We start from the raw sequence: 248,197 nt of genomic DNA on the forward strand, positions 1-248,197 counted from the left end.
CTGTCACTGGTCAATACATTGGCTAAGACTGGAGTGTGTGTGGACATACCCGGCTCACCCCTGTCTAATCTGCTGAGACATGTTAGACTCTGATTGTAAAGATGTAGCCCACCGGGCTCGGCGAGTGCTGGATGGATCCAGGCTTCAACTGTCTCCAGCTTTCAAAAGGAAACTAAATCAGCCTGACACACACGCACACACTGTCCTGCGTGCCTGCCAGGCATCCCCAGCCCAGCCCCAGTCAGTAAGATCTGGGTGGTGTTATTGAGTGCCATGCCTGGTCCTGTGACTATTGATCTGTTGCCACAGCTGCAAACTAGTGTCAGTAATGTCCGTCCTAGTCTATGTTGCTGCACACTAAACACAGGGAGTGAAAATGGTGCTTTTCTGGTTGGCTGAGTACGAGGTGTGAGATGTTACTGCAATCACTGTACTGGCAGTCTAAACAAAACCTGTTAACACAATTGAAAGATGTTTTTGCGCTATTAAAAGTGGGGTAATCTGATATGGCTAAGTGTTATTATGTTGTTTAATAATATCCTGGTTAGGTAATAGCATACAGGGAATTACATAGAATTGATGGTATTGTGGTGTGAACAGTATATGGTTCTTGTAGCCTGCCTTTTAATCACACTTCTGTACTGCAGCCCCTGGCCTTAGTACTCTGTACTGCAGTAGGGCCTTAGTGCTCTGTACTGCAGCCCCTGGCCTTAGTGCTCTGTACTGCAGCCCCTGGCCTTAGTGCTCTGTACTGCAGTAGGGCCTTAGTGCTCTGTACTGCAGCCCCTGGCCTTAGTACTCTGTACTGCAGTAGGGCCTTAGTACTCTGTACTGCAGTAGGGCCTTAGTGCTCTGTACTGCAGCCCCTGGCCTTAGTGCTCTGTACTGCAGTAGGGCCTTAGTACTCTGTACTGCAGTAGGGCCTTAGTGCTCTGTACTGCAGTAGGGCCTTAGTGCTCTGTACTGCAGTAGGGCCTTAGTGCTCTGTACTGCAGTAGGGCCTTAGTGCTCTGTACTGCAGTAGGGCCTTAGTGCTCTGTACTGCAGCCCCTGGCCTTAGTACTCTGTACTGCAGTAGGGCCTTAGTGCTCTGTACTGCAGTAGGGCCTTAGTACTCTGTACTGCAGTAGGGCCTTAGTGCTCTGTACTGCAGTAGGGCCTTAGTGCTCTGTACTGCAGTAGGGCCTTAGTACTCTGTACTGCAGTAGGGCCTTAGTGCTCTGTACTGCAGTAGGGCCTTAGTGCTCTGTACTGCAGCCTCTGGCCTTAGTACTCTGTACTGCAGTAGGGCCTTAGTGCTCTGTACTGTAGCCCCTGGCCTTAGTGCTCTGTACTGCAGTAGGGCCTTAGTGTTCTGTACTGCAGCCTCTGGCCTTAGTGCTCTGTACTGCAATAGGGCCTTAGTGCTCTGTACTGCAGCCTCTGGCCTTAGTACTCTGTACTGAAGTAGGGCCTTAGTGCTCTGTACTGCAGCCCCTGGACTTAGTGCTCTGTACTGCAGTAGGGCCTTAGTGCTCTGTACTGCAGTAGTGCCTTAGTGCTCTGTACTGTAGCCCCTGGCCTTAGTGCTCTGTACTGCAGCCCCTGGCCTTAGTGCTCTGTACTACAGATCTGACCTTAGTGCTCTGTACTGCAGCCCCTGGCCTTAGTGCTCTGTACTGCAGCCCCTGGCCTTCGTGCTCTGTACTGCAGTAGGGCCTTAGTGCTCTGTACTGCAGCCCCTGGCCTTAGTGTTCTGTACTGCAGTAGGGCCTTAGTGCTCTGTACTGCAGCCCCTGTCCTTGTGCTCTGTACTGCAGTAGGGCCTTAGTGCTCTGTACTGCAGACCCTGTCCTTAGTGCTCTGTACTGCAGTAGGGCCTTAGTGCTCTGTACTGCAGCCCCTGTCCCTGTGCTCTGTACTGCAGTAGGGCCTTAGTGCTCTGTACTGCAGCCCCTGACCGTAGTGCTCTGTACTGCAGTAGGGCCTTAGTGCTCTGTACTGCAGCCCCTGGCCGTAGTGCTCTGTACTGCAGTAGGGCCTTAGTGCTCTGTACTGCAGCCCCTGGCCTTAGTGCTCTGTACTGCAGCCCCTGGCCTTAGTGCTCTGTACTGCAGTAGGGCCTTAGTGCTCTGTACTGCAGCCCCTGGCCTTAGTGCTCTGTACTGCAGTAGGGCCTAGGTGCTCTGTACTGCAGTAGGGCCTAGGTGCTCTGTACTGCAGTAGGGCCTAGGTGCTCTGTACTGCAGTAGGGCCTTTACAGACTGGCGTTAAGCTGAATTCCTACTTTTAGAAGGCCAGACCTCCCACTGGGCCCATACTGCAGTCACAGACCCTGTGTGGATAGCTGGACAACACATCCTTCCCTCCCTTCCTCTACTCCTTGGAGTTGGCTCTGATCTGGTAGCTCTGCATTAGTGTTGGCTATGTAAGGGACACCTCATCTCCACCATGTTCCAGATGAGAGGTCGTCAATTACTTCAAGGAAGGGAAAGAAGCACTTCCACTTAGTGTACAGCTGGGTTGGTGACTGTTTAGGGGTTGGAAACTCACTGAGGGCTTTAGGTTTCAACCGCAGGGCTGCCATCTAGGGGAACGACAGAGGAACTGCACCGTCACCCCAGTCACCCCTCCTCATCCCTCATCTCTCATTCGCCCTCCCTCTAATCCGGCCAATGAGCAGTAAGCATGGGTGCATTCCTGACACCTGTCACACACTGGCCCCTGAGGGCCCAATCCCTTCTGAAAGGTCGGGTTCGGACAAAGTTACCCGGGACACTGATCTAAAGTCAGTTTGGTGTTTTCCTCCCAGATAGTGAAGATAAGGTTTGGTGGAGGGGAAGCTGATCCTAGATCTGTGCCTATGGGCAACAGCCAGAGCTGAAAGGTCAGTGAGTCAGTGGGATGTCTCACTGGGCTGAGAGCCCTGTAGGGTCTGTCTGGTGTCTCAACCACTTTGCTTGTCTGTCTGTCTGTCCTCCCTCCTCACATCAACACAACGCTCTAGGAGATAACAACAGCCCACACAGACTAGCACACACACACACACACACATGACTCATCTCTTTGGTTTCCTTTGAACTTTAGATATGTGTGTGTTGTGTGCCGTCAACAGTTTTGAAGAGTGGAGGGGGAATGTTCTTTAAAACAGGGCTGTTCAACCGTCTCTTGTTCAGGGACAAGGGGAAAGGCTGGTTGACGACTGATGCCTGTGAATGGTGATATACATGTTAGGACCACGTTGTTATAATGTACCACTTCTCCATTGCTGGCTTTCCATTTCTCGCTCTCTTTCTCCATTGGGCAGTGCTGTGTGTCAACCCTCCCACCGTGAAGAACGCCTTTCTGATTGGCCGTAAGCGGTCCCACTATGACATCCACTCTGTGGTGCGTTACCAGTGTGCCGACGGGTTTCTCCAACGCCACGTCCCCACGGCCAAGTGTCGTGCCAACGGCAAATGGGAGCGGCCGAAAATCATCTGCACTATGAGTGAGTGACCAAGACTGTCAAAGGGCTTGACGTTTGACCTCTATGGGATAAATGATCACATTACAGTGGAGGAATGGAACCTTCAAATGACACTGAACTCAGTAGGAATACAAGAATCTCCATAGAAGTTGTAGCATGTTCTGGAATTTGACAAACCTTTCGCTCAGATAGAGGTTGTGTGACGACGGTAATGTAATTTGAGTGTAGATTTTAAAAAACTCAGTTCTAGCCCTTGTTCTGTTGAGATAGTGTATCGCTCCAAAGTGTGATTGACAGCCAGGGGTTTTGGAGGAATGCCAGCAACGCCGAGAAGAAACATTTCATTTTACTATCCTCCCATGAGGAGTAAAACTCGCTCTGCCGAACGACGGAAACATCCATCTTTCTTCATGACAGCAGAATCATTCATATTGTAGGATTGTATCAATGTTTGCCCTTTTTAAGAAGTTATGAGCAAACAAGTATTTCCCATTTCCCCTTTCGGCTCGTACTGACAAATAATGAATTGCTGCTGTTTGAACTGGAGAGAAAATATGGAGCCTTATTTCGTATTTGGTGCATTTCGAGTGTAATGTTGTTTTCCTGCTAGAGTCGTTTGTTAGTCATTATTATCATGGCAAGGTAGACCTTCTGTTGGCAAACCTAACCCAGGACCAATGGATCCAATTTGGCAGCACAACACAGGAAGGAAGTGGCTTACTCAGGACGTGGGTGGGAGGACAGTCCTATGCTAATACATGTAGAGAGCTAGTAATATGAAGTTGAGTGGCGAAGACACGTTAGGCAGAGGGGCTGATGTTGAGAGCTGTATGTCTGTGGTGTTGACCTCTCACCCCCCTCCTCTCACATCTCATATCCCTCTCTCACTCTGTCACTCCACTTTACCTGTCACACCCACCTCTACTCCCTCCCACCCGGTCTCTTTCTCCTGACTCATCTCCCCTCACACCCTTTCACTCCCTTCTGTCTCTCTCCAGCCCGGGGAGCACAGCGCTACAGGCGGCACCATGACCATCACAACGGCCGACGGGAGCGCAGAAAGCACAAGAAGCACGGCCATGGACACGGAGAGGGGGGGCACCACGGAGGGGATCAGGGCCACAGGCATGGGCACGGGCAGGGGAACGCTCATGCCCACATCTGAACCAAAAACGGCCACTGCCCGAACCTCGCCTCGCTGCCCAGTCTCCCTCCTCTACCCCTCTCTACCCCCTCTCCTGCCCTGTTCCTGACCCCACAACCTGGCTCCCAGAGCCAGCCTGTATCATACTCAACTCTGAGGCCTGACAGCCGACTGCTTGGCCTCACTGAGACAATAACAATCGCTTTGTACTCTTCTTTACTTTCACTGCTTTTCTTTTCTGTCTCCCTCCCTCCCTCCTCCCCCTCCCTCCCCCCTTTCTTTTCTGTCTCCCTCCCCCCCCTTTCTTTTCTGTCTCCCCCCTCCCTCCTCCCTCCTCCCCCTCCCCCCCTTTCTTTTCTGTCTCCCTCCCTCCCTCCTCCCTCCTCCCTCCTCCCCCCCTTTCTTTTCTGTCTCCCTCCCTCCCTCCTCCCCCTCCCTCCTCCCCCTCCCTCTCTCCCCCCCTTTCTTTTCTGTCTCCCTCCCTCCTCCCCCTCCCTCCTCCCCCTCCCTCCCCCCTTTCTTTTCTGTCTCCCTCCCTCCCTCCTCCCTCCTCCCCTCTCCCCCCCTTTCTTTTCTGTCTCCCTCCCTCCCTCCCCCTCCTCCCCCCCTCCCCCCCTTTGTTTTCTGTCTCCCTCCCTCCCTCCCTCCTCCCCCTCCCCCCCCCTTTTCCCCCTCCCTCCCCCCTCCTCCCCCTCCCCCCTTTGTTTTCTGTCTCCCTCCCTCCCTCCCCCCCTCCTCCCCCCTCCCCCTTTCTTTTCTGTCTGTCCCTCCCCCTCCTCCCCCTCCCCCCCCCTTTCTTTTCTCCCCTCCCTCCCTCCTCCCCCTCCCTCCCCCCCCTCCCCCCCCCTTTCTTTTCTCCCTCCCTCCCTCCCCCCTCCCTCCCGGCCTACTTTTATCAAGTCAACGAGGACCCAGGATATGGGGCTTTGCTCACCAGTTCAAATCTTAAGAGGTTTCTTTTGTTTCCTTCTATTTTTACATTAACGATCATGGAGGATGTTTAGTACAAACTGTAAATAGTGACAACAACATGAAAATCCTGTATCGAACCAGAAGAGTCGGGGAATACATTAACATGCAATCCATGTTTTTCAATTGTTCGTTCGAACCTTGTTTTTAACAGATGTGTTGTCCGACTGTATTTCTTGACTTTGCTGTTTTTGGTTAGCTCTTTGGAAGACCTTTTGCTCAATGACCTACAACAGTTATTCTGAACAGATTTAGCTACGTGGTTTCGATCGACTGGATCTCATCATTGTTAACGACGGTCACTTTTAACTGGGTATTCGAGGAAAACCGAGAAAGCGCAGTTAGCCTCGATCCAAATCGACCTCACGCCACTGAGGTCGATCCAGAAGCTCAAACTTCTCCCCGTGGTGGCAGTCCATGTTTCTCCTAACGATTATCATCCTACTGTATGTGTTTCCTTTCTGTGTCATTCTGTGTTCCTGCTTCACTACTAGAGGAGATAGCTAGTCAGGAGTCGAGAACCCCAACCCAGAATAGGCCAGATTATGACTAGCCTCTCTAAGTCTGGTTTCCCAGCTAGCTATTAGGCAATGATCCTTCATCAGAATTCTCTCATACCCATCACCACGCTCTCATATTCCGTCTGTGTCCCGGTGTCAATGGTCTGTTCGTCTTCCAGTTTGGAGTTCTACTACTCTGGCCCGCTGAGGAGAAATTGTTCTGTCAGACTGTCAGAGAGAGAAAAGGAGAGGGGGAGGAATAGAGAGAGAAGAGCAGGGAATTCGGACTCTTAATTGCAGTCGCCCCGTTCTCCAGCACATCAAACAGAGAGATGACAGGGCCCTCTCTGCAGCCGGCGGGTACAGAGCTGGGCCCATAATTATCTTTTTAAAGTAGTGCAGATGGGGGCATAATGCCGGGATGAACACACACTCTGCCCCACCCGAGGAGGAGTAAGCTGAGCTAATGTCCTAGTGTATGGATCTGGCTTTAAATACAGAGAACCAGAGTTGTGTTGGCTGGGTTCAGAGGCCAGTCTCAGTGAGGTTTGTGTGTGGGCGACAGTGACAGCAACAGGGCCCACAGAAATTCTAGAAACATTTGAGACGGTGAAAAGAGATAAAACACCCTTGTATTTCTGGACCAGTGGTTCAGAATGGTACCAGGAAACGCATGGTTTTAAACAGAGCTGTCCTGTCTGCTGCAGCCCGGAGCCGGCTGGGATAAGACCCACGCCACCTCTTCTCTCTGCAGCGGGTAGAAAAAGGAGACATGTTTTACTGCACGATCCGACTGATTCTCGCAAGCTCCTTTATCGCCTTTACGCAATTCCTCTGAGCGTACGCCCCCCCCCCTCTTCCTTTCTCTCTCTCTCTGTCTCTCCCTCCTCTCTCCCTTGTCTTTCATCCTCATCCCTTTATCCACCTTGTCAATGACACAGACAGGGCCTGAAAGAGAGAAAAGAGAGCAAGCTCCATATCAGTACAATTAATCTCCCTTAAAGCATGCTTAATTAATGAAGAGGTTATCATCGTGACCTTTGTCCCTGGCTGTGATGACAGGGGCTTTGCTCTGACAGACGGGGAGCCACAGGCCTGTCACAGCTCCTCACGTCTTTTAGATGTCAGTCTACTATCGGCTTTTCTTTCCCGTCTCCCATTCCAGACAATGGATTGACCGTGGGTGGGTGGGTGGGGGCTCCTTATGCATTTAAATCAGCTGAGATTCTCCTAAAGATACCGGATGACTATAACTACTATGGGGTTAAGCAGGACAGTATGTGTCTGTCTCTTACAGTAGTACGAGGGACGGAGTGCGTGTGTGACAGGAAGAACACATATGAAGAGGTGATTGGATCTCTCTCACACAAGGTGGACAGAAGTGTAAAACGAACAAACCGAGACTCTGCTGAGATCGAGCCTGGGCTGGACAGATGTTGGCTATGATTAAGGAGTAGAGATGGAGTGTAGGTGTAGGCCGACCTATGTGTCTGGCTGGCTGTCAGTCATCCTCTAGTCTAGGAGGCTGCTGTTATCACTGCACCAGACCAGCTGCTTATTGGTGGATCTCCTGGAGCAATGGGTCAACTCAGCTCACTGTGCTCTGTGGATGGTGTCAGCTTGCTCCGATGCACACAGACTCTCCAGACACATACTGTCTCTCCATCACAGAAACAAATGTTCTCTCTTTCCCTATCTGACACTCTCTCGCCCTCTCTTTCCCTATCTGACACTCTCTCGCCCTCTCTTTCCCTATCTGACACTCTCTCGCCCTCTCTTTCCCTATCTGACACTCTCTCGCCCTCTCTTTCCCTATCTGACACTCTCTCGCCCTCTCTTTCCCTATCTGACACTCTCTCCCCTCTTTTCCCTATCTGACACTCTCGCCATCTTTTCCTATCCGACACTCTCTCGACATCTCTTTTCCCTATCTGACACTCTCTCGCCCTCTCTTTCCCTATCCGTCACTCTCTCTCCCTCTCTTTCCCTATCTGACACTCTCGCCCTCTCTTTCCCTATCCGTCACTCTCTCTCCCTCTCTCTCCCTATCTGACACTCTCTCGCCCTCTCTTTCCCTATCCGTCACTCTCTCGCCCTCTCTTTCCCTATCTGACACTCTCTCGCCCTCTCTTTCCCTATCTGACACTCTCTCGCCCTCTCTTTCCCTATCTGACACTCTCTCGCCCTCTCTTTCCCTATCTGACACTCTCTCGCCCTCTCTTTCCCTATCTGACACTCTCTCACCCTCTCTTTCCCTATCTGACACTCTCTCGCCCTCTCTTTCCCTATCTGACACTCTCTCGCCCTCTCTTTCCCTATCTGACACTCTCTCGCCCTCTCTTTCCCTATCTGACACTCTCGCCCTCTCTTTCCCTATCTGACACTCTCTCGCCCTCTCTTTCCTTATCTGACACTCTCTCGCCCTCTCTTTCCCTATCTGACACTCTCGGCCACTCTTTCCCTATCCGTCACTCTCTCGCCCTCTCTTTCCATATCTGACACTCTCTCGCCCTCTCTTTCCCTATCTGACACTCTCTCGCCCTCTCTTTCCTTATCTGACACTCTCTCGCCCTCTCTTTCCCTATCTGACACTCTCTCGCCCTCTCTTTCCCCATCTGACACTCTCTCGCCCTCTCTTTCCCTATCTGACACTCTCTCGCCCTCTCTTTCCCCATCTGACACTCTCTCGCCCTCTCTTTCCCTATCTGACACTCTCTCGCCCTCTCTTTCCTTATCTGACACTCTCTCGCCCTCTCTTTCCTTATCTGACACTCTCTCGCCCTCTCTTTCCCTATCCGTCACTCTCTCGCCCTCTCTTTCCCTATCTGACACTCTCGCCCACTCTTTCCCTATCCGTCACTCTCTCTCCCTCTCTCTCCCTATCTGACACTCTCTCGCCCTCTCTTTCCCTATCCGTCACTCTCTCGCCCTCTCTTTCCCTATCTGACACTCTCTCGCCCTCTCTTTCCCTATCTGACACTCTCTCGCCCTCTCTTTCCCTATCTGACACTCTCTCGCCCTCTCTTTCCCTATCTGACACTCTCTCGCCCTCTCTTTCCTTATCTGACACTCTCTCGCCCTCTCTTTCCCTATCTGACACTCTCGGCCACTCTTTCCCTATCTGACACTCTCTCGCCCTCTCTTTCCCTATCTGACACTCTCTCGCCCTCTCTTTCCTTATCTGACACTCTCTCGCCCTCTCTTTCCCTATCTGACACTCTCTCGCCCTCTCTTTCCCTATCTGACACTCTCTCGCCCTCTCTTTCCCTATCTGACACTCTCTCGCCCTCTCTTTCCCTATCTGACACTCTCTCGCCCTCTCTTTCCCTATCTGACACTCTCTCGCCCTCTCTTTCCTTATCTGACACTCTCTCGCCCTCTCTTTCCCTATCTGACACTCTCGCCCTCTCTTTCCTTATCTGACACTCTCTCGCCCTCTCTTTCCCTATCTGACACTCTCTCGCCCTCTCTTTCCCTATCTGACACTCTCTCGCCCTCTCTTTCCCTATCTGACACTCTCTCGCCCTCTCTTTCCCTATCTGACACTCTCTCGCCCTCTCTTTCCCTATCTGACACTCTCTCGTCCTCTCTTTCCCTATCTGACACTCTCTCGCCCTCTCTTTCCCTATCCATCACTCTCTCGACATCTCTTTCGCTATCTGACACTCTCTCGCCCTCTCTTTCCCTATCCGTCACTCTCTCGCCCTCTCTTTCCCTATCTGACACTCTCGCCCACTCTTTCCCTATCCGTCACTCTCTCGCCCTCTCTCTCCCTATCTGACACTCTCTCGCCCTCTCTTTCCCTATCCGTCACTCTCTCGCCCTCTCTTTCCCTATCTGACACTCTCTCGCCCTCTCTTTCCACTATCTGACACTCTCTTTCCCTATCTGACACTCTCTTCCCTATCTGTCACTCTCTCGCCCTCTCTTTCCCTATCTGACACTCTCTCGCCCTCTCTTTCCTTATCTGACACTCTCTCGCCCTCTCTTTCCCTATCTGACACTCTCTCGCCCTCTCTTTCCCTATCTGACACTCTCTCACCCTCTCTTTCCCTATCTGACACTCTCTCGCCCTCTCTTTCCCTATCTGACACTCTCTCGCCCTCTCTTTCCCTATCTGACACTCTCTCGCCCTCTCTTTCCCTATCTGACACTCTCTCGCCCTCTTTTCCCTATCTGACACTCTCTCGCCCTCTCTTTCCCTATCTGACACTCTCTCGCCCTCTCTTTCCCTATCTGACACTCTCTCTCTTTCCCTATCTGACACTCTCTCTTTTCCCTATCTGACACTCTCTCGCCCTCTCTTTCCCTATCTGACACTCTCTCGCCCTCTCTTTCCCTATCTGACACTCTCTCGCCCTCTCTTTCCCTATCTGACACTCTCGCCCTCTTTTCCCTATCTGACACTCTCTCGCCATCTCTTTCCCTATCTGACACTCTCTCGCCCTCTCTTTCCCTATCTGACACTCTCTCGCCCTCTCTTTCCCTATCTGACACTCTCGGCCACTCTTTCCCTATCTCTTTCCCTATCTGACACTCTCTCGCCCTCTCTTTCCCTATCTGACACTCTCTCGCCCTCTCTTTCCCTATCTGACACTCTCTCGCCCTCTCTTTCCCCATCTGACACTCTCTCGCCCTCTCTTTCCCTATCTGACACTCTCTCGCCCTCTCTTTCCCCATCTGACACTCTCTCGCCCTCTCTTTCCCTATCTGACACTGCCCACTCTTTTCCTATCCGCCACTCTCTTTCCCTATCTGACACTCTCTCGCCCTCTCTTTCCCTATCTGACACTCTCTCGCCCTCTCTTTCCCTATCTGACACTCTCGCCCACTCTTTCCCTATCCGTCACTCTCTCGCCCTCTCTCTCCCTATCTGACACTCTCTCGCCCTCTCTTTCCCTATCCGTCACTCTCTCGCCCTCTCTTTCCCTATCTGACACTCTCTCGCCCTCTCTTTCCCTATCTGACACTCTCTCGCCCTCTCTTTCCCTATCTGACACTCTCTCGCCCTCTCTTTCCCTATCTGACACTCTCTCGCCCTCTCTTTCCCTATCTGACACTCTCTCGCCCTCTCTTTCCCTATCTGACACTCTCTCGCCCTCTCTTTCCCTATCTGACACTCTCTGATCTGACACTCTCTCGCCCTCTCTTTCCCTATCTGACACTCTCTCGCCCTCTCTTTCCCTATCTGACACTCTCTCGCCCTCTCTTTCCCTATCTGACACTCTCTCGCCCTCTCTTTCCCTATCTGACACTCTCTCGCCCTCTCTTTCCCTATCCGTCACTCTCTCGCCCTCTCTTTCCCTATCTGACACTCTCTCGCCCTCTCTTTCCCTATCTGACACTCTCTCGCCCTCTCTTTCCCTATCTGACACTCTCTCGCCCTCTCTTTCCCTATCTCACTCTCTCGCCCTCTCTTTCCCTATCTGACACTCTCTCGCCCTCTCTTTCCCTATCTGACACTCTCTCGCCCTCTCTTTCCCTATCTGACACTCTCTCGCCCTCTCTTTCCCTATCTGACACTCTCTCGCCCTCTCTTTCCCTATCTGACACTCTCTCGCCCTCTCTTTCCTTATCTGACACTCTCTCGCCCTCTCTTTCCCTATCTGACACTCTCTCGCCCTCTCTTTCCCTATCTGACACTCTCTCGCCCACTCTTTCCCTATCCGTCACTCTCTCTCCCTCTCTTCCCTATCTGACACTCTCTCGCCCTCTCTTTCCCTATCTGACACTCTCTCGCCCTCTCTTTCCCTATCTGACACTCTCTCGCCCTCTCTTTCCCTATCTGACACTCTCTCGCCCTCTCTTTCCCTATCTGACACTCTCTCGCCCTCTCTTTCCCTATCTGACACTCTCTCGCCCTCTCTTTCCTTATCTGACACTCTCTCGCCCTCTCTTTCCCTATCTGACACTCTCGGCCACTCTTTTCCCTATCTGACACTCTCTCGCCCTCTCTTTCCCTATCTGACACTCTCTCGCCCTCTCTTTCCTTATCTGACACTCTCTCGCCCTCTCTTTCCCTATCTGACACTCTCTCGCCCTCTCTTTCCCTATCTGACACTCTCTCGCCCTCTCTTTCCCTATCTGACACTCTCTCGCCCTCTCTTTCCCTATCTGACACTCTCTCGCCCTCTCTTTCCCTATCTGACACTCTCTCGCCCTCTCTTTCCTTATCTGACACTCTCTCGCCCTCTCTTTCCCTATCTGACACTCTCTCGCCCTCTCTTTCCTTATCTGACACTCTCTCGCCCTCTCTTTCCCTATCTGACACTCTCTCGCCCTCTCTTTCCCTATCTGACACTCTCTCGCCCTCTCTTTCCCTATCTGACACTCTCTCGCCCTCTCTTTCCCTATCTGACACTCTCTCGCCCTCTCTTTCCCTATCTGACACTCTCTCGCCCTCTCTTTCCCTATCTGACACTCTCTCGTCCTCTCTTTCCCTATCTGACACTCTCTCGCCCTCTCTTTCCCCATCCATCACTCTCTCGCATCTCTTTCCCTATCTGACACTCTCTCGCCCTCTCTTTCCCTATCCGTCACTCTCTCGCCCTCTCTTTCCCTATCTGACACTCTCTCGCCCTCTCTTTCCCTATCCGTCACTCTCTCGCCCTCTCTTTCCCTATCTGACACTCTCTCGCCCTCTCTTTCCCTATCTGACACTCTCTCGCCCTCTCTTTCCCTATCTGACACTCTCTCGCCCTCTCTTTCCCTATCTGACACTCTCTCGCCCTCTCTTTCCCTATCTGACACTCTCTCGCCCTCTCTTTCCCTATCTGACACTCTCTCGCCCTCTCTTTCCTTATCTGACACTCTCTCGCCCTCTCTTTCCCTATCTGACACTCTCTCGCCCTCTCTTTCCCTATCTGACACTCTCTCGCCCTCTCTTTCCCTATCTGACACTCTCTCGCCCTCTCTTTCCCTATCTGACACTCTCTCGCCCTCTCTTTCCCTATCTGACACTCTCTCGCCCTCTCTTTCCCTATCTGACACTCTCTCGCCCTCTCTTTCCCTATCTGACACTCTCTCGCCCTCTCTTTCCCTATCTGACACTCTCTCGCCCTCTCTTTCCCTATCTGACACTCTCTCGCCCTCTCTTTCCCTATCTGACACTCTCTCGCCCTCTCTTTCCCTATCTGACACTCTCTCGCCCTCTCTTTCCCTATCTGACACTCTCTCGCCCTCTCTTTCCCTATCTGACACTCTCGCCCTCTCTTTCCCTATCTGACACTCTCGCCCTCTCTTTCCCTATCTGACACTCTCTCGCCCTCTCTTTCCTTATCTGACACTCTCTCGCCCTCTCTTTCCCTATCTGACACTCTCGGCCACTCTTTCCCTATCCGTCACTCTCTCGCCCTCTCTTTCCATATCTGACACTCTCTCGCCCTCTCTTTCCCTATCTGACACTCTCTCGCCCTCTCTTTCCCTATCTGACACTCTCTCGCCCTCTCTTTCCCCATCTGACACTCTCTCGCCCTCTCTTTCCCTATCTGACACTCTCTCGCCCTCTCTTTCCCCATCTGACACTCTCTCGCCCTCTCTTTCCCTATCTGACACTCTCTCGCCCTCTCTTTCCTTATCTGACACTCTCTCGCCCTCTCTTTCCTTATCTGACACTCTCTCGCCCTCTCTTTCCCTATCTGACACTCTCTCGCCCTCTCTTTCCCTATCTGACACTCTCTCGCCCTCTCTTTCCCTATCTGACACTCTCTCTCACCCTCTCTTTCCCTATCTGACACTCTCGCCCTCTCTTTCCCTATCTGACACTCTCTCGCCCTCTCTTTCCTTATCTGACACTCTCTCGCCCTCTCTTTCTCTATCTGACACTCTCGGCCACTCTTTCCCTATCCGTCACTCTCTCGCCCTCTCTTTCCATATCTGACACTCTCTCGCCCTCTCTTTCCCTATCTGACACTCTCTCGCCCTCTCTTCTCCCTATCTGACACTCTCTCTCCCTCTCTTTCCCCATCTGACACTCTCTCGCCCTCTCTTTCCCTATCTGACACTCTCTCGCCCTCTCTTTCCCCATCTGACACTCTCTCGCCCTCTCTTTCCCTATCTGACACTCTCTCCACTCCCTCTCTTTCCTTATCTGACACTCTCTCGCCCTCTCTTTCCTTATCTGACACTCTCTCGCCCTCTCTTTCCCTATCTGACACTCTCTCGCCCTCTCTTTCCCTATCTGACACTCTCTCGCCTCTCTCTTTCCCTATCTGACACTCTCTCTCGCCCTCTCTTTCCCTATCTGACACTCTCCCTCCCTCTCTTTCCCTATCTGACACTCTCTCGCCCTCTCTTTCCCTATCTGACACTCTCTCGCCCTCTCTTTCCCTATCCGACACTCTCTCACCCTCTCTTTCCCTATCTGACACTCTCTCGCCCTCTCTTTCCCTATCTGACACTCTCTCGCCCTCTCTTTCCCTATCTGACACTCTCTCACCCTCTCTTTCCCTATCCCCTCATAAACATATACGTCCTCATTTCAGATTCGCTTCAGATTCGAACACACACACACACAGAGCCGTCCTTTCTCCAGCTCCAGACAGCACCCTCTCTCTCACCCACTCTCTCTCTCACCCACTCTCCCTCTCTACCACTCTCCCTCTCACCCACTCTCCCTCTCTACCACTCTCTCTCTCACCCACTCTCTCTCTCACCCACTCTCCCTCACTACCACTCTCTCTCTCACCCACTCTCTCTCTCACCCTCTCTCCCTCTCACCCTCTCTACCACTCTCCCTCTCACCCACTCTCCCTCTCACCCACTCTCCCTCTCTCCCTCTCACCCACTCTCCCTCTCACCCACTCTCCCTCTCACCCACTCTCCCTCTCTCCCTCTCTACCACTCTCCCTATCTACCACTCTCTACCACTCTCCCTCTCACCCACTCTCCCTCTCTACCACTCTCCCTCTCTACCACTCTCCCTCTCACCCTCTCTCCCTCTCACCCACTCTCCCTCTCACCCACTCTCCCTCTCACCCACACTCCCCTCACCCACTCTCCCTCTCCCTCTCTACCACTCTCCCTCTCTCTACCCACTCTCCCTCTCTACCACTCTCCCTCTCTACCACTCTCCCTCTCACCCACTCTCCCTCTCTACCACTCTCCCTCTCTACCACTCTCCCTCTCACCCACTCCCCCTCTCACCCACTCTCCCTCTCCCTCTCTACCACTCTCCCTCTCTACCACTCTCCCTCTCTACCACTCTCCCTCTCTACCACTCTCCCTCTCTACCACTCTCCCTCTCACCCACTCTCCCTCTCTACCACTCTCCCTCTCACCCACTCTCCCTCTCTACCACTCTCCCTCTCCCTCTCTACCACTCTCCCTCTCACCCACTCTCCCTCTCTACCACTCTCCCTCTCACCCACTCTCCCTCTCTACCACACTCCCTCTCTACCACTCTCCCTCTCCCTCTCTACCACTCTCCCTCTCTACCACTCTCCCTCTCTACCACTCTCCCTCTCCCTCTCTACCACTCTCCCTCTCTACCACTCTCCCTCTCTACCACTCTCCCTCTCTACCACTCTCCCTCTCCCTCTCTACCACTCTCCCTCTCCCTCTCTACCACTCTCCCTCTCTACCACTCTCCCTCTCCCTCTCTACCACTCTCCCTCTCTACCACTCTCCCTCTCTACCACTCTCACTCTCTACCACTCTCCCTCTCTACCACTCTCCCTCTCTACCACTCTCCCTCTCCCTCTCTACCACTCTCCCTCTCTACCACTCTCCCTCTCTACCACTCTCCCTCTCTACCACTCTCCCTCTCTACCACTCTCCCTCTCTACCACTCTCCCTCTCCCTCTCTACCACTCTCTACCACTCTCCTCTCTACCACTCTCCCTCTCTACCACTCTCCCTCTCTACCACTCTCCCTCTCTACCACTCTCCCTCTCCCTCTCTACCACTCTCCCTCTCTACCACTCTCCCTCTCTACCACTCTCCCTCTCTACCACTCTCCCTCTCCCTCTCTACCACTCTCCCTCTCTACCACTCTCCCTCTCTACCACTCTCCCTCTCTACCACTCTCCCTCTCCCTCTCTACCACTCTCCCTCTCCCTCTCCCTCTCTACCACTCTCCCTCTCTACCACTCTCCCACTCTCCCTCTCTACCACTCTCCCTCTCTACCACTCTCCCTCTCTACCACTCTCCCTCTCTACCACTCTCCCTCTCCCTCTCACCCACTCTCCCTCTCACCCACTCTCCCTCTCTACCCACTCTCCCTCTCACCCACACTCCCTCTCTACCACTCTCCCTCTCTCCCTCTCCCTCTCTACCACTCTCCCTCTCTACCACTCTCCCTCTCTACCACTCTCCCTCTCCCTACCACTCTCCCTCTCTACCACTCTCCCTCCCTCTCTACCACTCTCCCTCTCTACCACTCTCCTCTCTCACCACTCTCCCTCTCTACCCTCTCCCTCCACCACTCTCCCTCTCTACCACTCTCCCTCTCTCTCTCCCTCTCTACCACTCTCCCTCTCTACCACTCTCCCTCTCTACCACTCTCCCTCTCTACCACTCTCCCTCTCTACCACTCTCCCTCTCACCCACTCTCCCTCTCTACCACTCTCCCTCTCTCTACCACTCTCCCTCTCTACCACTCTCCCTCTCCTCTCTACCACTCTCCCTCTCACCCACTCTCTCCTCTCTACCACTCTCCCTCTCACCCACTCTCCCTCTCTACCACTCTCCCTCTCTACCACTCTCCCTCCTCTCTCCCTCTCCCTACCACTCTCCCTCTCTACCACTCTCCCTCTCTCCCTCTCTACCACTCTCCCTCTCCCCTACTCTCTACCACTCTCCCTCTCTACCACTCTCCCTCTCTACCACTCTCCCTCTCCCTCTCTACCACTCTCCCTCTCCCTCTCTACCACTCTCCCTCTCCCTCTCTCTACCACTCTCCCTCTCTACCACTCTCCCTCTCCCACTCTCCCTCTCTACCACTCTCCCTCTCTACCACTCTCCCTCTCTACCACTCTCCTCTCTACCACTCTCCCTCTCTACCACTCTCCCTCTCTACCACTCTCCCTCTCCCTCTCCCTCTCTACCACTCTCCCTCTCTACCACTCTCCCTCTCTACCACTCTCCCTCTCTACCACTCTCCTCTACCACTCTCCCTCTCTACCACTCTCCCTCTCCCACTCTCTACCACTCTCCCTCTCCCTCTCTACCACTCTCCCTCTCTACCACTCTCCCTCTCTACCACTCTCCCTCTCTACCACTCTCCCTCTCCCTCTCTACCACTCTCTCTCTCTACCACTCCCTCTCTACCACTCTCCTCTCTACCACTCTCCCTCTCTACCACCACTCTCCCTCTCCCTCTCTACCACTCTCCCTCTCTACCACTCTCCCTCTCTACCACTCTCCCTCTCTACCACTCTCCCTCTCTACCACTCTCCCTCTCCCTCTCTACCACTCTCCCTCTCCACTCTCCTCTCACCACTCTCCCTCTCTACCACTCTCCCTCTCACCCACTCTCCCTCTCTACCACTCTCCCTCTCTACCACTCTCCCTCTCTACCACTCTCCCTCTCTACCACTCTCCCTCTCTACCACTCTCCCTCTCTACCACTCTCCCTCTCCCTCTCTACCACTCTCCCTCTCTACCACTCTCCCTCTCTACCACTCTCCCTCTCTACCACTCTCCCTCTCCCTCTCTACCACTCTCCCTCTCTACCACTCTCCACTCACCCACTCTCCCTCTCTACCACTCTCCCTCTCTACCACTCTCCCTCTCCCTCTCTACCACTCTCCCTCTCCCTCTCTCTACCACTCTCCCTCTCTACCACTCTCCTCTCTACCACTCTCCCTCTCTACCACTCTCCCTCTCTACCACTCTCCCTCTCTACCACTCTCCCTCTCCCTCTCTACCACTCTCCTCCCTCTCTACCACTCTCCCTCTCTACCACTCTCCCTCTCTACCACTCTCCCTCTCTACCACTCTCCCTCTCTACCACTCTCCCTCTCCCTCTCTACCACTCTCCCTCTCTACCACTCTCCCTCTCCCTCTACCACTCTCCCTCTCTACCACTCTCCCTCTCTACCACTCTCCCTCTCTACCACTCTCCCTCTCTACCACTCTCCCTCTCTACCACTCTCCCTCTCTACCACTCTCTACCACTCTCTCCTCTCTACCACTCTCCCTCTCCCACTCTACCACTCTACCTCTCTCTACCACTCTCCCTCTCCCTCTCTACCACTCTCCCTCTCTACCACTCTCCCTCTCCCTCTCTACCACTCTCCCTCTCTACCTCTCCCTCTCCCTCCCTCTACCACTCTCCCTCTCTCTCTCCACTCTCTCCCTCTCTACCACTCTCCCTCTCTACCACTCTCCCTCTATACCACTCTCCCTCTCTACCACTCTCCCTCCTCCCTCTCTACCACTCTCCCTCTCTACCACTCTCCCTCTCCCTCTCTACCACTCTCCCTCTCTACCACTCTCCCTCTCCCACTCTCCCCCTCTCCACTCTCCCACTCTACCACTCTCCCTCTCCCTCTCTACCACTCTCCTCTCTCTCTACCACTCTCCCTCTCTACCACTCTCCCCTCTCTACCACTCTCCCTCTCCCTCTCTACCACTCTCCCTCTCTACCACTCTCCCTCTCTACCACTCTCCCTCTCACCCACTCTCCCTCTCACCCACTCTCCCTCTCCTACCCACTCTCCCTCTCACCCACTCTCCCTCTCCCTCTCTACCACTCTCCCTCTCCTCTCACCCACTCTCCCTCTCACCCACTCTCCCTCTCCTCTCTCTGCCACTCTCCCTCTCACCCACTCTCCCTCTCTACCACTCTCCCTCTCTACCACTCTCCTCTCTACCACTCTCCCTCTCTCTACCACTCTCCCTCTCACCCACTCTCCCACTCTCCCTCTCACCCACTCTCCCTCTCACCCACCACTCCCTCTCACCCACTCTCCCTCTCACCCACTCCCTCTCCTCTCACCACTCTCCCTCTCTCCCACTCTCCTCTCTACCACTCTCCCTCTCACCCACTCTCCCTCTCACCCACTCTCCCTCTCACCCACTCTCCCTCTCCCTCTCTACCACTCTCCCTCTCACCCACTCTCCCTCTCACCCACTCTCCCTCTCACCCACTCTCCCCACTCTCCCTCACCCACTCTCCCTCTCCCTCTCTACCACTCTCCCTCTCACCCACTCTCCCTCTCTACCACTCTCCCTCTCTACCACTCTCCCTCTCTACCACTCTCCCTCTCACCCACTCTCCCTCTCACCCACTCTCCCTCTCACCCACTCTCCCTCTCCCTCTCTACCACTCTCCCTCTCACCCACTCTCCCTCTCCCTCTCTACCACTCTCCCTCTCACCCACTCTCCCTCTCACCCACTCTCCCTCTCCCTCTCTACCACTCTCCCTCTCACCCACTCTCCCTCTCTACCACTCTCCCTCTCTACCACTCTCCCTCTCACCCACTCTCCCTCTCTACCACTCTCCCTCTCTACCACTCTCCCTCTCTACCACTCTCCCTCTCTCTCTCTACCACTCTCCCTCTCTACCACTCTCCCTCTCTACCACTCTCCCTCTCTACCACTCTCCCTCTCTACCACTCTCCCTCTCCCTCTCTACCACTCTCCCTCTCTACCACTCTCCCTCTCTACCACTCTCCCTCTCTACCACTCTCCTCTCTACCACTCTCCATCTCTGCCCCGTCTGATGCCCTGAAGGCAGGCAGACGGCTGGGATGATGGGATCACTACTTCATTGCGATGAGCCTTAATTATGAAGATGAGTCACTAAACAACAGAGGTCGCCCACAGCTGTCTGCTGCATGGCATGGTCGGCACGCCTGCAGGAGGAATGGCTTCACAACCATCTGGGCTTCTTCTTTAGGCTATAGCCAGCACTTCACGTTAATTGCTACGGAGCCATTCTGATCACACAGGCTCTGGGTTCCCTGTTGGGAGGGAGGGAGGGGGAGAGGGAGGGGGAGAGAGAGAGGGGGGTTAGTCTACAGAAACACACAGATGCATACTCATATAGAGAGAGAGATCTTCTTAGAACTACGTCAGAGCAGTATCTATATCTCTGCACGGTCGGCAAACCGTGAGTGTGTGGATGAGTGGATGTGCAGTCAGGTAGCATGTGATTGGATCAGAGGGTTAGAGCAATGGAGAAGTTCACTTTCTGTCGTCTCGTCTGTCTCGGGTAGCAACAGACGAGCAGCCAGAGTGGAAGGAAACTGTTAGTTTTCTGAAGCACAAGCTGTAATGATGCGGAACTTTGCCCTTTTGTATTTGCACTGTTGTGTAGGAGTGTGAGAAGGAGGACAGGAGTGTGAGAAGGAGGACAGGAGTGTGAGAAGGAGGACAGGAGTGTGAGAAGGAGGACAGGAGTGTGAGAAGGAGGACAGGAGTGTGAGAAGGAGGACAGGAGTGTGGCAGGAGCGGAGAGGAGCAGGGAGTGAGAACCTCTAGATAATCTGAGCCCTGTGTTAGCAGCAAGCATCCATCAATGACTACATATACTGCTTTAGTATAAACAGAGAGGGTGTGTGTGTGTGTGTGTGTGTGTGTGTGTGTGTGTGTGTGTGTGTGTGTGTGTGTGTGTGTGTGTGTGTGTGTGTGTGTGTGTGTGTGTGTGTGTGTGTGTGTGTGTGTGTGTGTGTGTGTGTGTGTGTGTGTGTGTGTGTGTGTGTGTGTGTGTGTGTGTGTGTGTGTGTGTGTGTGTGTATTACTAGTATTACTAGTATTAGGAAAGCATGCATGGCAAACAAATATGAGATGAGCATAGGTGGATGAGGGGGGATTGTTCTTAGAACAGCTAAACAGAAAACGAGCCAGTGTCAGCGGAACAGCCAGGAACCACCACTCATCTCCTCTCCTCTCTCCTTCCTTGCCTAGACCTCTCTCGCCTCCTCTCCTGTCCTAATTTCACGCCTCCTGTCCCCTCTCTCCTCTCGCCTCCTCTCCTGTCCTCATTTCACGCCTCCTGTCCCCTCTCTCCTCTCGCCTCCTCTCCTATCCTCATTTCACGCCTCCTGTCCTCTCTCTCCTCTCCTGTCCTCTCTCCTCTCCTGTCCTCTCTCCTCTCCTCTCTCTCCTCTCTCCTCCTCTCCTGTCCTCATTTAACGCCTCCTGTCCTCTCTCCTCTCCTGTCCTCTCTCTCCTCTTGCCTCCTCTCCTGTCCTCATTTCATGCCTCCTGTCCTCTCCTCTCCTCTCTCTCTCTCGCCATCCCTCTCCTGTCCTCATTTAACGCCTCCTGTCCTCTCTCCTCTCCTGTCCCCTCTCTCCTCTCGCCTCCTCTCCTGTCCTCATTTAACGCCTCCTGTCCTCTCTCCTCTCCTGTCCTCTCTCTCATCTCGCCTCCTCTCCTGTCCTCATTTCATGCCTGTCCTCTCCTCTCCTCTCTCTCCTCTCGCCTCCTCTCCTGTCCTCATTTAACGCCTCCTGTCCTCTCTCCTCTCCTGTCCTCTCTCTCCTCTCGCCTCCTCTCCTGTCCTCATTTCATGCCTCCTGTCCTGTCCTCTCTCCTCTCCTGTCCTCTCTCTCCTCTCCTGTCCTCTCTCTCCTCTCACCTCCTCTCCTGTCCTCTCTCTCCTCTCCTGTCCTCTCTCTCCTCTCCTGTCCTCTCTCTCCTCTCGTCTCCTCTCCTGTCCTCATTTCATGCCTCCTGTCCTCTCTCTCCTCTCGCCTCCTCTCCTGTCCTCTCTCTCCTCTCCTGTCCTCTCTCTCCTCTCGCCTCCTCTCCTGTCCTCTCTCTCCTCTCCTCTCCTCTCTCTTCTCTCACCTCCTCTCCTGTCCTCATTTCACACCTCCTGTCCTCTCTCTCCTCTCGCCTCCTCTCCTGTCCTCATTTCATGCCTCCTGTCCTCTCCTCTCCTCTCTCTCCTCTCGCCTCCTCTCCTGTCCTCATTTAACGCCTCCTGTCCTCTCTCCTCTCCTGTCCTCTCTCTTCTCTCGCCCCCTCTCCTGTCCTCATTTCATGCCTCCTGTCCTCTCCTCTCCTCTCTCTTCTCTCACCTCCTCTCCTGTCCTCATTTCATGCCTCCTGTCCTCTCTCTCCTCTCCTGTCCTCTCTCTCCTCTCGCCTCCTCTCCTGTCCTCTCTCTCCTCTCGCCTCCTCTCCTGTCCTCATTTCATGCCTCCTGTCCTCTCCTCTCCTCTCTCCTCTCACCTCCTCTCCTGTCCTCATTTCACGCCTCCTGTCCTCTCTCTCCTCTCCTGTCCTCATTTCACGCCTACTGTCCTCTCTCTCCTCTCCCCTCCTCTCGGTGCTGGTCGCCAGTAGCCCAGTGAGGGCAGGTAATCCCGACACTAAACCGCAACACGGCTCTCGACTGTAGGTCACTGTCATCTCATTACAAGCTGCTTTCTACCGCAGTGTGCTGGTGAATGAGATGGCAGCTCTGTAGCAGCAGAGGCATCAGAAACACCACTGTGTCAGGACTGGCTCAAGGCCATCAACCAATGGGATTCTCAGCATAGCCGCGGTCCTGTGGTGAGGAAACCTGCTTTCTGACTGCTAGAGGGTAATGTGTCACCTGTTATGATATTAACCCTGGGAGAGGTCTCAAGTCAAGGGTAATGATATTTACTCTATAAAGCCAGACCAGCTATCGTACATATGATAATGTGGTTGTTTTTATGAGAGAATGTATTCTACGTACAACTGTATACTACCCATATCAGCTGTTAACCTTCTGACAATGACAAACTGATCAGACTGGGGAATGACTACTGCATCTGCTGTCACTGAGACGGCCCGTTGATTTCACGGTTAGTCTGTCTGAGGTACTAGTTAGGTTGTCTGTGAGACTGGCAGCATGACTTGATAGGCCTACTGCAGATTTGCTTATCGTTAGCTATCCTCATCAGTGTCTTTGTAGGCTGGTGTCTTTGAGCTCTTTCCTTTCATGGTTCATTTTCATTTTGGTTTGTTCTCTCCCTCCCCGTGTGTTTTGACTCTAGGGCGCCCGTTTGACATTGTGTGTGTTGGTGTGGTTGTTTTGACCCCAAGATCAATTCCTTTTGTTTAACATGATATCCCCATAGCATAGAAAATGTTACCCATATCTACCAACACTAGGTATTCTTCGCGCATAGATATGGGAACCACGTTGACATGTTAGTTTATAAATCTGTCCTAATTGATGTACAATCCCCTTGATAGCCCAGAATTAGTTTTATCTGGGATGTTAAAATGATTTCTAAGCATTAGCTGTGTATGGTTACATACAGTACATACAGTACAGTACTGTAGAGCGTTGCATACTGTAAACTGAGTTCACATTTTGTCACTGTCAAGAAACCAGCACTCTTATAGGAAGGAAGCTACAAGCGGAGAGAATGGAAAACAAGGGGCCCAGACGCGTAGTAGCCGAGACCACAAAGCACCCCTCTCCACTCCTCCTCTTCTCCTCTCTGTGATGTAAATACTCTGTGGGACTTTTTTTCCAAAATCCTTTAAACTCTTGGCGTGTTTGTTGCTTGGACTCCAATGGACCTTATTCATACAGTCTCAGCTCCCAATGCTCCCGTTCACCAGACAGACGGGAGAGACACGATCGCTGCTGACGCATCATCAAAAGGAGACGTTCCTTTGGGAAGCCTGAAGTGTCACATTACAGTTCTGACAGCACATCGCCTCCCCCGGGAGGCAGCAGCGCTACAGGGACCGACGGCACAAGCACAGATACGCTGTGTGACGATGACGGTGACGTGACGGGCTGAGTGAATCTGGTCCTCAAGTATTAATCCGTATTTATTGATGTTCTTATGAATTCCAGTCCTGTCACATTGTAAGATATTCTTTACGAGACAAATGATCATTAAAAAACTTTGGTTGGACCCGTTTATAGTCGGTGTGTTGGTTGTTTCGATTCTTGGATGTTCATCTAGTACTGTACACCACAGACAATGACATGCTGTGTGGCCTTGGTGATCAAGTGCATGGATATGGTTAGTTACGGACGTGGTTGTTTCATCAAATGTTGACCTGCACGACTTTTCAAGGACACACAGTCTGAAATTCTGTCAGAGAAGTGACTTTTCATGATACTGTATTGTGACAGTAAACACAAGCGATTATTCATTGGAACATGATGTTACACTATAAGAACAAAATATCTTTCATTTGGGTTTAGAAAAAGATCAGGACAGCTTTGCAGATTCAGTTCCTATTGGGCAAAACATACAGTGCCTTTGGAAAGTATTCAGACCCCTTAACTTTTTCCACATGTTGGTACATTACAGTCTTATTCTAAAATGGATTTAATCTACATACGATAGCCATAATGACAAAGCAAAAACAGGCTTTTAGAAATGTTTGCTAATTTATTAAAAATAAAAACATTTACCTAAGTATTCAGACCCTTTACTCAGTACTTTGTTGAAGCATGTCGTCTGGGCCTGCAGCCTTGCGAGGGTTAACACGTTTAAATGTACTTACTTATGTACTGTGTGCTAGGAATATGGGACCAAAGACTAAACTTTTGACCTCTTTTGTACACTATAAGTGAAATTTGTCCAAACAGTTGACATCTTCAAATGGAGGGACGACATCTTTAACGTGCTTTCATTTCTGAACGATGAAACATGTATGTACCCTCAAGTAAAAGGTGATCTCAAATCACAAATGCTGGAGTATGTCGACAAATGTACCATTTTAGCATCACTGTCCAGATACATACTGACGTGGGTGTACATGCAAAGTAAGTCATTTGTTTCATTAAAGCCTCGAGCAAACTGTAGCTTTGCAAAGAATACAGATATGTTTTTTTCTCTCTCAAAGGAATACATTTCTCCAATGCAGAGAAATCAATACTACTGACAAAACTAGCACAAGTTATTGAGCAGGTCTCTCCAGACATCTGCTGAAAGTAGAGAAAAGAAGGGATGGAGTGAGAGAAAGACATGGCTGCACGTGTTTGTGTGTGTGAATCATTCAGGAAACACCACGTTGTCTTGTTCTCGGTTTGCTGCAACATCCTCAAAATGGCAAACAGAACATACTGAAAAACAAGGACATCCAACCATGCTGACCAGAATAATAATTAGGATTAGCTGATATGTTTCAAGACAATTGCCTCTCCTGTCTTTGTACTGCTAGACACTTCTCTCTCTCCCCCGATAGTTTTGACCTTTCCCCCTATAGTTTTTTACCTCAGTGCTGCATCAAGCCTTACCATTGGTGCCTTAGCAATGTGTCTATCTGTACAACCCGTTCTGTGTTTTGAATGAGTAATTACTGAAAAAGTGGTTTTCAGAGATTTTTGAGACACTATAACGCGTGTGTGATGTTTGGTAGGCTGTGCGAGTTCCAAGGACATACAGGACTCATCAGGAAGGCTGCTGAGGAGTTCACTTAATGCAGTATCGAACATGACCTTCAGTTCCCCTTCCACACAGTAACAGCTCTGGGTTTGGAGCAGCCACTTCCAGCATTTATCCATCACATGAATCATATACTGTAGCTGTCGAGGCCTGTGTAACATTTGACCTCTGTAATCCAGACGGTATGTTTGCATTCCAGAAGCATTAAAACCAGGGGCGCAACATTGTTTTTAGAAGTGGGGGGGACATCATTATTATTATTGTAATGAACATTTTTATCCAGTGATGATAAACACTTCAAACAGCCTACCCAACCGTTGCCTCGTTTTGTATCACATTGACAATGACAACTGGGGGGGACAAAAATGCAATTTCAGAATGTGGGGGGGGGGGGGGGGGCATGTGACAGTTGCGCCCCTGGTTGATACTAAGGCAGCTTGTTTCGTGGTTGAGGCCTTTGTTCTCTTCTCTGTATGTTTTACTGAAGACAGGTTTGAACAGTATTTTCTGCGTACACCATCCATAACCTCTGACCTTGCTTGTGTTCATCGAAATATCAGTGACAGTGGATAAACAACAAGTATTCTTCCCTAATCACACTAATCTTGTTTCTGTGTCTGTACATTGGCCATTTGGCTGGCATAGCCAATCAACGATAACCTTTCACATCATAACTTAGAATCTCACTAATAACCCAACGTTTAGCAACATAAACAAAGACATTTACTCTTTCTCCGCGAAGGAGTCAGCCCCAATAGCTTCTCCCAACAATTGGTGAGCCCTACAGCTTAGCCGAATAAAAAGGTTAATATCCATCTTAAGTCTGTTTATCTTTCCCACAGCTACTTTGATCAATAGGCCAGTCCTCTAAGCTTCACCAGTGCAACTGCATTTACAACGATAATGATGTCTGCACAGATGGCGAAGCATCAGCCGCTAATAGCTTTTCGAGACGCAAAGCAAGCGAAGCGTCATCCTGAGCCAGCCGGGCTGGCTCTCTCAGGCGGCTGCTCCCCCAGTTGTATCGTTGTGTTTCTACGAGTGATGATCCGGAAATCTGACTGTATTAAGCAGTTTACCGCATCACTTTACAACAGGATGTTCACACTTTCGGTGTGTACTTTACTTTTGTGAATTTTCTTTTGCTCTTCGGCCTACTTCTTGACTTGTATCCCGTTGTTCCATAGATGGTGGATAGATGTACTTTGTTAATTGCAGACCTCTTGTTCTGGCAAGGCATAACATGATATGTGGGATTGAGTAGGAGAAGTGTAGTATTAGGCTTCACACCGTGAATCACTGGACAGGATTTATGGCTGTAGTGGGCTAGATCAGGACAATGATATGCCCAGATCAGAGCTAGGGTCATGATCCCAGTTCAATATCATCTCAGTAACTCTGTATATTCATGTTTTGATGAGCTCCAAAATACACTACATGACCAAAGTATGTGGACACCTGCTTGTTGAACATCTCATTTGTATAATAGGCTCCACTCTTCTGGGAAGGCTTTCCACGAGATGTTGGCACATTGCTGCAGGTCGGTTGCTGATGTTGTGGCGATTATGCCTGGCTTGCAGTCACCTTTCCAATTCATCCCAAAGGTGTTCGATGGGGTTGAGGTCAGGGCTCTGTGCAGGCCAGTCAAGTTCTCCCACACCAATCTTGACAAACAATTTCTGTATGGACCTCGCTTTGTGCATGGGGGCATTGTCATGCTGAAACAGGAAAAAAAAACTTTTGCCACAATGTTGGAAGCACAGAATCGTCTCGAATGTCACTGTTTGCTGTAGCGTTGAGATTTCCCTTCACTGGAACTAAGGGGCCTAGACCCAACAATGAAAAACAACCCAGACCATTAGTCCTCCACCAAACTTTACAGTTGGCACTATGCATTCGGGCAGGTAGCGTTCTCCTGGCATCAACCCAGATGTGTCCTTCGGACTGCCAGATGGTGAAGAGTGATTCATCACTCCAGAGGATGCGTTTCCACTGCTCCAGAGTCCAATGGCAGCAAGCTTCACACCACTCCAGCTGACACTTGGCATTTCGCATTGTGATCTTAGGTTTGTGTGCGGCTGCTCGGCCATGGAAACCCATTTCATGAAGCTCCCGGCGAACAGTTCTTCTGCTAATGTTGCTTCCAGAGGCAGTTTGGAACTCTGTAGTGAGTGTTGCAACCGAGGACAGACAATTTCTACGGGTTTACGCGCTTCAGCACTCGGCAGTCCCATTCTGTGAGCTTGAGTGGCCTTCCACTTCGCGGCTGAGCCGTTGTTGCTCCTAGACGTTTCCACTTCACAATAACAGCACTGGTGCAGCTCTAGCAGGGCAGAAATTTGACTAAATGACTTGTTGGTAAGGTGGCATCCTATGACGGTGCCACGTTGAAAGTCACTGAGCTCTTCAGTAAGGTCATTCTACTGCCAAAGTTTGTCTATGAAGATTGCATGGCTGTGTGCTCGATTTTATACACCTGTCAGCAAGGGGATTGGCTGAAATAGCTGAATCCACTAATTTGAAGGGGTGTCCACATAACTTTTGTATTATGTACAGTTGAAGTCGGAAGTTTACATACACCTTGGCCAAATACATTTAAACTCAGTTTTTCACAATTCCTGATATTTAGTCCTAGTAAACATTCCCTGTCTTAGGTCAGTTAGGATCACCACTTTATTTTAAGAATGTGAAATGTCAGAATAATAGTAGAGAAAATTATTTATTTCAGCTTTAATTTCTTTCATCACATTCCTAGTGGGTCAGAAGTTTACATACACTCAATTAGTATATGTAACTGCGTCAGGTGTGTAGGCCTCCTTGCTCGCACACGCTTTTTCAGTTCTGCCCACACATTTTCTATGGGATTGAGGTCAGGGCTTTGCGATGGCCTCTCCAATACCTTTACTTTATTGTCCTTAAACCATTTTGCCACAACTTTGGAAGTATGCTTGGGGTCATTGTCCATTTGGAAGACCCATTTGCGACTAAGCTTCAACTTCCTGACTGATGTCTTGAGATGTAGCTTCAATATATCCACAAAACTTTCCTTCCTCATGAAGCCATCTATTTTGTGAAGTGCACCAGTCCCTCCTGCAGCAAAGCACCCTCACAACATGATGCTGCCACTTGCAAGCATCCTCCTTTTTCCTCCAAACATAACGATGGTCATTATGGCCAAACAGTTGTATTTTTGTTTTATCAGACAAGAAGACATTTCTCCAAAAAGTATGATCTTTGTCCCCATGTGCAGTTGCAAACCATAATCTGGCTTTTTTATGGTGGTTTTGGAGCAGTGGCTTCTTCCTTGCTGAGAAGCATTTCAGGTTATGTCGATATAGGACTCATTTTAATGTGGATATAGATACTTTTGTACCTGTTTCCTCCAGCATCTTCACAAGGTAATTTGTTATTGTACTGGGATTGATTGCACTTTTCGCACCAAAGTACATTCATCTCTAGAAGACAGAATGTGTCTCCTTCCTGAGCGGTATGACAGCTGCGTGGTCCCATGGTGTTTATACTTGCGTACTATTGTTTGTAGAGATTAACGTGGTACCTTCAGGCATTTGGAAATTGCTTCCAAGGATGAACCAGCCTTGTGGAGGTCTACAATTTTTTTCTGAGGTCTTGGCTGATTTCTTTGATTTTCCCATGTCAAGCAAAGGGACACTGAGTTTGATGGTAGGCCTTGAAATACATCAAGAGATATACCTCCGATTGACTCAAATTATGTCAATTAGCCCATCAGAAGCTTCTAAAGCCATGACATCATTTTCTGGACTTTTCCAAGCTGTTTAAAGGCACAGTCAACATAATGTATGTAAACTTCTAACCCACTGGAATTGTGATACAGTGAATTATAAGTGAAATAATCTGTATGTAAACAATTGATGGAAAAATCACTTGTGTCATGCACAAGGTAGATGTCCTAACCGACTTGCCAAAACTATAGTTTGTTAACATGAAATTTGTGGATTGGTTGAAAAACAAGTTTTAATAACTCCAACCTAAGTGTATTTAAACTTCCAACTTCAACTGCATATATATATATAGTTAGATACTCTTTGTGAGGCTGTAGCTGTGGTGAGGATGGAGATATATGGGGTCAGTGGTACACACCTATGGAGCTACTCAATTCCCTGTTTTCCAATAGGAACACACTAGCTTTCACTGCATCTTCCCTACCTATTCCTGCACAAGACCTGCTAGCCTCCAGTGAGTCTGAGTTCCACCTCGTTCTACATCCCCCTCTCTCACCCCCCTCCCTCTCTCTCTCTCCCTCTCTCTCCCTCTCTCTCTCACCCTCTTGTGTTTCTGCTGAGGCTGTCTCTTCCTCCTCTTCTCGCCATGTGCTCCCCCAAACACACAAACACAAACACATACAGCGCCTCCTTCCTGCAGAAAAAAGGTTTTGAATTGTTTCATTAACCTCCTGCTACTCTCTGCCGACCCAATCTGGGATTCTCGAAACAGTCTAGCAAGCAAAAGCAGCGTGATCACTCTTGATCTGTGCGTGTGACAGCTTCCAATCACAACCAACAGCAGGACTCACACGGCCGACTCAGGGCGGGGAGCTAAAAGCAAACAGACGCAGCATTCTTTCATCTGGAGACCTAAATGACGAGCCCAATGTGAATTCACATTCATTTTCCCCACAACGCCCCATTAGATGGTTAACTACTTCAATTACCTCAGCATAGCTGCATATTTAAATACCGACGCTTCAGGAGAACGTTTGTTTTTAGCAATTTAACCAATTATTCATCTCCACTAACCAAATAGTTATAATGTGTAATATTTCCCAGCATCTAGCAGCAGGGAAGTTCGTGGGGAAAATAGGGTACAATTTGATGCCATTTTCCATGAGTCATTGTTATCCATGTCTGTCTCTGTGTTTGTGGTGTCAATCATAACAAGTCACGGGCCTGAAACGTAAAAGGACTTGCCATACTCAGTGCTTCATTTGTAAATTGGAAGGTGCCGGTACAAAAAGTGAGCGTGAGAGGGGGGTGACCTCGGGAGCTCTGAGGTACCGGAAAATCTCCTTTTATAATAAAGCAGTGCATGTATATCGTTGCATTTTGGGTAGTGGTCTTGACAAGAGCAGTAGAGTAGATTTGCATTTGTAGCCTAGGGACCAGGAAAATGTGGGCCTTTTATAAACGCATTTCATGCAATTCCATGTAATTTTACATGACTGAAGACTAGCAGAATGTTTTTAATACCGCACAAATTATTGAAATGTCAGGCTAATTTTACACTGGAAAACTGAGAATGTGAGATCATTAAAAACGACCTCGTCTTGATTCCATCAATAGCCTATGCCTAAGTGTGTGGAGGAGACACAAATATTATACAATATAAGGGGGAAATTATAGCCCTAAAAAAAAGATTTCCAGTTTCACTGACTCGCCCAATTGTGCGCAGCTCAGTCACCGGTGATGGCCAATGTAAAAAAAAAAGCCTATGGTTTATACTGAACAAATTTATAAACGCAACATGCGACAATTTCAACGATTTTACTGAGTTGACATATAAGGAAATCCATCAATTGAAATACATTCATTAGGCCCTAGTCTATGGATTTCACTGGACAGGGGTGCAGCCATGGGTGGGCCTGGCTCTCAAGTGGGTGGGCCCACTGGGGAGCCTGGCCCAGCCAATCAGAATGAGTTTTCCCACACAAAAGTGCCTTACTACAGACAGAAATTACTCCTCAGTTTCATCAGCTGTCCGGATGGCTGGTCTCAGATGATCCTGCAGGTGAAGAAGCCAGGTGTGGAGGTGCTGGGCTGGCGTGTTACATGCGGTCTGCGGTTGTGAGGCCGGTTGGACGTACTGCCAAAAAAATTATATACATTGGTAGAGAAATGAACATTCAATTCTCTGGCAACAGCTCTGGTGGACATTCCAGCATGCCAATTGCACACTCCCTCAAAACTTGAGACCTCTGTGGCATTGTGTTGTGTGACAAAACTGCACATTTTAGAGTGGCCTATTTTGTCCCCAGCATGAGGTGCACCTGTGTAATGATCATGCTGTTTAATCAGCTTCTTGATATGCCACGCCTGTCAGGTGGAGTATCTTGGCAAAGGAGAAATGCTCACTAACATGGAGGTAAACACATTTGTGCTCCAAATTTGAGAGAAATAAGCTTTTTGTGCATTTGGAACATTTCGGGGATCTTTTATTTCAGCTCATGAAACATGGGACCAACACTTTACGTGTTGCTTTATATTTTTGTTCAGTATATAAGGAAATAAATGATTAAGTACAACTCTGGAGAGATGGTAGTTGCAGGCTCATGTCTATCAGAACAGAGAGAGGGGAAGAGATCATAGAAAGTGAACCTCATTCTAGTTCTGTGAGAGAAAGGATACAGGGACACTTCTCTCTCGCACCACAGCAGCTGCCACGAGTTGGTGTTGCGCAAATCATAAACCCGGGCTGGACCAACCTGAATCAATTATTAGAAAATCTACGTTTTCACACTAGGATTTGTTTTTTTTAGGGGACAGGAGAATTACAGAGGAGACAACTTGAATGAACTCTAATTCAAATTCAGATTTTGCGAACAGTGAAAAGTATGTTTCATGCCACAAAAGGTACAGGATCCTGGCAAAAAGGTTCCAGTAATGAAACAATCCAAAACTGAGAGGTGCTAGATCCTGTTCCGGCAGGATCCGGTTAAAACTGAGCACTCTACATACTTCTCCCTTGTTATAATGCACAACGCGAACAATTTTATAGGAAAGAATTCTGAGCACTCACCATACTTCTCCCTTGTTATAATGCACAACGCGTACAATTTTATAGGGAAGAGTTCTGTAATAACTACTGAAAGGTGGAGTTCGATACAAGAGTGCCGATGGGTAAAGTCTGTGTATTACAGTGCAAAAGCACAACAACAAGGAAGTGCGTCATGTGATCACGTCACACTGAAAGCCAAGGTAAGGTTCTATACAAGGCGCTGATGAAGGTGATTCATGACAAAACGTAACCCTATTGTTTGTTTGTCCCGCTAATAAATCAGATTTACGCAGCAACTGAGTGCTCATTTCTCTTCATTCTCCCAGATAGTCACCAGTTCAAGTATCCTGGTGTAAGGGATGTTTTTGGATGGTTCCATACAAGTTTGCCAGTGAGTGCAGTACTGTAGATGATGCCCACCAGTATACTTACCCTAACCCTAGGAGAGGTGTTGTGCTGGAATCTCCCCTAGGCTCATACCATAACTAAGTGGGGGGACCCAGGTCTCCCTCACTCCTTCACCACGGCTCCTCTCTCATCTGAGTCTAGCTTTATGAAGGCCTGACCCCTGTCACACGCTGATAAATGAGGCACAAATGGAAGCCTGCACTGTCTGATTCCCCTGTATTTTCTCTGGGGGGTCACCTCATTTCATTTTAAACCAGGGGAAAAAAGGAGGTTGATGAAATGAAAATAGCACTTTTCATTCATTCGAGAGCAAAAGGGTCATGGTTTGCTCTCTCGTGCTCCTCCATCCCTGTGCTCTCTCCACAGTTCCCATTCTGAGAGTAAATGAGAACCTGGCCCACCCCACAACAATGCTTTTATTGATATTTGGCAGAGGCTGGAATATCCCTGGTTTAGATAGAATCTTCAAACTAGTGTTATTATTGAGCTCTCACTCCAAACCTAGCATCCTGAATCCCCACGATAGTGTTCCTACTTAACTTACAGTAGGTAGATGCTGGAATCTTTCTGGTTAACCTTGACATATTGATCACTCCCGTGACAGAAGCCTACCAGATGAGCTAAATAACTTCTATACTTGCTTCGAGGCAAGTAACACTGAAACATGCACAAATGCATCAGCTGTTCCGGACGAATGTCTGATCACGCTATCTGCAGCCGATGTGAGTAAGACCTTTAAAACTTCTTAAGGCTAGGGGGCACTATTTTCACGTCTATATGAAAAGTGTGCCCAAAGTAAACTGCCTGCTACTCAGGCCCAGAAGCTGGGATATGCATATAATTGGTAGATTTGGATAGAAACACTCTAAAGTTTCTAAAACTGTTAAAATTATGTCTGTGAGTATAACATAACTTATTTGGCAGGCGAAACCCAGAGGACAAACCATCCAGGAAATCTTTTTTTTTGAGGTCACTCTCTTTTCAATGAGGTTCCTATGGGAATCAATCATTCTAAGGCACTTGCTTGCAGTTCCTATCGCTTCCACTAGATGTAAACTTCTTTGATGTTTTTCCTTTGAGAAATGAAGAAGTATCCCTGTTCAGAACGAGGGTCGAGTGAAGTGTACTGTTCATTAGAGGCGCGTGACCTGAAAGCACGCTCCACTTTGTTTTTGCTCCGGTGTTGAACACAGTTTATTCTGTCTTAAATTTTTGCGATTATTTACGTTTAAAAATACCTAAAGCTGGATTAGGAAAGTTGTTTGAAATGTTTGGATCAAGTTTACAGGTAATTAATTATATAATGTATAGTCATGTTGCGCGAGTTGGAACCGGTGTATAGTCTGAATCATACGCTCCAAATAAATTGATATTTTGGATATATAACAACAGAATTTATCGAACAAAAGGACCATTTGTGATGTTTAATGGACATATTGGAGTGCCAACAGAAGATCTTCAAAGGTAAGTCATGAATTATATGTTATTTCTGACTTTTGTGTTGTGCCTGGCGGGTTGAATTATGATTTTCATGTGTATGTTTGCTGGGGTGCTGTCCTCAGATAATAGCATGGTTTGCTTTCTCCGTAAAGCCTTTTTGAAATCTGACACTGTGGCCGGATTAACAAGAAATTAATCTTTAAACCGATGTATAACACTTGTATGATTGATAAAATTATTATTATGAGTATTTCTGTTTTTGAATTTGGTACGCTGCTATTTCACTGGGTGTTGTCAAATCAATCCCACGCACGAAGGGGTCACTTTAAACAGGTCAACATTCACAAGGGCCAGACGGATTTCCAGGACATCTACTCCGAGCATGAGCTGACCAACTGGCAAGTATCTTCCCTGACATTTCAACCTCTCTCTGTCAGAGTCTGTAATAACAACATGTTTCAAGCAGACCACCATAGTCCCTGTGCCCAAGAACACTAAGGTAACCTGCCTAAATTACTATTGACCCGTAGCACTCACGTCTGTAGCTATGAAGTGCTTTGAAAGGCTGGTCTTGGCTCACATCAACACCATTATCCCAGAAACCCTGGATCCATTCCAATTTGCATACCGCCCCAACAGATCCACAGATGATGCAATCTCTATTGCACTCTACACTGCCCTTTCCCACCTGGACAAAAGGAACACCTATGTGAGAATGCTATTCATTGACTACAGCTCAGCGTTCAACACCATAGTGCCCTCAAAGCTCACATCACTAAGCTAAGGACCCTGGGACTAAACAGTTCCCTCTGCAACTGGGTCCAAGTCTTCCTGACGGGCCACCCCCAGGTGGTAAGGGTAGGCAACAACACATCTGCCCCGCTGATCCTCATCACGGGGGCCCCTCAGGGGTGCATGCTCAGTCCCCTCCTGTAATCTCTGTTCACTCATGACTGCACGGCCAGGCACCACCCCCACACCATCATTAAGTTAACCGATGACACAACAGTGGTAGGCCTGATCACCAACAATAACGAGACAGTCTATAGGAGGTCAGAGACCTGGCAGTGTGGCGCAAGGACAACAACCTCTCCCTCATTGTGATCAAGACAAAGGGAATGATTGTGGACTACAGGAAAAGGAGGACCGCGCATTGCCCCCAGTCTCATCGATGGGGCCGTAGTGGAGCAGGTTGAGAGCTTCAAATTCCTTGGCATCACCAAGTTCTAAACAGCTTCTAACCCCCAAGTCATAAGACTCCTGAACATCTAATCAAATGGCTACCCAAGATGATTTGCACTGCCCCCACTCTTTTACGCTGCTGCTACTCTGTTATTATCTATGCATAGTCACTTTAATAACTCTACCTACATGTGCATAGTACTTCAATTACCTCGACTAACCGGTGCACCCCGCACATTGACTCTGTACCGGTACCCCCTGTATATAGCCTCGCCAATGTTATTTTATTTCTGCTCTTTAATTAATTTAACACTCTCTTCTATTTCTTACTTTAAAAAAAATGCATTGTTGGTTAAAACATTTCACTGTAAGTTCTACAGCTGTTGTATTCGGCACATGTGACAAATACAATTTGATTTGATTTGATATGAAACTTCAAGTTTGCATAGCACCCTTAAAATGTCATAATAATTCAGGAGTAAAATAAAGCAGACGGTCTCATTTGCCTTCCATAAAATGAGTTGTAACATTGTGTAGTTAAATATGAATAACTTAATCACCTCTGAGTTTAAGCATTTCAAGAACCAACACAGGATCAGCCAAGCATACTTCAATATTGAAATGTGGAATAGATAATGAATACCCCTAAAATATAAATGTCAATATGACTCAGGGCTTCTCCTCTGTTAATTCCTTTTGTTTCTATGCCGGTAGACTTATAATTCATAGCAGAGATTGATATGGCTGATAAACACTGTTCTAATGGTTATTTTTAAAAACACTCACAATATGTCTTCATGGCATTTGAATGTGTCTTCAACAAATGTTTCAACAAACATGGTTATGCTGTCGTGGATGTAGTTACAGCTCACTCAATCATTCCAATTTGCTTTATTCAAATGTATCACTTAGCAGAATTATTATTTCATGTTATTAGTTTGCCTTGAACTTGATTTGGGTTCGTTAAGAATGCTGCTATGGAAATTACATTGTCACTTTTGTTGTGTTGGCAGTGCACAAAGTGTTGCTCTCGAGTGCTACTCAGAAACAAACACTTCAAGATGACTCATTTCGTTTTGTTTATTAGGATATCACAGTAGAGATGATGAAAATGCAAAGACAGAATATCAGAATTTCTTAACAAAAACGTCAAGATCTCATTTGTTACTTTTGTATCACAGCGTCAGCGTATAGCCCTAACGATACATTCATGCATCAAGATAATTTATTTATTTTTATTTAACCTTTATTTAACTGGGCAAGTCAGTTAAGAACAAATTCTAATTTTCAATGACAGCCTAGGAACAGTGGGTTAACTGCCTGTTCAGGGGCAGAACGACAGATTTGTACCTTGTCAGCTCAGGGGTTTGAACTTGCAACCTTCCAGTTACTAGTCCAACGCTCTAACCACTAGGCTACCCTGCCGCCCCGATGACCAATACAGTTAAAATCGCGCTATTTCACAATTGAACAAAGAGTGTAATCGATAATTATGGCTGCATAGAAATATGATTTAATTAAGCAGCTATAACATAGTTCTGTTAGTTCAGCTTCAGCCCCAGCTACTAAAATCACATCCAGGTATAACATGCTTACTATAGACTAACCATTTCGTCATAAATATATCTAAGTGCAATATTCACTACTATGTTTATTGAGCTCTGGTATGGCATGCCAGTACTTTGTTAGTTACTGAGGTAAATAATGTTTAGTAATTGGCTCTACTCAAACATGGCAACTGCTCACTCGCCACAGACTCCATTTCAATGTCTAGTTTTGATTTACATTTGGTTGAGTTGTCAACTAACGTGAAATAAACACAAAATCACACGTCATTGGATTTAAGTTCAAAATTGGGTGAAAAAAAGACGGAATTCCCTTACGTTGATGACGTTTGCAAATCTAATCAGTTTTCACGTTGATTCAACGTCATCGCATTACATATTTTTGTTGAAATGACATTGAAACATAATTGATTAAACCAGTTTGTGCCCAGAGGCAGGCGACTGGGGGCGCAGTAAACTCAAAGGGCACCTCTGAGCAGTGCCCTGCCATGACAGGCAAAGCTTGGGCATCATGCTGGCAACTGGCAACATTCACAGATGGACTGGCCACCCCTCATAGCCTGGTTCCTCTCTAGGTTTCTTCCTAGGTTTTGCTCTTTCTAGGGAGTTTTTCCTAGCCAATGTGCTTCAACACCTGCATTGCTTGCTGTTTGGGGTTTTAGGCTGGGTTTCTGTACAGCACTTTGAGATATCAGCTGATGTACGAAGGGCTATATAAATACATTTGATTTGATTTGATTGATCAGGCATTAGTAGTCTGCTTTAAAGCTCATCACAAGTCTCTGCTAATCAGGCCTCTGAGAGAGAGGATCTCTTAATGTGCTACATTCATTACACTCAGACAGACATAGTAAATTATCTCTGTCTTTCTGTCTCTGTCTGTACTGCACACTAATTAATATGACTCTCTCCGGCTGGCACTGCTTGAAGTCGAGTGCCTCTCGCAAAGGGCCTTTTTCTCTGGAAATTAAGCCACATTGAGACCAGAACACACTATGGAGTCTGAGACCCCATCATGCTTGTGGCTTCTCTCCATGCCTCCAATAGACACATAGTCAACTATGGAGTTATTTAATGAAAGGCTTTCCAATCTTGATGTGCCTGAGAAATGATGATCAGCTGCAGTTACTAGCTAAGCCTCTCTGAGACAGTGAAAGGCGCACGGAACGCTCTCAACAAACTGGCACCTCGTTTAACACCAGACAGGAGAAATCCCAGAGATAAAGATACCGCCCCTTATTGAACAAAGCAGTTGCTTTCCCTCGCTGATGAATCCTGCAAATTAGCATGTGTTGTCAGTGATGTTTATCCATGTTGTTAAGCTAAAGCAATGGATGGAGCTATGTTGTACGGGCAGTGATCTTAACCCTCCTCTCAGTCTCTCTCTCTCTAGATGGATCTGGTGGAGGTGGTGTTCATGGGGATGTCCTTGCTGCTCTTCCTTGGGCCCTGGGTCGACTTCACCACATCACCATTAACACTCTCTTCATTCTTGCGGAAGCAGTAGACCCCGTAGAGGCGGAACTTCAAGTCAGGGAAGCCCAGGTGGCGGACCCCCGGTTGGGGCCCGCCGCAGCGGGTACGTGGGTTGACAATGGGGTAACGGATGCTTGCATCCTCCAGCCAGCCAGCTTCACAGCGGTCCAGCAGCTGGATCTTCCAGGCAGCGTAGAGCTGGCCCGTCTTGGCCACCACGGAGCCATCACGAACGCACGCCTTCACTGCTTCAGAATAATTCACCTTCTTAAAGCGCTTCAGGAAATACACCTTACCTGGAGGAGAGAGGGGGTAGAGGAGTTTGTGTGTGTGTGTGTGTGTGTGTGTGTGTGTGTGTGTGTGTGTGTGTGTGTGTGTGTGTGTGTGTGTGTGTGTGTGTGTGTGTGTGTGTGTGTGTGTGTGTGTGTGTGTGTGTGTGTGTGTGTGTGTGTGTGTGTGTGTGTGTGTGTGTGTGTGTGTGTGTGTGTGTGTGTGTGTGTGTGTGAGGGAGGGAGGGAGGGAGGGAGGGGGTGAAAAAGATACATTTTCAGGGGTGTGAGGGAAAGAAAGAGAGAAGGAGATAGAGAGAGAACCACATGAGATAACAGCAGCAGATACCCTTAGGGGAGAGATTATGAGTTCTCATAGACCAGACCAGAACAGTTTGATCCCTTGCCTGCAGAACGGGTTCCGAATCTCAAAAACCAAACATCCGTCTGGGCAGCCGCTCAAAATCGAGCAGCATGCAGCGGCGGTGGACAGTGCTCAAATTACTGTAAAATACTTACATTCTCATTTCATCTGGGAAGACTTCTCGCCAGAAGCATTTACAGTTATTGTAGAAAGTGTTAACTCTGTGTTAACTCTGAAATGAAGCCGAGTTAAGTTTTTACAGAAAGGAATGAACAGGGTAACCTAGAAAACATAGGGTCATTTTCTACCACAGAACGGCTGATAGCAGCCTTGTTTCCGTTTATTTATGTGGCTGCTGCCTGTTAGGGAGTAATATTGTATTATAATTCCCCAAGGGATACTGGGTAAATATCTTCCAGCTGGTCAGTGCAACAGTATCACCCACCATCGCTCCTGAAGATAGCCCACATTTCAGGCCAGAATGTCTGTTGACTGTAATTAAATCACTGGGGAGGCAATGAAGAGACTGTTAGGTCTCCACTATGAAGTACCAGGTTAAAGTTCAACTATGGCTAGTGTGTTGTTCTCTTCTCTAGCTCAGATAGTCCTTTTTGCCAAGAGCTGAACTATTTTGCTTTAATGTTCAAGAAAGACTATCATTAGACGCTGTGGCGCTTTTAAGAGGGCAGAATCAAAACAGGGACTGACCCAAATCTGATGTCCTCGGGCTTAGGGGATCACAGTGTAGAAATCAGAGACATGCCCCTCTTCCCCCTGAGGACTCTCTGGCTATATCGCAATGCACCTCGCCTAGTCTCCTTACCAGTGGCGACCCATCATTCAGGGGAGGTGGGGCAGAGACCCATATTTTTAGCTAATTTAAAAAATATATATAATAATTCCCAAAAATTGGGGGGAATTAATACGTGTCACATATTAGTTTGCAAACAATATTTAAAAAAAACTTGGGTCTCTTTCTAGAGCTACGATCAACAAGATCATGATTCGACCTGTTTTTTTCCCGAGTTCCCAGTTGTCTTGAAAGCACCATAAATCCAGAGAATGCCAGACTTTGATGACACATTTTGCCCACGAAGGACCGCCGTGCCACCTTCCTGTTCAAGTGAGCACAGGGGTACAGGGCTCGCTCATTAATGTTTTCATCAAAATTACGAATTGCCTCTTATCTGCTTGTCGTCCCCTTATGCCATAATTTGTACATCTCAATTATCATTAGAAACCACATTTGTTTAAGCAAGTCAGCCAGCTATGTTATTTTTCAAGGCAGTAAATAAGGCTGAAAGAACTGTTTCGTTGCCAGACAAGGCTCCGCTGATAGCCAGGTGTAGCAGTGGTAAGATGTTGGGTTAGCTTTATGTATTGTTTAGTTTTATGTTGTGTAGTGGCTGTGCTGCATCCCACTTTGTTTTTTTTTTGCCACCAAGATTTACATGCTTCATCCACACAGACCTGAAAACACTGTATAGTCAGAGCAAAGGCAATATGGTAGAAAGATATCTGGGGAATCTACACGTCACCTATCAATGTTCACATATCTCATCTGTTCAAGGAAAGAAAGCCCACACATCCCCACACTCACCATTGAGGTTGGAGGTGAAACAGAAGGCATCATAGCGCTCATCCTCTTTGTGTCTGTAGCCGTAGTTGCGTACCCCTGCGGCGGTGTCCTTGCGGCCACACTGGTCCCGGGGGGTGGGAGATGGGGTACTGGACGGAGCCGTCCTCCAGCCAGCCAGCGTTGCACCAGTCCAGTCCTTCCAGCCAGGCCTTGTGGAGCTGGGCATGGGAGGCCAGGATGGCATCCTGCTCCTTACACACGTCCTCAGCCTGGTGGTAGTTGAGCTTGTAGCGCCCCACCCGGGGATAGTAGGGGAACACCACACCTGGAGGAAAGAGAGAGACAGGTACTGAACTGGTAGTACAAGCTAACATTTGGATTTTATTAAAGATGGATTATTTATTTATTTTATTTTGAATTTCTGGACCCCTTTAGGTATAAAAATATATATTATTTGATAGAATATTGAATTTCCCCTTTACTACTATAGCCCATAGAAACACATTGAATAACACATTCATAAATGCAAAAAAAGGCATAGGGAATATTAGGTTTTGAAGTGTCTGTCCTATATCTAGGAGATATATTTTAGTTTATTTTGACACATATTTAACCCCTTATTTTTGCCTGGCACAAAACTGCCTACATACTTTCATTCATTTGTTTGGCTTACCTTCACACGAGTACCGTGACCTTCAAACGAGAGTATGACTGCCACAGAGTGGTCATATTAGTTTGTAGGCCAAACGATTTGGATGCTACAGACTTTTTGTGAGAGAACCCAATTTCGAGATGTCTCGTGGTCTGAAAAACACAGGTGTAGCTCGGCCACCTTCCACCGTAGATGAAGAAAGCCGACATACACTACCGTTCAAATGTTTGGGGTCACTTAGAAATGTCCTTGTTTTTGAAAGAAAACGACAGAAAGAAAAGGCAGATTTTATAGAATATCTACGTAGGCGTACAGAGGCCCATTATCAGCAACCATCGCTCCTGTGTTTCAATGGCACTTTGTGTTAGCTAATCCAAATATATCATTTTCAAAGGCTAATTGATCATTAGAAAACCCTCTTGCAATTATGTTAGCATAGCTGAAAACTGTTTTTCAGTTGTCAAGAAGCAATAAATCTGGCCATCTTTAGACCAGTTGAGTATCTGCAGCATCAGCATTTGTGGGTTCGATTACAGCCTCAAAATGGCCAGAAACAAAGAACTTTCTTATGAAACTCGTCAGTCTATTCTTCTTCTGAGAAATTAGTTATTCCATGCGAGAAATTGCTAAAAAAAAACTGAAGATCTCGTGTAACACTTTTTACTACTCCCTTCACAGAACTGCGCAAACTGGCTCGAACCAGAATAGAGGGGTGGGAGGCCCTGGTGCACAACTGAGCAAGAGGACAAGTACATTAGAGTGTCTAGTTTGGGAAACAGATGACTCACAAGTCCTCAACTGGCAGCTTCATTAAATAGTACCCACAAAACACCAGTCTCAACGTCAACAGTGAAGAGGCGACTCCGTGATGCTGGCCTTCTAGGCAGAGTTGCAAAGAAAAAGCCATATTTCAGACTGCCCAATAAAAATAAAAGATTAAGATGGGCAAAAGAACACAGACACTGGACAGAGGAAGATTTGGAAAAGGTGTTATGGACAGACAAATCTAAGTTTGAGGTGTTCGGATCACAAAGAAGAAAATGTGTGAGACTCCACACCATCTGTCAAGCACGGTGGAGGCAATGTGATGGTCTGGGGGTGCTTTGTGGTGGTAAAGTGGGAGATTTATACAGGGTAAAAGGGATCTCGAAGAAGGAAGGCTATTGTCACGCCCTGTGATTTGGGTGAGCATTCTAGTTTGTCTATTTCTTTGTTGGCCGGATATGGTTCCCAATCAGAGGCAGCTGTCTATCGCCTAAGCCTATGACGTTGCACCTTGGTCTCCTTCTAACAACGGACGTAACAGCTCTCACTCCATTTTGCAACGCCATGTCATACCCTGTGGACTGCGTTTAATTGCAGCCAATTTCCTCCTACAACAGGACAATGACCCAAAGCACAGCTCCAAACTATGCAATAACTATTTAGGGAAAAAGCAGTCAGCTGGTATTCTGTCTATAATGGAGTGGCCAGCACAGTCACCGGATCTCAACTCTATTGAGCTGTTGTGAGAGCAGCTTGACCGTATGGTACGTAGTGCCCATCAAGCCAATCCAACTTGCATGGGGTGAAATCTCTTCAGATTAGCTCAACAACAGATTACCTCAACTAGAATGCCAAAGGTCTGCAAGGCTGTAATTGCTGCAAATGGAGGATTCTTTGACGAAAGCAAAGTTTGAAGGACACAATTATTATTTCAATTAGAAATCATTATTTATAACCTTGCCAACGTCTTGACTATATATTCTATTCATTTTGCTTCTCTTTTCGTGTATGTTTTCATGGAAAACAAGGACATTTCTAAGTGACCCCAAACTTTTGAACGGTAGTGTAGGTGGATTCGGTGGATTGAGACGCATGTCTCTAGCTTAAACTGATGGATTTTGATTTTGATTATATTACTTAGATTGACGGATGGGTGCATCAATAGTAGAGGTCGACCGATTTATCGGAATGGCTGATTAATTAGGGCCGATTTCAAGTTTTCATAAAAATCGGTAATCTGCATTTTTGGATACCGATTATGGCCGATTACATTGCACTCCACGAGGAGACTGCGTGGCAGGCTGACTACCTGTTATGCGAGTGCAGCAAGGAACCAATGTAAGTTGCTAGCTAGCATAAAACTTATCTTGTAAAAAACAATCAATCCTAACATAATCACTAGTTAACTACACATGGTTGATGATATTACTAGTTTATCTAGCTTGTCCTGCGTTGCATATAATCGATGCGGTGCTTGCTAGTTTATCATTGAATCACAGCCTACTTTGCCAATCAGGTGATGATTTAACAAGCGCATTCGTGAAAAAAGCACTGTCGTTGCACCAATGTGTACCTAACCATAAACATCAATGCCTTTCTTAAAATCAATACACAATTATATATTTTTAAACCTGCATATTTAGTTAATATTGCTTGCTAACATGAATTTCTTTTAACTAGGGAAATTGTCACTTCTCTTGCGTTCTGTGCAACAGAGTCAGGGTATATGCAGCAGTTTGGGCCACCTGGCTCGTTGCGAACTGTGTGAAGATAATTTCTTCATAACAAAGACAGTAAATAATTTGACAGAATTGTACATAATTATGACATAACATTGAAGGTTGTGCAATGTAACAGCAATATTTACTCTTAGGGATGCCACCTGTTCGATAAAATAAGTAGCGGTTCCATATTTCACTGAAAGAATAAATGTTAATTTATAGCTTCCAGATTTGACCATATTAATGACCTAAGGCTCGTCTTTCTGTGTGTTATTATATTATAATTAAGTCTATGATTTGATATTTGATAGAGCAGTCTGACTGGGCGGTGGTAGGCAGCAGCAGGCTCGTAAGCGTTCATTCAAACAGCACTTTCCTGCATTTTCCAGCAGCTCTTCGCTGTGCTTCAAGCATTGAGCTGTTTATGACTTCAAACCTATCAACTCCCGAGATTAGGCTGGCAATAGTACACTGCCTATAAGAACATCCAATAGTCAAAGGTATATGAAATACAAATGGTATGGAGATAAATAGTCCTATAATTCCTATAATAACTACAACCTAAAACTTCTTACCTGGGAATATTGAAAACTCATGTTAAAAGAAACCACCAGCTTTCATATGTTCTCAGGTTCTGAGCAAGGAACTTAAACGTTAGCTTTTTTACATGACAAATATTGCACTTTTACTTTCTTTTCCAACACTTTGTTTTTGCATTATTTAAACCAAATTGAACGTGTTTCATTATTTATTTGAGACTAAATTGATTTTATTGATGTATTATATGTAGTTAAAATAAAAGTGTTAATTCAGTATTGTTGTAATTGTCATTACTACAAATATATATATATTTGTATAATTAATTATATAATTATATATATATAATTAATCGGTATCTGCTTTTTTTTGGTCCTCCAATAATCAGTATCGGTATCGGGGTTCAAAAATCATAATCGGTCGACCCCTAATCAATAGACTCTTAAGGATTAACATTACATGGGAATATATAATGTTTAGAATGAGTATGTGTGTGTGTGTGCTAAGGTGTGGAGAATCAGAGCAGGTGGTCAGTCCAGTGTAGATAGAAACTGTCTCTGAGCCTGTTGGTAAGGAAGTGAGCAGCTCATGGCTGGGGTGTTCGGAAACCTGGTAAATAATGCTATGTAACTGTATGTCTAGAATTAGACCAATATTTAACATTCTAAAAGTTGGCCCAACTCTCTAAATACATGGATCTGAACCCGTCTAACCCTTCAACCTTAACCTCTGACCTTCAAGATCGAGGTTGACGAATCCCGTATCGTCCTCCATGTCGTTGGTAACCTCACACTCGTAGCGTCCGTAGTCCTCCAAGGTGACGTTGTGGATGATGACCGAGGCGTCCCCCGGTCCGTTTTTCTCCAGGGACACACGACCCCGATACGACCCGAACAACCTCTGCTGGAGGCCCAGTGCAACGAACACATCCTCAAACACCAGCGCGTCCGTCACCTTGGTCCACTTGATGCGGATGCGGTTGGGGTCGGAGCTCTCGGGTTCGTGGTGGTAGCGGCAGGGCAGGGTGATGGAGCCTCCCCGGTGGGTGATCACTTTACCGGGGGCGGTCTGAACGATCACTGCCCCGGTGTCATCCTCTGGATGCAGAGAGGGAGTAGAGGAACAGGAATGGTCAGGACAAGCAAGGTTGTGGGGGACTTACAGTATGTTTATCAATGATCTGTTGCATCAGTACTTTACTTGTAAAAGGAGGATTTCCTCATAGTGTGATGATCTACAGTATATAGGGAGATTATTACTGTTAAAGTTATGGGAACCAACCAAACTTTAGTTAGAAGGTCATGATGGTGAAAGTGTATATAATTAGATAGCTTGTTGTTTCCCCAGTGGGGGCCAATGGGCTGAGGAGACATGTGTCACCTGAGAGACGTGTGTTTCATCATCAGCACCAGGTCCCAGCATGCCGTGTTCTGTGTCACTGGCACTGCCTATTACTTCATAGTTCTTTTGAGGCCAGCTGAATCCCCAAGGCCTAAGCTGTGTTTCATTCCAGAAAGTGTTTGACTCCTCACATCTACACCCGTGTTCACTCCACTTCGCAAATCTAATAGGACTGGAAATCAATATGACGAGTATGGGAAGCTATAACTTACACCTACCCAGTTGTCTCAGATTTGTGAGGGGTGGTGAATGAGAGCAGTGGGTAGGAGACAACTTTATTTGAAATGGAATGTACAAGCAGCTCTGGTTTGCGTCATTGGCAGCCAGGCCGTCTCCTAGGCTTTGTGACAGTGCTCTTCTCTGAGGGTTTCTGAGCAACACAGCTGACTGATTCTCATTCTAAGAGTCTGCTTATTGTGAACAGATCACAAAGCCTACAATTAGCCATGACAGCTGGTTATAATGACTGTGAGCTGGGAACTCTGCACTCTGAAATTTTTGTAACCGACCGCTGAGCTTTGAGACCTGTTTACAGAATACATTCAAACATAAATCTAGGTTGGGATATCAGGCATGAATAGAGATGTATCCAGGTGGAGGCATACTGTTTAGAACATAATAATAACATTATAATTAAGGACAGGTGATGATAAAAAGGTGATATTGTAGCTGGTTGCCAGTACAGCATCAGCAAGTTTCCAATCAGGCTGAACACAGCTTCTTCGCAGCGTTGATAGAGACTGTTCTAAGAGTCCAAATCAACAACATCTGCTTGACTATGAAGTGGATGGAATTTAGCAACATTTGACTGATAATATGACTCCTACCTCATTCTACATGCAACAGAAACTCAAGTTTCTACAGTTGACTGCCAATAATCCTGGAGGAGAGATAAAGTTTGGCGACTCACTTATTTTGAAACCCAGACAGCTGCTCTTTTATTCTCCCCTTAGAATGTAAAACAAAACAAACATTCTCATTACAATGATGCAACATGTGTGAGATGAGGATAGAGAGAAGGAGAGATCTTACCGAGTACATGAACAACTTTCCTCCTTCCCTTCTCGGCATCGGTAGAGAGGGAGGTCGCATAGAGGCCAAAGATTAGGACCAAGCAGGTCACTGTCCCCAAGGACAGGGGCTGTGAGCAGAGCTGCAAGGGAGGCAGAGAAGGACCAATCAGTGAAGGTCCAGTTATTGAGTATCCAATGGTGCTGCTAGCCATTACTATGCTCTAATATGGCTAGCCTATAAAGAAATCAAATGACAGTTTACCAATGTTAGAGCAGGTGCAGTGAAATGCTAACAATGGAGTATAATGTCAATGAAGAAATGTCGGAACGAAACTAATTATCAACCCAAATAGCAGTGTAACAGTAATCCAAATGAAATCTATACATACATCGGATGAATTTACACAAGATACGGTGCCTTCGGAAACTATTCAGACCCCTTGACTTTTTCCACGTTTTGTTACGTTACAACCTTATTCTAAAATGGATTCAACAAATTCCTGAGCAATTTACACACAATACCCCATAATGACAAAGTGAAAACAGACCCTTTGCTGTGAGACTCGAAATTGATCTCAGGTGCATCCTGTTTCCATAGATTATCCTTGAGATGTTTCACCAACTGTGGTAAATTCAATTGATTGGACATGATTTGGAAAGGCACACACATGTCTATATAAGGTCCCACAGTTGACAGTACATGCCAGAGCTAAAAAACCAAGCCATGAGGTCGAAGGAATTGTCTGTAGAGGTCCAAGACAGGATTGTGTCCAGGCTGAGATCTGGAGAAGGGTACTAACAAATGTGCTGCTGCATTGGAGATCCCCAAGAACACAATGGCCTCCAGGCGGTATCAGAGGAAGGGCCTAAAAATTGTCAAAGACCCCAGTCACCCCAGTCATAGACTGTTCTCTCTACTAATGCATGGCAAGTGGTACCGGAGTGCCAAGTCTAGGACAAAAGGGCTTCTCAACAGTTTTCACCCCCAAGCCATAAGACTCCTGAACAGATAATCAAATGGCTACCCAGACTATTTGCATTTTGTGCCCCCTCCAACCCCCCAACCGCTCTTTTACATTGATGCTACTCTCTGTTTATCATTTATGCATAGTCACTTTAACTATACATTCATGTACATAGTACCTCAATTGGCCCGACCAAGCAGTGCTCCCGCACATTGGCTAACCGGGCTATCTGCATTGTGTCCCGCCAACCACCACCCGCCAACCCCTCTTTTACGCTACTGCTACTCTCTGTTCATCATATATGCATAGTCACTTTAACCATATCTACATACTACCTCAATCAGCCTGACTAACCGGTGTCTGTATGTAGCCTCGCTACTTTTATAGCCTTGCTACTGTATATAGCCTGTCTTTTAACTGTTGTTTTATTTTGTCACATCTATATACAGGAAACTATTTATTACAATTTTGAATACGGCTGTAACGTAACAAAATGTGGAAAAAGTCAAGGGGTCTGAATACTTTCCAAAGGCACTGTATACTATAAATGATATGTACAGCAGTATATTAGAGTGAATTATGTCATTATGTCAGTATATTAATAATCGCTGTATAAAAAGTGTATGTAAGATAAATGCAATGTACATTAGTAGAAATATTAGAATACAGTATTTAAATACACAATAAAAAAAACATGACTGAGTCTAAAATATTTACAGCTATGGATGACAGCATTCAAATATTTAAGAGCAGTGGTTGCTGCATTCGAATAAACGGTATCACCATAGTCAAGAACTGGTAGGGAAATTGACCGTACAATCGGCATCCTACTGTTTAGGGAGAGGCATGATCTATTTCTACCCTGAACAAAAATATAAATGGAACAAGATTCTACTGAGTTACAGTTCATAATCAGTCAATTGAAGTAAATGCATTAGGCCCTAATCTATGGATTTCACATGACTGGTAATGCAGATATACATCTTTTGGTCACAGATACTTTTTTTAAAAGTAGGGGCGTGGATCAGAAAACCAGTCGGTATTTGGTGTGGCCACAATTTGCCTCATGCAGCATGACACATCTCCTTTGCATAGAGTTGATCAGGCTGTTGATTGTGGAATGTTGGCCCAGTCCTCTTCAATGGCTGTGCGAAGTTGCTGAATATTGGTGGGAACTGGAACATGTTGTCGTACACGTCAATCCAGTGCATCCCAAACATGCTCAATTTGTGGTGACATGTCTGGTGAGTATGCAGGCCATGGAAGAACTGGGACATTTTCAGCTTCCAGGAATTGTGTACAGATCCATGCAACATGGAGCCATGCATTATCATGCTGAAACATGAGGTGATGGCGGCAGATGAATGACACAACAATGGGCATAAGGATCTCATCACGGTGTCTCTGTGCATTCAAATTTCCATCAATAAAATGCAATTGTGTTCATTGTCCGTATCTTATGCCTGCCCATTGAATAGACCCACCACCACGGGACACTCTGTTCACATCATTGACATCAGCAAACCGCCAGTTGGACTTATTGCTGATGTACATTCTTTAACATTAAATTCTCTGGCAACAGCTCAGATGGACAATCCTGCAGTCAGCATGTCAATTGCACGCTCCCTCAAAACTTGAGACATCTGTAGAGTTGTGTTGTGTGACAAAACTGCCCCTTTTAGAGTGGCCTTTATTGTCCCCAGTACAAGGTGCACCTGTGTAATGATCATGCTGTTTAATCAGCTTCTTGATATGCCACACTTGTCCACTAGGTAGCCTAGCGTTTAGTGTTGGACAAGTAACCGAAAGGTTGCAAGATCGAATCCCTGAGCTGACAAGGTAAAAATCTGTCATTCTACTGTTCCTAGGCCATAATTGAAAATAAGAATTTGTTCTTAACTGACTTGCCTAGTTAAATAAAGGTCAAATAAAAAAGTATTTGGCAAAGCAGAATGTGCACAACATTTTACAGAAATAATATTTTTGTGCATATGGAACATTTCTGAGATCGTTTATTTCAGCTCATGAAACATGTTGCTTTTATATTTTTGTTCAGTGTAAATATATGTGTATATGAATAGTGTGTATAGACAGTATGTGAATAGAAAAGGTGTGTACAGCAGTAGTTATATAGGATGAGTCATGACTAGAATACAGTTGAAGTCGGAAGTTTACATAAACCTTAGCCAAATACATTTAAACTCAGTTTTTCAAAATTCCTGACAATTAATCCTTGGTACAATTCCGTATTTTAGCTCAGTTAGCTCAGTCACCACTTTATTTTAAGAATGTGAAATGTCAGTATAATAGTAAAGAGAATGATTTATTTCAGTTTTGATTTCTTTCATCACATTCCCAGTGGGTCAGAAGTTTATATACACTCAATTAATTTTATCAGACAAGAAGACATTTCTCCACCAAGTACAATATTTGTCTCTAGTCTCTAGTCTTAGGGTTAGGCCAGCGGGACCCCTGTCGACAACATCCGGTAAAATTGGAGGGCCGCAATTCAAATAAATAATCATACATTATGGATACTAATTAAACAATTAGGTACATACAAGTGTCTTATATCGGTTAAAAGCTTACATTCTTGTTAATCTAACTGCATTGTCCGATTTACAATAGGCTTCACAGCGAATGTCATGTGATTGTATGAGGAAGGCGCCTCACATCAAAATATTTTTCAAACAGCACGTTTCAGAAATTCACAAATAGCGATTAAATATTAACTAACTTTTTGAAAATCTTCCTCTGATTCGCAATCCAAAGGCTCCCAGTTACAACATTTAGTGTCGTTTTGTTAGGTACAATCGTTCTTTATATCCCAAAAAGTACATTTAGTTTGCACCAACGATTTGAGTAATCCTAAAAACTACACCTAAACTTTGTTTCAACAAGTCAAAATACATTTCTATTTATTCCTCAGGTACCCTAAAATGTAATTAAACTATAATATTTCTTAAGGAAAAAAGTATGTTCAATAGGAAAGCAAATTTAGCAGAGTCGTACACTCAAACATGGATTTCCAAACTGGTGTCATCATACTAAAACTCATATTTCTTCTTCATTATTCAAGTAACAAGCCTGAAACCTTGAACAAATGCTGTTGACATCTAGTGGAAGCCATAGGAATTGCAATCTGGGAGCTGGAATTGCATATGCCCCTGTGCTTTCCATTGTAAGAGCATAGGCTCTCAAAAAAACTATTCTGTTTGTTTTTTCTTTGGATTATCTCCTACCATATCAATTGTCTTATAGTCTCATACATTATTTTAACATTTCTACAAACTTCAACGTGTTTTCTATCCAATGGTACCAATTGTATGCATATCCTAGCTTCTGGGCCTACGTAACAGGCAGTTGACTGGGCACGTCAGTCAGGCGGATATTGAGAAAAAAGGACCCTAGCCAGAAGAAGGTGCAGGGTAGAGTACCGGGTGGTAGCCGGCTAGTGACAGTGTCTAAGGTTCAGGGCAGATGTCTGCTAGTGATGACTGTTTAGCAGTCTGATGACCTGGATATAGAAGCTGTTTATCAGTCTCCTGACCTGGGCGCGAACCAGGGACGCTCTGCACACTTCAACAGTCACACTCGAAGCATCGTTACCCATCGCTCCACAAAAGCTGCGGCCCCTGCAGAGCAAGGGGAACCACTACTTCAAGGTCTCAGAGCAAGTGACGTCACCGACTGAAACGCCACTAGCGCGCACCACAGCTTACTACACTTACACCACTCTGCATGTTGCATGTTGTTTAACGATGTGTGGCTCAGTTGTGTGTGGCTCAGTTGGTCGTGCATTGTGCTTGTAACACCAGGATTGTGGGATTGATTCCCATGGGGGACCAGTACAAAATGTATACACTCACTACTGCAGGTCACTCTGGATAAGAGTGTATTGTAAATGTCATTACTATGACATCAGCTGCTACATCATGCAGTGGCAGGAGAGTGCAGTTTGTCATGTGATAGCAACGAGGGAAAGTTTGCTCCCTTGGCATCAGCCTATGTTAGAATTCCATGGGAAAGGGTGAGGCGCTGTAGCTGCTCAATAAAGTTCTTCAGAAATGGTATCACACAGGAGGGGTGTATGTTGGATTCAAGTGCAACTGTAGTTTACACCTGTATGGAGACAACCCACTAAGCACAGATGTCAGTTTAACATTTAGTTTTGATTTACGTTTGGTTGCGTTGTTAACTAACGCGAGTGAATTCAACCAATATGTCACCCTGTAATTGGATTTAGGTTAAAAATTGATTGAAAAAAAAAAATCTTATATGACTTTAATGAAATCCAATCCGTTTTCCATGTTGATTCAAAATATTAAAAAATATATTTTGAATCAACATGGAAAACGGATTGGATTTCATTAAAGTCATATAAGAATATTTTTTTTCAATCAATTTTTAACCTAAATCCAATTACAGGGTGACATATTGGTTGAATTCAATCGCGTTAGTTAACAACGCAACCAAACGTAAATCAAAACTAAATGTTAAACTGACATCTGTGCTTAGTGGGTTGTCTCCATACAGGTGTAAACTACAGTTGCACTTGACGGGTTCAAATGACGTGGAAAATAAAAATAAGGTTTTGTCCAGAGGGAACGTCAGAGCCCCGCCCCCATATGTTTATATATATATATATATATATATATATATATATATATATATATATATATATATATATATATATATATTTACAAGTTAACACTAATAGCATTCATGTAATAAAGGGTTGTTATTGCAGCAAGTTCCTTTACAGACACCCCTGCAATATTATACATTTTAATTGCCTATAATAGGAACATGGACATTTGCTGCTGACCACATTGTAAACAAATAACCACAATCCTTGATCCTCTCATAATCTGCAATGTACTGCACTAGGCTAATGTAGCACATCTTTAAGGTTGTGCTACAGAAATCCCCCATGCAGTAAGAAAAAAGACTGCATGATGCCCAGACACAGAGCCAACCCATCCCGCCACATTAGAGGACTTACCATTATATCTTCAAGAATACTGTCTGTCTGAAGTTAGATAGACCGAATGTCGTTTGTTCCAGTTGGGCTGTTATTGATATGGTGCAGTACTTGACTCATAGCCCTCTATCCTGCAGTTAGCCTGCCGTGTCCTGTCGTATTGCTGTTTGATTTTGGCAGTGCAAGGGAACTGCTTACTCTGTGCAGGACTGGGCTAGAGGGGCTGTTCCGCAGTTCACACATTTTCAGCACAATGTGAATCACTATAAGAGCGCACCAGAATGTGTAAATCAGCGAAAGTAACAGGGAACAACTGAACTGCTATATTGTTGCATTTGCTGTTTGTGCATGATGATACGTTGTGCCAGTAGGAAGGCTAAAATGTTTCAGTAGAAGCAGTAACGTTAAACCTCATTAAACTAATAACGTTATCAATGCTTGCTGTCCACGACAGAAAACATTGTGCATGTTGTAATGTAGCTATGCTAAATGTAGTCTAATGTTAATAGCATATTCAACCATACACTAAACACAAGACACACTCATTTCAGAGTGTGGATTTGTGTGCACGTAGTTATTATAGCCTATAATTTACAGCCATACGCATAGGCTACCAAACACTGAATGCTATATATATTTAACCGGAGCTATTTAAGCGCACTGGGGAATTAGCTCAAATGGTAGAGCGCTCGCTTAGCATGCGAGAGGTAGCGGGATCGATGCCCGCATTCTCCAATACTTTTTTTATTGGCCTATATGTTTTAAGAGAGCATTTTGGAAAGGAGGACATAAATTATACTGTTACGATGGTGCTCCTTTTAACTATAAAATCATTTTTTCGAATGAGAACGACATTTCTGGAGTCAGGATCATCCCAAATTACATTATAGGAATGGCTTTTGATTGTCATGTAACATTTTATTTCTGGCAGGTGTCTGTTGGAGACAATAGAGTCCAGTTTAAATAATCTGACCAGCATGGCCTCTGTCCTCTTCACACCTACTAATATTGATACAGACCCAGCAAAGTGTGAATTGCTATGTTGCAGTGTTCAGTCTCTCTCTCTCTCTCTCTCTCTCTACCATCAAGGTAAAGGCAAGTCTCCTGGGGTCTCAGGCTGCACTGCTGAGCAGACATCTGCACATATTCCCAGTAGCTCCTCTGAATAGATGGAGCTGTTGTGATAGGGGCCGGATTTGATTTAGGTCTGTCACACAGAGTGCAAGCAGGCCGTTTGTTTTTCATTGCCATACATCAGCATGTAAAAGCTGCTGAGGGAGAATTCATTGGATTATCCTGTGTGTGTGGGTGTATGTGTGTGTGCGTCACTCAGATAAGAGGCCACTTAGTTACTGAAGAGACAGTGGTGAAGAGTGTGTTTCCAGACCTTTTCTTATAACACATTATCACTGTGTTGAATATTAATGCTGCACACCCTCTCTGTAGCAAGGGAACATCCATCTAATGTAACAGAGAAGGTATCCATTCTTTTTCATTATGCTCTCAAAAAAGGAGTTTGTGTTTTGAGAGAACATGGCTTTTTCTATATGGTTTCATGTTATCATCCACTATGAATGCATACAGTATGTAAATATAATTACATTCATGTTTGGGATAGCCCTCCCCTTCTTTCTCACTCCCTGGTGCTTGAATTTGATCTTGTCCGACTGAAATGAAATGCATCTAAAGATGTCTTGACTGGAGTGAGTTATTTTGGAGGGATTTCTCAGTACCAGTACCTGGCTGCCGCATTCGTTTCTAATGAAAAGTGGAAAAAATGATTTGGTTGTCAACACCTCCGTGTTTGTATAAACTAAAGCAGGGCTCACCAACCCTGTTCATGGACAATTACCCTCCTGTAGGTTTTTGCTCCAACCCCAGTTGTAAAATAACCTGATTTGGCTTATCAACCAGCTAATTGCTGTGCTTGATTAGGGTCCAAGCTCTCCAGGAAGAGTGTTGGGGAGCCCTGAGCTAAAGGCTGTGGGGAAAGTGGATTCGGTGTCTCACTCTGACTCTGCAGTGTAGTTCAATGGAGGGTCCCGGTCTAAGAGAACATGATGTCTTGTGTGATACACTTACTTGCTCCTCTGCATCCCTATGGGACTTGTTACAGAAACTAATACAGAAACAAATTCATAGATTAGAAGTCAATTCTGTACACCTATTTGCATATCTTTATTGGTAACTTTATCAGTATGTAAACTTTAATTGTGTTTCTTCTCGACTAGGGTGTCAGCATCAGGAACCCAGGGCATCCCCTCCATGCCAGGAAGTTTAGTGACGGTCAAGAAGAAGTTGGTGTTACTGGTGCAGCGCATGGCGATGAGTGAGGGGATCACAGCGTACAGCAGGTTGGCTGCCAGGACAGCCAGGAAAGCCTCGTCTGGGATCCGGAATGGGGCCACTGTACGAGGGTGGAGGGATGCCCCAATGTGGGCCCACTGACACTGTGGAGGAGAGAGGAAAGAGTAGGTAACGTTTAGGGTTATTCCAAACAGGAGGGCAACTTGTACAGTATATTCACAGCTGACCAGTAATTCGATTTTCACGTTTTTGGGGTTACCGGTAGTTTTTCTTCCCCCCCCACAAAGACCTTGACTGAATAGTTTTAAACCTAATATGTTGCTTCACTTTGGGCCTCTGCAACAGTCATTAGTATCTACAGCCAGCGATGTGCAGTATAACAACCGACCTCAGAGAGAAGACTCTGGTGCACTGCTCTGAGCAGAAGATGCAGCTAGCCAAGCTCCGTTTCACAGGATTATTTTGATGAGAATAGCTGAATCTCTGAGGCAGGCCTTCCCCTGTGTTGGAAGGGATACTAGGGGCTGCAGACAAGTCTATACAGGACTGGCCTTTGATCACTGTCTCTTGTTTGATGTTTGCCTCCATTAGTCCCGTATGGGAAGGAACTAGATTACAGGAAGCAGGCCTCTGCAGGATGGAGCTGATTGGTTATTATTGTGAACACGGACTCCATGAAGAGGTCTTATTAAGGTTGTCTATAATCAAATATTTCAATGAGAAGTAGTACTGGGAGCTATACTGTCACTAACTCCAAGTGTAATGTTTACATTTTGAACTTTCAGGGCCCCAGTCACTGCAATGTGATTCAACCTCTTCATCTGTTCAAGTTATCACTAGTATGACTAGTAATAGCTGTATGTAGAAGCTCTGTACATAGAGCACATTACATTCTGGGAGCTGTAGTCTATGCTATTAACAAATAATAACAGAAATATATCCCCCCATATCTACCTGGGCGACGCCTCCAGCAACAAATACAGTCCAGTCGGGCATCCAGGTGCAGCCAGGCACTACGAGTCCGTAGATGAAGGCACCCAGCATAGGCAGCATGTAGAACAGGAAGTGCAACATCTAAAAAATGTAGAGGTACAACATCAAAGGATTACATCACAGTGGTGACTTCAGCCGACCCGCCCTAACACACAACGCTGACACTCCAATGGTCAATTAATACAGTACATCTTCATCCTCTCTGGGGCTCTAACACATTACAGCAGTCCAAGTACTCGCACAGAATACAGAGACCGCTGCTGCATGCTGGATGCATAGACAACACACTCTCACGCATGCACGTACACAAACACACACATTTGAAGTGCTTTCACACCGCACACTCAGGTCCAAATTGTATTGTCCAGATACAGAGGTCGTTACATCGACACTCACAAGCACTTGCAGAATATTTGGAGCATGAAAGTCAGGTAGCTGTTAAAGTAATGGCATCAAATTATGTCCTTTGAACAGTGGCTTTTGTTCTGGAGCTGTGGTGCTGATGAATCCTAATGAATTGAGCCCAGAGGCTGAGAACCAATCACACGTTGCCCTTCAGTCCTTGGAGGAGTGTCTTTGTTTTCCTCGCCCCGGTCATCTGTATGCCGTGGTTTATCAACATCAATGATTAAAAAGGTCAGTGTAAGATCAGCGCAACACCCCAACTCCACACACTCAACACACACACCCGTATTGACACACACATGCTTTAACACACACAGGGATTTAAACACACATGCTAGCTTGAGCACGCCAACATGTAAGCACATGCGCACACACACACTCGCACACACACACACGCACACACACACACACACACACACTCGCACACACACACACACGCACACACACACACACACACACGCACACACACACACACACACACACACACACACACACACACACACACACACACACACACACACACACACACACACACACACACACACACACACACACACACACACACACACACACACACACACACACACACACCCCTCCCACCCGGTGTGTTGCTGATGTGGGGGCTCAGGGGAAGGAGGATTATCTTATCAAGTTCTCAGCATGCAGTTCCCTGCCTGATCGATACTTCGCCATTGTGCCTGGACTGGAGCCACAACAAGGTCTTTGGATAACCTATTGACTCGGCTAAGAACCCTAACAAAACCAAATAAACATCCCCCAGCAGACGGAGAAAGCCCAGGCGTTGAGACCGGACCAGACACAACCACGTTCTCTTGCCTAACAAATGAGAGAGAATGAACCAGCCTGGCCTCTCACCCCTCTCATTGTGGCATAATGATGAAAAATGGCTCTGTGATCTCTTCTGTGAGACACACAGCTAGAGAGGAGAGAGGTAGGGCAGGCTTCAAGGCAGCTCCAACTGATTTCTGAATGGAGTTGTTATTTCTGAATGGAGTTGTTATTTCTGAATGGAGTTGTTATTTAAAACAAGAGACTATTAAGGAATGCCACTGGCACTGCAGAGAGGCATGCTCTGTCTCTTAAAGTACCCACCATAACCTTGGGGTAGCCCACCGGGTCCTTCAGATAGGGCTCGTACTGGCGGAGGTAGATGGTACAGGCCTCTAGAGGGGAGTCAAGAGCTACCTGAATGCACACATAGGAGGAAGGTTACAACATGATCATCTTCTTGACAAGAGCACTGTATAAACTACTTGTCTGTAGGATCAGTTATTGTAATTTATAAACTGGGTGGTTCGAGCCCTGAATGCTGATTGGCTGACAGCCGTGTTATATCAGACCGTATACCCCGGGTAATACAAAACATGTATTTTTACTCTTATTTTCATGAATTACCTACTTGTTCCCTTTCACATTCCCCATGGACCAGACATGGTTTATTTAAGCAATAAGGCACAATGAGGTCTGGTATATGGCCAATATACCACGGCTAAGGGCAGTTCTTAGGTACAACGCATCGCGGAGGTACTGGATGAAAATCACAGTAAAAAACTATGCAAGTTAAATAAGTATGTGCATATTTCCACAAATCAGACCATCTTGAATGTTCTATTTGCCAGGGAAGTGTCAGATGAGACCACCAATATCACATATATGGAATCAGCGCAGCAGGTGTTGCACATAATCTATGCATCATAAACAAATCCTTGACTGCTGTACAAAGACAGCTAGCATGAGGGAATCAACTCAATATGCATTGACTCTTTTGGCTGTGCTAGCATTGGTGGGCTGGACCAATCCTAATATAATAAGGTCTTTTTTATTTTATTTTCAATATTTTTGAGTGTTTATTTCTAAGTGTGTATTCAGGCCCTGCTGGCTCACCAAGCCCCTGAAGAGAGTGAAGGCCATGGCCCCCAGTAGCAGCAGCACCAGGAGAAGGTCTGTAGGGCGCCAGATGAGATTAAAACTCTGATCATAGTGGGCCTAAGAGACACCAACACCAGGGGAGGAGAAGCTTCTTTAGACAGTTCAGATGCACTATAACATAGTAATAAATACACACTTCAGCTAGGATCTTGTAGTAATATATCATAACTAAGGTTCTATTTCTGTGTCCTAGTATGTTTGGTCAAGTCACACGGTCAGGGAAAACTCCTGGCCCTACGCATTCCACCAGGCCAATCAGGTGTGCCCTGCTCCATCATACCCTGTATCCACCGAGGGTTGGCCCATTCTTGGGCTGGTTGAACAGCTTGATCGCACCCCATATTGGAAGCATTAAGAAGGGCATGTTGAGCCAGAAGGCGGGACGGATATCTGATCCAAATTTACCTGCCAGAGAGGGAAACAGAGAGCATTTCATCCCCTAGAACTATGAGGGGGAACTGGGTACATCTGATGGAGAGTAGAGCAGTCTACTTTTAACTGTGTTAAAGTTGACACATTTCCATGAGGTGTACATGAAAGATAGGCGAGACCACATTACCATAATGTTCAGCCTCTTTCTATTTATACACACCTTGTAATTAACTCCAATGATTTTCTAAACAAAATCCTCATTAGGACATCATTGAACGAACACACAACTAAAATACAAAATGATGTGAACACAGCCACAGTTTAGTTTGATCCTCTAATACCTCCCTATGCTGTTTGAAACTCAAAGAGCAGATGCTTCGAGCCTAGTTTAGCTTTGTTCTGTAAATTCTAAAGGGAAGCACATGTGTTACGTTGGCAACCTGCACTATGACACTGATTCTACAAGGCTGTACAGATGTATCGTTGATTAACTCTGCCATTGTGGGTTACAGGAGTGGGGGAAGGAGAGACTCACCTACAACAATCCCTGTCACAAAGACACTCATGTTGGCAAACAATGACCCAGCCCAGAAGAGACCCAGGGTGCGGTAAGACTTGCTGAGAGACGGAAAGAAAATGGTCAGTAGATGTTGCTCCCATCACTGAAAAAAAAGTGACACCGTGTCGTACAAAGCTTCAAATGAATGACCCAGCAGTGAGACGATGAGAAGATGTGTGGACGTAAATGTGGTCACACTAGGATCCTGCTTGGGGCCGATTCTGAGGTACGAAGTCTCGGCTCTCCTGGTGAAGGGGACTATAAGGTACAATACAATACAATTATTGTTTCCTTAGTCCAGTTATTGGTCCAGGTATGAATGGAGTGGTTCAGAATCCTAGTGTATGTGTGTAGATCATCATTACAAGACCAAGTTGACACAGTGAACAACACACACCTGTTCCATAAGCGCTGTATCATCATGAGGTACATGATGAAATGCACTATTCCATCCCAGTAGCACATCATGATGGCATAGGCAGTACCCAGATAGGGCTCTCCCTGCAACACACAAATACAACCGTTAACCTAAAACTGTTGAAACAACAGACCGATTCTAAAGTTTCAAAAATATATATTATTAGCCAATCAAATTTTATTGGTCACATACACATGGTTAGCAGATGCTATTGCGAGTGTAGCGAAATGCTTTGTGCTTCTAGATCTGACAGTGCAGCAGTATCTAACAGGTAATATCTAACAATTCCACAACAAAATCTAATAAACACAATCTAGTAAAAGAATGGGATGAGAATATATAAATATAAAATATATGGATGAGCAGTGACAGAGCAGCTAAGATGCAATAGATAGTATAGAATAGATAGTGTAGTATACAGTACACAGTATATACATGTGAGATATGTAAACATTCTTATTGTGGCATTTTTAAAGTGACTAGTGTTCCATTTGACCTAGCATGATGTTAAGTCATGAGATGGAGAATGTAGAGACTAACCGTTTTCTGGTAGAATTCCATGAACCCGGAAATAAAACCATCATGTTCCATAGCACTCACAAGGTCAATGACACAAGTGAAGGAAAACTCAGCAAACACTGTAAAGACAATGCAAACATTCAGTACTGTGGCAGATGGATATTGTGAAAGTGGACAATTGTCAGCAGGAGGCAAATACAGTATTATAGAATACACGTCACAGGGGTTATTTCACGTAAGTGCCCCAATTACACAACAGAAAATGACTTGGATTAATGTGTGGCTGTTGTTCTGTTCAACTCTCTTTGGTGCGATTAGCATACACCGATTGTATTTTTGAGCGTTTTTTCAGCTCTGTAAGAAAGGCCCTCATTCAATTCGTGCAGAATTCAGCTCAGTAGAAACCTGTCGCAGCTAGATTTCAAGCAGCTCTGCTGTAAGAACAATTCTCATTATTCTCATTACGATAAAGAGAGATCTCTTTCCTCCGATCTTTATTACCCAATCTGCTTTGTCTCTTAATAAAACGGTCAGAACCCTATTACTGCCTATAAAGATGCATTGAACAAGACTGGACTTTTCTGTGTTTCAAATATTTCCCTCCAACCAACCAGTTATTGATTTCCTGGGCTATAGAGGGTGATACTGCTATAGCTGTAGGCTGGGTGAGGGGAGATTTATATTGGGAGCTGTGGGTTGAGTTTTCCTCGGGTTCAGAGCAGAGTGGCGCTGAGAGGGCACTTCTCATCTCTCCAAGTCAGAGCCTGGCTGGAACCCCATATGGGTCTGGGAAACACATAATGAGCGGCAGGGGATCAAGGGGACTGGAGATGGGCAAGGACAGAAGCCCAGTTCAAGTGGTTGGTAATGTGAAGCCAATAGACATATTGGTTCTCCACCTCAATATCCACACTCTTTAGGAACTGCCCAGTCAGCCAGTAGTACTACCATTTTTTTACATTTTTTATTTCACATTGAATTCACGTCATATGACAACCAAACGTAAACCAAAAATAGACGTTGAAATGACGAAGCATGTTGGTGGCTGCATCATGGTATGAGTATTTTGTTTAACATTTATTTCATCAGGAAGTCATACTGACACCAAGGTCTCTTTTCCAAATAAGCCCTGATTTACAGAAATGACAGAAAATACACACATCAAAATAAAAATATGAAAACCACGGTCACAAAAAACAAACACATTCATCAGTAATAATGTCCTCAAGGTATGCTTGCCATCAGGAAAGACTGGGGAGCTTTTCCAGGACAAAAAGAAAGAGGATAGAGCTAAGCTCAGGCAAAATCCTAAAGGAAAACCTGCTTCAGTCGGCTTTACACCAGACACTGGGAGAGGAATTCACCTTTCAGCAGGACAATAACCTTCAACGCAATGCCAAATCTACAGTGGAGTTGCTTTTTGAAAGGAATAATGGACAAATACTGCACTTAGAGACTTACCCAGAAAGACTCACAGCTGTAATCGCTGCCAAAGGTGATTCTAACATGTATTGACTCAGGGAGATTAATACTTATCTAATCAAAGTATATTAGGGTTTTATTTTTCATTAATCTTGACATTAAAAAATCGAACATTTTAAAAAATCAGAAGAAATCCAAGGTGGTAAATATTTGATACCCAGTGTGTATAGAGTTCTGTGAACTCATGTTTCCTTGAAATGGAATAGGGTGCCCAATCCATGTATTAGCTTTAATACAAGGCTTGGCTGTCCCGTACATCATCCAATGTCCTTGTAACGGCACCTGTGTGTAACGGCTCAGGCAGCCGTCCTGCATCCCTCACTATCTCCCTGACGTTGCTGCTGCTGTCTCCTGATAAACACACCGATAGAGACACACACTCTGTCTCTCTCCAGGTACCTGTGGCCTTCTAATCCTCTGAAGGGTCTGGTTTATCTAAGCTGTCTAACAGGTAAGATAGGAGGATTATCCTTCTCTATCGCAGCAGGAAACCATTCTCAGCTCTGGGCTGTTTCTCCTTCCTCAGAATCACCTGATGAGGCGCAACGTCATGGCATGGCCACAGGGCATCTGGGAGATAGGCTCATTCCTAACCACCTGTGTGTAAGCCTATGGCAGGATATAGGGGACTATTAACTATCAAAAATAAAGAGAGTCGCAGACTCCATATATATTGTCTCCCAGTCATTTATTGGGTATTTACCAATGTTTCGGTATCACTGTGCCTTCTGCAGGGTAATGTCATGAACACTTGAACCAGATTACGTAGACAAACAGTGCAATTAGTGCAACCAATGACAATAGTGAGGTGTGTGTCATGATGATTAAGTTCATTAGAATGAATTTGTTTAAATGTTTAAAAAAATAATAATAATTAAAAAGAACAATAGTGTATGGCATATTGAACATATTAGGCTATTGTTATCATATGGAAACATAATTGAATATTGTACATAATATTAGCATCAACATATATTATTGTTTAATTGAATTTCACATATTTAATTCTTTTGTATTTAATTTCATATTTGTTAGATGTAATCTTTTGGTTCAACCATAATGCATAGTAAGCATCATCAACAGGGGGAACATATTAGGTGTACACTAATAAGCTGTAGAAAGAATATATACATTTATAAGACTTGTTCATAAAACAAAGGATTGTTCATAAGAAGGGCCTGAGATCAAAGTCAATATTCAGACCACTAGGAGTCAACGTTCTTAGAAGGATATTGAGTAAGCCTCCCTTTGTAGAAGCAGGATCTCCATGTTACCTCCTCTCCTTGGTAGAGCAACATGCTCAATGCCTGTGTATTTTAGGGAGGAGATTGAATGGTTAGCTTCAACAAAGTAAGCTGCTACTGGATAGTTAATGTTCTTACACCTGATTGAGCTGCGGTGTTCAGCTATGCTTTGTTTTAATTGTCTTTTGTTTGTCCTACGTAGGCTTTTCCACATGAACAGGTGGTGAGATAGATTACTCCCTTGGTCTTGCATGAGATGATACCCCTAACAGGGATTTTTCGATCTGTATGTGGTTGTCTGAAGAAGGATGTTTTTATAGTGCTATTGCACTGTGCGCATGAGCCACATTTGTAGTTTCCATTTGGTATAGGTGTCAGGAGTGTCTGAGTGGGCTCAGGGGGCAGGTCAGATCTCACCAAGCTATCTCCAATATTGCGACCACACTTATAGACCACCAGTGGGGGTTCCTTGAAGAGGTGTGCAATTTTTTTGTCTGACTGCAGAATATGCCAGTGCATTTTCAGGATTGCTTTCATTTTCTCTCCGAACCCTTGGTGTACTTAGTGCAAAAGATGGTTGCGTTGTTTTTCTTCTTTGGTTGAGTTTTTAGTAATTCCTCTCTTGGTTTTTTGAGATATTTTCATCATTGCAGCATCAAGAGATTTGTCCTTGTAGCCTCTCATTTTGAATTGATCTGTCATTCTTTTAGCATTGCTGTCAAAATCTGTCTGGTGGCCACAGATTCGTTTAACCCTGCTTAGCTGGCTATATGGCAGACCATTCTTGTGGGATAGCAAGGTATTGCGATCTGTGGGCGGCTTGTGTATACGTCTGTGTGTAATGCATCATTCTATTTGATGATCCATAAGTCCAGGTAGTTTATTCTTCTCTCATCAGTCTGCATGGTGAATTTGAGGTATTCAGAGCTCTCGTTTATCAGAGTTTGGAATTAATTTAGTTCCAAATGACTTCCTTCCCAGAGCACAAAGACATCATCTATGTATGTCTTCCATAGGAGGATTTTAGAACGTAAGGGGTGTGTCTCTGTTTTGTAAAGGAGTGCTTCCTCAAATTGTCCCACATACAGGTTTGCATAGTTGGGGGGAAAGGGGGAGTCTGTGGCTACACCCCCCGAATTTGAAGGAAAAAGTCTGACTCAAAGACGAAATAGTTATTGGATAATACCAGTTCAGTAAGTTGTAAGATGCAATCATTGGATGGAGCAAGGGTAGAGTCTCTCTGCTGAAGGAAGAGTTGTAGCGCCTGCATGCCTCCAGTGTGTGGGATGTTAGTGTACAAGCTCTCCACATCAAACATGGCCAGCAGGGTGCCCTCTGGTAACAGGTGGTTAGGAATGAACCTATTGCAGGATATAGGTGACTGACATGACATCCCTTATGATGCCAGCCTGGAAGCCAATGTATCAATCGCAAGTCAAATCAAATTTGATTTGTCACATGCGCCGAATACAACAGGTGTAGACCTTACAGTGAAATGCTTACTTGCAAGCCCTTAACCAATGATGCAGTTAAGAAAATCCCCCCAAAATTAAGAAGTTAAAAAAGTAAGAGATAAGAAAAACAAACAATTGAAGAGCAGGAGTAAATAACAATAGCAGGGCTTTATACAGGAGGTACCGGTACAGAGTCAATGTGTGGGGGCACCGGTGTCGAGGTATTGAGACAATTGTGTACACGCAGGTAGGGTTGTCAAAGTGGCTATGCATAGATAATAACAGAGAGTTGCAGCAGTACAAATAGTAGAAGCTGTTTAGAAGCCTTTTGGACCTAGACATGGCGCTCCGGTACCTCTTGCCGTGCGGTAGCAAAGAAAACAGTCTATGACTAGAGTGGCTGGAATCTTTGATGATTTTTAGGGCCTTCCTCTGACACCGCCTGGTATAGAGGTCCTGGATGGCAGGAAGCTTGGCCCAGTGATGTACTGGACCGTACGCACTACCCTCTGTAGTGCCTTGCGGTCAGAGGCCGAGCAGTTGCCATACCAGGCAGTGATGCAACCCGTCAGGATGCTCTGAGGGGGAATAGGTTTTGTCGTGCCCTCTTTATGACTGTCTTTGTGTGCTTGGGCCATGTTAGGTTGTTGTTGATATGGATGCCAAGGAACTTGAAGCTCTCAACCTGCTCCACTACAGCCCTGTCAATGAGAATGGGGGCGTGCTCGGTCCTCTTTTTCCTGTAGTCCACAATCATCTCCTTTGTCTTGATCACGTTGAGGGAGAGGTTGTTGTCCTTGCACCACATGGTCAGGTCTCTGACCTCCTCCCTACCACTGTGGTGTCATCAGCAAACTTAAAGAGGGTGTTGGAGTCGTGCCTGGCCGTGCAGTCATGAGTGAACAGGGAGTTCAGGAGGGGACTGAGCATGCACCCCTGAGGGGCCCCCTGTGTTGAGGATCAGCCTTACCACCTGGGAGCGGCCCGTCAGGAAGTCTAGGATCCAGTTGCAGAGGGAACTGTATAGTCCCAGGGTCCTTAGCTTTGTGATGAGCTTTGAGGGCTCTATGGTGTTGAACGCTGCGCTGTTGTCAATTAATAACATTCTCACATAGGTGTTCCTTTTGTCCAGGTGGGAAAGGGCAGTGAGGTGTGCAATAGAGACTGCATCATCTGTGGATCTGTTGGTGCAGAATGCAAATTGGAGTGGGTCTAGGGCAGTGGTCACCCACCGATCGGTCGCAATCGACTTGTCGATCTCCAAGGCATTTCTAGTTGATCACCAAACATTTCTGTAAAAAAACACAACGATAATACCTTGTGTTTCTATTTTTTTTATTAGTCTGGGGCTGTTGGTGGTCGGTGCAGCCAATTCAGCTGCCCAGGCAATCTGTTGCCATTTCATGTGTCTGAAGGTAAAAACTCTGCCTTCCCGGTGGGCCTGGAGAGGAAATCAAGTGCACTATGCTACTGCTGGCCAATCAGATTGCTCAGATTACGGAGTCTGCAGTAATGTAGCAGGCATGAAAGAAAGCTGCAGCAAAATGTATATTGAGATTTCAAAACGTTTAAAACCATGAGTAGAGAGAGACTGTCAACAAATATAGCAAAGAGCTGCTGTTTTTGTGAGTGAGTTCATGTTTAAGTTCTTACTCAGCACTGTCAACACTTTTATAAGCCATAAAATGCGCGTTCTTCCCATTTCCACTCAGCGCTACAACAAGCAGCGCAGCAGTAATGAATGAATGGAAAATGCATCTATAGGCTTGCGTTGTTGTTATTGTTAGCGGCTCGGGTCATTTTTAATATCAAGGAATATTTCACATTCTCTGTTCATAGGAGTAACATGAATTTGTGCATGAGGCAGACATAAATGCGGTGCGACTCGAGTTTCGCCATCAGCTGGAAAATGGTGTCCCTTTTTGGTCAGAGTCAGTGGAGGAATGTTGAGAGACGGACCCTCAGTCTGCCGCTCTCCCTCCGCTGAGACTGACCATCAGATGCAGGCACCATCAGCCAAGTAAAATAAATAGCTAATGATTTAAATGTAGTCTCACTCATCTGTGATCATACAGTGTGTTGTGAAATCTGTGAATGTATTGTAATGTTTTCAAATGGTATGAACGGCCTTAATTTTGCCAGACCCCAGGAAGTTAATGGGGAACCATAATAAATACAAATATAATATACCTCAAAATGGTCTGAACAACAATGCAGGTAAATTCACGCAAAGCCAGTATGCGGTGATAATGTATTGGTCCTATAGCTTACTACACAAACTTCATTGCTACAGTACTGTTTTTAATTGGTTAATGTTGCATGACATTTTTAAAGTCATGTTAATAAAAGACAATCAGAGTGGTAGATCTCGGCATACATTTTGACTCAGAAAGTGATCTTGACTCAGAAAAGGTTGTTGACCACTGGTCTAGGGTTTCTTGGATAATGGTGTTAACGTGAGCCATGACCAGCCTTTCGTGGCTACAGACGTGAGTGCTACAGGTCGGTAGTTATTTAGGCAGGTTACCTTAGTGTTATTGGGTACAGAGACTATGGTGGTCTACTTGAAACATGTTGGTATTACAGACTCCGACAGGGAGAGGTTGAAAATGTCAGTGAAGGCCCTTGCCAGTTGGTCAGCGCATGCTCAGAGTACACGTCCTGGTAATCCGTCAGGCCCAGCGGCCTTGTGAATGTTGACCTGTTTAAAGGTCTTACTTACATCGTCTGCAGAGAGCATAATCACACAGTCATCCGGAACAGTTGGTGCTCTCATGCATGTTTCAGTGTGACTTGCCTCGAAGCGAGCATAGAAGTGATTTAGCTCGTCTGGTAGGCTCGTGTCACTGGGCAGCTCTCGGCTGTGCTTCCCTTTGTAGTCTGGAATAGCTTACAAGCCCTGCCACATCCGACGAGCGTCTGTGCCGGTGTAGTACGATTTGATCTTAGTCCTGTATTGACGATTTGCCTGTTTGATGGTTTGTCGGAGGGCATAGCAGGATTTCTTATAAGCTTATGGGTTAGAGTCCCGCACCTTGAAAGCGGCAGCTCTACTCTTAAGCTCAGTGCGAATGTTGGCTGTAATCCATGGCTTCTGGTTGGGGTATGTACGTACAGTCACTAAGGGGACAATGTCCTCGATGCACTTATTGATAAAGCCAGTGACTGATGTGGTTTATTCCTCAATGTCATCGGAGGAATCCCAGAACATATTCCAGTCTGTGCTAGCAAAACAGTCCTGTAGTTTAGCATCTGCTTCAACTGACCACTTTTTATAGAGACCGAGTCACTGGTGTTTTCTGCTATGTATGTATTTTATTTTACCTTTATTTAACTAGGCAAGTCAGTTAAGAACAAATTCTTATTTTCAATGACGGCCTAATGTTAACCCTAATGTTAACTGCCTGTTCAGGGGCAGAATGACAGATTTGTATCTTGTCAGCTCGGGGGTTTGAACTTGAAACCTTCCGGTTACTAGTCCAAAGGCTACCGTGTGTGTGTGTGTGTGTGTGTGTTGTTTTTTTGTCTTCTTATTTGGTAATGATGCTTCAACATTACTGCCCTGCGTCCCACATGGGACAGTCATCCACGATCAGTCAGTTCGGTAAGTAGTAAGTTATATACTGTGTGTGTGCACGGCATGTGACTTCACATGCCCTTAGGCTCATGTTCCAGGTCTTTCCAGCTCTCCTACTACTGTGGTGTTGTAAGAACAAGCCTAACAAGTCTGTCAGTCTGGGTTTCAGCATTACACTGATCCTGATCAGTATAAGCAGCTTTGTGTATAAATGAATGAAACAATGAAAACAATTCATGACGATAAGAAGGTTCTGGAAGTCTGTTCACTGGGGTTGGCCTTATGTATGTAGTGGTCATTCATGCTCTTTCTTAACTATGTAACACAGAGGGGATCTGTTTAAAAGTATTGGTTCTTTGTTAAGGAAATAAAATCATCAATGTTAAACTAGTTTTCACCCAAATAAAACAGCTAATTTCTCTTTGATCTGCCATCATCATCATCTTGAAAGAATGATTAATACCATACCATAGAAAAGGGTGTCTTTGGGCGGGTTGCGTCGGGTGATAAGGAAGTAGAAGAACCACACCACCACCAACACTGCAATACCAATCTGCAGTATCACAACAGGCCTGCAGGTAAGAGATAACAACACACTGTTAGCTAGCGGACAAATCATGATATTTTTCAAATTCATAGTGCAAAGTCTTAACTTACCTGCACTATACTTTTTAAAGAGCAATCTCCCTCCGCTGTTCTGCCTCATTCTCTTCTCTAATTAGTTGGTGAGTCTGCTCTGCAGTGCTAAATTAGTGAGCAGTGATGAATGGGCAGACAGAGGGAGCGATAATTATGCCAACACCCAGAGCACCAGGAGAAATGATGCAGAGATGGGAGACCACATGATAGATAGAGGATACAGACAGACAGACATATGGGGATCACGGGGGGAAGGTGGGCTAGGCAGACGGGACTGCTGCTGCTCCTGCGGGGGCCTGGAGACTGGGGGAATTGCTGCACGCTCTGTTTGGGTTCTAATCACGCTAAAGCCTTGGAGATAGGAGAACAGCAGGAGGATCGCTGCCTGTGAGAATTAGAGAATATGTGCTAATGTCAACGGCTACATGGGGCCGCATTGGACTGATAGTGTCAAAGTTTGCAGCATTCAGTGAGGACAAACGGCTGGCTTGCTGGTTTGATCTCCATCCATTAGTAGCCCACATCACCAGGTCTATTTCTACTGTTGTGTTGACCCAAGCTGTGAGGTCAACTGCTAAAGCCTGCTTTGATGCTTCAGCCTCTGGGTCTTGTTTCAACAGAGCTACTTTGACTTGCTGATCCATAACGCCATGGGATGGCAGATCACTAGTACAAGAAGCATGTTTCATGTAGATCTCCAATGGTTTCCCGGCAACAACAGAGGTCATCACCACAATGACTCAATCAATCATGGTCTTTAGCTGTAGGCGGCCAAAACGATGGGGCATGTGAGATCACCACTCATCACCATGATTGGCAGTCAGAGTTAACAGGTACTGTGTTCAGAAAAGATTCATGTGCTACGGGGCATCTCCATGTAAACAAAATGACTTCCATCTCAAATGTACAATGTGTACACAGAAGCCAAACAAATGCTGTGAAGCCAAAGGGAAGCTTCCTGGCTGCATCTGAATGCACCAGCCCCGGAAGATTTATGCACACAATACTGTTTGTTTGCAAAGTGGAAGAACACATGTCAGCAGCAATTTATCAAACTCCTCTCGCGGCATGTAGGCCTATTGATTGCCAAAGTCCACATTGAACGAGTTCTAGGGATATCCGCAACGGAGGAGTATGGCAGTCTGCTTGAAATGAGAAATGTCCGCTGAGGAATGGAAGAATTGCTCGGGAGGAGTGGTGCAGACAGTCACCCCTATCCTACTGGAACTTTAATGTAATTAGGCCTGCTGTGGCAGCCTGCTTAACTAAACACTGGAGAGAGCATATCTTAACCCAATTGTCTGACAACACAGGTAGACTGGGGATTGACAAAATGTAGAAAATAGAAAAATAGATGTTTTATCATCCAGAGAGGTTAGAGACAGTCATTGTTTCAGATGTCAAAGACATGTTCTATCTGAATTCACAAGCCCTTTTTGACTTCCCCTTTAACTAATTATTTTTCACCCATCACCATATAATGTGAATGTGAATGTGACTAATGATTTGTCAAGGATTTATGGGTCAGAAATCTATGCGTAAAACTCAACAATGTCAGTGGGGCCTATTCATATGAGTTGCTAGTGCCCTCAAGCGGTAACAAAGAGTATTGAGCATACTTGCACCACTCAACTGGATCTTTGAATATGTAGCCTAAATTCGAATGCATTGCTTCTCAATCATCTAAAGACTCTACTGGCCTAGACGGCAAAATATTCTGTCATAGTTCCACATACACTACAACTTGCAAAATATTATTGACTTAATATAACATTTTTATTTTAGGTTCCAGAACACATTTGGCAAGACTGACCTTTGATTCAAATCTCATTTGTTCATAAATGAACCAAAACAATGTTTAAAGCTATTGATTAATTGAAGTCTAACAGCCTAACAAAACAAATATTTGTATAACTGTATGAACACATTTAAAGGAACCCAATTCTATAGTTAGACAAAAGGACATGACATCATTGACTTACTCTTGGAACTCTGGAGTGGTGTTCATGCAGTGAAGGACAACAAGGGCAGTCAGAGAAAACAAGAAAACTAATCTCTCCATCTCTTCAACTGCAGATGAAACAGCCAAAGGGTCCCTGGGGAATCACTAGCACCGACCACTGTAAAGAAAAACAAAAGTGGAATACAACTACCATTTGACCAATTATCTGCTATGATCTAATAACTACCTGTGTCTTGAGAACAATCACATGAATAATTAAACCATTTGCCAAAAACATATCCACGCAATACTTTTAAACGTTTTCACAAAATAGACAAAATCTCAATACAAATGTTATCAATCAATTCTTACCGTCTGGCCACTGTTTTGGCCTGTGGATTGTTGAAATTATGGTTGGCCTCGGGCAGACACAGCATATTTACAGGGAAATAATGAACTAGGAGCTTTTGGGGCAAGTTATGCAATTCGGGTTCGTCAGAGATTTATATAAATCGCATTAGATGGGGTAATTCACGTGCCTCTTAACTCACATTCATGTGTGTTAAGCAATGAGTGGTTAAGTCACATTCGTGTGTGTTAAGCAAATGTGTGGGTTTATGGGTTGTACATTGTACTAGGTCTACTACATTAGGCCTACTCTCTATTTAGTTTGAACTCATTTGAGATGAACACATTCAAATCCCTTCCTGCAGTCGAATGACCAAATCGCCATCTATTTTTCATAAATAATCCCCCCCCCCCAAAAAAAAAATGTACTCAGAAAAGCAGGTTTCTATGTAATAATATGTCAAACTGTTTTGTTATATTTCAGTCTTCTGTGGTGTATATAAAGTTTCATGTTGAGATCCAAACTCAAAATGTTATACATTTCAACTCGATTTCTGACATGGTACAGTTTTGTTTTATTAAGACCATAACCATGTGTGTGAAGGTGTATACTTTTGTTTCAAAGTAAATTTGTTTATGACTACCAAGAAACACTCTGTGTGACCCTGATTTAGCCACTGCAGTAAAGAATTAAACCACATCCAAATGATGTGTTTTTTTGTAACAAGAATGTGCATATGTTAAATAAATGATTGACTGTGCCATTGCCAATTGCTTGCCTAACATACCTAACTGGGCATTGTATGTCATTTTGCTTTTCTTCCAGCAGAGGGCGCCAAATTCAGAATTATAGTATATATACATCAAGCTGGAATTTTCAGAGAAGTTTATGGGCAATGCTAAAATAACGCAAGGCAGGTAATGTGTGGGCACGACGAAAAACAAGCTAATCCAATATGGTAATAACGAAATCACAGCAGCAAGGGAACTTTGGCAGCTGTGAAGAAGAAGAGGCAAATAAACACATACAATAAATTTACACGGAAATGAGGAGAGCTCATAGAGATAGATAAGGGACTCATCTTTGTATCTTTGCCATAATAGCATCTGTGACGACATGGACAGAGCCATTGAGGCAATCTCCATTTTGAAGTATTTCATTTTTTTATTCACAATTGTGGAGGAATCAGGAGGGATCAGCCAATAAAATTGGAAGTCCCAACCAGTTGACTACGTTAAAATGGTGGAAGCCCTCAATGGTGCTGCACATGCTAATAAGGCCTTTTGGCCAGTAGAGGCCTCTATAATTCTCTATGGCAGAGCAGTCAAAAGCATAACAATGAAATTTGGATTGTGATCTTCAGGAAATATCATTGAACGTGGAAAAAGGTTTCTATAACTACTCAATAACTATTCACTCTTGAGATGGAGACATGCATTGCTAATCTCTAAAAACACTATTCCAACACCATTCCCAGAAGTGAGACAGATCAAATTTGATTCACAAAATGCAACTGTTCCATTCTGTTGTTATCAGTTCGGGATGATAATTTGTTTTGTTTGTAAAATACTTACTGGCACCTCCTTTATGTCCCACTCCAGGGCCACATTATTAGAATTGCTGAATTGCTGAGGCAAATACAAACCTAAGAGGTGATGCACTTCTGTGCAGACAAAGCAAAGCACCACCTTGTCTTTCCCTTTTTGTCCGAATGAACCTCACCCTGTGCTTCATAATGCCCTGTTTGTTGGAAAAGGGGACTGTTGTACCAGGAAGTCAGTGGCTGTGTTTACTGGAAACAATTTAACCTCTTCTAGTTGCATCATTTAATAACTCAGCTGCGAAGGATGGATGCCAAAATGACAGCAATCAAGAAACTATACACACCGAAATAAGCTTATGAGATGACCTCAATGGTTATTATTACTGTGGGATAATTATGGTTTCCAATTCTGTATTCATGATGCATTAAAGGTCCAATGCAACTGTTTTTACCTCAATAACAAATCATTTCTGGGTAGCAATTAAGTACCTTACTTTGATCATTTTCAATGAAAATGGTCAAAAATAAACAAGAATAGCTTCTTAGCAAAGAGCAATTTCATAAGCAAGGATTTTGCTCGGACTCTCTGGGATCTGGGGAGGGGAAAAATGAAAATGATCTGTTATTGGCAAGGAGGTTTGGAACTTTTCTTAGTACTCAATTCCAACACTTTCCTACTTCATATTCATTATATCCAGCACCATACCAGTGTCTACATATGTGAAAATAGAGCTATCTACAAAAACGTATGTAGCGTCTGAATGGTTTGAGCTACAAACTAGCTAACTGGAGCCTCTGAAGGTAAACTGGTACCAGTTTTTAAAAATTAATGGAAGTATGGATGTAGTTTTATACAGTACCCGACAAAAGTTTGGACACACCTACTCATTCAAGGGTTTTTCTTTATTTTGACTATCTTCTACATTTTTTACATTGTTAAAAAATAGTGAAGACATCAAAATTATGAAATAACACAAAAGGAATCATATAGTAACCAAAAAAGTGTTAAACAAATATTTAAACATTATATTTGAGTAGCTAGCCTTTGCATTGATGACAGCTTTGCACACTCATGGCATTCTCTCAACCAACTTCCCCTGGAATGCTTTTCCAACAGTATTGTTCCCACAAATGTAATAATGCCGCCGGAGAAGAAGGCAGATGCTTTACGTGTCCCCAAAACAGATTGTTTTTTTGTTAGTTTATTTGCGTTTTTTGTAACTTATTTTCTTATTTTGTACATAATGTTGCCGCTACCGTCTCTTATGACCGAAAATAACTTTTGGACATCAGGACTGCGATTACTCCCCACGGACTGGCAGAATCTTTTTTTCCCTTTAACTAGTCGGACGAGCCCGACGAGAATGATATACTGCTTTCTCTGGAACAGTCCCAGGTGAGGAGGCGGAGAAAAAGGGGCCAAAGGGCGGGCTGCCTTCTGAGAATTCATAGGCGATCGAATAAACCTCCACTTCCTTCCATTCTGCTAGCAAATGTGCAATCTTTGGAGAATAAAATAGATGACCTATGCACAAGATTAAACTACCAACATAACATTCAAAACTGTAATATCTTATGCTTCACGGAGTGGTGGCTAAACGACGACACTATCAACATAGAGCTGGCTGGTTATACGCTGTACTTGTAGTATAGAACAGTGGCGTCTGGTAAGACAAGGGATGGCGGGCTATGTATTTTTGTAAATAACACAAATCTCTCCCTCGCCCTCCATTCGGCAATTCTGACCATAATTCTATCCTCCTGATTCCTGCTTACAAGCAAAAATTAAAGCAGGAAGCACCATTGACTAGATCAATCAAAAAGTGGTCAGATGAAGCAGAGGCTAAGCTACAGGATTGTTATGCTAGCACAGACTGGAATATGTTCCAGGATTCCTCTGATGGCATTGAGGAGTACCCCACATCACTCTAAACACACCTCTTTATTGCATTAGCATCGAATAGACCCCGCAATATGCAACTTTTCAGGGAAGTTAGGAACCAATATACACAGGCAGTTTGGAAAGCAAAGGCTAGCTTTTTCAAACAGAAATTTGTATCCTGTAGCACAAACTCCAAAAGTTTTTGGACACTGTAAAGTCCATGGAGAATAATAGCACCTCCTCCCAGCTGTCCACTGCACTGAGGCTAGGAAACACTGTCACCACAGATAAATCTACGCTAATCAAGAATTTCAATAAGCATTTTTCTACGACTGGCCATCCTTTCCAACTGGCTACCCCTACCCCGATCAACAATTCTGCACCCCCCACAGCAACTTGCCCAATCCTCACCCATTTCTCCTTCACCCAAATACAGATAGCTGATATTCTGAAAGAGCAAAATCTGGACCCCTACAAATCATGCTGCCAAACATACTCTCGTAAAACTGACTATCCTACCGATACTTGACTTCGGCGATATCATTTACAAAATAGCCTCCAACACTCTACACAGCAAATTGGATGCAGTCTACCACAGTGCCATCCGTTTTGTCACCAAAGCCCCATAAACTACCCATCACTGTGACCTGTATGCTCTCATTGGCTGGCCCTCACTTCATATTCGTTGCCAAATCCACTGGCTCCAGGTCATCTATAAGTCTTTGCTACGTAAAGCCCCGCCTTATCTCAGCTCACTGGTCACCATAGCAGCACCCACCTGTAGCACGCGCTCCAGCAGGTATATTTCATGGGTCACCCCCAAAGCCAACTCCTCTTTTGTCCCCCTTTCCTTCCAGTTCTCTGCTGCCAATAACTAACAAAAATTGCAAAATTCACTGAAGCTGGAGTCTTATATCTCCCTCACTAACTTTAAGCATCAGCTGTCAGAACAGCTTACCGATCATTGCACCTGTACACAACCCATCTGTAAATAGCCCACCCAACTACCTCATCCCCATATTGTTATTTATTTTTTTGCTACTTTATACCCCAGTATCTCTACTTGCACATTCATCATCTGCACATCTATTACTCCCGTGTTTAATTGCTAAATTGTCATTATTTCACCTCTATGGCCTATTTATTGCCTAACCTCCCTAATCTTACTACAATTGCACACACTGTATACAGATTTTTCTATTGTGTTATTGATTGAATGTTTGTTTATCCCACATGTAACTCAATGTTGTAGTTTTTGTTGCACTGCTTTGCTTTATCTTGGCCAGGTTGCAGTTGTAAATGAGAACTTGTTCTCAAATAAAGGTGAAAAAAAATATATATACATCTTTTTTAAGTCATTGGCTTCATCAATAAGATAATCGAGGACGTCTTCCCCACAGGGAACGTATGTACATACCACAACCAGAAGCCATGGATTACAGGCAACATCCCCACTGAGCTAAAGGCTAGAGCTGCCGCTTTCAAGGAGCGGGACTCTAACCCAGAAGCTTATAAGAAATCCCGCTATGCCCTCCGACGAACCATCAAACAGGCACAGCGTCAACACAGGACTAAGATTGAATTGTACTACACCTGCTCTGATGCTTGTCGGATGTGGCATGGCTTGCAAACCATTACAGATTACAAAGGGAAGCACAGCCGAGAGCTGCCCAGTGACCCGAGCCTACCAGACGAGCTAAACTACTTCTATGCTCGCTTCGAGGCAAATGGCACTGAAACATGCATTAGAGCACCAGCTGTTCCAGAAGACTGTGTGATCACGGTCTCTGCAGCTGATGTGAGTAAGACCATTAAACAGGTCACAAGGCCGCAGGGCCAGATGGATTACCACATGTTTTATTATTATTATTTAAAAAAATAGTTTTTTACCCCTTTTTCTCCCCAATTATCGTGGTAGCCTAGGCCAATTGTGCGTCGCCCCACGGACCCCCCGGTCGCGGCCAGTTACGACAGAGCCTGGGCGCAAACCCAGAGTCTCTGGTGGCACAGCTAACGCTGCAGTACAGCACCCTTAACCACTGAGCCACCCGAGAGGCCCTATACCAACATGTTTTAAGCAGACCACCATAGTGCCTGTGCCCAAGAACACTAAGTTAACCTGCCTAAATGACTACAGACCTGTAGCGCTCACCTCTGTAGCCATGAAATGGTTTGAAAGGCTGGTCATGGCTCACATCAACATAATTATCCCAGAAACCCTAGACCCACTCCAACATGCATACCGCCCCAACAACTCCACAGATGATGCAATCTCTATTGCACTCCACACTGCCCTGTCTCACCTGGACTAAAGGGACACCTATGTGAGAATGCTATTCATTGACTACAGCTCAGCGTTCAACACCATAGAGCCCTCAAAGCTCATCACTAAGCTGAGGACCCTTGGACTAAACACCTCCCTTTGGAACTGGATCCTGGACTTCCTGATGGGCCACCCCCAGGTGGTAAGGATAGGTGACAACACATTCGCCACACTGATCCTCAACACAGGGACCCCATCAGGGGTGCATGCTCAGTCCCCTCCTGTACTCCCTGTTCACTCATGACTGCACGGCCAGGCTCAACTCCAACACCATCATTAATTTTGCCGATGACACAACAGTGGTAGGCCTGATCACCGACAACAACGAGACAGCCTATAGGGAGGAGGTCAGAGACCTGGCCGTGTAGTGCAAGGACAACAACCTCTCCCTCAGTGTGATCAAGACAAAGGAGATGAGTTACCTTGGTGTCCACATCACCAACAAACATGGTTCAAGCACACCAAGACTGTCGTGAAGAGAGCACAACAAAACCTATTCCCCCTCAGGAGACTGAAAAGATTTGGCATGGGTCCTCAGATCCTCAAATGGTTCTACAGCTGCACCATCAAGTGCATCCTGACTGGTTGTATCACTGCCTGGTATATCAACTGCTCGGCCTCCGACCGCAAGGCACTACAGAGGGTAGTGCGATTGGCCAAGCTTCCTGCCATCCAGGACCTCTATACCAGGCGGTGTCAGAGGAAGGCCCTAAATTTTTTTAAAGAATCTAGCCACCCTAGTCATAGATTGTTCTCTCTGCTACCGCAAGGCAAGCGGTACCGGAGTGCCAAGTCTTGGTCCAAGAGGCTTCAAAAAAGCTTCTACCCCCAAGCCATAAGACCACTGAACTGAAATGGCTACCCGGACTATTTGCATTGCCCCCCTTCCTTCTTTTACACCACTGCTACTCTCTTTTGTTATCATCAATGAACAGTCACTTTAATAACTCTACCCACATGTACATATTACCTCAACTAACTCGCTATTGTTATTTTACTGCTGCTACTTGTTACTTGTATTTCTTATTCTTATCAGTTTTTTATTTGTATTTCTTTATGTATATCTCTCTAAACATTTTTTTCGCATTGTTGGTTAGGGGCTCGTAAGTAAGCATTTCACTGTTGAATTCGGCGCATGATCCTTATAAAATTTGATTTGATTAAAAGTAATAAACTGTTATTTTCAAAACCTGCAACGAGTTTCTAACCAGAGGGAGGGTATTTTCTTACTCTCCACATCACCGCGAATCTAATAGGGTGTGTATGAAGATGATTTTCGAATTGCTCAATATAACCAGCAGCAGGCGTTGTAAACACTGTTGTTGGTGATCTTTGATTTTAGGGCCTTTTCAAAACAGCTGAGAATAGGCAATGTATGCAATAGACTGTAGTGTTTGAATTGGCTAAATTGTGTTACGAATATTTATTGTAGTGTTTTCTGAACTTAATTATTTTTCTTTTCCTTTTTAATTGTCAAAGTTACTTCGGCAGATAAAGTATGCTGTTTTGTTATCCACGAACCTCAAGCCACAATCAGAGTAGCCTACAGTGTGACGACAGCAGCGGAACTATCTGCTTTCAATTCAAAATGGCAGCGTCTATCAGGAAGTGAAGAAACAACTGAAAATAATAAGTTGGATCAAATTCCTTGTTTCGGTTAATTTAACTCAGGAATTCGATTGAAAACATACGTGCGATCTGAGCTGGGATTTAGAATAAGTAACCCATTCGTGGTAAGTTTAATTTAAGCGTTTCATTAAGATAAAACACGGTGCGAGCGACACATCGGCAGCTAATGTTAGCTAGCTAGCTACTGTTAGCTATCAATTCCAAACTCCAGCGGCTCGAGCCTTCTTGTCAAGCAGCTTGATTTTAGTTAACTTGGTAGTCAGGCTAGTTTAAGTCGTCGCACTTTGATAGCACCAATTTGTTTAGTTAATTAACATTGGTGCATGTATACGTTAAATTGTTTCATGGTTAACGCTGCTGAAATGTCAAATGTCCATATTTTTGTTTGTTCAGGTTGAGGTTCTCAAAGTTCTACATTTTCGTTTTGCTATCGTTATCTCTTACCCAGCGAGTTTTGCTATAGCTTTGTGGTACTAACTAGCTCAGCTAACACCTTGGCCTGGCTAGTGGTAGCTAGCAAGCTATCTCTGCATTTGCACTTCTTAGTTAGCTAACCTAGAGAGTGGAGTAGGTGGAATAGCTGGAGGGGATATGTGTCACTAGCTTGCCTGGATTGTAGATCACGGACAGCTGTGAGGAGGCATTGACCCCCTAAGAGTTAGTCTTACTTATCTGAGTATGTGTAAAACTAGTGGAACTTTATAGCCCTAGCCGTAGAAATGTTAGCTATTGAGTCTGCCTGCCATTGATACCACTTCTTTACATTTTTTTTAATATATCAAATTGTATCTGTCGGCTTGTGTAGCGTGAAATGCTCGCTTGCTTATGAGACCTTCGCAACAATGCAGAGTTTAAAAATAGCAACACGAGGAATAAAATACATAAGAATGGAACTAGTTAACAGTTATACAGGGAGTGCCAGTACCAGATCAGTGTTAAGAGGTATTTGAGGTAGATATTGTATCTTCTTGTAGGAAGGGTAAAGTGACTAGGCATCAGGATAGATAGTAATAAGAGTAAAATAAAGAACAGTATATCAGCAGCAAATTGTGTGGTCTGTTGGCCTGTGTGATGTTTGTTGTCGGTATGTGTGTGCGAGTTTTATTTAACCTTTATTTAACTGGGCAAGTCGGTTAAGAACAAATTTTGACCAAACCCTATCCCCGAAGATTCCAATTGTGCGCCGCCCTATGGGACTCCCAATCACTGCCGGTTATGATACAGCCTGGAAGCGAACCAGTGTCTGTAGTGAAGCTTCAAGCACCGAGATGCTGCACCACTCGGGAGGCCCCCCCCCCCTAAAAAAAATGTTGGGTTCTCCGTAGATCACCAATGAATTTTAAAAGTACATACATTTTTATCATGTGTTCCATCGCATACTGTCATAAACATAAAGCTCCCAGCTACTATCCAATCAAAGCTACATTGACATTATCCTACTCCTGGTTAGCCACTATTGGCTTAAAAAGCCAAAAGTAACACAATTTGCCAGTTAATTTCTAGCAATATTGCCTGTGTATGTTTGGTGCGCACAGTTGTTTCACTCCCGAGTGTAGCCAGTTAGCGATGCTAATGATTAACTGTCTTGTGGTAAGACAGAAAGACTTTACCCCAAAACATTCTCAATTAAATGTTAAGTGCAAAGTAGGCTTAAAGACAAAGATATCATGATTATTTGTATCGATTGGGTGGCCATTGTTTTCCAAATTCTGCAATGATGTGCTGCAGCAGTAGGCCCGACAGCAGAAACTGACTGAGACATTAATCTCTTGCTTAATGCGCAATTAAAAGAGAATTACAATTGGTCTTCTGATGTGATTTAAGCATTGACATGTGCCAAGAAGGTCCATTTTCATTGTTTCTCTACTGAGAGTAGGCTTGTCAAGATAACATTTTCTAGCGTGTCCTGCGTTGCATATAATCGATGCGGTGCGTATCGTTGCTCCAATGTGTACCTAACCATAAACATCAATGCCTTTCTTAAAATCAATACACAGAAGTATATATTTTTAAGCCTGCATATTTAGCTAAAATAAATCCAGGTTAGCAGGTGAAATTGTCACTTCTCTTCAATGTATATGCAACCGTTTGGGCCGCCTAATTTGCCAGAATGTTACGTAATTATGACATAACATTGAAGGTTGTGCAATGTAACAGGAATATTTAGACTTATGGATGCCACCCGTTAGATAAAATACGTAACGGTTCCGTATTTCACTGAAAGAATAAACGTCTTGTTTCCGAGATGATAGTTTACGGATTCGACCATATTAATGACGAGCCATCCCGGATCCGGGATCGTGAATACAGCCTCAAGCTCATTACCATAACGCAACGTTAACTATTCATGAAAATCGCAAATGAAATGAAATCAATATGCTACCTCTCAAGCTTAGATTTTTGTTAACACTCATCTCAGATTTTCAAAATATGCTTCTCAACCATTGCAAAACAAGCAATTGTGTAACACTATGGATAGCTAGTGTAGCATTTAGCGTAGCATTTAGCGTTAGCATTCAGCAGGCGACATTTTCACAAAAACCATAAACATTCAAATAAAATAATTTACCTTTGAAGAACAGATGTTTTCAATGAGGAGACTCAGTTAGATAGCAAATGTTCAGTTTTTACAAAAATATTATTTGTTTAGGACAAATCGCTCCGTTTTCTGCGTCACGTTTAGCTACGAAAGAAACATGTATCTAGGATTGTGTAAATCTATCCGCAAGCTCATTAGCATGAAATAAATCTATTTGCTCTCAAGCTTAGCCTTTTGTTAACAACACTGTCATCTCAGATTTTCAAAAATATGCTTCTCAACCATTGCAAAACAAGCATTTGTGTAACACTATTGATAGCCTAGCATAGTATTATGCCTGACATGCCTGACATTCAGCAAGCAACATTTTCACAAAAACCAGAAAAACATTCAAATAAAATCATTTACCTTTGAAGAACTTCAGATGTTTTCAATGAGGAGATTGCAAATGTTCAGTTTTTACAAAAATATTATTTGTGTTGACAAATCGCTCCGTTTTCTCCATCACGTTTGGGTAAGAAAAAAAAGAAAAAATTAAGTCATTAAAATGAACTTTTTTCCAAATTAACTCCATAATATCGATAGAAACATGGCAAACCGATGTTTAGAATCAACCCTCAAGGTGTTTTTCACACATCTATCGACGATAAATCCATCGTGGCAGTTGTGTGTTCCATTTCTTCAGAAGAGAAAGTCATGGGCCTAGAGATTACGCAATAATTTCGACACAGGACACCGGGCGGACCCCTGGTAAATGTAGTCTCTTATGGTCAATCTTCCAATGATATGCCTACAAATACGTCACAATGCTGCAGACATCTTGGATGAACGGCAGAGAGCATAAGCTCGTTCACGGCACATTCACAGCCATATAAGGAGACGATAGAAGAACAGAGCTTCAAAAATTCTGCTCATTTTCTGTTTGAGTTTCCTCTTGGTTTCGCCTGTAGCATGAGTTCCATGGCACTCACAGATAATATCTTTGCAGTTTTGAAAACGTCAGTGTTTTCTTTCCAAAGCTGCCAATTATATGCATAGTCAAGCATCTTTTCGTGACAAAATATTGCGCTTAAAACGGGCACGTTTTTTTATCCAATAATGACATAGCGCCCCCATAGGTTGAAGAGGTTAATGGCCTAAGGCTCGTATTTCTGTGTGTTATGTTGTTATGTTATAACTAAGTTTTGATAGAGCAGTCTGACTAAGCGATGGTAGGCAGCAGCAGGCTTGTAAGCATTCATTCAAACAGCACTTTCATGCGTTTGCCAAGCAGCTGTTTAAGACTTCAAGCCTATCAACTCTCAAGATTAGGCACGTGTAACCGATGTGAAATGGCTAGCTAGTTAGTGGGGTGTGCGCTAATAGCGCTTCAAATGTCACTCGCTCTGAGACTTGGAGTGGTTGTTCCCCTTGTGTTCCTGGTTCGACCCCAGGCAGGAGCAAGGAGAGGGACGGAAGCTATATACTGTTACACTGGCAATAAAGTGTCTATAAGAACATCCAATAGTCAAAGGTTAATGAAATACACATGTTATAGAGAGAAATAGTCCTATAATAACTACAACTTAACTTCTTACCTGGGAATATTGAGACTCATGTTAAAAGGAACCACCAGCTTTCATATGTTCTGAGCAGGGAACTTTTACTTTCTTCTCCAACACTTTGTTTTTGCATTATTTCAATCAAGTTGAACATGTTTCATTATTTATTTAAGGGCAAAATTGATTTTTATTGATGTATAATTTTAAGTTAAAATAAGTGTTAATTCAGTATTGTTGTAATTGTCATTATTACAAATAAATAAATAAAAATCGTTCTATCAGTATCGCGGTTGAAAAATCCTAATCGGTCGACCTCTAATCGAGATACCACAGTGGGTAAAAAGATGTGGCCTAGCATCCTGTTTGCCCTGTCCCCCAGGTGCTTGTTCACATTTTCTAAATGTTCTACAAAAACCTGTCACTGAAATTCACACTTAAATTCAATATGTTGTATTGAGTAGAACTTCACACTTTACAGTGTATAATAGAATAATGCATAGAATGGCTGGTTTGCTAAGTCCTACCTGTGATTTGGCTGGAGGAATGGGAGGAAGGAATATACACCAGCGCTCCAGCTATTACCACGAGTCTGTCCTCCCTAGTTAAGGTGCCACCAACCTCATGTGATATTCAGTACCAGTCAAAAGTTTGGACACCTACTCATTCAAGGGTTTCTTTATTTGGACTATTTTCTACATTGTAGAATAATAGTGAAGACATTAAAACTATGAAATGGCACATGGAATCATGTAGTAACCAAAAAAAGATTAAACAAATCAAAATGTATTTTATATTTGAGATTCTTCAAAGTAACCACCATTTTCCTTGACAGTTTTGCACTCAACGAATAGGTCTGTCTGAACTTTTTAGTATTTTTAAAATATATTATTTCACCCTCTTTTCTCCCCAATTTTGTGGTATCCAATTGGTAGTCCACGCTGGAACTTTCGTGTGGACTCGAGAGGCGAAGGTCGAGAGTTGGGTGTCCTCCGAAACACAACACAACCCAGCCAAGCCGCACTGCTTCTTGACACACAGCCCGCTTAACCCGGAAGCCAGCCGCACCAATGTGTCGGCGGAAACACTGTACATCTGGCGACTGTCAGTGTGCATTGCGCTAGTGCCCAATGGGGCAAGAACATCCCTGCCGGCCTAACCCTCCCCTAACCAGGACGACGCTGGGCCAATTGTGCACAGCCTCATTGGTCTCCCGGTCATACCAGGATCTCTAGTGGCACAGCTTAGACCACTGTACCACTCAGGAGGCCCTATGTGTCCAAACTTTTGACTGGTACTGTACATACAAAAGCATCTGCATGTCGTGTCAAAGGAAAAACACTGCATGAAACCTTAATTACTCTTCAGTTAACACATTCTCTCCATCCCTTCACACACACTCTGTCTCCCTCACTCTCATCAACATGCGCACACCTCTCTCCACCACAAACACACACTGCTCCCAACTTTTAAAATGTTAGTCACCAAACAGAATTTAAGAAGCACCAGATATGGTGCTTTAAAAAACATATAGTTTCGGCTTACATTAGGCCTATATGAATCCTACTGTATACTGTGCAACACTAATTGAGTAAAAAAAAAACTAAAACAGGGAGAACAGAATTCTGGAAAATACAAAAAATATTTTGGTTATTTAACTAGGGATGCATGATATATCGGTAACATATCGGAATCGGCAGATATTAGCTAAAAATGCCAACCTCGCCATCGGCCGACGTTAAAAACCGATGTCAACGCTACCGTGCATATCTATATAACGTAGGTACATGGCGTAATGACGCCACGTAAAATGTTGCGCTGCACGTGCAACACAGCATTCCTAACCTAGCTCACTATTTTTCAGATGTTGCCCTACCAGAGTTTCACGACATGCATACTATGGAATGTTTAGGTCTTTGTGTGTCAAAAAGATACAGTAGCACTGTCAAATCTGTACAAAAAAAGTCTGCAAACAAGCAAACCCTGGACACAAACAATGTGTTTACGATAATGCATTGGTAATAAAGCATAATTTGTTTGACTGCAACTTCTGGGGGTAGCTAGCTCTAGTTTGCTACCTAGCTTGCACCAATACAACCAGCCTGAACAATAACCAGTAGAAACTGCAGTCATTTTCACTATTCTTAGCAATGATTTAGGAATCCTTGTAAGTATTAGCAAGGTTGCCACTTGTTGTTCGCCTATTGAACTTCAGTTCATGAAAATAAATAGCAAGCCTGCAGCTTAATTAACCCTGTTGCCCAAAGCTAATGTTGTAAGCAGCCAGCTAGCTTCATCTGACCAGTGAGGCTCGACTGGACCGGGATATGTGTTGTGAAGCTAGCCACAATAAGGGCTAGGCACAATAGTGGCATTTGCCTTTAAAATACAAGTGTAATTTTATTTTATTTCACCTTTATTTAACCAGGTAGGCTAGTTGAGAACAAGTTCTCATTTGCAACTGCGACCTGGCCAAGATAAAGCATAGCAGTGTGAACAGACAACAGAGTTACACATGGAGTAAACAATTAACAAGTCAATAACACAGTAGAAAAAAGGGGTAGTCTATATACAATGTGTGCAAAAGGCATGAGGTAGGCGAATAATTACAATTTTGCAGATTAGCACTGAGTGATAAATGATCAGATGGTCATGTACAGGTAGAGATATTGGTGTGCAGAAAAGTAAATAAATAAAAACACTATAAAAACAGTATGGGAATGAGGTAGGTGAAAATGGATGGGCTATTTACCAATAGACTATGTACAGCAGCAGTGATCGGTTAGCTGCTCAGATAGCTGATGTTTGAAGTTGGTGAGAGAGATAAGTCTCCAACTTCAGCGATTTTTGCAATTCGTTCCAGTCACAGGCAGCAGAGTACTGGCAATTGACAGTGATGCAAATGAATACAAATAATATAATTATGCTGTACTTTTATTTTGAAGGCTAACCGTGAAGTCCACTTGTGGCTAATCCTTTTTTTTTTTAATTGACACTCAAAGGCCCCAACGCCGTTCCATAGAAATCCAGTTTGAGAATGAAATGACTCAACAACGAAACGGCACAGCAAGTAAGTGAAAGATATAGGTTTTGATTGTTTTACTGGTATTGGGGACATACGTAAATGCCAACAAAATAACTTGTTTGTGTGTGTGTAACCTTTATTTAACTAGGCAAGTCAGTTAATAAAGAACAAAATCTTATTTACAATGATGGCGCTGGGCCAATTGTGCGCCACCCTATGGGTCTCCCAATCACGGCCGGATGTGATACAGCCTGGGTTCGAACCAGGGACTGTTGGTACGCCTCTTGCACTGAGATGCAGTGCCTTAGACCGCGTGTGTGTTAACTATTTAACTGTCTAGAATGCTTAAAAGGCAGCTAAAATTAAATATCTGTTATCGTGTTTTTTGGCATCGGACAAAAATGTAATATTGGTGCATCACTATTATTAACCATTAGTTTGCCGGGAATATTGACAAATGCGTCTGTTGAATACCTAAATCCAGGTTAGCTAAACTTGAAGTATAAATATTAGCTGGCTACTCACTAGCACGTGGGCTTGTGATTGAGAGATCTATAATGCCTCCTACATTATTAGTGAATGTGCATTATGCATTGTTCTGTTTACATTTGTAACAAAAAAGGCGTTTTTATAGACAGCGCTGAAAGCCATATCAGTGATTATTGCAACAACAAAAAAAGCAAGTACAGAACAAATTTTTATTAAAATAATTACATTATTAGTGACTCATAGTTGTGGAAGGCATATATTCATTCTAGGTATAATTCCACAAGCTCTGTATTCATATGTATTGCCGACTGTTTTAAATGCAGTGTATTTGACCTTTAATTGTACAACAAAGCTTATTTGGAGTGACCATTAATAAATCAAGATATGTATCGTAAATCACCCAGAAGTTTGAAAAAAAATGGACATGAGTTTTATGACATATAGCCCAGCCCTAATGTGTGCCATGCTAAGTCCTTATTGATGTGGACTCAAGGAACTTGAAGCTCTCGATCCACTCTGTGGATAGGGGCGTGCTCTCCCCTCTTTCTCTTATAGTCCACGATCAGCTCCTTGGTCTTACGGACATTGGTCTTACTAACATTGAGGGAGAAATTGTTGTCCTGGCACCACACTGCTAAGTCTCTGACCTCCTCCCAGTAGGCTGACACATCGCCGTCGGTGATCAGGCGTACAACTGTTGTCGTCAGATGGTGTTGGAGTTGTTCGTGGCCACCCAGGTGTTGATGTGTGTCATGACCAGCGTTTCAAAGCACTTCATACTTACAAATGTGAGTACTACAGGGCGATAGTCATTTTGGCAGGGTACCTTGGAGTTCTTGGGAACAGTGATAATGGTGGCCAGTTTGAAACATGTTGGGATTACAGACGGGGACAAGGAGAGATTGAAAAGGTCTGTGAAGTCACTTGCCAGCTGGTTTGTTAATGCTTTGAGAACGCACCCTAGTATTCCCGCTGGCACGGAGACCTTGTTGATTGTTAACCTGTTTAAATGTTTTGCTTACATTGGCCATGGAGAGTGAGATCATCCAGTCCAAAACAGGGTCTTTCACGCAAGCCACACTGTTATATTCCTTGAGACAAGCATAAAGGGCTTTTAGCTTGTTTGGTAGTTCTGGCTGGCAGTTGAGATAGGGTAAGAGGGTCTTTCTCTGGATTCCTTGGAGGTACAAGTAAGGGTAATTGCCCATGAAGTACTCAAATGACCATTCTCTCACAAATCTGTAGCCACTTAACACAGTTTTATTCCCCCAGCAGAGTACAATTGCCACAGTTACTTTTCTGCTTGCAGGATAGTCAGGGAAAATGCTAACCTTGACACAGGTTGCCATGGCTACTTTTCCAATTAATTTGTTTCCCCTTGTGAGGGATGCTATTTACTGATTGTGAAGTGAATGATATGCTGTGTTGCTGAACTTCCTGACTATCCAGTGACATGGTCACTGGCTTTGCTGTTGTGAATGTCTAGCCACCTCGCTCTCTTTCCCCACGGCCACTGGATCTTAATGGCAGCAGACAAGCTGTTTAACTATTGGAGTGTAATGCAGGAATAGGCCTACTGAGTGAAAACCACAAGCTTCCGCCCTCTCTTCTCTAGGGCGGCAGTGTACCCCAGAGCTCGATCAATAGGCACCGGTTCTCTTCATGATGGCGCATTGACATGTCATTTAAAAAAAATTATACTCCATTGTTCCTCTTTTGGCATGTCCTGTGAAACAGCGGTGTTGATGAAATGGATCATGCATGAAGAATAAATGCAAAATGTTGACTTTGTATTGAAGATGCAAACAAACTAACATTTAGGCTGTCTTCCAGAGGATGTTTATAAATGTGCTATAACCGAAATCTTAATGGTTGTTGATGCCTTGTTGCTAGGCTGAGTGAGTTGAGCCACAGTCTTGCTCCCGGTCACTGCCCCAGAGTGCGCTCCGAAGGGCACAAGGCTCTGTTGTTGTCGAGCGCAGGCAGGAGTAGCAGAAGGGAAGGAGAGCAGGGTGAGCTTTGCTGTGATTTAATGCACCCAAACAGCCCGACATGGACTTTTTGTGCTTCTCCACTCCAGCCGGAGCTAGTGATCAATTTCATTTATGACCTCTGGGCTGATTCGAGCAAGAGGGAAAAATGTAGAGTTGAGGAGGGAGGAGTCGGGGTTGTGTAATGGGTTTGACTGTTCCAGCCGTTCCTGGAATCTGGCCTTCATTAGGTAATGGTCCATGTATTAAACATGAACTTGATCTGGCAAAGCCATGGCTTTTGGAGCTAAAAGGGGTATACTGTTCCTACTACAGAGTCAAGACACCAAGCCTTTTCTGGTTGGCTATGTCCTATGTGTGTGTCGGCCACATGAGCCATTCTGAAGATGATTAAAATGCTGGAGAGCGTGCTCAATGTGGTGCCTTGCAGTAGGTTGTGGAAAGCTGAGGAGTATGTCAACATCCTTCTCTGAAAAGCAAACATTATAATTTCACCACGGGACTGATTCAGGAAGGAAATATGAGGGAAGTATTAACCACATTGATGGATGAAGATGAATAACATATGTGTCATTGTCCAAGCTAGCCTAGATTGTGGGCAGTGACATTTTAAGATGTCTATTTTAACACATACCCAACAACAAATAAGGTATTTATGAAGTACCTGGAAATGTAGCCATAGCATGAGGAGTATTTGCATTCATAAATAACAAAACATGCCTTGTAGTTTTGCATCTACGCAGGGCATTCCCATGAGTGCCTACAGAAATAGATGATTGCAAATTAGCTGCCATTTCTCATTCTCTCTCATCAATGATGTGTGTAAAAACTGCAGAGCGAAGGGGCTGTTTTCATTAGTAGTTAATTTATGGAGAACGATTAGTGTAGTACTGCTGGTGCAGAGGATTGTAATTATTGTGTGGATGGTTTGTCAACTCGCTCAGATCTGCATATGTACTTTAGCATACTTGTCTGCGTGATGACAGACACTGGGGGAATTGTCTTAATCACATACAGATCTGAAACCAGGCTAATGTAATGCTACTGTATGTGACATAAGCACTCTTCTGTGACCTGGTGAAAAAGGAGCTTAACTCTTTTACTCCTCTCCCAGGCGATGGATTCCTTGTGGCAGTGGTGGAAAAAGTACTTAATTGTCATACTTGAGTAAAAGTAAAGATGCCTTAATAGAAAATGACTTAAGTAAAAGTCACCCAGTAAAATACTACTAAAGTAAAAGTATTTGGTTTTAAGTATATTTAAATATCAAAAGTAAATGGAATTGCTAAAATGTACTTAAGTATCAAAAGTAGAAGTATAAATCATTTAACTTCCGTATATTAAGCAACTCAGACGGCACACTCCCAATACTCAGACATAATTTACAACCAAAGCATTTATGTTTAGTGTTTTGTCAAAAATATAAATATTAAAGTACAGATGTAAAGTACAAATATTTAACTTTACACCACTGCCTGGAGTGAACATTCTCAGGAGATTCTTGTTTGACTTGAAGATTATCTCCAACTCACTTTTAACCACACCTCGGGTTTAGCTCACCTATGTAGGAGAAAATGTAATACACTACATGACCAAAAGTATGCTCGTCGGACATCTCATTCCAAAATCATGAGCATTAATATGGAGTTGGTCCACCTTTGCTGCTTTATCAGCCACCACTCTTCTGGGAGGCTTTCCACTAGTTGTTGGAACATTGCTGCAGGGACCTTCTTCCATTCAGTCACAACAGCATTCGTGAGGTCAGGCCCTGATGTTGGCGGGTTAGACCTGGCTCGGAGTCGGTGTTCCAATTAATCCCAAAGGTGTTCGATGGGGTTGAGGTCAGGGCTCTGTGCAGGCAAGTCAAGTTCTTCCTCACCGATCTTGACAAACAATTTCTGTATGGACCTCACTTTGCACGGGGGTATTGTCCTGCTGAAATAGGAAAGGGCCTTCCCCAAACTGTTGCCACATAGTTGGAAGCACATAATCGTCTAGAATATCATTGTATGCTGTAGAGTAAATTTTTCCCTTCACTTGAACTAAGGGGCTGAGCCTGAACCATGAAAAACAGCCCCAAACAGCTGTTATTCCTCCACCAAACTTTACAGTTGCACTATGCATTTGGGCAGGTAGCGTTTACCGCCAAACCTACATTCGTCTGTCGGACTGCCAGATGGTGAAGCGCGATTCATAACTCCAGAGAACGTGTTTCCGCTGCTCCAGAATCCTATGGCGTCGAGCTTTACACCACTCCACCCGATGCTTTGCATTGCGAATTGTGAACTTGTGTGTGGCTGCTCAGCCATAGAAACCCATTTCATGATGCACCCGGCGAACAGTATTTGTGCTGACTTTGCTTCCAGAGGCAGTTTGGAACTCTGTAGTGAGTGTTGCAACCAAGGACAGACCATTTTTACGTGCTTCAGCACTCTGTGGTCCCGTTCTGTGAGCTTGTGTGGCCTACCACTTTGCTTCTGAGCCGTTGTTGCTCCTCTGTGTCTCCACTTCACAATAACAGCACTTACAGTGGGCTGGGGCAACTCTAACAGGGCAGAAATTTGAGTAACTAACTTGTTGGAAAGGTGGTGTTCTACTGCCTAAGTTTGTCAATGTAGATTGCATGGCTGTTTGCTTGATTTTATACACCTGTCAGCAACGTGTGTGGCTGAAATAGCAGAATCCACTCCATTAGAAGGGGTGTCCACATTCTTTTGTATAGTGTATTTAGTTTTGTGGTGACCGCTTCAACAATCCCTTTTAAGAGGATGAATTCCATTAGCAGAGGAAAACATTTTAGGGTGGACCTCTTGGAAGATAATACAGCAAGAAATCTTGAAATGCTGTCATGTCTGTAGATGCTTTTCTGTGTGTCCGGAAGGGATTGCTCTGTGCAATGTTGTCATAGATCAAGCTCTGGCTGAGGCTTCATTCAACAGGAGCGGAACAGAAACCAGATGAGTCCCCTTAACACCTGTCCACTGTAGGAAGCGGCTATCTTGAAAGCAAAAATACCCAGTCAGACTGGCACCGGATGTGCTGAGCTTAACATTGTGATAGTTGTGTGTTTTGGAATTGGGTGTAGAATGTGATGGATAGAGACTTGTAGGTGTTGCTGCTTGCAAAATCCACACATGCTAGCTAGTCTAAACCAAACAAAATAATTTACAATGGAGTACAGATACAGAATGCAGGGAGTGGTCTGGGGGCTTGAAGATTGGCCTTGCAGCCAGGATGAATAACATATTGTGTAGCTTTTAGTCCACCCCCAGCTTTCCCATCTCTTTCAGTAGTTAGTCGTTCCAGCCACTCTTCCTCAGCCTCTGTCTACAGCCAAGCCATGTCCCCAGAGCACTCCAAATGTCATAGGTGGTGACCAATTCTCTTGCCTTGCCCTGTCAAGCGTCAATACAAAGCAGTAGCTGTATTAGATATTTGCCTTTCACATAAATATTTGTATCTGTCTTTATTCCACAGATAAGGCACAAATATTAGAATGAACTGATCCGTCATTTGCAGTCATCTATTTATATTTTTCAATGGTTGCCTGAAGAGGGCGGTCTACAAGCTGCTCATCATTGTCTAAAGTCAAGACTTGAGAGAGAGAGAGTAGGCATCATGGCCTAAAATTAACACCCGTCAAATGCGACCTTATTCTAAAATGGATTAAGTAACCCCAAAAAATCCTCAGCTATCTACACACAATAGCCCATAATGACAAAGCGGCCAACTCTAGGAAGAGTCTTGGTAGTTCTAAACTTCTTCATTTTAAGAATGATGGAGGCCACTGTGTTCTTGGGAACCCCCAATGCTGCAGAAATGTTTTGCTACCCTTCCCCAGATCTGTGCCTGGACACAATCCTGTCTCAGAGCTCCATGCACTTTCAACTGTGGGACGTTATATACAGTTGAAGCCAGAAGGTTACATACCGTAGCCATTTACATTTAAATTCCTGACATTTAATCCTAGTAAAAATTCCCTGTTTTAGGTCTGTTAGGATCACCACTGCATTTTAAGAATGTGAAATGTCAATAGTATTACAGAGTGATTTATTTCAGCTTTTATTTCTTTCATCACATTCCCAGTGGGTCTGAAGTTTACATACACACAAGTAGTATTATCATTTGGTAGCATTGCCTTTAAATTGTTTAACTTAGGTAAAATGTTTCAGGTAGCCTTCCACAAGCTTCCCACAATAAGTTGGGTGAATTTTTGCCCATTCCTCCTGACAGAGCTGGTGTAATTGAGTCAGGTTTGTAGGCCTCTTTGCTCGCACACGGTTTTTCAGTTCTGCCCACAAATTTTCGATAGGATTCAGGTCATGGCCACTCCAATACCTTGACTTTGTTGTCCTTAAGCCATTTTGCCACAACTTTGGAAATATGCTTGGGTCATTGTCCATTTGGAAGACCCATTTCCTTCCTGACTGATGTTGCTTCAATATATCCACATAATTTTCCTTACTCATGATGCCATCTATTTTGTGAAATGCACCACTCCCTCTTGCAGCAAAACACCCCCACAACATGATGCTGCCACCCCCGTGCTTCACAGTTGGGATGGTGTTCTTTGGCTTGCAAGCATCCCCCTTTTTCCTCCAAACATAACGATGGTCATTATGGCCAAACAGTTCTATTTTTGTTTCGTCAGACCAGAGGACATTTCTCCAAAAAGTATGGTCTTTGTCCCCATGTACAGTTGCAAACCGTAGTCTAGTTTTTTTATGGTGGTTTTGGAGCAGTGGCTTCTTCCTTGCCGAGTGGCCTTTCAGGTTATGACGATATAGGACTCATTTTACTGTGGATATAGATGCCTGTGTATCTGTTTCCTCCAGTCCTTTGCTGTTGTTCTAGGATTGATTGCACTTTTCGCACCAAAGTACGTTCATCTCTAGGAGACAGAACACGTCTCCTTCCTGAGCAGTATGACGGCTGCGTAGTCGAATGGTGTTTATACTTGCATACTATTGTTTGTACAGATGAACGTGGTATCTTCAGACATTTGGAAATTGCTCCCAAGGATGAACCAGACTTGTGGAGGTCTACCCATTTTTTTTTTATCTGAAGTCTTGGCTGATTTATTTAGATTTCCCATGATGTCAAGCAGAGGCACTGGGTTTGAAGGTATGCTATGAAATACATCCACAGGTACACCTCCAATTGACTCAAATTATGTCAATTAGGAAATCAGAAGCTTCTAAAGCCATGACACCATTTTCTGGAATTTTCCAAGCTGTTTAAAGGCACAATCAACTTAGTGTATGTAAACTTCTGACCCACTGGAATTGTGATACAGTGAAATAATCTGTCTGTAAACAATTGTTGGAAAAATCACTTGTGTCATGCACAAAGTAGATGTGCTAACAAACTTGCCAAAACTATAGTTTGTTAACAAGACATTTGTGGAGTGGTTGAAAAACGAGTTTTAAATGACACCAGTCTATGTGTATGTAAACTTCCGCCTTCAACTGTAGAAAGGTGTGCCTTTCCAAATCATATCCAATCAATTTAATTTACCTCAGGTGGACTCGAAGTTGTAGAATCATTAACGAGGATCAATGGAAACAGGATGCACCTTATGCTCAATTTAAGGTATCAGAGCAAGAGGTCTGAATACTTATGTAAATAGGGTATTTCTGTTAAGGTTTTTATACATTTGGAAAATATTTCTATAAACCTGATCACTTTGTCCTTATGGGGTATTGTGAGTAGATTGAGGATTAAAAAAAAGTATTATATTTTATAATAAGGCTGTAATAACAATGTGGATAATCTCAAGGTGTCTGAATACTTTCTGATTGCACTGTATTTGTTCTCTTGTTTTGACAGTGTCAAATGTATTTTCTCCCAATTAGATTAGACACCAACTTTTTATATGGAAAAAATAAACCTCACAAAGTGAGAAAAATCTTAGTGTGTGATGGCAGTCATGTTGGACTTCACAACTTTGAACCTATTCTTAAAGATTTGTTTGATACTTTAAGGACCGAAACAGCTTTTCGTTTACAATGCCAAAATCTTATTTTCAATACATTTGGTGGCTTAAGTTTCCTTTAGCGGGGCCCTTATGACGCTGAAAAACGTACTGTTAAGATGGTGATTTCCACAAACAAATGCTTAGTTTTTGGCTCCTTCTATACAAACATAATTGGTATAGTTGCAGTTGAAACATATAGCCAATCCATTTTGTATTGAATAACAGTGTAATTTACATGATTGTTTCAGTAAGAAAACATTGTCGTAATGAACAGCTAGCGCGTGCTTGTTATAACAAGCTCTCATTGGTGGGTGTAAAGTGTTTGTTTACATGGCCTTTGACTGTTGTAATTAGAGGTTGATTATGATTTTTCAACGCCGATAACAAGAACGATTTTTATTGGAGGGCCAAAAAAAAGCAGATACCAATTAATCTGCCGATTTTAAATAAAATAAAATTTAATGTGTTTTTGTAATGAAAATTACAACAATACTGAATGAACACTTATTTTAACTTAATATAATACATCAATTTAGTCTCAAATAAATAATAAAACATGTTCAATTTGATTGAAATAATGCAAAAACAAAGTGTTGGAGAAGAAAGTAAAAGTGCAATATGTGCCATGTAAGAAAGCTAACGTTTAAGTTCCTTGCTCAGAACATGAGAACATATGAAAGCTGGTGGTTCCTTTTAACATGAGTCTTCAATATTCCCAGGAAAGAAGTTTTAGGTTGTAGTTATTATAGGACTATTTCTCTCTATATGATTTGTATTTCCTATACCTTTGACTATTGGATGTTCTTATAGGCACTTCAGTATTGCCAGTGTAACAGCATAGCTTCCATCCCTCTCCTCGCTCCTACTTGGGCTCAAACCAGGAACACATCGACAACAGCCACCCTCAAAGCAGCGTTACCCATGCAGAGTAAGGGGAACAACCACTCCAAGTCCCAGAGCGAGTGATGTTTGAAACGCTATTAACTAGCTAGCAATTTCACATCAGTTACACCAGCCTAATCTCGGAAGTTGATAGGCTTGAAATCATAAACTGCGCAATGCTTGAAGCCCAGGGAAGAGCTGCTGGCTAAACACACTAAAGTGCTGTTTGAATGAATGCTTACGAGCCTGCTGGTGCCTACCATCGCTCAATCAGACTGCTCTATGAAATCATAGACTTAATTATAACATAATAAAACACAGAAATACGAGCCTTGGGTCATTAATATGGTCGAATCCGGAAACTATCATCTCGGAACCGTTACGTATTTTATCTAACGGGTGGCATCAATAAGTCTAAATATTCCTGTTATATTGCACAACCTTCAATGTTATGTCATAATTACGTAAAATTCTGGCAAATTAGTTCGCAAAGAGCCAGACTGCCCAAACTGTTGCATATACTCTACGTGCAATGAACACAAGTGACATAATTTCACCTGGTTAATATTGCCTGCTAACCTGGATTTCTTTTTAGCTAAATATGCAGGTTTAAAAATGTATACTTCTGTGTATTGATTTTAAGAAAGGCATTAATGATTGTTTATAGTTAGGTACACGTTGGAGCAACTCCGGTCCTTTTTCGCGAATGCGCACCGCATCGATTGTATGCAACGCAGGATACACTAGATGAACTAGTAATCTCATCAACCATGTGTAGTTATAACTAGTGATTGTTTTTTCTAAGATGAGGTTAATGCTAGCTAGCAACTTACCTTGGCTTCTATCTGCATTCGCGTAACAGGTAGGCTCCTTGTGATGCAGGTGGTTAGAGCGTTGGACTAGTTAACTGTAAGGTTGCAAGATTGAATCCCTGAGCTGACCAGGTAAAAATCTGTCGTTCTGCCCCTGAACCCACCGTTCCTAGGCAGTCATTGAAAATAAGAATGTGTTCTTAACTTCTCTAGGGTAGTCGACAGCATTTGGAATTTGGATGAAAACTCAGGCCCAGAAGATAGGATGTGCATATAATTAGCAGATTTGGATAGAAATAAATGAATATATGAATATAAACATCGTTTGACATGATTCTATGAACTTTACGGATACAATTTGGATTTTTCATCTGCCTGTTGTGACTGCGTTTGAGCCTGTGGATTACTGAAGAAAATGCGCAAACAAAACAGGTTTTTGGATATAAAGAGATACTTTATCGAACAAAAGGAACATTCATTGAATAAATGTCTTAGTGCAACCATATGAAGATCATCAAAGGTGTTAGTGATTCATTTTATCTCCATTTCTGACTTGTGTGACTCTTCCACTTGGCTGTTAACTGTTTAATGATTTATCTGCTGGGCGATGTTCTCAAATAATTGTAAGGTATGCTTTCACCGTAAAGCATTTTTGAAATCTAATGTGATTGTGAGAGAACTGTTATATGATGATCGTTAATGAAAAACACCAGTTATAATCCGAGGTAGGGGGTGTGGAGGGAGGAGTTGTAGCCTGGAAGGAGGCTGGATTCTCTGGGTTAGCTGAGAGACAATGCTTTCCTTTTCTAATGAGGTGGTGTTCCAGCCCTGGGAGATGGGCTCTGTAGAGTCCACAAGCCTGTTTACCCAGCCATTACACACACTCCCTCTGCAGTCTTAACGAGTGCTGTTAACCTCTTAGGTCGACCCGACATGCAGGCGTCCCATCTAGACATCTGGAAATGCAAATGCGCTACGCTAAATGCTAATAGCACTCGTTAAAACTCAAACGTTCATTAAAACACACATGCAGGGTACTGAATTAAAGCTACACTCGTTGTGAATCCAGCCAACAAGTCAGATTTATAAAATGCTTTTCGGCGAAAGCATGAGAAGCTATTATCTGATAGCATGCAACACCCCTAAAGACCCGCAGGGGACGTAAACAAAATAATTAGCAAGGTCGGCGCTAAACAAAATGCAGAAATAAAATATAAAACATTCATTACCTTTGACGATCTTCTTTGTTGGCACTCCTAGATGTCCCATAAACATCACTAGTGGGTCTTTTTTTCCGATTAAATCGGTCCATATATAGCCTAGATATCGATCTATGAAGACTGTGTGATCAAGAAAAAAAACAGCGTTTTATAACGCAACGTCATTTTTTTAAATGAAAAAAGTCGACGATAAACTTTTACCAAAACACTTCGAAATACTTTTGTAATGCAACTTTAGGTATTAGTAAACGTTAATAATCGATCAAATTGATCACGAGGCGATGTATATTCTATAGCTCTAAGTCTTGAAATAATGTCCGGATAAATACTCAACCAAAATATCCGGTCGGAGACCGGAAGAAATGGGCTGTCTCTTCTTCGTTTGACCAAGAAACAAAGCCTAGGCAATTGACAAGACTGGTGACATCGTGTGGAAGCTGTAGGAATTGCAATCTCGGGCTCCAGGTAATGTGGTTTCCATTCAACAATACATTCAAGTGGCGCATTAATATATTTTCCAATTTTCAGTGATAAGATTTTCCTGCGCTGTTTGATGAAATGCACGTTCTGTTATAGTCACAGCCGTGATTTAACCAGTTTTAGAAACGTCTGAGTGTTTTCTATCCACACACGAATCATATGCATGTACTATATTCCTGGCATGAGTAGCAGGGCGCTGAAATGTTGCGCGATTTTTAACAGAATGTTCGAAAAAGTAGGAGGTAGGATCAACAGGTTAAGGTGACTGTATTACCACCACACGGGCAGTCAAGAGGCATGACCACAGTCAAATTCCGTGTGAGTGCTGAGTCACGGAAACTAGACTTCTCCTAAACTGTGCTCTGATGCCGCTGGTGGTCATAAGTAGCCTACCAAACTTTAACTCATGGCTAGCTGCTAATGGCGGGGTACTCAAAGCTCTATTGTCCCTCTAATCCAAGGCTCTCCAACCCTGTTCCCGAAGAGCTACCATCCTTCAGGTTTTTCACTCAAACCATAATCCAGTGCACCAGACTTTAATAATTAGTTGGTTGATAAGTTGAATCCGTTTAGTTACAACTGGGGTTGGAGTGAACCTACAGGAGGGTAGCTCTCCAGGAACAGGGTTGGAGAGCCCTGCTCTAATCAGTCTGACATCAATGCATGTGCAACTTTAAAAAAACTAAGTATAGCCTATAGACCTGGAACAGGGTTGGAGAGCCCATAGCGTACAGTTCTTAAAGCTCAGACACACCGGTAGCACTTTTAAAGTTTGCCTGCCGACAGTACTTTGAATGCTGACACTGTTCAGAGGTGCTATCTTGTTTGTGTTCAAAAAGCTTGGAAGTCGTCAGCCACCCAGCCTTGTTAAAATACTCCAAACCAGAAGGTGGCAGTAGTGTTTGGCAATGCATAGCCGTGAGTGTTGCGTATGATCTGGATTTCTATCTGCGTTAATATGGCTTTTTTTCTAGAAAGCCCTTGTTGATAGTAGCAAGATGGCCACAACTTGATGACTACCTAGCAAGATGACGAAAAACAATTAAACTTACTCCATCGTCCTGTATTGCCAGCCCATTGCCCAATATTTAGCGAGCTAGCTAACATTAGCACATAGTGCCATGTCCTTAGCTAGCTAACTCAGGCAGCTGTTTCATGGAAACTAGATAATACAAATATATGTCAATAGTAGCTACAGTGGTTAGCTAGCTTGGAGGAAGTATTTAGTGTTGTGTGCATTGTCTGTGGACTTAGCTAACTACCATCCCATAGCCTACCATCCCATAGCCTACATTGCATATAAAATGTGACTGGTTCCCTGCTTAAAATCTTGAATAAAAATGTGGCTCTCCATGGGGGGGGTCGTGCTCTGACTGGCTCAAAGTAAGCCTGTTGGCCACTGAAGAGCTCAAATTCTAGACTCTAGACGAAATGATAAAAACATAATGTACCCATCCTATCTTGAGTCAGGGTAATTGTAATGGTGTTTCTAATTATGTTAAATTCTACAGGAATGATGGAACATCTGACTGTGTAGCATGATTAATATTTGAATGGCTGCAGAAACTCTTAACAATACAGGCTCATAAAACACCATTTGTTTCTATATCCCTCCGCTTTGATAGCGCTGCAGATTTGGTTACTCAGTCAGTTGATTAATTTTTCTTTGTCTTTTTCTCCCGTACCGAGCCACCCGCAGATCCTCTCTGTGCGTCCGTGCCGCTCCATGGAAATGGCGTGAGTTGAAAAGAGCCTGATAAATAATTCACACTGTTTTGAATGACTGCTGAGTTTCCCAGGGAAGTAACTTGTTCCTTTTATGAATTTTTCATCACTTGGATAATTAATCCAGCATAGCAAGCCAGGCCATCATAACCACCAACATACATACTTGTTTAATATAATGTAGCGTTGCTTTGTAATTAGATTAAAATGGGAGGACATTTAATGGGCAGAAATTTGCAGTGAGTGACTTTGATGTAGGTTGGAAGAAGTTTCATCAATGGCGAGGTCTGAGATGGTAACTCGGCGCAACAGGAACTGATGTAAAAGGTTTGGTCTGTTCAGTCTTGCAAGTGTGTGTGTGTGTGTGTGTGTGTGTGTGTGTGTCACCGTGTCTGTCATGATTCCCTGATGTTTAGAGCGTTGTTAATGAAGATGAAGCGGGCCGTTCATTAAAGGATTTACTCGGTGTGCCTTAAGCAGGATTAATGCCAGGCCTGTGAGCGAGGGAAGACTAAACAAGTGTTTTTAAAGATTGAGGGATCACATGGGAGGGGTGGAGGCCTGTCAACAGGCTGGCAGAGATGGCAGGCTTATACTGAGGCATGTTCACATGTTTAGCTTCTATCCGGGGTCCTTGGGATGTCCCTCCCCTAAACCCTAACCTTAATCCTTAACCGTTATCTAACTGCTTTCAATTTAAACGTTAACCTCTTAAAGCTAGAGGGCAGAATTTTCACTTTTGGATAAATAGCGTGCCCGATTTCAACTTCCTGCTACTCATGCCAAGAATATAAGATATGCATATTATTCATAGATTTGGATAGAAAACACTGAAGTTTCTAAAACTGTTTGAATCATGTCTGTGAGTATAACAGAACTTATGTAGCAGGCAAAACCCCGAGGACTAACTGTTCAGATTTTTTATATTTTTTCCCCATCTCTGTTCACTACATTGTCTTTGCCATTGGATATTTAATAGGAACCAATTTTCAGTTCCTACCACTTCCACACAATGTCGCCAGTCTTTGGAATATGGTTGAGGTTATTCCTTTGTGCATTGAAGAAGTAGGCCAACTCGGAACTGGGGACACGTTTGTGAGTTGCGCAAGACATGAAAAGCAGAGCTGGTTTCTTTTCATTCATGTATTGAATACAGATTGCCCAGTCTACAATTTGATTGATTAACGTTTAAAAATACCTCGCGTTGTATTACAAAAGTAGTTTGAAATATTTTGGCAAAGTTTATAGGCAACTTTTGAAATATTTTGTAGTGACGTTGTGTTTTTGTAAGCTGTTTTTTTCTGGATCAAACGCACTTTAGAAATTGACATTTTCGATATATATGGACGGAATTAATCGAACAAAAGAACCAATTGTGATGTTTATGGGACATATTGGAAGAAAAAAGAAGCTCGTCAAAGGTAATGCATATTTTATATTTTATTTCAGCGTTTCGTGTAGCGCCTGCTACGCTAGCTCCTTTGTTTACTGCTGCTGCAGATGGGTGCAGGCTATCAGATAATAGCTTTTTATGCTTTCACCGAAAGCATTAAAAAAATCTGACATGTTGGCTGGATTCACAACAAGTGTAGCCTTAATTGAGTATTTTACATGTGTGAATTAATGAAAATTTGAATTTTATAGCATTTTATTTGAATCTGGTGCTCTGCATTTCCCCTGGCAACTGGCCAGTTGAGATGCTAGTGTCTCCCCTATCCATAAGAGGTTTTAATGGGGTGATGTCAGAGTTGGGACGTCCCAAGGACCGTTTTTTTCCCATTGTTCCCTTACCACAGATGGAATAGGGAGCCAAGCGCTAAAATGGTGGCGAAAGAAATGGCAGCAGTTTTATGGACGCCTAACCAATTGTGCTATTATGTGGGGTTTTTCCCCACTTCATTTGTGACTTATTTTGTACGTAATGTTTCTGCCACTATCTTACGGCAACAAAAGAGCTTCTGGATATCAGGACAGTGATCACTCACCTCAGATTTTTTCTTCAACAAGCAGGAAGCACAGGACATACTGCGAACACTCGACAAGGCCGACATACCCATTTATTAGCAAGAGAAAGAGAAGCAGGTACAGAGGACACAGAGCTGGGTGCCTCATAAGAATCCGGAGAAGGCAAGTGGGAAAACTGCCGTTATGTCAATATTACTCGCCAACGTATAATCATTGGACAATAAATTGGACGTGGTATGATCAAGAATATCCTACCAACGGGACCAAAAACCGTAACATCTTATGTTTCACGGAATCGTGTCCGAATGATGACATGGATATTCAGCTGGCAGGACCGGCTAGATAGAACCACAAACTCCGTTAAGATTTGGGGGGGTCTGCATGTTTGTAAACAACTGCTGGTGCACGAAATCTAAGGAAGTCTAGATTTTGCTCTCCTGAAGTAGAGCATCTTATGAGAAATTGCAGACCACACTATTTGCCAATAGTTTATCTATACTTATCGTGGCTGTTTATTTACCACCACAGTGACTACGTACATAGATTACAGGCAACATTCGCACTGAGCTAAAGGGTAGAGCTGCCGCTTTCAATGAGTGGTACTCTAACCCGGAGGCTTGTAAAAAAATCCTGCTATGCCCTCCGAACCATCAAACAGGCAACGCGTCAACACAGGGCTAAATTCGAATCGTACTACACCGGCTCCGACGCTCGTCTTATGTGGCAGGGCTCGCAAACTATTACAGACAACAAAGGGAAGCACAGCCTCGAGCTTGCCCAGTGACACGAGCCTACCAGATGCGCTAAATCACTTCCGCGCTCGCTTTCGAGGCAAGCAACACTGAGGCATGCATGAGAGCTGTCCCGGATGTCTGTGTGATCACGCTCTCCGTAGCCGATGTGAGTAAGATCTTTAAACGGGTCAATGTTCACAAGGCCGCGGGGCCAGACGGATTACCAGGATGTGTACTCCGGGCATGTGCTGACCAACTGAAAAGTGTCTTCTCTGACATCTTCAACATGTCCCTGATTAAGTCTGTAATACCAACATGTTTCAAGCAGATCACCATAGTCCCTGTGCCCAAGAACACGAAGGAAACCTGCCTAAATGACTACAGACCCGTAGTACTCACGTCCGTAGCCATGAAGTGTTTTGAAAGGTTGGTAATGGCTCACAGCACCATTATCCCAGAAACCCTAGACCCACTCCAGTTTGCATGCCGCCCTAACAGTTCCACAGATGATGCTGCAATCTCTATTGCTCTCCACACTGCCCTTTCCCACCTGGACAAAAGGAACACCAGTCTTTCTCTTCTGGTTAGAGCCAGTTTGCGCTGTTCTGTGACTGGAGTAGTACACAGCGTTGTACGAGATCTTCAGTTTATTGGCAATTTCTCGCATGGAATAGCCTTCATTTCTCAGAACAAGAATCGCCTGACGAGTTTCAGAAGAAAGTTCTTTGTTTCTGGAATCGAACCCACAAATACTGATGCTCCAGATTCTCAACTAGTGTAAAGGCGGACAGTTTTATTGCTTCTTTAATCAGTACAACAGTTTTCAGCTATGCTAACATAATTGCAAAAGGGTTTTCTAATGATCAATTAGTCTTTAAAATTATACTTTTGGATTTGCTAACACAACGTGCCATTGGAACACAGGAGTGATGGTTGCTGTTATTTGTCACATACACATGGTTAGCAGATGTTAATGCGAGTGTAGCGAAATGCAGTAATAACCAACGAGTAATCTAACCTAACAATTCCACAACTACTACCTTATACACACAAGGGATAAATAATATGTACATAAAGATATATGAATGAGTGATGGTACAGAACGGCATAGGCAAGATACAGTAGATGGTATAGAGTACAGTATATACATATGATATGAGTAATGTAGGGTATGTAATCAAAGTGGCATAGTTTAAAGTGGCTAGTGATACATGTATTACATTAAGATGCAGTAGATGATAGAGTACAGTATATACATATGAGATGAGTAATGTAGGGTATGTAAACATAAGTGGCATTGTTTAAAGTGGCTAGTGATTAATTTGACATTTATTTCCATCAATTTCCATTATTAAAGTGGCTGGAGTTGAGTCAGTGTGTTGGCAGCAGTCACTCAATGTTAGTGGTGGCTGTTTAACAGTCTGATTGCCTTGAGATAGACGCTGTTTTTCAGTCTCTCGGCCCCTGCTTTGATGCACCTGTACTGACCTCGCCTTCTGGATGATAGCAGAGGGAAAAGCATGTGACTCGGGTGGTTGTTGTCCTTGATGATCTTTATGGGCTTCCTACGACCAAAAAAAAGCTTTTCTTTCAAAAACAAGGACATTTTTAAGTGACCCCAAACCTTTGAACGGTAGTCTGTGTTTATATTATACTTTTACCCCATTTTTATGTTTCATGGATATTTTAAAAAAAGCCTTTAACACTAAAATAGGCCTATACTTTGGTTTTTGTCTGAAATGTATACTCACACAAGTATTCAAATACTAATGTCGCTTTTGAATATTTGAATAAATGTGCACATCCCTAACCCATTTGAGATGGGAAAAGGCCCAGATGGTAACCCTCTATACCCATCCTAGACCTGGCTGTGGACTCAGCCCTGCCCTGACCTAGGCTTGGGGGTAGCACCCCCACAGAGGGAAGAGGCTCTTGTTCCCCTTCTGTCTAGAAGGATGGTGGTCCTCATGAGCCCTTAGCTGTGATTTAGCAGATTAAGGGAGTCACACTTTCCTGGATGACTTCCATGTCCTGCAGCTGGCAGGCCCTGAGTGACTTGTCAGAATGAGAGACGGCCTGGCCTTAACCCCTGCCTGCCTGGCTGGCTGGCGCTCACAGCAGCATGGGGAAACTGGGATGTTAACAGGTTGTTCATATTCACTATTTGAAATATGACGTAATATAGGCCTAACTTGTAATTCCTCTTGATAGCTCCGGTCCTCTTAAAGGGCTTGTGAGGTCTTTTCATCGAGGCTTGATTTTTAAGATGATGGGACATTAAATAATCCGCACCTCACCTCCTTGTTTTATAACATGCCAGGCCACCCAAGAGAAAGGCTGAGGGGGGAGGGACGCTGGCCCAACCAGTCACCAACCTCTGAAGCAATTAAGAGATTACTCACTCCTGTGACTGTGTTTTGAAATATACCCCCCCCCCTTTCTCTACCAAAAAACAACTCTACACTAGGCTTTAAATCACTTAATACAAAGGTTAGCATTACTGTGTAACTGATAATAGGGCTGGCACAATTACCGTATAACAGACAGTTATGGATGAAGACCGTCATTTGTTGTGTGTGGAAGAAAAAGCAGACTGAAGATGGGACAGCCGGTCATTCGTGTGGTTGAGTCCGATTCTGCTGTAACATGCCTTGTTTCCACAGTGCGCTTAGGATCATATTGATTAGATCACTATCACTACCTGATCAAAATTTGTTGTCTCCACATGATTTCCTGGTCCAATATGAACACATTTTTTTTAAAGGTCCAATCCACCTTTTTTATTATTATTTTTTCTCTATATCAAAGCAATTCTGGGTAACATTAAGTACCTTACTGTTATTTGTTTTCAAATAAAATGGCCAAAAATACATTTTACAAGCAAGAATTTTCACTAGGACTGTCTGCAAGGGGTTTGAGTGGGGAGGGGAAAACTTACATTTTTCTGTTATTGGCAGAGTGGTTTGGAACTTTCTTATTGGCCTATTAACTAATTCACTGCATGGTGATGTCACTATGGAAGGCCCAAACGTCCTTCCACCAAAACAGGCTGAAATTTCAGGCGGTGTATTCACAGCCAACCAGAATTTGTTTTTCCCCACAAAAGGGATTTTATTACAGAAATACTCATCAGTTTCATCAGCTGTCTGTGTGGCTGGTCTCAGATGATTGTGCAGGTGAAGAAGCCGGATGTGGAGGTCCTGTGTTGGCGTGGTTGTGAGGTTGGACATACTGCCAAATTCTCTAAAAATGACTTTGGAGGCGGCTTATGGTAAAGAAATTAAGATTAATTTATCTGGCAACAGCTCTGGTGAACATTCTTTCAGTCAGCATGCCAATTGCATGCACCCTCAACTGGAGACATCTGTGACATTGTGTTGTGTGATACAACTGCACATTTTAGTGGCCTTTTATTGTCCCCAGCACAAGGCGTACCTGTGTTTTGATCATGCTGTTTAATCAGCTTCTTGATATGCCACACCTGTCAGGTGGATGAATTATCTTGCAAAAGGAGAAATGCTCACCAACAGGATGTTATCAATTTTGTGAACAAAAGTTTTGTGCAACAATTTGCGTGTTGCGTTTATATTTTTGTTCAGTGTAGAACGCTTGTGGATTTATATTAAGAAGCAAAGTGGAAATCGTTGTCACGAACATCGTATTACATCTGACCATACAGAAGAAGTGAATGGCACAACAAATGCTTGTGACTCTGCGGTCAAGCAACAACGACTGCTCTCCTTGAGTGACGTGGCAAGACTCTCTCTCTCCCTCAGTGGCAGGGAGTTTTTTCCCCCCCTTTTTTGCAGTAATGACAATGGGGCTTGCAGGAAAAGGATCACTATCTACTGTCCTGGAACACAGTGGGCTGCTAAAGATGGAAACCTTTCGGTTGCTAGGAGACATGAACTGCCATCATTGGCATGGTGATATGGTTGGATCCACTGGAGAAAATGCGGGAGGAGCGAAAAGGGCCCAGGGATGTTGGGATTGGTTCCCAGTGCTTCAGAGATGGGGAGTGTGAGAATAAAGGAGGGAGCTGAAGAGAGTGATTGGCTGAGTTTTAATAATGAAGTACTTTTTGTTGTTTCTTACACTGATGAAGTTAGCGCCTGCCTGTGTTTTGGGCTAATTTTCATTCTCCTTCACACCACTCTCATACAAACGCATGCATGTTCCTCTTAGGTTTGTGTGACTATACACCTACACCAAATATGATTTCCAAAGGGTTTTGATTGGAAATAAGACGGTGAGTAGGCGTCGCAGTCACTGGGCATTCCAGGTTGCCTATTACAACGCTGCATCACTTACACAGAACCCAAACCGGCTGCGGTCGTGCTCCATCGTGCAGAAATGTATTTTGTCCCCCTACACCAAACTCGATACGCAGGTTAAAATATCAAAACAAACTGAACCAATGACATTAATTTGGGGACAGGTCAAAAAGCATTAAACATGTATGGCAATTTGGCTAGTTAACGTGCACTTGCTGGCTAATATGTCATATTTAGCTAGCTTGCTGTTGCTAGCTAATTTGTCCTGGGATATACTTTCATAATATTACCAGGACAACCGGCAAAACAGTTAGTCTTTCAATCACCCACGTGGGTATAACCAATGAGGGGATGGCACGTGGGTACCTGCTTCTATAAATCAATGAGATGGGAGAGGCAGGACTTGCAGCGCGATCTGCGTCAGAAATAGGAATGACTTCTCTTTTAGCCCTTGGCAACGCAGACGCCCGTTGGCGCACGTGAGCAGTGTGGGTGCAATAATTTAATAACATGGATGGATTTCTACATTTATTTTTGCAACACTCGCACGCGATGTGTCCTGTCTGGTCAGCATGTTAGGCCGTGGCTACAGATAGAGATTCCGCCAACGACCAGCATCCACCTCCGGAAACCTCTCCTTCTCAAAGTTAAGGATACAGATCACGCTCTGCACCTGTGTTATTTTACACACACATTCATTGTAACGTAGCTGCTGTTCACACTCACCATCCATTCATGTTTCGTTCTTTACTCACCCTCTTCTGAATCATGACGTAGCCTGTCTATACCTCGTATTTCTGAACAGCTGAAATAAACATTGCGGCTGTTTGAACGAACATTCCAAAACATAAATATTATGAAGGCTACAACCCTCTGTCTGTTGTATCGGATATTGCAGTTGCACAAGCTGGACGCAGTCCCTACACAAGACAATCAGCGTTTTGTGTGGTGATGTAGGTTAATATTCATAGTTGCTGCCATATTGTAGTTCCTGAAAAATGAACAGACTGCGTGTTTGTCTTGCTGTGTTCCACCCCTGGGCAGCTGAAAGCTATAGGCAGCCATGCGTGTATCTGGACCGATTAAAAAGTCTGACAATGGGAGAGTTCATCCACACTTCTCTGCCAATAACATTAAATTGTGCTTATGCTCAGTTTTAGAACTGAGTTTTTGCTCAGTTTTAGAAACTTCAGAGTGTTTTCTACTAATAATATGCATATCTTATCTTCTGGGGATGAGTAGCAGGCAGTTGAATTTGGGCATGCATTTCATCCAGACGTGAAAATACTGCCCCCCGTCACCAAGAAAATAGAGCCATGGCTACATAGAATACTCTGCCACCCCAGGTAACTCAAGCCAACAATAAAAACAGATTAAAATAAAATAACACTATGGCACAACTGGGACTGTGAAGAGGCAGCCATTATTTCTATATATTTTTGTATTGTAATTTGCGCTGTATTGTGCTATGTAAGTGGGTGGCCATTCACACGCATTGGAACTGCTCATATTGCAGGAGCCATTACCTATTTCTGAAGCGTGAGGCAGGATATTATGTAGTTTTATTTATTTTATTTGTTTTGTTACCAGTTTAGACCCCAGGAAGAGTGGTCACTGCCTTGGCAACAGCTAATTGGGGATCCCAATAAAATACTAAATAATACTATCTAAATTTGTCATGGTCGAATTACCGACTGGTGGGTCCCCATGGATTTTCGATAGTCTGTCAGATATCGTATTAAAAACTTAAACATTTATCTCCGTCCCATTCCAAATGTGTGGTATTGCAGGAAAATACAAACTAGAGCTTGGAATTTCACTTAGGGCCCCCAAAAGTCTAGAGCCAGTCTCTTACTGCATGTGTGGGTATGCATGTGGGTACGCAGGCCCTCGAGCCACTGTGACACCTGTGATGAGTTCAGATCTTTTGTGGCCTCCACCCTTTCAAAGTTGCAAAAACCTGGTGTATGCTGTTGATTCAAAACTGCAAGAGAGGTTTTAGGCAATTATACAGTTTCTGACCATACTACTGTGAGAAAAACACATGGACATGCTTCTGTGTAAAAACTGCCATTAGAATATGACTAATTTGACTTGAACCCCATGTCTCTCCAGGTGATGGAATGTGCTGGGCATTAGTAGGAGCGCTGTAGGACACAGCCAGCATACGTAAGTGAAGGTCAGGGGTCATGTGTCAGCCTGCAGCCTGATGCCCACACTCCCGTCACCCTCACTGGCCATGGACGGGGAGAACTACCTGCACCCAGAGGGGCCGCAGCTGGACAGCAGCATGTTCGAAGTGGCCTCTTCCAATATGGAGGTACGTCATGTGCACGCACCCACACACACACACAACACGTATACACATCCACCTATTTGGTAATCTCAAAAGTTCCAGGAAAATGTGGCAACATAATATGCTAATAATAAATGGCTGCACAGTGTGCCAATATTATTCCAGCAAATGTGGCCCCATAATATAGGCTTAATATAGGAGGGCTTAATATACAATATCAGAGGGCTTAATATACAATGTATTCAGACCTCACCCCCTTTTCCACATTTTGTTATGTTACAGCTTTATTCTAACATTGATTAAAATAAAATAAAAACACACAATAATACCCCACGATGACAAAGTGAAAACAGATTTTCAGATTTTTTCCCCCCAATTTATATTAAAGAAACAAACACATTTACTTAAGTATTCAGACCCTTTGCTATGAGACTCGGAATTGGGCTCAGGTGCATCCTGTTTCCATTGATCATCCTTGATGTTTCTACAACTTGATTGGAGTCCACCTGTGGTAAATTCAATTGATTTGGATATGATTTGGAAAGGCATACATCTGTCTATAAAAGGTCACACAGTTGACAGAGCAAAAACCAAGCCATGGAATTGTCTGTAGAGCTCCGAGACAGGGCTGTATCGAGTCACCGGTCTGGGGAATGGTACAATATTAATTCTGCAGCATTGAAGGTCCCCATGACCACAGTGGCCTCCATCTTTCTTAAATTGAAGAAGTTTAGAACCACCAAGACTTATCCTAGAGCTGGCCAAACTGAGCAATCGGGTGAGAAGGTCTTTGGTCAGTGAGGTGACCAAGAACCCGATGGTCACTCTGACAGCTACAGAGTTCCACTGTGGAAATGGGACAACCTTCCAGAAGGACAACCATCTGTGCAGCACTCCACCAATCAGGCCTTTTATGGTAGAGTGCCTAGAGGGTAGCCACTTTTCAGCGGCAGGGACTGGGAGACTAGTCAGGATCGAGGGGAAAGATGAATGGAGTAGAGATCCTTGGTGAAAACCTGCTCCGGACCTCAGACTGGGGCAAAGGTTCACCTTCCAACAGGACAATGACCCTAAGCACATAGCCAAGAAAATGCAGGAGTGACTTCGGGACAAGTCTCAATGTCCTTGAGTGGCCCAGCCAGAGCCCGGACGTTCTAAAAACCTGTTTTTGCTTTGTCATTATGGGGTATTGTGTGTAGGTTTAATCCATTTCAAAATAAGGCTGAAACGTAACAAAATGTTTAAATAGTCTAGTGATCTGAATACTTTCAAAATGCACTGTAAATACTATGCACGTCAGTCTCTCTTGGCTACGAGTTGGAGAGACTTGACTGCATCACTTATTTTTTACAAGTAACATTAATGTGTTAAATTCCAATTTGTTTGCATAGTCAACTTACACACAGCTCTGACACACACCAGACATGCCACCAGGGGACTTTTCACAGTCCCCAAATCCAGAACAAATTCAAGAAAGGCTACAGAACTCCCATCTGATATTGCTCAAATGAACAAAAACCTGGTTTCAAGAAACCGATAAAGCAGCACCTCACAATGCTCCTCCCCTATTTGGCCTAGATATTGATATGTAGGTTATTTGTGCTGTTTTTACAATTCTGTTCCGTCCTTGTGCTTTTCTTGTCAATGAATGTATTATGTAATGTTTCATGTTTTGTGGGGACCCCAGGACGAGTAGCTGCTGCTTTCGCAACAGCTAATGGGGATACTAACAAAATACAAAATATTGTCATGGTGGTTTAGGACACGTTAAAAACCAGAACCTGGAACACAAGAAAGGCTGTCATGTGTTAGACCGTTAGCCATTTTGGTTGGTACAGTGCCGTCTTTGTGGTGACAGTTATCTCGACTGATGCAGGGCCTGATACAGGTTCAGGTATTAACTAGTGCAAGGCATCATCTGTCCCTCTTCAGGAGATGCTGGCATGATCTATTTTCTCAGACCCAGAGGAACAAAGACATGGTAAATGGTTTGCCCAATAGCACTCTGGTTGTTTTCCCGATGGCACTCTGTGAAATGCACTGGTGAAAATAAAAGCGCTATATTCAGTAATGTAATTTGTGGGAAAATGGTACACCATGTCACAGAGGTTTAAACTTAATGAATGCAGAGGACTTTCATATGATTCCTGACAAAGTAATTTGACAATATATATGCAAAGCGTTTATGACCCTATGATATCTAGTCACATATAGTGTTTGAGTCTTCTTAGGCATAGTTAACTAATGAACCTTTCATCTTCTCTGTTTCAGAGTTCTATGTATCCTTCTGCTTCCTGGGGATCATTCTCACAGCAGTCTGGAGGCTACAGCGCACACTGCCCTATGCAATCTGAAAACCAGTAAGTAACCAATCACCTCTCGTACCTTACCCTCCCCTCTGCTGTTTTACATGTGATGTGTGTAACCCTTTCTCTCACACTCTGACACATGTGAGATCACATGAGTGTCTCAATGCATGTAATCTCTTAGCAAAGGTTAATAATACCTCTACTTGGCCATGACTGTGTCTGACGTAGAACTCCATATGTGCACTTTGTTTTTGTAGTAGTAAGGGATGTCGTTTACACTGTTACACAGGATTTATTAAACCCAAATTAACAAGGCAGCTGTCAAATACATTTTTCAAAAGTGTCCCTAACAATAAAGTCCCAGTCAAAGTACCTATTGTACTGTAGCGTATTGAGTGTAATATTTAGCAGCTTGTCCTGTTTTGCATTTGACTGTCTTAAAATCTGGGGGTGGCCTTTAGTTCCTTTTATTAAATCTCCTTAATTTCCTGTGGAGGGCTGGCTGGCGTCGCCCTCGCTGCGGAGGATGGAGGTTCTCTACATCTGGCAGCGGGCCCTTCCAAGGCCTCACACTGCTACCTAACCCCCACCTCTCAGACAAACACACACACGAGCACCTAACCCCAAACCTCCATTGTTTGCACACTGGCAATTGTGTCCCCTAAAAGGCCTTGGCTTGACCAGTTCTGTACACAGAGATGATTCCCCTGGTTAAACAGGGTAAGGTTAATGAGTTCAGTGCTTCTACAGCATTTTCTCCATTCAGTTTGCCCCCATTGCACATGGCGAAGAGACTCTAGTCTGTATGTAATCAATTGCTTTCACTCCCACTTGCTCTTTGGGTGATTTTTTTTCCTTGAAAGCATTCCACAAATGATGTTTGCAGTTTAGTCAGCATTCAGTTCACTGGTAGTGTTCTCAAGCTTCTTCAATCTAATCTTTGCCGCATTTTTCCCCCACAGGTTCTTTATTCAAGTAAGCTACTATAGGGCTGGGTGATATATTGAAATAATTGGATTAATTAGAATGTATGTTTTAGAGCAAAATTCCACATGCCTCTATCTCGTCGACTTCGCTGCTTCTGTGCTGTTTTCACCTTCCCAATCATATACTAAGCCCCTGCCACTCACAACAAAGATGAAAGATCACTTCTTCCTCTGACAACAAGCAGTTTCAACTCGTTATTTGCATTTGAGGGGTGGTCCAACAGAAAGGTCATATGGACACAAACACATTGAGACATTATTTCTCAGATATGAATCACTGTGCTGCCTCGACTTCTTGGCACTGACAGAAACATGGATCACCACAGATAACACTGCTACTCCTACTGCTCTCTCTTCGTCCGCCCACGTGTTCTCGCACACCCCGAGAGCTTCTGGTCAGCGGGGTGGTGGCATAGGGATCCTTATCTCTCCCATGTGGTCATTCTCTCTTTCTCCCCTTACCCATCTGTCTATCGCCTCCTTTGAATTTCATGCTGTCACAGTTACCAGCCCTTTCAAGCTTAACATCCTTATCATTTATCGCCCTCCAGGTCCCCTCGGAGAGTTCATCAATGAGCTTGATGCCTTGATAAGCTCCTTTCCTGAGGACGGCTCACCTCTCACAGTTCTGGGCGACTTTAACCTCCCCACGTCTACCTTTGACTCATTCCTCTCTGCCTCCTTCTTTCCACTCCTCTCCTCTTTTGACCTCACCCTCTCACCTTCCCCCCTACTCACAAGGCAGGCAATACGCTCGACCTCATCTTTACTAGATGCTGTTCTTCCACTAACCTCATTGCAACTCCCCTCCAAGTCTCCGACCACTACCTTGTATCCTTTTCCCTCTCGCTCTCATCCAACACTTCCCACACTGCCCCTACTCGGATGGTATCGCGCCGTCCCAACCTTCGCTCTCTCTCCCCCGCTACTCTCTCCTCTTCCATCCTATCATCTCTTCCCTCTGCTCAAACCTTCTCCAACCTATCTCCTGATTCTGCCTCCTCAACCCTCCTCTCCTCCCTTTCTGCATCCTTTGACTCTCTATGTCCCCTATCTTCCAGGCCGGCTCGGTCCTCCCCTCCCGCTCAGTGGCTTGACGACTCAATGCGAGCTCACAGAACAGGGCTCCGGAAGGCCGAGCGGAAATGGAGGAAAACTCGCCTCCTGCGGACCTGGCATCCTTTCACTCCCTCCTCTCTACATTTTCCTCCTCTGTCTCTGCTGCTAAAGCCACTTTCTACCACTCTAAATTCCAAGCATCTGCCTCTAACCCTAGGAAGCTCTTTGCCACATTCTCCTCCCTCCTGAATCCTCCTCCCCCTCCCCCCCTCCTCCCTCTCTGCAGATGACTTTGTCAACCATTTTGAAAAGAAGATCGACGACATCCGATCCTCGTTTGCTAAGTCAAACAACACCGCTGGTTCTGCTCACACTGCCCTACCCTGTGCTCTGACCTCTTTCTCCCCTCTCTCTCCAGATGAAATCTCGCGTCTTGTGACGGCCGGCCGCCCAACAACCTGCCTGCTCGACCCTATCCCCTCCTCTCTTCTCCAGACCATTTCCGGAGACCTTCTCCCTTACCTCACCTCGCTCATCAACTTATCCCTGACCGCTGGCTACGTCCTTCCGTCTTCAAGAGAGCGAGAGTTGCACCCCTTCTGAAAAAACCTACACTCGATCCCTCCGATGTCAACAACTACAGACCAGTATCCCTTCTTTCTTTTCTCTCCAAAACTCTTGAACGTGCCGTCCTTGGTCAGCTCTCCCGCTATCTCTCTCAGAATGACCTTCTTGATCCAAATCAGTCAGGTTTCAAGACTAGTCATTCAACTGAGACTGCTCTTCTCTGTATCACGGAGGCGCTCCGCACCGCTAAAGCTAACTCTCTCTCCTCTGCTCTCATCCTTCTAGACCTATCGGCTGCCTTCGATACTGTGAACCATCAGATCCTCCTCTCCACCCTCTCCGAGTTGGGCATCTCCGGCGCGGCCCACGCTTGGATTGCGTCCTACCTGACAGGTCGCTCCTACCAGGTGGCGTGGCGAGAATCTGTCTCCTCACCACGCGCTCTCACCACTGGTGTCCCCCAGGGCTCTGTTCTAGGCCCTCTCCTATTCTCACTATACACCAAGTCACTTGGCTCTGTCATAACCTCACATGGTCTCTCCTATCATTGCTATGCAGACGACACACAATTAATCTTCTCCTTTCCCCCTTCTGATGACCAGGTGGCGAATCGCATCTCTGCATGTCTGGCAGACATATCAGTGTGGATGACGGATCACCACCTCAAGCTGAACTTCGGCAAGACGGAGCTGCTCTTCCTCCCGGGGAAGGACTGCCCGTTCCATGATCTCGCCATCACGGTTGACAACTCCATTGTGTCCTCCTCCCAGAGCGCTAAGAACCTTGGCGTGATCCTGGACAACAAAACTGTCGTTCTCAACTAACATCAAGGCGGTGGCCCGTTCCTGTAGGTTCATGCTCTACAACATCCGCAGAGTACGACCCTGCCTCACACAGGAAGCGGCGCAGGTCCTAATCCAGGCACTTGTCATCTCCCGTCTGGATTACTGCAACTCGCTGTTGGCTGGGCTCCCTGCCTGTGCCATTAAACCCCTACAACTCATCCAGAACGCCGCAGCCCGTCTAGTGTTCAACCTTCCCAAGTTCTCTCACGTCACCCCGCTCCTCCGCTCTCTCCACTGGCTTCCAGTTGAAGCTCGCATCCGCTACAAGACCATGGTGCTTGCCTACGGAGCTGTGAGGGGAACGGCACCTCAGTACCTCCAGGCTCTGATCAGGCCCTACACCCAAATAAGGGCACTGCGTTCATCCACCTCTGGCCTGCTCGCCTCCCTACCACTGAGGAAGTACAGTTCCCGCTCAGCTCAGTCAAAACTGTTCGCTGCTCTGGCTCCCCAATGGTGGAACAAACTCCCTCACGACGCCAGGACAGCGGAGTCAATCACCACCTTCCGGAGACACCTGAAACCCCACCTCTTTAAGGAATACCTAGGATAGGATAAAGTAATCCTTCTCACCCCCCCCCCCCTTAAAATATTTAGATGCACTATTGTAAAGTGGTTGTTCCACTGGATGTCATAAGGTGAATGCACCAATTTGTAAGTCGCTCTGGATAAGAGCGTCTGCTAAATGACTTAAATGTAAATGTAAATATTTATAGACCTATGTTTTAAGCAATTGAATGTATAATTTAAGCCAAGTGTAGCTGCTGAAACGGTGCTATGTTAAGGTCTACAATCAGGCTGGTACAAATTAAGAATATAATTTGAAGTAAAAAACATTATTAGCAGAGAGTTTGCCGGTGATTCTAACATTTTTGCCAGCAAGATAGTTCAGAAATTGGGTGCTAATTAACATTTGTGAGGGTAAGGAGGGTGAGGACATATGCGCCACCTTCCAGATCTTAGGATAGCACCAGAAGCAATCGTTTAATAAAGCATGTGGATCAAAGGTTCTACAATGATGCGGGCAGAAAGCTGCAGTAGAAAGGCTCCTGTTTTTTTACAAGGCAATTAATACCTAATTTACATACATTTGTTCAAATTAAAAAAATAAGAATTGAGTGCCTGGTATCTCTGCTATCTGTTTAGAGGTGAATCAAGAACTCTAGTGGAACTTTATGTATTTTCAGAAATCATTGTCTGTTAAGGAACCGGAGGCTGTCAAACCTGCTGGGGCAGTGAAGTGGCTGCGTTTTTTTTCTTCTTCTAAAGAATTTACAATTTTCTGAAATTTGTCTGGATAGCTACCACTCTCAGATACACAATTCAATAAGTATTTGGACTTTGCTTTTCTATCCAGGGTAAGACATATTTCTCAAATGTCTGAAGGACTGCCAGCCAGAGGTAGAAAGACCATTCATATGCGAACCATGGGCTAGATCTTTCCTTAAGCCTTAATCTCTTTATATGGGGCATTCTTATCTGCAACAGTGTGAAAGAGAGGTAAAATATATTTAAAGGTCTAATCTGAATCATCGTTAGAAAGGTTTCTCATTGAAAGTTCTAAAATGTATCATAGTAATAATGCGTGGACACAATTTAGGTGGCTTATTATCTCTAATATAGGCAATGAGATAATGGTCACTGAGCTCGTTAGCAAAGATTCCATATGCTTTATACTTATGGGGGGCGTTTGTCAGGATATCCAAAAGAGTAGGTTTTTAATGGTGTTTTAACTTGGGGTGGGTTGGTTTGAGTTAAATTTGGATCAGACAAATATATTTGTACTATCTGATACGGGCATCAACCAATCCAAGATAAGATCACCCAATATTAATAATTCAGATTTTGCATATTTAGACAGCAAGTCAGACAATTTGTTAAGAGCAATTGGGAGGGCTGAGGGACGGTGATAAACTCCCACTAACGTCAATTTTGCATTGGGGACAGAGGTGGTAATACACACAGCAACATTCAAGTTGTTCTTTATGAATATGGCAACACCCTCACCTTTGTCAGACCTATAAACATTATATCCATTCAGAGACACATCAGTCTAGCACATTTAACCAAGTCTCAGTAATGATCTAAATGTCCATGTTAGTTTGAGAAGCCTGACTTAAAGTAAGATCCATTTTCAAAAAATCTAGCTTCTGACATTTACATGAATAAGTCCAAGGTCCGCGGGATTTCAGATCAAAGGGAGTCTCTAACACAAATGTGCTATGATCAGTAGGTAACCCTCTATGTGAAATAGCCGCGGGGTTTGCTTGAAATGGTATACATACAAAATTGCTAAGAACTGTGCCATTTGGTCTATGTCTCGAAGGAGGATGTTCATTAGTACATGACTCAAGACCTGTTTCGGGGCAAGGACTGATATCCCATTACTTTTTTAACTACCGTTTCAATGTTAGCACTCAGTTTTAGCTGCCAGCTGAAGGTGGGCTAGATGAGTGGACATGAGTAAAGGGACTGTTGTTTAATGTTGGATATCACTTGCATGGCATCGGGGTCTCTAGGACCAGAGCGGATTCCTGGGGGCGGACAGTCAACTTCTAGCAGTGCAAAGTTGTTTGCCAGGCAGAGTGGATCCTCCAAGGCAGTAATGAACTGCCCGGTTGCAGCACCTTTGGGCCCTTTCACCTAACCACCTCTGCCCAGTCTCTAGTTGAACAAGCCACCTGCTTCAAGAAGTGAGGGAGAGCGACATCGCACAACTCTCTACCACTCTGGGCGAGAGATGTTCAGCTTCTAAATATCTTTAGCTTGGGCTTTAGCTACATTGATGAACTCATTGAGGCTCTGCTTCAGCTCACTGGCGAACGTCCTGCAGCCGCCCGATATCTTAAATCAGCCAGTCAGACCAAAGGCACTTTTTACAGACATAACACTGTTCTGACTTCTACTCTGTCCCTCTGCTGATTAGTGAACATTTCAGTGGTAGCATTGGACAGTCAATGGTTGCTGTTGATATCCATTGGATAGCCGACGGTTGGCGTATTGCCAAAAACAAAGCAGGCTAGCCACAGATAGCAGCGCTAGCTTAACGTTTAAAAACTCAAATCAAATCAAATCAAATTTTATTTGTCACATACACATGGTTAGCAGATGTTAATGCGAGTGTAGCGAAATGCTTGTGCTTCTAGTTCCGACAATGCAGTGATAACCAACAAGTAATCTAACTAACAATTCCAAAACTACTGTCTTATACACAGTGTAAGGGGATAAGGAACATGTACATAAGGATATATGAATGAGTGATGGTACAGAGCAGCATACAGTAGATGGTATCGAGTACAGTATATACATATGAGATGAGTGTGTAGACAAAGTAAACAAAGTGGCATAGTTAAAGTGGCTAGTGATACATGTGTTACATAAGGATGCAGTCGATGTTGTAGAGTACAGTATATACATATGCATATGAGATGAATAATGTAGGGTAAGTAACATTATATAAGGTAGCATTGTTTAAAGTGGCTAGTGATATATTTACATCATTTCCATCAATTCCCATTATTAAAATGGCTGGAGTTGGGTCAGTGTCAATGACAGTGTGTTGGCAGCAGCCACTCAATGTTAGTGGTGGCTATTTAACAGTCTGATGGCCTTGAGATAGAAGCTGTAACTCCAGTAAGGCGGTGTGTTCTGTGAAGAGCTAAAAAAAAAGTGTAAAAAAGTATACAAAAAGATGAGTGCATCAGTCCGGACCTGTACAGGCCAGCGGTCAATACACTCAAATAAAATATATAATAGTCTATAATAGAGAATAGACTCGAGCTATACTAACTACTCGCTCCACTGTTCACTCCAAACACAATTTGCTATACATCATCCCAGATTGCTCTGCGGCCAAGATGTGGATGGGGGCGTGCTCAGCCCAGTTTCCTGTAGTCCACGATCAGATCCTTTGTCTTGCTGACGTTGAGGGAGAGGTGGTTGTCCGGGCACCTCCCTGCCAGGTCACTGACCTTCTCCCTATAGTCACAGTCGTGGATGAACCGGGAGTACAGGGGGGGGGGACTAAGCAAGTCCAGGATCGTTCAGTGCCAGGGTCCTGAACTTAGTACCATCCAAGCTCATCACTATGGTGTTGAAAGCTGAGCTGTAGTCGATGAATAGCGTTCTCACATAGGCGTTCCTCTTGTCCAGGTGGGAGAGTACAGCGTGGAGTGCAATAGAGATTGCGTCATCTATGAAATAAAATGTACTTATGATGACCTTTTTACATCAGCAGATGTCACAAAGTGGTTATACACAGCCTAAAAGCTCAAACAGCAAGCAATGCAGATGTAGAAGCACGGTGGCTAGGAAAAACTCCTAGAAAGGCAGGAACCTAGGACGGAACCCGGCTCTTGAGGGGGTGGCCAGTCCTCTTCTGGCTGTGCCAGGTGGAGATTATGAGTACATGGCCTTAATGGCAAGATTGTGGATCTGTTGGGGCAGTATGTGACAGTGTGCCTGGGATGATGGTGTTTATGTGAGCCATGGCCAGCCTTTCTCTATGGGGCGACAGGTTAGACGGGTTACCTTTGCGTTCCTGTGCACAGGTATTATGGTGGTCTGTTTGAAACATGTAGGCTTTACAGACTGTCAGGTAGAGGTTGAAAATGTCAGTAAAGTTTTAGAATGATCAGCGACAGGCAACTATAATTTTCCTAAACAGAAAACCCATTTAGTGCGACACGTTCGGCAGAAAATGGCTTCATTTTCATCAGATGACAACAGAAGTACAACACTATTTGGCTGGCAGCCACACATGAAAAACCAAGGTCTTTTTTGCAAAAACTATGCATGGCCATCATATTTATGTTTAATATAGAATGTAGCCAGCTACATTTCCTAATGTTTTTCTTAAGGTTAATCTGGCATTTATTGGAGAAAAGTAGGCTGGCTACACCAAGAAAAGTACAGAAGAAAAGTAGCTACACTCGTTGTCAAAACGCTTTCTGATAGAATGCCCACCTGTGAATTCTCATCTGAGTGATGTGCAACTGAAGCACAAAATGAGTCTGATGCCGAGAAGAAAATACAGTAAGAAGCATTTTAGATCTACTTTTACGAGAAGCATCAAGATGTTTCTTATGCGTTTTTCCTGCGTGAAAAATTAAGAATTGTGCGTTAAAGGGTAGGGATAGGCAGTTGTAAATCATGCAGTACCTTGTGTAACGATCGCAGATTTTAGAGAAACAACAAATGTCGGTACATATAAGTGTCTTATATTGGCTGAAAGCTTAAATTCTTAATGTAACTGCACTGTCCAATTTACAGTAGCTATTACTTCAAAAAAATGCCATGCTATTGTTTGAGGAGAGCTAACAACAAAACATTTTTTTCACCGTGACAGGTTTGGTAAATTCACCTCTGAAGGGGAAATGTGTACTTAAATCAGAGCAGGATTTCAGAATGTATCATCCAAAAGGGTCCCAGAGATGACATGAAGTGTCTTTTTGTTAGATAAAATCCTTTTTCATATCCTAAAAAATGTACATATAGCATGCACAATACATTTTTCGTTCAATTTGCAAAGAAAGGAATCCATGAAAATCTTACCCTAAACGTTGTTTCAACCAGTCAAATCACATTTGTATTTAATCCTCAGAGATCTTAGAACGTAACCATACTTCACTATATCATTAGGGGTGTAGAATATCCTATAGGACACCAAATGTGGTCTTCACTTGATCGAACGTAACTTTGTCAAATAAGCACCAATCGGGGTCAAACAAAGCTAGCTAGATGGTCAATGAGCTGGGCTTTACGGGAGTATATGTAAATCGGGGCTTTACGGGAAACCCTGTATCTGTCGCAAAATGCACCTGCTAACATTGTGCGACAAGTATTTTTCTTTTGGACAAAAATTATACAAATATGGGGAGTTATGAAGTTATGAAAACTGTTTTTTTTTGTGCAAATGTTGAACTTTACAATATGGCCACTAATACTGGAAAAGCGAAATCAAAGTCCAAGTATACAGGTTTGACGGTATTTTTGCAGAAAAATGTAATGTGAAACTCTTTCACGATTTACCCAAATGTACCTGGGTGACTTCACACAATGTCATGTAGTTTGCTGAAACTTTGCACATACACTGCTGCCATCTTGTGGACACCATCGGAATTTCAACCAGAGTGATGTGGGACCTTTCTGTTGCATTTCAAAGATGGTGGTAGAAAAGGAGCCCCCCCCTTGTATTTTCTTCTACCAGATCTATTGTGTTATTCTCCTACATTCAATTCACATTTCCACATACTTCAAAGTGTTTCCTTTTCAAGTGGTACCAATAATATGGAGATCCTTGCTTCAGGGCTTGAGCTACAGCAGGTAGATTTGGGTATGTCATTTCAGGCGAAAATTGAAAAGAGGGCTATCCCTAAGAAGTTTTAAAGGGGGACATTTTTTAAATATTTTTTTTATAGGAATCAATTGTTTGGTCACCACATGGATAAAAAAAAGGTGTGCATGTGGCGAGTTAACAGAATGCTAAGACCGACTCATTCACATACGTGAATTGCTCTGAACAGAAATGTGAGGGAGAGGCTGAGGCTAATTCAACCAAGACTCTCCCGCTGTCCCAAAGGACACAAATAAACTGTGTGGAAGCAACTCCATTTTAGTTACTGTAAACAAAAAAGATCTAACCATATGTCAATCAGATCAACTCTTTGGACTCCCCAAGGCACTCCCCTCTGGCAACGTACGTACCCCTACTAGCTAAAAATGCCAACATCGGCCCGAAGTCTAGCTTAACGTCAATGTGCAAAACCGATGTCAAAGCTGACGTGTATACCTAAATAACGTAGGTAGATGACACCACAAAAAATAGTGCTACACGTGCAACACAGCATTCCTAACCTAGCCCACAATGTATTCTGTGTGGATCTAGCAGTCAAGGAGTCGAGCAGTCATTTGAAAGAGTAAGAAAATTTCAGCGAGACAACACAAAGGGGAAATCCATTAACACCAAGATAATGGAATTCATTGCCTTTGACAATCAACCGTGCTCTGTTGTGGATGATGTTGGCTTTCGCAGACTGGTCGAGCGCCGATACACACTACCAAGTAGGCGCTATTTTTCAGATGTTGCCCTTCAGAGTGACACTACTGTTGAAACGGACATCCCTGAGCTACTTGCTATGGGCGTCACCGCTATTAGCTTCACGGCTGACATTTGAACCAGCCATGTCAGCCCCATGAGCATTATGAGTCTGACAGCACAATGGGTCGACGAGGATTTCGTACTGAGGAAGGCTGTATTGCATGCTCAAGAATGTGCTGGTTCTCATACCGCTGGCATTTGAGAATACATTTGAAAGAAACGGGAACACACCCCTAGCTCCATTCGAATAACTGACTCGAGAAATAAGTTCATCAACTGTGTCTGCAGCAGACGTGATACCCTCTGTCATGGTATTGAAATGCCTGCTCAACAAAAATGCCAACAGACCGTCCGTCGGGTTAACTTGGAAAAGTACTCTACTATAGGCTGTGAACAAGCGATGCGGTGACAGCGAAATAGTAATGTTTCTAGCTCCAACAGCACACTAACAATGCAAAATAGGGTTGAGCAGCATCAATTTTCATACTGTCCTCCTCTCAGCCAATAATACCGTAAATCCCAGGATAAGTACACAAGTGGGTGCCAAAAAAAACACAAAAAAGCCCATTGTGTCTATTACCAGAGTGCTAACAAAATTATTACAAGTAATAGCGAATTTCCATAGAGGTTGCTAGCTAAATATACTATAAGTAGGGCAATGGGCCTGCCTGCTTTAACAATCCTAAATTTGACCCCTAAACCTAACCCCTAAGCCTAAAATAATATTTCCTTGTGGTGACCAGTGAAATGTCCCACTTGTCCTAATTATCATTGTTTTGCTATCCTTGTGAGGACTAATGGTTCCCACATGGGTTGTAGAACCAAAAACTCAGACTCAGTAGTCTTGGATGGAGGAAATTCTTTGTGAATATTTATGGACGTTATTGAGATGCTGAGTGGATAGATTTAGATTGTCACGGCCTGGTAATCTGACATAGCCACACAGTGTCCTGATCCTATCTGGTAGTTTGGTGGTAAATGAAGGGCAGGTTTGTCTGGATGTCTAAATTAAAGGTCCTGATGTAGCATAAAACACACAAACACACACACACACGTGTTTTATAGTGCCTAGTGTTGCAAAGGGTCGGAAACTTTCCGGTGAATTTTGCTTAAATTCATTTAAAAAAGTTACCTTATAACAGTGAACCTTTTTTGTGGGATACACTAGGCGTTTTGGTTAAACTATCCCCAATTCAATGGAATTGCAACCCTCTGCATGCACAGTGCATTCTTCCATCACATGTACAGCTGATTCTCAAGATCTTGCACACAAATGAGATGCTTTTGAGCCCACACTACTACACTGTCTGAGCCAAGGACTACATGCTTTCTGGTAACTTTTGATTACAATACTGGGTGGGGTGAATGTATTTTATATGACACATGATTTTTTGTTAACTAGTAAATAGTAGCCTACAGCAAAGTGTGTTTAAATAATTTCTAACTTATTAACAATTTCTGCTAGTTAGTTTTTGCTACCATGTGAGGTTAGCTTGCTTGAGCCTGCTGAGTGTTGATTCACCTGTTTCCAGACCTGTTTCATTTTAAAACATGTGTCTTACAAAGGAGTTGTTTTTAATCTAACTGCTTAACTATTTATCTGTACATGGAATCATATTTTTTTTAAACTAATTTTAGTTTGAATCTTTACAGGAAAATGCCACTGGCACTATCTGATGTGTGGAGACATTTCACTGCAGCTACTGTAGAAGGAAAAGCTGTGTACCTTTGCAAATACTGTGCCAAATCATATGTGAAGAATGCAACAAAGATGCAGAATCATCTGGCCAAGTGCATAAAGTTTCCTTAGCGCCAACACCAAGCAACCTCTGATAAAAGTCCCTCTACTTCTATTCGAGGTGAAAATTATGAATCGGACACCTTATCGATAGCAACAGCTCACGGCCCTCCTGGAATCAGTTTTATTTTATTCAATGGAGGAATGTTGTCAGAGACATGCTGATGAATGTCTTGCTCGAGGTGTGTATGCAACTTGTTCACGTCTGATGCTCACAGGCAATGTGTATTGGAAGAGATTTCTGAATGTTCTTCGCCCAACATACACCCCTCCAACCAGACATGCTTTATCTACTAATTTGCTGGATGCAGAGTTCAACATTCAAGTGAAGGTCAAGCAAATCATAGAGAAAGCAGGCTGTATTGCAATCATCTCTGATGGGTGGTTGAATGTTTGTGGGCATGGAATAATTAAATACATCACTTAACCAGTATTCTTCAAGAGCACAAACGCACCGTTCTCTACATTGCAGATGAGCTGAAGGCCGTCATCAATGACCTTGAACCACAGAAGGTATTTGCACTGGTGACAGACAATGCTGCGAACATGAAGACTGCGTGGTCTAAAGTGGAGGAGTCCTACCCTCACAACACACCCATTGGCTGTGCTGCTCATGCATTGAATCTGCTCCTCAAGGACATCATGGCACTGAAAACAATGGATATACTCTACAAAAGAGCCAAGGAAATTGTTAAGTATGTGAAGGGTCATCAAGTTATAGCCACAATCTACCTCACCAAACAAAGATAGAAGCATAAGAGCACCACATTGAAGCTGCCCAGAAACACCTGTTGGGGTGGTGTTGTCATGTTTGACAGTCTCCCGGAGGAGATGGAGTCTCTCCATGAAATGGCATATCACAGTCTGCCGATATAGATAGCCCCATCGAAAGGATCCTCCTGGATGATGTATTTTGGGAGTGGTAATCAACCTGAAACTCCTGAAACCAATAGCAGTAGCCATTGCACGGATTGAGGGAGACAATGCCATCCTGTCTAATGTTCAGACTCTGCTTGCAGATGTAAGGGAAGAAATACATACTGCCCTGACCACATCACTGTTGCTCCAAGCAGTTCCACCTTGGCCTGAATGACGGAAAGGTTCTTGGCAGTCTGGGAAAGTACACTTCCAAGCAAGCAAGGGCTTTGGGATGGACATGCAATATGGCTGTCGTTCCAAACATATCTCATCAGCCACCTGGTGGAAGGGACTTTGTGGATCCAAGGCTTTTTCCCCTGTTGCCTCCGTCATCCTCCAACTCCCACCAACATCAGCCGCCTCAGAGCGCAACCGATCCTTGTTTGGGAACACACACCAAAGCACTCAACAGGCTGGCCAATACAAGAGGTGAAAAATTGGTGGCCATCCAGGCAAATTTGAGGCTTTTTGAGCCTGATAACGAGCCATCCTCAAGGTTAGAAAGTGACAGCGAAGATAAGGTCTCACACTGATGTTCAAGAGGTGGACATTGAGGAGGTCTAGGGAGAAGAATGGACGCCTGAGAGGAGACAACCAAAGCTTTAGTTTCTAGACTATCACTTTACAGATGTATGTTGAAAACATTTTTTGGGAGATGCGATAGTAATATAATAATATATAATAATATATTATAATAATAATATATGCCATTTAGCAGACGCTTTTATCCAAAGCGACTTACAGTCATGTGTGCATACATTCTACGTATGGGTGGTCCCGGGGATCGAACCCACTACCCTGGCGTTACAAGCGCAATGCTCTACCAACTGAGCTACAGAAGGACCAATAGAGCATTCAATTTTCCCTTTTGTTGGTCAGTGAAATCATCCCATGTGAAGAGTCAACTAATTTAATGTTCAATTCGTAACTAAATTGTTTTTTGTATTGGAAGGATTTAATCATTTCAATTGTCTGCTTATAAGGTTTCTGTTTGTCTCCATATATGGTAAATATATCAATGCAAAAATATCTACATTTAAATTGTATTAATATTAATTTGCATATTTTCCCATTAATTCCCACAGAATTCCCACCTCTGAATATTCCCCCAAATGTGCAACCCTAATAGTGCCCTTCCTTTGTGCTTGTATTCTTTATAAGTTCTTGGGAATGCGAATTTGCCTAGAGCTGATTTCCCTGCTGTTTGATGATCAAACACACGCTCCATCCGGTTCTTTTTATTCAATAGTTGTCTGAACTAGCCTGTTATTCTAGACTAGCAATACAGGTTTGATCTCTCTCTGAATGTTATTGCATTACACTTTAGTTTATCATGTCCTACTGTCCTGACCAAAGTTATAAGCTCGGTGGTCACCTTAACTGGCTTTATCTCCCCAGACTGCAATAACAGTTATGCATTAAGTGAGAGGTGATTAGTGACAGGTTACTTTCTGTTTGGCCTGCCTGACCTACATACACTAGATTGTGTAACACCAGCTTTAACCAGTCCAATAGATTTAATAAAATAGCCTTTTAGTTACAGAAATATAAGAGATTAGAAATGGATTTTTGATGCTGCATAACTTGGTTGCAAATATTCCGGGAAAGGCTTGCAGTCAGTGAGGCACTGTTGCACGGGGCCGACTGGCTTTGTGTTATTGGAATGCTGCTAGTACTGACACATTCTGCCAAGGCAGCAATATCACTGTCATATCAGGAGAGGCTACAGGGTTAGGCTCAGGATTTCCACTTTTTATTTGAAGCTTTAGGATGCTGCACTGTTACCCTTGCTAGGTGGCTGGTGGTGACCCTTCAAAATAGATAAACACGTTAATAAACACTTTCTGTACAGTTGTTTTTTTTATCCACACTGATCGGGAAACCCTTCATTCTGATCCTAGGAAATCTGCAATACTTTTTAGGGATTTACCACACTGACTATTTATTGTGTGCAGATCAAATCCCCGAATCTCCTTGTTAAAACACCCTCACACCAAACTTTTCTCAAGCTATACAAAACCACCAGCAGCTCTCCCCCCGTGGCTTATCTCCGTTCCTATGTGAGCCTGTTCTTTAAATAACAACCTCAATTATCCTCCAGCTGATCTGTGTCCTGTGTTGGAGGACAGTTTCATCCCTCATGTAGAGATCAGCTCTCATAGGATTTGAGCCTGGGAGCTGTGCGGTCAATACTTTTACTTTCTTTCTGTGCATTTGTACACCGTCTTGCCCTGCCTGCTGTGACTCAGTGAGAAAGTGAAAATATCGCAGGCAGCAGAGGTTCCTGAGAAAGCAGTCAGTGGGTGTTTTTCCACTGAACTAGGTTGTGATTCCCGGAAGAGCAAGTGAAAGAGTGGAGTGCCTCTCCGTTCCCTGAAGTGCAGAGGGGAGTCACATGAAGCCCTGAGCTCAGAGAGCTGTGACTCGACACAGCTGTGTCTGTTGTGTGTGTGTGTGTTGCAAGTCGACGCGGTACAGCTCCAGTGTGTTTGTGTTGATGCCTGTGGGTTTCTGTGCGAGTCTTACTCTGGAGGAAGGCAGTATGGTCAGTGTACAGTCAGCGTGGCCTCCGTGGATCATGGAACCCGATGACTGGTAGGTTCTTTCTCTCTATCCCTCTCGCACTCCCCTCTGATTTTTTTTACCTTCATAGTTGGTTGTTATTAGGGTCTTGATGATACCACTATTGTGATACTTGTTTGTATTGTGGCAAGGAAACTAATTGATTTATCTTCTTTAGGAAAACAGCCCTAATGTTGAAGCAAACATGTTGTCATTCAGAGTTGCATTTAGTTATTTTCCAAGCTATATCGCAAAATATTTTACATACTGCAGGTTTTTAAAGGACCAAAGAGTTTAGCCTGCTTTTTGTTTTAATTTTTGCCATGGAAAAAATATTGCGATACTGGTATTGTCACAGTCCTTGTTGTGCTCTGTGGCAGCGTCAGGCGGGACTCACTCTCCGTTCAAGTGGTTCAGCTGTGAGGCAGGCCAAAGGCTTTAGTGTTCACTTGAAGTAATACAATTTAGGTGTTATGGTGTGTAAACTGCTGATAGAACATCACAAGATCAGTTATTAATGCGTATTAAGATGATTATCTCTTGTGTTATGACTCCACAGTTTGCGGGGTTCATGTGTTCTTTGTTGACTTTAGTTCCTTATTCTCCAACCATCATTGCTCTTAGTTATGTCTTTGTTGGGCTAGTTTGAGACCATTGTTTTCCAACCACCCTGTGTCCTCGTTTCCTTTGTATAAATAAAAACCAAACCCCTTTGGCCATACAGAGAAAAGCACAAGTTCCCACCCATTTGGAGATGCGATAGATAGAGCATTCAATTTTCCCTTTTGTTGGTCAGTGAAATCATCCCATGTGAAGAGTCAACTAATTTAATGTTCAATTCGCAACTAAATTGTTTTTTTTGTATTGGAAGGATTTAATCATTTGCAATTGTCTGCTTATAAGGTTTCTGTTTGTCTCCATATATGGTAAATATATCAATGCAAAAATATCTACATTTAAATTGTATTACTATTCATTTGCATATTTTCCCATTAATTCCCACAGAATTCCAACCTCTGAATATTCCCCCAAATGTGCAACCCTAATAGTGCCCTTCCTTTGTGCTTGTATTCTTTAGTTAGTTCCCTCTGCTCTCCCCTTCCCAGTACATCTGATTAAGCTGCCTTACCTCTGACCCTTTTCAGGCAATACCACTTGAATGACACCATGCCGGATATGCACATCGACATGTTCAGCCATTCTGGGTTCCATGACGATTTCCCCTGCCTCAACCTCCCCAGAAACGGAGGCTTCCCTCAGGTAAGACCTCTCTATATCACACTCTCTCTGTCTATCCTTCTCTCTATCTTGTTTGAGCAGTCTTATCTTTCACCTCTGTGTCTCTCTCTCTCTCTCTCTCTCTTGCTGCCTCGCTGTCACTCTCTGAAAGGGAGGAGCTGCGGCTTCCACTTACTCCTTTCATCCTACCTTAAATGTTGCACGGTCGGTTATTCCTGCCTGCAGAAACTGTGATTAAACATTGCGTCTGACACTGTCTAGACAGTGTTAAGACGCTACCTGCTCCTTTTCCTGTGAAGGCTTGTTATTAATACGCTTCTGTAATTTAACAGGGCGTTGGTAGTTGGCCATCGGGTTCTATTCTGTCACTCTGAGGAATATGGCTGTTCTCATTGCACTTTTGAGGAACACTTAAAAGCGTGGTGTTTTTCGGTAGAGTTTTTGCATGGAGGAATTTAATCTCTTGCTTTCCTCATATTTTCTTGCGGAGGTTATGCACCATCAATCACCCCGGAGACATTCGGGACAGGCTTATTCTGACTTGGAAATGTGTAAATGACAGAGCAAGAGATTCCCCCCCTCCGTTTTATATTTAGCATCCTTACTAGGCTGTAACCTCTTCATTTGCATTTTCCAATTATGCACACTTTGTCAGGCCAGGCAGTTTTTAATTCCCATACGGAAAAGTAATCTCTCCCATCCGTTGACTGAGAAGCCGTAACAACACAGGCGAGTGACTTCACGTCTCATCTTGGCTTATTTGTATGGGGTTGAATGTTGGGGAATCTCCTCGTAGACCGCCAGTAGCTGTGTGGTATAGGAGAGCAGTGATGTGTTAAAGAGCCAGTCACTATGCTGCTTACGTCTGTCCTGTCCTGTATCAGAGTAATGACGGTTTAACAGAGGCTGGGCTGGGCCTATGTACTTAATCAAGAGCCTCTGACCCCAGTGTGCCACCTGCCAAGAGCTCACAATGGCCTCGGAGTGAAGGCCATGCAGCTCCCTGGTACTGCCCAGCTGTGTGGAGTAGACTGTTGCTGCACACGCTGTACCAAACTCCTTACTCCTATACCCTTCAGAAAGTATTCATATCCTTTGACTTATTACACATTTGGTTACAGCCTGAATTCAAAATGTATTTTATAGATTTTTTTTCTCACCCATATACGCACAATACCCCATAATGACAAACACAAAACACGTTAGCAAATGTATTGAAAATTAAGTACAGAAATATCTGATATACTTAAGTATTCACACTCCTGTGTCTATACTTTGTAGACGCCTTTCTGGGTAAGTTAAAAGCTTTCTGAAATGTGCCTATTCTTTTCAAAATTCTTCAAGCTCTGTCAAATTGGTTGTTGATCATTGCTATACAACCATTTTCAGGTCTTGCCATAGCTTTAAGTCAAAACTGGAATGTTCACTGTTCACTATTCTTGGTAAGCAACTCCAGTGTAGATTTGGCCTTTTGTTTTAGATTATTGTCCTGCTACAAGACAAATTAATCTCCCAGTGTCTGGTGGAAAGCAGACTGAACCAGGTTTTCCTCTAGTATTTTGCCTGTGCTTACCTCCATGCCATTTCTTTTTTATCTTTTTTATCATCAATCACCCCGAAGACATTCGGGACAGGCTTATTCTGACTTGGAAATGTGTAAATGACAGAGCAAGAGATTCCCCCCCCCCTCCGTTTTGACCAACTCCCCAGTCCGATTACAAGCACTATGCTTGAAAATATGGAGAATGATACTTGTGATGTATTGGATTTGCCCCAAACGTAACACTTTGTATTCAGGGGAAAAAGTTAATTGCTTTGCCAATTTTTTAGGAGTGTTACTTTAGTGCCTTGTTGCGAACAGGATGCATGTTTTGGAATATTTTTATTCTGTAAAGGTGTCCTTTTCACTCTCAATTAGGTTAGTATCGTTGAGAAACTACAACGTTCTTGATCCATCCTCAGTTTTATCCTATCACAGCCATTAAACTGTTTTTTTAAAGTCTCCATTGACCTCGTGGTGAAATCCCTGAGCGGTGTTCTTCCTTTCTGGCAATTGAGTTAGGAAGGCGTCTGTATTGTTGTAGTAACTGGGTGCATTGATAGGGCATCCGAAGTGTAATTGATAATTTCACCGTGCTCAAAGGGATATTCAATGTCTGCTTTTATTTATTTTTTACCAATCTGCCAAAAGGTACCCTTCTTTGCAATGCAATAGAAAAGGGTACTATTTAATGAGGGTACTATTTAATGAAGCTGCCAGTTGAGGATTTTAATTTAATGAAGCTGCCATTTCTCAAACTAGACACTAATGTAATTGTCCTCTTGCTTACTTGTGCTCCAGGCCCTCTCACTTCTCTTTCTATTCTGGTTAGAGCCAGTTCGCGCTCTTCTGTGAAGGGAGTAGTACACCGCCTTGTAAGAGATCTTCAGGTTCTTGGCAATATCTCACATGGAGTAGCCTAATGAGTTCCAGAAGTAAGTGCCTTGTTTCTGGCCATTTTGAGCCTGTAATCGAACCCACAAATGTTGATGCTCCAGAACCTCAACTAGTTTAAAGATGGCCAGATTTATTGCTTCTTTAATCAGTAAAACAGTTTTCAACTCTGCTAACATAATTGCAAAAGGGTTTTCTAATGATCAATTAGCCCTTTTTTAAATAATACATTTGGATTAGCTAACACAATGTGCTATTGGAACACAGGGGTGATGGTTGCTGATAATGGTCCTCTGTACGCCTATGTAGATATTCCATTATAAATCAGCTGTTTCCAGCTACAATAGTCATTTGCAACATTAACAACGTCTACACTGTAATTCTGATCAATTTGATGTTACTTTAATGGACAAAAAAATAGCTTTTCGTTCCAAAACAAGGACATTTCTATGTGACTCCAAAATTGTGAACAGTAGTGTACGTAGATGCATGCATGCATACAGTTGAAGTCGGATGTTTACATCTTATCCAAATACATTTAAACTCAGTTTTTCACAATTCCTGACATTTAATCCTAGCAAATATTTCCTGTTTTAGGGCAGTTAGGATCACCATTTTATTTTAAGAATGTGAAATGTCAGAATAATATTAGTGATTTTATTTCTTTCATAACATTCCCGTGGGTCAGAAGTTTACAAACACTCAATTCGTATTTGGTAGCATTGCCTTAAAATTGTTTAACTTGGCTTTGTGATGGCCACTCCAATACTTTGACTTTGTCCTTAAACTATTTTGCCACAACTTTGGAAGTATGCTTTGGGTCATTGTCCAATTGGAAGACCCGTTTGCGACCAAGCTTTAACTTCCTGACTGATGTCTTGAAATGTTGCTTCAATATATCCACATAATTTTTCTGCCTCATGATGCAATCTATTTTGGGAAGTGCACCAGTCCCTCCTGCAGCAAAACACCCCCACAAGATGATGCTGCCACCCCGTGCTTCACGGTTGGGATGGTGTTCTTCGGCTTGCAAGCTTCCCCCTTTATCCTCCAAACATACAACGGTCATTATGGCCAAACAGTTCTGTTTTTGTTTCATCAGAACAGAGGACATTTCTCCAAAAAATACCATCTTTGTCCCCTTCTCAACAGTTTTTACCCCCAAGCCACAAGACTCTTGAACAGGTAACCTAATGGTTACCCAGACTATTTGCATTGTGTGCCCCCCAATCCCTCTTTTATGCTGCTGCTACTCTGTTCATCATATATGCATAGTCACTTTAACGATACCTACATGTACATACTACCTCAATAAGCCTGACTAACTGGTATCTGTATATAGCCTTGCTATTCTTTTTTTTCTCAAATGTTTTTTACTGTTTTATTTCTTACCTACACACACACACACACTTTCTCGCACTATTGGTTAGAGCCTGTAAGTAAGCATTTCACTGTAAGGTGAATGTACCTGTTGTATTCGGTGCACGTGACAAATGCACTTTCATTTGATGTGCAGTTGTAAACCATAGTCAGGCTTTTTTATGGCGGTTTTTGAGCAGTGGCTTCTTCCTTGCTGAGTGGCGTTTCAGGTTATGTCGATATAGGACTCACTTTACTGTGGATATACCCGTTTTTGTACCCGTTAACTCCAGCATCTTCAAGGTCCTTTGCTGCTGTTCTGGGATTGATTTGCACTTTTCGCACCAAAGTACGTTCATCTCTGAGACAGAACGCGTCTCCTTCCTGAGCGGTATGACGGCTGCGTGGTCCCATGGTGTTTATACTTGCGTATTATTATTTGTACAGATGAACGTGGTACCTTCAGGCATTTGGAAATTGCTCCCAAGGATGAACCAGACTTGTGGGGGTCTACAATTGTATTTTCTAAGGTCTTGGCTGATTTCTTTTGATTTTCCCATGATATCAAGCATTGAGGCACTGAGTTTGAAGGTAGGCCTTGAAATACATCCACAGGTACATCTGTGTTGTTGGAAAAATGACTTGTGTCATGCACAAAGTAGATGTTCTAACCGACTTGCCAAAACTATTGTTTGTTAACAAGAAATTAGTGGAGTGGTTGAAAAACGAGTTTAATTACTCTAACCTAAGTGTATGTAAACTTCCGACTTCAACTGTACATGCATAAACAAACAAACGTATGTGGATACCCCTTCAAATTAGTGGTTTCAGCTATTTCAGCCACACCTGTTGCTGACCGGTGTATAAAATTGAGCACACAGCCATGCAATCTCCATAGAAACGTTGGCAGTAGAATGGCCTTACTGAAGAGCTCAGTGACTTTCAACGTGCACCTTCACAAGATGCCACCATTCCCACACGTCAGTTTGTCTTTTTTTGCCCCTGCTAGAACTGCCCCGGGCAGCTGTAAGTGCTATTATTGTGAAGTGGGAACGTCTAAGATCAGCAACGGCTTAGCCGCGAAGTGTTAGGCCACACAAGCTCACGCAACGGGACAGTCGAGTGCTGAAACGTGTAGCACATAAACATAGTCTTTGCTCGGTTGCCCTGCCTCTGGAAGCAATGTCGGCACACAAACTGTTAGTTCGGAGCTTTATGAAATGGGTTTCCAGGGCCAAGCAGCCTCACACAAGCCTAAGAGTGCAATTCCAAAAGTCGACTGGATCTGTGTAAAGCTCTCCGCCATTGGACTTTGGAGCCGTGGAAATGCCGCCTTTGGAGTGATGAATCACTCTTCACCAGCTGGCAGTCTGACAAACAATTCTGGGTTTGGCAGATGCCAGTAGAATGCTACATGCCTGTATGCATAGTGCCAACTAACATTTGGTGGAAGAGGAATAATGGTCTGGGGCTGTTTCTTCATGGTTCGGGCTAGGCCCCTTAGTTCCAGTGAAGGGATATCTTAACGTTACAATGTCAACCTCACACTAATGCTATTGTTTTGCTGAATTAAGCCTGGGCTATATCAAATTCATTCAAATGTATGTTTTTACACTATATTCCAAATAATGCCCTTATCGCAGAATCAAGTTATTTTATGTTTTTAATCGCATTTTATTTCAGCTTGTTCTTATGTCTTTTTGGTGTCTTCTCGTAACATCCTTTTTTGCTGTGCACCTTCCCATTTACACCAGATGTGGCTCACCATCTGGATTTGGTCTTATGTAGAAAAAAATGGAATGTTTTTTTATTTTTATACATTGGATAAAAGTAGAGCCTCAGCTACAAAATGGTATCACACTGCATTTTTGAGGAACAATGGGAAAGTAATTCTGCTTTAAAAGTTATTAAACTTGTAAACCCACTTTTGAGAAAATAGCAGTGTAATGTTTTGGTTTCTAGTGAAGAGCTTTTTGTCTACACCCATTCAGCATCGTTCACACGTTCATTCAGCATCGTTCACAGCATCGTAAGCTTTAGCTCAACCCATCTCGTTTCTGGCTGATGATTTAACATGAAAACAGCCTAACCAGCTCTGCTGGCAACAATTTCATCACTCTTTTTGCCGACTTTTACTGTCACCAACCATATTCAACGGGTATGGTACACTTGAGCTTAAGACATGAAGTTATCTAGCTAGGTAAACAATGAACCTGGCAAGGTAAACGTCTAAGTTCACACACCTAACGTTAGCTATCATAGTGCCAAATCATGTTACTACCCTCAATGAATATCCACCCAGGTTCAATATTAGCTAGCTAACATTAGGTTCTAACTAGAAAAGCAAACAGTTCTGGGATATGAATAATAACTTTATACACATGACGCTAACTAGGGAGCCAGCCAGCTAACAGTACACTTTAGCTTGAAATGAAACTACTTTCTGTCAAAATTAGAAACATGTAATATCTGAATGTAGCTAGCTAGACTCTTACCCGTACACGCATAGTCATGCATGGATGCCATGCCACGGTTGCCTTTAGTTTGAAGATGTAATCCGGAGACAGGTGTTTTCTCCAACCCTTCAGCTATCATACTCTGATTTCAAAACTTGATCCTCCCGAAAGTGAGGAGCAACACTTATGCAGCTCCACTAAACGATACATTAAAAACAGATGCGTTCGACAGGATTACCAACAGACTGACCAGCTCAAATAGTCGTCTATATGACAGACAGATCCGAACTCCCCTCTCAACCAGCCCTCTCAACCAGCCCACTCTATCTCAGCCAATCATGGCTAGTGGGAAGGTTGCTGTTTCTGTGGCTTAACCCTCCAAACTCATAATTTAACAATTTTATTCATATTTACAGATGGCATAAAAGTTCACATGTTCCAGTAGACATTTCTGCCCAAAAAAGTTTAAATGGCTTTCCTTTGAAGTCTTGCGACATTCGCCTATTTTCCTGAAACGGTCATATAATGACGGGATGCTCATGTCTCATCCCTAATACTGGGAGTCGTTGTCCTAAAGGCAGGAAGGCTTTGATTCAAAATAAATGCATTGGGCTTATTTTGGAGAGTGAAACCTCTCGCTTTGCCTCTTTCTCCCAAGCCCCTCCCCCTATCACTCACAACAACAAAGATGAGAGCACTTCTTCCTCTCTGACAAACGGTTTCAATTCGCTATTTGCATTTGAGGGTTGGTCCCACCGAATCGGTCATATGGACACAAATTAACATTTGACTTTAATAGAGAAGTTAACCTTTCAACTCATCAAATTTCGAGCAGAGCAGGCACTACTAAACAGATGTACCAATGAACATTAATTCTGGAAAATGAATGTGCCGTTTGTCGCGTGCGCATTACGGTAGCACGTAATGCCAGCAGAATTGTTGTGATTGTTATATTAGCTGTTTAGTCTGTTTTTAGAAATGTGCAATAAGCATAAATTTATAAAAGGAATTGGCAACTCTTTCTGAGAAATAAGGTAGGGCACTTGATTTCAACATCTGAACAAAGTGGACAGGCTAGCATGCTGTTCAAACAGTTGGAGACGTACAGAAGGGTGCACTCAATAATAACAATTCAACTGTTTCACCTTGTTAGCTGAATTCCGAGCTGGTGAAATTATACCTACATCAAAGTTGGCTAAACTTGAAATATAAATATTAGCTGGCGACTCACTAGCACATGGGCTTGTGCTTGAGAGATTGTTTGAGACTGGTTTAAATGTTCTAGAATGCCTGCTACATCAGTGATTGTGCATCGTTCTGGTTAAATTTGTTACAAAAAGGGCATGTTTATAAAAACAAATGCCAGATCAGTGATTATTGCAACAAAAAAAAGCAGATACAACTTTTGATTAAACAAATGTAGTGCTTGTGGAAGGCATATTCAGTCTTGGTATAATTACACAAGCTCTGAATTCATTATGTATTTCTGACTGTTCTGACTGTTTTCTATGCAGTTTATTTGACCTTTTAATTGTACAGCAAAGCTTATTTAGAGAACATTTTTTTTAAATCAAGAAATGTTTTGGATCGCCCATAAATGTGAAAAATGTTAGATATGACTTTTAGGCCATATTGCCCAACCCTAGGCTGAATGGAGGCAAGTCATTGCAGCAATGTTACAAAATCTAGTGGAAAGCCTTCCCAGAAGAATGGAGGCTGTTATAGCAGCAAGGGGGGACCAACTCCTTATTAATGCCCATGATTTTAAAATGAGATGTTCTACGAGCAACTATATATATGTATATATCTCCACATATTTTTGGTAGTGTACATACAGTACACACATACACTACCGGACTCTCACACTCTGACAAACACCTCACCCTTCAATCCTAACCTCAATAATGCATAACAAGAAACACCAGGGTAAGACTATTGCCCTGGCATCATATGACATAACCGTACCTCCAAAATGTCTGTTTTGCTTTGGAGACACATGAATGAGGCTCAATGAGCCTGTCCCTGGATTTCAATTTGATAACGGTATGATATTCAAGATGGGGGTTTTAGGAAAACAAAAATAGCAGCCTGCCTTTGCCATATAAGAACAATTTTACTTCATGTATATTCCTTGTGGTATTTCATGTGACTCGTGGGATTTCCCTAGTAGGTCTCCATGTTGCTTTGTTCTTGTTGAAGTGCCAGGGGACAAGCAGTGTCACTGGGACCAACATTAACGATGTCTCGCTGGCCCAGGGCCAGTAAAACCATGCTGGGACGGTAACTTTTCAGCACATTTTTGCATTCCAGTTAAACGTTTACCTGCTCTGTCAGTCTACCATTGAAGACTACACATGGAAAAGTCATTTTTCATATACACAATATGATTGTCAGTTCATTCAAGCTCCACCACTCTACCACGAGTCACAACTTCTTGAGCACTCCATCAGTACGAGTTGATGCCTTCACACAGCACATTTTAAGCTGTCAATAGTAAAAAGAAGCTCCCATCAATCTACTTGCTGAGGTTATTTATTTTAGTGCGTTAGGGGGGGAAATGTACAAATTAAACCTTCAATAGTGAACGTACTAGCAACATGCTGGCTACTGTTTAAAGCTGGCAAAAAGCTACAAAAAGACACCTATCAGTCATCCTGGCTAGCCTAATATAGCCAGGTCTATCTCATTTGGAACGCTGTTGTTTTGAAGAGCCAATGTCCTATTTTGGATGTCAAAAATGTTCTAAAAATGATGTACTTTAGATACAAAAATGAATGTGATAAAAAAAGTTTTCTAAATGATAGCATAATTTATATTGCTAAATTATATTACATAGCTTTTTGATACTTAATAATAAAATGTTTCACATTAATAGTTGAATATAGAGAAAGCATGCCAACCTATAGGCCCTGCATGACCCCAATGCGTTTAAAAAATACACCACGTCCGGGCCAGTAGATGACTGTAATCCTTGACATTTAGACTCACCCTCCTAGACTACGTTGTTACGTTTGAGCTCAATGTTTAACGGTTTCAAAAAAATCCTTCACCTCTGAACAGACCCAGTAGCTTCCTGGCTTGTAAAAAGCAGTGGAGCTGTCTGAGTGCTGGTTGTTCAGTCTGACCACACTGCATCCATGTGTGTGTGTGAAAAATGGGCTTCAGCACAAGGCAGGCGGAGAAAATGTAAGTCACGGGGTCATGAGTAATCCTGAAACACTCAACCATGAGCACCATCTCTCTCTGCCCCTTCCCCCACTCCCTCCATGCCACTCACTCCTTTCAATATGACAGCATGGTAACACTAGGCCTATGTATAGTGTGTGGAGGATGTATGTCGTAATTGTGCTCCTGATAAACTGAGTGACACAATTATATTATGCTTCAACCGGCTGGTAGAGTACTGTATGCTAGCGCTGAAGTTACGCAGGTCCAACTGTTACTCAATAAATTATATTTTATGAATGTCCCCTCCGAGTGAAATCCAATCGGAGGTGCAGCCTTTAATAGACACGGCATCCGATAGGGCTAGTTTGTCGTTTCTCTGGTGTAGAGCTCAATCAGGATATCCTTATTGTTTAGAAATGCACTGCTGTGCACTAAATGTTCATCTGGGGAATGGAGATGAACCATATTTTAAGTCTCTGAGAAATATTACTCTACCATGTAATCTATGAATGATCATTGAGTGCATCACTGATTTATTCATTAGGCCTATCTATCCATATGAAGGCTATACTGTGAACTCTGGACTCAAGAACCTGACCCTGGTTATCATGGAGAATGGAGACATTTCCATTGTGCTCTTGAATGTAATTATTGTTGGTCTCCTTACATCAGCTGCCCTGAGTGCTTTCTGATTAAAAATGGCTGGTAAGGAGGCCCCTTCTGGTTCTCGGAATATTCATATTCATGAAATCACAAGTGAAATATAGTGAAACACTGCTTAGCCTTTTGTTAATCACCCTGTCGTCTCAGATTAAGAAATAATGCTCCAAATACGGCGAAAACTATACAAGCGTTTGTAAGTTTATTGATATACTAGTAAAACATTATGTACACCTAGCTGCAGGTAACTTGGTCACAAATCAGAAAATAAATCAAATGAATCGTTTTACCTTTGCGTTTCGGATGTTTTTACTCACGAGACTCCCAGATTGACAAAAAATGTTCCTTTTGTTCCATAAAGATATTTTTTATATCCAAATACCTCAGTTAGTTTGATGCGTTATGCCTAGAAATCCCCCGGAAATAGCGGTCACGACAACGCAGACAAAAATTCCAAATTATATACATAATATCGACAAACATGGTGAACGTTTTTTATAATCAATCCTCAAGGTGTTTTTCAAATATCTATTCAATAATATATCAACCGGGACAGTTGGCTTTTCACTAGGACCGGGAGAAAAAATGGCTACCTCTCTGTTTAGCGCAAAAATCACACTGAGAGCCAACAACTGACCACTTACGCAATGTGGACGTTTACGCTCATTCTTCAAAATAATGGCCTGAAACTACGTCTAAAGGCTGTAGACACCTTAGGGAAGCCACAGAAAAAAAGGAATCTGGTTGATATCCCTTTCAGTGGGCAATAGGGATGCATAGAAAGACGGGGGTTTCAAAATAAGAGTCACTTCCTGATTGGATTTTTCTCAGGATTTCGCCTGCAATATCAGTTCTGTTATACTCAGACAATATTTTTTACAGTTTTGGAAATTTAAGAGTTTTCTATTCTAAGCTGTCAATTATATGCATTTTCTAGCATCTGGTCCTGAGAAATAGGCAGTTTACTTTGGGAACGTTATTTTCCCAAAAATAAAAATAGTGCCCCCTAGCTTCAAGAGGTTATTAACCAGTTATGCATTAAGGGGCGCTATTAAAATTTTTGGATGAAAAATGTTCTCGTTTTAAACAAGATATTTTGTCGCGAAAAAGATGCTTGACTATGCATATAATTGACAGCTTTGGAAAGAAAACACTCTGACGTTTCCAAAACTGCAAAGAATATTGTCTGTGAGTGCCACAGAACTAATGCTACAGGCGAAACCAAGATGAAATTTCATACAGGAAGGGCGCCAGATTTTGAATGCGCTGTGTTCCAATGTCTCCTTATATGGCTGTGAATGCGCCAGGAATGAGCCTACACTTTCTGTCGTTTCCCCAAGGTGTCTGCAGCATTGTGACGTATTTGTAGGCAAATCTTTGGAAGATTGACCTTAAGAGACTACATCTACCAGGTGGCCGCTTGGGGTCCTCCGTTGCAATTATTGCGTAATCTCCAGCTGCGTGTTTTTTGTTTGCTTCGAGGAGAAACACAGCTGCCACGAATGATTTATCATCGAATAGATATGTGAAAAAAACACCTTGAGGATTGATTCTAAACAACGTTTGCCATGTTTCTGTCGATATTATGGAGTTAATTTGGTAAAAAGTTCGGCGTTGTAGAGACTGCATTTTTCATTTTTTTCCTTTTTTTCTTAGCCAAACGTGATGAACAAAACGGAGCGATTTCTCCTACACAAGTAATCTTTTTGGAAAAACTGAACATTTGCTATCTAATTGAGTCTCCTCATTGAAAACATCCGAAGTTCTTGAAAGGTAAATTATTTTATTTGAATGCTTTTCTTATTTTTGTGAAAATGTGGCCTGCTGAATGCTAGGCTTAATGCTATGCTAGCAATCAATACTCTTACACATGCTTGTGTAGCTATGGTTGAAAAGCATATTTTGAAAATCTGAGATGACAATGTTGTTAACAAAAGGCTAAGCTTGTGAGCCAATATATTTATTTAATTTCATTTGCGATTTTCATGAATAGAAAAGGTTGCGTTATGCTAATGCGTTATAGTTGAATTATTTTTCTGTCGATTTCTCAGCCAAGCAGGATGAACAAACGTGACGTTTTTCACCTAAAAAAATATTATTTTTTGGAAAAAAGGAACATTTGCTATCTAACTGGGAGTCTCCTGAGTGAAAGCATCTGAAGTTCTTCAAAGGTAAATTATTTAATTGGGTTGCTTTTCTTATTTTTGTGAAAATGTTGCCTGCTGCCAGCACAGCCTAGCATAGCAATATATAATAATAAATAATAATATAATAATAATATATGCCATTTAGCAGATGCTTTTATCCAAAGCGACTTACAGTCATGTGTGCATACATTCTACGTATGGGTGGTCCCGGGGATCGAACCCACTATCCTGGCGTTACAAGCGCCATGCTCTACCAACTGAGCTACAGAAGGACCACAATGCTTGTCTAGCGTTGGCTGTAACGCATATTTTGAAAATCTGAGATGACAGTGTTGTTAACAAAAGGCTAAGCTTGTGTTTGAATATATTTATTTAATTTCATTTGCGATTTTCATGAATAGGAAACGTTGCGTTATGGTAATGTGCTTGAGGCTATGATTACGCTCCCGGATACGGGATTGCTCGTCGCTAGAGGTTAACTAGGCAAGTCAGTAAAGAACACATTCTTATTTTCAATGACTGCCTAGGAACGGTGGGTTAACTTCTTTGTTCAGGGGCAGAACAACATATTTTTACCTTGTCAGCTCGGTGATTCAATCTGGCAACCTTACAGTTAACTAGTCCAACGGTCTAACACCTGCTTTACATTGCACTCCACGAGGAGCCTGCCTGTTACGCGAATGCAGTAAGAAGCCAAGGGAAGTTGCTAGCTAGCATTAAAATGATCCTATAAAAAATCAATCAATAAAAATCACTCGCAAACGTGGTTGATATTACTATTTATCTAGCGTGTCCTGCGTTGCGTGTAATCGATACTGTGCGCATTCGCGAAAAAGGACTCATTGCCCCAACGTGTACCCAACCATAAACATCAATGCCTTTCTTAAAATCAATACACAAGTATATATTTTTAAACCTGCATATTTAGTTAATATTGCCTGCTAACATTAATTTCTTTTAACAAGGTAAATTGCATCACTTCTCTTGCAACAGTCAGGGTATATGCAGCAGTTTGGGCCGCCTGGCTCGTTGCGAACTGTTTGAAGACGATTTCTTCCTAACAAAGACAGCCAAATCCGCCAAACGGGGTTGATTTAACAAAAGCGCATTTGCGAAAAAAGCACAATCGTTGCACGACTGTACCTAACCATAAACATCAATGCCTTTCTTAAAATCAATACACAGAAGTATATATTTTTAAACCTGCATATTTAGCTAAAAGAAATTCAGGTTAGCAGGCAATATTAACCAGGTGAAATTGTCACTTCTCTTGCGTTCATTGCACGCAGAGTCAGGGTATATGCAACAGTTTGGGCCGCCTGGCTCATTGCGAACTAATTTGCCAGAATTTTACGTAATTATGACAACATTGAAGGTTGTGCAATATAACATCAATATTTAGACTTATTGATGCCATCCATTAGATAAAATAAGGAACAGTTCCGTATTTCACTGAAAGAATAAACGTTTTGTTTTCTAAATTTTTCCGGATTCGACCATATTACTGACCAAAAACTCGTATTTCTGTGTGTTATAATTAAGTCTAGGATTTGATAGAGCAGTCTGACTGAGTGGTGGTAGGCAGCAGCATGCTCGTAAGCATTCATTCAAACAGCACTTTCATGCGTTTTGCCAGCAGCTCTTCGCAATGCTTCAAGCGTTGCGCTGTTCATGACTTCAAGCCTATCAACTCCCGATATTAGGCTGGTGTAACCGATGTGAAATTGCTAGCTAGTTAGCGGGGTGCGCGCTAATAGTGTTTCAAACATCACTCAATCTGAGACTTGGAGTAGTTGTTACCTTTGCTCTGCAAGGGCCGCGGCTTTTGTGGAGTGATGGGTAACGATGCTTCGAGGGTGGCTGATGTCGTTGTGTTCCTGGTTCCAGCCCAGGTACGGGCGAGGAGAGGGACGGAAGCTATACTGTTACACTGACAATACTAAAGTGCCTATAAGAACATCCGATAGTCAAAGGTATATGAAATACAAATGGTATGGAGAGAAATAGTCCTATAAATACACTACTCAAAAAAATAAAGGGAACACTTATATTATGTTATTTAACTCCAAGTCAATCACACTTCTGTGAAATCAAACTGTCCACTTCGGAAGCAACACTGATTGACAATAAATTTCACATGCTGTTGTGCAAATGGAATAGACAACAGGTGGAAATGATGGGCAATTAGCAAGGCACCCCCAATAAAGGAGTAGTTCTTCAGGTGGTGACCACAGACCACTTCTCAGTTCCTATGCTTCCTGGCTGATGTTTTGGTCACTTTTGAATGTTGGCGGTGCTTTCACTCTAGTGGTAGCATGAGACAGAGTCTACAACCCACACAAGTGGCTCAGGTAGTGCAGCTCATCCAGGATGGCACATCAATGCGAGCTGTGGCAAGAAGGTTTGCTGTGTCTGTCAGCGTAGTGTCCAGAGCATGGAGGCTCTACCATGAGACAGGGCAGTACAACAGGAGACGTGGAGGAGGCCGTAGGAGGGCAACAACCCAGCAGCAGGACCGCTACCTCCGCCTTTGTGCAAGGAGGAGCAGGAGGAGCACTGCCAGAGCCCTGCAAAATGACCTCCAGCAGGCCACAAATGTGCATGTGTCTGCTCAAACGCTCAGAAATAGACTCCATGAGGGTGGTATGAGGGCCCGTGCTTAGAGCCCAACACCCTGCAGGACGTTTGGCATTTGCCAGAGAACACCTAGATTGGCAAATTCGCCACTGGCGCCCTGTGCTCTTCACAGATGAAAGCAGGTTCGCACTGAGCACATGTGACAGTCGTGACAGAGTCTGGAGACGCCGTGGAGAACGTTCTGCTGCCTGCAACATGACCGGTTTGGCGGTGGGTCAGTCATGGTGTGGGGTGGCATTTCTTTGGGGGGCCGCACAGCCCTCCATGTGCTCGCCAGAGGTAGCCTGACTGTCATTAGGTACATGAGATGAGATCCTCAGATCCCTTGTGAGACCATATGCTAGTGCGGTTGGCCCTGGGTTCCTCTTAATGCAAAACAATGCTAGACCTCATGTGGCTGGAGTGTGTCAGCAGTTCCTGCAAGAGGAAGGCATTGATGCTATGGACTGGCCCGCCCGTTCCCCAGACCTGAATCCAATTGAGCACACCTGGGACATCAAATCAAATCAAATCAAATTGTATTTGTCACATACACATGGTTAGCAGATGTTAATGCGAGTGTAGCGAAATGCTTGTGCTTCTAGTTCCGACAATGCAGTGATAACCAACAAGTAATCTAACTAACAATTCCAAAACTACTGTCTTATACACAGTGTAAGGGGATAAGGAACATGTACATAAGGATATATGAATGAGTGATGGTACAGAGCAGCATACAGTAGATGGTATCGAGTACAGTATATACATATGAGATGAGTGTATAGACAAAGTAAACAAAGTGGCATAGTTAAAGTGGCTAGTGATACATGTGTTACATAAGGATGCAGTCGATGATGTAGAGTACAGTATATACATATGCATATGAGATGAATAATGTAGGGTAAGTAACATTATATAAGGTAGCATTGTTTAAAGTGGCTAGTGATATATTTACATCATTTCCCATCAATTCCCATTATTAAAATGGCTGGAGTTGGGTCAGTGTCAATGACAGTGTGTTGGCAGCAGCCACTCAGTGTTAGTGGTGGCTGTTTAACAGTCTGATGGCCTTGAGATAGAAGCTGTTTTTCAGTCTCTCGGTCCCAGCTTTGATGCACCTGTACTGACCTCGCCTTCTGGATGATAGCGGGGTGAACAGGCAGTGGTTCGGGTGGTTGATGTCCTTGATGATCTTTATGGCCTTCCTGTAACAACGGGTGGTGTAGGTGTCCTGGAGGGCAGGTAGTTTGCCCCCGGTGATGCGTTGTGCAGTCCTCACTACCCTCTGGAGAGCCTTACGGTTGAGGGCGGAGCAGTTGCCGTACCAGGCGGTGATACAGCCCGCCAGGATGCTCTCGATTGTGCATCTGTAGAAGTTTGTGAGTGCTTTTGGTGACAAGCCGAATTTCTTCAGCCTCCTGAGGTTGAATAGGCGCTGCTGCGCCTTCTTCACGACGCTGTCAGTGTGAGTGGACCAATTCAGTTTGTCTGTGATGTGTATGCCGAGGAACTTAAAACTAGCTACCCTCTCCACTACTGTTCCATCGATGTGGATAGGGGTGTTCCCTCTGCTGTTTCCTGAAGTCCACAATCATCTCCTTAGTTTTGTTGACGTTGGGTGTGAGGTTATTTTCCTGACACCACACTCCGAGGGCCCTCACCTCCTCCCTGTAGGCCGTCTCGTCGTTGTTGGTAATCAAGCCTACCACTGTTGTGTCGTCCGCAAACTTGATGATTGAGTTGGAGGCGTGCGTGGCCACGCAGTCGTGGGTGAACAGGGAGTACAGGAGAGGGCTCAGAACGCACCCTTGTGGGGCCCCCGTGTTGAGGATCAGCGGGGAGGAGATGTTGTTGCCTACCCTCACCACCTGGGGGCGGCCCGTCAGGAAGTCCAGTACCCAGTTGCACAGGGCGGGTCGAGACCCAGGGTCTCGAGCTTGATGACGAGCTTGGAGGGTACTATGGTGTTGAATGCCGAGCTGTAGTCGATGAACAGCATTCTCACATAGGTATTCCTCTTGTCCAGGTGGGTTAGGGCAGTGTGCAGTGTGGTTGAGATTGCATCGTCTGTGGACCTATTTGGGCGGTAAGCAAATTGAAGTGGGTCTAGGGTGTCAGGTAGGGTGGAGGTGATATGGTCCTTGACTAGTCTCTCAAAGCACTTCATGATGATGGAAGTGAGTGCTACGGGGCGGTAGTCGTTTAGCTCAGTTACCTTAGCTTTCTTGGGAACAGGAACAATGGTGGCCCTCTTGAAGCATGTGGGAACAGCAGACTGGTATAGGGATTGATTGAATATGTCCGTAAACACACCGGCCAGCTGGTCTGCGCATGCTCTGAGGGCGCGGCTGGGGATGCCGTCTGGGCCTGCAGCCTTGCGAGGGTTAACACGGTTAAATGTCTTACTCACCTCGGCTGCAGTGAAGGAGAGACCGCATGTTTCCGTGTCTTGCTCCATCCACCAATGCCACGTTGCACCACAGACTGTCCAGGAGTTGGCGGATGCTTTAGTCCAGGTCTGGGAGGAGATCCCTCAGGAGACCATCCGCCACCTCATCAGGAGCATGCCCAGGCGTTGTAGGGAGGTCATACAGGCACGTGGAGGCCAGACACACTACTGAGCCTCATTTTGACTTGTTTTAAGGACATTACATCAAAGTTGGATCAGCCTGTAGTGTGGTTTTCCACTTTAATTTTGAGTGTGACTCCAAATCCAGACCTCCATGGGTTGATACATTTGATTTCCATTGATAATTTCTATGTGATTTTGTTGTCAGCACATTCAACTATGTAAAGAAAAAAGTATTTAATAAGATTTCATTCATTCAGACCTAGGATGTGTTATTTTAGTGTTCCCTTTATTTTTTTGAGTAGTGTACCATGTTATCTGCAATGTAAAACACACCTGGGAATATTGATGTTAAATGGAACCACCAGCTTTCAAATGTTCTCATGTTCTGAGCAAGGAACTTAAACGTTAGCTTTTTTACATGGCACATATTGCACTTTTACTTCTCCAACACTTTGTTTTTGCATTATTTAAACCAAATTGAACATGTTTCATTATTTATTTGAGGCTAAATTGATTTTATTGATGTATTATATTTAGTTAAAATAAGTGTTCATTCAGTATTGTTGTAATTGTTATTATTACAAATACATTTTAAAAATCGGCTGAATAATCGGAATTGGCTTTTTTTTGGTCCTCCAACAAAATCGTTTAAAATATAAATAATAATTTAAAAAAATAAAAAGTAATCGGTCGACCTCTACAGTACTCAGGATGAGTGTTGCAGTCAATTGGGGAGGTATGTTGGCAGTCAATTGACCTTTAAACATTTCCGGTCAAATGGGGCTGCACTTAGTAGGTGAGGATGTGTAAGGAGCGGTGGAGAGTTTGTGGCGCTCTGTGTGTTCATGCTCGCCTGCATGCGTGTTTACCTGAAATCAGAATGCATGTAAACCCATGGTTAGCATTCTTGCTAGAGAGAGTACTTTCTGTGGCATGATGCTAGCATGTTGTCACCGATTTTAGAGAACGGGTCAGACGGCTTGTGGCCTGGGTCACGAGCTCTGAGGTCTGAACTCTCCGCACAGACCATCTGATTTGCTGTATGTCATGATTCAGGGAAAATAAGAAAAATACTGCCCTGCTTAGTGCTTACTGGAAGAAGAATAGTAGGGAAGCACTTTTACGAACCATGCATCTCTCCTCTAAGCCACAGTCTAGAGTGACGAGTGAACAGAGCTCTACGTCCACGGCTATACACATTCAGCACTCAATGCTTTAAAACACACACACACACACATTGCACATACTCTTTGCTACTTCCTGCGTGTCCCACACCTCTGTATAGGTGCATATGTCAGGTTATCTTCTGTTATGTCACAGTGGTGTGTTTGAGCTGGCCCGTTCTGCCTCCCCACCTGCTCATATCCTCCAACGAGAGACCATATAAGAGGCTTTAATAAAGGCATGTTCAACTCCGTAGTAAATCTCTCTTAAGCACTGGACTGCAAAGGAATGGCTCAATAAGAGATTTTGGATAATGTCTGTTGACTTAACAATGTCAGGTTCTGTACCAAGAGAAAGGTGCCATGTGTTCTGTTTCATTGTAACTGAATCAAGCTCAATGACTTGTTTTATTGTCCCAGCTTGTTTTGTTGCAGTAGAATGCCTTGGAGATGTAATAGTTAATAGTTAAATTATGAGATATAGGTCTTATTCCGAGCTTGTTTTGCAAAGTCAGTTTCATTTCTCTTCTAACACGTGTCACAAATTGCCTGTTGGATGGCCTACTTTACCAGGCAGTAAACAAACAAAGGTTTGCTACAGGCAGTCCTCCCAGTTGAGGCAAACAACTAACTTTGCAATTTGTGGGAAATGTTGCTTTTAATGTTTCACACTCTTATGGATTTAGTTCTGTCTCATCAACAGAGATTGAGCATGTAATTTTCAACAACAGCAGCCCACCCTGCCACAGTGTTTGTATTGTCTGGGCTGTGACACAGTGGGGAGAGATGATACTGAATGCTTGAAAGATGCAGCTCATCAGTGACACATCCTTGCCAATGTCCCAATAGCCTCAGAGTGACCTTTACAGACCAGAGGATTCCCACAATCTCACTCATGACACCAAAGGGTGCACTCAGTCTGCCCCCCCCCCGTAGACCAGCCCAGTGGAGGTGGGCAACAAGTTGCCACAGCAGACCTGATGACCCATCTGTTCCTGTTAGCAGGGGGCAGTGGCCATGCACTGTCCCTCTACCAGGAAGGAGGATGTGATTTGTTTTGCATGAATCACGATTTATTTTTATATATATAAAATAAATGCATTTTGTACCTTTCTTTTTAGTATTAGCCTTACAAAATATATATATCAGTAGCATTTCCCCCAGATGTTTTGACAATCATATCACAGCCTTGTTTCCCGTAAGCAGAGATGGAGTGCGTCATATGTCTAAATCATTGTAATCTCTTCATGTATTTTATTTTTTTAGGTATACCTAGCATTTATCTGTTTGTCTGTATTACATATACACCTAAGACTTTTGAAGTAGTAACTATCAGATACACTCACTCATTGTCAGTCTTTGGATTGTCTCTGTGGATAGAACAGTTAAAGATTGAGACATCAAATCCTTCCCCGTATTTATGAATCATGTAGCTAGATGTCTCTGTCAGTGTGTCCGGTGCTTTGACAGCTAGAAATGACAATTTCATATACTGTAGCTCAATTCTGATAAGTGACTACCCATTCCATTAGCTCTTTAATTAGTTTGACATCTCAGCAAAACTCAATCATTAAAAGTCCAGATAATTTTCACTTCTAGCAGCAGCACAGCCTTGCAACAGAGCCTAATCTGTCCGGCAGACAAAAGTCAGTGTCTGAAAATAAACCTGCTAGCCAGCCAACCTCTAAATATAATAATCATTAAATACTGATCCGAGACATTGAACATGACCGTATGCAATGGCATGAGAGCCGCTAGCAAGGACCCATTTGCGCAGGACTGTTTAAACTACAAATGCGGTTGAGTTACACCATGTACAGTAAAATGGGCTTGACTGCCAGTAACTCTAGTCACTTACCAACAGAAGCATCATTTCCTGAAAGCTCCTCCCCTCCTCCCCCTGTTCCCCTCCCCCTCCCCTCTGCTCTCTCCCCAGCACCTTAGAGCATTGAGGAAATAGACCACAATCAATATGTCTAAACCTCTATGTAAATACCTGTCAATCCAGCCATAGTAGAAAGTGTATGTTTTTATGGTATTGTTTTCTTCCCAGAGCCTACCTGTAGTGTGTGTTGTCCGTTTCTGTGTGTTCTGGAAGGAACTGGTAGGGCCGTCTGCTCTTGGGAAACATTCCAGATGTGAGGTGTTTCCACTGCTCCAGCACATGGAAGGATCTGTCGTAAGGGAAAGGTGAATTAGGAGAGTGGTATTTCACCCCAGAGGTTTTGGACTCATGTCTTCTATCCTGCCGTTTTGGACTAAACTCTATTCACAGTTGGGACGACCACTTCCCAAGGTACTGCTGTTATTTATGTTGAAGTGTGTAAAACAAGGAGCTTGGTGTCTGGGGTTAACACAAATGTGTATTTATGTTAGCTGACTGTTTTAATTTGATTGTTTCTTTTCTTAATGTTTGAGACACTGATTGTCGTGTATAGGTGATTGAGAATATGTAGGTTAGGTGTTATCTAGTGCATTTTACCAATGCTGTTTTCAGTGTGGTTATAATTTCTTTTATTGAATGGGTTATTAAAAAGGATGCTTCATACTCCTTACACCTCCTTGATCAAATAGAAATCTTTGGTACACCTATGACTCAACTATTTTCTGCCTAGCTTGCATCATGGCCTCATCTGACCTCATCTGAATTTTGTCTAAAAACCTAATCTTCATTTTTGCAATTTGTTTAAACTTTTTTTTAAATTTAATTTTAATTTTTTACCTGTATTGAAAACAGTAACTCCCTTCAATGTGCTCTGAAAATGTCATGACTCTAGGACCAAGAAGAGAGAAGCTATTTTGAATATGAGGTTTAATAATTGTGTATTTGTTCATGTGAATATGTGGCAGTTTTTATTTTTTTCCGTAAATATTTTCTGTTTTAGAGATGTGGTTTTCATCGGACGCTGACGATTTGCTAAAGGTGTTCAGGGCTCAACAGTGCACACAATTAACTTGGGTTATGCGTCTAAATAGGAGCACCAATGCGCCTAGAAAAAGTTATGATTCTGTCTTTAATATCTCAAGTATATTTAATTGTGCTCCTAAATTTCTTTGTGCGCCAACATTTTTCAACTTAGGCGCACACGTGCATGTTGTTAAATAAAAGATGCAGCGTAGGGCCCTGGTGTTGCCATTTCAGAAATGTATATGCACTGCTCTTATCAATAAGCAATTGCTGAAATATGTTCTGGTGCTCATTCGCTTCTTCACATGTTACTCCTAGACCATTGGAGGGCTTTATATTCAGTATGTAATTTTCAATAAAACGTCATACGTTCGATTTGGCTGCTGGGGGGCAAGGAGGCCCCTAGCTCCGCTAAAACCATTAACATCTACGTGCCGTTTTCAAGGGATTGTTAAACAAATGTTATAACTATTTGGTTTTAATGTCATCACCTATTGAGCATAGTCAGAACTACACATTTCTGGTTAGTCCATGTGAAACAATTGCGCACATTTGGCTCTATCATCAGTTATACAACTAGTAACTGCATGCTTTTCTTGATCTGTAAACACCAATGATCATGTCATTTGAGATATGTGATGGTACCTATCCATTTGGCATGTAGCTAGCTAAACAAACATAATTTTGCTTACTTCATCAGAGATTAGGCATTTGGAAAGAGCTTGACAACGGCAAGACCTCGTCCTGGTGAAGTTGACCGTTAGACTTCAGTTGACTTCAGTTGAAGTTCACCGTTAGACTGCTCGCAAATCATGATGTACTGTTTTTTATTTGATTTTGTTTATTTTGTGATGTGGCAGCAGCTTTTAAAAACAACACAAAAAAACATTTAATCTTTACTTAACTAGGCAAGTCAGTTAAGAACAAATTCTTATTTACTATGATGGCCTACCAATTTGTAAGTCGCTCTGGATAAGAGCGTCTGCTAAATGACTTAAATGTAAATGTAAATGTAGGAACAGTGGGTTAACTGTCTTGTTCAGCGGCATAACGACATATTTTTACTCTTGTCAGATCGGGGATTCGATCTAGCAACCTTTAGGTTACTGGCCCAACACTAACCACTAGGCTAGCTGCTGTCCCCAAACTATTTGAGACCTAGTTTATCCTCTGAAAGTTTGCTTGTTAACTAGCCATATTGACATGATCTGTTATTAGCTTGCTAGCCAATTTGACATGGTCCATCAATCAATGTAGCCTATATCATGTCTGTCAGCAGCAATCATAACTAAACACTCTTAAAAACAATGTTGGAAAGGGGATCACGTTCGCTAACTTCGCTAAGTAGGCCTACATTGGTTGGAGAAAAAACTTACCACTGTTTAGCCAACTGTACAAAGTTTCTACCGGTAGCTTTCAAAGTAAACATTTTATGCAGAGCCCACAAAAGTTGGAAAATTTACCTAAACCACTCATCCTTGTTAGGTGTAGTTCACTTTCATTTTATATCACTCAAATAACTCTGGTAGGGCTGAATGTGTGCAATTGTTTTACATGCAATAATCAGACATTTGTAGGTCTGACTATGCTCTTCAAGAGGTGATAATATTTGGGGCTGTCCCCGCCCCCCAAAAAATCTTTGTCGACCGAGTCGTCTGTTTTCGACCAATGGATTGATCGGAAATGTTTAACCTCTAGCGTCGAGCAATCCCGTATCCGGGAGCGTAAAATCATAGCCTCAAGCTCATTACCATAACGCAACATTTCCTACTGATGAAAATCGCAAATGAAATAAATATATTGAAACACAAGCTTAGCCTTTTGTTAACAACACTGTCATCTCAGATTTTCAAAATATGCTTTAACCAAAGCTACACAAGCATTTGTGTAAGAGTATTGATAGCCTAGCATAGCATTAAGCCTAGCATTCGGCAGGCAACGTTTTCACAAAAACAAGAAAAGCATTCAAATAAAAATAATTTACCTTTGAAGAACTTTGGATGTTTTCAATGATGAGACTCTCAGTTAGATAGCAAATGTTCATTTTTTCCAAAAAGATTATTTGTGTAAGAGAAATAGCTCCATTTTGTTCATCACGTTTGGCTAAGAAAAAAAAACTAAATGCAGTCACTTACAACGCCAAACTTTTTTCCAAATTAGCTCCATAATATCGACAGAAACATGGCAAACGTTGATAGGAATCAATCCTCAAGGTGTTTTTCACATATCTATTCGATAATCTATCAGTGGTGGCAGCTGGCTTCTCATCAGAAGAGTACTGAAAAATATTGCAGCCGGAGATTACGCAATAATTGTGACCGAGGACACCAAGCGACCACCTGGTAAATGTTGTCTCTTTTGGTCAAGCTTCCAATGATATGCCTACAAATACATCACAATGCTGCAGACACCTTGGGGAAAACATGGAAAAGGTAAGCTGACTCCTAGCTCCTTCACAGCCATATAAGGAGTCATTGCCATGAGGCGGTTTTTTAAAATGTGGCACTTCCTGATTGTATTTTTATCTGGGGTTTTTCTGTAACATCAGTTCTGTGGCACTCAGACAATATCTTTGCAGTTTTGGAAACGTCAGTGTTTTCTTTCCAAAGCTGTCAATTATATGCATAGTCGAGCATCTTTTCGTGACAAAATAGCTTGTTTAAAACGGGAACGTTTTTCATCCAAAAAGTAAAAGAGCGCCCCCTATATCGAAGAAGTTAAAGCGTATTTATTAGAAACACCCTATTTTTGAGTAAAATCAACTATATGTATGCTACTTTGCCTAATGCTTTAAGCACTACAATTAAAAATGAAGACACAAAAATGACTAAAGAGTGAGGCAGAGATCAATATAGCCTAACCAGAAGGGGAAAAAACCTGTTCCCGATCCGCCTCCTGCTGCTGGACTTAGCAGATTCTGCCATTATGTTCCTGAAGTTACCGGCAATGGGCTACACCAGCGGTCGGCAACCTTTTCCATTTGGAGTACCATTTCTACCGATTTGCTTGCCAGTTATGATTTTCATATGCACATTTTCGTGGAACAGTTTAATTTAATTTATAATAAGGTCTTCATATTTCAAAATCAATGTCATGTGTTTAATCAAAACTAGCTAAATGATGCACATCTAAAAGTAACTTCTATTGCCATTGTCAATATATAAAAATAACCTACATAAAACCAACAAATAAAAACATTGCAGCCCGAAGATAGAAAATATCCTGATTTCAAAATCAATATTCTATAAATCACATTGGCTATGCATGCCCTGTCTGCAAGGAACTTGAAACGTATCAACTTACCTTGGATCCAGTTTGAAGCTAGTGCTAGAAAACTTTCAACATTGTATAAAAAATTATGGGCACTCATTTTCCCAAGCCAGTGAGCTCTGTCCAGACAGATACAGCTGTATGCTATTTGCGCAAGGGATATTAAGTAATCAGGTAGGCCTTTTTAATTACATTTCCACCAGATCAGAGCTTGACATTTTGTCCCCTTTCATGCTGAGTAGTTATCAAAAGAGCTGGAACTGGAAATATTTTTCAAATAGGCTACATTGAAGATCTATGGTCATTCTAAATGGGTGTAAAAACAGACCGCTTACTTGCAAAGAAAAGATTGCTTTGAGAAGCTCCACAGTGATAGTGAGTTAAGACGATCAGTAATAGTATCAGATCCCCAAATGGGAACATTTATAAGCCTACAGTTGTACCCAGGCCAGGTAGCCTAGTTCTATGAGTAATCATATAAAAATGTGCCTGTCCTTACTCAAGATTGACAGGAGAGCTTACATTGACAACTCGTAAATGGCATGAAATAAACCAGAACTTTTTCCTCAAAGTGTAGCCTAGGTTGTGTGCTCTGCAAAAAAACGTGTGCACTCCGACAATGACAACAGTAAGACTATAATAATAATATATTGAATGCATTAACAGAAATTACTGTAACAAAACAAACATTGTAGATTAGAAGTTATGGTAATTAACTGTAAATGATCCTGGCGTGCCATCCCTGCGGCCTCCGCAATGGATTAGTCCCCTCAGACAGGCGTGAATCAGACGGGTGTCTCGTGTGCAGTTAACATTTCTTAAATATTTGCCACTGCTCGACTAAAAAATCTTGGTCGACTAAATGGTTTCAGCCCTAATAGTAAACTCGGCGAAAGAAGAAACGTCCTCTCACTGTCAGCTGCGTTTATTTTCAGCAAACTTAACGTGTAGATGTTTCTATGAACATAAGATTCAACAATTGAGACAAACTGAACAACTTCCACAGACATGTGACTAACAAAAATGGGATAATGTGTCCCTGAACAAAGGGTGTGTCAAAATCAAAAGTAACAGTCAGTATCTGGTGTGTCCACCAGCTGCATTAAGTACTGCAGTGCATCTCCTCATGGACTGCACCAGATTTGCCAGTTCTTGCTGTGTGATTTTACCCCACTCTTCCACCAAGGCACCTATAATTTCCCAGACATTTCTGGGGGGAATGGCCCTTGCCCTCACCCTCCGATCCAGCAGTTTTCAGACGTGCTCAATGGGACTGAGATCCGGGCTCCTAGCTGGCCATGACAGAACACTGGCATTCCTGTCTTGCAGGAAATCATGCACAGAACAAGTAGTATGGCTGGTGGCATTGTCATGCTGGAGGGTCATGTCAGGATGAGCCTGCAGGAAGGGTACCACACGAGGGAGGAGATTGCCTGCAATGACGACAAGCTCAGTCCGATGATGCTGTGACACACCGCCCCAGACCATGACGGGCCCTCCAAAACGATCCCGATCCAGAGTACAGGCCTTGGTGTAACGCTCATTCCTTCGACGATAAACGTGAATCCAACCATCACCTGGTGAGACAAAACCGCGACTCGTCAGTGAACACTTTTTGCCAGTCCTGTCTGGTCCAGCAACGACGTTGTTCCTCAGTCCAGCCTCTCTCAGCCTATTGTGGACAGTCTGAGCGCTGATGGAGGGATTGTGCGTTCCTGGTGTAACTCGTGCAGTTGTTGTTGCCATCCTGTACCTGTCCCACAGGTGTGATGTTTGGATGTACCGATCCTGTGCAGGTGTTGTTCCACGTGGTCTGCCGCTGCGAGGACGATCAGCTGTCCATCATGTCTCCCTGTAGCGCTGTCTAAGGCATCTCGCAGGACAGACATTGCAATTTATTGCCCTGGCCACATCTGCAGTCCTCATGCCTCCTTGCAGCATGCCTAAGGCACGATCACGCAGATGAGCAGAGACCCTGGGTATCTTTCTTTTGGTGTTTTTCAGAGTCCGTAGAAAGGCCTCTTTTTATTGTCCTAAGTTTTTATAACTATGACCTTAATTGCCTACCGTCTGTAAGCTGTTAGTGTCTTAACGACCGTTCCACAGGCGCATGTTCATTAATTGTTAACGGTTCATTGAACTAGCAGTGTTTAACCCTTTACAATGAAGATCTGTGAAGAAATTTGGATTTTTACAAGTTGTCTTTGAAAGACAGGGTTCTGAAAAAGGGCCGTTTTTATTTTTTTTGCTGAGTTTATTACATCCAAATAGTTAACATTTTATTTAACAATCCTTTGAAAACAACAAGCAGTTGTCAGTTGTTTTAGCAAAGCTGTGGGTCTCCTTGACACTCAGCAGGCAAATCGAACATGCTACACCATATTGTGATATTTTATTGAAAACTACCTGTAGGCTATTATAAAATAAATATTATATGTGAAATATGGTTATGAAGCATATTGGTGGTTTTGGAGAGTGGGAGCTGGAAATGCTATGTGTCACGTTGAGCTTCATGGGCTGCTCGTCCCTGTTGCTGTCTGCCAGTCACAATTAATGTGACAAACGGCTGTCTGTACAGCAGCCTTCCAGTAAGTCCTAGAACCTGGTAGTTGTGCACGACCACCATACAGCACAAGTGTATCTACGCTCTCCTTCTCTCTCTATTCCAAGTATAGAGGACAGGAAACAGTTATACATTCTCTAAAAGGTTTTTGGGTCAGAATTCATCTGTAGTTTATATGATTCATGGTCATTCATCTGATCACATGAAATGGCTCCAAGGGTGTGCCAAGTTGATGTTATCGACAATTTCCGTGTTTTGGCCATAATGCCCATTGTTTTTTACGGACATATTTATCTGAATATGAGCGTCATGCAGTGGTCAGCGTCATGCTCTTTTTTTTCCATTGATGTCCGCCCAGTGAGTGTAGAGTAAACCTTGTCCCCAGTAATAATTCCACGGACCTCTCCGGGCCAGTGTGTGCGTGTGTGTGTGGATTGCCAGTTCCATGGCAGATGCCAGGGAGTCAGCACTATTTTAAGCCTAGAGTGACGGCAAGGCATGTGTCTTACTGGAAGTGGCAGAGGGAGTGAGAGAATGGAGGAGGGAGAATCATTGGCGCTGGGATCACTATGAGTAGTGTCCTCCTGTCCTGGGTGAGTCACTGAGTTAAAACTTGACAACCCCAGCCCACTAACTGACCACAGGTGGAACTTACTGACAAAGACTGAAAGGTTAGCTGAGTTCATGGGCTTTTGGTTTTGGAGTGTGTGGGTTGGGATTTTAGGGTCTTTTTTCTTCTGCCAATTCCATTCCATATCAAAAAAGTAAAGAGAACTGGTATTAAGAATGTTTCATGTCACTGTAATTTTTTTTACTACTGAAAATATTTTTGTATTTAATGTCTTTTAGCCTATTTAGTTTGTCCTTATTTTCCATCTTAGCCTGTGCAATAATTACTTGGCAATTCTTTGGAACTGAGTTATCTGATGGGAACTGAGTAACTTATCTGATGTCAGATCCCCACCGAATCCATTTCCCTTGTGGATGCAGGCTAACACCTGCCACACACACACACACACACACACACACACACACACACACACACACACACACACACACACACACACACACACACACACACACACACACACACACACACACACACACACACACACACACACACAATGCCACACCTCTGAATGCACAAGAAGGAAAGATTAGTAGCATAGGCCAGGTATCTGCTTTCACTAGTCCAGTTTTTTCTTATCAGTGCAGAATCAGATGAACTGAACGAGACAAGGAAAGGAATCTTCATTAAACAAGAGATGCCCTCAGTGTGTGCCAGCTCCTCTCCACGAAGCCCTTTTCTACTTCCTCTTGGCAGATCCCCACAGATGCTGACATAGAGATCACCAGGGCCGCTGACTGCTGCCCTCCTATTGGGCTAACCCTCTTCCCTTTTGCATGACTGGCTCTATCATTTCCCAAACTATGTTTTTTTTCAGATTTCTTATTATATCTGACTGTTGACTGAGAGCTTATACTTGTTGCAGAGAAGAACTGAGCGTTACAGAACATTCAGATAGAAATGTGTTGTGTATACCAGACATTCTCTGGGGTGTAGAACAGATTAGCTCTATACATAACAGAAATGTCATAACGTTGTACCCCACTGAATGCATTTGATGCTGGTGATGTTGTTGACTTAAGGGGATTGTTATGAGTGTGACCTACTACCCCTCCACTTTCAATGGAAAACGCAGCCTGAAAGATTCTCCCCGTCTCTCTCTGCCAACCCAAATCAGATAAAGCCATCTCAGCAGGCCTCTTAGCCAGCTGTATTCTTCTTTATCATTAACCAAAAAGCCTGACATGACATCCTTTTATTATAGAAGAGTCAGGAAACATTGGAACGTTCCAGAGGCCAGCTTCCCTTCTTTCCTGTGGCTGGGCAGGACGTGAAGTCCTCTGTGGGTGTCCCTGTCCTTGTGCTGGGATGGGATGGGGTGGGCTGTGTGTTTTTATAGGGCAGAGCAGTACACCGTACTGTATGTAAAGGATGTGGGTAACGTAGACTGCCTGGGATAACATAATCCAGACAGTTCCGTGGCTCCCGGGCCTCCCAGGCTATCAGTCAGGCTCTGGTGACAGCAGCAGGGACAGGGTTCCATACAGGGTCCCTAAACATGACCCACACTGGAGACCGGTGGGGCTTCCTCCTCCCACCGTCCCTCCTGGCCCTGTCCCAGACACTGATCGAAGGTCAGTTTTGCATCCCCTTCCTTGAATAATAAGGTTAGGTGTTTTGGTAATTGATTAGGATCCTCATTAGCTGTTGTGAAAGCACTAGTTACTCTTCCTGGGGTCTACATAAAACATGAAAATGACATGATACAGAACATTAATAGACAAAAGCTCAAGGACAGAATTACATACATTTTTAAAACGGCACACTTCAAAACACACAATATTTAGGATAAGATTGTAGGAGGGTAGGTTGTTTTCACAAGCAACTGCTATTGGGAGCGTTTCAACCAGCTGTGTTGGCATCAGGTGCTGTGATGTTATCTTTGAGTCAGCCGGGTGGCATATTGGAACATTACAGAACCACTTGGCTCCTAACGCCAAGGGGTTTAAAGGGCCATAAAACGATAAGGTTGTACAATTTATTCTTTTTAATAAACCACACAGCAGTATAGAAAAATAAACGAAGGAAAGAAATACTAATTTTTGGTCTGATTCTGCTAAAAATGCTTACCACGGCACATTTTGGGTAGAAAAACAAACCTAACACCAGAATAAGATTTGGGTTAAGGTTGTTGTCTTGAATGACTGACTCTCCACTACCTAGGCTGGCCTGGCAGAGTAGAGGGTGGTTCCCTGGCTCCCTCATCAGATTTTCTGGAGGAGGAGGAAGAGTGGTGGTGAGGGTTTCAGGAAGTCTCTGCTTATTCCCTCTGGCTGAATGATAGGAGGAGGCGGTAGAAGTTATCCTGATATCCAGACCTAGGATCAGCTCACCCCCACCACCAAATTAAAATCCTTACCTTTACTATTAGTGGATAAAATGTCAAACTGACCTCCGCTAGTGCTGAGCGATTAGTGCTTTTTGAGGTTGTTTCGATTTTCTCTGTTTTTTAACATGTTAACGTCGTTATTTCATCATTTTATAGCTGTTTTAATGTGATTTCCAAGTCAAAAGTAGTGAACATTAAATTGCCAAAACATTGAAAATATTCCAATGTCTCTATCAGTTCCACATTGGGTAGACTCCAATATAAAAATAAGAAATTACTATGAAATAATCAAATCTTTCAATTGTGTATATCACTTAGTTTTTATTATTTTTAAATCCTTAAAGTAATCATTGTATTTCTGCTCAGGCAGTAGCAGCCAGCCAGCCACGCTATACTGTACTGTCTTTTTTAGCCATTTAGTATGCTTGCAGAGCTGTCTGACAATCATTTTACTACTTCTTCAAAGTAGATGAGGTATACTTTAACCAACTGTCTCTCTCTTGTAGTTCTGTACATTCCTCTCATGCGGTCTGTGTGTAACCTTAACCTAAAATAGCAGGCATAAAAGTGGATCTCTACAGAGATCTGTATTTAATGACGCGATGCTCATGTCTATGCCCTAACAATGGGAGTCATTGTCCCAAAATGTGGGATGGCAGGCATGATGTGTCGGTTCAAAATAAGCCCATAGAAACACATTGTGTTGTTTTGGACAGATTTGCCTCCTCTCTGATATGAGCTTTAAAAAGACGGTGCAATGGATTATGGTCATTGTTGTTTCTGTGCTTAAGGTTGAATATTTGCTTAATGAAAACTACAACTCCCTTCAGCCCGGCGTCTCACATAGTTCTTGACTTGATTTCTGAATGATTTGATTTCGCTCTACAGACACGGCGCGTTGGGCTCACAAAAAATACAAATAAATGGAATTCTAGTAATATAACCGACGTCGGCCAATTAGTTGTTTAATAACCCCCAAAAATAAATACAAATGTTGGTTAATCGCTCAGCACTAATATGGGAAATGTGATTTTAGAGCCAGAGAGAAACACCTGTACTCAGCATTAGACTTCTTGAAAAAATAAACTTGCTGAAAAGAGGCTAGCCATACCTTCTACGGTTGTCGAACAATGGCTAGCCTTCATGTCTCGTCACAGGCCTGCTGTGTAAAGCTACTATAATAGTTCTTTCAATTTGGGTCTGAAGAAGCGTGATATGAAGAATATGTTCACTTTCAGAAAAATAGAATAGCATACTCTTGAGTTGTCCTTGTATTTGGTCCTGATCAGGCCATGCCAAATGGCTGTGAGTTACACTAGTTCGTTTAGCAGGCAAGATTTGCTTAGAATTCCATGCCATTATTTTATAGTTTGAAGAATACAATTGAACATAGCTGAATAAAATAAAGAATATTTCCTCCAAATAATTTGAGGGAGTGCGCACATGCGGCTATTCTGTGTTGAGCAGTTAACAAAGACATAGGTCCTCCTATATGCTTAATTTAGCGTTATTTATGTAACTTGAGTTATGCATGTTGGGCTATATGTTTTGGGTTTTTAACACATTCTAAGGCTGCATGATGCTATGCGCCTAATGATTTGAACAAAGTTGCATGATGGGCATAAGCTCTGCTTTGTTTTTTTGCACTTCAATCTCTCATTCACAATTTGACAAGCACTTGATAATGCCTCGAATTTCCCTTCTCTCCCGGCTGCATGCTGAAGCACCTCTCACTCTCATGGCTCTCTGTCATGTCAGACCGACACATTGGGGACAGAACTGCGCGCGTCCTTATCCAATTCCGAGGCGCGTATTGGAAGAACTGTCCACGTTTTTACTTTTTAGTCAGCCAACAAAATGAGTAGGCCGAACAAACAGCAAAAGCACTAGCCTATGTCAGTCTACTATACCCCATCGTACAAAAGTTGACTTTCTATTCTGTGTAAGAAATTAATATTCGAAACATAATGTGGGACAGTTGTGAGGTGGGATAGCATCACAAAACCTGTTTTAAGCCATGAGCCTGACGCAACGGATGAGAAAATTTTAGCTTAAACTGTTGAAAAACGGTTAGGCTATTTCTTATAATTCTAAGTGCAGCAATGTGCAGCAACGCTATAAGCGTGAATGTTCCGTTAGCAGGATAAATCAAATCAAATCAAATCAAATCAAATTTTATTTGTCACATACACATGGTTAGCAGATGTTAATGCGAGTGTAGCGAAATGCTTGTGCTTCTAGTTCCGACAATGCAGTGATAACCAACAAGTAATCTAACTAACAATTCCAAAAAAAACTACTGTATTATACACAGTGTAAGGGGATAAGGAACATGTACATAAGGATATATGAATGAGTGATGGTACAGAGCAGCATACAGTAGATGGTATCGAGTACAGTATATACATATGAGATGAGTGTGTAGACAAAGTAAACAAAGTGGCATAGTTAAAGTGGCTAGTGATACATGTGTTACATAAGGATGCAGTCGATGTTGTAGAGTACAGTATATACATATGCATATGAGATGAATAATGTAGGGTAAGTAACATTATATAAGGTAGCATTGTTTAAAGTGGCTAGTGATATATATATATATATATATATATTTACATCATTTCCATCAATTCCCATTATTAAAATGGCTGGAGTTGGGTCAGTGTCAATGACAGTGTGTTGGCAGCAGCCACTCAATGTTAGTGGTGGCTATTTAACAGTCTGATGGCCTTGAGATAGAAGCTGTTTTTCAGTCTCTCGGTCCCAGCTTTGATGCACCTGTACTGACCTCGCCTTCTGGATGATAGCGGGGTGAACAGGCAGTGGTTCGGGTGGTTGATGTCCTTGATGATCTTTATGGCCTTCCTGTAACAACGGGTGGTGTAGGTGTCCTGGAGGGCAGGTAGTTTGCCCCCGGTGATGCGTTGTGCAGTCCTCACTACCCTCTGGAGAGCCTTACGGTTGAGGGCAGAGCAGTTGCCGTACCAGGCGGTGATACAGCCCGCCAGGATGCTCTCGATTGTGCATCTGTAGAAGTTTGTGAGTGCTTTTGGTGACAAGCCGAATTTTTTCAGCCTCCTGAGGTTGAATAGGCGCTGCTGCGCCTTCTTCACGACGCTGTCAGTGTGAGTGGACCAATTCAGTTTGTCTGTGATGTGTATGCCGAGGAACTTAAAACTAGCTACCCTCTCCACTACTGTTCCATCGATGTGGATAGGGGGTGTTCCCTCTGCTGTTTCCTGAAGTCCACAATCATCTCCTTAGTTTTGTTGACGTTGAGTGTGAGGTTATTTTCCTGACACCACACTCCAAGGGCCCTCACCTCCTCCCTGTAGGCCGTCTCGTCGTTGTTGGTAATCAAGCCTACCACTGTTGTGTCGTCCGCAAACTTGATGATTGAGTTGGAGGCGTGCGTGGCCACGCAGTCGTGGGTGAACAGGGAGTACAGGAGAGGGCTCAGAACGCACCCTTGTGGGGCCCCGTGTTGAGGATCAGCGGGGAGGAGATGTTGTTGCCTACCCTCACCACCTGGGGGCGGCCCGTCAGGAAATCCAGTACCCAGTTGCACAGGGCGGGGTCGAGACCCAGGGTCTCGAGCTTGATGACGAGCTTGGAGGGTACTATGGTGTTGAATGCCGAGCTGTAGTCGATGAACAGCATTCTCACATAGGTATTCCTCTTGTCCAGGTGGGTTAGGGCAGTGTGCAGTGTGGTTGAGATTGCATCGTCTGTGGACCTATTTGGGCGGTAAGCAAATTGGAGTGGGTCTAGGGTGTCAGGTAGGGTGGAGGTGATATGGTCCTTGACTAGTCTCTCAAAGCACTTCATGATGACGGAAGTGAGTGCTACGGGCGGTAGTCGTTTAGCTCAGTTACCTTAGCTTTCTTGGGAACAGGAACAATGGTGGCCCTCTTGAAGCATGTGGGAACAGCAGACTGGTATAGGGATTGATTGAATATGTCCGTAAACACACCGGCCAGCTGGTCTGCGCATGCTCGGAGGGCGCGGCTGGGGATGCCGTCTGGGCCTGCAGCCTTGCGAGGGTTAACACGTTTAAATGTCTTACTCACCTCGGCTGCAGTGAAGGAGAGACTGCATGTTTCCGTTGCAGGCCGTGTCAGTGGCACTGTATTGTCCTCAAAGCGGGCAAAAAGTTATTTAGTCTGCCTGGGAGCAAGACATCCTGGTCCGTGACTGGGCTGGATTTCATCTTGTAGTCCGTGATTGACTGTAGACCCTGCCACATGCCTCTTGTGTCTGAGCCATTGAATTGAGATTCCACTTTGTCTCTGTACTGACGCTTAGCTTGTTTGATAGCCTTACGGAGGGAATAGCTGCACTGTTTGTATTCAGTCATGTTGCCAGACACCTTGCCCTGATTAAAAGCAGTGGTTCGCGCTTTCAGTTTCACGCGAATGCTGCCATCAATCCACGGTTTCTGGTTAGGGAATGTTTTTATCGTTGCTATGGGAACGACATCTTCGACGCACGTTCTAATGAACTCGCACACCGAATCAGCGTATTCGTCAATATTCCCATCTGACGCAATACGAAACATGTCCCAGTCCACGTGATGGAAGCAGTCTTGGAGTGTAGAGTCAGCTTGTTCTGACCAGCGTTGGACAGACCTCAGCGTGGGAGCCTCTTGTTTTAATTTCTGTCTGTAGGCAGGGATCAGCAAAATGGAGTCGTGGTCAGCTTTTCCGAAAGGGGGCGGGGCAGGGCCTTATATGCGTCGCGGAAGTTAGAGTAACAGTGATCCAAGGTTTTACCACCCCTGGTTGCGCAATCGATATGCTGATAAAATTTAGGGAGTCTTGTTTTCAGATTGGCTTTGTTAAAATCCCCAGCTACAATGAATGCAGCCTCCGGATAAATGTTTTCCAGTTTGCAAAGAGTTAAATAAAGTTCGTTCAGAGCCATCGATGTGTCTGCTTGGGGGGGATATATACGGCTGTGATTATAATCGAAGAGAATTCTCTTGGAAGATAATGCGGTCTACATTTGATTGTGAGGAATTCTAAATCAGGTGAACAGAAGGATTTGAGTTCCTGTATGTTTTCTTCATCACACCATGTCCCGTTAGTCATGAGGCATACGCCCCCTCCACTCTTCTTACCAGAGAGATGTTTGTTTCTGTCGGCGCGATGCGTGGAGAAACCCGTTGGCTGCACCGCCCTGGATAGCGTTTTCCCAGTAAGCCATGTCTCCGTAAAGCAGAGAACGTTGCAGTCTCTGATGTCCCTCTGGAATGCCACCCTTGCTCGGATTTCATCAACCTTGTTGTCGAGAGACTGGACATTGGCAAGAAGAATACTGGGAAGTGGTGCGCGATGTGCCCTTTTCCGGAGTCTGACCAGAACACCGCCGCGTTTCCCTCTTTTTCGGAGTCGTTTCCTTGGGTCGCTGCATGCAATCCATTCCGTTGTCCTGTTTGTAAGGCAGAACACAGGATCCGCGTCGCGGAAAACATATTCTTGGTCGTACTGATGGTGAGTTGACGCTGATCTTATATTCAGTAGTTCTTCTCGACTGTATGTAATGAAACCTAAGATGACCTGGGGTAGTAATGTAAGAAATAACACGTAAAAAAACAAAAAACTGCATAGTTTCCTAGGAACGCGAAGCGGCCATCTCAGTCGGCGCCGGAAGTTGATATCACCATTCTCAAGTGACCACAAATGTGAATATGCATATAATGCTTTTATATTAAAGGTGTGTTTTATGGTGAATTTTCTTCCCCAACCTTGAAACTCACGCACTGCATATGTATGCCAGTTAGGCTCTACACCTGTTGTAAAGCAGATTAATGTGCTGCTTTTTAAGAAGTTATTTGGCCAGTTTTGTTGTGATACGAACCGTATCAAAACATATGGGCCTATAGGCTAGGCTACATGATGTGTGTGCCTATGATTTGATTAAAAAAAGCATGCGCTGTTTCTTGCTTAAGCTGGGCATCATTCACAAGTGATGGGCTAATATTGTCACCACAATAATCTTGATTTAATATTGTCTTTACATATACTAAATAATAAGTGTGAAATTTGTTTTTGGATTTGATTTAGAATGGACCGTTATTATGCACCAGTCTCAACAGGAGCACCCCCCCCCCCGGTTCATTTTAATGTCAGCCAGGTAGGCTATGCTCCTGTTGTAAAGAGAAGCAATGTGCTTAATATTAGGGAAGTTGATAAATATAGTAGGCCTAGCCTGTAGAAAGCTGCCATCATTTTCTCACACAATTGCATAACCTACAGAAATGTTGCGCCTCATGAGCTCATGGGCTGTCATGGGGTGTTTGATTAGATTGTCGATGACATTTGCATTGATGTCAGGGTGATTAGAGAGACAATAGTGCCGAGTACCAGTTTGGCAGGCTACTAATGACCATCAGCAGCATCGGAGCTTGCAGAAGCCTAATTACTGTGACTAAACTGCCTTGTGGAATTTGACTGCCGTGTGTGTGTGGGGGGCTGTAATAAGGTCAACGTAACAGCCCTAAGAGTGAGCCCCTTGCGTTGCTCTCTGACAGGGGTGCTCATTGCAGTGATTTTTCTTTTTTTCCCCCCTTCTCATCCTCAATGCTTTCATTACTCAATGCAGCCAGACAACTGCCATTATCACAGGCTCTCAAACACACTTTACTGCCAGTGCTGTGGATATACTGGTGTTTACGCGTGCGTGCGTCAGGGTTTCCATTAGGAAAATGTGGCACCGGACATTTGACCGGCAGCATTTGAGTTTAATAGACATTTGAGAGATTTACCGGGCCCAAATGCATCGGGTAACCTGATTATGGCGTCCACCCACGGTGCTCAGAATGACAGAAATCCAATTTAGATTATGGTTATTCATCTTAACAGAACATGCAACTTGAGGATGCAAAGGTGTGTGTCCTTCTTACTGAATTCCAGTGCGCACTTTGACGATCTTAGAATAACTACCCCATTTACATTTCCTCAGGCAACGAGACAGAGTAACGAACCGCAAAATCACTAGCCTGTCAATCTACTATAGTAGAGAAATTGACCTATTCTACTGGTCAGCTTGTGCCTTTGGCTACTGGACAGTGAAAGAACGTTTATTTGTAAACCAATAGAACATGAGAGAAATAGGCTATAAAAGAATTGCCTTCATTTCTATGGTCGGATTTGACATTGAAGCTAGGTGTAAGACATGCCTCATATATGAAGTGAAACGCTCCGGTTTCAGATAATTATGTATGTTTTCAAAATGCATACTGCCTACAGCAAAGTGGTGTGTGTGTGTGTGTTGTGTTTAGAATTAAATCACGTTAATCTCAACAGTAATGAATTAGATGTTTGAGAGAAGCTGTAGCAGCAGCTCTCGCGCTATATGACATTTTCCACTCTTAGCCTCTCTCTGTATGCTCTGAGCATGTGATACACATAACAGCTAACAAAAATACACCGCGGCAAATTTAATTTCACTAAATAATCCAGATAAACCTATAGACCGACCAGGCATGGCCATTCAAATGTAATACCATCCATGAATAGGCTATAAAGCATACCTTTGCAATATGATTAATCTTTTTTTGAAGGGGGGCAATAGCTGGCTGCTGTTTTATGTATGGGCTTTTCATATTTTTTTTTTATCTGCCAAAACTCCTCCGTTACTGGCTAATGGAAACTGTGGTGTGTGTATTTAATGTGTTTGTGTGAAAGTAGTCTGAGGTTTCAGATCATATCACTGAAGGATTGTGAAAAGGAGGCCTATATATGGGCATGAATGTGGTTTTCCTCTGCGTGTGGGTTTGGATGATGGGAAGGAGAAAATGCTGGGTTCAGCACTTAAATGGGAGAAGTGGAAGAGGAACATGTGAAGGACTGGCTTTGTGTGATGACATAAGGATTGACAGACAAACTGGGAAAATTCTGACCAGCACGCGCAGCTCTGCAGTTTCGTAAATAAACACTTGCGCAACTTGTCCTCACTCTGAAAACCTTTTATCTCACAAAGGCCATACACACTCTGCTACTGTTCTCTCTCTCTCTCTCACACACACACGTACATGATAAACTTCTTGCCCAATCACAGATTTCTCCATGTTTTCCCTCTGAAAACATTCTCTCTCTTCTTTCTCTTTCTCTCTCCCACTCTGCCGTTTCCATGTTTTGTCCTGTGAGGTAGAGAGGGAAGCAGGATTAGGAGCCAGCCAGGCAGGCAGGCTGTGCCTGTTGAAGGCCAGATTACCATCAGTGCAGTTGGTATTCAGGCTTTATCTCTGCCTAACAGAACATAATCTTAGCTGCAGCACCGGCAGCACCGCCGGAGGAACAAATAGTGCTTTACCAGTCACGCATGCCTCACATTTATTAAGAAAAATACATTCCAGTCTGCTCTGGTTCTCCTCTCTCCCTGTGTGAGTGGAGATTAGTGGAGCTGGGGGGTACAATTGGTTGGTGATTTAGAGAATAACTTATTTTGTTCGTTATTGAAGTTATTTATTTTTTCCTTCAACAAACACAAACAAATAAACAAACAAAAAATGGACATTGTACAGCATAAAAACATTGAGCGTGACATCCAGACATGTCCTCCAACAGAGCACATATACACTGTCAAATAGTATCTCACAAGCTACAGTACAGAACTAAATGGGTTCGCAAGCAGAAGTCATCACCTGCAAGTCCTAGAAACACGACAAATAAAATGTCCAGATTCTAAAATTGTTGTTTCTGCCAGTGATCCTAGCAAGCATTTGTTCATAAGATGCTACTTCCAACATTGATTGTATCTACTGTTTCAGAGTAAGAGTGGCATGACCCTTCCAAATTCTAAGGATTACTCTAGCTGCTGTAACCATACCAACAGTGATCAGTGCAAATTCCTTTTGTTACTTTAGGTAACTCTGTTCTATTGCCCAGGAGACACATTCTCGGTGAAACTGGAATTGTTAACCCCAATAATTTCTCCTTCTAGAAAGGTAGATCTAATGTACATTCCCATATTGCTTGTATAAATGTCAGTGTCTTTCGGGCATTTCCAACACAGATAATTGTTGTTCATCCCCATTTTATGAAGCTTTGTTGGGGTCTATGTAGTATCTTATATTGAGTACGTTTCCCCCTGGCTTCCCTTACGTTTGGACAAGATTTTCAACTAGGTGCCATCCTCAATTTCACACTTAATGTCAGCTTGCCATATTGTTCTGCTGTTTTTACAGTCTACTCTACAGATGACTAAATATTGAGTAGAAAATGGCTGCTTTATGTTTGGGTAATTCCAAATACTCCACTATTGGGTTCTTTCCTGGATTTTGTTGGTAGCCGGTTAACAAACATTGTACAGACAGTAAACTTATTTCCTATCCGTAGCCATGGGATTGTGACATGAGTAGCCTTGTTTTTTTACATGTGAAATTCCACATATCTTGTGTACTGTTCTCCACATATCTTTTGAGTGTAACAAAATTGGGTTGGAAGTTTCAACAAAGCTCTCCCCTGCAAGACTGTGACAGAAAATCAAATAAAGGGTAAATAAAAAAATATTGGTTTGTAATCTTTTTACTGCTTCAGCCCCTTCCCTCTTCTTTTTGGACCCATGTGCTATTATATCCTTTAGTAGTGGTTTCTTTGCAGTAATTTGACCATGAAGGCTTGATTCACGCAATCTCCTCTGAATAGTTGATGTATCTGTTACTTTTATTTGGGCTGCAATCTGAGGTGCAGTTAACTCTGGGTCTTCCTTTCCTGTGACGGTCCTCATGAGAGCCAGTTTCATCATGGCGCTTGATGTTTGCAACTGCACTCGAATAAACTTTCAAGTTCTTGAAATGTTCTGCATTGACTGACTCATGTCTTAAAGTAATGATGGACTGTCGTTTTGCTTTGCTTATTTGAGCTGTTCTTGCAATAATATGGACTTTTACCAAATAGGGTTATCTTCTGTATACCACCCCTACCTTGTCACAACACAACCGATTGGCTCAAACGCATTAAGAATGAAAGAAATTCCACAAATTAACTTTTAACAAGGCACACTTGTTAATTGAATTGCATTCCAGGTGACTATCTCATGAAGCTGGTTGAGAGAATGCCAAGAGTGTGCAAAGCTGTCATCAAGGCAAAGGGTGGCTACTTTGAAGAATCTCAAATATATTTTGATATAACACTTTTTTTGGTTACTACATGATTCCATATGTGTTATTTCATAGTTTTGACGTCTTCACTATTCTACAATGTAGAAGATGGTAAAATAAAGAAAAACCGTTGAATGAGTAGGTGTCCAAACTTTTGGCTGGTACTGTATGCTCCGTGTGTACAATTAAACACAGAAAACCAATCCAAAAATAAAACAAAACAACTAGGAATGTAACGTTGCTTTTCAATGAACCAATCATAGAACTGTCTTGGATGCTGCAGAGGATAACCTGCAGTCTCAACTCAAAATTCATTATGACCTGTCCAGTGTGTATGCCTGACGTTCTTCTTGTGTAGTTTCTTCGCCGTTGCAAACTTCTTCCTATTCAGTGCGCTGGGTTCGTTCAATTTCAAATTCGTGCCCATCGTCAACTCCAAATCATTCTGCGGCGATTGTGCGCACACGAGATTAGTCCACAACCAGCCTCACTTTCCTCTTTCAAATGAACCTATCTCACCGTATTTATCCTACTTCTGTTCTGAAGTACTTTGACACGATTTCACAATATGTCCAGTGTCCCTCTTCCATATACATCATCAGTTGTATCACATCAAGTTTTTTCCTTTAGCTCGGTAGTTGTTTTTATCATGGAGACATTGGATGCAGCACCCAACAAAGTCTTATTCATCTCTCCCATTTGCTCAATTAGATTCTAAAGATGTACCGATTTTATCTGGATTTAGGTGATTATTCGCGATGACTTGTTTGTTTGCTTGTCTCTGGCCTGTGAATACTGCGTTAAGCTTGAATACATTTTTAGCGTGTGTCAACATTCCAATAACGCCACTTTAGCGAGCTGTTTCAACTGTACTACAAGTCAATATATTATGACAAATGAAATTGTATGCTGTTGAATTTAAATACTTACATGTGGGTATTAGGAGCTCTCTAACGTGCTGCCATCTTTTTTTCGGCAGTCTCAAGTGACACCCCAATTTGTTCTTCTTAATCCAAGTTTTTCTCCTGGCTTGACAGGAAAAGGTTGGTATCATCTTCCCTGGGATGAAATTAAATGGTTCATCCTGTTGGAAGAAGAGCACTGGAGCTGTTGGGAGAATGAGATGATTAGTTCTGCTCTGACCATTTATGAAAACATTACAATATGAATTGGTCAATCAATAAAAAAATGTCATAGTCGTTACACTTCAAAAAGCACAAGGAATTTGACACCCACCATGTCAGACCAACATTTTTCTGTAGTTGGAAACCAATACGATAAGCATTTCTATAAAATAATTTTATTGAAATGTGATTTTAATGTTGAAAGCTAATTGATTGCACCCAAATTTTATGAAATATAATATTCATTAAATATAGTAACTTCCGATTTACAAAAGAAGCAAATAATCTAAATAAATTGTCAAACACAGCCCACCCCAATGGCCAGTATATACTATCAGTTCTCAGTGTTTGACAAACTGTATGCAGCTGCAACGTGGAGTATTGTGTATTCATACTATGTAATGTATTCTCAGTGAATTTGGTATGTTTCTCTCCCCCTTGGTCAGAGAAATTAGCCATTGAAACAACTTGCATTTTCCCCATAAATGAAGTCCAAGTAACAGGTTTTGCCCACTATATGCCACTGTTCCTGCTACTGCCCTTTTATCCATTTAGCGAACTCTCCTTGAATGGTCCAACAAGAGGCAGCTCTCTAAGAGGGCTATCTCTATGGTGCAATTCTCATATGAAGCCCAACATGTGAGACAGTCACACTTCAAGTTTCTCGGCATACACATCTCAGAGGGGCTGAAATGGTCAAACCACACGGACACAGTGGTGAAGAAGGGATGACAGCAACTTTTCAATCTCAGGAGTCTGAAATGTGTCCTGTCCCCGAGGGCTCTGTGTTATACAGGAACACCATCAAGAACATAGTTTCGGGCTGCATCAGTCTGGTACGACAACTCCACCAAAGCTGACCGCATGGTGCTACAGAGGGTGGTATGCTCAGGCCCACCCACCATTGGGTACACACTGCCTGCCCTCCAGGACACCAACAACACCAGGTGTTGCAGGAAGACCAAGAAGGTCATCAGGGACCCTAGCCACATTAGCCATGGACTGTCCTCCCCGCTTCCATGTCTCGGACGCTGGCAATATAGGAGCATCCTAGCAAATACTGAGACTGACCAATAACTTCTACCATCAGACTGCTGAATAGCCATCACTAGTCAGCTACATTCTAACCCTATTCCTTTCTTGCACTTCCCACCCCTACAACCCTGTGCATGTGACTAATCTCTCTAAATCTAGGAGAAGAATGCAGGATGGGTTGTGTTGTTATGTTACATAGTGTCTTGTTGCCTAGTTTTCATTGTAAGAGAGTATGAGGCCCTCCTATGTGGGAGTTCCTTGTGTGAGGAAGGAATTTATCACTAAGTTTGTGTTCCCACTGTTGGAACTGCTGAGCAGTTGCCGAAGGTGGGTGTAGTATGGGTCTCTCTTCGGAGCGGCCTCTGGTTACGTTTTGTTCCTCCTTGTTTACTAATCACCCATCTGCCGGAACAGCCACATTTCTTGGAATGATAGTGGGGTGAGGGGAGAGCGTGATTGGTGGAGGGATGGAGGGGGGAGTTTCCACGGATCGTCTCCTTCTCTCCCTCCGTTCTCTTCTATACACACCAAACTGCAGCCGTTCCACTTAGCTGTCCACAGGGCACAACTTCAAGAGGCTAATTTCAGAGCTTAAGTCTGATCTTGCCCTAGAAGAACACACACACACACACACACACACACACACACACACACACACACACACACACACACACACACACACACACACACACACACACACACACACACACACACACACACACACACACACACACACACACGATGATACAACCAGGAGAGTAATCACAGAGCTACCAGTAAACACTGATTAGCTGAGTGCTGTGCCCTTGAAAAAGCTCTCTATAGGAACTCTTTACCACCCCCGAGCCCCACATACACAAGCGCATCACCACATCCTGCTCCTCTGACCCCGTTTGTGTAAATACACACAGACTCACTGGCAGATGCGAGGGGCAGTTGTTTGCCATTAGTTATGAGTGTGTGTTATCCTCTGCTGTATGTTTTGGTATTTTATTAGGATCCCCATTCGCTGTTACGAAAGCAGCAGCTACTCTTCCTGGGGTTCACACAAAACACGAAACATTACGTAATACAGACCATTAATATTAATTTAATTAATTAATAGACAAAAACAGCTCAAGGACAGAACTACATACAGTGCATTCACGAAGTATTCAGAACCCTTCCCTTTTCCCACATTTTGTTACAGCCTTATTCTAAAATTGATTAAATACAAATGTTCCCTCATTAATCTACACACTACCCCATAATGACAATGTGAAAACAGGTTTTTAGATATTTTTGCAAATGTATTACAAATAGAAAAACAGATACCTTATTTAGAAAATTATTCAGAAACTTTGCTATGTGACTCAAATTGAGCTTTGTCTATATATGGTCCCACAGTTGACAATGCATGTCAGAGCAAAAACCAAACCAAGCCGTGGCTTCGGAGGATTGTCCGTAAAGCTCCTAGACCGGATTGTGTCGAGGCACAGATCTGGGGAAGGGGACAAAAACAATTCTGCAGTATTGAAGGTCCCCAAGAACACAGCAGCCTCATCATTCTTAAATTGAAGATGTTTGTAACCACCACAACACTTCCTAGAGCTGGCTGCCTGGCCAAACTGCGCAATCGGTGGAGAAGGGCCTTGTTCAGGGAGGTGACCCAGAACCCGATGGTCACTCTGACAGAGCTCCAGAGTTCCTCTGTGGAGATGGGAGAACCTTACAGAAGGACAACCATCTGTGCAGCACTCCTCGGTAAAAGGCACATACAGTTGAAGTCGGACGTTTACATACACCTTAGCCAAATACATTTCAACTCAGTTTTTCACCATTTCTGACATTTAATCCTAGTAAAAATGCCCTGTTTTAGGTCAGTTAGGATCACTACTGTATTTTAAGAATGTGAAATGTCAGAATAATAGAGTGATACTTCAGCTTGTATTTTACTTCATCGCATTCCCAGTGGGTAAGAAGTTTACATACACTCAATTAGTATTTGGTATCATTGCCTTTAAATTGTTGAACTTGGGTCAAACGTTTTGGGTAGCCTTCCACAAGCTTCCCACAATAAGTTGGGTGAATTTTGGCCCATTCCTCCTGACAGAGCTGGTGTAACCGAGTCAGGTTTGTAGGCCTCCTTTATCGAACACGCTTTTTCAGTTCTGCCCACACATTTTCTGTAGGATTGAGGTCCTTGACCTTACCTTGACTTCGTTGTCCTTAAGCCATTTTCCCACAGCTTCGGAAGTATTCTTGGGGTCATTGTCCAGTTGGAAGACCAATTTGCTACCAAGCTTAAACTTCCCGACTGATATCTTGAAAAAAGAAAAATATGACCTTTGTCCCCATGTGCAGTTGCAAACCGTAGTCTGGCTTTTTTTATTGCGGTTTTGAAGCAGTGGCTTCTTCCTTGCTGAGAGGCCTTTCAGGTTATGTCGATGTCGGACTCGTTTTTTGCGTCCCTTTGATTTTAAATATACATTTTTCCTCATTATTGGATTTTAAAAGCCTGTTACATTAAAGGAAGTGCCCTTTAATTTAGAACACGTGGACAATTTAATTAAACAGATTTTCAATATGAATAAAGGCTTGCCGAATGTCTCCTAAGATACAAGATCATTGTTAAAGCCCCAGAGTTAGTTTCTGAAGATTATTATTGATTTCACGTCATTAGTTACTAATTTATGTCTGTCCCTCAATTTTAAGAGAAACCCTGTTACGTGAACTGAACTCATTTTAATGTTGAAACTATTCCTTTTCAAATATATTTTTTAGAAAGAAACATTGAACATCTAATAGTCAAATCCTAGTGTTAAAGTAGGTGATCTGGTTCTACTCTTTTTGCCGTTTTCCTGATGTTTTGTGGTGAAGAACTGAGCCAGCCAAGCATCCTGTTACCCATAAAGTCAAATCAAATCAAATGTATTTGTCACATACACATGGTTAGCAGATGTTAATGTGAGTGTAGTGAAATGCTTGTGCTTCTAGTTCCGACAATGCAGTAATAATCAACAAGTAAACTAACCTATCAATTCCAAAACTACTACCTTATACACACAAGTGTAAAGGGATAAAGAATATGTACATGAAGATATGAATGAGTGATGGTACAGAACGGCATAGGCAAGATGCAGTAGATGGTATCGAGTACAAAATATATACATATGCGATGAGTAATGTAGGGTATGTAAACAAAGTGGCATAGTTTAGTGGCTAGTGATACATGTATTACATAAAGATGTAGTAGATGATATAGAGTATAGTATATACATATACATATGAGATGAATAATGTAGGGTATGTAAACATTATTATATTAAGTAGCATTGTTTAAAGTGGCTAGTGATATATTGAGTCAGTGTTGGCAGCAGCCACTCAATGTTGTTGGCTGTTTAACAGTCTGATGGCCTTGAGATAGAAACTGTTTTTCAGTCTCTCGGTCCCTGCTTTCATGCACCTGCACTGACCTCGCCGTCTGGATGATAGCGGGGTGAACAGGGAGTGGCTCGGGTGGTTGCTGTTCTTGATGATCTTTATGGCCTTCCTGTGACATCGGGTGGTGTAGGTGTCCTGGAGGGCAGGTAGTTTGCCCCCGGTGATGCGTTGTGCAGACCTCACTACCCTCTGGAGAGCCTTATGTTTGTGGGCGGAGCAGTTGCCGTACCAGGCGGTGATACAGCCCGACAGGATGCTCTCGATTGTGCATATGTAGAAGTTTGTGAGTGCTTTTGGTGACAAGCCGAATTTCTTCAGCCTCCTGAGGTTGAAGAGGCGCTGCTGCGCCTTCTTCACGATGCTGTCTGTGTGGGTAGACCAATTCAGTTTGTCTGTGATGTGTACGCCGAGGAACTTAACTTACTACCCTCTCCACTACTGTCCCATCGATGTGGATAGGGGGGTGCTCCCTCTGCTGTTTCCTGAAGTCCACAATCATCTTTGTTTTGTTGACGTTGAGTGTGAGGTTATTTTCTTGACACGACACTCCGAGGGCCCTCACTTCCTCCCCGTAGGCCGTCTCGTCGTTGTTGGTAATCAAGCCTACCACTGTAGTGTCGTCCGCAAACTTGATTGAGTTGGAGGCATAAATAATAATAATATATGCCATTTAGCAGACGCTTTTATCCAAAGCGACTTACAGTCATGTGTGCATACATTCTACGTATGGGTGGTCCCGGGGATCGAACCCACTACCCTGGCGTTACAAGCGCCATGCTCTACCAACTGAGCTACAGAAGGACCGCATGGCCACGCAGTTGTGGGTGAACAGGGAGTACAGGAGAGGGCCCAGAACGCACCCTTGTGGGGCCCCACTGTTGAGAATCAGCAGGGTGGAGATGTTGTTACCTACCCTCACCACCTGGGGGCGGCCCGTCAGAAAGTCCAGTACCCAGTTGCACAGGGCGGGGTCGAGACCCAGGGTCTCGAGCTTGATGACAAGTTTGGAGGGTACTTTGATGTTAAATGCTGAGCTGTAGTCGATGAACAGCATTCTCACATAGGTATTCCTCTTGTCCAGATGAGTTAGGGTAGTGTGCAGTGTGGTTGAGATTGCATCGTCTGTGGACCTATTTGGGCGGTAAGCAAATTGGAGTGGGTCTAGGGTGTCAGGTAGGGTGGAGGTGATATGGTCCTTGACTAGTCTCTCAAAGCACTTCACGATGACGGAAGTGAGTGCTACGGGGCGGTAGTCGTTTAGCTCCGTTACCTTAGCTTTCTTGGGAACAGGAACAATGGTGGCCCTCTTGAAGCATGTGGGAACAGCAGACTGGGATAAGGATTGATTGAATATGTCCGTAAACACACCAGCCAGCTGGTCTGCGCATGCTCTGAGTGCGCGGCTGGGGATGCCGTTTGGGCCTGCAGCCTTGTGAGGGTTAACACGTTTAAATGTTTTATTCATGTCGGCTGCAGTGAAGGAGAGTCCGCAGGTTTTGGTTGCGGGCCGTGTCAGTGGCACTGTATTGTTCTCAAAGCGGGCAAAAACGTTATTTAGTCTGCCTGGGAGCAAGACAGCCTGGTCCGTGACGGGGCTGGTTTTCTTTTTTAATCCGTGATTGACTGTAGACCCTGCCACATACCTCTTGTGTCTGAGCCGTTGAATTGCGACTACTTTGTCTCTATACTGACGCTTAGCTTGTTTGATTGCCTTGCGGAGGGAATAGCGATACTGTTTGTATTCGGTCATGTTTCCGGTAACCTTGCCCTGGTTAAAAGCAGTGGTTCGCGCTTTCAGGTTCACCTGAATGCTGCCATCAATCCAAGGTTTCTGGTTTGGGAATGTTTTAATCTTGCTATGGGAACGACATCTTCAATGCATGTTGTCATGAACTCGCTCACCGAATCAGCGTATTCGTCAATGTTGTTGTTGGAAGAAGTGCATATCCCAGTTCACGTCTGATTTGACATGTAAATCTTTACCCTGTTACGGTCAACACTGTTACTTTATTTGGTACTTAGACACTTACTATAGTCATTTTATTTAACCTCTTGGGGTGGGGAAAAACTTTTTTTTTTTATCTTTTTTTTTCATGAAGTCAATCATGTGCTCTTTATGGCAGAATGTTAAAATAAAAATATCACCGAATTGGTCACCGACTTGGTGGAACAACCCTTCTACTGTGCTGGACAGTGTATCCTACATGCTTCTCTCTGGTCACTCTTTTTTATTTATTCCATGGTTTGTATCAGTCTTGGACTGCTGGGTCATCTTTTGGTTGGAGCTGCTGCTCTTGTTCTGCACAACTGGGCCTAGTTGATTCTTGGGCCTCTGGGTGGTTCCACTTAAAAGAAGTGTGGGGGTGTGAGAGCCTCTCCCAATGACGGGCCGTCCAATCATACTGTGGGAAAACTATACACATACTTACCTACACATGTATTGTATTTATGTACTCCCGTACAGTACATGAACTTACACATGCATAAACAAATACATCCTCCCAGCTGCCCACTGCACTGAGGCTAGGTAACACGGTCAACACCGATAAATCCATGATTATCGAAAACTTCAACAAGCACTTCTCAACTGCTGGCCATGCCTTCCGCCTGGCTACTCCAACCTCGGCCAACAGCTCCGCCCCCCGCAGCTACTCGCCCAAGCCTATCCAGGTTCTCCCTTACCCAAATCCAGATAGCAGATGTTCTGAAAGAGCTGCAAAACCTGGACCCGTACAAATCAGCTGGGCTTGACAATCTGGACCCTCTATTTCTGAAACTATCCGCCGCCATTGTTGCAACCCCTATTACCAGCCTGTTCAACCTCTCTTTCATATCGTCTGAGATCCCCAAGGACTGGAAAGCTGCCGCAGTCATCCCCCTCTTCAAAGGGGGAGACGCCCTGGACCCAAACTGTTACAGACTTATATCCATCCTGCCCTGCCTATCTAAGGTCTTTCGAAAGCCAAGTCAACAAACGGGTCACTGACCATCTCGAATCCCACCGTACCTTCTCCGCTGTGCAATCTGGTTTCCGAGCTGGTCACAGGTGCACCTCAGCCACGCTCAAGGTACTAAACAATATCATAACCACCATCGATAAAAGTACTGTGCAGCAGTCTTCATCGACCTTGCCAAGGCATTCGACTCGGTCAATCACCATATTCTTATCGGCAGACTCAGTAGCCTCGGTTTTTCAGATGACTGCCTTGCCTGGTTCACCAATTACTTGGCAGACAAAGTTCAGTGTGTCAAATCGGAGGGCATGCTGTCCGGTCCTCTGGAAGTCTCCATGGGGGTGCCACAGGGTTCGATCCTCGGGCCGACTCTTTTTTTCCTTATATATCAATGATGTTGCTTGCTGCGGACGATTCCCTGATCCACCTCTACGCAGACGACACCATTCTATATACTTCCGTCCCGTCCTTGGACACTGTGCTATCTAACCTCCAAACGAGCTTCAATGCCATACAACACTCCTTCCGTGGCCTCCAACTGCTCTTAAACGCTAGTAAAACCAAATGCATGCTTTTCAACCGATCGCTGCCTGCACCCGCATGCCCGACTAGCATCACCACCCTGGATGGTTCCAACCTTGAATATGTGGACATCTATAAGTACCTAGGTGTCTGGCTAGACTGTAAACTCTCCTTCCAGACTCATATCAAACATATCAAATCAAGAGTCGGCTTTCTATTCCGCAACAAAGCCTCCTTCACTCACGCCGCCAAACTTACCCTAGTAAAACTGTCTATCCTACCGATCCTCGACTTCGGCGATGTCATCTACAAAATTGCTTCCAACACTCTACTCAGCAAACTGGATGCAGTTTATCACTGTGCCATCCGTTTTGTCACTAAAGCACCTTATACCACCCACCACTGCGACTTGTACGCTCTAGTCGGCTGGCCCTCGCTACATATTCGTCGCCAGACCCACTGGCTCCAGGTCATCTACAAGTCCATGCTCGGTAAAGCTCCGCCTTATCTCAGTTCACTGGTCACGATGGCAACACCCATCCGTAACACGCGCTCCAGCAGGTGTATCTCACTGATCATCCCTAAAGCCAACACCTCATTTGGCCGCCTTTCGTTCCAGTTCTCTGCTGCCTGTGACTGGAACAAATTGCAAAAATCGCTGAAGTTGGAGACTTATCTCCCTCACCAACTTCAAACATCTGCTATCTGAGCAGCTAACCGATCGCTGCAGCTGTACATAGTCTATCGGCAAATAGCCCACCCATTTTTACCTACCTCATCCCCTTACTGTTTTTATTATTTACTTTTCTGCTCTTTTGCACACCAATATCTCTACCTGTACATGACCAACTGATTAATTAATTATTCGCCTACCTCATGCCTTTTGCACACAATGTATATAGACTCCACTTTTCTTTTCTTCCTATTGTGTTATTGACTTGTTTATTGTTTACTCCATGTGTAACTCTGTGTTGTCTGCTCACACTGCTATGCTTTATCTTGGCCAGGTCGCAGTTGCAAATGAGAACTTGTTCTCAACTAGCCTACCTGGTTAAATAAAGGTTAAATAAATAAAAAATAAAATAAAAAATTTAATTACGAGTGCACGTCTTACATCACGTATCAGGCACAAACACACTGCATATGTTTTACTAGTTTTTGTACACTGTTTTCTTTCGGCATTGTATCTCTTTTTCTAATCATAACATTGCTTTAAAGGGTACTACTGTATAAACCAAGTCATAATTTCACAGTACAAAGATTTTAAGTGTCCTTTTATTATACCGCACTAAATTTGCTGCAACATGAGAAGGGTCCATCACTTAGTTGATCCAGAAAGGAGAGATCTTACTAACATGTTTTGTCTGTCGCCATCTCTGTGTCTCCAGGACCTGTCCTGCATCGATGACCTCTCCAACAACTCTCTGTTCTCCTCTCCGGCCGACTCTCTGTCAGAGTACGCCGATACCCAGGACTTTATCCACGCAGACAACCTGGCCCACGTGCCTACGCTATGGGACATAAACACACCAGCACAAAGCCAGCTGGAGGTGAGGGGACCCGACTACACACAGACTCCCTCTTACTTTTTATGTGGACCTTTTATTTATTTATTTTTATTCATGTAGCACACCCACTCTCTCACATTGTTTTCTTTTTCTCACACAAAACAATGAGACATTCATCATCATCACATACATTCATCACCACACACTACTACCTAGATAACAATATCTCTTCCAACTAACACCACTATGTTCATACTCACACATACATGCTCACTCTAAAAACAAGACCAAGTGTCTGTGTGCTTAACACTCGACAGCAATTCTCAAATACACGTCATGTCCAGTAGGTAAATGTTTCCTCTAACCACTGATCCAGGGTCAGATATGTTTATCTCCCGAAAGAGAGAATGTTAAGGAATATGACTCAGAAGTCGGAAAATGTTATTTGTTTTTGTGTTTTTCCTATTGATTCTATTGTTCTTTTCTCCATTATTTATCTATGTATACTACACACTTTCTGTGCCCTTTGTTGCCGCTGGCTTTCACTAACAAGCAGACATGTCACTTATGTTGTTGTTCCAGAAGTTCTGACATTCATGACTCACACGACTCGGGTGTGACTTGCATCTTTTCATTTGGTTTGAATGCTTGTTTTTTGTTTGTTCTCCCTGCAGCTAAATGCCAACAGGTTTCAGGGTTTGAGCAGTTTGGAGGATATCTCTGCCATTATCAGCACCCCACCTTTGGGAGGATACCAGGTAGCCTCAACCCTCCAAATTTAATCCGACCTAAATTAGTCAAGTGACTGACTGAGGATCATTTTGAAAAGCACACGAATGTGGAGATGGAGTCAAAACTGACTGCATCATTTTAAATATGCCACACTAACTTAAAAATAAGTTTAGCATATCTTGAAACCCACATGAATTATTGCTGCCTTTTTTGCGGACGTTACAAAAACCGGTTTTGAAATATTGTGTAAATATATTGAGTAAAACAGTTAACTTCTCTGTCACTCTTAGTGAGCCCCTCCTCCAAACAATAGTCTATTTCTCTCATCTATCCACTCAGGCTCTTAGTGACCTTATTAATGAGCATCGGGACAAGTAATTGTAGGTCAGCTAATGATCAGTTAATTAGCTCTGTCAACCCGTTGACCTGTAACCATTCACTATGATTTAGACCTTTAAAAAAAAATCATTTCACCTCATATCTATCTTGTTTCTGTCTTGTCCAGTTTGTTGAGGTTATTTTACTTATTTTCCTCATCTGCACTGATCTGGAAAGAGGGGCCCTTTGCTTTCACTTGTCCAGTTTCATCATATCAGTGTAGATGGACAGGAGGCAAATAATAGACATGATATGAACTACATTACCCATATCCCTTTGCTTATGCAGGTTCAGAGAACCCAGACTCCGGCAGAAGAGGAGGAGGAGGAGGAGGAGACAGAGGAGCTGGGACATGTAGACACCTACGCCGACTACAAACCATCCAAATGTATGCTTCCCGACACTACTCTCAAGACACAATATGTTGTCCTGGTTGCTGTTTTTGTGTTTTTCTTTGTGGAAGGAATTTGAATTTTGCAATTAGTCATATTTTTCAGTGACATTAGTACACAACTACTCATACAGGGAATAATAATATAATCTGATACTGATAGTTAGTCTGTAAGGGATTTAGTAAAATGTTGCCTGTCTGTTCAACATTTAAATGATCTCCCTCTTTTGTCCTTCCTCAGCTACCATAGGGATCTCCCACCCAGACATAGTGGTGGAGACCAACACTCTGTCCAGCGTCCCTCCTCCTGACATCACCTACACTCTATCCATTCCTAACCTCACCATCAACTGTGGCCTGCTCTCTGCCCTGCAACTCGAGGCCATCATCTACGCCTGCCAGGTAACACTCACCTTTATCACCTCTGACCTCACCCGTCTGGTCTGGCAGGAACAAGTTCAAGTATGTTTTAGAAACTGTATTTAGTGTTATCTTCAGCTGTGCTTTTGATACCTCTCTGTGTAAGTTGTTCAATAGTATGCGGTGGTTTTATTAAATGCCTGTCTTTTATAAGAGTGTCGACTAAATGACTACAATGTGAAGTGTTAGTTACCGATAATGTGTGTATAGGAACAAGTTCAAGTGCTTGGAAAAGTGTGAGGTTCGTAAATAAAGGGTCTATTATACAATGTCTTTAAACACTTTCTACTGTATTGCCTACTTTAGCTGTGGAGTTTCTATGTTCAGTATGTGTTCAATATATTATCCTCCTGTTTAATTGAATGCTTGTATTGTAAGTCACGTTGTCTATTAAATGACTTCAATATGACATGTATATGTTAGTCATAGTGTATGTCTGTATACACATGTGAACACTGTGTTCCCAGCAACATGAGGTGATCCTGCAGAACAACCAGAGAGCAGGCTTCCTGATAGGAGACGGGGCCGGAGTTGGGAAGGGCCGTACAGTGGCCGGCATCATCCTGGAGAATTACCTTAAAGGAAGGAAGAAAGCACTATGGTAAGACACTATATTCCTTCTACTATTACTACACTCAATACATTACCCAGCCTAGCTCTGTTTCTCCCTACCTTATAGTTATATCCTACCATTACGTAGGTGGGTGTCTACCTGCCTAATATATTTAAGTTTGAGTGGTTTCGATTGTAAAACGTTAGTTGTAATGGATAGAAACCATCAATGAAAGTCAGTGCCATTGATTACTACCAACTCTGAAATAAACCTGTTTCACTTGTGCGTCATGCTTGTTTTGTAAAGATGCACTCATTCTCCTCTTCCACCCCTCAGGTTCAGTGTGTCCAATGACCTGAAATACGACGCAGAGAGAGATCTCAAAGACATAAATGCTCCCACTATTCCTGTGCATGCCTTAAACAAGGTGAGACCATTAGAAAGGAATATGTCAAACAACCATTACAATTACTGTATGTTGTCTTCTGAGGGTCTGTAAACACAAATGCTGTCTTGTTTAACCTCTGCTTGTGTCGCTTTCTGTAGATAAAGTATGGCGACACAGCTACCTCAGAAGGAGTCCTGTTTGCGACATACTCTGCTCTGATTGGTGAGAGTCAAGCAGGAGGGCAGCGCCGCACCAGACTCAAGCAGATCCTGGACTGGTGCAAGCCCGGCTTTGACGGCGTCGTATCCTTATACACTACACTACCACCATGGTCACTCTTAACCTGATAATATCTGATTGTAGATTATCCGGGTCCGTGGCTCTATCAGGATTTCTGTCTATGTATAGAATTGTTGTAAATTGACAATCCAGTCAATGCACTGGCCATCCTAGAAGTACTGCATGTTCTAACCGCTATTACTGAAGCGAGCCCTAAAATAAGAACAAATACGTCCTGATGAAATTGCCCGTCTAGCATGGCCATCTCGTCCAGTGACTACCAATTATCCTTGAACATAAGTTTAGCTCAATCAGCATGTTTACGCTGGGCAGGTTCACATTGTAGCAGCGGTTTCCCCTTGACCATGTTCTTAGATTGTGTTTGACGAATGCCACAAGGCCAAGAATGCCACGTCCACCAAGATGGGCAAGGCCGTGCTGGACCTGCAGCACAAGCTGCCCCTGGCCAGGGTGGTTTATGCCAGTGCCACAGGTGGGCCTTTCTCACACTGTACCTGGACCTCTGTCTTCTCTTTCACTATCGCTCTTTCTCACAATGCCTATACTTTAGGACTGTTTGTCTTCCCACTTGATCTCATTCAGCCTGTTTTTGTCTTCCTCTCCCTCCCGGTCTTTCTTACAATTCTTCTGGGTCTCTTAGTTATACTCATTCTCTGTCTCTCGCTCTCTCTGTATCAATATCTCACCCCTGCTTCTCTGTCGCCCTTCAGGTGCCTCTGAGCCAAAGAACATGATTTATATGAGTCGCCTGGGGATCTGGGGCGACGGCACGCCTTTCAAGACCTTTGATGATTTTCTGCACGCCATCGAGAAGAGGTCTGGCCTCATTCCACACGCCCTTTTCCTGATTTATATCACTATCCTATAATTAAAATGTATATGATTATCTATGTTGTGAGAATAACATCTTGTAATGGTTTGGCTACCAGACCAGTCCTGGTATTTAGAATACAGCATAGCTGACAGGCTGTGTGGTTTGGCTTTTTGGTTGACAGGGGTGTGGGCGCCATGGAGATTGTTGCAATGGACATGAAGGTGAGTGGGATGTACATCGCCCGACAGCTGAGCTTCTCGGGGGTGTCCTTCCGCATTGAGGAAATCAGCCTGGACGACGACTTCAAACTGGTCTACAACAAATCTGCCAAACTGGTGAGCGACTGAAGACGTGTGCATGCGTGCGTTAGGTCCAGGAATTGCCAAGGACCTCGCGGTACGATATCACAATACTTAGGTGCCGATACAATATGTAATGAGATTCTTACGATTCTATATGTATTGCGATTCAATACTGTGATTTTATGTTCCAAACATATTGATCACTATATGTATGCATGTAAACTCAGCAACAACAAAAATGTCCTCTTACTGTCAACTGCGTTTATTTAAAGCAAACTTAACGTGTAAATATTTGTATGATCATAACAAGATTCAACAACTGAGACAAACTGAACAAGTTCCGCAGACATGGGATATGTGTCCCTGAACAAAGGGGGGGTTCAAAATTAACAGTCAGTATCTGGTGTGTCCACCAGCTGCATTAAGTACTGCGGTGCATCTCCTCCTCATGGACTGCACCAGATTTGCCAGTTCTTGCTGTGAGATGTTACCCCACTCTTCCACCAAGGCACCTGCAAGTTCCCTGATATTTCTGGGGGAATGGCCCTTGCCCTCACCCTCCGATCCAACAGGTCCCAGACGTGCTCAATTGGATTGAATTCCGGACGCTAACGTCCCACCTCGACAACAGCCAGTGAAATTGCAGGGCGCCAAATTCAAAACAATAAATGCCATAATTAAAATTCCTCCAACATTCAAGTATTATACACCATTTTAAAGATAACTTCTTGTAAATCCAACCACAGTGTCCAAGTTCAAAAAGGCTTTACAAAGAAAGCACACCATGCGATTATGTTAGGTCAGTGCCTAGTCACAGAAAACTATACAGCCATTTTCCAGCCAAGGAGAGGGCTCACAAAAGTCAGAAATAGCAATTAAATTCATCACTAACCTTTGATCTTCATCAGATGGCACTCGAAGGACTTCATGTTACACAATAAATGTGTGTTTTGTTCGATAATATCCCTCCTTTATGTCCAAAAACCTCCGTTTTGTTGGTGCGTTTAGTTCAGAAATCCAAAGGCACAATGTACGCTCTCAACATCAAGAGGAAAAGGCAAAGTACAATAAAAGTTCGTAGAAACATGTCAAACGATGTTTAAAATCAATCCTCAGGTTGTTTTTGTCATAAATAATCATATTTCAACCGGACAAAAGCTCCATCAATAGAAAAGGAGAAACAAGAAATGGCGCTCCCGATCACGCGCAGGGCAGGGCTCATGGCTGGAAGTAAGATATGAAGGACCAATACTGATGTTTTGGTGCAGGTATCACCAACTAGCGCAAAAATAATATATTTAACTTCAGATTTTTTTTTGCCCCCCATCACTAGTGTGCATGCAGGTATGTAGAATGTGTGATTTGTTTTTATGTGGAGAAATGTGACCGATGACTGCATTTGTTTGTGTGTAGACTGTGTGATTGCTAGTAAATTTACCGGTGTGTGTGTAGTGATGTGTGAACTGTGTGTCACTGCACTGTTACAGTATATCTAAAGATGTGACTTGTATGTGTGTGTCCTCAGTGGGCGGAGACTCTGGCCGTGTTCATGCGTGCAGCGGATGAGCTGTGCTTGGTCAGCAGGAAGTCCCTGTGGGGTCAGTTCTGGTCTTCTCACCAGCGCTTCTTCAAATACCTCTGCATCGCTGCCAAGGTCCGCTGCCTGGTGGAGCTGGCCAATAAGGAGCTGGAGGCTGGCAAGGTGAGACTGACCAGCACTTGTATTCATTTATTAATCCTTTATTTAACCATGATTGTCATTTAGATGGGATTCTCTGGCCAAGAGGCGTTATCACAATTATCCCTGCATTTGAATGAGCAAGGAAAATAGAGCCATGTTTTTCCTTGTTGATATGTTTAAGTGTGACACTCTGCTCGTGTCTTGTTTCTCCCCTCCCCAGTGCATTGTGATTGGTCTACAGTCTACAGGAGAGGCCCGAACCAGAGAGGTCCTGGATGAGAACGATGGACACCTGGACAGATTCGTATCCGCAGCAGAGTAAGTCCTGTGTCCTTGGCTCTCTGAAGCCTTGGTTAAGTACAGTATTGGAGCAAATTGATCTTTGTCTCAGCCCTGACTCAAACCTCACACACAACACCACAGCTTTCATCTAGTGTAACCGGAATTTTTCTGACGCGCCTGAGGTTTTCACATGAATCAGTTGCCGGGTACATTACCGGTTCCTAGTTAAAAGACATTCCATTTGTCACTCTCCAGCTTCAGTCAAAGGTTTAGTTAGAACCTGTCACTTTTCTCAAACACCACTAACTGAGGGTGTAGGATGAATCTTCCCCTAGACACTGATCCAAATTCAATTAATCTGTTTTCCCAGCTAATGGTTAAGGGCTAGGATTTGGGGAGGGTAAGCTGATCCTAGATCTCTACCTGCAGTCATGTTCTACCCGGGAGCATAGCTTGGTGTCAGGCTGGAAATTACCTTCTCTGTCTGTCTGACCCTGGGAGACATGAAATGTATATGATTAAGGTCAATCAGAGCTTGTCACACACATCTCTATAACCTGTCAGAACTATCCTGACATCCTGTCAGCCTTCCACAGTGGTAGATTCAGATGATAACAGTCTGTCTGTCTGGTCTTTTCTCCTCAGGGGGGTGTTCAAAGCTCTGGTACAGAAACACTTTCCCTCTGAGAAGCCGAGGAGAGAGAAAGCGCCTGGAAACAAGAGAAAACGTACGTCAACTAAAATACTAAGAGCTCTCCGCTCCCCCTGTGAGATGCTTTGTCTAAATTAGCATTTGTGTTGTCAGGTCAAGAGTTTGCGTATATAACAGGGGTGTAACGGTATTAGTACCGACCGTACAGTACGGGGACCTCGCTTCTGTCCACAACTCAAACTAATACATTCAAAAAACACAAGGCCTATGGGATGTGCGTATGCTGCGTTGTAGGCCTCTGCCTCATGAGTAAATCTAAGATGATTCTATTAAAACAACTATTACAACTGTAATCAAAGTTTAAATCTTAATCTTAATTGGCACATTTCAAACTGTCCTTTTGTGAGGCGCAGGCGGGAACTAGTTCTGTACGAGGTTGAGTGGTTTGCGAAATCTTGGTTTCCCGGTAGATTCCAACGACGATGGACAGAGAGTTGTGGATAACACATTAACGGTATGATGCCACGCTCAATGAGAATATGCAGCTGCCAACACCTCAAATATGTTGACACATTTACGTCATCCCTGTATACCGGAGCAAGACGGGAATGCTAACATGATGACCAAACCAGTTCCGCGGGTGCATGTTGATTTTGTCTATCCCTATGAGCATATCCCCATGTGGGTATATGCTCGGAAAAACCAATGAGTAGATGGGAGAGGCGGGCATTGCATTGTGTCAAGCTTTTAAAATAGAACCAAGTCCTATTATACCGCCTGGCTATGCAGACGTTCGTGAGCAGTTTGGATGAAATGATTGAATGTATGCGCATGCAAGGCGGGTGGTCTGATCAGCGTGTCAGAAACAACAACAGTCTCCCCTCCACATCCAATCTGCCCTTGGCAGCTGATTCTGCCTGGGCCAAACAAATGACAAGAGCAATAGGTAGGCTATGTATATTTTTTACACCGCAGATATGCGCCCATTCTCGGTGGTTGAGAATAGGGGGTTTTAGCACCTTGTGAAAGTGCTAAAGACATGTTATGAACTTCCCTCTTGCGGGAGATTACCCCAAAGCGGGAGATTACCCCAAAGCGGGAGATTACCCCAAAGCGGGAGATGTACCGTGCTACAGACACACCCCCTTTATGAGAGTCCGCATCTGGAGGAGGCAGTGTTGTGGTGCGTTTGTAACCAAGTGGGAATTTACCATATAAACGGCCCCTCAAACTGGTAATTACTAGTGGGAAACTTGTCCATCCTGAGCACACACTTCTCCCACATGCTGACCTCTGACATCAACTACTAAGGAAATGGCCTCTATAACAGTATTTCCGGGCAGTTAAATGCAACAACACAACATTATTTATCAAAAGCCATCTATTAATGTGGTTTTTGAACTCTAGAATTGGTTTAGAAGCATTTAGCCAATCGGCAGTTCTCAACAAGTTCAAATCACATGATTGCATCCAACTGTTATTTACAAAGTCATAACGGTTAAATTTCCACATCCTACATGGTCCCACCTCACAGCGTCCGAGTGGAAACTTGAAAGGCCCAACATAACAATCCGGTCACAACAGACCATGCCAGGAACATTGCAAATGCTGAACATTATGGGTGGCATTTAATTTTCCTGTCTTACCAAAACCGAACCATGTGACCCCAAAACCACAATACGTGGTGAACCGTTACACACCTATTATATAATGATAATAGCAATTTTCTTTTATGTGTTGCCTCATCACATCCGGTTAAAATCTCATCATGGACTATTCAGGTGAAGCCACTGAGCCACAGTCTGAATTCACTCATGTGCGTTCTGTCCACTAGGTAAGCCCAGGGGCCGGCAGCCCAAGTTCCCAAAACACACCATGGTGGATCCGGGGGGTGTAATCAACATCAGTGACGACAGCAGCACGGACACGGACGGCATGGACACCGACTCCAACTCCTCACCCGACTCCCTGCTGGACAACAACAACGACGACGACGTCATCTTCGTCGACAGTAAAAAACACTTGGCAGACATTTGGGGGGCATCTTCCTGTGGTCTCTCCTTGGTGGTTTTATGACTGTGTGTGACTCTGGTTACAGTCGTTAACATGCCTCTCTGTCTGGGTTTGGTTGGGTTCTCTACAGCCAGGATAGAGGAGATGAAGCAGGACCTCCTGAACAAGATCGCTGACCTGGGGAAGGAGCTACCTCTGAACACTCTGGATGAACTCATCGACAAGTTGGGAGGTCCAGAGAAAGTCTCAGAGGTACGTACCCCTATGTTGCAGAGAAGTGTCCATTCAACCTGATAGAAAAAGAGTACTCTGAAAGAGAGACATTTGAATGAAGTACGTCTAATGTAAGGGCTCCATCAGAAAAAGGGTGAGATGAATACTGGATACGAACTGGGCTGTAGTTCTCCGTTGACGCCTTCTAACCTCTTTTGTAGATGACTGGTCGTAAGGGGCGTGTGGTGCGACGGCCTGACGGGAGCGTGCGCTACGAGTCGCGTGCGGAGCAGAGCCATACCATCGATCACATCAACCTTAAGGAGAAGGACCGCTTCATGTGCGGAGAGAAGGTGAGACACTGGACTGCTATTTGAGCACCAGGCAACCTCTAGAAACATTCAACATGTATCACAAGTGGCTCTGTGAGTCGAAGGGCCTCACTCACAGAATGTGTTTGTTCTTGCTTAGAAAATCACGATCCTGTGATATCTTATGACAGCATACCACAGCATTATTCTGTGGCCTGTCTTGCAGTGTTAGTGTTGTTTTTTTCTATCTGCTAACCTCCTTCCCGCTCTCCTCCACCCCTCTCTCCTCCTCTCCCCAGCTGGTGGCCATCATCTCAGAGGCAGCCAGCTCGGGCATCTCCCTGCAGGCAGACAAGCGGGTGAAGAACCAGTGTCGGAGGGTCCATATGACGCTGGAGCTGCCCTGGAGTGCAGACAGAGCCATTCAGCAGTTTGGTGAGTCTGGAGAGGAACAGGGGTTAAAGGTCAGGAGTCAGATAGGTTAGGTCGTGTTCATGGCTAGGGTCAGGGTTAGACTCTCCTCAATGCAGGTTACACACACACTGTCACTCAGTGTGTGTAACCTGTAATCTCTCTTCACACAATCCACTGCTAGATGTGTTTCACCCTAGCCTGATAAAATGTAATTTCACTAGTATCTGCTGCCTCTTCTAATGGCCCCTAAAGACAGATTTCATAATTTGATGTATATCAAATTAAAATGTTTTGTCTTTTTGGACCTAAGGAGGCGAGACATTCTTATGATTAGAATGAGTCACATTTATTAATGCTGAGAAACTTAATTTGGAGGTGGTGCAGTTTTGTCTGGCTGCAGGGAGAGAGTTGTTCGACTAAATCAGAATAATATAATTGGCCTTAATATCCGGTGCTGTCTGCTAGATATACAGCAATTTTGCACCCAACAATAGTGGAAAAGCAGGCCTGTGCGCACACACACATTGCGTCTGTGAATGAATTGTTTGCAGTAATTAACTGACTTCCCGTCAGCCGTGCTCCCTTGGGGAGTAACTTAATGCGTGGGTTGGCATGTGTGGGCCTGATTGACAGACACTGTTTACACTAACAACAATACACACACACACACACAAACAGTCAGGTGGCCTAGGTGTTCCAGGAAAAATATGTTCCATAGAAAAGATGTGCTGGGTGGCTCTTAGTAAGACACTTCTCTATTCAGAGACAGATTTACCAGGAAATCAGCCTCTGTTCATACATCATTGAAATCAACCTAACCAACTTGTTCCGTCTGAGTCTGTCTGTTCTGACTGGTCTTCCTCCTCTGTGTGTGTGATTCACCAGGTCGTACCCATCGCTCCAACCAGGTGACGGCTCCAGAGTACATCTTCCTCATCTCTGAGCTGGCCGGGGAGAGACGCTTTGCCTCCATCGTGGCCAAGAGACTGGAGAGCCTGGTACGTGTGGCTCTTACCTCAACTACAACACATCCCATAAGTCTGTGTTTTACTGGAGTGAAGATTGGTATGCTGAGCTAATAACTTAGGAGCAGGGGCCACCAATTTCTCCCGTAGTCAGTATATCTCTCCCCCCACCCCCCCACTATCACACCCTGTCTAGGCACTGCTCTGTCCTATTGACCAGCTGCTCTGTATAGTCACCCGAGTTCACATAAACACCTTTCACGCAACATTTCAAACCCAGGAAAGGCCTCCGGTCCTCCTTTGGTCTGAATAATGTTATTTTCTGACTTTAGAACGCACCCAGGTCTGGGTAATTATGAGATTCCTATGAGACAATTTTCCATATTGTAATGTCTTTACTCCAGTCATTCAGGGGGGAGGGAGGTGTCTCTGCCCGCCTCAGAATGGGTTATGCCATGCCAGGACCCAGCCTCTCTTCTTCCTCTCTCTCCTAGCCACTGAATACATGTTTGGCTGCCTCCAGATGAGCAGTGACCTCATATCTGGCAGAAACACCCCTTTGTTTTTATCCCAGAACATTCCTTTGTGGGCACCAGCTAATGCAGCAGCTGGCTTCAAGTGGACCTTCAGTCACAATCTGTGCATTTGACATGTTTTGGCAGTGGTGTCAATTCAGTGCCTCTTTGCTTTAGGTGTCTGAAGTTGAGAAAAATGTGTGTTTGTAGCTGGTGTTTCAGTATGTGATACAAGACTTTAGTGCTAACAGTGTGTTCCTATGTCCAGGGTGCATTGACCCACGGTGACAGGAGAGCCACAGAGTCCAGAGACCTGAGCAAATACAACTTTGAAAACAAGGTATGCACTGGCTTGAATTACGCCAACAGTGATCATGCTTCCGCTTGTATAGAAGTCAAATTGGCATTACCTGTGATTCGTTGTGTTGGAGATTCTTGGGGGATGGACAGTGTCCTGACCTCTTAAATGACCTGTATTCCCTGTAGTATGGTACCAAGGCTCTAGATAAGATCACCAAAGCCATCCTGGGTCACATTGAGAGCAAGGTGTCCCCTCCCAAAGGCTACCCCGGGGGCGATTCCCTGTTCTTCAGAGGTATGTTGAGTGCGTGTCCCAAACATTATGCAAGTCCTGTCCAAAGCTACATTGAAATAATGACTTTATTCCCTGTTTCAGACATGAAGCATGGCATGATGGACGTGGGCATCTTCTGCAAGGAGCCTCGCTTTGGTCTCAGTACTGAGAAAGACTGCAGCATCACCAAGTTCCTCAACAGGATCCTGGGCCTGGAGGTCCACAAGCAGAACTCTCTGTTCCAGTACTTCACTGACAACTTTGACTACCTGATCGAAAAGGACAAGAAGGAGGGCAAATACGACATGGGCATCTTAGGTATAGATTTCCAACACTCACACTAGGCAGCATTTCTACATTACAGTATGGAGACTCTTAACATGAGGTGGTAGTGGTGCTTGGATATTTTATGTCTACACATAAAACCTGAGTCAATAAAAGGGTGCACTTTCTCATATGTATTTATTTAATTTGTATTTATTTAACTAGGAAAATTGGTTAGGAACAAATGATTATTTACAGTGACGGCCTCCCCCTTGCCAAACCCTAACCCGGACGATGCTGGGCCAATTGTGCGCCGCCCTATGGGACTCTCAATCACAGCCGGTTGTGATACAGCCTGGAATCGAACCAGGGTCTGTAGTGACGCCTCTAGCACTAAGATGCAGTGCCTTAAACCCCTGTGCCACTTTGGAGCCCCTTAGGTTGTATAGTAAAGGCCAACTATACACATTTAGAACCATATGCTGCATATGAATAGCATTCCACATACCATTCAAACAAATCAGCCGTGCTGCATTTGGCCTTCCTAGAATATTCTTCCATGAACAGAAGCATGAGGCTGATGGCTTATGATGGTACTGAGGCTCTGTATAGAGATGATAGATATGTCTCCTGACTGGAACACTGTGTCCTGTCTTTCAGATCTGGCCCCAGGTAACGATGAAATCTATGAGGAGAAACAGGAAACCTTCATGACAGTGGGTAACCCCCAGGACGGACAGGTTGTGCTCTACAAGGTAGGCATCACTCCCTTGGTACATTGGTATATTATTCATGCTTTATTCCGTGCTTCTACACCTGCATTGCTTGCTGTTTGGGGTTTTAGGCTGGGTTTCTGTACAGCACTTTGAGATATCAGCTGATGTACGAAGGGCTATATAAATAAATTTGATTTGTTGTACAATATGATTATCAATCTATATTTTTGCAGTGACACATCATACCAAATGTACATAGATTTGCATGCTGATCTGTGTTTTGTAACTAAATCAGTGCTGTTGCCTCTTCTCTGGCCTGAAAAGTAGACATTACATCTGAGACTAAACCTAGAAATAAAAACAAAACACTTCCTATCACTGAAGCGACACAACAAAAGAGTAGTGTTTCCCACATACACAACCAAAGAGGCAAATAGATAATTACTAGTGTCTCCGGCTTCCTGCCTTGCCTTCGCTGCAGGCTAACCTAGAGTTGACATTTCAAACCAACACAACCAGGACCGAGAGCTGTGCGTGCAGGCGCGGGAGGGGGGTGGGTTTGGGCACTGATTTTTGTGTGTTAGAATATTGACTCATGCCTATAGTGGGTACTTTCTGCGTATTGCTTTCTCATAGGGCAGCTACTCTAACCTTTGCCCTCTGCCCTGTCACCCCTATAGATCAGCGTGGATAGAGGGATGCCCTGGGAGGAGGCCTACGAGAAGGCCCAGAACCTCAACAGTCCTGACGAAGGCTTCTACCTCTCCTACAAGGTGAGTCTAGCTGGCTACCATAGAGCAGAGAGCGATGCTCTGCATGTCCCAGCACGCATACTGATGCAGTACCAGGAAGCCTGTGATACTGTGAGTCCCTGTACCTCCTCAGGGCTCAATCAGCGCTGAAACAGCTTCCAGACTGGCTGTTTCCCAGAGGTGAATGACAGTTCAGATGGGTCCAGTTTCCTCTGTTCAATTCTCTGTTCTTTGGAGTGGGGCTCTTTCATCCCACATCAAGGGAGTAGAATGGAATTGTGAACCTAAAGAAGGATAATTTTATTCAGTATTAATTGAAGTGGCAAGAGTGAACAATATACACTGTCTCGTCCTTCCTGATGCTGTTTTTTAAAATTATACTGTAGTTACATTCACTTGGTTCATACTACAATTCAACAAAGAAATTACTATTCAGTCTACAATTACCCTCCAGGCAAACACTTTAACACTGCCAGTGTCCCAGTTAAACGCACTATAAATCTTCCACTTCTTTCTTGATTTGATTTATTGGTGGTTTAAAACAATTGTACAGACTGAGTTCAATAGTACACAGAGGAAAACACATGAAAGTACTTTACAGAACTTTAAAATAATTTCCGTCTCCTATGTGTTCCTCAGTTGCGGGGGAACCACCCTTGTGTGCTGCTGGCGGAGCAGGGCCGAGGGAGGAACTTCATCGTCTACAAGCCCAACATCGGCAAGCAGGCCCACCCTGAGAGCCTGGACAACCTGCAGCAACGCTACCGCAAGGTAGGGCTCAGTCTGACACACACACACCGTGCACACACAGGGACACACCCACACGGATAGAAGTCTGTTGGTCGGCTGAAGGAACAGCTATCGGGTTTACTGACATTCACACAGGTTTCCACTCAGAACATGGCAAAGAAATTTGTCTTTGTTGTTTTGCGGGAAATGTCTCTGTTGTGGTTTTCTGTAGTGTATGCTTCCCTCTGGTGGAATAAACAAAGTAGTGAAACAGGAAATACAGCCCTGTTTCTATCCTGTAATGTAAGGTCCAATATACATACAAACAGGTGTTTAACATGGGGTTCCCCTCCTAGGTGACCCCAGACCAAGCCAAGGACAGCTGGGAGAGCCAGTTCAATTTCTCCTTTGGGAAATGTAGCCATGCTAACTGGAATGGGAAGTGTAAGAAGATCGAGGAGGGACAGGAGTGTCTGCAGGGTATGCGTCTGCGCCAGTACCACATGCTGTGCGGGGCACTGCTACGTGTCTGGAAGCGCGTGGCTGATGTGGTCTCTGACATCACCAGCTCCAGCATCCTGCAGATCGTACGCCTCAAAACCAAAAATAGTAACAAGCAAGTCGGTGAGTACTCAACAACTTCATGCAATTCACACACGCACACACCATCACTGAATGTCTTGGCAAATGTGTTTTTTCAGTGGCCAAAATCAAACGGCACAACAGGCAATGCTGCTATCAACTGAGCCAAATGATCGACTTGTATAAACAAATGTAAACCTAATACCGTCTCTTTCTCTCCTAGGTATCAAGATCCCAGAAAACTGCGTGGCCCGTGTGCGAGTGGAGCTTCTCAAAATGGATGAGGAGGTAAAGAGGAGGCGCAAGGAGAGGGAGCAGCATGCCCAGGAGCAGAGGCTAGCCGAGCAGCGGCAGCTTCAGGACATACACCTGCTTGCCAAGCCCTACAGCCAGCCCCACAGCCTGTCTCAGAGCCACAGGACTCAGAACTTCTACCAGAGCCTGATCCAGGCCAAGCCTTTACAGGTCAAGCCTCTACTACAGCCCAAACCCCAGCCCAGCCCGATCAACCAGCTCCCCAGCATGGCCAGCATCTTCTCCCACTTCCCCCACCACTTCCCCTCCCTGCCCCCAATGCAGCCTGCTCCAACCTCCACCACCAAGCCCTTCCGGGTTGGGGAGGAGGTCCTGGACCTGACGGTGAGCTCCTCTCCCTCCCCAGACAGCACGGAGGGAGTCCTGGGCCTGATCAGCCTGACAGGGGGCTCCGACTTTGACCTGGAGAGACTGATATCGCGGCACGCACTCGCCGCCCAGAACACAGCACACGTTCTGCAGCAACCTCTACAGCCACCGCTGATCAAACAGCGGCAGCTACAGTCGCCACAGCAGATACAACCACAGCTACAGCAGTGGTCAGATCAGCCTTTAATCAACAGCGCCCACCAGGACTACTATATCCTTGACCATCCAGACTCTCTGCCTTACTCTCTGTCCAGCCAGACAGCTACTAACCCCTCCACCTCTTCTACCTCCTCCTCTTCCTCCAACACAGTGGCTCACGTCTCGTCCCCCTCCACTCCCTCTCACTTCTCCTCCTCGGCCCTTGCCCCCTCAGAACAGCAGCCCCTCCCTCTAGCCAACAGCCACTGCAGCACGGACACACTCATCAACGCGCGCGAGGTCCTGGACAACATGATGCGGACCAGTGCGGACCGCCAGTCGGTTATCCAGTACCAGCCGAACGAATGGGACTCTGCGTAACAACCTCTTCAGTGTGGCTGTTTGTCTGTCCTCTAGCTGCTGAGCGGGAACGCTCCCCTCAGGGCCTAGTCACACCACTGCCTGTCCTGTGCTATTCTCTTCCCCATCCCTCTCCAGGCTCTGGATCCACAGGCCAGGGGCACGTTCACAAGGTCTCATTTGGAGATGGTGAACGAATGACCCGGGTGGAATTGGCCGGGTCCCTTCATTGAGAGAGTAGGGGGGCTCAAAACCACAGTTTCGACACCGAGACTTGACTCATTTGAAGAAACACAATTCCACCTGGGTTTGATTTTGTTTTTAAGAATATCAAAAGCGCATGTGCTTTTTAAATGATCCATCACAGTTGGAATTGTGTTGCTTTGTTGAGGAAATCACAATGTATAAACATATTTTTCTAGAACCACAGCTCCCCCTTCTGGTTATGTTGGGTATAATTGGTAACGTTGCTGGCTTCCAACTGCCTTTCATGCACATCTGTTGTGTGTTTGCTTTTCTGTGTTGCCTCATCACCATTGCATCGACTTGAATTGGGCTATCTTGCAACGCTTGGTTTGTTTAAACCAAGGGCTCCACTCAAACTTCAAACTGGAAAAATCAACACAGGGCAGATTGGTTCATAGGGGTGAAATGTTTTAGTTTTAGCCCCTTCCTCTCCCTTGTGTCCCCCTCTCCCTGCAGTTTCTATCATCACTCACGCCTGTCTCGCTTTTTAAAAAAGAAGGGAGGGGGAAAAGAAAAGTCTGCCATTGTAACAGTGCCTTTGGAAACCTACTTAAATGTAGTCTTTGAAACCCATATAGGCCTAATGTATAGATTTATACTCGAAGCATTGGCATCTTAATTTATTATATTTGTATTTAACTTACCCCACTGTTGAATCTGATGGTGGTGGGCCAGGGATAGCCCCCACACCACAACTCAGTATGTGTTTGCCTGTCTGTGGACCCTACACTATAGTGGTCTCTTCAGCCCATCGGCAGACTGTGTTGGAACCCTGCTTTCCCAGGCCTTGTGATAAACCGAGAACAGGGGTTAGATGGGATAGATACTGCTGGTTTAATGCAATTGGGTGGATGGTTTTAAAATGGTGTCAAATATCCTACTTTAAGTCTACACAACATTCATCCAACGATGTGATCCATGGTTTGCTTTTCATTTGAAGTCCTCAGGAAAGTGTCGAGTGCATTTGTTATTTTGTTTTCAACTTTCTGACCAATATTAATATGAATTTGTTTTAGTCCGTATTATATGTATATCGTATATTACATTTCAGAATCTGTGAGATCTGTCTGTCTTTGTGAAATGGATGCACTGTATTTTGTTCATGAGAAGCCTGGGTAAGTTCAACCAATCAAAAGCAATAAACAAGACATTTTGAATAGCAGATGTTTTAGAAGTCTAAGTACTGTTTATGCTCCACAGCCGAAGGTTATAGATTCACCTGTGCATGGTAAGAATTGTATTCCTCTTTCTTTCTGTTCTACTCGTAGTCTGTTGTTAAAGACATCTGAAATACTTATGAACTTTGTATAAACATTGTGATGGGGATAAAAGCAATGTGCTCTTGATGTTTTTGTCATCCTTGTTATTATGATAATTATAATTGTTATTTATATTTAAGGGACATGTTGTTTTTAGATTGTTATCCTGATGATACTTTTGGTCAGGGATGTTTCTAGTTTTCAAGATTATAAAAACAAAAAAATAAGTTTATAACCTGCCACCAAATAATATTGCACTGTGCTGTACAGGGTGGTTGGTTTGTTTCTTTTCAGTTCTTTTATCTGATTCTGCTTGTGACTTAAGTAGAATCATTCCAACTTTTACAGCTTCTGCCAGAACTTTAGAATGCAAAGAGATACCAAAGTATTCCACCCCCCTGTAGTTACTGGCTAGATCTGACCTATTATAGCAATCTCAGGAAGAAATCTTAGACATGTATTGATTGGTGGGGAGTTAAGAGAAATGTTATTGTTTTCCCTAACAACAGTGGTGAAACTAACCAATACACATTTTAGTACTATTTTATTTCTTCATTCTGTGCTGCGACTCTTGCTGTATTTTTTTAAATGTTTTTTTTTATGTTTGAGACTTGTGATGGGTTTGTTTGTCGGTAAGTGTTGTGAATTGTTGGTGATTTTAAGTGTTTATGCTATCTTAGGGCAAAGATCAAATTCTGTTTCTTTTATGGAACATTATCTTTTGTCTTCTTTTTTTTAATACATTTTAATGCTGACAAAGATTTTGAGCAGATTTGCACTTGGATATACTTGTATGTGCAGATTCTTTACCCACTTTCTGACAGATTCAAACATAACCCAGACATCCAATAGCTCAGGCCCGTGTTCTCGTAGTTACCCATCTCATAGCCCTCTCTCTCTCTCTTGTGCTTCAGATTGTCCTAAATATAATTCCTCATCAGGCACATTCCAATAAATCCTAACATTTTCTCAATCTAACAGTTTGTGTCCCATGCTTCACCTATGGCCAATGGACTGTGTGGTATAACGCTCACATGAAGTAATATGCATTATAAACCTGGGGAAACGGACAAACACGGTTTGAAAAAATTAACTGCAATTTATCTTTTAGCTAGGTCTTTTTCATTTTCCGAAATTTGCACTAAGAATGGCATAATCAAGTTACTGTTGTCTGTTAACATTGAGAGTTGCAAGCTTGTTGTATTCCTGACCTTTTGATGGATTGCATTTTTGTATAACTGTAACCATCCTTGTTTCTTCAGCTTTAAAAAAAAAATAGTACACGTTTTTTTTGAAGTATCACATTAAAATAATTTATTGCTAACAAAAACGAAACTAAAAACATGCTACTGATTGTATGTATTTTTAAACAAAGGCTATTTTTTTCTGTAAACTGTGTTCAGCACTTTTATTCTGGGTTGTGCTTTTGTTTTTCTATATATTTATAATTTAGATCGAAATGTATATATTGTAAAAAATATATTTAAAAGCCTTTCGACTAATTCTTTAAAGGTTTTCTACTCATAACAAAAGGAAGGAATATATCATAGTGCAATCTTAACTTTGTAAACCAACAACAAATAAAACTGAAGATTGCGAAAATGGTGTTTACCTTTTTTTTATTGTGAATAAAGACCTTCTGGAGCGGCTGTGGCCTATACGTGCATAATCGAACACATACACTTCTTAAACAGATGGTGATTAATACTTCTGACTACGGCCCTGTTTACACAATTCTGATATTTTCTGTTTACACAGCCCAATTCGGATCTTTTGTCCAATTATTGTCAAAAGACCAATATGTGGGAAAAGTTCTGAATCGGCTGCCTGTGTAACTACAGCCCAAGGCCTTTATTTCATGTGACAGACTGACTTTGCTATGCAGAGTCCTTGCAAGTCCTCACATCACTGGAGTGATGTGACTGATTTTAGAACTACTTGGGTTAACTCCCAATTCTCCCCAAAATAGAGGCAGTACCAATTATGTGTGTATAAACCCTGGATTGTTGATGCTGTGTATTGGCCAATTAGTCTTTGAAGCCACATATTCTATAGAGCTGGGTTACCCAAAGTAGTTTTTTTGCCCTAGCACTACACAGCTGATTCAGATACCCAAAGTTTGATGAATAGTTGGTTATTTTACATTTAAGTAATTTAGCAGACACTCTTATCCAGAGCGACTTACAAATTGGTGCATTCACCTTATGACATCCAGTGGAACAGTCACTTTACAATAGTGCATCTAAATCTTAAAGGGGGGGGGTGAGAAGGATTACTTATCCTATCCTAGGTATTCCTTAAAGAGGTGGGGTTTCAGGTGTCTCCGGAAGGTGGTGATTGACTCCGCTGTCCTGGCGTCGTGAGGGAGTTTGTTCCACCATTGGGGGGCCAGAGCAGCGAACAGTTTTGACTGGGCTGAGCGGGAACTGTACTTCTTCAGTGGTAGGGAGGCGAGCAGGCCAGAGGTGGATGAACGCAGTGCCCTTGTTTGGGTGTAGGGCCTGATCAGAGCCTGGAGGCACTGAGGTGCCGTTCCCCTCACAGCTCCGTAGGGGAATTTTAATCAGCTGTGTAGTGCTCAAGCAAAAAACAATGTCCACCCAGGGAGGGCCCCAGGATGACTTTGGGAAACCCTGCTATAGAATACCACAGTATGACTTATAATACTTATAATACCCATAAAACCTAGAGGTCAAACAGGGAAATGGTTCCAATCATTTTCCCACCATTCATTTTTCCCATAGGGGATTTTAGAAACACTTCAAATAAGGGCTGTGATTGGTGTAGGCTTATCCTGGTGAGGTTTTGATAACTATGTAAATCTCTCTAGGAAAGGTGACTTTTCAATATATTCACCTGGATTTATCCTCCAAATTAAAACTAATCAGCTGCTAATGTGGCTATCAAAGAACTGCAAATGCCATGATAATCTGGACGAGACTGCTGAATTGAGGCAAAGGTATGAATCTATCTGTTAGCTAAATGTAGTAATGAATAAATAGGTTAGATTCCTTTAAATTGACACAACCTGTTGGCAAATGTATCTGCTAGAGATGACATCCAGGGATTTGTAGTTTTACATTATGCTAATTTGCATTTTTGAATCTGAGATTTACATGGTTACCAAAACGTCACGCCAGGGTAAGCCTACACGAAACACAGCCCTTATTTTAAGTGTTTCTAAAATTCCTTATGGGAAAAATGATTGGAACCATTTCCCTGTTTGACCGCTAGGTTTTCTGGGTATTATGACACTTCCACATGGCAGCCGTTGGTTTCAAAGCCTCTAATTGGCCAATTATTAGCATTAGCTATGAATGACGACTCCTGAGATGTGCCAATTTGGTACTCCTCAGAAGGTGCAGTCCTCCATAGGAATTAATTTTTATTTTTACCTTTATTTAACTAGGCAAGTCAGTTAAGAACAAAATCTTATTTTCAATGATGAAACATCCTCAGTAGCCTATACCATGAAATGGCCTCACTTCATGTTAAACAAACTAGTCTACCATTTTGAACTAAGCAAGCTGCTAAATCGTTCATTTTGCCCAGGCTACTGTAGGCTATCTGAAATTAGATGTAGGCCTATCAAGTGCTATATGCTACTTGTATTTTAGTCAGTAGGCCTAGCCACGGTCTATTGAAATGACAAGTCAATCTCGTAAATAGGCCATTTATAACGGTTTGTGTAAAAACGCCACAATTGACACACAATAGCCTAACATTCGATTTGTTTCGTTTAATAAGGGTGAATTATATTTGCCTTGAGACATATCCATATTCCTTTATTAGTCACATTAGCTCACACTAATTATTATTTTGATTGAAAACACAATTTCGCTTCTTAGGTCATGAGTTAAATCGACATTTCTTAATAATTCACTCGATAACGTGGGGAAGGGGTTTATAGGCTAAATATGGCAACTCCTCTTGCTGCGAAAATAAATGTTTGGGCTAGTTTCAAGGTCTACCCTGGTGGTGGTGCTCGTGCTTCAAAGTTATGTAGCAATCAAAGGTGACAACAATGCATGCCATGGACGTTTCCCAATTGCTTTGAATGTTCAAAATCATAGTGTACGAACACTTTTAAAGCCTTAAAGGAAAATATCATAATCCAACCTTCAAAACGAGTCATTTTTGACGAGCCACAAAGTTCAAATAGCTACTGTAGGTAACTTTGCTATTAAGCTTTCTAGCACGTTCAATAACTTATTTGTAAACAATTGACAAGCTAGCTAGTTAGCTACCACATGTTCTTGTCAAACTGTCAACAGAGTAGATATCAAGCAACACGATATGCCATATAACAGTCTAATAACTACTTGAGGTCAAATAAATCAGATTTGTTTCTAACTTCAAACCTCCAACACAGGTAGTTTGAAATGTTGCTTGAAATATCTTGAAAGATTCCATGTGCTTTTTGGCTGTTCAAACTGCAGGAAAAGGAACAGATTCTAAAATGATATACAGTTGAAGTCGGAGGTTTGCATACACCTTAGCCAAATACATTTAAACTCCGTTTTTCACAATTTCTGACATTTAGTCCTAGTAAAAAATTCCCTGTGTTAGGTCAGTTAGGATCACCACTATTTTAAGAATGTGAAATGTCAGAATAATAGTAGAGAATGATTTATTTCAGCTTTATTTCTTTCATTATATTCCCAGTGGGTCAGAAGTTTACATACACTCAATTAGTATTTGGTAGCATTGCCTTTAAATTGTTTAACTTGGGTCAAACGTTTCAGGAAGCCTTCCACAAGCTTCCCACAATACGTTGGGTGAATTTTTCCATTCTTCCTGACAGAGCTGGTGTAACTGAGTCAGGTTTGTAGGCATCCTTGCTCGCCCACAATTTTCTATAGGATTGAGGTCAGGGCTTTGTGATGGCCACTCCAATACCTTGACTTTGTTGTCCTTAAGCCATTTTGCAACCACAACCATTTAGAAGACCCATTTGCGACGAAGCTTTAACTTCCTGACTGATGTCATGAGATGTTGCTTCAATATATCCACATAATATTCCTTCCTCGTGTAACAGTATAGCTTCCGTCCCTCTCCTCGCCCCTACCTGAGCTCGAACCAGGGACCCTCTGCACATATCTACAATAGCCACTCTCAAAGCATTGCGCCACAAAAGCCGAGCAAGGGGAACCACTACTTCAAGGTCTCAGCGAGTGACGTCACCGATTGAAACGCTATTAACGAGCACCACCGCTAACTAGCTAGCCATTCCACTGGAATTGTGATAACGTGAATTAGAAGTGAAAAAATCTGTCTGTAGCAAATAATGCTTTCAGGTCTTAATTTAAGGTTAGGGTTAGGCATAAGGTCAGCAGTGTGGTTATGGATTGGTTGGTAGCTAGTGGGCAGGACAGGATGAAAAAAGGGGACACACTTTTTTCACAGCACATTGATACAAATTTATTTTCCCTAACCTTAACCTCAGTCTCCTAATCTGCTATGTTAATTATCCTAACCTACTGCGAAAAAGTAACTTTGGTTTAAACATCACCTGCGTCCTGCTAACCCTCAACACGGGGGCCCCACAGGGGTGAATGCTTAGTCCCCTTCTGTACTCACTGTTCACCCACGACTGTAGGCTGGATTACCGGCGACGATGAGACCAGAACCACAATCTCTCCCTCAACGTTAGAAACCGGGGGGGGCGAGCACGTCCCATGGACGAGCTGCAGTGGAGTGGGTTAAGAGCTTCAAGTTCCTCCATGTCCACTAAGAATTTAAAATGGTCCACACACACGCGCACCGTCGTAAAGAAGTCGCAACAGCTCCTCTTCCCCCTCAGGAGGTTGAAAAGGCCAAATCATGTCCCCCTGCCCCAAAAAATGTAAGCTGTTTTTAGATTGACATTGCTAACTACTGTACTTATTTACCTCACCATCTAGCTAGCCAGACAGCTAAATAAAACTAACATTAGCTAGATAGCTACTGTAACTGCTATTGTATGTTGCACTTCAATGGCATTCCTTGAGGAGATTTTATTTTATCTTTCCAACTAGGCGAAGTACTATGAAGGCACCACTTCAAGAGGCGCAACATTCAGAGAAATTTGTTAAGCAGTTAACTACTATTACATACCTGGACAGATTTAGCTTTGTACAACTATTCTTCAACAACCATTTTCCATCTAGCTAGTTGGTCATCTACATGTTGCTAGCTATACATATAGTTCAGTGGAGGCTGCTGAGGGGAGGATGGCTCATAATAATGTCTGTAATGGAGTAAATGGCATGGTATCAAACACATGTGGTTGATACCATTCCATTGACTCCATTCCAGCCATTATTATGAGCCGTCCTCCCCTCAGCAGCCTCCACTGATATAGTTATGTCTGTCATATTGAGGTATCTATCTATAAGTTAAACCTGATAAATCAAATGGATAGGTGTAAGCAATTATGGTAATTCCAAATGTCACGGCCCCTCCTCTGCAGTGCAGGGGCGGTTCCTCCTGCAGGCAGAGGAAGGTTGTTAGTGATTGGAGTCACCTGGGCTCAGGGTATTTAAACTGCTTCACTAATCACTCTTCTCTCACTGCTCCTCCAGGTACGATCCTGGTTGTTTGTTCATTTGTAGTTTTACTTACTTTTACTTAATATTTCATATTCACACACACAGATTCATGCATCCCTGCACTTTACATACACCTTACATTATGATATTAACACCTCATTTCTTTGTTTAAAGTCAATAGTTTTGGTTTACAATAAAGAACCTTTTTGATTGGCCTATACCTGTTGTTCGTGTCCCCTCATTTTTGCCACAGGCTATGAGCCGGCCTGTGACACAAATGTACTTTGACTTGAGTATTTCAACAACTCTTCTCTTCCAACTTGTTAGGCAATCATATAGGAGGGTGATTTTTACTAAGGAGGAGAAGGAGGCCATGCTGAATGCTGCATGGTGGCAATTTCGGAGTGAAGCGCATGATTGCCAAAATCAACCTACACTTCTTCTGATGGGGAATTGTCTTTATAAAAAAAGATTGCCCTTTCTCCCCAATTTCGTGGTATCCAATTGTTAGTAGCTACTATCTTGTCTCATCGCTACAACTCCCGTACGGGCTCGGGAGAGCCGTAGGTTGAAAGTCATGCGTCCTCCGATACACAACCCAACCAAGCAGCACTGCTTCTTAAAACAGCGCACATCCAACCCGGAAGCCAGCCGCACCAATGTGTCGGAGGAAACACCATGCACCTGGCAACATTGGTTAGTGTGCACTGCACCCGGCCCGCCACAGGAGCCGCTGGTGCGTGACGAGACAAGGATATCTCTACCGGCCAAACCCTCGCTAATCCGGATGGACCTCACCAGTTACAACAGAGCCTGGGCACAAACCTGATGCTACAGTGCCCTTAACCACTGCGCCACCCGGGAGACCCCCTGATGGGGAATTGTCAAGGAGGTGGACAGCTGGGCAAGGGAAGTTACCTTTTGTTTATCAATCACATTCTATTATATCTGAAATTATTATGATTTCAATTAATGTCATTTCAGAGAGCACATAATGTTTCAACTTGTCACTTTTGCTTTAAGGTCAGTACTCTGTCTACTTGCCAGAAGTTTGAGAGGGCGAAGACTGTCGCGCTGGACTTGAAGCCCATCGAAGTTGTTACACCATGGCACATGATCGGTAAGTGTCCCAATTCAAAATTTGCACCGATAAGTTTTTTTAATGGTTGCTTTATTTGACCACAGCAGAGTTAAATATTATATAATGTGTGTGTCAGCATGCTTACAAATATGCATACTGTATGACACAGATATGGGTAAGAATACCGTAATCTTCTCTCTAACACTTTAAATGTTAGGGGTGGACCTTATCGGACCCTTCACTGAATCCAGCAATGGCAACAGCTGGTGTCTGACGGCGACCGATCACTTTACCAAGTGGTTGGAGGCAATATCCATTAAGGTCAGTAAAGGAAGAGTATGTGCTTAAATCTAAATTCTCTTCTGTAACTCATTAAAAAGGGTTCTTGGAACCAAAAATAGATTTTTGTTTTGCATGATACCCATCAAGGACGAGACTGGCAAGGCCACCTCCAAGGCAATGATGGACATCTTCAACACCCACGGTTCTCCTGAGGTCATCTTGAGTGACCAAGGTTAGGAACGCTGGAACAAGGTACAGATGTTGTATTCTGTCACCAATTTTTTTTTTTTTTTTTAACAATTTGTTGTTTTTCTATGGACATATTTCACTATCTTACATTGTCAGTAGATATCGCTTTCCTACCCCCTCCAGGTTTGGTGAATGGACCAACCAGACCCTCAAGACTGCCATGGGCAAGTCCCTTGATTGGTACCAGGAAGGGTGGGCGAACAACCTGCATGTAATTCTCTTTGAACACAACAGCAGCATCCAGGCCTCCACTGACTACGGACTGGGGGCTGCAGCTGTTGACTGAGGTAAACAATGCAATTATATATACAATTATTGCATATACTGTAGTCTTTCAAATGTGTTTGTCTATTGCTATTTTTGTATAACGTACTTTCAGATCACTGAAACTCCAGCTGATGTGGTGGAAGTTGTCGAGCCAGATCAGAACACCTTCGAGGACCACCTTCAGGCACGGGCTGAGAAGGATGTGGAGGTTTCTGACCAGGTAAAAATTATTGTCCGCTATTTTATTTTCTGGCCCTCCAAGGCATATGTAAGAAATGTCTTTGTAATATGAAATATAATTGCATTTATTCCTGTTATCAATCAAGGTGACTTAACATGGACAAGACGCAGGAGAAACAGAAGGAGAACTACCGGAGCAGAATCAAGAAGGGAACCAAGTGCTACAACATCCGGGCAAATTACTTGGTTTGGAAGAAGCGCGAAAGGAAGGCGAGACCTGGAAAACCTCGCTGCTCTTTCGCTCCTAGCTGAGGGTCAACATCTGTTAAAATGAATATTTAAAAAATCTCAGATAATAACTATATGCATTTGCACACAAAATAGCTTGAAGCTAGTTGTAGTTTCCCTAACACTGATATTTTTTTAAATCTTTGTCTTCCTAGGGTTACCTCGGTGAAAGCCAACAATCTTCTTCAGTTGGACGGTCAAGCACTGAAGCCCAATAGACAAAGTATGTTAAGTTTTGGTTGACATTTGAGAAGGCAAGAAATGATAGTTTTGCTGAAAGCATGCCCCCATTCACATCGACAGGGCTGCAGGGGAACGGGTGGAGTGCTTCAACTACCTCGGTGTCCAAATCACTAAGGACTTAAAATGGTCCACACCCACAGTCGTGAAGAAGTCACGCCAGCACCTCTCCCCCCGCCCCCCTAAGGAGGTTGAAAAGGTTTGGCATGCGCCCTCAAATCCTCAAGTTCTACCGCTGTACCATTGAGAGCATCTTGAGTGGCTGTATCACTGCTTATGACAATAGCACCGCCCTCGATCCCTTGGCGCTACAGAGGGTTGTCTGGACAGCCCAGTACATCACTGGGGCCGAGCTCCCTGCCATCCAGGACCATCAGGCTGTGTGAAAGAAAGGCCCGGGAAATCGTTAAACTCCAACCACCCAAGCCATAGACTGTTTGCACTGCTTCCGCACAGCAAGCATCAAGTCTGACACCACCAGGATCATGAACAGCTTCTATCCCATACCATAAGAATGCTAACAAAATTGTTATGCTGACTGAGTTGACCTTTGAATTGTATTATTATTTTTGCACTCTCTATGCACATTCACAGGTATTCACTGACATTTTTTAAAATCTTTGTCTTCCTAGGGTTACCTCGGTGAAATAAAGTACTCCCGCTGATACTCCAACAAACATATAAACATAATTTCCTCACGCACACATAATACACACACATTTATACTGACTCCAGTCAAACCCACTCATATACAATCATCATATAAGCTGCTGCTACTCTGTTTATCATATATCCTGATGCCTAGTCACCTTACCCTGTAAATATCTACCTCTCGATCCAGTATCCCTGCCCATTGTAAATACGGTAATGGAACTGACCCTGTATTTAGTATGCTTACTATACTTGCTTTATCATGTTCTTACATATTTTATATCTCGTGTGTTTTTGTTCTACCTTGTTATTTTTAGTGCTACGTTGTTAATCACTGCATTGTTGGCGTTAGCGCTTGCAAGATAGACATTTAACAGTACTTTTGTACATACGACATTCAAAACCTGAAGTTCCGTGAAAAGTGTTTCCCGAAAAAAAAGACGGGCATTGACCTACTTCCTGAAAGTCACACAACGTGCGTGATGACGTCAAGAAACTCACCTGCATGCTGTACCGCCAAATGGATAAACCCCTTTATGCTCTTCAGGTAGCTTTTTCAACGATTTAATTTATTTAATGCTAAATCTGTTGACAGCGGCAAGTGTCTAAACCACGAACTATTATTTTGAGTTGGATTTTACTGGAGTTGCTTTGACGTTTTACAGGTAGGCAACGAAAACACATTTCGAACACTTTTTCTATCTCAACAACCATTAACATTTTAATTTGAGTTCTGTCAACATGTCATATGACTAGTGGTGTAAAAATACTTAAAGTACTACATACTTAATTCGTATTTTGGGGTATCTGTACTTTACTATTTATATTTTTGACAACTTTTACTCCACTACATTCCTAAAGAAAACAATGTACATTTCCCCTGACACCCTAAAGTACTCCATACATTTCGAATGCTTTGCAGGACAGGAAAATAGTCAAATTCACGCACTTATCAAGAGAATATCCCTGGTCATGCCTAAAGCCTCTGATCTGACTTACTCACTAAACGCAAATAATTTGTAAATGATGTCTGAGTCTTGGAGTATGTCCCTGGCTTTCCATAAATTAAAATAATAAAATTGTGCGTTTGGAATGTGAAATGATTTTTACTTTTTATACTTAAGTATATTTTTGCAATTACATTTACCTTTGATAGTTAAGTATATATGAAACCAAATACTTTTACTCTAGTGGTATTTTACAAGGTGACTTTTACTTGAGTCATTTTAAGGTATCTTTACTTTTACTCAAATATGAAAATTGGGTACTTTTTCCACCACTACATATGACACTCATAGCAGCATGATAACATTTTAGTCCACAAACCATGACTGAACTGTATCCTGAACATTGTACTGTTGGGAGTTTTTGCTAGGGAAATGTCAGCGTAATACTCTTCTATGTTTCGTTAAGCAATTATTAGAAGGTCCCACTGAATAAATTGTATAAACAGATTAGGGATGACAATGACATTGTATCTAACTGCTCTACAATTCTTTGATTATTTGCTGACTCTGGCTGTCAAAGTAATCAATACAATATCTCTCATAACGCTTGCTTAAGAAAATAGCTTGCTAGAAGGCCTCATTGGACTAGTGAATGGTGTTCATTCTGAAAGGGGTGTAAATCTGTTCAGTTGATAACTCTAGTGGGTCAGCCTCTGTGATGATAACGGTATAGGGGGTCCTGTCTTTACTTTGGGGTGACTGGGTTGAGAGGTAGCTGGTCTGTTTGAGAGAGGGAGGCCAGGCTGTCAGCTGAATGTCCCACTCCCCCTCGCCCGCCTCCTCACCCTACCCTACTGGTTCTGCCACACATGCAGGTTTCTGCCTGCCGAGGACTTTCACAACAGTTTCGACGCTGCATTCCCAAATGCCTGTGTCTTATCTGTTGATTCGTTCAAAGCTGGCTTCATAAATCTATTCTCTAATCTACTAGTTTCACCTAAATCCAAGGTTGCTTTTTGGCTAATTTACTATCTCAGGAATTGTCTCATTCAAACTATCCAGTCATGGTGTAACTGAAGCTAATGTCACAGGATGCACACACATTAACAGCAATGAGCGTATTATTGAGTTAACAATAAATGTTAGATTAAATTACCAGCGTATGTAAACAATGTAAGTGGTCAGTAATCCTCAGATCTTTAAAACAGTTAATCTAAGGTTGAAGGCCCATGGTAATTAATCACATTCCCTAAGATTATAGGCCTGTTGTAAAGCATGTTGTGAATGGTTGTACAATGTACACTATACATGTACAAAAGTATGTGGACACTCCTTAGAATTAGTGGATTCGGCTATTTCAGCCACACCCGTGGCTGACCGGTGTATAAAATCAAGCACACAGCCATGCAATCGCAATATACAAACATTGGCAATAGAATGGCCTTATAGAAAGAGCTCTGTGACTTTCAATGTAGCACCATCATAGGATGCCACCTTTCCAACAAGTCAGTTCGTCAAATTTCTACCATGCTGGAGCTACCCCAGTCAGATGTAAGTGTTGTTATTGTGAAGTGGAAACGTCTAGGACAAACAACGGCTTAGCCGCGAAGTGGTAGGCCACACAAACTCACAGAACGGGACTGCTGAAACGTGTAGCGTGTAAAAAATGTCTGTCCTCGGTTGCAACAGTCACTACCAAGTTCCAAACTGCCTCTGGAAGCAACGTCAGCACATTAACTGTTCGTCGGGAGTTTTATGAAATGGGTTTCCAGGGCCGAGCAGCCTCACACATGCCACTTAGTTCCAGTGAAAGGAAATCTTAAGGCTACAGCATACAATGACATTCTTGACAATGCAGGGGTGCTTCCAACTTTGGGGCAGCAGTTTGGGGAAGGCCCTTTCCTATTTCAGCATAACAATGCACCCGTGCACGAAGAAAGGTCCATACAGAAATGGTTTGTCGGGCTCTGTGTGGAAGAACTTCACTGGTCTGCACAGAGCCCTGACCTCAAACCCATCGAACACCTTTGGGATGAATTGGAACGCCGACTGCGAGCCAGGCCTAATCTCCCAACATCCGTGTCCAACCTCACTAATGCTGTTGTGGCTGAATGGAAGCAAGTTCCCGCAGCAATGTTCAAACATCTAGTGGAAAGCCTTCCCAGAAGAGTGGAAGCTGTTATAGCAGCAATGAGGGGACCAACTCCATATTAATTCCCATGATATTTGAATGAGATGTTCGACGAGCAGGTGTCCACATACCTTTTGTTCATGTAGTGTATATATTCTGCAAACAATGTAATTGGCAGTGGTAGCCTACGTGATCGCTCTTCTGAGTAATTAAACTGAGATTGTAGGTCCACTGTAATCACAATGTGGCTTCTGGCTCTGCAATCCACCATTTTACATTTTTGGGCTTGCCTGTTTTGCATGTTATTTTGGCACTAATACGTGTCACATATCAGTTTGCAAACAATGTCAAATATATATATACACAGTTGAAGTCAGAAGTTTACATGCATCTAGATTGGAGTCATTAAAACTTGTTTTTCAACCACTCAAAATGTCTTGTTATCAAACTATAGTTTTGTCAAGTCGGTTAGGACATCTACTTTCTGCATGACAAGTCATTTTTCCAACAATTATTTACAGACAGATTATTTCACTTATAATTCACTGTCTCACAATTCCAGTGGGTCAGAAGTATACATACACTGATGTCATGTCTTTAGAAGCTTCTGACAGGCTAATTGACATAGTTTGAGTCAATTGGAAGTGTATCTGTGGATGTACTTCTGTGCGAAAAGTGCAAGTCAATCCCAGAACAACAGCAAAGGACCTTATGAAGAAGTTGGTGGAAACTGGTACAAAAGTATCTATATCCACAGTAAAATGAGTCCTATATCGACATAACCTGAAAGGCCGCTCAGCATGGAAGAATCCACTGCTCCAAAACCACCATAAAAAAGCCAGACTACAGTTTGCAACTGCACATGGGGACAAAGATTACATTTTTTGTAGAAATGTCCTCTGGTCTGATGAAACAAAAATAGACAAATGAAACAAAAATATGTTTGGCCATAATGACCGTTGTTATGTTTGGAGGAAAAAGGGGGAAGCTTGAAACCGAAGAACACCATCCCAACCGTGAAGCACGGGGTGGCAGCATCATGTTGTGCAGGTGCTTTTCTGCAGGAGGGACTGGTGCACTTCACAAAATAGATGGCATCATGAGGCAGGAAAATTATGTGGATATATTGAAGCAACATCTCAAGACATCAGTCAAGTTAAAGCTTGGTTGCAAATGGGTCTTCCAAATGGACAATGGCCCCAAGCATACTTCCAAATTTGTGGCAAAATGGCTTAAGGACAACAAAGTCAAGGTATTGGAGTGGCCATCACAAAGCCCTGACCTCAATCCTATAGAAAATGTGTGGGTAGAACTGAAAAAGCATGTGAGCAAGGAGGCCTACAAACCTGATTCAGTTACACCAGCTCTGTCAGGAGGAATGGACCAAAATTCACCCAACTTATTGTGGGACGCTTGTGGAAAGCAACCCAAAACGTTTGACCCAAGTTAAACAATTTAAAGGCAATGCTACCAAATACTAATTGAGTGTATGTAAACTTCTGACCCACTGGGGATGTGATGAAAGAAATAAAAGCTGAAATATCATTCTCTCTACTATTATTCTGACTTTTTACATTCTTAAAATAAAATGGTGGCCCTAACTGACCTAAGACGGGGACATTTTACTAGGATTAAATGTCAGGAATTGTGAACCGGAGTTTTAATGTATTTGGCTAAAGTGTATGTAAACCTCCGACTTTGTGTGTGTGTGTGTGTGTGTGTGTGTGTGTGTGTGTGTGTGTGTGTGTGTGTGTGTGTGTGTGTGTGTGTGTGTGTGTGTGTGTGTGTGTGTGTGTGTGTGTGTGTGTGTGTGTGTGTGTGTGTGTGTGTGTGTGTGTGTGTCAGTGGAGGCTCCTCAGAGGAGAAAAGGAAGGACCATCCTCCTCAGTGAATTTCATGAAAATAAAACTATATTAAATATATTCATGTCACTAAATCATTGATTAAAACACACAGTTTTTCAATGAAGGTCTACTGTAACCTCTGGGGTAGCATCATGGTGTAGCCGGAGGACAGTTAGTTTCCGTCCTCCTCTGGGTACATTGACTTCAATACAATACCTAGGCACGTCATGGTTTTAACCCCTTTACATAGGCTTAAACAATTATTATGACAACTTCCGGAGGACGTCCTCAACCTATCAGAGCTCTTGCAGCATGAACTGACATGTTGTCCACCCAATCAAAGGATCAGAGAATGAATCTAGTAGCATAAGTTACAGCTAGCTAGCAGTGCATGTAATGTAATGTGGTGAGTATTTGACTCAAAGAGAGAGAAAGACAACATTTGAACAGTTTTTAACAAATGCATTTCTTAAAAAATGACGAAGCAAGAGAGAGAGAGCTATATTTTGTTGAATTTTCTTTACTTTCACTTACTTAGCTGGCGAATCCAGCTAGCTAGTTTAGCCTAGTCAAAACACCCGGCTCAAACAAAAAGAGATGCTATCTTTGCTAGCTGGCTATAGCTATCCAACACTGGAACTCTTCCAAGTCAAGGTAAGCTTTTAGTTTTATTAATTTATTGCCACCGTGGCCCACCCGGTGAACTGCTAAACTACTTGCTGTACACTGTACTGCATGATTGTTGCGGGTTTACTAACGTGTTAGCTCTAGTAGCTATGACTATGATGTTAGCTAATATGGTGACACAACAATGTAGGCTGTGTTAGCAGTTATGGTTTGGCTTGGAAAGGCTTTGTCTCCTGGTCACAGACAGCTGCTGTGTTGGGCAATGAAGTCCACAAGCAAAAGGAAAAGGTGAGAGGAGAGAGCATAGATGCAAGAAGGAATTATACAACGAGCAAAGGGATCATGCTGTTTGTTTGTGGCTGCTATGAAAGTGAACCGTGTTAGAGGGTGATCAGGGGTGTATTCATTCCACTGATTCTGTTGAAAAACGTTCCTTAAACGGAAGCAAACAGAATGAAAAGAGGATAATGAATTTGTCCAATAGAAACTCTTGTTTGCAACTGTTTGGACTAATGATTACACACTAGATCAGCTAGATGCAGGCAATAGTGTGCAAGGCGATATTGAATGTGTCACTGGCTGTCACCTTGATTACTCCACATTTTCTCTCGAACTTGTGCACCTACATTGGAAACTTTAATTTGTTGTTTAGGTTGTAGCAACTTCTTGATGGGTATAAGGAAAATGGGAGTATAATGTAGTAGCCTGAAACTATTGATGTTAGTAAAGTTAATAAAGCCACATACAAACATGGTGTCTTTTCTTTGTTTTCTTGAGTAAGGCAGCTCCAAAATGCAGACGTTTTAGCCTAGCTCAGTGCTTTCTGTGGTGGTGGGGCAAGCCAGCACAAAATACGTAAATTCAAGCCCCGTGGGTGCTGCCATAGAGTTACATTAGAAGTGCCCATCCAAGGAGGCTCATTGTCATTGGCCACAAATAAAATTACGATAAATCACATACAGTAAATTTTATTGGACTGATCATGTCAACATCATACTTTCAGGCCCTAACAGTTTGTGGGCACCGTTTGTCACCGTTAAAGTGCAATTAACGTATTGTTTAGTGTTATGTACTGGCTTTGCTGGAATGCAGCCCACATTTTTTGTTTGTTTGCCCCACCAAGATTTACATGCTAAAATTGCCACTGACTACATAGCATCCTCTTTTTACTTCTGCTTTTCACTTATGCTAGGGATTCTGTTAATTTTGTGTTGTGTTGAACTCTTGACCAAACAGCTCATCTGAGGTGGTTTTAGGAGAAATGTAAACAGAAATGACAATGAGTCTTCATAAATGGGTCTCAATTAGAGGTCGACCGATTAGGATTTTTCAACCCCGATACCGATTATTGGAGGACCAAAAAATGCCGATACCGATGAATGGGTTGTTTTTTATTTATTTATTTGTAATAATGAAAATTACAACAATACTGAATGAACACTTATTTTACCTTAATAAAATCAATTTAGCCTCAAATAAATAAACATGTTCAATTTGGTTTAAATAATGCAAAAACAAGGGGAACAACCACTCCAAGTCTCAGAGCGAGTGACGTTTGAAACGCTATTAGCGCGCACCCCGCTAACTAGCTAGCCATTTCACATCGGATACACTAGCATAATCTCGGGAGTTGATAGGCTTTAAATCATAAACAGTGCAATGCTTGACACACAACGAAGAGCTGCTGGCAAAACGCACGAAAGTGGTGTTTGAATGAATGCTTACGAGCCTGCTGCTGCCTACCACCGCTCAGTCAGACTGCGCTATCAAATTATAGACTTAGTTATAACATAATAACACACAGAAATACGCGCCTTATGTCATTAATATGGTCGAATCTGGAATCTATCATCTCGAAAACATGACGTTTATTCTTTCAGTGATATACAGAACCATTCCGTAATTTAGTCTAAATATTCCTGTTACTTTACACAACCTTCAATGTTATGTCATAATTACATACAATTCTGGCAAATTAGGTGGCCCAAACTGTTGCATATACACTGACTCTGCGTGCAATGAACGCAAGAGAAGTGACACAATTTCACCTGGTTAATATTGACTGCTAACCTGGATTTCTTTTAGCTAAATATGCAGGTTTAAAAATATATACTTTTGTGTCTTGATTTTAAGAAAGGCATTGATGTACATGGTTAAGTACACATTGGAGCAACGATACGCACCGCATTGATTATATGCAACACAGGACATGCTAGATAAACTAGTAATATCATCAACCACGTGTAGTTAACTAGTGATTATGATTGATTGATTGTTTTTTCTAAGATAAGTTTAATGCTAGCTAGAAACGTACCTTGGCTTACTGCATTCGCGTAACAGGCAGTCTCCTCGTGGAGTGCAATGTAATCAGCTGGTTAGAGCATTGGACTATTTAACTCTAAGGTTGCAAGATTGAATCCCTCGAGCTTACAAGGTGAAAATCTGTCGTTCTGCCCCTGAACGAGGCAGTTAACCCACCGTTCCTAGGTCATTGAAAATAGGAATGTGTTCTTAACTGACTTGCCTAGTTAAATAAAGATTAAATAAAGGTGTAAAAAATATTTTTTAAATCGGTGTCCAAAAATACAGATTTTCGATTGTTATGAAAACTTGAAATCGGCCCTAATTAATCGGCCATTCCGATTAATCAGTAGACCTCTAGTCTCAATCCGTGTTTTCTTTTACATTCCAAAATATCTGAAGATTCTTGGCATGCTTTGGCAGTGTACTGTGAAGATTTCCGACTATACATTGTGGTGGAACTATGCCTAATGTAGTAAAACATTAGCCATAGCTCAGCAACCCTCACTGAAAGCAAGCTTCCCAGTAGTAGAGCAACAGTGGTTTGCTAGGTTGATGTAAACTTGAGAAGTACAATATTTGCTCTGCTAGGAACATGACACGTATTTGTCCCTGCGTGCTAACCTAGTGCAGCTGGGGCCTACTGACTGAAGTGTAAGTGATTGTTTAGCTTTGTTTTGCTTTTTTGCAGGCCTTTAGGAATACTATGTTGTTTTTTTAAAACTCTACCTCTATTTTCCTCAGGTCTATTAATAATTCAGTATGGGTCTGTGTTGTGACTGTCCAAAGGCCAGTAGGTAAAGTAAGTGGAGTAAAAACAGGGGACTATGCAGCCGTTCTGATCCTACTTCCGTATTACTACCAAAGTCTCACAATAGAGAATACCCCCTTGGTCCTACAATTTACCTCTGAAGTCCTTCAAATGGCAAATCTATATTTAATATTTAACCCCTCCCTCCTCCTCCCCAACCAAATAGGGGAGATGGGTATAAATAAATAACATGCATTATTATGTAGAGATACAATCTAAACCTTGTACTTCCTCATCACAAAGCACAATGACAGTGGTCTATACAAAGAGACCTTTGCTAGGGCCTTTGGTGAAGTAAACACTCTTTTAATTATTAATAGCCCAGTGTACTCATACCCTCTGGTAACCATAGTACCAGGCATGACTAATCCAGTCCCATAACCTGAGCTTCCATGGGAAAGTAGTACCTGACTGAGCTCACGCCAGAATGGGAATATCCTTCCTCTCGGTGCATAGGCCTATACCAGCAACATCGAATATATGATTATGAAATAGCTTTTGCAAACTGTAGAGGCTAGAGGTGTCATTTGGAGACTACCTCTGTCTCTTCTGTGTCACCTGGACAGTATGGGGACTGGGGGGTATCAGAGATGGTGGCTTGCTTAGATAAGGTGTAAAGCTCGCAGGGACAGACAACTATTTGCTTAGTACAGCTTCAGTGTGTCAGCTGGACAGAGCAGAGGTGACTCGGTCATATTCTGTCAGCCGGTTGTTGTTGAAACCAAACAGGACGTTACTGATTTGTCATGAATCTGAAACAGGCGCTAAAACTGGTCAGTTATTCAGTGACACCACCGGTAAGTGGTCTCTCTCTCGCCCGGGGGTTATCTTGTATCTGGAAAATCAAGTCCTCTGTGAAATTGATACATCTAATTTTATAGTGTGGTGTAAAAATTGAATCAGTTTATCCATTATGGGTTGGTTTTACCAGTCTTGTCTACCGTCCGTGTCACCACCATTTAAGCTAACCATTAGGTTAGGGAAGTGTTTAAAGGCTTATGTACTGTTATGATCAAACAATGTGAGTTTCTGGCTGTAACGCCCCCTTAGTAATATGATAATGTGTGGAAATGAGTATGTTATTTCTCAAGTCTTGTTTAAGTTTCACATACAACTGTTTATCTGATGACTGGACTACAGTGACTCACATACTGTAATATTTTCCATCTGAACCTTTTTAATTAAGGTGTTTCATCTTTTCCACGTGGCACTATATAGAGTTTCACACTGGCAAAATTGGTTCCGCCTTAAATCCCTGGCAACAAAGGGGCAATAGAAAGTGCTGGAAGGGGAGGAGCTTCTCATTGATCCAGGTGGGATTTGTTTCTGCTAGGTGTTTTTTACCCACAAAGCTATAGTGCTCAGGACCCTTAGCTATTGATAATCCACATTTATTTGATTTGAAGCACAGGGTCTTTAATTTCTTGGCCTCCAACATGGATTATGACATGGAATAAAAACCAGGGTGTTTTTGAGTAGAGGTAATGTGAGGAAGCCACAGGTGTGTGTGTTGCTAGGCTCAACTCCCAGTGGGGAATGGAAGTGAGGTTCAGAGAAGAAGTGGTGAGTAAAAAGGACAAACAGCTTTTATAGTCTTTTATGAAAGACAGGAAAGTACCTGAAGATTTTGTTGCTTCCTTTTTAAGAAAGTGTGGCCTTTTTGATCTTGTCATGTAGGTTTTACTTGCGTTATCTTTTTACTTTCACTCTCCAAGCTTATCTACTTCCTATGTCTGAAAGAGTTAGCCTTGTTATGGCTGGCTAGCCTCCCTTAATATCATGCAGCCTAGTAGGTAAGAATCATGTGTAAATTAAACGCCTCTTCCTGTTCAAGATGAGAAAAATAACTGTTGGGGGAGGTTCTCTTCTGCACTGCTCAACCAATTAAATAAATGTGAAGGAGGAGTTCAGGTGGAGTGTTGTGACGTTCAAAAGCAGAAGTGACATCACCGGATCTCTTTACTTTTTCCCTGAAAACCGGAGGCATCCGGTTGCATTCGGCCCCGCGGGGGGTCACCAGGTAAAGGTTATTTCTAACATAGAGCATCTCCCCTGGAATAGCCAGGTGGGGGATGAATATACTTGGTGGTCAGGGAAAGGCTTGGTTTATTCCTCATGTTGGGGCCAAGGCCAGCACACTGGCTATAGGGTGGCATTAACTGGGGCTGCCCTTGCCAATTCTGTTACACAAAGTGTTTTCCTGTGCTGGTGACCTTTTCGGCTGTTAAAGTATACATATACCGTAGTAATTGTCAAGTGGGATTATGCAGAACGTTGGGCAATTCTGTGTAGATTTCTTGATAATGTAACCTATTTGTATTATTTTGGGCACAAGTGAGTTTCAGCAACCAAAGCCAAGATTGTCGATTTGTCAGAATCCCAAGCAAAATACACTCATGAATGCTTGTTCACTACCGTTCTTTGTTAATGTTGTAGTCATGGAGACAGACATGTTTTCAGGAATAGTGACACTGATTAGACTGTAGACTGATAGCGTCAATGATATTTGCATACTGGCAGTCGGCCCCTCGACCTCTCAAAGCAGATGAAAGGTGTCCACCGGAGGATGCATGTCAACTATATCCTCTTTATTCATTTAATTCTATTACAGTAATAGACTTGACCCATGATTAAAACTATGTTGCTCTAGTGTCATTTTTAGAGGTAAACCACCGTAATTTGGAGTCCTTGCTTATCATGGGATGATCAAATAGTTGAAGAGCTGTGGGACTGCTGATATCTAGTCCTTTAGTCTAACGTTAATTAGACTGTTGTAAGAAATTATACTAGGTTAACCCTTTGCCCAAGTATTTTTATCATAAACATACCATCTATAGCAGGTATTCCACCTGCTACTCAACCATTAGTAAAATACTAGTGATTTATTGAGGATGCTTGTCCTCCTCAGTGGCTACCTGACCATGTCTGTCTCACCTTGTTGGCCGTTCTCTGACCTGTATGTTTGTCCTGACCCTGTAGGACAGCTAACAAAAGGGCAATTCCATGGTAACGGAATTATGCTGAGACCCAGATTTTTCACTTTAAAATGTATACCTAACAAAAACTATTGATTTTTAAAAGTTTAGCAAACTGCTAAACTCTATGCACAAGGACTACTTTTAACAATCTCCACAGACTATTTTAGAAAAGCCCATTTACAGGAAGAACTATGCAGATACAAAGTTTGGTAACAGAATAAAACTGAGCGAGATTTTAACATAATTATTTTACCTAACTTTGCATCTGCATAATATTTCCAGTAAATGTTTTTGTAATGGATTTACTGTGTAGGTTGTTCAAAGTAGTCATTGTGCATAGTGCTGTATGGTTTGTTAGACTTTGAAATCAATCATTTTTGTTTGGCATACATTTTAAATTGGAAAATAAGTCTCAGCATAATTCCGTTACCGTGGAATTGCCCACAGACAACTAACACTCATCTCAATGCAACAATGCCTGTTCGTGTAATTGAACCTATGTAGAGTAGTAGGAATATGCACACTATATTTCCAGTATGTATGTTATTGAGTCAGACAGATGGTCAAGCATACACAGAATTTCTGATTTGTAAAAGTCGTCTTCTGGTTACATTTAATTTCCGATGCTGTCAATGTGTATTCTGCTGTAGTGTACATTACAACTTTCTTTGTCCCAATACATTCATTTGAATAAAGTGTGTGCGTGTGTGGGGCAAGGTTTCACACATCTCTGCAATACTTCTCTTGTCCATCTTGCTGTACCAGTTTAGGCAATTAGTACTGTAGTAGTAGGATACTTCAGCAATAAGGCCCGAGGGTGTGCGGTATATGCCCAACATGCCACGGCTAAGGGTTGTTCTTATACGCAATGCGGAGTGCCTGGATAAAGCCCTTAGCCATGGTATATTGGCCAAATACCACAAACCCCCTGATGTGCCTTATTGCTATTATAAATTGGTTACCAACATAATTAGAGCAGTAAAAAATACATGTTTTGTCATACCCATGGTATACGGTCTGATATACCATGGCTGTCAGCCAATCAGCATTCAGGGCTCGAACCACCCAGTTTATAATATCAGGGATATGACCTGCAATGTTGTTTAGTTTTGAAATTAGATGTGGAATGTGTTCAGTATGTTCGTGTGGCACTGTCGTCGGTTCGTGAATGTCCTCTGTTTGTATCCGGAGGCGTGTTCAATTGGATGAGGCTCGAAAAACATTGCAGATAGAAATTCATTGTGTAGCACAGACATAATTCTCTATTCCATATGACTAGAGAGCCATGGAGAACAACTCTAGTCAGCTCTATACATTGAGTTTCTACCTGCAGCGTTCTATAATGTTGCACCCCATTGAACAATGCCCTGGTGTCGTATGTCACAGCAAGGGCGGCCAGATGCGTCTCTCCCTTTGTGGCCCCTCCCCCGTACCTGTCAGAGGAATGGAATGAGACAGGTGAGAGCACGCTGCAGTCGGCTCATTTTGACTCCTCTCCTCAGTCTCACAAACAACACAGTGGGGCTTGGCAACTGTCAATGTAAGGACATGGAACAACTGCTGCTTCTGTTGTGATTAAGTTGCTGGTGTTTATTCATGTTATGGTTTGTTGATGGTAAATGTGATTAAGTTGCTGGTGGAGAATGTCTGTGCTTTGCGATTGGTTTTACATGTTGTAATAGGTTTGATGTTGTTTTTCAGAAACCAGAGATGGAAGAATTAATGATATGGGAGCAGCATACTATAACCCTAAGCAAAGTAAGTGTATCTTTTGTTGTTTTGTCTGTCAGCATTTGATGATATACTTTGATGTGGACCTAAAACACAACAGCATGTAGTTACAGACATACTCAAGGTGGGCCGATAGAAATACTGAACCACTTCAATTGGAATGGACTTCAATACGATCAACTTCTGTGGCTAGCTGCAGAAAGTTTGAGTAACAAAGGCACGCCCTACTGCTCCCTGTAACTCTTGGTACAGGTCAGGTGACACACTTCAGTGCTGATGGAATGTGCTCTCCCTGCCTCTTTCCTACGTCCCTTGTTCTTTATCACCCTCTCTTTTTCTCTTGCTTTTTCCATCACTCGGACTCCCTGCTTTCTCCATCTCTCACCTGCTCTTTCTTTCATTTTTTTCTCTCTCTCCCTCTTTCTCGCTTATCACCCACCCTCCTCCTCTTGCTATGGCAGGATTCCAAGATGGGGTTTGGCTTTGCGATATCAGGGGGCAGAGACAAGCCGAACCCAGACTCAGGGGGCACAGCTGTGATCGTTTCAGATGTGGTGCGGAACGGACCCGCTATGGGACGGCTGTTGTAAGTGGCCTACACCCTACAGCTACACCCTTCAGGCATACAGGCACATGCCTCTAAGGGTTTTACTTGAGGGTATATACAGTAAACTTACACACACAACCAAACACATCCAAACCTAAAATTGCATGTATTTGATCCATAGGAGTGTTGTTTTACCTCTCGTTCCTCTCCAACAGCGTCAGAGATCAGATCGTCATGGTCAATGGAGTGTCCATGGACAATGTCTACTCTACCTTCACCATCCAGAACCTTAAGTCATGTGGCAAAACAGCCAACATAGTGAGTAGCCTTATGTACTCTACTGTTAAGCATGGTTGGCTCTTCCATCTTCGTGTGATTTGTGAGCAACTCCAACCCCAGCTTATTGCTGTGAGAACATAATTTCAGTCCACTTACCAGACAAAATATAGGTAATATAGGTAATATACAGGTCTCTCTCTCTCTCTCTCTCAGACAGTGAAGCGTCCTCGTAAGGTCCAGCTCCCAGCCAGCACCAGACCGTCGCGTGCCTCCTCCCACTCCAACCTGCTGGATCAGGACCCCCCACGGAGGATCCGACGCTACTCTGATGGCTCCGACCAGGCCCGCAACCCTGACCACTACAGCGCTCGTAGCACTACCTCCGATCGCAACGGGACCGCTCACGCCCTGCCACTTATGTCAGGGTACAAACGGCTGCCACACCAGGACTTCCTAGACAAGCCAATCAAAACCACCCTGCTGAAGAAGAAACTCACAGATGGTAAGGATGAATACCTACCTAGGATAGGATAAGTAATCCCTCTCACCCCCCCCCTAAGTTTTAGATGCACTATTGTTAAGTGACTGTCCCACTGGATGTCATAAGGTGAATGCACCAATTTGTAAGTCGCTCTGGATAAGAGCGTCTGCTAAATGACTTAAATGTAAATGTAAATGAATAACATCTGGGTTGTGTTCATTAGGCCACGCCGCAGCTAAAGGTTTCAAATCGTAATCACAGATCGGACGTGATTGTATAGACAAGTGAATTCAAGCCCTCCGTTACAACGATTTCATGTTGCCTTTCTCTTCCTGTTCCAGAGTATGGACTGAAGTTGGGAAGCCAAATCTTCATCAAACACATGACTGAGACGGGTCTGGCTGCCAAGGAGGGCACTCTGCAGGAGGGAGACCTCATTCTCAAGGTCTATATGATATTTCATCACAAAACATTGCATCTTTGCTTTGTACATAGATATGATTCTATACTGGGACCATAAACCAGAATGCTTTTGATGACAGATTTTCCTGCTGTTTTAATTATGTCTGTTTTCGTCAATGTCATTGTATGAAGCCAAAGGACGATTTCCGCATTCTGTGAACTTTGAAGTTTTTCTACTTCCTGTCCAGATCAATGGGATGACAACAGAGAACCTGTCCCTGCTTGAGACCAAGCACCTGGTGGAGAAGTCCCGGGGGAAGCTGACCATGATGGTCCTGAGAGACGACCGCAAGTTCCTGGTCAGCATCCCCGAGGTAGATGACAGCGCCCCCAACAGCGAGGAGGACCGCCGTAGCCACAGCAGCTCTGAACTGGAGGGTGAGGGAGCAAGGGCAAAGGGGAAAGACAATAGGCACAGTAGTGTATGAGTGAGAGAATGTAGCATCAGCACCTCAGGATTGGAAGGAGGATGGTGGCAAGAGGGGGAAGGAGAAAAGGAGGAAAGTAGTAGATGAGAGATATGAATGTAGAGTCAGAAGCAGCTCCTGAAAAGCAAAGTAAACGTTGGTTCAGCTGCTCCAGTATGTGATTCCTCAGTGTTTTAACGGCTTTCCTCTGATCTCCTCAGACATTTCAGACCTGGATACAGACATCCCCACTCCTAGAAACAGAGTGTCACGCTCCGCCACTAGAGAACGACGCACACGCAGGTAACCTCACCTGAAACATGTTTATTTCAACTATTCTGATCTACTTCTAGTATCTTCGTATTGAGACGTCTGCACTTGATCCAACATTTCCTTAAGTGACAAGTCTCCTTTTTACCTACAGTTGAAGTCGGAAGTTTACATACACTTAGGTTGTAGTCATTAAAACTCGTTTTTCAACCACTCCACAAATTTCTTGTTAACAAACTATGGTTTTGGCAAGTCGGTTAGAATCCTACTTTGTGCATGACATTTTACATTACATTTAAGTCATTTAGCAGACGCTCTTATCCAGAGCGACTTACAAATTGGTGCATTCACCTTATGACATCCAGTGGAACAGCCACTTTACAATAGTGCATCTAAATATTTTAAGGGGGGGGGGGTGAGAAGGATTACTTTATCCTATCCTAGGTATTCCTTAAAGAGGTGGGGTTTCAGGTGTGTCCGGAAGGTGGTGATTGACTCCGCTGTCCTGGCGTCGTGAGGGAGTTTGTTCCACCATTGGGGAGCCAGAGCAGCGAACAGTTTTGACTGGGCTGAGCGGGAACTGTACTTCCTCAGTGGTAGGGAGGCGAGCAGGCCAGAGGTGGATGAACGCAGTGCCCTTATTTGGGTGTAGGGCCTGATCAGAGCCTGGAGGTACTGAGGTGCCGTTCCCCTCACAGCTCCATAGGCAAGCACCATGGTCTTGTAGCGGATGCGAGCTTCAACTGGAAGCCAGTGGAGAGAGCGGAGGAGCGGGGTGACGTGAGAGAACTTGGGAAGGTTGAACACTAGACGGGCTGCGGCGTTCTGGATGAGTTGTAGGGGTTTAATGGCACAGGCAGGGAGCCCAGCCAACAGCGAGTTGCCGTAATCCAGACGGGAGATGACAAGTGCCTGGATTAGGACCTGCGCCGCTTCCTGTGTGAGGTAGGGTCCTACTCTGCAGATGTTGTAGAGCATGAACCTACAGGAACGGGCCACCGCCTTGATGTTAGTTGAGAACGACAGGGTGTTGTCTAGGATCACGCCAAGGTTCTTAGCGCTCTGGGAGGAGGACACAATGGAGTTGTCAACCGTGATGGCGAGATCATGGAACGGGCAGTCCTTCCCCGGGAGGAAGAGCAGCTCCGTCTTGCCATGACACAAGTAATTTTTCCATCAATTGTTTACAGACAGATGATTTCACTTATAACTCACTGTATCACAATTCCAGAAGTTTACATACACTAAGTTGACTGTGCTTTTAAACAGCTTGGAAAATTCCAGAAAATTATGTCATGGCTTTAGAAGCTTCTGATAGGCAAATGTTTTTATCTTTATTTAACTAGGCAAGTCAGTTAAGAACAAATTCTTATTTTCAATGATGGCCTAGGAACAGTGGGTTAACTGCCTGTTCAGGGGCAGAACGACAGATTTGTACCTTGTCAGCTCGGGGGTTTGAACTTGCAACCTTCCGGTTACTAGTCCAACACTCTAACCACTAGGCTACCCTGCCGCCACATCATTTGAGTCAATCGGAGGTGTATCTGTGGATGTATTTCAAGGCCTACCTTCAAACTCAGTGCCTCTTTGCTTGACATCATGGGAAAATCTAAATAAATCAGCCATGACCTCAGAAAAAACATTTGTAGATCTCCACAAGTCTGGTTAATCCTTGGGAGCAATTTCCAAATGCCTGAAGGTACCACGTTCATCTGTACAAACAATAGTACGCAAGTATAAACACCATGGGACCATGCAGCCGTCATACCGCTCAGAAAGGAGATGCGTTCTGTCTCCTAGAGATGAACGTACTTTGGTGCGAAAAGTGAAAATCAATCCCAGAAACAAGGCAAAGGATCTTGTGAAGATGCTGGAGGAAACGGGGCCAAAAGTATCTATAGCCACAGTAAAACGAGTCCTATATTGACATAACATGAAAGGTCGCTCAGCAAGGAAGAAGCCACTGCTCCAAAACCGCCATTAAAAAGCCAGACTACGGTTTACAACTGCATGGGGACAAAGTTCATACTTTTTGGAGAAATGTTCTCTGGTCTGACGAAACAAAAATAGAACTGTTTGGCCATAATGACCATTGTTTGTTTGGAGGAAAAGGGGCAAGGCTTGCAAGCCGAAGAACACCATCCCAACTGTGAAGCACGGGGTGGCAGCATCATGTTGTGAGGGTGCTTTGCTGTAGGAGGGACTGGTGCACTTCACAAAATAGATGGCATCATGAGGCAGGAAAATTATGTGGATATATTGAAGAAACATCTCAAGACATCAGTCAGGAAGTGAAAGCTTGGTCGCAAATGGGTCTTCCAAATGGACAATGACCCCAAGCATACTTCCAAATTTGTGGCAAAATGGCTTTAGGACAACAAAGTCAAGGTATTGGAGTGGCCATCACAAAGCCCTGACCTGAATCAAAATGTGTGGGTAAAACTGAAAAAGTGTGTGAGCAAGGAGGCCTACTAACCTGACTCAGTTACACCAGCTCTGTCAGGAGGAATGGGCCAAAATTCACCCAACTTATTGTGGGAAGCTTGTGGAAGGCTACCCAAAACATTTGACCCAAGTTCAACAATTTAAAGGCAATGCGACCAAATACAAATTGAGTGTATGTAAACTTCTGACCCACTGGGAATGTGATGAAAGAAGCTGAAATAAATCATTTGCCCTACTATTTTTCTGACATTTCCCATTCTTAAAATAAAGGGATGACCCTAACTGACCTAATACAGGGAATTTTTACTAGGATTAAATGTCAGGAATTGTGAAAAACTGAGTTTAAATGTATTTGGCTAAGGTTTATGTAAACTTCAGACTGCAACTGTACATATGATGAGGCTTTCTCTCTCGGTTCTGTTGCAGAAGAGCTGAGCAACCTCCTCTAGTAGCTAAGTCTCGTGACCAGTCCCCGGTGCGTTCGACACTGTCCCGGCCTGCTGCTAAAGCCTACCCCTCTCGCCGAGGTCAGTCCAGAGACGAGCGTCTCAACTCCTTCATAAACATTGGCCCATCCCACTCATGTGTAATCTGTACCCTGTTCCGCTTGACCTGAACTGTGTGTTGTTTTTCTCCAGCCCCCTCAGAGTCCGAGTCTGACCGCAGTGCCTCACCCCCTCTTGACAGGAAGGACAGCCCAGACATAGACGACAAATACAGGTGGGTTCAACCTCAAACCAGACACTGTTGTTTCGATGTTTTGAGATCTGTGTTTCATTGAGGTGTTTTTCTTTCTTGCTGTAGAACTCTTTCAGGGGTGTCCATGCTCCCCAACCCCAAAGCCTTACCTGCCGTCCTCGACTGGGCCGCCCCACGTCCTTCCCGTCCCTCCTCCGCCTTGCGAACTCGTAAAGGTAAACACACAACATAGGCAATAGGGAAATCTCATCAAATGGCACATTCTCGATGAGTGGATCATGATGATAATAACATGTTCTCTCTCTCCTCCCCTGTTTCTCTCTCTGTGCAGTGGTGTCAGAGTCGGACTCGGACCGCAGTGCCTCGCCACCCCCTAGAAGAGGAGAGAGTTCCAGAGTCACAGAGGACCACTCCAGATACAGAGTGCTCCCTGACCTGGCCCACCCTAGGACACTGAGCGCCTCCCCCATCTCCATTCGTCAGGATCCCCCCCCGACGGGTCTCCTCTCCTGTCAAAGCCCCACCTCCAGGTCAGTAACACTACACCCCTTGCCTCAACTTCCACAACAGGAATACCTTGACATAACATTATAAGTACATTCAAAGGAAGTAGAAAGGGCTACATAATTGGAGCATTACCCTTGCTCTCTCCCCAGACTCTGAGACTGAGTCGGACAGCAGCTCAGGGCCCCCCCCAGAGACAGGGCACCACCCACAGGCAGGACACCCGGAGCAGATACAGGTACAGATGAGGCCTAACACCTAACTTGTGCTAACCCAAATCAAATTGTATTTGTCACATGCGCCGAATACAACAGGTGTAGTAGACCTTACCGTGAAATGCTTACTTACAAGCCCTTGACCAACAACTCAGTTTTAAGAAAAATAAGTGTTGAGTAAAAAATATAAAACTAACATTGTTAAAGAGCAGCAGTAAAATAACAGTAGCGAAGCTATATACGGGGGGTACCGGTACAGAGTCAATGTGCGGGGCCACCAGTTAGTCGAGGTAATTGAGGTAATGTGTACACTACCGTTCAAAAGTTTGGGGTCACTTCGAAATGTCCTTGTTTTTGAAAGAGAAGCTCATTTCTGGTCCATTAAAATAACATCAAATTGATCAGAAAAACAGTGTAGACATTCTTAATGTTGGAAATGACTATTGTAGTTGGAAATGGCATATTTTTATTTTGAATTTAATTTAAAATCTTTAAAAAATTGAATATCTACATAGGCGTACAGAGGCCCATTATCAGCAACCATCACTCCTGTGTTCCAATGGTATGTTGTGTTAACTAATTCAAGTTTATAAGGCTAATTGATCATTAGAAAACCCTTTTGCAATTATGTTTGCACAGCTGAAAACTGTTGTGCTGATTTAAAGAAGCAATAAAACAGGCCTTTTTTAGACTAGTTAAGTATCTGGAGCGTCAGCATTTGTGGGTTTGATTACAGGCTCAAAATGGCCAGAAACAAATAACTTTCTTCTGAAACTCGTCAGTCTTTTCTTGTTCTGAGAAATGAAGGCTATTCCATGCGAGAAATTGCAAAGAAACTGAAGATCTCGTACAACGCTGTGTACTACTCCCTTGACAGAACAGCGCAAACGGGCTCTAACCTGAATAGAGGAGTGGGAGGCCCTGGTGCACAACTGAGCAAGAGGACAAGTACATTCGAGTGTCTAGTTTGAGAAACAGATGCCTCACAAGTCCTCAACTGGCAGCTTCATTAAATAGTACACACAAAACACCAGTCTCAACGTCAACAGTGAAGAGGCGACTCCGGGATACTGGCCTTTCTCTGAGTTCTATTGTCTTCCTCCTCCCTCACTCTTCTATTCCAGAGCCACTCCTTTAGTAGCTGTGGAGCCCCAAGTGGAGCCCCCCAAGTGGAAGGCCCCCAGTGTCACAATGAGCAAACATGCTAAAGGTGCGTTGTGTGCATAGTGACAATTACTTACTGGACACACCTATTTATTCAAGGGTTTTACTTTATTTTTACTATTTTCTACATTGTAGAATAATAGTGAAGACATCAAAACTATGAAATTACGCATGGAATCCTGTAGTAACCGTAGAAAATGTTAAACAAATCAAAATATATTTTATATTTAAGATTCTTCAAAGTAGCCACCCTTTGCCTTGATGACAGCTTTTCCCACTCTTGGCATTCTCTCAACCAACAGTCTTAAAGGAGTTCCCACATATGCTGAGCCCTTGTTGGCTGATTTTCCTTCACTCTGCGGTCCAACTCATCCCGAACCATCTCAAGTGGCGCAGCAGTCTACAGCACTGCATTTTAGTGCTAGAGGCGTCACTACAGACCCTAGTTCGATTCCAGGCTTTATCACAACCGGCCGTGATTGGGAGTCCCATAGGGCGGCGCACAATCGGCCCAGCATCGGGTTAGGGTTTGGTCAGGGCAGGCCGTCATTGTAAATAAGAATTTGTTCTTAACTGACTTGCCTAGTTAAATAAAAGGTTGGGTGATTGTAGAGGCCAGGTCATCTGATGCAGCACTCAATCACTCTTCCCCTTAGTCAAATAGTCCTTACACAGCCTGGAGGTGTGTTTTGGGTCATTGTCTTGTTGAAAAACAAATGATAGTGCAAACCAGATTGGATTGTGTATCGCTGCAGAATGCTGTGATAACCATGCTGGTTAAGTGTGCCTTGAATTCTAAATACATCACAGACAGTGTCACCAGCAAAGCAGCATCACACCACCTCCATGCTTCACGGTGGGAACCATACATGCAGAGATCATCCGTTCACCTACTCTGCGTCTCACAAAGACACGGCGGTTGCAACCAAAAATCTCAAATTTTGACTCATCAGACCAAAGGACAGATTACCACCGGTCCGATGTCCATGTCTTGTGTTTCTTGGCCCAAGCAAGTCTCTTCTTATTATTGGTGTCCTTTTAATAGTGGGTTTTTTGCAGCTATTTGACCATGAAGGCCTGATTTCATGCAGTGTTCTCTGAATAGTTGATGTTGAGATGTTTGTTACTTGAACTCTGAAGCATTTATTTTGGCTGCGATCTGAGGTGCAGTTAACTCTAATGAACTTATCCTCTGCAGCAGAGGTAACTGTGAGTCTTACTTTCCTGTGGCGGTCCTCATAGCGCTTGATGGATTTTGTGACTACACTTGAAGAAACTTTCAAAGTTCTTAATTTTTCGTATTGACTGCCCTCCATGTCTTAAAGTAATGATGGACTGTTTCTCTTTGCTTATTTGAGCTGTTCTTGTCATAATATGGACTTGGTCTTTTACCATATAGGGCTATCTTCTGTATACCACCCCTGTCTCGTCACAACACAACTGATTGGCTCAAATGCATTAAGAATGAAAGAAATTCCACAAATGTACTTTTAACATGGCACACCTGTTAATTGAAATGCATTCCAGGCGACTACCTCATGAAGCTGGTTTAGAGAATACCAAAAGTGTGCAAAGCTGTCATCAAGGCAACGGGTGGCTACTTTGATTCTATTTGTGTTATTTCATAGTTTTGATGTCTTCACTATTATTCTACAATGTAGAAAATAGTATAAAGAAAGAAAAACCCTTGAATGAGTAGGTGTGTCCAAACTTTTGATCGGTACTGTATGTGTGTGTGTCTTGCCATGTCCACAGGGCGCTCAGGATCAGAGTCGGAGGCAAGTTATGCAACCGTACCTCGACGGGAATTTGCAGACAGTGGAGGCTCCAGTTCCCAGGGATCCAAGGACAGTTACAGGTAATGCTGACAGACGAACACACCACCCCGTTAACAGGAGGATGTGATGAAACTGGCCAAGATAATACTGCGATGCGTACACTTAGTTGAGGCCAAAATGGCAAGTTAAAGACGTTGGTACACATACATGTTGATTAAAAACTGTTTCAAAAGCTGACTGCTTCAGAACATCATATGTTCGGAGGATAAATCCAGGATGCTAGACTGGTTGGTCTATTTGGACAAGGAACTGAATCAACATTGACACATTTAACATGCATAGTTCTGCATGCTAAGAGCACACACTGTTTGAAGTCGGTCAATGTCACACTCTTGATAACCCCTTTCAGTCCAATTAGCTAGTATTTAACTACAGGATTTCTATAGTAGTTGACAAGATAAGGGCATTGTATTGAGTATGATTGCGCTCTCTCGCTCTCCTCTCTCTCTCCCAGAGCTCTGCCTGAGATGCAGTCTTCTCCAGCTCCAGTAGTGAGACAGGACCCCTCTCAACGAGGCATGACCCCCTCCAGACCAGTCTCAGGTCAGTGTCCCTCCTATGAAAGATGGGCACTTTCTAGTAAGATGGAACTTGTGGTTGGAAGTCTGTATCCTCATCCTCTGTGTTTTTGCTCTCTTCAGATTCCTCTGAGTCAGACCGTGCACCTTCACCCCCTCGGAGGTCTGGGAGTACCGATGTGGAGAGCAACCACAGGTAAAACACCAGAAACCACTGTAGACAACCAGGTAAAGAACGGACAGTTTAATAAACCACAATAAACAAAAGGAATGCACACCTCCAAGAAACATCCTCTGTGACAAGTCATGCCAATCTGATCACAAGTGTGTGTCTACACTTCCACCTTCTCTGACCTCTAACTCACTTATTGTGGAAATGTCAGTGAATGGTATCTCTTCTCTTGTAGTATTCCACGCAGAGCCAATGGAACTGTCCGCTATGGGATATCAGCAAAGAGCAACCCTCCAGCCTACTGTAAGTACCAACTCTCTTGTATCAGCTCTCCAATGTCCTCTTTATAACTTATTAGTAACTCTGTGGATGGAAGGAAGGTCTTAACTGTTATTTCCATTTCAGCCAAGACCGAGGAACCCATCTACTCCTTACCCCCAGACTCCATCCCCACACCTAACTTGGGGTAAGTTGATTTATTTATACCCATACAGTATATCCTTAGAAGGAATGTCAAATATAAAATGTGTACAGCCCATTCACAATGCAGACCACCATAAGTGATGTATTTGTTCGGTTTTTTATAGTCTATTGAATATGACTGGACAATGCTCCTTTTAATAAATACTCCTTTTGATCTGTACTATCTTCTCTCAGATACAGCTCCGATCTGAACACAGTGTCGTTTGTGAAGGAGGGCAGCGTAGGCCTGAGGCTGGTGGGGGGTAATGACGTGGGCATCTTTGTTGGGGGGGTTCAGCCCAACAGTCCTGCCCATGAGCAAGGCATGAAGGAGGGGGACCAGATCATGCAGGTGAGACTCCCTGTTGCGGTCACCACCGGTACATGGTGTGCAGGCTTTTGTTCCTGCCCAGCACTAACACATCTTATTCGATTAAGATCTATATTAGTTCATTCAGTTTTTTTCTATGCCGTGCTGAAGCAAAAGCCTGTGCACACTAGCTCTCTGGGACAAGTGTTAGTGTAAGTCAGCACTTCAGTGGTCACTATCTACAGTACATGTATATGCAACACATCTCTCACCCACTTATGGTCTTGTTCTAGGTAAATGGGGTGGACTTTGGTCATTTCAACCGTGAGGAAGCTGCTATGTTCCTGATCAACATTAAGAGAGGGGAGCCGGTGGACATCCGTACTCAGAACAAGATGGACAGTGAGTATAACGTCCTTAAAGGCAGAAGTAGGTGCAGGGGGGGAAGATTTGTGGTTGATTTCAGAGGACTTGCCCGTGTGATAATTACTATGTAATAACTCCACCCAGTAACAAATAAGGTACATACAAAACATTAAATGATTCCTAAATGATTCTTCCTCTCTTGTCAGTATACAAGAAGATACTGAAGTCCAACTTGGGGGACTCGTTCTATATCCGGACCCACTTTGACAACGAGTCGGAGGGCCACAACAGCCTAGCCTTCACCAGGGGAGAGGTGTTCAGGGTGGTGGACACCATGCACAGGGGCAAGCTGGGGAAGTGGCTGGCTATACGCATGGGCAACGACCTGCACGAGCTGGACAAGGGCACCATCCCCAACCAGGCAGGGTGAGTTGAGACTAGAATGAGTGAGTTATTGATTATATGATTGGTTGGATATGGATGTTAAAAGATAAACGTTAAAAGATACATTAGGTTACAAAGGATGACATCTGATGGCAACGTATATCCAATTTGTATACTTATGCTGCATTTACACAGTCAGCCCAATTCTTATATTTTACCCAATTATTGGCAAACGAGTGATCTGATTGGTCAAAAGAAAGAAAAGATCAGAATTGAGCTGCCTATGTAAACGCAGCCTCATACTGTCATTAGGGTAGCAGTAATTCTACAATCATTCTGTCTCTCACCCAGGGCTGAGACACTGGCCAGTATGGAGCAGGCTCAGAGGGCCAGTGGAGGAGGAGGGGATCGCCAGGTCTCAGGGCCCAGGGCAGAGTTCTGGAAACTACGGGGGCTTAGAGGGGCCAAGAAGAACGTCCGCCGGACCCGCGACGACCTGCTCCAACTCACTATCCAGGGCAAATTCCCAGCGTACGAGAGAGTTCTGCTCAGAGAAGGTTATATTGCATAATAGTTCACATAATAGTCAAACACTTTTAAACAAGTTTGTGTACTAAACATTTTGTATTGTGAATCAACACATGTACGTGGACCCATGTTTATCTCCAGCTAATTTCAAACGGCCAATCGTCATCTTGGGTCCTCTGAATGATGTGGCCATGGAGAAGCTGGCCAGAGAGATGCCTGATGAATATGAGGTGGCAGAGATGGTTCCTCGTAGTAGTGGAGCAGACAGCGCTTCTACGGTCATCAAGCTGGACACAGTCCGAAGGATTGCAGAGAAGGTGATGAAACAAACTGGGATGATGTGACCTGTTGTGGTGTGAGACAGATGTACAACTATATGCTTGTTTGAATCCAGGACCAGAATGGTGTACATGCATAAAGATGGCGGCTCCCATGTACTTACCACAAATGCTTTATTTTCTAAGTTCGCCGTATTATACTGTACTCTCCATTACTCTTTTTTTGTATCCGCATTAGAAGTTAACTCTAGACAAATCGAGAGAAAGGAAACAAGTAGATTGTGCTGGTTTATTGGCACATTGAACCATGTCGCGCACCGTAGATTAAAAACTCTGTGGGTATTGCTAAAACAATTACGTAATATCTGAATTCCTCCATTTATGCACCTCGCAATTGAAGAACAATGCCTAATTGTATGTTTCTTCACGCCTCTGTGTCCAGAACAAGCACCCTCTGCTGGACATTACTTCTACTGCAGTGGAGCGTCTGAACTACATCCAATACCACCCCATGGTGCTGTTCCTGGACCCACACAGCAGGAAGGACGTCAAGGTCATGAGGCAGAGGATGTGCCCCAACTCCAACAAGAGCTCCAGACGCCTCTACGCACAGGCCCTCAAGATGAGGAGGCACTGTGGCCATCTGTTCGCAGGTAAACACACACACCTGTGTTATCAAAACACATACAGTTGAAGTCGGAAGTTTACATACATCTTAGCCAAATACATTTCAACTCAATTTTTCACAATTCCTGACATTTAATCCTTGTAAACATTCCCTGATCTTAGGATCAACACTTTATTTTAAGAATGTGAAATGTCAGAATAGTAGAGAGAGTGATTGATATATTTCAGCTTTTATTTCTTTCATCACATTCCCAGTGGGTCAGAAGTTTACATACACTCAATTAGTATTTGGTAGCATTGCCTTTAAATTGTTTAACTTGGGTCAAATGTTTCTTGTAGCCTTCCACAAACTTCCCACAATCAGTTGGATGAATTTTGAGATGGTGTTCTTCGGCTTGCAAGCTTCCCCCTTTTTCCTCCAAACATAACGATGGTCATTATGGCCAAACAGTTATATTTTTGTTTCATCAGACCAGAGGACATTTCTCCATGTGCAGTTGCAAACCGTAGTCTAGCTTTTTTTATGGTGGTTTTGGAGCAGTGGCTTCTTTCTTGCTGAGCGGCCATTCAGGTTATGTCGATATAGGACTCGTTTTACTGTGAATATAGATACTTCTGTACCTGTTTCCTCCAGCATCTTCACAAGGTCCTTTGCTGTTATTCTGGGATTGATTTGCTTTTTTCACACCAAAGTACGTTCATCTCTAGGAGACAGAACGCGTCTGTTTCCTGAGCGGTATGACGGCTGTGTGGTCCCATGGTGTTTATACTTGCGTACTATTGTTTGTAGAGATGAACGTGGTACCTTCAGGCATTTGGAAATTGCTCCCAAGGATGAACCAGACTTGTGAAGGTCTACAATTTTTTTTCTGAGGTCTTGGCTGATTTATTTGGATTTTTCCCATGATATCAAGCAAAGAGGCACTGAGTCTGAAGGTAGGCCTTAAAATACATCCACAGGTACACCTCCAATTGACTCAAATGATATCAATTAGTCTATCAGAAGCTTCTAAAGCCATGACATCATTTTCTGGAATTTTCCAAGCTTTTTAAAAGCACAGTCAACTTGGTGTATGTAAACTTCTGACCTTCTTGAATTGTGATACAGTGAATTTTAAGTGAAATCATCTGTCTGTAAACAATTGTTGGAAAAACTACTTGTCATGCACAAAGTAGATGTCCTAACCGACTTGCCAAAACTATAGTTTGTTAACAAGAAATGTGTGTAGTGGTTGAAAAACAAGTTTGAATGGCTCCAACCTAAGTGTATGTAAACTTCCGACTTCAAATGTACATGTTGTTTTTGCTCTTAAGCAGTTTATCTGTTAAAAAAGGTCAAGTTGGTTTTATTCATAACTATGTCCCATCATTCCCATATTTCCCAGCTCGTATTGCCCTCCAGCCCAGCTCTAATGTGTGGTATGAGACTCTGAAAGACAAGATCAGACACCAGCAGGCCAAACCTGTCTGGGTCTCAGAAGTCACGGTAAGACAGACAGATCCCAGCTCACAGTCAAACTGGGAATTTGCTCTCAATGAATTACCTGGCAGAATAAAGACTAAAGTAAATACATGTCTGTGTGTTTAGTTGGAGGGAGGCGGAGAGGAGGAGCTAGATGCGTTGGACCGGACTCACTCGGACTACCTGAGTGCTGCCAGTGACCTAGAGGACACGGATGGAGAGGCATTTACAGACGGAGAGGTCTACACTGACAATGAGGACCTGGAGGAACCATTTGACTCCAGCAACCAGCCCCGGATATCCAGGCCCACCGCTCTGGCCCGCTCCTCAGAGCCTGCAGCCGAGTACCACAGCCCCGACCCATCCCCCGAGCCTCTGGGAGAGGTCCCACCCCTGATGCATGTGCCTGAGCCCAGGTCGACCCATCGTCCATCTGACAGCTCTCCTCACGATGTCGTCACTGATGACACCCCGTCCTATCATAGCTTTTCAGATTCTGACTTCAGCGCCATTGACCCGGCTGTTCCGACCACCCACTCGGATGAACACCCTGACTTCATAGCCCCTAACCCCAGAATCTTTGTCCCCGAGCCCCCGTCAGCCGAGCTGCTGCCAGAGAGCCCCCCATCCGTCACAATGTCAGTCATAGAGAAGAAACTCCAACAGGTACTGATGGGAATGTCTCAGTCCATCATATCACTAAACTCTTACAGATCTCCCATAAGCTCATAGTTTACTTCCAAAGGGTCAAATACTCTGTTAATTTATGTATCCTGTGATTTTGACCCATGACTACGTTCCCTCTTTCAGACCCATATGGCAGAACCTCAGGAGAGGAAAGCTTCCCCATCATTCATTGTGTAAGTGAAGTAGGCCTTTATCTGATCATATTAATATGTGTGACGGTATTACATGTAAATGTAAATGGTATTTGTTTCATTGGATAATCATCAAAATCCATGTCTATAAACCAACCTTAGCAACTCGAAAGTGAGAAACTACTTCTAGTCCAAAATGTTCTGTCCAAGTTGAGTAAGACTGACGAGACAGTAAATGATGTGTCTTTCTCTTCTATCTCCTCATAGGTTGGCTCACCACCAGGCTGTCCAGACGAGACGCACTCAGATCCGAGGCAGTGACAGCTCCGATGACAATGACGAGACTGAGGATTTCGAGTGGGGTCCAGCTACAGAACTTTAGATTAGAAAACGCAGTTCCAGGACTACAAAACAAGAATGCTGGAGCACACCATTCCAGAACTACAACTCTAATGCACAAAGTTCCAGAACTGCAGAACTACAGTTGTAGCCCATACAGTTCCAGAGCACAGCCTTTGCCTCTTAAATGGGAGATGTGAAATGCTCTCAACTTCAGCCTTTGAGGATAACTTTTGGAGAGGTAGGTTGGAGGGCAACTGTCAGACCTGCCTTCAGACATGGAAATTCAGGCAATGGCTTCTGCAAACCAGGGCTCACACCTTTCTCAATGCCGAATTCCAAGAGTGGAAGTTAATTTTGATGGAAATTCTAATAAAAACCTCAGGGTTTGGTACTTGCAGTAAAGCAAACATTTTATTTGTATTGCATGTAACTTTTTAATGAATGCTATTTTTGATCAAAACTTTTGAGATTTTACCAACACAGGCAACTTTGATGTCAATTGAACTAAAAGCTGGAATCCTTAATTGAAACAATAACAAAGCAGTCACATTGCCTATGTTTTGGTAAAAAGCTGAGGGATGGTGGGCCTGGAGAAATGTAACAACTCTCAAATTCAAAGCAGGCACTATGGACTGACCATCCATGATATCAGAATGATAGTTTTAACCCTGTTTTGAGGCTACACAGTGTTTGTTTACAAAAATGACAAGCTTAAATGTTGGGTTCTGATGGGGTACGACAGTTGAACTAAAGCTCATTAGGCATTTATAAGTTATTCTTCAAGAATCAATGCATATAGATAGCTACATCATCCATTTATAAGTCCAATTATGTAGCAACTAAGGATTCAAGCTTTCATGAGAACTGCTTCAAAAACAGTTATGGACATTCACAGAACACTAAATATATCAAAGCTCCATTTTCTAAATTACGATTCATTTGTAAAGAGAACACATTTTGTTCATTAAATATTACAGATCTGGTGAAAAAATATCTGCTCTTGTCATTGTTTTTCATCATGTCTAGAACATAGTAGAAAATCCTCACCTCGTTCACCACCCATTACTCTTGTAATTTTAACACCACCGTGTTACCAAACATCTTGGTTGAATGATCCAACATGTTTCTGGATAGTGGAATAACGAAACACAGCTTAGCTGCGATTTATATAATGGCAGCCTGAGCTCATTAAATTCTTAAACCCCAAAAAATGAAATCCTCTTGTTTACTTTTTTATTAACGCAAACCAATTATAACGAGGGGTCATTGGGAGGCGCTGAGGGTCATTGGGTGCGTTCCGTTCCTCTTACTGATGCCTGGCAGATCTTACAGTGCCTGGATAGGTATTTTATTTATCAGCTTACCACATCATATGTTATAGTAATCTGGTATCCAACGGCACAGTCGATGCCGTGGCACGCAACCATTGGCTGATGAATGCAATGTCTAAGCAGGGGAACACAACCTTAAAGCCTCATGCACACCAACTGCGGCCACCATATGCGTTGCTTTTTTTGGTTAGAAAATGCCAATATTGGCCTTCCGGGTGGCGGAGTGGTCTACGGCACTGCATCGCAGTGCCAGCTGTGCCACCAGAGACTCTGGGTTCGCGCCCAGGCTCTGTCGAAGCTGGCCGCGACCGGGAGGACCGTGGAGCAACGGACAATTGGCCTAGCGTCGTCCGTGTTAGGGAGGGTTTGGCCGGAAGGGATATCCTTGTCTCATCGCGCACCAGCGACTCCTGTGGCGGGCCGGGCGTAGTGCGCGCTAGCCAAGGTGGCCAGGTGCACGGTGTTTCCTCTGACACATTGGTGCGGCTGGCTTCTGGGTTGGAGGTGCGCTGTGTTAAGAAGCAGTGCAGTTTGGTTGGGTTGTGTTTCGGAGGATCCATGGCTTTCGACCTTCGTCTCTCCCGAGCCTGTATGGGAGTTGTAGCGATGAGACAAGATAGTATTTACTAACAATTGGATACCACGAAAAGGGGGTACAATTTAAGAGAAAATGACAATATTAACAATTGGTGATAGCGGCCAACCAAATGATGAGCTGCAGTCTCTTCTTGTCCATAAGAAACAAACATGTAAATATGTAATTCATTTGGGTGAACTAGACTATCCCTTTTTAAAATAGGACCATATAAAATCCTGCCTGGAGATAGCTCTCCAAGTGGGTTGGCCACCCCTGATCTATGTTTACAAATACTGGGGGTTTCAATATGTTCATGTGACATTTGATTTCTGCAAATTACTCCACATTCAAGATACATCTAATTAATATCAATCTTCAGATGGTTGAGGCTGATTTGCAAAACCTTTCCATCATATTCATCTACATCAGCGTTTCCCAACGCCAGTCCTCCAGTACCCCCAACAGCACACGTTGTAGCCCCAGACAAACTCACCTGACTCATCTCATTGAGGGCTTGATGATTAGTTGACAAGTTGAATCCAATGTGTTTGTCTGGGGCTGCAACAGAAATGTGTGCCATTGGGGGTACTTGAGGACTGGAGTTGGGAAACTGCTCTACATAGGCAGCATCTTTTGCATTTCTGCCTACCATTTCTGCCTAGCAGTTTGTGCACAACTAAAATGACAAAACAGGATATTTGAGGCAAGGGACATTTCAATGGAGCGTATTCTCATTTTATGACAGCCACTGTCCATAAATGCTTACAAAAACGCAGACACGAGTTGACGTATCAGATTTCAAATAGCCTAATTACACCAGCAACATTCGGTAAAAAGTGAAAAATTTAAGTCTGGCGAATGACTAATGTTCTTGCTGAGAAAAACACTAATTAGTCCATTGTGGGGGAATTGTTCTTTTTTTTATGTATTTCACCTTTATTTAACCAGGTAAGCTAGTTGAGAACAAGTTCTCATTTACAACTGCGACCTGGCCAAGATAAAGCAAAGCAGTGTGACAGAAACAACAACACAGAGTTACACATGGAATAAACAAGCGTAAAGTCAATAACACAATATAAAAAAAGAGTCTATATACAGTGTGTCTAAATGGCATGAGTAGGTAAGGCAATAAATAGGCCATAGTAGCAAAGTAATTTCAATTTAGCAGATTAACACTGGAGTGAAAGATGGTGTGTAAGTAGTGATACTGGTGTGTAAAAGAGCAGCAAAGTAAATAAAAATGATTTGGGGATGAGGTAGGTAGATTACGTGGGCTATTTACAGATGGACTATGTACAGCTGCAGCGATCTGTTAGCTGTTCAGATAGCTGATGTTTAAAGTTAGTGAGGGAAATGTAAGTCCAGCTTCAGCGATTTTTGCAATTTGTTCCAGTCACTGGCAGCAGAGGACTGGAAGGAAAGGTAGCCAAAGGGGGTGTTGGCTTTGGGGATGGCCAGTGAGATATACCTGCTGGAGCGAGTGCTACGGGTGGGTGTTGTTATCGTGACCAGTGAGCTGAGATAAGGCAGAGAATTACCTAGCATAGACTTATAGATGACTTGGAACCAGTGGGTCTGGCAATGAATATGTAGTCAGGGCCAGCCGACTAGAGCATACAGGTCGCAGTGGTGGGTGGTATAAGGCACTTTGGTAACAAAACGGATGGCACTGTGATAGACTGCATACAATTTGCTGAGTAGAGTATTGGAAACTATTTTGTAGATTAAAAAAAATAAAATATTTCACCTTTATTTAACCAGGTAGGCAAGTTGAGAACAAGTTCTCATTTACAATTGCGACCTGGCCAAGATAAAGCAAAGCAGTTCGACAGATACAACGACACAGAGTTACACATGGAGTAAAACAAACATACAGTCAATAATACAGTATAAACAAGTCTATATACAATGTGAGCAAATGAGGTGAGAAGGGAGGTAAAGGCAAAAAAGGCCATGGTAGTTTTACTAGGGTAAGTTTGGCGACGTGAGTGAAGGAGGCTTTGTTGTGAAATAGAAAGCCGATTCTAGATTTGATTTTGGATTGGAGATGTTTGATATGTCTGGAAGGAGAGTTTAGAGTCTAGCCAGACACCTAGGTATTTGTAGTTGTCCACGTATTCTAGGTCAGAACCGTCCAGATTAGTGATGCTAGTCGGGCGGGCGGGCAGCGAACGGTTTAAAAGCATGCATTTGGTTTTGCTAGCGTTTAAAGAGCAGTTGGAAGCCACAGAAGGAGTGCTGTATGGCATTGAAGCTCGTTTGGTGGTTAGTTAACACAGTGTCCAAAGAAGGGCCAGATGTATACAGAATGATGTCATCTGCGTAGAGGTAGATCAGGGAATCACCCACAGCAAGAGCGACATCGTTGATGAATACAGAGAAAATAGTTGGCCCGAGAATTGAACCCTGTGGTACCCCCATAGAGACTGCCAGAGGTCCGGACAACAGGCCCTCCGATTGTACACACTGAACTCTGTCTGCAAAGTAGTTGGTGAACCAGGCAGGCAGTCATTTGAGAAACCAAGGCTATTCAAATCAAATCAAATTTATTTATATAGCCCTTCGTACATCAGCTGATATCTCAAAGTGCTGTACAGAAACCCAGCCTAAAACCCCAAACAGCAAACAATGCAGGTGTAAAAGCACGGTGGCTAGGAAAAACTCCCTAGAAAGGCCAAAACCTAGGAAGAAACCTAGAGAGGAACCGGGCTATGTGGGGTGGCCAGTCCTCTTCTGGCTGTGCCGGGTAGAGATTATAACAGAACATGACCAAGATGTTCAAATGTTCATAAATGACCAGCATGGTCAAATAATAATAAGGCAGAACAGTTGAAACTGGAGCAGCAGCACAGTCAGGTGGACTGGGGACAGCAAGGAGCCATCATGTCAGGTAGTCCTGGGGCACGGTCCTAGGGCTCAGGTCCTCCAAGAGAGAGAAAGAAAGAGAGAATTTGAGAGAGCATATGTGGGGTGGCCAGTCCTCTTCTGGCTGTGCCGGGTGGAGATTATAACAGAACGTGGCCAAGATGTTCAAATGTTCATAAATGACCAGCATGGTTGAATGAATAAACTGGAGCAGGAGCATGGCAGGTGGAACAGTTCCTCATGAAACTGGGACATGGTGCTAGGGCAGGCCAGTTGAAACTGGATGGCCAGGTGGACTGGGGACAGCAAGGAGTCATCATGTCAGGTAGTCCTGGGGCATGGTTCTAGGGCTCAGGTCCTCCGAGAGAGAGAAAGAAAAAGAGAAGGAGAGAATTAGAGAACGCACACTTAGATTTACACAGGACACCGAATAGGACAGGAGAAGTACTCCAGATAAACAAACTGACCCTAGCCCCCGACACATAAACTACTGCAGCATAAATACTGGAGGCTGAGACAGGAGGGGTCAGGAGACACTGTGGCCCCATCCGAGGACACCCCGGACAGGGCCAAACAGGAAGGATATAACCCCACCCACTTTGCCAAAGCACAGCCCCCACACCACTAGAGGGAAATCTTCAACCACCAACTTACCATCCTGAGACAAGGCCGAGTATAGCCCACAAAGATCTCCGACACGGTACAACCCAAGGGGGGAACCCAGACAGGCCGACCACAACAGTGAATCAACCCACCCAGGTGACGCACCCCCCCAGGGACGGCACGAGAGAGCCCCAGCAAGCCAGTGACTCAGCCCCGTAACAGGGTTAGAGGCAGAGAATCCCAGTGGAAAAAAGGGAACCGGCCAGGCAGAGACAGCAAGGGCGGTTCGTTGCTCCAGAGCCTTTCCGTTCACCTTCCCACTCCTGGGCCAGACTACACTCAATCATATGACCCACTGAAGAGATGAGTCTTCAGTAAAGACTTAAAGGTTGAGACCGAGTTTGCGTCTCTGACATGGGTAGGCAGACCGTTCCATAAAAATGGAGCTCTATAGGAGAAAGCCCTGCCTCCAGCTGTTTGCTTAGAAATTCTAGGGACAATTAGGAGGCCTGCGTCTTGTGACCGTAGCGTACGTGTAGGTATGTAGAGAGAGAGGTAGGTAGGAGCAAGCCCATGTAATGCTTTGTAGGTTAGCAGTAAAACCTTGAAATCAGCTCTTGCTTTGACAGGAAGCCAGTGTAGAGAGGCTAGCACTGGAGTAATATGATCAATTTTTTTGGTTCTAGTCAGGATTCTAGCAGCCGTATTTAGCACTAACTGAAGTTTATTTAGTGCTTTATCCGGGTAGCCGGAAAATAGAGCATTGCAGTAGTCTAACCTAGAAGTGACAAAAGCATGGATTAATTTTTCTGCATCATTTTTGGACAGAAAGTTTCTGATTTTTGCAATGTTACGTAGATGGAAAAAAGCTGTCCTCGAAATGGTCTTGATATGTTCTTCAAAAGAGAGATCAGGGTCCAGAGTAACGCCGAGGTCCTTCACAGTTTTATTTGAGACGACTGTACAACCATTAAGATTAATTGTCAGATTCAACAGAAGATCTCTTTGTTTCTTGGGACCTAGAACAAGCATCTCTGTTTTGTCCGAGTTTAATAGTAGAAAGTTTGCAGCCATCCACTTCCTTATGTCTGAAACACATGCTTCTAGTGAGGGCAATTTTGGTGCTTCACCATGTTTCATTGAAATGTACAGCTGTGTGTCATCCGCATAGCAGTGAAAGTTTACATTATGTTTTCGAATAACATCCCCAAGAGGTAAAATATATAGTGAAAACAATAGTGGTCCTAAAACAGAACCTTGAGGAACACCGAAATGTACAGTTGATTTGTCAGAGGACAAACCATTCACAGAGACAAACTGATATCTTTCCGACAGATAAGACCTAAACCAGGCCAGAACATGTCCGTGTAGACCAATTTGGGTTTCCAATCTCTCCAAAAGAATGTGGTGATCGATGGTATCAAAAGCAGCACTAAGGTCTAGGAGCACGAGGACAGATGCAGAGCCTCGGTCCGATGCCATCAAAATGTCATTTACCACCTTCACAAGTGCCGTCTCAGTGCTATGATGGGGTCTAAAACCAGACTGAAGCATTTCGTATACATTGTTTGTCTTCAGGAAGGCAGTGAGTTGCTGCGCAACAGCCTTCTCTAAAATCTTTGAGAGGAATGGAAGATTCGATATAGGCCGATAGTTTTTTATATTTTCTGGGTCAAGGTTTGGCTTTTTCAAGAGAGGCTTTATTACTGCCACTTTTAGTGAGTTTGGTACACATCCAGTGGATAGAGAGCCGTTTATTATGTTCAACATAGGAGGGCCAAGCACAGGAAGCAGCTCTTTCAGTAGTTTAGTTGGAATAGGGTCCAGTATACAGCTTGAAGGTTTAGAGGCCATGATTATTTTCATCATTGTGTCAAGAGATATAGTACTAAAACACTTGAGCGTCTCTCTTGATCCTAGGTCCTGGCAGAGTTGTGCAGACTCAGGACAACTGAGGTTTGGAGGAATACGCAGGTTTAAAGAGGAGTCCGTAATTTGCTTTCTAATAATCATAATCTTTTCCTCAAAGAAGTTCATGAATTTATCACTGCTAAAGTGCAAGTCATCCTCTCTTTGGGAATGCTGCTTTTTAGTTAGCTTTGCCACAGTATCAAAAAGGAATTTCGGATTGTTCTTATTTTCCTCAATTAAGTTAGAAAAATAGGACGATCGAGCAGCAGTAAGGGCTCTTCGGTACTGCACGGTACCATCCTTCCAAGCTAGTCGGAAGACTTCCAGTTTGGTGTGGCGCCATTTCCGTTCCAATTTCCTGGAAGCTTGCTTCAGAGCTCGGGTATTTTCTGTGTACCATGGAGCTAGTTTCTTATGAGACATTTTTTTAGTTTTTAGGGGTGCAACTGCATCTAGGGTATTGCGCAAGGTTAAATTGAGATCCTCAGTTAGGTGGTTAACGGATTTTTGTCCTCTGGCGTCCTTGTCGGCTATTGAGTCTGCCGATAAGAATACGGTGATTGACAGAGTCGGAAGCCTTGGCCAGGTCAATGAAGACAGCTGCACAGTACTGTCTTTTATCGATGGCGCTTATGATATCGTTTAGGACCTTGAGCGTGGCTGAGGTGTACCTGTGACCACCTCGGAAACCAGATTGCACAGCGGAGAAGGTACGGTGGGATTTGAAATGGTCAGTGATCTGTTTATTAACTTGGCTTTTAAAGACTTTAGAAAGGCAGGGCAGGATGGATATAGGTCTGGAACTGTTTGGGTCTAGAGTGTCACCCCCTTTGAAGAGGGGACGACCACGGCAGCTTTCCAATCTTTAGGGACATCGGACGAAACGTAAAAGAGGTTGAACAGACTGGTAATAGGGGTTGCAACAATGGTGGTGGATAACTTTAGAAAGAGCGGGTCCAGATTGTCTAGCCCAGCTGATTTGTATGGGTCCAGGTTTTGCAGCTCTTTCAGAACATCTGCTATCTGGATTTGGGTGAAGGAGAAGCTGGGGAGGCTCGGGTAAGTAGCTGCGAGGGGTGCGAAGCTGTTGGCCGGGGTTGGGGTAGCCAGGAGGAAAGCATGGCCAGCCGTAGAGAAATGCTTATTGAATATTTAGATTATCATGGATTTATCTGTGGTTAGCCTCGGTGCAGTGGGCAGCTGGGAGGAGGTGCTCTTGTCGTCCAATGACTTTACAGGTTTTGTCCCAAAACTTTTTGGAGTTAGAGCTACAGGATGCAAATTTCTGTTTGAAAAAGCTAGCCTTTGCTTTCTTGACTGACTGTGTGTATTGGTTCCTGACTTCCCTGAACAGTTGCATATCTTGGGGACTATTTATTCGATGCTATTGCAGTCCGCCACAGGATGTTTTTGTGCTGGTCAAGGGCAGTCAGGTCTGGAGTGAACCAAGGGCTATATCTGTTCTTAGTTCTACATTTTTTTGAAAGGGTCATGCTTATTTAAGATGGTGAGGAAATTACTTTTAAAGAAGGATCAGGCATCCTCGACTGACGGGATGAGGTCAATATCCTTCCAGGATACCTGGGCCAGATTGATTAGAAAGGCCTGCTCGCTGAAGTGTTTTAGGGAGCGTTTGACAGTGATGAGGGGTGGTCGTTTGACCGCGGACCCTATAGCGGATGCAGGCAATGAGATAGTGATTGCTGAGATCCTGATTGAAAACAGCAGAGGTGTATTTGGAGGGCAAGTTGGTCAGGATAATATCTATGAGGGTGCCCATGTTTACGGATTTAGAGTAGAACCTGGTGGTTTCCTTGATCATTTGTGTGAGATTGAGGGCATCTAGCTTAGATTGTAGGACTGCTGGGGTGTTAAGCATATCCCAGTTTAGGTCACCTAACAGAACGAACTCGGAAGATGGGTGGGGGGGCAATCAATTCACATATGGTGTCCAGGGCACAGCTGGGAGCTGAGAGGGGTCTATAACAGGCGGCAACAGTAAGACTTATTTCTGGAGAGATTAATTGTTTTTATTAGAAGCTCGAACTGTTTGGGCATAGACCTGGAAAGTATGACAGAACTTTGCAAGCTATCTCTGGAGTAGATTGCAACTCCTCCCCCTTTGGCAGTTCTATCTTGACGGATAATGTTGTAGTTGGGTATGGAAATCTCCTAATTTTTGGTGGCCTTCCTAAAGCAGGATTCAGACATGGCAAGGACATTGGGGTTGACGGAGTGTGCTAAAGCAGTGAGGAAAACAAACTTCACATGCATGAAACCAAGGATTTTTCGATTACATAAGTCAACAAATGAGAGTGCCTGGGGGCACGCAGGGCCTGGGTTAGCCTCCACATCACCCGAGGAACAGAGGAGGAGTAGGATGAGGTTACGGCTAAAGGCTAGCAAAACTGGTCGTTGAGTGCGTTTGGGGACAGAGAATAAAAGGAGCAGATTTATGGGCGTGGTAAAATAGATTCAGGGCATAATGTGCAGACGGGTATGGTGGGGTGTGGGTACAGTGGAGGTATGCCCAGGCACTGGGTGATGATAAGAGAGGTTGCATCTCTGGACACGCTGGTTATACTGGGTGAGGACACCACATGTGTGTGAGGTGGGACAAAGGAGGTATCTAAGGCATGTACAGTGGGACTAGGGGCTCTGCAGTAAACTAAAACAATGATAATTATCCTAAACAACAGTATACAAGGCATATTGACATTTGAGAGAGATGTAAAGCGAGGCATAAAGCAATCACAGGTGTTGATTGGAAGAGCTAGCTAAGACAACAACGGGTAAGACAACAACAGCTAAGACAACAACAACAGGTAAAATGGCGATGAATGGGCAGAGAGGGTCAGTTAACTACACACAGGGCCTGAGTTTCTGCCTAGGGCCGACAGATAAACAAAGGTAAACAAAGTGGAGTACCGTGATAAATGAACAGTCCAGCAGGCATCAGCTATGTAGCCAAGTGATCATAGGGTCCAGTGTACAGCAATAGATGAAACAGGGAAGGCGCTAGGTAGTCGTTACTACGCTATCACGCGGGAGACACTTCGTTCACTAAGTTAGCAGTCCAGGGTAAGTAGAAGCGTCTGCTCCGTCGTCCGGCAAAGGCCGGTTGAAGGTACAGCTGATGGAATTATGTCTGCGGACCAGTCGTGGTGGTACAGCGGGGCACCGTGTCGATGAAGGGACCGGGCCAGATGGCGAAAGAGGTATTGTAGTTGTGGTAATTTTGTTTGCTTGCCAGGAGATGCGCCTGGCTCAGGGCTAGCTTTGGGCCTGGGTCACTCAGTTGCAGCTAGCTAGCTGTGATGATCAATGGTCCAGGTTTTACGACAGGAATCTTGCATTGTAGTGGAGTAAAACAGTTCGAGGCTGGTAGGATTTATCCAGACTAAAAGAAACTGCTGCCGCCTGAGCAGAGGTTAAAGGCCGCTAGCAATGGCTAACAATGACTAAATAGCTAGTAACTAGGCTAATTAGCTGGATACCTTCTGATGAAAGTTTTGGCTATAGGGTTTAAAACAAATAGTGGATCCGTGTCACATTGAGTGAGGTGGGTTACCAGAAGGTATATTTAATTTAAAAATGGGAAAAGAGATGGAAAAATAAAAGACGAAAAATACAAAAAGTAAACGAGAGGACAACAAACCACGTCTGCACTGCTAAGCCATCTTGGATTACAATGAATGTGCAAGTAGAGATACTGGGGTGCAAAGGAGCAAATTAAATCAAATTAAATAACAGTATGGGGATGAGGTAGTTGGATGGGCTATTTACAGATGGGCTATTTAAAGATGGGCTATGTACCGGTGCAGTGATCTGTGAGCTGCTCTGACAGCTGGTGCTTAAAGTTAGTGAGGGAGATGTGAGTCTCCAGCTTCAGAGATTTTTGCAATTCGTTCCAGTCATTGGCTGCAGAGAACTGGAAGGAAAGGCGGCCAAAGGAGGAATTGGCTTTGGGGGTGACCAGTGAAATATACCTGCTGGAGCATGTGCTACGGGTGGGTGTTGCTATGGTGACCAGTGAGCGGAGATAAGGCGGGGCTTTACCTAGCATAGACTTATAGATGACCTGGAACCAGTGGGTTTAGCGACGAATATGCAGCCAAGGCCAGCCAATGAGAGCATACAGGTCGCAGTGGTGGGTAGTATATGGGACTTTGGTGACAAAACGGATGGCACTGTGATAGACTGCATCCAATTTGTAAGTCGCTCTGGATAAGAGCGTCTGCTAAATGACTTAAATGTAATGTAAATGTAGAGTGTTGGAGGCTATTTTGTAAATGACATCGCCGAAGTCTAGGATTGGCAGGATAGTCAGTTTAACGAGGATATGTTCGGCATCATGAGTGAAGGATGCTTTGTTGTGAAATAGTATTGTCATGTTTTGTCATTTATTATCATGTCTTGTCCCTGTGCTCCCCATTCTATTCGTTTCCCTCTGCTGGTCTTATTAGGTTCTTTCCCTCTTTCTATCCCTCTCTCTCCCCCTCCCTCTCTCACTCTCTCGCTCTCTCTTCTCTCTATCGTTCCGTTCCTGCTCCCAGCTGTTCCTATTCCCCTAATCATCATTTAGCCTTCCCACACCTGTTCCCGATCCTTTTCCCTGATTAGAGTCCCTATTTCTCTCCTTGTTATTCGTTTCTGCCCTGTCGGTTCCTTGTCTAGATTTCACCGTGCTGTGTTTGTGTATCGCCCTGTCGTGTCGTGTTTTCCTCAGATGCTGCGTGGTGAGCAGGTGTCTGAGTCTGTCTGGTTCAAGTGCCTTCCCGAGGCAACCTGCTGTTCACCTGCTGTTCAAGATCGAGTCTCCAGTTTGTCCTCGTCATTTCGAGTGAAAGTTGTGTTTTTTTGATTGTATTCACTTTACTGGATTAAAGACTCTGTTTTCGCCAAGTCGCTTTTGGGTCCTCTTTCACCTGCATGACAGAAGGAACCGACCAAGGAATGGACCCAGCGACTTCAGACGCTCGTTACACTGCCGTCGAGATCCAAGGAGCCATGCTCGGCAGACACGAGCAGGAATTGTCTGCTGCTCGCCATGCCGTGGAGAACCTGGCCGCTCAGGTTTCCGACCTCTCTGGACAGTTCCAGAGTCTACGTCTCGTGCCACCTGTTACTTCCTGGCCTGCCGAGCCTCCAGAACCTAGGGTTAATAACCCACCTTGCTACTCCGGGCAGCCCACTGAGTGCCGCTCCTTTCTCACGCAGTGTGAGATTGTGTTCTCTCTCCAACCCAACACATACTCTAGTGAGAGAGCTCGGGTTGCTTACGTCATTTCACTCCTTACTGGCCGGGCTCGAGAATGGGGCACAGCTATCTGGGAGGCAAGGGCTGATTGCTCTAACAAGTTCCAGAACTTTAAAGAGGAGATGATTCGGGTTTTTGACCGTTCAGTTTTTGGTAGGGAGGCTTCTAGGGCCCTGGCTTCCTTATGCCAAGGTGAACGGTCCATAACGGATTATTCTATTGAGTTTCGCACTCTTGCTGCCTCTAGTGAGTGGAACGAGCCGGCGCTGCTCGCTCGTTTTCTGGAGGGACTCCACGCAGTGGTTAAGGATGAGATTCTCTCCCGGGAGGTTCCTTCAGATGTGGACTCTTTGATTGCTCTCGCCATCCGCATAGAACGACGGGTAGATCTTCGTCACCGGGCTCGTGGAAGAGAGCTCGCATCAACGGTGTTTCCCTGCTCCGCATCGCAACCATCTCCCTCCTCTGGCTCAGAGACTGAGCCCATGCAGCTGGGAGGGATTCGCATCTCGACTAAGGAGAGGGAACGGAGGATCACCAACCGCCTGTGCCTCTATTGCGGAGTTGCTGGACATTTTGTTAATTCATGTCCAGTAAAAGCCAGAGCTCATCTGTAAGCGGAGGGCTACAGGTGAGCGCAACTACTCAAGTCTCTCCATCAAAATCCTGCACTACTTTGTCGGTCCATCTACGCTGGACCGGTTCGGGTGCTACATGTAGTGCCTTGATAGACTCTGGGGCTGAGGGTTGTTTCATGGACGAAGCATGGGTTCGGAAACATGACATTCCTTTCAGAGAGTTAGAGAAGCCTACGCCCATGTTCGCCTTAGATGGTAGTCATCTTCCCAGTATCAGATTTGAGACACTACCTTTAACCCTCACAGTATCTGGTAACCACAGTGAGACTATTTCTTTTTTGATTTTTCGTTCACCGTTTACACCTGTTGTTTTGGGTCATCCCTGGCTAGTATGTCATAATCCTTCTATTAATTGGTCTAGTAATTCTATCCTATCCTGGAACGTTTCTTG

The 248,197-nt window shown here is 43.7% G+C and overlaps 5 protein-coding genes and 1 non-coding gene across 13 annotated transcripts in view; 4 read left to right on the forward strand and 2 right to left on the reverse strand.

Moving 5' to 3' along the window:
• The window catches only part of LOC123997059 (neurocan core protein-like), a 200,204-nt gene extending 195,320 nt beyond the window's left edge, over positions 1-4,884 (forward strand). Inside the window, exons 15-16 of one of the 2 annotated variants that reach the window (XM_046301031.1) lie at positions 3,287-3,469; positions 4,447-4,884. In XM_046301031.1, coding sequence (XP_046156987.1) covers positions 3,287-3,469; positions 4,447-4,613 — 350 coding nt within the window. In that variant the 3' untranslated portion in view covers positions 4,614-4,884. The remainder of the gene's footprint in view (positions 1-3,286; positions 3,470-4,446) is intronic. The other variant, XM_046301033.1, reaches the window with a different exon arrangement.
• A 31,311-nt stretch (positions 4,885-36,195) lies between these two features.
• Positions 36,196-52,640, reverse strand: LOC123996793 (hyaluronan and proteoglycan link protein 4-like). Its single transcript, XM_046300495.1, is given in 6 exon segments — positions 36,196-38,466; positions 40,404-40,515; positions 40,517-40,707; positions 44,792-45,154; positions 46,491-46,611; positions 52,442-52,640. Coding segments are annotated over 6 exon segments (1,173 nt in total). The 5' UTR covers positions 52,445-52,640; the 3' UTR covers positions 36,196-38,083.
• A 442-nt stretch (positions 52,641-53,082) lies between these two features.
• Positions 53,083-53,155, forward strand: trnaa-agc. Its single transcript has one exon. It is a non-coding gene; the product is annotated as a tRNA-Ala (tRNA).
• A 1,419-nt stretch (positions 53,156-54,574) lies between these two features.
• On the reverse strand, positions 54,575-70,800 carry LOC123997382 (transmembrane 6 superfamily member 1-like). The gene is made up of 11 exons (XM_046301548.1): positions 70,654-70,800; positions 70,322-70,459; positions 68,169-68,272; positions 59,965-60,062; positions 59,404-59,507; positions 58,983-59,065; positions 58,356-58,480; positions 58,031-58,132; positions 57,239-57,331; positions 55,682-55,801; positions 54,575-54,870 (listed from the first exon to the last, which is right to left on the reverse strand). Exons 2-11 carry the CDS (start codon positions 70,399-70,401, stop codon positions 54,628-54,630), a joined length of 1,152 nt encoding a protein of 383 aa, XP_046157504.1. The 5' UTR covers positions 70,402-70,459; positions 70,654-70,800; the 3' UTR covers positions 54,575-54,627.
• Positions 70,801-77,749: 6,949 nt separating this feature from the next.
• Positions 77,750-197,554, forward strand: LOC123997113 (protein strawberry notch homolog 2-like). Of its 7 annotated transcripts, XM_046301173.1 has the most exons (32): positions 77,750-78,111; positions 85,087-85,154; positions 86,256-86,386; positions 107,774-107,978; positions 110,226-110,314; positions 127,243-127,357; positions 178,158-178,319; positions 178,952-179,035; positions 179,676-179,775; positions 180,020-180,180; positions 180,666-180,799; positions 181,088-181,178; positions 181,298-181,441; positions 181,794-181,911; positions 182,150-182,255; positions 182,435-182,588; positions 184,081-184,257; positions 184,457-184,554; positions 185,164-185,246; positions 187,005-187,181; positions 187,314-187,435; positions 187,618-187,749; positions 188,007-188,142; positions 189,007-189,119; positions 189,870-189,941; positions 190,088-190,196; positions 190,278-190,493; positions 191,100-191,194; positions 191,836-191,928; positions 192,547-192,678; positions 192,993-193,260; positions 193,442-197,554. In XM_046301173.1, the coding sequence occupies exons 4-32, from the start codon at positions 107,868-107,870 to the stop codon at positions 194,419-194,421; spliced, it is 4,572 nt and encodes a 1,523-aa protein (XP_046157129.1). In that variant the 5' UTR covers positions 77,750-78,111; positions 85,087-85,154; positions 86,256-86,386; positions 107,774-107,867; the 3' UTR covers positions 194,422-197,554. The 7 variants fall into 7 exon arrangements, with proteins under 7 accessions (XP_046157129.1, XP_046157131.1, XP_046157130.1 ...); XM_046301175.1 differs by lacking the exon at positions 85,087-85,154; XM_046301174.1 differs by lacking the exons at positions 85,087-85,154; positions 86,256-86,386 and adding an exon at positions 98,650-98,697.
• An 18,113-nt stretch (positions 197,555-215,667) lies between these two features.
• Positions 215,668-235,615, forward strand: LOC123997114 (tight junction protein ZO-3-like). Its single transcript, XM_046301179.1, is given in 31 exon segments — positions 215,668-215,897; positions 219,014-219,070; positions 219,505-219,629; positions 219,806-219,908; positions 220,083-220,371; positions 220,692-220,795; positions 221,001-221,190; positions 221,441-221,522; positions 224,361-224,461; positions 224,573-224,654; positions 224,739-224,848; positions 224,965-225,119; positions 225,121-225,163; positions 225,290-225,318; positions 225,320-225,375; positions 226,477-226,562; positions 228,272-228,374; positions 228,809-228,897; positions 228,996-229,068; positions 229,280-229,347; positions 229,450-229,510; positions 229,702-229,858; positions 230,110-230,218; positions 230,389-230,608; positions 230,918-231,123; positions 231,236-231,411; positions 231,815-232,025; positions 233,385-233,485; positions 233,588-234,127; positions 234,272-234,321; positions 234,547-235,615. Coding segments are annotated over 31 exon segments (3,918 nt in total). The 5' UTR covers positions 215,668-215,870; the 3' UTR covers positions 234,662-235,615.
• The last annotated feature ends 12,582 nt before the right edge of the window (positions 235,616-248,197 follow it).

This window comes from Oncorhynchus gorbuscha, linkage group LG15 (assembly GCF_021184085.1).
Source record: "Oncorhynchus gorbuscha isolate QuinsamMale2020 ecotype Even-year linkage group LG15, OgorEven_v1.0, whole genome shotgun sequence".
Taxonomy (NCBI): Eukaryota; Metazoa; Chordata; class Actinopteri; order Salmoniformes; family Salmonidae; genus Oncorhynchus; species Oncorhynchus gorbuscha.

Excerpts from the sequence above, each read along its gene's own strand:
- LOC123997382 (XM_046301548.1), bottom strand. The coding sequence starts at position 70,401 with ATGGAGAGATTAGTTTTCTTGTTTTCTCTGACTGCCCTTGTTGTCCTT. Across the intron at positions 59,066-59,403 it reads ATACAGCGCTTATGGAACAG|CAAGTCTTACCGCACCCTGG; the intron begins GTGTGTGTTGTT and ends TCCGTCTCTCAG. Across the intron at positions 54,871-55,681 it reads TTGCTGGAGGCGTCGCCCAG|TGTCAGTGGGCCCACATTGG; the intron begins GTAGATATGGGG and ends TCTCCTCCACAG.
- LOC123997113 (XM_046301173.1), top strand. The coding sequence starts at position 107,868 with ATGCCCACACTCCCGTCACCCTCACTGGCCATGGACGGGGAGAACTAC. Across the intron at positions 127,358-178,157 it reads GAAACGGAGGCTTCCCTCAG|GACCTGTCCTGCATCGATGA; the intron begins GTAAGACCTCTC and ends CTGTGTCTCCAG. Across the intron at positions 191,929-192,546 it reads GCTTCTACCTCTCCTACAAG|TTGCGGGGGAACCACCCTTG; the intron begins GTGAGTCTAGCT and ends TGTGTTCCTCAG.